Here is a 207,146-nt window from a genome sequence, read left to right as displayed (position 1 = left end):
GTAAACAATACAGCCATGGTTACATGTAGGATCTCCAGACAAACTCGGGAGAAAAAGTAGTAAAAATATCACTGAAGCCAAAAAAAAGTTTGGTGTCCATGACCAACAAATGAGCCAAACAAAGTAATGATCCACTCCAAATACAAAGATTATGAAAAAGAGACGAAAATATTGCAAGAAACGGACAAAGAAGAGACAGCTGCTGCAAACGGCAGCCATAGCCAACAGGGCGGCGCCAAGCCAAATCAGGGAGAAATATTTTATACTCCCTGATCAACTTTGTGGTGTTGTTTTCAACCCTTCCAGTGTTAGTTTCAGTCACAGTGTAAAAGGTTTAACATTTTCAAAACTGTAGGTTTAACTGTATTAAATTACAACTCCGTATTTTGTTTTGCATGTTTCAAACGTCAGCTATGTGTTACGGTTCTGCTTTGTTTTGTTGTACAGTTTTATGCATTATTTTGCTTCTCCTTCCCCTTTCTGTTTTTCTTTCTCCTGCAGGTCAGTGAGTGGCTGGGGTTGTGGCTGGCTTCTCCTCTGAGAAGCAGACAAGGCACACCCAGCTCCACTCAGTTAAGCATCTTGCCTATAAAAGCCAGTCTTCACTCCACTACTCTGCCAGATTATTCTGTCCTGTTCAGCAGTGGAGCTTTTCCTTGCTGTGAGTTTTTGTTTCCCTGCCTTCACTGCCTACTACTTTTTTAAAAGTGAACTGTTTGGTTTTTTTTGCTTCATATACCTGTGTCAGTCTCTGCTTTAGGGTTTGATTGAACTAAGACCTAAAACTAAGTGAAGCTGATATGTTATTTATTTCAACAACTACTTCACGTTTCTTTCACTGCTAATTATTCACTTCTGTACACCTCTTTCCAAATTGCACCAAATGGCAACGTATGAAACATTTTTAATAAAGACACTCAAATCGATCAAGTTGTAAAACACTTACTGAAGGGTGCCCATGTATCCACCATCTGAGGGATTCTGTGTGAAGCATCCAGTGAAGATGAAGCTGTTAAACTCTGTATGGATAAAAGTATGTGAAATCAAATTCCATATCTAAAAAGAGAAAGAAAACAACTAATAGTGAAAAAAAAAATCAAACGAGAAAAAAAAACAAAAAAACAAAACGGTAATGATGGCTTTATTTTTTGTTCTGTTTAATTTTTGATAGATGTCAGTATAGATGTTCAAGGCCAGCAAAGGAAATTTTTCAAATACTTATGAAACGTAAAAAATCCCTCAGGTTGGTACAGTCCACTTCAAAACAGATGTTTGTTTTTTATTTAAAGCGGACTTTCATGGAAAAAAGCTCAACATATCTTGTTAAACCTTTTCTCTTTCCTTGTCTACGTTCTTAATCCAGAAAAATGATTCTTCAGCAGCTAACCTTTTTAAATTGAGCTGTCAATCCCGTCTTTTCTTTTGAGGATCAAAATTTAATTTGATTTTCGTGTAGTAGTTTAACAAATCCTCCATCCGTTCAATGAATACAGAGGTCTTTAAGCCAAATACTGTAGAGATACACCAGAGCAGTGGCGTGGCGTGGAGATTTTTTTTGAGGAAGCCAAGTGAGACAAAGCCTATTATCTGTATTTTTTTTAGGGAGTGGGGTACATAAAAGGCTTTGTTGCAGTTTGTATCGCTATTTCATGTAACGGACCTGTTAGAGTGCCCAGAGAGCGCTCGTTTTACTTACTTCAAACACCGACACACGCCCTTTAGCTCTCCCACCCTCACTCACTCATTCACACACGTACATTGTCCTCTTGACTTAGCTTAAACATCGTATTAATTAATTCAACCGCCCACTTAGACACACAACCGGCCGCTTCATGAACACTGCTAATGTGCTAACCTCCCTGATTTCATTCAGTGGCTTGATTATGACGATACTGTGATTTGATTGGTTTGAGGCCAAAGACGGGGTGGCTTCCCTTGGCACAGTCTTGGTCAATCACAGATGAGCAGTGTCATGACCACGGCCTCATCTGATTGGTCAATCATTCTTGTTTTTTTTCACCAAGGGATGCCAACTCTGCTTGGCTTCCTTGCGGACAGCAACGTGCAGTATCGTATTTTCACCACGCATTCGCCACAGAACATTTACGAGGGCGCTGTTTTACACATTGTAAAATGCTCAATAACTAGAGGAGAGAAATAAGGAGGAGATGGCGGTGACAAAACACAGAAGAAGTATCGAAACTGTTAAAAAGGAATATTTTCATTAAATCACAGCTACAGTCTAAAAAAAGAGAGGAAGCATGGCTTCCCTTGGCCTCCGGGAGAAAACGCCACTGCACCAGAGGCTCTTTTAAAGTTTTGGTTTCACTTGGAGTAGCTGTTGTACTGTCCGTGTACTTGTGTAAAACCAAAATTCACATTAAAAAAATCTCATGCAAAATTTTCAAAATCTTATCCAATGAATGAAATTTTTATTTAAATCGTCATCTTTTTTGCTCTCTTTGTTTTACAGCCCCCAAATGCGAAGTGTTAGTTTGCTTCAGAGAACTTGAAAAGTTAACTTTTTGATAGTACAATGAGTTTATGGTTGGCATTTCTTCACACACTTTCTTATTGGCACCGCTATTTGCCAAATGGAAGGCAGTTAAGCCAGCTGTGATGAAAGTCCTCCTGAAAGAGAAGCTCTGCTAACAACAGAGATAAAGCAGATTCATGTTAACCATTTTAATGCATCTTTAATGGCCTATGGCACAATGATACAGTTATACTCATTTTTATTCCTGTGGTCATTAATGAAATTATGATACATTGTTCAAAACAATGCTATTAATCTCACACTGAACTCAAAGCTTTGTTAGTACCCCCCTTTGTAAGTCCATTTACATCCCAGGGAGCTGTAGACAAATTACAACACACTGAAGAGAGAAGAGACGAGCACATCATTTCTCACAGAAATACAGACTGATGCACCATTTACTGGTTTTATTAACTGTTGTATTTTGCATTTTAAAGAATGTACTAGAATATATTTACTGACACAGATATATGATGCACATCTGGGCTAAAACCTGGCAAGAACTCTCCATCCCCACATGCTCTTTAGACTTCATTAACGATGTAAAGTTCCTGTCTGAGACAGCTCGCAGCGGGGGACAGAAACTCTCTGACCAGTGGGAACTATTAGCATGATGCATTGGCTAAGCTAAAGCCTTATTTTTTCAGAGACAGCATCCAGCAGGTGTTCAAACTCAGTGCTCTAGCCTTGGCTCATCTCTGAAAACAACCTCAGGAAACCGTTGAACAGGGACAGAGAGGCAGAGTCTGGACCAGAGATGGTTGGAACAGAAGCAGCTGAGCCAGAAACCTGAGATGCAGAGTCCTGGATCTGTGAAAAAGGAAAGGATTTCTGCAACAAGCAAGGGTGTTTTACAGTGTGTCTTGAATGGATGAAGCCAAGAGGGTAGTGTATCAAGACTTCATTTGCAATTTGCCACACCAGGAGTTGTAAGAAAAAGAGGGATCATGGGTTAAGAGCAAAGAAACAGTTACAGGTAAAAGAGTTTGTGTTTGAAAAACAGTCAAATAGAAACCTGTTCTTCTCTATAGCTTCAAGTCACCTGCTACCCCTATAGACTGTAAAACACAAAGATCAAAGAGTTTACTGAGGCTGCTGAGAAACAACTTGCTTTGGTATAGGTATCAAAGCTTACAGAGCTAATTAGCTGGCTATAATCCCAACATGTGTTTGCTGCAGCAGAGAGAACTTACATTCAGAGACTAATCCAGAGTTTTAATTGTTCTTTGGGCTTTTAATGTCACATTTACATAATATAACCAGGCTGCAGTTTCTGAAATTGAATCTATATGTGGAGACAGGCTCATAAGTTGAATCATTATCACAGGCTCTGTAGTTTACATAAGGATCTATGAATATAGAAGCTGCACGCAAGCTGAATGAGTGACATTTAATTATAAAATATGGAGCTTCAGAGTTGGTTGTACTGAACAGTCATTATGAGTCTAATCCTCTGCCTCAGCGGTATATACAGGTGTTTACATTATGTGCAAGAAGACATGCAAATACAACTCATGAGAAGCTTTGACACAGAAATCAACTTGGACTCACCATGAGCAAGGACTCCTAATGCAGAGTATGAGGGAAAGAGCACAGTTCATCAGCGGTTCACACACACATACACACACACGTGCACGGTGCTTTATCTCACACTGCAGGTGTGTGGATTACTTTTTTTTAATTGGATCCGTGTATGAGCATGGCAAAGGCAAAGGACCATTGTTGTCACTGTTGAAAAGGAGGATGATGAAGCAAGGAGAGAGCAGGGGGCGAGTGGTGGAAGGTGAGTTTAAATCATTTTCGGTGTGCTTCTGGAAAGGCAAACCCAATTACCACAGAGATGAAGCTAGGGCTTGTGTTCCACCCTTGTGCACTCACTGTCATGCACATGCAAACAAACGCACACATGCATCTGTTCAGAGCTTCCCCTTTTGCAATCTGTGTACAGTGTGGATATAGAGGCAGGATGATGTCAGTCCCTGTGGTCCTGTATTATATCAGGTCTAAAAGCTGCTGTCATATCAGAGCCAGCAGTGTGAGGAGTCAAAAGAGAATAGTCTGACACATCTAAAACAATCATTTTACATCTCTCTTTGTGCCTGTCACAGTCAAGTACAGATCAGTGCTGTACTAACATCATAATCATGGCAGCAGAGTTCATCCAGGCCACTGGGGGCAGAAGGGAGCAGATGGAGCAGCAGATGAAGCAGATGTCAAAGATGCAAATATTCTCCTTCTCTAACTCCTTCACCTTCACCTCATCCTTGAGCTCCACTAAGCTGAGGAAAGTCCCTCAGGGCTTGTCAAGGACCATGAAAGGTGAGAAATATGCGCATTGATCATCTTCTCCCCATCTGCCATGGTTTCTTATGCGATTGTTTTAATTATGACATACACCAGGAAAGCCCTGCTGTTAGAGTTATCACCACTGTGAAGGTGAACAAGTATGATAATTTGGTGTATTTAAAAGACATCACTTCAAATGTCTCTGTGCAGATTGTTCTCTTTCCTTTTTTTGGATCTTACGATGTTCAAACCACGATGACCTTCTGATTCTTTAAATCAGGGTTCTCCAACTCCTACCCTGGGGGCCGAGAGGCGACAGGTTTTCTTTCCAACCAAAAACTCCACCAGCTGATTTCACTGATTACCTCACCTTCAAGCACAGAGCAGGGACTAATCAGTGAAATCAGCTGGTGAGCTGTTTGTTTACTTTTTACCTCATGGACATGCCAAGGGATAACATGCGGAAGTGCTAAAAGTTGCTGTTCATCGAGAATCTGCTTGAGTTTTACTGTTGGCACACACTGTACTGTGGGTGAATCTTCCCCTAACCCCTAAATTCCACTGCACACGCCACACCGTGGAGCGCCATTGTCTTGTTTCGGTTGGCAAACCGCAGGCGCTGCACTGCGCCACGCTGCACTGCGCCACGCTGCACTGCGCCACGCTGCACTGCGCCACGCTGCACTGCGCCACGCTGCACTGCGCCACGCTGCTCTGCGCCACGCTGCTCTTTCTTGAGGGGAAGGGCTGGTCCTTGGAGAGTCACAGGCTCTTGTGTGAAAAGCGATATCACACGATTCCCATTCACTCCCATAACTTTTGATATGTCAGTCCACACCTTGTCCTTTCTGCCTGTATCCTTATAAAAAGAATGTTTGGGATCATACAGAATGTTGAACCTCTCCACTTCCAAGATCAGCTTCTCTTCATCCATGGGGTCGTGTTGCGTCTTGGACCCTCTGACCGACTGTTTACCTGATGCACGCGCCTTCAGATGTGGCGTGTTTATAACATTTTGGGGAAATTCACGTTTGAGAATTTGTGCATTGTGTTTTATTTTGAATCTTCTGGGTACTTCACATGGTGACTTCCTGTCTAGTGCTTTCTTATCAACAGTGAATTTACGAGGTTTGGAAGTGGCCGTGCAGAAAATAGACCTGAAGTGTATTATGCGTGCGCCAGCACTTCAGCAGCGTGTGCAGTAGAATTTCCTGATAGATTACAATGGAAGCTAAGTGCTCTGCAGTACGTTTCAAGGGCACGATGCTGCACAACACATGCGGTGGAATTTAGGGGTAACTCTGCAGTTTGGAAGTTATTAAGTCATTTCATTGTCTGATCAGAGACGCAGCCCAGGTCACATGACTGATGGGCTCTCCAGCAAATATGGCTGCGTCCGCGAGTTGGCTTCATTTCACAGTATCAGGAACAGACGGGTGATCAGGCAGAGACAACGTCCATGTTTGGGACATGCATGACTAGAAAACAGAAGGAGAGGAAGACAGGAAGTACAAGGGTAACAGGCTTTGAACATGTTAGTTTTTGCAGTGAAGATTGCGTTTTCTTGAATCGGTGCATGTTTTATTCTGCTTCTGAAACAAGCTTTAAGAGGATGCTGGATGAAGTGCAGTTGTTAGCACTTCTGCATCAGCTTCATATTCTCAGGACTAGAAGTTGCTGTTTGGATACAACCTGCTAAGATAAAATCTAATTTTATACTTAGATGATAGAAATTATTCTCCCTCTGGGATATTGCTCTTGCACTTTGACACTGCACAAACTGAGATCTCTTCACAGTGTTAATATAGTTCATAGCAACAACAGAAAAATATTCATAATGCAGGCAAAGCTTTGCCCCTGCATCATTACCATGTCGGTGTCTTCTCTGCTCACCGAGCACTCTGAGGTTCATCTTAAGACCTCAGCTGTGTTAGAGTCTTTCCGCCAGGATCAGACTTTCCCCCTGATCCCTAAGGAAGCTTCTGTCCCAGATTCTGAGGTGAAGCTGAGCCTCAACACCGCCCAGGAGGGTCAGGCGATCTGCTGCTGCACCTTTAATTTTCAGAAAACACCTTTTGTATCCTTTTATATCGCCTCTCAAACTGTAACACAAACACAGTGAGCCCTCGAGACCACAGGGAACTGCATGCTAGCTAATTTTAAATCATCTCCCGAGTTTGCCTGGAAACTCCAGATGACTCAAGGGAGATAAAGTTTGCTGCTTTGTGTAAACTTCAGAAAGCTGTTCTCCTCTCTGGGTTAAGGTGCGATAAATCTACTCTGATCAAAGTCTTGACAAAGACCTCACAGAGCAAAGACTCTTAGATGGAGTTTGAGTGATGCTGTGTTGACCTCTGCAGAAGAAAAGCCTCGGCTGCATTTGCTGAATACTAGTGCCTGCTTTGCATAAAATATAGGTGTTTGAGCCTCTACCAGTGAATTATAGATTAAGAGGCTTGTACAAGATGGTATGTCCTGGTGAGGAGAACACTGCAGAGCAGGTACAACATGCATTAGTATTCATGGGTGGGCCTCAACCTCCTGTCCGTAGTTTAACTGTAAACTCAACAAGAGTGAGGATCCCATGTAAAATAAACACTCTCACTGCAGCTGCTCATTAAAGAAGACGCAGCATTTTTCTCAAGCTGTTTAACGATAAAAAAGGGTAGTAACTATAGTTGATCCCAATCTTGACATTGTAAATCAGATAACACGTATTAACTTAATCTCATAGATCTGACATTTAGAGGTGATAACACTTGGTTTCAAGTCAACACAAGAAACTCCACTTCAGATCTAAGTCCAGAAATTATTTTTTTAAGATACTTTAAGTCAACAATGAGACTTGGGTTACCTGAGAGAAGAACATTTGTAGTTTTTCTACTCCTTAGCTTCATCAGAGCAGTGGTTCTCAACCTTTTTGAGTCATGGCCCCCAATTTAACATAGCAATGGTGTCCGCCCCCTCCCAATTACGCACCTAACTTCATAAAGTCTGTTTTAAAGGTGTGTCCTCTCTGTCGCTGGAATGCCCCACAAATACAGCCTACTGTTTGTGTTTGATTTACAAATCAAGCACTTAAGGTCACACTTAAGCTATCAGTTTCTTATAGAGACATAAGTCTTGCCCAAAGGCACAATCACATTTTTTTGTTGTGGCATATTGAGTTTGGACTTATTGAAACACATAAAGCAGCATCACAATAATTTTTTTATTGTGATCAACAGACCGCCAACAGTTGAAGTTAACATGTAAACAAATAACACAAACTTTATTTTTCTTTTTAACTTAAAGACCTTAATTAAATACAATGGGTAGAAAAACAGCCCACATTTCATGGGATGTACGATATTGGAATTTTTGCCGATATGTGATGTGCCGATATTTAGCCGATTCTGATACCGATAATTCTTCTGTGCACATAACTGCAGAGATTGCCAACTCTCCTCTGTTTTGGAAGTAGCATATTGTATTATGGTGCATACTCTTATCACATTTGTCATGTAATATTAATTTCATGTGCAAAATAAGAAAAATATATACTTGAAACTGTATATTTATTTATGATGATTGCTTTCAAACGAAATGATTAAAAAAAAATAAGCCATACATGAAAGCTGGGTGATGCTGTTCCTGAGAAAATCATAACAATTTGGCCAATTTCAAAATTGACAGTCAGTAAATATAACCTCTGTTCACAGTGAACATATCAGAAGTGCAACTGTACAGCAGTTAAACCCAAATCTAATAAAACAGTTTGCTTCTGTAAATGGTAAATGTGCCTAAAAATATCTGCAGCTTCAGCCCATTATCTTATCGATTCTTTATATCGGCAGAATTTGGTGTGTTGGCTGATATCAGATATTTTACTTTTAGGCCAATATTGGCCGATACCAATAGCATGCCAATAATATTGTGCATCCCTGATTTTGAACATTTATGTTGCTGAACGTAAAACAGCTAAATGCAACACGTCATAACTTTTTGATCTGTCCATATGTTTAAGTGGTTTTTTGGGGTCTTTTGAAATCGTACACCCTTTTCCAGTTAAAGCAGAGGTGTTACCGATCATACAAACAATAAAATAAATTTTGGAAAAATAATGAAGCAAAAAAAAATGACCAAAAAACTCCTTGTCTGAAATTCTGTAATTTGATATGAGTTATATTTTTCCAAAATGATTTGACAGCCCCCAGAAATCATCATGGGAGCCCCATGGGGGTTTGGACCCCAAAGTTGAGGATGGCTGCATTAGAGGACTTATTTTCAATCCTGAAAATCGAAAAAAAAAAAAAAAAGACTTTTTTGGACTTATAGGGTTTTGGTAGGTTAAATTAATTCAACTGGGAATTTTTATTTTTATTTATTTTTTTATTTTTTTTTGTGAAAAAAAAAAAAAAAAAAAAAAAACAACGAAAAAAAAACCCACATTGATTTTGAGTTTTTGCAGTGTGGCAGGCTATGTTAAGCACAAGGCATCACATAAGAAAAGCCATGGGAGAAAAACTTCTCAGTATACTAATACATAATGATATTTTTCCTCATACATACAGGCCTTGCAGTATCTTAGAAGCACAGTCAGGCATGTACTGAAGTTAGTTTACCCTGTATGAACTAGACCACAAACATCCAAACTTTTTAAGTGTGAACTGCCCCTTTAAAACGTCCACATAACCTTCACAGTGTGATGCAGAGAGCATCAGTGGCAGCATACACTGCTTTCCTGACGTTAAGGGGGCATCTTAGCGCTGTCAGCTCAGGCACCACACCATGCATCATGAAGAAAAGTAGCAAGAAAGAAAAAAAAACTCTGATCCTTTTATCTATAACCACTCTGGAGTGGATTTAGCGCCTTCTCGGTACCAGCCTGAGAGCTTAAGTGAAGCTTAAATGGCTATTATAAAGCAATTAACTTGTGGGTGCTGACATATGCATCTTCCCTTGCCATCTGTTTCTCTGGTGAGGGATGACTGTTAAGTTGTGGCACTAAATGTGAACTGGGTTGTTCCCAGCATGCCACTGCCTCCCTCTGCTCTGAAGAAGAACTGCAGCAGGATTACAGTGACCAGAGAGTCTGAGGCCGGTCTGACGGGTTTAAACAGCATCTTGGTGAGAATTTATGTAAATTTTAGGTGGAAAAAATCTGCCTCACTGCATTTCAGAACTTACCTTTACTGAGCCACGATTGTCGTTTCAGCACGAGCAGTGATACATAAAACAGACATCTGAACATTTGACTTAATACCCTCTGGACATTTTTTCCTGTGGACTGTTTTTCTTTACCATCCTTCATCTCAGTTTGTTGATAGTTTGTTGTGTCTTTTTGCAAGAGAAGCTCAAGAGACAGGAGAAACAGAAAGTTCAGACTTTCCCAAAACCTGTCAAAGTGTGATGGAGCTGTCGCTGATCGACCCAGATACCCAGATCCTGGTTCAATCTGACTAGAGGAACTAAAAGAGTGTGTGTGGAGTACGGCATCGTCGGCTTCAGAGGCCTCCTAACTTTCATCCTGAGGTATGAAAGAGAAGAGGAGGGTGTAGGCGGGGCTGTCAAACAGAGAGTGTGTTCATGTGATCATAAAGAGAATAAAGGTTGAGGATGTGATTTGAAAATCTGCTGGAGAAGGAGCTTGAACGAAGTTAAATGTCATGCAGCAGAGCCATGGCAACGAAGGCATGTCCCATAGCAACAACTCAAGTCAATGAATGTGGAGACAGAGAAACACGGGGCAGTGCTTTCTCCTCTCTGGCTGAATTAAGTCTCTAAACAAGTTATAGATTTTGTTTTTCACATTATAGAATGTGATAAAAACCCTGGAGGGCATCACTACCATAACTGATGAGTTAAAGCGATCAGGCCCACAGTTTCAGGTGATTCCTATAGTTTGAGTTTGTTGTATTTTAAAGTTTGCATTGAGATATGCTTGTGAAGTTTACCCCTCGTCTGGGGATTGGTTTGTGATTCAGGGTGCAGACTGCTGCAGCACTCCCATGGGAATTATGAAGTGGAACAGATGGGAAACAAGCACATGCCGTGCATTTCTTGAGTGAGCCTCAGTGACATGAGCACCTACATGCTGCAGGTCGCAGACAAGCGGCTGTCAGCCAGGCTCAACATCATAAACGAGTGAAGGATGAGACTCGGGTCGTTGTCTCTGTTCATGACTCAGAGATACAAAACCATCATGGACTTTGTCCGTGTGCCATTTTCTACTTACACAACCTTATTCTTCCATGTCCTTGTCCTCATTCTCACCAGTCATTTTGTGTGAAGCACAGTGACTGAAAGATTCTGTTTGACCTGATCTAGCTTTTATATTCGAACCTTTCTCCAACATCTTTAGCATTTAGTTCTGAGTATCCTGATATCTAGAACTATCCGCAGAAAACTCTCTGTAACTTTTGGATGTTGTTATTCAGAATCCTGAAGTATTTGAACTGTAGGGTCTTTAAACTTTGGACCATCTCATCAAAGATGCCCTTCTGTTTTATTTGCTTAAAGATGAGAGAGAGGAAATTGTGATATCTTACGTGAATGTAAAGTAACTATTGCACACTTGGACAAATGAATGACATTCCAGGCGGGCATGGGTTTTAAGAATAAACTTTTACTTTCAACTTGATGAAAATACAGAGACACAAGCACAGAAACGTGGCCGCATCCTGCATTTCATCCTGGTCTACTACATGACACGCATGTACGACATGTGCGCTCTCACACACATAGTGTTTATCATCGGTTATTCAGTTATTCATACTCACACACAACATTCAGCACACTCACACAGTAAATATTTAAGTAAACTACAGGTGGTTAGGCTTAGCATCTTCTAGCAAGCAAACACGACAGGTGCGGCACTTCATACACCACTTATCAACCCGCAAAACTTTGACACAAAGTGACAGAAGTCTGGTTTCTCTCTTACACATTCCTCATTTGTGTTGCTACATCTACCCACTGTTTCACCACCTCTGCCCACCTGAAAACACAGAAACACAAGCACAGAAAGTCAACGTTGTTGCATCCTGCATTTTAACACGGTCCACTAAATGACACGCTTGCACCCGTGCATTCCAAAGACCTCAGAAGCCACCCCCACCACCGCTTATTTTAACCACCAATAAATTACTAAAATGTTACATAATTACCTGAATATTCATCTTTTAACAGCTGAACAAGATATAATACAAAATCATCATCATCATCACCACCATCTTCTTCCGCTTATCCGGGGTCAGGTCGCCCAGACTTCCCTCTCCCTAGCTACTTCATCCAGCTCTTCCAGGGGGATCCCGAGACATTCCCAGGCCAGCCGTGAGATGTAGTCTCCCCAGTGTGTCCTGGGTCTGCCCCTGGGTCTCCTCCCGGTGGGACGTGTCCTGAACACCTCACCAGGGAGGCGTCCAGGAGGCATCCTCATTAGATGCCCGAGCCACCTCATCTGGCTCCTCTCAATGCGGAGGAGCAGCGGCTCTACTCCGAGCTCCTCCTGGATAGCCGAGCTTCTCACCCTATCTCTAAGGGAGAGCCCGGCCACCCTATGGAGGAAGCTCACGTCTCTTGTACCCGCAATCTTGTTCTTTTGGTCACTTCCCAAAGCTCGTGGCCATAGGTGAGGGTGGGAACGAAGATCGACCGGTAAACAGAGAGCTTTGCCTTCCGGCTCAGCTCCCTCTTCGCCACGACAGACCTGTGCAGAGTCCGCATTACTGCAGATGCTGCACCGATCCGCCTGTCGATCTCTCACTCCATCCTTCCCTCACTTGCGAACAAGACCCCGAGATACTTAAACTCCTCCACTTGGGGCAGGATCTCCTCCTCAACCCGGAGAGGGCACTCCACCCTTTTCCGGCTGAGGACCATGGACTCGGATTTGGAGGTGCTGATTCTCATCCCAGCCGCTTCACACTCGGCTGCGAACCGCTCCAGGGAGAGTTGAAGGTCAAAGCTTGATGAAGCCAACAGGACCACATCATCTGCAAAAAGCAGTGATCCAATCTTGAGGTCACCAAACCGGACCGCCTCGACACCCTGGCTGCGCCATAAAAGTTATGAACAGAATCAGTGACAAAGGGCAGCCCTGGCAGAGTCCAACCCTCACTGGAAACGAGTCCGACTTACTGCCAGCAATGCGGACCAAGCTCTGGCACCGGTCGTACAGGGAACGGACGGCTCGTAACAAGCAGCCCGACACCCCATACTCCTGGAAAACCCCCCACAGGACTCCCCGAGGGACACAGACGAATGACTTTTCCAAGTCCACAAAACACATGTGGACAGGTTGGGCAAATTCCCATGCACCCTTGAGGACCCTGCTGAGGGTATAGAGCTGACATACAAAATAAAAATTAAACATGACTGCAGGGAGGTGTCCGTGTCCATATACATGTTTCACACGATAGTTATGGGTCCAACATAACAATGCCAGGAGTTGACACTAAATGGGACGATTTAAATTGCTTTACATATAAATCCATGAATCTGTCTCTAGGCTGCTTGAAATGGTCTGTTCTAAAAGTAGCACAAGCTCTTCATGAGGCTCCCTAAAACAATGAGGTCATTACGTAAGGATCTCCAAACTGGTGTATGACATTTTTAAAGAGTGGGTTTTACAGTATAAAACCAGTAAATAAACGCCAGACCTAAAAGCAAGTGGAGGCAAAGGAAACAGTTAGAGTGAGTTTATTGATCCAGGTGAGGTGCAGAAGGGTGGGCATGTAGGCGGTAAGAGTTCAGAGGGAAAACGTGGCAGAGTGAGGCAGAGAGGCAGGAGGCTCGCTGGACACTGGAGGAAAAACAAAGGATAATGTCAATTAGCAACAGAAATCCACTCATATAGTAACTAAAATATTAGAGATTGAGTTGGCTGATGTACCACTGGGGCAGCGGGGAAGTAATCAGGCACTGAGTCCGTCCTTCACAGAGCTTGAATGCAGCCTCCAGGTGTGCAGGAGCAGCCAGTGCAGAGGAGAGTCTGCAGGGGAGACCAGGGAACTCCACACAGGCACCACAGCGGGCCTTGAACATCAAAGTCTGTAGCTCCACCCCTAACAGGAGGTTGATGTGGACTGGCCAGTTGTCCAGAGTACAATCTGGATTGGGTGCCAGTCAAGCACAGGGCTGACGCACAAAGACAGGCCATGTCCACACGTAGCCTGGTATCTGGGAAACCTCATATTTTTATACATTTAGGCCTGTCATCTACAGGAAAACACAACTTTGTTTTCTGAAAACTCTGACCATAGTGAAGATTATGGCAAATTCTGGTTTCATGGTTTTAATGTGTATGCTGGAAAACAGTTTTTTGTTCTAAAACGTCACAGCTGAATGACGGGGGTTCATTCTGATGGGTTGGCGCAGGTTTTAAGTTACCTGGCTACCTGTGTACAAGGCCACAGACAACCTTTCATTTGCACATTGACACCTTCAGGTAATTTATAATCACCAGTTAACCTGATGAGTATGTGTTTGGACTGTGGGAAGAGGCCAGAGTACCTGAAGGGCACCCACATTCAAACTGGTGACTCTCAGGGTCACTAGTTTGGAGGGCTAAGGGCTTACCCATAGACTGTATAAAACATGGACGTAGTCTCGCCAACGTCACCCGTCTGTTTCTGAAATGGAAAATGAAGCATATCGGCTATCGCGGCCATATTGGTAGTGGCAAGGGCTTCGCCTACAGCCATAGGGTGCCTGTCGATCACGTGACCCTCAGTTGTGCCTCTCATTGGGGGAGCTTGCGATCTTAATATCCTCCAAATGGCTGAGTTAGAAAAAAATTCACCCCCTGTACAGTGGGTGCCGGTAGTGAAATTAGCGACTCAGACGGGAGACGTTTTTTTGAACCAGGCTGTAAAAAGGTTAATTCCCACTTTGAAAATGGCTTTTTTGGCTTGGTGTGTATGTGACTTCAGGTACTCCCAGAGCCAGCCTCAAGCGAACACTCGACGAGCAGCAGATTTTAGCACTTCAGCATTGTTTCATATTCTCAGACCGGAGGTTGCTGCTTGGGCTTACCATTACACCACTGTGCATCCCTCTGAAAAAAAAAAAAAAAAAAACAAGTGTGAGAAAAAAGAGGGGCTTTTTTATTTAGCTGTAAATGATGTAAAGATGCTTCAGGAGTGCCAAAGAAACAGTCTGAAGCTTCAAGCACACACAATGCCCCCTCTGCAGACTGAGGTCTGTCACATCAGCGTCTGCACAGTCCGTAGATTTCCATCAGGATGAAAACAAACTATAAACTCCTGTGCAAATCAAAATCAGAAAGAAAACAACAGACTTAAACAAAACAAAGTGAAAGTGCAGAAAAATATGTGATGCCTTTCAGCATTACTTGTCTTTTGAGGATACAACAGATGTTATGTTTATGTTTTTTTCACCTATAGGTGCTTTGGAACTTGCAATCTCTCTGAATCTGCAGCCTTTTCAATCAGCTCTAATACATGGGTATCAGGGAAAGATGAAGAAATCACTCTTCAGGAACAAGAGTTTCTGGCATCAAGAGAATGTAAATGTTAAAAGACAAGGTTTTACTTGTGTGGTCTCTGTAGATTTAAACCCCATAACTTGAATGGGACAGGAAGTTCATATGGTTTGACCAACACTTTAAAGTGAAAGGATGTGGAAATCATTGATACTGGAGACTGCACCATACACTGTAGAGCTCTGACTGCCACTCGGCCAGTTTTCATTGAACAAATGGACAAGTGTTTTATACCCTCACCTCATAAAAAACTTTTTTATATCGACTTTTGCTTTGTTTTTCTTTGTTACACTTTGTTTCCCCTAAAGGGCTATGTCTTCCTGTTTTAGTGGAGCTAGCATTTCTTTGGCAACAAACTTTCCCCTTTGGACCCTGCTGAGACGAGCAGCAGCTTCTTTTTTTTCCTCCCTTGAGATTTGAGGCTTTGGTTCCTTCATCGCTATGCTAAACAACATCATCTCCCCTCTATCGCACACATGGAGTCGTACGGGTAGCATAATAAATCCTTCCTCCTAGTGCTGAGTTGAAAGTAATCCCACCAAATCCCTCCTCACAACAAGCTCATTTATTACAGCTCTGTCTAACAAGATGCTTACTTGCCCAAGGTGCAGGCTGGGGCATGTAAATGTCTTCACAAGGACATGTGGCTGTCCTCTGGGGGACAGGAGCGGAAGCATGGTAATTAAGGTTGTGTTAATTACACTTATTCAACAGTAAGCTTCATCTGTACTCCTTTTTTGCTGTAATTCTGTCACTGAGGTCTACTGAATTTGTTTGAACTTAACATGAAGTCTTACAAGAGGTTTACAAAGTTCATGTGTGTCCCCAATGGCTCTGAGTTTTATGTGATTAAATATTTATCATGAGTCAAAAGAGCAGAAATAACTGAGACTATAAAGTCAACCCTTCTGTTTAAAGTCAAATAAACCCCAAAGTAGCTTTCATTTTTTCTTTTTATTGATCTATTTTACTTTTATCTGGGGATTTCCCTAAACTTCACTGGTGGCCTATTCACAGAAAGAAAGATGAGTGTGATGTTTTCCATCCATTTATCACATTAGAATTTTACTAACTGATAAACTTGTCTGTTTTTCCAAATAAACAGGCTGTCACATGCTTAACGTCCAGCAGGAACCTTTGCAGAGCTATATGTTTCACTCTGGATGTGAGACTGTGACCCGTCTTTTTCTCTTGCTGTGGTAAATGAGGTCTTCTAAGACCACTTGCTGTCTTAAACACATTCAGGCTCCCCCCGGACATTTAGACCTTAAGACTCTAGTAATCTCACAGCTTTCTTATGGCTCCACCAGCAGGGTGATGTTTTAACTGTCCTGTGAATGTGTAAGCTTCACAGAGTGCATTTACACATAGCTTTTATAGGCATCCATTGTTTCCAAGAGATATCTCAAATTGGGAAGACCTTTCCCTTATATAAACAAGACAGGGAATGAATCATAATAATATATATTCCACTGACTTCCAGCTTTGAGTTGATATTTACTGTCTTTCTAAAGTTATTTTTAAGCCTCTTTTTGCCTTTCCATGGGTAACATAGCTGAAGAGGGACAGAAATTGTTTGGTAACAGAGTTAAAGTAGGCATGCACCCTCTAACGGTATATAGAGCATGGGTTTACAACACCAGCCTAACAGTGCCCCCTGTGTTTAAAATGTAGTTGAAGGAGATTTAGGACTCATAAGTTTGAATGCAATATGAAACTTTAACCATAGCTCTTGATTTTGTGCTATTACTGGATATCAGTTAGTCGCTGGTCAAGTTTACTGCAGTTTAAACAAATACTTTTCAATAGCATGATTGCACCAAGAGCCTCCCTGAGGCTGGATAACTGATTCACCTTCTGCTGTATCAGAAATGCTAAACACAACCATCTCTACCATTTTCTTGCATTTGAAACACTTCAAATTCTTTTACCCAGATTTTAAAGAGGACCAAGTCATGTCTTCACACATGATCTGGTGCTTCTTGTATTACAGTGTTTTATTGTACAATATGTTTTCAGCTCCACTGCAATATCAGTTTTATTTCTGAGTTTATTTTGTACTGTCTTTTGTTGCTGTGGGGATATCTGAGGATGGATGTTGTAAAGTTGATGAAGTATTTTAAAGCAGCAGTTTACTTGTTTTGTTATTGTCTCTGTACAAGTACACCATGTATCAGCGTTGTCTTTTGCAAGCAGGCAAAGTCGAGGCTTTTATTATTATTATTATTATTATTAACCAGATTTCTTTTTATTACTTCCATCATGTTGAATGCTTTGTACAAGATGAACCTATTAAAATTTCCAGTCCTGGTATCTTTAATTATTATACATGTGGGACCCATAATAATGGTGTGAAACATGCAGACACCTCCCTACTGTCATGTTTATTCTTGCTATTTTGTACTGTATCTTGTTCAGCTGTTAAAAGATGAATACTCAAGCACTAATGTATTATTTTAGTAATGTATTAGTGGTTAAAATGAGCAAAGCTCACACAGGCATTTTGGGGCAGCTTTTGGGGTCTTTGGAATGCACAGGTGCAATCTTGTCATTTAGTAGACCAGGATGAGATGCAGGATGCAGCCACTTTGAACTTCTGTTCTTGTCTTTCTGTATTTTCAGAGAGTTGAAAGTAAAAGTTATTCTAAAAACCCATGCTTGCCTGGAACGTCATTCATTCATTCATTCATTCATTCATTCATTCATTCATTCATTCATTTTCCATACCCCTTATCCTGTTCAGGGTTGCAGGTGGCTGGAGCCTATCCCAGCTGTCACTGGGCGAGAAGCGGAGTACACCGAGGACTGGTTGCTAGTCGATCACAGGGCTTGATTTTCAGTATGAATATGGGCAGTGAAAGTGGGGCTTCACAATCCTTCTGACTTTGAGTTTTAAGGAGGAGATGTCAGGAAAGTTACCTTTCACGCACACACTCACACCTACGGACAATTAAGAGTGATCAATTAACCTGATGAGCATGTTTTTGGACTGTAGGAGGAAGCCGGGGTACCTGGAGAGAACCTTGGGAGAACATGCAAACTCCACACAGAAAGGAAGGCCAAATAGCCACTGTGCAGCCTAAAATATATATATATATATATGTATGTTTTATTTATTTATTTATTTATTTATTTATTTATTTATTTATTTTTTTTTTTTTTTTTTTGGGGGGGGGGGGGGGGGGGGGGTATTTATTTTATTTGTTTGGATTCTCATAACTGTCCTATTTGGGTCCTTGGTTTGGTAATACATTGAATGGCCACAGGAGGTCAGACTTGATCCCACTCCCTGAGTGTACTTTCTGCTTTGGAGGCAGAGTTGTTGAAGGGATTGTAACTCATTAGTCTGCTCACTCAGCCAGAGACCTCATCCCTGACCCTCAAAGCCCACAAGTGTTTTATATTCTTATATGAGAACATTTTAATTTTCCTGCTATGGTTTATTTATTCATTCATGTCTAAATTACATCTTTTCAGGTTGTCTTCCCTATGTGGAGAGGTGAAGCCTGAATCCCACTAATACCATAATAATGCAATGTTACAGTAAGCTTTGACCTATTTGGCTTACATTTTGAACCTCTTTGAATTCCCAGTTCCTGAGCTCAGGGCTGGTTTGAGGAAACCAGCAGTCTTGTGCCTTAATTCTGCAACTTGTCAAAATCTCACTTCCCTCTGAGCTGTCCTGGGAGCTTAGTTTGCAGAACTACCAGACATGAGAGCCCTGGGATTGAATCCTGTCTCCAACTTTTAATGAATTTGAACCTTTTCCTGCTCTCCTAATTTGTTCTTGTTTATTGGGAAAAAAAAATACAAATGCCTCCAAATAAACCTTCAGCAAGATTAAAAAATCATTTCATCTCAGTGTGCCACCGTGTTTGGTAATAAAACAGTGACTCATTTTTTATTTTCTCTGTCTTGCACATTATTTGATTTGTAATAAAACACTGAGGGTAAGGTGCTGACTCCAGCTTTGCAGATGTTATTATCCTCATTTTATTACCCATGAAGCTGCTGTAGTCCTTTTTATGATTTACTTTATGGTTGTGCCACTATTTTAGGCCACAGAAATGTGTGCATGATTATACAGGTGCACACACACAACTGGGTGATTATCAAAAGCTGCTCTGCAGATTTTACTTTTTTTTATTAGAAGACATTCATTCAAAAGACCTTATAAGGATCAAGGTTGTTCAACATGACGACACGGCTTTTGAAAACTTACCTTGGCTTTATGTTTGGGGTCAGTGACCTGATGGATGATTGATTTGGAGGCTATTTCTAAAAGTCTTAAAGTCAGACACTGCTGAAGCTCTCTTAAATCACATCCAGGGTACAGACTCCAAACAAAGTGTCTTTATACTTTCTGACAGCACTGTGCGATGGCTCCCCTCAGGTTAAAGAGGCTTGACGGCCCCTGTGAAGGCATTACCACTGGGAAAGAGAGTGCAGGCTTGTTGAGAGCTGCCAAATAACCCAGAGAAGTTATAACCCCTCTCCATCCTGACGTCACAGTGTTGGTTCACACAAACTTCATTTCTATGGTGCCACCAGGGCTCTGGCAGTGTGAGGTTGCCAGGTTGAAATCAATTAAGTACCAACAAGCACAGAAATGACGCCACTGGGAGCTTCCGCCTCCTTCTGCTTTGGTTAAGACACAATAAGGTGGAAGTAGTTTGTACCGAAGGCCTGAATTGTCAGACTAGGTGTTTGACAGGAACCAAAAGCTGCTGAATGAAAGCGTACTAAAGGCTTCCTCCCTGACCTGTTAGCAAACTGATTTTATAAATGGACCTTTGATAAGCAGACTTCAATGGTTTAACAAAAATGAGCTAAGACTGAGTTGTTTTGCATGGCTGGTTCACCACATTTGATTTCAATACAACTTCATCATAAGTTCATTCTCAAAATCAAAAAAAAAAACTGTGACGGATTCTGTTCATTTTCCTAGAAGACTGGACTTCTTTGATGCCGGATCCCTGGCAGCTAATGAATGAGTTTCATTTGGAGAGAACTGGCATGGTTCCTGCAGGAAAAATCTGTGATTTAATCCATGTGTTCTTGTGTTTATTAAAAACTAGTGATGCTAGGAAGCGCAGTTAACAAGCGGAGTAGCAGTGGCTGGTGTCTGGATGAGTTTCTGCAGGGTCAGAGCCCGTTCAAAGCCGGTTTTCCTCCAACAATAGAGTTCAGCAGTTACCAGAACAGAGCGCTCTGTTGTCCTCCAGCCCTTTCTGCCTTTAATGGCTCTTTGGCTGCTGAGGGGCCAACAGCTTCCGTAAAAACACCAAACAGTTAAAAAAAAAAATCAGCTGACATTTCCAACGTTCCCTCTTTGGTTTGAGGAAACCAGCGTAACAAATCAATGTGAGCACAGCATGTAATGTTGAAGTTGCATTGCAATTGCATTTATTTCTTCAATAGATATTCACATTCATAGCAATTCACTACAGCAAATAAAACTATTCCATCTCTACAGCTGTGAAAAGAAATAGATTACCAAGTGAAAATCAAGGACAACAAGGTAAAGTGTATCTTTGAGTAAAATAACAGAAGTGAAGATTGTTCATAAACGGTGCATCGTGGTGGGCTGTCACTGAAAATAAAGGAATCAGAATTCATCACTGGGTAAGCATTTGAAAGCAGAGTGACTTTTCTGCAAATAAAATGATAACACTTGGAAAAATGTATCCATACATAAAGGTTTGTAACACTTCAAGAGCACGTAATGCCTCTTGCAGAAAAATGCTGATACTCATGCAACGATGCACCACTTTCTCCCACGCAAGACACAAACATCAAAGAATAACCTCTCTTTACTCTTCTTAAGAAATGCACAGTAAAGGAAAAAAGGGCATATACTTGAAAGGAAACAGTACACCACAATCCTTTTAATCAAACACTTTGAATCTTCGCTGTAAGAGAGATTTACTGGCCTTACTCTGGATGTGGAAAAGTGCGTTTAGGTTAGTTTAACAAAGACAACACTGCGGAAAACTGAAATCTTTTCGAATGTTTTTGTCTTTTTTTCAGCAGAAAATGTCTTTTTAGACTTAATATGAGCCACATTCACCTGAACAGTGCAGAAAATGTCTTATTTCAAGTTATTCAAAGACAAAAATGAGGTCTGAATTGCTTGTAACAAGTTCAAAAAATCTGCCAATGGGACAAGAGAAAAGTTACTTGTATTAAGACATTATTCTAGTTTCAAGCAAATTTTCAGAAATTCAGACCTCATTTTTGTCTTTAAATAAACTGAAACAAGACTTTTTTGAACTGATTTGTTAAAAGTGGCTCATACCATGTATAATAAGACAATTTTTACATAAATTAAGACAAAAACGCTTGATAAGGTTTCAGTTTTTTGCAGTAAAGACGACAGTATCTCTACATACTTCTGGAGGATCCTACTGTCCAACTGTCGTTAAACACCAGGGTGAGTTGTGAAGTACTACTTGCCATGCGTGAGTACAATATACTACAGCTCTTTGTTTTGAATGTCAGCACACTATCAGCATTTCTTTGTTAAATCAAAGATCACATGACACAACAGCAAAAAGAGATGGAGAGAAGTATCCTAAATGAAAGCAAAGTGCCATCTTCTTCCTGTCTCCAGCTCATTACTCACAGCTCAGGCCAGACACTGACCTCCCTGAGCTCGCTCAGGTCCCCCTTTTGTCTGCACACACAAAGCTCAGAACAACAGGGCTGATGACAGGCCGAGGTAAAGCGATGCGCCTGCTGGCCTGCCATCTGTGCGGGGGGGGGACAGGATGACAGCTAGCAGGCCGGATGGAAAGGGACTCTTCCCTTGTGTGTCATATTTCACCTCCTCATCTCATTCCAGCTACAGTATCGCTCAACAATAAGCTCCTTTCTAAGTGGAAGGCCAACAAGGGGGGACCTCATGTGTCACGCAAAACAAACAAAAGGACGTTTGATACACGAGAGGACCTGTGACACTAACAGGTTCCTTTGAATCGAATGAGCTCTGTTGTGCTTCAGCTTTGGTTATCTGCTCCCAAACCATTCAAAAGAAAAAGAATATTTTCAGGATTAATAATTTAATCCTCTGGATAGACAAAATGATTTGAAAACTCCTGGCTCAACGTGGTGTTTGAGGTTATTTCTTGCTTCACATGTTACCAAAGTCATGGAGGTTTTCCAGAATGTGGGTTGGCCGACAGAAATATCCTCAAAAATGTTAGAAAGTAAATTCTGTGTTTGGCGTACAGCCATCAGAACTGTAGGAACAGAAGTCAGGAGGTTCTGTGAGGCAGGGCAGCGAGAAAGCAGTGCCTACATAGATGCCCACATAGTGAGGATGAGTAAGATGGATTGACACTCATTGTTTTATCCTGGTTTTACTTAAGACTGGATGTCAGAGTCAGTGGTGTAAACTAGCATGTCTGTTGTACTCCAGTGAGTTTGATTTAAGACGGCATGAGCGGAGCAGTGTGTAAAGAGAAGAGCGCTTTGGAGAAGGAGGAGTGATTGGTGGACTCCTAACAGTCACACAGACAGCCTGATGAAACACTTCAGACTGACAAAGCAGAAATGTGAAGCTGACAAGCCGAAAAAGACGATGAGGAACTTTCTGAAATAGATGACTGACTCGTTTGAGTGTCTTTTCAGGTCAAAAATGAGACTGTTTGTTGATGCTCATGTTTAAAGTTAGGAGAGCTTTGTGAATGTCAGCACCACGATCTGCCTGCAGATCTGTTATGGTGGCTGACATGGTGCATAAACACATTTTATGCTTATTTCTAGGTACATGTGGGAGTGTTATCCACTGCTTCAAGAGGTCAACGACCCAGATAAAGGAACCCACAACAAGGGTCCGTTTCTTTTCCATGCCTGTTTGTTTTATATACAGGACAAATGAGGTTAAGGTGCTTTTGAACTGGATGATTAAACATTAATACTTTCAATTGCTGGAGTACATTTGTCATGAAATTAAGTGGTATGAATCATGTCAGGGTGCAGCTATAAGGAACATTTTGTATAAATGGGAACTCATCCTTTTATGGGCAAGTTAAATCTCAAAACCAGACAAAAACACAATTTGAGTAAACTTTGCTCAATTAAATACTACCCAACAGTGATTCAAGACGGAGCACATGATCAGAGAGAAGCTTTAAAAGCCACAACAATCCCAAAAGGTGAGGGGCTATGAGGACAGCTTAAGAGCATTGTGAGAATACATTAAAGATATCCAGTAGAGTTTCTACTACTCATACTAAGATGGTTCACAGCATTTCTGGCCTTGAGTTGGTTCTGATTTGTCACAGGTACACACCCAGACACTCATACACTCTGTCACACAGGCACACACTTTTGAAACAAGCACAGAAAAACACAGACTTCTCCAGCACTCAGTAAGACACTTGAACTGAGAGGGTGAGACTAACCAAAGGTGAGAAACGTGTGATGATGGAAGACAAAACATCAGACAACCTGTTGGGGATTAGCTGTGGTGGATTGTTCAGGATTAGAGCTGATGAAGCGTCCTGTGACAGGGAATTATTGGGAATAATGGGATAACTGTTCCCTCACATGACAAGCCAGTTCCCTCATCTCTCTTTTTATCTTCCTCTTGTTTTTCAGTCAGACTGCCCCAGAGCAGTGTGTTCCTGCGTGTGTGTTTCCACGTGCATGTTTGTGTGTGTGTGTGGTTATGGATGAGTGAATGTCTTTTAACAGCCCAGTTTGACACACACACACACACACAAACTCACACACAAGCTGAAACACAACAACTCTAGCCAGTAACATGGCTCTTTCTTTTCAGTCTTCATTACATGGTCCCAGGCCAATGACAGCATGGGTCAGCTGATCCGGTCCAGCAATAAGAACCCCTGTGGACTTTTCCTAATAACTAAAGCAGCAGGGGTTGTAATTGTCTAGTGTGTGAAGGAGTCAACATGTGTACCTTTGTTTTTGGAAAACTTGTCAAACACCTCAGAGACTTAACACGAGGGAGGCGCAGGTGCACTGTGATGTTTCTTTTTAAGTACAGTAGTCTTCTGTGACTCCAGTGTTGATTGCAAGAAGAATCCAACTTCCACAAACACCCTCGCAACTCTTCAATCACTAACACTAAAATACATAATGGCAGTGGAAGTCACGCTCCTTTCCCTGCATCAAATTCCTCATGACACCCAAATTCATTCACCCAGAGACACTTGTAGTGGGTTTGTCAAGGATGTGGATCAAGTGGAGCGAACAAAGGCAATGTGGCCGTTGTGACTGAAATGTAACGGACTGCTGATAATACAAACAAACAGGGATTTCCTCTTAACTTCAGAGGAGCATCAGAAAAGTTAGGCCAAAACAAAACCCTCCCTTTTCAACAAGGTCTGAGGCATAAAAATCATACAGCGTAAAGAGCTGGATTGCATTATTATACTAAGTAGAAGTGTGATTGGACTGTGTGTGGAAAACGAGGTCAGGGTGGTTATCAAACATACATGTATGTACACAAATGCACAATCACAGTCGCTCACCCACACACTGAACGGGTCCCCAGTGACGTGCTCCTCTTAAATTAAAACATAATAGATAAAAGTAATAATCTCTCTATGTGTATAGCAGGTTAATGTTTCTACTTGTCTCCATGCTAGGATTGAAGGATGCATGGAGGACTGGTGATAATACTACCATTCTGTAGTGGTTAGAAGACAGGCGTGAGACTACCATACTAGAGGGGGATAGTGGACCAGGCGTCAAGGTTACGGTATGGGAGCACCACACTGAGATGAAGGTCAAGGGTCAGAGATCTGGCAGTGAAGTGTGTCCATGATCACTTGTTACAATGACTTCCACACCTCATATTCTCTTCCTCGCCACCTCCGCATCCTGGCACTCCACCGCCGACAGTGCGATCAACATCTGTGCCGCGTAGTAGGTTGCCATAATAATGGCGCGCGAGTGGGGTACGGGGAAGCAGAACTTGTTGACGGCGATGGTGAGGTCAGACACCATGAAGAGCACGGAGCCCAGGCAGGCCGACAGCTTGGTCCAGGTCCACAGGTCGTTGGCAAGCTGCAGGCCCGCCATGGCTCTCCAACCCATGAAGCCAATCAGAGCGATGTAAACGGCCACCAGGTATGTGAAGGGGCCTGACAGGTAGGGGTAAAGCAGCATGTAGCTCAGAGAGGAGACGACAGAGATCACCAGGCCAACTGACACGTTCAGGGGCTTCATCCCGAAGGCGGAGGAGTAGAGGATGTGGGTGATGGCGAACATTAGGAGACCTGTGGGACATTATACATTTAGATTACAACTTTAGTAGAGCCATGAAACATCCAACTGCAACAAATAAAGCCTTCAGTGTAAAAAAAAGTCTTAGCTGCAGTCCAAAACATGAACTTTAAGATTTTATACCATAATCAGCTCACCTACTATGTAATCATTAATTCTGTCTCATTTCAGTGTTCCCATGTGTTATGACAAACTGTAACTGTTCCCATGGTCCCTCTTGAAGAAAGGTACTTTGTGACTAGGCAGCAACAAGTCTCAACAGGTGTACATGGCTGAAAACATGAGCCGTCAGCCAATCAGCTCACTTAGATTTCCTTCCACTTTTTTTGGATGCAAAACAGAAGAGAAAATTTTTCCTTCGCTCACCGTGGACAAAGTAGCCCTGCTCCTGCCAGATGAGAAAGGCATCACCCAGAGCTGAAAAGATGAGACCGGCCAAAATCTTGCGGGCACTGGATCGAGCACCTAGGAAGCTGAAGCCGTGCGCCAGTAGAAACACCCAGAGGCAGAAGATGGGCAGACATTTGATGAGGGCGCTGAACCATGATGGGCTGGAGGTGGGCAGCCACAGGACAAAGTACACACAAGTCGCCTTGAAGAACGGCACCAGCTTTGGGCCTTCACTCTTAACCTGGAAACAGATCAAATATTTATCTTTTTAATTTGAGTCACAGCTGGCTGCACTGACAGGAAGTCATTCAAGTCGGTAAGCCAGAGCAATGTTCTCCTGTCATTACTCTGCACTAAAGTAGTCTTGTACAAAAGGCTTTTATCTGAAGACAGATGGGTTGAAATACATTGCAGGAAATGAAATGAACTCCAAACTGTTGTCTGATTGTGTGCTGATGGTATTATGTATCTATTTACACAAAGAGAAGTAAGCAGCAAACTGTTGGATGTGGTTGACGCTGGATCCATGCCCAGGCCTGTTTTGTGCGGTCATTAGTTTACGTCAGGGTGTCAGCAATGCACGTGATTTGTGGCTGAACTGAAACTCAGCAAGTCTGAGGGGAAATGCAACAAGCTCTGACTTCTTGTAACCTTTTCCTCTTCTTTCTTCTTCTTTTGTGTGAACCTCCCTTGCCTACTTCACCCTTTTCTCTTTATCCAGGGTTCTTGAGAACTGTAGCTTACTGGAGTCTGAACTTCAGCCCTCCAACTGTTACAAGTGGTCATATTTCTTTCTGTCCAAACAGATGAGGCCCAACAGGGTCACCAAAACACAAAAAAACAGGCTTTAAAAAAGGTTTCCCAACACCTCTGGAGTGACCACCCACCCAAGATTCAGAGAATCACTTTCTAGATCCAGGAATGATAGCAGGGGAGTGAAAGAGGGAGGAGAAAGGAGATGGGAGACGTAAGGGAGAGTCTGGTGGACTAGAGATCACAGCAGGAGAGATGATGAGAACACAAGTGAGACACTGAAAGAGGAGGGGGGTAAGAGGAATCAGGAAAGAGCTGATGCAGCTCGGCCGCTATTGTCCCAAGTTAATAATTTCCAACCAGCATTTTGCATCCCTCTTAAATTAACCTTCTCTAGTGGAGTCACTTGATGCAAACTGAAGCTGAAAGGAAGTTGCAGCTTTCACAAAAGAACAAGTAAGTAGGGCAGAGGAGAGGAAGGAGCATGCATGAAGAAGTGAGCTTTCAGGGGAGAGGGACAGAGTTACAAGCATTCACATGACAGCTGGATATGGGGGAGGAGAAGGGAGCAGGAGGGGGGAGAAGGAAAGGTGAGAAGGAGAGGAGGTGAGAGATTATGAGGGGTTACTCTCGTTCATATGGAGAAAGAGGGGAGGCCACCCTGGTTGCACAACTGCTCGATGGAATAGCGTGCCAAAATGACTGTTCAGGAGCAGGCGTGATGTTTGACTGACCCCGAGCAGCTCGCCATGCTGCAGCTGATATGTGTGATGTGCTATAAGACTTAACCACAGGGGAAAAATAATACACAGCAGGAAACAAAAGGGGCTTTACGCAAGATCAGTGATGGTCACATTTAAGCTACAAAATAGTGACAAGAGAAACACTTTTAATACTAAACTGTAATCCTGGGGCGGACATTACAAACGTCTGATGAGAGACCATGATGCATTCAAAGACTTATCACAAAGAGAATTTGAAAACAATTCACTACGGTTTGACTTCCTGTGTTATCTAGAGCTCACTGTAGACCAGGGGTCACCAACACGGTGCCCCTGGACACCTGGGCGAGGATGTTCCAAAAAACAGCACTGGTCACTGCGGAGCTCCTTCCTACCATCTTTGTTGTATAAATTTTCAGGACACCTAGCATAGACACAACAGCAGTCCCTTTACATAGTATCAGTACTACTACTATGATTAATGTTATTAAAGAGTGGTCTGTGCTAGACACTGCCAACACTCTCTATTGAAAGTAACTTTTTGAACTACTTATTGCATTAGATGCACATGAAAAAAGGGACAGTATCCCACTAATTTGTGTTGTTTTGTTTCTTTTCTGTTTGTGTACATGTATGAGTTGAAATAGGGATTTGATACCCTTGTAGTTTTCTCAAGAAGCACTTGTGTTAATGTTTTTTCCTTTTCAAAATGTTCTTTTCTAAATGAAAAACAATAAAACTCTAAGTTTTTAAAAAAAGTGGTCTGTGCACTTTTGTTTGGAAAGTTTTTTTCAGACAAGTAGCCCTTTGTGCCACTCATTTCCCATGAGGTCTCAAAAAGGTTGGTGACCCCTGCTGTAGACTATATTGGGATCTAGCATAAGAAGCCAAAAAAGGCAAACTGACTTACATTTATGTACTAAACAAGTACCAACCTATGGTGTTAAATAACAATGCCAACACAGGTGCAAATGACTGTATTTTCAACGTCACACAAAATCAGAAAGTAGTTCTCTGTGCCTTAATTTCTTTATTTGTGGCAACTGTGTAGTGCTGAAGGAGTAGTTTTAATGTAATGCCTCTGTTTGATTTTACTAAGAGCTTTGTACTTTGGTAGGTTAGACAGTCAGTAGGGGTTCACGGATCACAGTTTTCTGGCCGATCACAGATCTTTAAAAAGACTGACCTGCAGATACTGATTTGGGTCAATACTGTTTTTTATTTTATTTTATTTTTTTTATACCTGACAGCGCATACCTTCAATGTTCCAATCTTATTTTATTGAAAATCACAGAACAATACCTGTGAGTGTGAAACAATAAAATCTTTATGTTTTAACTCAACCAATCAATAAAGTGTCCTGAGTTTTAGGTCTTAGAGCAAAAAGCAACAATGGCTGGCTGTCAGACCTTCCCAGAGGTATAAAAGATCAATTTCATATATAAGGATGGGCCGATCACGGATCCTCAAAATTTAAGGAAATCGACACAGATCGATCAGTTGATGCATGTCTAACAGTCAGTCTTATTTATTTGTGTATTTTTGGTATCTGAGTACACTGTAATTTGGCACAGCAGTATTTGTTTGCATTTGCGTGAACTTTACTTTCAGTGCATTGTAAACACTGTGCTGTTTATCTGTTTCCTGCTGCCACCAGGATGTACAAGAAAGATGCAACTTAACCTTTGAGTTCCACATTACATTTTAAAACATCCCAGATGGCTCAGCTGACAATTCAAAATTAAAATACACTGATGAAGACTAAAAACCTATTTGGAAATTCAAAGTAATGGGTTTTTAAATATGATTTAATATGTAATCAAGCATGATTTACTGCTAAAAATGTACCTCAACTAGCAATCTGAACACTCACAGCGCCAATAACAAGGCAAAATTAAGGTGGTGGCTTATTCCAATGACAAGTTGCAGCTGTTTATTAGGGAGCTCAGCCAAAAGTCAGACAGGGACAAGATTCCCAATATAGTGATCAGAATCTTGAGCTACAAAATGCCTCTTCGGAAACCAGTTGGTGACGGCAGTGAGGCTCAGTCCTGTCCTTAAGAAATTTATGTTGCTGTCACGTTCACTCAGATCCTAATCTGCTGCTTTGGTACATGTTTGCACCACTAAATGTAATACCTTTTACTTTATCCTGTATCTGTACTTCATATTTTTCATCATCTTTTGGTACAATCCTGTTGTCTTTCATCTCACTGCTCTCAAAACGTTGAACGTATGTGTAAAACACTGTAATCTAGACAGCTTCTGGGAATTTTCTCCCTTTTCTTTTCCTCTTCAGTTGTCAGAAAAGAGGAAAAACAGGTTTGCCATGGTCACGAGAGATAGTCTGATCTAACAAGCCAGAGATGAGGATCGAATTAGCTTGTATGTCGACACTATACTACAGCAAACAACAAAGTCTTTGGCTTTCTGCTTACATATCCATTTCAGATAGCATCAGTTTCTCCTGGATCCAGATAGTATGACAAGAATTTTTCCACTGAGGCAACAGTAATGCTAGGTGTAAGGTGTATAAGGTGAGCTAGTTCACTTCTCCTCTCTGTGTCATATACTTTGCATGGCCTTTATGCACCAAATAGAGACATAAATAAAGATTTAAACTAGTCCAATGACAATGTGTGTGGGTGTGTGTGTGTGTGTGTGTGTGTGTGTGTGTGTGTGTGTGTGTGTGTGTGTGTGTGTGTGTGTGTGTGTGTGTGTGTGTGTGTGTGTGTGTGTGTGTGTAAGAGAGAGAGTGTGTAAGAGAGAGTGTGTGTTTGATGAGTCTATCTGTCCCATTAAGGTCAGCACTGGCAGCACTCCCAGTCTTGCCAATATCCTAACTGTGTCTATCAGAACACTGGGGGCCATGCAAGCACCGGGCACAAGGAAACACAGCGTACCTCTGTGGTGTAAAACCTTGAATTCAAGGATGGACACTGGTAAGCTGAATCATATTAGGCACAGTTGTCCACAATCATAAAACGGTTGATTAGACTGCAGGGCAGTAGACCTAAAATCAGAATTGCCCACTGGGATAAATAAAGTTGTTTCAACTAAACTAAACTTTACTTCACTAAATAATGAGTCTCCTCAGAGCTTCTTCAAGTAAATACAGTTTCCAAGAAAGGATGTGCACAGATTCCTATAACCTTTGGTCCTATTCATACTGGAGTACTGCCATGCTTTGGAGCTACCTTCTATTTTTGTCCATGTTAACCTATTGTGTCCACAAATTGAAAAATGGGTCTCCTGGGAGGATGACAAAACTAAACAAGCAACAAAAGAAGCAAAAAAAGGCTTGTGTTTTTTATTTTGCACAGTTAGCTGGAAAAAAATGTCAATTTATTATAAAATTTACAGATAAGCCTAAGACTGAGTTTATTTTAATACCAAACTGAACTTCCTTTAAATACCACCTTACTTAAAAAAGGAATCTTAAATGAAATTATAAACATGGTGTGATCATACCTTCAGACGGGAGGATCCCTGTGTGCTGACAATCAGCTGTCATCAACATAATCAAGCAGAACCTACTGTCATACTTAGGATGCATTCACACATATCTATCGAATGATAGCGGTGTCATGTCGTGATAAAACTGCTGTGGCATATACAGCTGGGACCTGCCTCTGCTCCCTAGTAAACAATGATAAAGTTAATGATTGACTGCATTTGCATGGTAACTAACAGGGAACACGGTGTTTTTTTTGGATGACCTGCTTAAGAGTAGCCTCCTTTTTTTTCAGTTTACTCTCTTAATCCAGACAAGTAGTTAAACCAAACAACTTTTTACTGTGATACTTAGATTACTGATGCAGAAACACTCAACTTTCTTGTACCACTCATGTAGAGAAAAAAAACACTTGCTTTTCATATTCTAACTATTTCTAACTATCAGCATCTAATTTGAACCCAAATTCATCCTGTTTGCAGTCCAGAGAGGAACAAGCAGCTGTGGGGCACCAATACTCCTGCACTATGAACCAACAAAAGCACTGTCATGAAGCATTGAATAACACCCAGCGTGAATGAGCATCTATCCAACCATTCTGCGTCATAAGCTAGCCCAGTGTCAGAAACATGATACTCATGAACATACAAAAGACCTGCAAACTCTTGTGTGATCAGCTCGGTAGACAGGAACTGTAACTTAGTCTGATCCAGGCAAGGGCAGCAGGCATATGAGTCACTTGACAATGTTGTTTCTCTCTAACATCACCCACATCTTTCCGTACAGCTGCCTTAGATCAAGGGAAACATGTACTCAACATGTACAGTAGGAAAAATAGAACAGATATGCACAGTGCAAACAATGCTCATCCACACAAGGATGTCTAGGGGAAGAGTGAACTAGATCTAAAGTGATACTTGTCCTTTGTAACACAACATGTGTATTGTATTGAAAATATGTTCTTTAATGTACTGCTAAGATTTGGGTCAAACAACACAACTAAAAACTGTGGCACTGTAAAAGCCAAAATGGCAAGCAAAAGTAAATATGTCTTTCTCATTTTGTCTCAAAGCAACAGATCCAAGTCCACAAAAGCCAGAGGCTGTGTGCACTAAGACTATGTGCTAGACACTGATTTAACAACCTGTCAAAGACAAAAGTTGTCAAAAGGAATGTTTTAGAGGAAGTGCGTATCAAGGATTAAAAAGAACAGCTACTGATAAAACTAGAGTATTAAACTGGAATCCAATGACAGTGTCCGATTGGCTATCTCTTTTCTGACTCTGATTAAACAGCAAATGACGAAACCGTGAATTAACAACCCTGCATATTCAATGCTTCTACCACTTTTGGGAGCAATTTTAACAAAATATATGCACAGGACATGATAATCTTTAGAACCAGTAGACTGAAGTTGGATTCTATGAGTGCATGTGTGTCTATCTATCGGCGTGTTTCCTTGCACCTGCCTCTAAACCCTTTTCACTAGGGTAGCTTGTTCGTTGTCAAGCATCCTTGGGGCCTGCTCTGCATCATTAGCACCAAGGCAACCAGTCTGTATGTCAAGCATTCCTCCACACGGCCTTCTCTCACAGCGCGCACACAGACTGTACATCATGGACTACCATGGGCCAAGTAACCCCACAACATCTCAGTCAAAGAAAGAGGATGCTAGGATGGTTCAAGTGATTTAAGCAGCTGGGGATTTTTATGTAACATGAAGCAAATGTCATGCTCTGGCACTTTTGTCAATAGTGTAAGTTATAGATCAGCTGGACAACAAAGCAATGTAAAGCACAGCGAAGGATGGAAAGGAAGGCAGCTACGGCAAAGAGCTATTCTGCGCATGCGTTACTGTAGGGCACACGAGAGAGAGAAAAAAAGACAAAAGAGGTCGTCACATGACAGCTTTTCTTTTTGTCAGGGGCTGCCTTTGGACATTTTAAAAACATGTTTTCTACGTGGATTTTCTGGATAGAACCACGTGGATAGTCACTGCTAGAAGGGACCAGTAATTTTAGGAAAGAGTTACTCTGAGCACAAAAGTTTCCACTTTGAGTCTCCAAAAGATGGTCTACGAATGAAAATCATGGTTTTATGGTCCATGGTCCCAAGACTTCGACTACGACGCCGGTGCCTGTTGTCACTGGCTGAATACTGAATGACATTTGCCGCGGATTTATTCTTATTAACTGATGATGAAATTGAAAACCAAACATCACGCGCTGGCCTTCGAAGACCAAGTTTGAAATGATGTACTACGGATAACAATACAGCTGAAACTGTAAACCCTGAATTATCAGGTTGTTTTTGAGCACACATACAAAGGATGGGTAGTTATTCCTTCGGAAGTGTTATCATGTAGCTAAACTAGCTATCTGTACCAATCCTATTGAATCACAAAAGATATCAAAGTTTATACCTACCACGGTCACCGGAGAAACCATTTCTCCCTCGGTGTTATCCGTGACTGTACAGGAATGAAAAATGTGTCAAATTTCGCTATAGATCCTCCTGTTTGTGCTGTACCGTGCAGAGGATGCCGATTGTTTTTGTCCTAGCTGCGGTAGGCGGTGCGTAGACCGGTAGGAGGTGAGATTCGACTCTTTTGTGGGCGGGGCTTTGAGTGCTGACCAATAAAAGCAGAGAAAGGCCCTGGGAGAGGCGGGATTATTTGTGAGAAGTGCCTCGATTGGAGGGATCCTTCTGCTGTTTACATATCAGAGCAGATGGCCTTTATTTACATTCTGCAGAGACGGATCTCATTGGAGTTCGGGTCGTTCTGATTTTTCACAAAAAATCTGGAGAATAATGGGTCAGATTGTAGGAGCCCGGGAAACGAGGAAAATATTAATAAGATATTCTGAAAAGCAATTATTGCACTAAATATGCCCCCCTTTAAGAAATGGAGAAAATACAGTTTATATATATATATATATATATATATATATATATATATATATATATATATATATATATATATATGTATATGTCTGTGTGTGTGTGTGTGTGTGTGTGTGTGTGTGTGTGTGTGTGTGTGTGTGTGTGTGTGTATATATATATAAACAATTATATTTGTTTATTTGTTTTGTTGTAACTCTATCTTATCCATAGATCAACCAAAAATCTGATAAATAAAAATAATGCACACAAAGTGGAAAAACAGCTTGGTAATACACCTGTACTTAAAAATAGTGCAAGTGGTATTGCTAATTTTCTTACTGTGAAAGATTTATGGCAAACATTAAAAAAACATTACCGTTTTCTTAGTACTTACTAAAAGTTCTATTGTAACAAAACTTTTTTTTGTACTGGGGGGAGTGTCAAGGGTTACGGGGAAAGCTTTGGCGACAATACAGCACATTTCGAGAATATTCTGAATGATTACGTTCTCAATGTTTGACAGAATACCTCGAAGATGGCGACACCGTGTGGTAAACATTGGAAGGAAGTCAGTTTATGACCGGGGTTACGTTCTGTAGGTACTGGTAATCTTTCCTAATTTCCAGGCATGAAATGCACGGTTAACCATTACCGACGTGTGTATTTTGCTTTCTCGATTTGGTTTACTTTAACATTGGCTTCGACCACTGCAGGACATTAGAGCTTAAAACAAAAGAAAAGAATGAAAGCAGTGTTTATCATCGCATTTTTCCCTAATTTTTTTATTGTTATTATTATTATTTATTCATTTGTTTTAAAAAATATCTAAAATTTTAATTTCAGGTACTGTAGTCAATAACTTCAGGTTTTTAACAAAAAATAGGTCTACGCGTATATGCATACTAAATCTGTCTCAGAAGCAAGTTAAGGTCGTTAACAAGAAAAAAAAAGGCAATAATTACCGTATCCAAATTTGGAGGAGAGATTTGTATGAGCACAATAAAATCAATGATGACCAGGGAGGGCATTGATTTGGTCCTTGTTTTTAGGCTGCATTCAAATGCTCGTCGGAGGGTAGGGAAATCGTGTTTCTCACCTGACTTGCAGTTATGATACGATTTGGTTTGATCAAGAGCTTCAATTCATGGGAATACGATTTGTGTATACAATCCATGACTGCCATGAGTATAGAAACTAAGTACCAAGGCGGCTTATACGCAATAATAATAAAAAAAAAAAACAACTTAAAATTGAATTTCTTAATCGACGTAATGTTTTAGGCTTTTTGCCAGTAATCCTCGATTGTCCCCATTTTCATTGTGGGCTGCCAGTTATCTACCTCGTTGTAGCAGCTTAAGATAGCCTTAAAATGAAACAACAAGTTGAAATTTTACATTCTCAAAAATTCTGACAAGACTTGAATGCAGATTTGGTGACGCTATTGTTTCGCCATGGCGGAAGTACGCACAAGTGAAACATCTCACTTCCACATCCCCATGGCCCCTTAAATATTCTGATCACTAGCAGAGTAAGCGTCAGTTCCTTCTACGCCCGGCGTTTGTTGTGACTTATTTTCTGTTGTTTGAGTTGGAAAAGGTTTTCATAACGACATTTTTGATGGATTATGCGTTAGTGTTTGGCGTTGTATCGGTGAAAAGGGGAAAGTTGGTCTGTCGATGCTCTTGGGTGGCTAGTTAATGTATGGTTAGCTAGCGTGAAATTCGCTAGCATGTGCTAACGTAAGCAAACGTAAGCAGTAAAGCGGCGTCACCTTTTTAATTTACTGTTTTAATGGACAGAGTTTGATTAGGTGGCGTCCTTGTGGTTATCTGGATGCTGTAAATTGTCTCGAAACTCGGGCGTATTTAGCTGAAAGCTAACGTTTGTAACCAACACTTTTGATTGAGTTTTTCTCGATTCACTTTAAACACCAGTTCACAACACACTGCTGTCACAATGATGGACTTCGATAATATATTGGACATCGCTTCTCAAAACCAGGGTGTCAGCTTTGTACCGGTAAGAATGATTCTTTTTTTTTAATATTTTGCTGAGCCTAGACAGGCGAATGAGAGTTTGTAGATAATGCTAACTGTGAAGACTCACAATGCTGGGTTATCAGGCATGAGGATCGGATAGTGCAGCTAGCTGCTCACTAACCCCTCTTAACTTTGTATGAGATAATTTGAGGACGTGCACAGTTTGTGAGGCTGACACGTTTTTGATGACTAGTCTTGAGATATTAGAGCGCCCTCTCGGCTCTCATCGACCCACCTTTCTGATATTCTAGCACTGGTAAAGAGAGATGCAGTTAATCTTTCAATTTGACAATTCCATGATTTAATGTGTCATCTTTCTCCCCCCCACACTCGAGCAGAAGAGGTATAGTTTACAAGCTGGACCACCCAAAAAGGATCCAAAGTCGAGGGGTGTTAATCCAGCTGCTGTGCAGGCACTACTGAAAAAGCAACAAGTTGATGCAAAAAAGAAAGGTAACAACATAAGAAAACATGCAGTGGCTTGTCTGCAATTTGATAGTCATTGTTTTTTTGCAGTAACTGTGATTCCGTCAATATTGTTTGTGCTTTTTCTTCATAGCAATTATAATGAGGAAAAAGAAGGATGAACTGCTGGCCAAGAGGGTGGAAATGAAGTCAGACCGAAAAGCACGAGCCATGGCTTCCAGAACTAAAGACAATTTCAGAGGCTATAATGGCATCCCGGTCGTAGAAACTCCTAAAAAGAGACGAACAAAACAAGAAATGGAGGAAGAAAAATCAATGAATCAGGACGGATTTAGGAATCCCATTGTTGATCCAGAGGATGATGAGGACAATTATGAGTATGATCAGACGGATTCAGAGCCAGAACAGGAGCCAGAGCTACCAAGACCAGGAAGAAACACTGGTGTAAATGGGAGTAAAAGTTTAAACACCTCCTCTAAGAAATCCAATGGGCACCCCAAAGCAAATCCACCTCCTATGAACTTTGCAGACTTATTGAAATTGGCAGAGAAGAAGCAGTTCGAGCCAGTCGAATTAAAACCCAGGGCAGAGAAAAAGGATGAGAGGCTCCGCACAGCTGACGAGATACGGGAACTAGAGATGGAGCGTAGGGCTAAGAGACCAGAGAAAGACAGAGACTCAAAGACAGAACGTGAAAGAGACCGCAAATCCCAGTCCAGCTCCAGTTCAATAAGACACAGCACTTTAGAGAAGGAGCAGAAGAACAACAAACCACAGAAGTACTCCATAGAAAAAACTAGTCAGCTCACTGGGTCAGTGAAGAAGTCACACCAAAACCACAGTAGCAATAAAGTCCAGACTTCTTCTAAGACCCCTGTAAGTGATAAAGAGAGAGAAAGACCCAAGCAGACTCACAGTGATAGAGACAGACTCAAGGGAAGCATGTCTCTTTCTTCTGGTGCTGCAAACAGTAAAGTTCCTCAGAAAATATCATCTCAGGTTTCAGCCAAACAAGGGGGTCCCAAGCCCTTGCCTAGTCATAAATCCAGCACCTCAAGTGACCTTAGCTTTAAAAAAGAAAGCTCATCTCTTCATGGAAGAGGTTCGGGTGTTCCTGGGAGCAGGCTTTCTGGCACACCTACATCAGGGCAGAAGTCTCAACATGGGGGCCCCTTACAGACCAAGCCAAGTCAGAGCAGCTCTTTGAAGCAGGAGCCTACAGCTGGAAGCCGTAAGCCTGGAAAGGGGGAACAAATGAGGCCCAGGATGACTCCAGCAGCCAAATCAAATGGTAATTCAGGGATGAGACCTTCAGCAGGCAGCCCCTCCAAGGCAGGGAGTCAACCTCAAGCAAGACCAGGTGGTGCACCACAAGGAAGACCCGCTGGAAGGGGTCTGCAGGGTCAGCTCGGGGGAAATGGATCTCGACCCCCAGGGATGGGACCTGGTCGGCCTGGTGTTGGGGGAGTGCCGCGACCAGGTGGAAGCATGGTTTCTGGCCCTGGAAGACCGAAGTGCACTGTGGTGTCAGAAACCATCTCATCTAAGAATGTTGGAGGGCCCAGACCAGGAGGCCCTCCTCGTCCTGGCATGCAGCAGAGGCCTGGGATGGCACCTAGACCAGGAATGCCTCCCAGACCAGGGATGCCTCCTAGACCTATGATGAACAGACCGCCAGGTAAGAGCCATCCTACACGACAGTCGGTTCGGCAAATTGCTGTGAGGCTTCAAACAGCACCTTTCTGCTGTCAGAATAATCTTTGCTGTCTGTTCTGAATGTTCTTTTTCTGTGGTCGCTCATCAGAAAAACAAAGATTTTTTAACATCCCTGTTTCTATGTGAATACGATGAATGAGTTTTGTAGAAATGCCACATTTTTCAAAATTACCCATGATTCACACTTTGTACTGTAATTTTCAGAGCTTCTGGTGTAGTTTGATTTGCTTAACAAAGCTGACGTTTAACATTTACCTATCTTTTACAATAAATTAAATAAATGAATAAGATTGAAAAAGATCATGTTTTATGCAACTTTTCCGTCAGCTGCCAACTTTCACAAATAACTTAAATAATACTCATATAAGGCAAAGGGGATTATACGAAGTCTGATAAGAGCTAACAAGATGAGACAAGACAAGATAAGACTACGTAATTCATCAAACAGCTGCTGACTTTTTGTAAATAGACAGATCAGTACATGGTGTACCAGGACAAAGGCTCTGTTGGCCAAACTGCATGAAAGGTGCCAAATACCCTCAGTAGCCTTTGCTGTTATTCCTCGGTCAGAGGAAGGTATTTCTATCAAAGATCAACAAAACCTACCTTTAAAGTCATGAACCTTTTTTCCTTGGAACTAGTAATCTCATATAATTTCCAGAATCACTGGCTATGTAGGTTAAAGCTCTGAAAAAAGACTCCATTTCTTTTTTTGTTCAGTTTGAATCTTCTGTAAAGGTTCTTAATGTATTGCTATATTTATTGTCCAGGTACAATGCTGCCCCCCATCACCTCTGCATACAAAAGGAGATATGAGGATGAGGACGATGAGTGGGACTCAGAAATGGATGATTTTATTGACGATGGAGGAGAGGAGCAGGAGCAGATTTCTAAACACATCAGGGAGATCTTTGGCTATGACCGAAACAAGTAAGCATTGCCCCATACCATCTGGTTAACAGTAATATGACCAAGTTAATCACAGCACTCTACATGAATAGCACCTTATCGTCTTTTTTTCTGCTCAGGTATAAGGATGAGAGCGACTATGCACTTAAGTTCATGGAGAGCAGCTGGAAAGACATGCAGAAAGAAGAGGCCAGGAGGTAAGAGAAATAAACTCATAGTCCTCAGCCTCATGTGTGTGCTGTTTATTCTGAGATCTGTTTTTATTTATTCCTGGTTTTCTCTGCGCTTTGCTACTTTAGTCTGAAAATGGCTGTGCAAGAAGATCTGGAGGAGGAGAAACGAGAGGAAGAGGAGTTCAGGAGGAAAAACGCAAAAAGGCCAAAAAAATCCTGAGGCCCCTCTACCACGGAGAACAAATGAAGAACACTCTGAGTGTGTGGAAGATGGGATCGCAGATCTGCCATTTTTACACAAGATGTCTGGAACTGTGTCCGCACTGGCCTCTGTAGGCATTGTCCCCACTTTTTGCCCTCGATCTGTCTTTCAGTACTAAAACTTTGTTGGAGTGACATTAGTCCAAGATGAAGTTGACAAGCTTTGTGCTGAGGAAATGCACACATCAGAGCAGCATTAGGTTGTAAGGTTTGACAAAAGGTTCTCACATGTCTCGTTTTATTCTAAATCTTCCCAGCTGAGTGCAGGGTTCACACTGTCAACAGACCCAGTTTCCAAAGGAGAACTGAGTGTGATTTTTTTAAACTAACAATGGCACACAGTGTCTGGTGTTCCATACGTACATTTACGAGTGCATTGCATATTTTTTCCAGTCTTTGATTATAAAAACTATAGAATATGCTGAAAATGACTTTGTCTTGTGTGTGGCTCCTTAAAAGGATTTGAGAACGTTCATTATTTCAAGGGTTTTATTTAATCATCCTGTTTACATCCTTTTTTTTTCTCAAAGTGTGACAGTTTGTATGAAAGATACAGAGCTTTGGTTCTAATGATTTTGGCTGACAAAGTCACTGAGACATTGTTTTCTTGTTGTATATTGTGTGAAACATAATTTAATATACTTTTAAAAAAATGAATATCATTCCTTGATGTCATTATTGTGGATACTATTTGTAACTCAGTTGTCAGGGCTGGCATTAGTTAGACGACTTACTTTTGAGGGTGTGCTTTTCTTTTCTGGTAACTTTTCTAACACCTCCTGCTTAAAACCCAAAAAGTCAGAAGGATCTTGAGGCCCTGGTTTCAAGTCCATGTTCATACTGTCACCATTTGCTACGGACACTGGATTCATTCCCCTTAAAAGTTCGGCTGAAATGTTCAACAAAGATAGCAAGAATGCTCAAGGAAAACTTTAATCATCTTCAGTTGGATTAACAGAGTTCAGATCATTTCTGGCTCTTTCACCTCTGAAATCATTTTTGGTGGGTTGAGTTTGATAGTCCATGAACAATAATACAGAAATTGTATGCAACAGTAAGTTCTTATCCCTCCTCTAGTTGGAAGAAGAACTCAAAGTGAAGTGTGCAACAATTTGCAAGCTATTGGTGGAGAACTTTATGTGATTGGACACAAACATTAATGATAATTTAAGATCAGAAGTCTCTCCAGGACCCAGGCCGGTGGGCTTTTCTGCGTGGAGTTTGCATGATTTCCCTGTGCATGTGTGGGTCCTCTCCGGGTACTCCGGCTTCCTCCCACAGTCCAAAAACATGCTCATCAGGTTAATTGGTCACTCTAAAATTTAGAGTCTAAATTGTCCGTCGGTGTGAGTGTGTGCGTGAATGGTCGTCTGTCTCTATGTGTCAGCCCTGCGATTGATTGGCGACCAGTCCAGGGTGTACCCTGCCTCTCGCCCAATGACAGCTGGGATAGGCTCCAGCCACCCACAACCCTGAACAGGATAAACGGTAAAGAAAATGAATGAATGAATGAAGTCTTTCCAGGAATTTGACAATCGACTGAAATCAGTCGAGCTTCACTTGTGTCACTTAGAGCTCCACTAAAGGCGATATCACAGGTCTTGAGTTTGACTGCCAGGGGTGGAGACATGTGGAGGTTTGTCACTCTGCACTGATGCATAATTAGGTTCCTCTTTGCTGAGCCATCATCCTGAAGACAGGTCATGTCAAAGGCTCAGTATTATCTTCCACGAGGAAGAACTCACTGATCCACCTGCTGTTCAGATGCACACCTTGACCTTTGACTAGCTAAAAAGGCAGCAGAAAAGTTAGCCATTAGGAACTAAGCATTTGTTAGCAAGGTTCAAGGCAACGATAGGTCTTTTTGTGCGAAGACTTTTTGTCACTGCAGACTCCTGGCTGGTCCCGGTACCACACACACACACACACACACATGACTAAATTTTGTGGATAATTTTACTTCACTGAGGACAGAGTGGATCTATTAACACAGCTAGCTGCCCTCTTTTGTTCCTGTAATAGTTTATGCTTATTCATGTAACAAGCCTTATTGAATTTCCACCTTCCCATCACTTCACAAAAAAGACATAAAGCTGTATAAAGTCAAACAACTTTGACCTTTTCTATTTTTGTTCACTAAAGACTTCAAAGTAATGATTACAACAAGATTGTATAAGATCTGATAAGATGAGATAAGATTATATAATACTACGTAACAAATCAAACAGCTACTGACGATTAGCAGGCAGACAGATCAATGCAGAGCAGTATGAGGACAAAGGGTTTGTTGGCCAAGCTGAATGATTTGTGCTAGATTCCCTCAGTAGCACTTGTCGTTTTTCCGGGGTCAGAGTGAGCGGATCTCTGTACCAAAGGTAAATAACACATACCTTTAGGGTTATCAGCCTTTTTTTCCATGAAACTAGAAATCTGCAGCCTGTAGCTCCATAAACAAGACAAACATCTTTTTGTTTTGCTCACTTGGTTTCTCTCAGTGTTGGATGGAGATGTGTCAGCAGCTGTCTGTGAAGCACAATGTTAACCAACCAAGGCTAATTCCATCCTTTCTGTGTGCTGTGGACCTCTCATTTTACATTTATCTTTTCACTTTTTGGAGAGAGAATTAAACCACAAACTTAAGTATATTTATTTCAGTATCGTCCCAAACTCTTTTCTAAACTTAATCTCTCTCTGTACCTTGGCTCTGACCTTATTCTCTGTTGTAGATGATCATCCTCTGTTTCATGTATTCTCTAAGACTCACTCAGCACAGCTTCAGAGTAGTCAATAGAAAACTTAGGAATTTAAAAAATAACCTTTTTTTTTTGTAAAGACCCAAGAACTAAATCAGATTTATTGATGTATCTTTCAATTTAAACATATACAGCATAAAGGGAATGTGAAAATGTAATGTACACACAAATGCATAAATACATACATCAGCTGGCCACATTTTGAAAACAAACAAATTAGAAAAAGGTAAAACTAGGATAATGTTTGTTGGCTAAACTGGATGACATGGGCCAGGTACCCTCAGTAGCATTTGCCATCAGACAGCAGGTCTTTCTATCAAAGATAAACAAAACATACCTTCAATGTCATGGTTAGTTTCTTTGAAACAGTCGTCTAAATAATTCCCAGAATCCTTGGAAATCATTTGGTGGTTTAAAAACAAGACCAGATTTCTGTTGTACCCAGTTTTTTCTAGATTGTAGATGTATTTGCTTTCCTTGTCCAATTACAATGCTGCCCCCCTCTTTGTACAAAAGGACATGCAAGGATGAGGAAGATGAAGGGACTCTGAAAAAGATGATTTTAGTGATTAATGAGGGGAGGAGCAGGAGCAAATTTTCAAACACATCAGATCTAAGTATTGCCTCATACCTTCTGGTTAGCAGTAAGCTAATCACCCCATCTTGATAACAGTTGGCCTACTCCACATGAATATTTCTTTCTTTCTTTCTTTCTTTCTTTCTTTCTTTCTTTCAACATTTTTACATGGAATTCCCTAAAATTGTCTGAAAAGGTCACTACTGCTTTTTTGTCTGAATTTCTAACAATATAAAATTATGGGGAATTACATGAGTGCAGAAGAGAATTGGGGAAATGTTTACAGTTAAACATGAGACAGTCAAAACGTTATGCTAAAATGATTTAAATGGTGAGGCTGAAATGTTGTGACTAATAGTTCTTCTATTTCTGCCTTTTGTCACACTTGTCTCTTATTTTAAATGCAGCGTTGGAGCTGTTGGCAGTTGAATTTTACAGCTCTACATAGTTTCAAGTGTTGATTACAAGCAATAACATCTTTTTCCAAAGCTTGACTGTAAAACTAATAAGACAAAACACAACCATTTATGTTTTGTGTTGCTTCATAGAAGAATGAAGAACATTAAATGAGAGAAATGAAGTGGGAAAGAAGCAGTGAAGGATGCAGAGACAGACAGACAAAGGACGCTATTCATCATCATTTGTCTGAAAGCAGCTTCAGTCGACTTCACGCCTCTACCTTTTCCTCCCCTCCTGGCTTGCCGTCGGTGACGTAATGAGTGGGCGGAGTCAGCCTTCACTTAGCTACTCCTGAAAGTTTGCGGAAGTTTGTTGAAGTTGAAGCAGTCAGCCGCCAAGAGGCTGAAAATAGAAAGCGACGTCACCTGAACCTGAATAAATGGACCTGAGTTCAGAGAAAATACAGCGGGTCCTTTCAAAGGTTAGTTATTATTGAGGTAACCGGCTCCGAAAACAATGTTGCATTATATTTACTCTGACTGACAGTGTTTAAATGCCGGTTAGCATAGCAGGCTCGTCTGACTTGAAACCTGCTGAACCTGCTCTGTCACCCAACATGTCCGAGAAATACACACAACACGGACATTCAGTTTTATTTTGGAATAATAACTCATTTAAGCTAATTAATCGATAGAAAATCACGTGGTTGTAGCCACTGTAAGTGGTAAATCCGAAGCATATGACCACTATGCTGGACAGCTTACTGTATGTGATGACAGGTTCCAAAAAAGCTGATTCATCCACATGGCTTTAGCAAAATACTTATTGATTGGTTGACAGCTTGATTTAATGATCTGATGATGTACTGTGATAATTTCAAATCGTCTAGCTTATTTACCCTCCTCATCAAAAGGTGAAACGAACAGTCCAGATGTATATGATCCTCTTATATCTGTGTAGCCAGCTCAGTAATCATGTCTCTGATTTTTCCTCTCCCTGATGTTAGTACAAATTTCATGATGTTGCTGTTGAGGAGCTACAGAAAATCCACCGGATCTACCCCGGGTTGAAACCATCCACAGGCACTTACAGTAAGTTTTTCTTACAGATCATAATCCTCTAACTTACCTTTTGAAGACATGTACATGAATGGATTGAAGGTGACATCTGTGTTTTTGATTTCAGCTTTCAGCGACAGCTCCCAAAAAGATTTGGTTAGACTGATCGGTACCATCCCTGTTAAGTATGAAGGTAAGACTGCCCTCTGATGCTGACACAAGGCTTTACCAATCATGTGAGACTATTTTATTTTTGTACTGATGGTAGTTTCTCTGTCTTAAGGTCAAACATACAACTTTCCAGTCCTGCTGTGGCTTCTGGACTCGTTCCCCTTCACTCCTCCCATTTGCCTCTTAAGACCCACAGCAAACATGGTCATCAGAGGGGGCAAACACGTGGATGCTCGAGGACGAATCTTCCTGCCAGGGCTTCATAACTGGGATCATGTAAGATCTTTCACTGTCTAACTTGAAATATAAACTTCATTTAAGTATGTCTGATGGGTTCTGATCACTTTTTTTTTACTCTGTGACAGCCAAAATCATCTGTAGTAGGCCTTCTGACGGAGATGATTGCCAAGTTTGAGGAGGATCCTCCGCTGTCCTCAAAGACCTCAGGGGATGATAAAGACCCACATGAGCTTCTGGCTTTTGTCTCCAATTTTAAAAATAATGAAGGTGTTCTACACATTTGCATCATTGGAGTTTATGATGAATTATTAAAAATAAGACAAAGTGTGTGCTACTTACAGCTTGTTCATCTCTCTTTCAGGTGGGAGCAGAACTCAAAGCAATAAAGTGTCTGTTATTGGAGGAGGAGATCTGGGCATGGCAACAGTGATGAGCATTTTATCAAAGGTGAAACATCTTTTATGTCCTCTAGGAATTTTGAACAATACTTTATAAAATACAAGCTCAGCTTAATAACCTCTAATGTCAAAATGTTCTTCTCTTCTCTTTGTAATCCAGTGTAAAGTGGATAAACTTGTTTTCATTGACGTTGCTGAGAGCTCCACTAAGGGTGGCAGCACAGACCTGGAGATTTTCAGTCTGCCTAATGTGGAGGTATCCAGAGGTATGTCCCAATTTGCACTACTGCTAAAGGTGTCAGTAAGCAATCATCCTTCATCATGGTAAAAGAATTCCCCCTAATTTTGACCCTTTTGAGAAATGACAAAATACATTTCAGCGCTGGAATAATAAAGCAGAAGCCATTAAGTTCAGAGACAAGAAACAACATTTTTTACTTCATGTTGTTCTCTGTCAGATTTTGCAGCCTCTGCAGGCTCCAGGGTCATTGTGGTGACTGCAAACGCATGGAGCAGTGAGCAGTCATATGTGACAGTGGTTCAGGCTAATGTGGACTTGTACAAAGGAATCATCCCAAACGTGGCTCGTCTCAGCCCCAGTGCTGTCCTGATCATCGCTTCACAACCAGGTTAGTGTCAAAAGATGACAACCAGCGCCTTAAAGAAAAGCTTAGCTAAGATCCTGGCTAGCTAAATCTGGGGCTTAAGTCTTGTGCTTTGAAATTTTGAGTATTTTATTAATGATTTGTTTTTGGCTCAGCTGTTAAATCATGAAATTTCACTGTGGACATGTGTCCCTATCTGTCCTCTTCTTCTTGTTCAACTCCAGTGGATATTATGACCCACGTTGCCTGGAGGCAGAGTGGCCTCCCTCCGACACATGTGGTTGGTGCTGGCTGCAACCTGGACTCAGAGCGACTCAGTCATGTCCTGGATATTAACCTGAACACTCACAAACCAGCCTGGGTTATAGGAGAGCTATCAGATAACAAAGGTGAGAACACCTCTTTTATTGTCTTATAGTCTGTCCACTGTCTGTACACTTGTTGCTGTTTGTTAATGATGAATAAGCTTGTCAGTATTTTTATTTTTCAGTTCCTGTGATGAGCAGCACCGGGCAGAGCTTCGGTGGGCAGGCGGAGATCACAGTAGGAACCAACTCTGCCAAGCCCCTCTTAGACAGGTATGGATTAGTGTGAGGCTCTTTCCTGCAGTCAAAGAAAGTTTTAAGTTATTTTTTCTGAATTAGATTGGTTGGAGAATGTAAGTATACAGCTGTATTAGTGGTTCAATGTTGAATGTGTTCTGTATTTATAAGATGATTTTATGTTTAATGTTTGACTGATGAACATTTGTCTGTGCCTGTAGAGCTTTTGAGATGATAAAGAACAGAGGCCAGCGCTCATGGTCTGTGGGTCTGTCCATTGCTGACATCACAAACAGTGTCCTCACGGATAAAAGGAAGGCACACTCTGTCTCGACATTAGCTCAGGTAGAAGCACAATGCATCTCACGTCAAACCATCAGTATTTGTCTTAACTATGGACCTTGTGCTGTGTGTTATTGCTTTTCACTCACTTCAAACCAGCAGTGCCTCTATTACATATTTTCCCTACTCATGTCATTCACTCGTCATTGTCTCTTTGTTTTGTGTCAGGGCTGGGGTGGAATAGGCTCAGAGGTTTTCCTCAGCCTGCCGTGCATCATGGGAGCAAGCGGCTCCACACGCTTGGCTGGAGTTTCCCTCGGTTCAGAGGAAGACTCCAAACTGAGAGACACTGTCTCTTCCCTTTCCAACCTCATGGGTCAGCTCAGTGTATGAAGGATTTAATGTTCTCACAGTTTCTCAGCTTTTCCAGGAAAACACCCCCAGAAGATGTGTTGGACCTGAGCTGAAACTGAATATACCGGTAGTTTCATTTATCTACTTACATCATTAGGTTTGGAATTGGAAACTGTGTTGCTTTCTTAAATGAGTGTTTAATTTAATCATAGGATTAGTTTATTTGTCCTTTTGTTTACGGTGTAACTACTTTATTGGTGGGTATAAAGCTTAACAAATTCATTATGCTTGTTACATTTTTGTCAAACTGAAAAGGTACAAGTCTAAACTCAAACTTAGCAGTTCTATTAAATTGTTAAATTAAATGTTCTATTATATTTATAAAGCTCAAAGAGTCTAAAAATGCATCTCTAAAAAGTCATGAAGCTTTACTTCTGTTGGCAGCAGCTCATATTGAATTCAGCCCCCACCAAAGATGTAGATTAGAATGTTATTTTTTATACTAACTCTTGCCTTACACAGTATCAGATAATCAGGGTGTCTGTATATAAGGTTTGGTTCCTGATCATGATATAAACAGTACAGGTGACTGTTGTTAAAGCACTCCATGATTGATGAAGTACAGCTTGTATGTTTTGCCTTATTGCTGTTTCTGTATGTAATGAAAAAATGAAGCTTTTTAACTATATTTGCATCTTAATCATTGTTTACTTTGGGTGAAATACTTTGCACTACTTCATCTGGACTTGTACTGTAGGACTGTAAGGTTGTGAAGATGTGTAATAAACTTCTGAAACCAGATGTGTCTGTAGCAAAGAGAAGACAGCACACAAGTAAAGTTTATCTCTTTATAAAACTCCAATAAGTAGTTGCATAAATGAACACAAACTTTGGCCTGAGCTCCAGCATCACTGATGTAACGCAGATCCATGGAAGATGCAGTGATGCATTATGGGTGGTAAAGTGACAGTACTAAATAGATACACCGGGTAGCCAAACAAAGTTTTCTGCGGGCCAAGATCCAAAGTAGGGGGTAAAATCCCAGACCAAAGTTCATTGACAAACTGTTAAACATCACTTTGTAAAATGAAACCTTTTTAGTAGTAACCTGGAGCTCCTTTAGAAAACGACTTAATACTTACAAAAAGTTGTAACGTCTTGGCAGTGACAAAGGTCAGTGCAAAACAACCCAAACTGCTGCTTAAAAATAGCATACAATATAATATAATCAAATGTAACAATACAAACCCTTTGTCTGTTAGGTCCTTGTACATACTATGTTATGGCTCAACTTCCATTTCTTTTGCCCTGACACTGTTGCTGCAGAGTTTGTCAAACATGGCTGTGCAGATGTTTCAACCAAGCTCTTCCTCTGCATCTTCCTCATCTGTGCTGGCATGAAACAGTGCGTTCTCTATTCTGACCTCAAGCTTACTGTGATCTCTGACATGTCTTAATTAGAATCGAGTTGTGCACATTCATAACTAAGACATTTTCAAAGCATCATCAAACTCAGTTTCTGAGCATTGAAAGCTAAGGCCAACGACTGCCAAGCTGTAAGACTTTTGACCACTAGGCGGCGCTGCACTTCACAAATACTGAAATATTTACAGACTGAATTTTGCTCCCCAGACGAGTCTTATTGCATGCACATATTTATATATGACACAAATTGGAAAGCACCCTCGTGAATCAACTTAAAACTTAAATCAGAGGAGCACAAAGTGTGCCTGCTGCTACCTGGGTAATGAAACAAAACCTGAGCAGGCTTCTTATGATTAAAACTAGCCTCAGTGTTAACACCAGTGACACTGCACCACATCTCCCTGTGGCAGCTGGTTACAGATGTGCATGTGAGCAGCTGTGGTGCCTGGTGAAGTGGTCCTCAGTAATAAAGTAAAGAAACTTACTTTTTATGAATTGTTACTGATCAGATGTGTGAGCCTGCTCACAGTTTGCTGTTGAATAAAGACTTTGGGTGCTGAAGTGAAGATATCGTCTGCAGCCTTGAAAGCCCTTGTATAGAGAGTTGCTACACTTACTGGACTGCAGTTGGGTTAAGACACTGTTTGAACAAACTGGAGGTAATGATGAAAAGTGCAGCCGGAATTAGGGTCAACTAATCACTGTGTAGATTCTCATTTCTGTCATTTGAACTTGAAGCCAAATCTTTTCATACTCAGTAACAGACAGCAGTTTTAAATACAAGTCTGAGAATAAAAAAGAACTGCTCTCTTTACAAAGTCTCACAACAATCTGTACAAAACAGTAAATGAAAAGTCCTCTCACACAACACGCACACACGCACATACACTTTTGATGCACTAAACAGATACTGGCCTTTACTTCTTAAATGGCTTTGAAACCGAGTCAAGCTTTAACAGAGTCTGAATCACGTTGGCACAGTCAGTAACACTTGAATACAACTTGGGAACTTTAAAAGGTCACTGATTTGGGCAGCTGCTGTCCTCCAGGGGGCATCCTGCAAAAGTCTGGGCTGGATCGCACCAAGGGCACCCCAACTGCTGGCTGTCCTGAAGGCCTGGAATGGCCTGGGGGAGACCCTGTGTATAACAGGGGTGCTGGAAAAGCAGAACGGTCCCTGGGGCCCCTGGAGAAAGGCTTCGAGTAGCCAGGCGAAATGGCTCTGTGTGTGTCTGAACAGCTGACAGCGTTACCCTGGAAGGGGCTGAGTCTGTCAGCAAAATTGGCCGGAGGAGGGGGCATGATGGTGTCATCCACCCAGTTGTTGTCTCCTATGTACTCCGGCTCCTGAGGCAAACTTGGGAGAGCGCAACGTGAGGGGGGAAGAGGAGAGGGTGAAGGAGGAATGAAGACAGGAGGTGGTGGCAGAGGGTAGAGAGCAGGGTCGTAGTCTCTGCCGATGGATTGAGGACTTTCCTCAGGCGTGGAGCCCAGCAGCCTCTCTAAGAAGCGGTCATCTTCTTCTGCTTCAGAGAGATTATCATACTGAGAAGTGTTTGATGGCCGTCGATCTCCTGCAGACACTGGGACATAAAGGGAAACCGGGAACTTGGTTGGCTTTGGGGGAGGAAGTCTTGGAGAGGAGGAAGAGGGGGGTGCAGTGAAGACACGGGGAGGGGAAGGCTTGGAGGTAGGGGTTTGTTTCTGTGTGAGGCCCAGAGATTTGGGGGGTTTTGGGGAAGGTTTTGGCGATAGCTTTATTTGGGTGACCAGTGGTGAGGCTGAGCGAGGGGATGGAGAGCCGCGGTGGGTCTCTGGGACACTGGGATCATTCTCTTCAGTGTAAAACAAGGGGGGAGGTGGCAGATCTGGAAGGTCCATGATGTCCTCCTCAGACTGCATGGCAAGAGCCTCCATAGGAGGAGGTACATACGGAGGAGGCCAATCCATGAGGTTTTCCTGAGAGTCTGATTTTTCAGGCTGGCTCTCCTGTTTCAACCCATCTTCAACCAGAAGCTCTGGAAAAGACTCTTTCAGGTCTTCATCCAACCCAGCTTCAACACGGGGTTTGTCCACCTTTGGAGGCAAAGGAGGAGCTCTACAAGGCCTGAGAGGTGACGGTGTTCTTTCTGTGTGGACAACAACTGGTTCAGGAGAAGGAGACAAAGGTGTTGGAGAGACCTGCAGCTCAGGAGGAGAGGAGGTCTGGTGTAGAGTGAGGCTGCCTGTTTCCTGGGTCTCTGTACTGAGCGGGATGGGAGGCTGCAGGTTGAGTTTCACCTCCTGAGGAGAGTCAGGCTGTACAGGCCGGAGGAGAATTGGTCTCTCTTGACCCAGGGGTTTCTTTGGTAGCTCATCTGACTTTGCTAAAGGCATCAGGACACAGACAGTAAGACCATTAAACAGAGAATTTAATGTGTTTTCTTTCTGTATCAAAAACGAATGGAGTTGCACTTGAAAAAAAAAAAAATGAAAACAGGAGAATGTGAGTGAGAAATGCACCTGAGGGAGGTTGGTCAAGCTTTTTACTGCGCAGCTCGGACATGGACGTCTGTAGATGTTCAACAACTACATCGTCAGGTAGGAAGAAAGACACAGCCAGCTGCTCTTGGAGGAACTCCCTCAGGTCCTCCAACTGAAGCCTTAGGAGACGCTCTGATTGGATGACAGCCCAGACACAAAACAGAGGCAGGTTAGCTTAGAGAATAGGTGAAGCAGACCTCACGTCATCGTGCAACTTAGAACAGGTTTAACTTTATGTCACTGATAAAGAGGAAACCCACTAAAGAAGAGCAGATCTACAGGAATGAACTGTTTTAGAACTGCTAGACAGAGCATCCAATGAAATTCCAGCTTTTGAATCTTCTCCACAGCAACCGGCCACTTGCATAATGTAAGCCATCCAGTTAGGAGGCAGCCAAGCGAGAAGCAGCGTGCGATGTAATCCAGATTGTAACACTCACTGGTAAAGCACCAGAAGCCATGTCTGTATCTGGGCAAACTCTTGGTTTGACTCATGTGATCACGAAAAGGCACAGAAGATAAAGTCCATCAATGTCACACTCACTTTTGTGTAACTTGAAGATTGTATAAGCCATTGCGTTTAGCAGCTTCTCTCCTTCCAATATGTAGATGTCCCATAAACGCAGAGTGAGGGTGAACGGGGTCTGTTACGTAAGATATAAAAGCATCAAAAATTAATCAACCAAAGTGTGGGGTGGTTCTATATCCAAAGTAAAAACAGTAGACAACACTCAGACATTCTGATTAATGACTGTGTTTACATCTGGGAGTAAACTAGGAAGATGTGGGATATTTTGTAAGGAAATCCAAACACTCACTCTGTCAATAAAGCACTGCAAAAACCATTTGGTGGTGTAAATCCCAGTCGTCATCTGCTCCTTGTCCTGTGGTGCAGGAATAAAAGTGAAGTGGTGAGGTGAGTCTCCTCTCTTCGAGTTCTCCACTGAATTATAAATCTTGCTTTCAAAATAGTTTAGCCTCTTGGATAAGAAAGACCTTTCCAAACATCATCTTCTCCCAGCATGAACCGATAAAATAATTATCCATGACTGCACCTCACGGTTTTCTTTGAAACTATTTCATTTAGAAATACGACGAATTATAACTTACGAGATGTTTCTTCAGCTTTGGCAGCATTTTGGTTAGAATGCGTTCATGGTGGGCCTGGAAACGGTGCAGTTTGGGAAATCCTGGGATGAAGAAACCTAGAAGGATGGAATCAAGAAAATAATTGACATTTGTCAAAGACAGACAGAGAAAAACAACATCTCAGTTTCACACCAATCATATGGTACTTTGGTGAATTTACTTCAATCTAAACGCAGGCTGTTACAGTGTGGATTGAAAACAATGTAGACCATTCTTATGGGACAATACTGAGGCAGTATTGCTGTAGTGCTAGTTTGTCTTCAGTGTGCCGTGTCTCACCGTGCATGGCATGCTTGCTGTTGGTGAGGAGCTGAGACAAAGCCCAAAAGGCATCCTCTTCATTCAGGTACATGAGCAAGATGGCAGCAATCTGACTCATCCCCTGACAGTAGCTCACCTCCTGAGGGACCATGGGAAAACAGACAGGTTCATTTAAACAGAATGGTCAAATGGGAGGAAGTATTTATTATTTAATAGACAAACACACAGATGAAGGGAAAAGTGCACCTGAATGTCTGATGTGGTCTAAAGCAGACTGTGTAACCCCCCACGTGAAATGAAACCCACACACATCTAGACCCTCTGTGCTTGCAGCTACTGTACAATAAACATTTAAACCAAAAGATGTTCAAATATTTACAGGAGCTCAACATTCATTCTCAGCCATGTCAAGTCTTCTGCTTGTAGAACCGACAATTTGCCTCAACTATGATCAAACTCATTGCTCTTGGCAAGCACAGATACACAAAACACAGCACACACTGGGTATTTGTCCTTATTAAGGCAGATTTATTGCGGAGCCAGAAATGGATACTCACCAGTATCCTTTAAAGGAAATACAGTAAACACTATTAGGGCAACACTGAGGTTAAACTGCACATTCTCCACATTCCCTACGGCCATCACATAGGCAAAAGGACAAACACTGTTTCCCCCCTCTGTCTCTCTCAGTCTCTCCTACTGACCCAGTTTCTTTTGAGCCGTGTGTGAGGAAAAGGGAGAAGGGAAAAGGGAACAGCACATGCCCATTTCCTCTGGCTTTAACACCTCTAACATGCAGGAACTGACTACAGAGCTCAATCAGAAAAACAGACTTGGCTGGAGTTTGCATGTGGGGAGATGTAGTGTGCTGTACACGAGCCTATCTTTGGATCCAAACATTTTTATCCCTACTGGTCAGCAGCCAACTCTGCCTTTACAAGAATTAATAAAAGTGGATTAATATACATGCTGAGATGCAGACGACTTGCACTTGCAGCTACTGTGTACTGATAAATGAGCTCTGAGCTGTAGTTTGTGCTGTAGAAGGTTAAGACAGACTGAAAATACACTTCCACTCTATGAAAAAAAAACTGTCATTTTAAAGGGATAGTTCAGTTGTTTTGAAGTGGAGTTGTATGAGCTCTATGTGACCACCAAGGACATTAGATACAGTAGAAAGTTGTCTCCTCTCCCTCTGTAAGACACAGACTGTAATCGATGGTGACGAGGAAATAGGCGCAAACAGGGAGAGACGGTACCAAATTCAAAGGCTATTTTCTCTGCCTACAAGAACTCAAATCAAAAAGTAATACCACAGTTTAAGAGTACGCTACATAAAATATTTTTTAAGTGCATTAAGTCTTCAGAAATATAAACATTTATTCGGACATAACTAACTGGTCATGTGTCCTTCCGCGCAGCGCTAGTGCGCTCTGTCCCCCCTCCTCCTTTCAGCTGTAGGGAATGTAAACAAGCTATGCTTCAGGCGCCGGTTGTAGCCTCTTGTAAGTTTGATCAAGTATCGTAATTCTTTTTTTTGTACTCTAAGGATTGTGAGGCAGCGTAGGAAATTAAAAATAAGTGACTATGACAGCGACGATGAAGTTCCATTCACTTTGGAACCAAAAGGATACCTGTATGAACCGGAGTACACAGAAGAAGAGCTGCTACAGATGGCGACTGAAAGGAATACAGAGGAAACATCCGTGGACACTGGACATCAAGATGCTGAGTATTGCTGCTGCCACGACTGTTGTTGTTGTTGTTGCTGTTACAGGACACTCCAGAATTTAGAAGAGCAGGGAAATCTGTGTGATGAGTTATACAGACGGCTTGAGAGCCAGCAGTGTCCTCAGACAAATCTTGAAGAGTGTGTGTAACCAAGTTCCACTCGTGACAGCAGTAACACTCAGCATCCGTGGGCATTGAGTCACAGCTCAGACATTTACACCACTGAGTATTTCTGACTCTATCTTGAAGTCCAGTGTCCGTGGATGTTTCCTCTGTATTCCTTTCAGTTGCCATCTGTAGCAGCTCTTCCTCTGTGTGCTCCGGTTCATACAGGTATCCTTTTGGTTTCAAAGTGAATGGAACCTCATCATTGCTGTCATAGTCACTCATTTTGAATTTCCTACGCTGCCTCACAATCCTTAGTACAAACAAAAGAATTACAATACTTGATCAAACTTACATGAGGCTACAACCAGCGCCCGAAGCATAGCTTGTTTACATTCCCTACAGCTGAAAGGAGGAGGGGAGACGGAGCGCACTAGCGCTGCGCGGAAGGATACATGACCAGTTAGTTAGGTCCGAATAAATGTTTATATTTCCGAAGACTTAATGCACTTAAAAAATATTTTATGTAGCGTACTCTCAAACTGTGGTATTACTTTTTGATTTTAGTTCTTGTAGGCAGAGAAAATAGCCTTGGAATTTGGTACGGTCTCTCCCTGTTAGCGCCTATTTCCTCGTCACCATCGATTACAGTTTGTGTCTTACTGGGGGAGAGGAGACAACTTTCTACTGTATCTAATGTCCTTAGTGGTCACATAGAGCTCATACAACCCCACTTCAAAAAAACTGAACTATCCCTTTAACTGTCAAAATTGCCATTGAAGTGCACAGTTTGATGGAAAAGGAATTTTTACAATAAGAGCTGAACTGTTACTGTTACGTTACATTCAGACCACAGTCACAAATAAAAATGTGTTACTAAACACAACCTCAGAAAAGTCTAAAGAGCATGGACTCCCCTTCGTTGTGTGAAAGCTAACACACTAAAATGAACATTCAGCATTCACAGTGCTAACATACTACTTTTTCCTGCAAAGAACCCCCCACATTATGTAACACACACTTTGGTAACCGACAAACTCACCGTGTTGTACACTGAGTAGGCTGCTAAGACGTGAAAAAGTGCTTGCTGCCTGGAGAAGGAACAGAGAAACCAGAAAGAAGTTTAGACAAGGATGTGGTTCCTTAGCAACAATCACAAAGGCTCAAAGTGTGACAGTGATCCAAGCAAAAACAGAAATGATTCCTCAATGATCTCATACGCACATTAGAGTCATCAATCTTCACAATGAACCCAAAACAGCTGCAAATTTTTTTTTTTTTAGAGAGACTTAAAGTTTCTTTTTGCTCCATATCATTCTAGTTGTAATAATCCTTATGTGTGTGGTTTCTCTCTCTTCCCACTGGTCCTCATCTTTGGCTTTCAAGTTTAAACAAAGAACATGTGTGAGAGAGAGAGAGGACTGCTCTGGTCTAAAATTGTTGAATGAAACAGTCTCCAGCTTTTATCAAGCGTCATGGGTTGTGCAATTCACGGCTTATTTCATCTGGAGTCTCAACAGTTTTATCAAGAGAACATAACACATCAGTTGTGTGTGTATGATGTGCAGATGCGATTTGTATGAGGATCAGGGGCATTTTCAAACACACTGTAGACAAAAGAGGATGCCCCCCCCCCCGGCCTCTATTGCACATGTGTCTTACTGACAGTGACAGAGGCAGGAAAGGAGCTTTTAATAGCTGTCAGTGTTGCTGTGAGTTGGACAGCTGCTGACTTGCAGGGAAGGAGTGGGCAGCCAAGCAGGATGGAGCAGTGTTTTGGTGTGTTTGGACTCAGTGGCTTTGAGTCGAAGGGGAAGTATGTTATGAAGAGTGAGAGGAGAGCACACAGAGTTCAAATGACAGGATTAAACCTGTGGCAGTGAGAAACTTAAAAGTGGTCTGAATCTAGTTTTTGGTATGTGTAGTACATCTTTTTTGGGTACATGTGTCCCATTAATGAGATGTCTCAGTCAAACTGTGTGGGCAAAGTTGCTTTGCACAGCTCTGTATGAATGCCATTTCCTGTGGGGCTTCGTGCACTGACAGGAAGGCTAATAAAACACAGAGGAGAGGAGGAAACCGCTGTTTCAGTCTCGTGTGCATGCATGTATGTGTGTGTATGTCTGCCTCAAGGTTTAAGCTAGAGGTCACACCCTGCAGATACTTTGTGAGGGCAAAGCTGAACATGTGAGGTGACGAAGGAAAACAAAAACATCAAAAGATATCCATGTGATACAAAAATGATCAACATCTGTTGAGTAATCTACCAAAACTGTGACATTTACTTTACAGGCTCAATGTGGGAGCAGTAGTCAGTAACATTAGCAAGGTTTTTATTTGGACTAACGCAATAGATCTAATGAAAATAGGTCATGTTTTAAAAGAGAAAGGAAATGGAAATTGCCACACATCACTTTTTATGTTTGTATGTGAGGTGAAGAACAATTTTTTTCACACTTGTTGAGAACTTACTTGACTCCAAAGCGCTCCATAAACATGATGTGGTTCCTGAAGGTTCTGTTGACATCCAGGTCAATCTGTTTGATCTCAGTTGAGAAGCTACGAGCCTGCTGCTTCATTTTCTGGAGGACCAAAATGCAAAGTATCAGTTTAAATTTGACCTTTTTACTAAATCAACATATTAGAGGAGTCATTACTTTTCAAGATTCATACCTCATATTTTCCCTCATTTTCTTTTTTTGTTTTCTCTATGTCCAACAGCAAAGCCCAGGCCTGGCCTCTCAGCTGCAGAGGGATGCCTTTATACACACGCTTCACCAACTGAAACACATGCAATCCAAACATGAAGAGACAATTTACACATAAAGAGAAGACCTCAATCAATCAGAAAAAAAGAAAGCAGAGGATCACATGAAAACTGCTCTAAAGTAGGAAGCTGAACGACAAGTACACATTAAATTGTTTCAACTGTCTAGATCTGTGAAGAGGGACATTAGCTGTGCTTAAAAGAGGAAGAGAAAGAGCTCAAACAGAAACAGAAGTCGTACACATTGTGGCTAGATAAAAAACAGTGGTGAGGGGAGGCAAAAGCTAAACTCAGACACAGCTCTAGTATTTCTGACCACCATCAGGACAGTTGTACATACCTTTTCACTGTTCTTGTACTTGTCCCAGTTCTTCACCATCTTTAGCCATTTTTCCACTCTCTCCACCTCCTGAAGCTTTTGCTAAGCAGAGTGAAAAACCCACAGAATAACATAAATAACAGATTTATATGCAAAAGGGAATAAATATGTATCTACAGGTTAAATTTGATACCTTCTCTTCCAGTGCACTGGGAGTTGGCAACTCCTTCTCACTGGTGCAGAAAGAAAAAGATTCACAGTTTCAGATATAAGAGCAAGGGTATTAATTAGGTTTAGCAATAAGGGAGGAAACCGTTATTATACAAGAAGGGAGAGACAACAGAGAGGAAGTGAGGATAAAATAGTCTGAGGTGATCTGAGTTTCAGTTGTTGACTTACTGCAGGAAGCCAAAACGGTCAGTGAACTTGAAGATACTGTAGTCAGCATCCTCCCATGGGTCAATTTTGACACCCTCCTGTCTTCCCTGAAATCAAACAAACCGAAACAAGATTTAAAACAGGTTTAAAAAAACAATTACAATAATATTATTTGTGGAGTTTCAACCCCTTCATCCAAGAGAGACTGTCAACTTCTAAGATTATTAGTGTCAGATTCTTGAGGCCTCTGTTATCGCTCAGGTTTATGGCTGAATATGAGACAGTGGCTAAAATCTGTCTCTGAACCGTAGTCTTTGGTGCAGCTGGATACCAAATTATAAACACATTTCCCTGAACTGAACAAGGACATTTTGCCATTTGTTTGAATACTGTACATGGGGTACGAGTTATTTGATTTTATTCCTGTGCTTCTGCTTACCTTGTCATATTTGGAGATGATTTCAGCACGTTCCTCTTCAATCAAAGTGTCAATGTCCTTCTTCATGTCAAAATCTAGCAGGAAACAGAGGGAAAAAGTTCATTAGTATTACAATCATCCAGATTATTTACAGCCATGAAGAGAAGATCAGAGAACGCAGGTAGGATCATCTCTGACAGAAAATTTTAGACTCAGAAATTAGGTTAAGCTGTTCATTGTTTTTATTATTAAAAGTCAAGTTGAGGGTGCAGATCAACCAATGTGTGCACAAGAGAGGGCACTGCACTTCTCTGGACTGAACATATGGTTAGGTATATATTTTTGCTTTGGGTGGGGAAAAAATAACCTGTTTGAAAAGTGTTTATTATCTAAACTATGTTAACAGGAGGAATCTGCAGACCTCACAGAGCTGTATAATATAAGGTGGTAAAACCACAGTAAATGTGAACCTTATGACCACACAGCCTGCTTAGCTCCTTTCAGGGCTATCATCATCAAAATAAGTTCACACAAGTAACTAAATTGCCAATTTACTTTGCATTCACTTGTAAACCGCATATACAGGTCAGGGTTTTCTAAGGATGTAAACTATATTTTGGGCTGAAAAGGTCTTCTTCATCACCTTTAATCTTTAAAATGTCATTTGTAAAAAGGGGTCTAGAAGGCGCCACAGAGCGAGAGAACTCGCCACAAAGCCATCAGCAGCTTCCTGCTGCCGTGTGCTAACATAAAGCTGGTGAGATGGTTGGCGCCATGAAACAACACGTACCTGGCTGTTAGGAGGATTGTGCAATTATGATCAGCACTATGCTGACCTTAGCTCGGTTATTTTTAAAAATAATGTAACAAATTTTAAAGTTCAACACTGTGCTTAACTAGTATCTGTGAATAAACACAACTATCTACTGTATTGTGTTGGGTCAACTTGAATTCCCCTTGGTTGTCAATGAGTATATGTGTGGATGTGTCACTCCTTTGACAGTAATATATCCCACCACTAGCTCATTGTTAGTTTGAACCCTCTCCAGCTCCTCAAGCCTCCCGATGGTTGGCAAAGACATTGAAACATACAAACTACATGGAGTTATTAATGAAAATGAATGGCTGAGATTGCTGATCAGGTTCTTAAAATATCAAATAATCTGTGATGTGAATGCAGAGCCTTGCTTTTAGAATTAAATTAAAACTTAAAGAGGTTTATCAAGTTTTGGTTAAACTAGTTTTTTGGCTTGGATAAGTAGATCTAGAGAGAAGGTGCATGTGATATGTGCAGAATTAATGGGCGTATGAACATCTGATCACAAGCAGACAGTCGGTAGGTTATTGGGTCAAGAAGGCAAGTATCAAGTATGAAAAAAAATGTGAGACTAAATATTTCTCCTTTGTGTGTGTGTGCTTGTGTGAGAGCACACTGATGCTAAAACGCAAGAAAGTGACAGACTGGCCAAGGCCCATGAAGACATAAAAGGCCGAGGCTGGAGAAGACAGACATCCCCACCCCTCCCTTCTACTCTAGGTAAGACCTCTACATGACCCCGTGTGCCACACTGAGCCCTCCCCAGGCCTTCCCTCTGAAGATTAACCCTTTTAATCCCACTGCCAACAATAGTTGACACTTTGTTTTTTGTTTTGATAACTTCTGGAATCTCTTAAAATGTTGGTTTGACTTTGGTTGGCTAATCTAAGCTTTAAAATAAAAAAATGTGAAAAAATATAGTAATAAAACATAAAATGTAACAATAGTAAAATAATACTTTTAACAACAACAACAAAGTAATAATAACAAATAAGAAAAAAAATCATACATATTTTGTACTGGGAAGATCTAAGGAATGAAATAAATGCTCTTCTTCTGCAGTTAATCATTTGGGATTAAAGGGGTTAACTCATTTGGTGTGACAGGCTTACATGACGTCTGCATGAAGAATATGTTGGTTATGTCAGGCATGTAGAGTGGATGACAAGACATTAAAGAAACAAACAACTGGCCACACCTTACTGTAGGCATTGACACATCATGTTTAAACACTTCTGCTTTTCAGCTTTGAGGTACAAAATCTGGACATGTACCTTTAAATCCTGACAGGCTGAAAAAAAGTTTTGAGTTTAAAGAAGGTGAAAATAAGAACATCAAGACTTTCTCCAATCTTTAGTTTTGTAAGTCAAAGTATATCAACCTCGGCTGTGTCCCCTGATGAAAATGCTCAAGCACTTTCCCTGAGGACTGACAGCATGTGTTACCAGTTGAGGTCTCATTGGCATGCTCTGTAGCAGGTGTGAAAACACCTGTCAGGACACATATGTAACAACCTTTCAACTTCCCTTCAGACTCTCTGCTTCAGCTCACTCAGAAGTTTAATCTAAGGGGATGTCCTGATACATTGAATATGCTTTGAGCTAAAGGTGAGACACAGGATGTGTGTATGTTTGGTTTGCTAAATATGGGACTATTAATGCGTACTTCAGCAGGGACAAGCAGCTCACCAGTCTTATCTCCAGACACCTGCATCCAGTCTCCTCCACCAAAACAACAGCTGAGTCTCTGCTCAAACAGGTGGCGAGTGAAACCAGAGCAGCAAACAGATGGTCTCTGCTGTTCAATGCTTTTCTTTTCTATGGTTTCTCTTTTTCTCAACCACCTCAGCTCAAGCTATTTCAAGGTTTTGGTGGCATCAGCATAGTTTTCTCAACAGCTGAGCCTAGTAGGCAGTCTGTGTTGTGGTTCCACTAACATCACTGTGACCTTACCTCTGTCTTATGGTTAGGCAGAAATTATTGCACAGACCTGTTATAAAGAGAGGAAATGTCTGCGGTGATAGAGCTCAAAGAGAAGATAGATGGAAGATAGAACTTGAACTTTTTTTTACATGGTCTGATTGGAAAAGTTGTATTAAAGTCTGTGTGTCCACTGTTAACACTGTTACACCTTTTTCAAATTGTAATTATGACATTCTTAACAATAGGCTAATTGTAATTATATAAACCATATATAAACCATATCTATTATCAGTAAAGTTGTTGGTAAACTAACTAAACAGTCTGAAAACAAACAGCTTATCTTAGTGAAAGGAAACAGTTAATTGCTGTGAATTTGATGCTGTGGGACTAGGCCTGTTACGATAACAAATTTTGCTAGACAATAATTTTCCAAAATATCATTGCCGATAAACGATATTATTGTCAATATTATTTTGATTTTTTTTCCCATTTTTTCATTGATGTAATTATGATAAATGGGATAATAAAGTGAGTACACCATATCAAAAGCAAGAAACTTTAATTTCTTAAGAGTATTTAACTGTAATAAAAAGGTCAGGATCTTTTAAATAAAATAAATTAAACAAAAAATATAATGAATTTAACAAACAAGAGAGAGAAAAAATATACAATGAAAATGAAATGGACTCTCTTTTAGAAAAAAATACATGTCAATGAAAATAATAAATACTAATCAAAAACAATAAAACATAGACCCTGTCTCTAAAGAAAAAACGAAACTCCAAAAAAACCCCAAAAACAACAATAATAAAACTATAGCCTAAATAAAAGATAGTTTATACAGTTCCTGAATTGTTTGTAACATGTTCGTTTTCCCAGTCAATCCGTACTGTCTGTCAAACATTTTTAACATTTCTGGCTTTCAACGACATTGAAGGGCTGCATTTCTTTGGCAATGTAGCTGTCTTTGAGCGCCCACCATTTGGCACTTTTATTTCTATTTACTTTGCAGACCAAAAGCCTCAGTAAAAGCGGATTGTCAAAGAACAAGGCTCTGCTTCACCTCCCCTTCTTCTTCTTCGTCGCCACTATTTTCAAACAAATGTGACATATCAGCTCGTTGGTGTTCATGAGCTCACACTTTGTTCATTCTGATAAGAAACAAAATATTCCCACACTGGGACTGTGGCAGGCGGCTTAAGAAGCGTATCTTTCGTGCCATCACTCATATTAGCGTGTGTTTCCTCCTTACCCCTCAGGACGCTTGCTTCAGCTCTCTCCGTGTACGCGCGAGCAGCCCCGTCTTCACCCCAAAGATCGCATTTTTGACAGATGCTCACTCTGCTATAAATCCGCTATATCCACTATAGAACCTATGCACCCTGATGTTAGGAAAGATAGACGTAGTGAGCCATCGTCTTATTAAGCCCCTTTGGTCGAAAGAGAGGAGGAAAACAAACATGGATGCACGTGTCAGTTTATCGAGGCTGGCAAACTTACCGAGGACTTTTTTATTTATTGTTCGGTTAATCGATTTATTGATTATCGTGACAGGCTTATGTGGGACTAAAACGTGATATGTCATTCCAGCTGCTTGAGGGGCACTGTGGGCTGTTTTCAACCACTGTCTCAATGGTAAACCAGCTTTAAAGGTCTGCTATGCTTCATCTGCAGGTCCAAGCTGCTTATTTCCTGTGTTGAGTCTCCAGTCTGCTGATAGTATTGTGTTGGGGTCAGGAAGAAAAGGAAACCAGTGACTGCCACTCCTTCAACAACAGGTTCAATGAAAGCTGAAAAAAACAAACTAGTTTGACAACAAAACGAGTCTTCCTTCATCTCCTTTAATGGAAAAAAATACCCCTTATTCTGACGTGGCTTTAAAAACGCAGATTTCACATTTGTAGCCTGCTTAAGAGACCTTAGTGAAACCACAAGGTGGTCAGTTTGCTAGAGTGGTACTTTGCTTTGTGAATCACCAGCTCCTAACATGCATTACGTACAGCAGTAAGTTGGAAAAATGTGGCGGCTGGTGGGGTGGCTGGGAGTGGTGGGATGAGGGTGTCAAACAGATTGCAGCTAAAGGAAAAAAGTGAGTCAGCAGCAGACAAACAGGTCAACATATCACATCTCTTTCAGTGTAGGTGAAGTGAGGCAGAGGAGGTGAGACAGCTGGAGGTGGGTTTATAAAGACAGTGATTAAACAGTAGGTTAGAAATACAGATATTATGTGGATGGGGCTGAAACATTTAAAGGTTTGGCGACATTTTGACAGACTGGTTTCACACAGGATACTAGATTTAAGCCTAGGTGACTTCATTTCCTATCATGACTCAGAGGTCTAAATCTGGCCTGTGAATATAGTATCTCCGAGCTCTTTCGCCACCACAAACATTTAGCTTCTTCACAGAGCAGTCTGAAACTGAGCCAGCTGTACAGCACTGAGTTTATCAGAGATACATCTGTCAGAGAGGAGAACAGAACATTACACAAACAGAATATTTTGTTGGTCTCATCAATGAGACCAACTGTATTAGTCTTCTTTTAATCTATTTTAAGTAGTACAGTGAAGCATAAATCCTAGTTTCCCTCAAACAGTCGCAAAAAGTCTTTAGGCTTACCATCAATCATAATCTGATTGCTACTTAAGATTAAAAGCAGGATTATGCAGGGGCATAGTTATGAGATAAGAAAGAGACTGGCAGAAGTCAACTAAGGGCATAGCAGATGCGTCACTTATAGTTTGGGCTAGACAGAAAGTGACTGTGTATGTGTCTGTGTTAAGGCTGTGACGATATACTGCTCTTGTGATTTGATCTATAACAGTTTTTGGGGTGTTGATTTGATTTAAATTGTGGTTCTTTGATATTTACAGTTTTGCGATTTATGACACTTGGTGCTAGGCCTGTCACGATAACAAATTTTGCTAGCCGATAATTTAACAAAATATTACTGCTGATAAACAATATTATTGTCAATATATTTTTTTTTTTTCATTTTTTCATTGATGTAATTATGATAAATGGGATAATAAAGTGAGTACATCATATCAAAAGCAAGAAACTTTAATTTCATAAGAGTATTTAACCGTAATTAAAAGGTCAGGATCTTTTAAATAAAATAAATTAAACTAAAAATAAAATAAATTTAACAAACAAGAAAGAGAAAAAAATACAATGAAAATGAAATGGACTCTCTTTTAGAAAAAAAAATACATGTCAATGAAAATAATTAATACTAATCAAAAACAATAAAACATAGACCCTGTCTCTAAAGAAAAAACAATACTCAAAAAAAAACAACAATGAAAACCGCATTGAAGGGCTGCATTTCTTTGGCAATGTAGCTGTCTTTGAGCGCCCACCATTTGGCACTTTTATTTCTATTTACTTTGCAGACCAAAAGCCTCAGTAAAAGCGGATTGTCAAAGAACAAGGCTCTGCTTCACTTCCCCTTCTTCTTCTTCGTCGCCACTATTTTCAAACAAATGCGACATATCAGCTCGTTGGTGTTCATGAGCTCACACTTTGTTCATTCTGATAAGAAACAAAATATTCCCACACTGGGACTGTGGCAGGCGGCTTAAGAACCGTATCTTTCGTGCCATCACTCACATTAGCATGTGTTTCCTCCTTACCCCTCTGGAAGCCCGCTTCAGCTCTCTCCGTGTGTATGCGCGACTAGCCCCGTCGCAAAAGATGCCAAAGATCGCATTTTTGACAGATGCTCGCTCTGCTCCGGAAAGATAGACGTAGTGAGCCATCGTCTTATTCAGCCTCTTTGGTCGAAAGAGAGGAGGAAAACAAACATGCATGCACGTGTCAGTTTATCGAGGCTGGCAAACTTACCGAGGACGTTTTTATTTATCGTTTGTTTGGTTGATTGATTTATTGATTATCGTGACAGACCTACTTGGTGCCATAATGTCCACAGACTATTTCAGGAGCCATATTTTTGGATTAAATGCACATCATGTGAGTCAGAGAAACATTACACCCTCTGCTGAAGGAAAGTGGGGTTTTTTTCCTACCCAATTTATAAACAATACTGAAACAAAAAATTTGAATTTGAAAAAAAAGGGTTTTTTTTGACACAGAATCACGATTTTGATATTGTCAAACAAAAAATCTCGATATAACCATTTTCAATTTATTTCTCCCACCCCTCCCCAGATGACACCCTGTCTTTTCACTTTAGAACTGTAACACTTAGAGAAGTGATGCAGTCTTAACCAGTGCCATTGTGTTACTGTTCTGTATACAGTTTTTATCTTGTTGTGTGGACAGTCAATGCACATTTTCTAGTTAAAACTATTATATTATTCTTTCTTTATATATGCTTACAGTAATTTTGTTTGCTCTATACACTTCCTGTTTCTTACTGTAATTCTGTAAATTTCCTCGTTGTGGCACGAATTAAGCAGTGTCTAATCTTCTCTTAAATTTAAGTTGCTTGGTTGATAAAGTTCGTCATTGCTCACCTCTGTGGCTGGCCCCCAAACCCTCGTCGCTGATGGCATGAGTGACAAAGAAGGACGACAGATGTGCAGTTCTTCTTACTACTAAATGATTAGTCAGTGCTGCGTGTTCAGCCGAGAGATGGTCTGGCTCTGAGATCAGACAAGCTGGGGGCTATAAACTCATTCAGGGTGGTTAACCACACAGAAGAGACATGCTTAAGTTTTTCTATCAGTATGAATAATGAAACACTCTCTTTCCCTCACAAATAAACTTAAACCTGGACTCTGATATTACCACCCTCACAATAAAAGAGAAATGAAAGAATCCATGCTCATCATGGTCCAGAAAAGAAGGTTCCTTAAAATTTACATCGGAGTTCAAATGCAGATATCAAAAAACAGTCAGGACATAAAAAGAAGCAATACCTACTTTAGGGCTGGGAATTAATGTCCCAGATATTTTCTATTTCCTAAATGTGTACAGAGTGAATGAGTATCACTGGGTCTCTTCATGGATGAACCTGTTAGATTACCAACTTTCAATCTGCACTTTTGTCTACCTGTTTGTTGAGTCAACCCACGATTTCTGAACAAGTCATAGATAATCCATGCATTCAACTGCAATGACCTGCAATGACTGTCCTGTAATGCACTCTGCCTGTGATTACATAGACGATAGGCTTGTGGTGATTACGGGTAACATGCAGATTATTCCAGTTTAGAAAAGGAAAGAGGCAAACAAGCCACCACATGGCTCTAATTTCCACATTAAGTCTCGAGTCACAGATGGCTTCAGAGCTCCAGTTTTTAATTGATGTCAGACACACAGTGAGTGTGTGCATGTAAGCAACCATGTGCCTAAAAAAAGCAGAAAATAGCACACACAGAGAAAAGAGGTAAAGCAGCGTTTGTTAGAGGAGGGGGTGTTAACAAGTCAAGCTGTTTTTGGGTTAAAGATTTGTCTATTTTTCAACAACATGAGTACAAAAATGCCTCTCATGATGCACAAAAAGAGTCACCACTGGTTCTGCTCTGAAATTTAAAAAATCCTTTTTTCTTTGAGGATCAGAAAGTGTAGCCAACACCTTACAGTGTCCAATGCTGACAACATGGATTTGATAGGGATGTCATGAGCCACCGTGTTACTCAGCAGCTGAGAGAAATCAAACCAGGGGATTTTTCTGGCTGTGGCAAATAAAAGTGCAGCCTTAGCAGTAGAGCTGAAATGATTCCTCGAATTCAAGGTACTCGATTATAAAAATTACTCTAGTAATTTTCTCAGCCTCGAGGAATCGTTTAATTTTTAAAAAGATCAAAGAGTGGTATTTCAAATAGAGCTGAGGCCATATTAAGCGAGTTTTCAGACCCCTCAAGCTACCTCATACAAAATAGCAAGATTTGTTGCAACTAGCAACAAATCTAGCTTCTTTTCTGGAGTTTGGAGACTAATGGGTCATTCTAGAATACAGGTGCCATTTGGGTCTGCAACATGTGATGAGATGTACAAGGCACAAAAAATGTGTTTACAGATTTTGGAGCTACCAAAGCAAATGCTCTTACTGACATGCTGTATCGGAAAATTCTATTTCTTAAAGAGAAAAATTTTCATTTGAAAAATAACTGCTCTTTAACGAAACAAAAATGTATTTTATCCGATTACTCGATTAATCGGTGGGATTTTCAGTAGAATACTCGAATACTAAAATATTCGATAGCTGCAGTCCTACTTAGCACATGATCACAGAAATGTGGAGATAGAAGATTAAAGTGAAGCTAAGGATTGTTAGACACTCTTTATGTTTTGAAGGATAGTATTAGTTTTGCCATACAGACAAAGTCAAAAGTATAAACCTATAAACTACACAAATCCTGTTTCATTGGAGCAGTGTCAGACTAGAAGCTACCATTGGCCAATTTACAAGTTACCAAATATGTTTTGTAATTCTATCCATTATCTTTACACTTTTTCCTTATAGGGTTGTGACGGGCTGAACCCAGTTGTCTTTGGGCACAAGACTGGCCACACCCCAGACAGGTCGCCTACCTACAGGTTTTGTTATTGAGAAGGTAAAATCCTTAAAATAAAGCTACAGGATGGTACAAGATGTCAGACAGTCATTTCTTTCTTTAAGCCCTGGTATGGAGTCCAGATGGTACTTCAACAATACAAGCATGCTGCTCTCACTTGAGGTCTGTAGCTCCAACTCTAGTGTAGACTGCAGAGTTTTATCTGCTTTTCCACCTTTTATCATGGTACACATCACGATCACTCACAACAATGACGTAAAGATGTAAATAAAGCCCAGACACTCCAATCCCATCACCCACCAGACAATAACAAGGATGTAAATGTCAGAGCTCCATGTGAGCAAACATGTGTTTTGCAGGTGTGATGTTGAGTGGACAATGGGCAATTGTCTGGTGCTACCCCAGTGGTTCCTCCTGAGACTTTTACGTAATGGCTACTGACTCTCAATAACGCATGGCAAACCATGTGCTGACTTTTGATATCCCTTTGACAAAGCAGAAGAAACTGCAGAGGCCAATTATATTGAGTAATCAGTTCAGGAATAAGGAGCAGATGATAGCAAAGGATGCAAATAAGAGAATGCTGCTGGGGTCTTGAAGACTATCCACAAAGACTCCTTCTCTTGTTACAACCCCATCTCCTTCCAAATATTTTGTCCGGCTGTAGTATCTGTGTGTTTGCACAAAAAATAGAAGGTACACAGTGAATATGTGACCTAAGGGTGAAAGTCTAGAGCAAAGGGACTTGGGGAAAGCACCAAACTCATAAGGGCTTGTCGTCCCAAGGGCTTTGTCTATCCTGCTCAACTCCATACTAAGACACTTGGTGCCATTTTTCAAAAGCCAAACAATTAGAACTCAGGATTCACCAACAACACTCACAATCAAATTCTACTTCACCTTTCCCCATCAAAAGACAGGAAATAACACACACTGGAGGATGAGGAAAGGGGCACTCGATTGCCTCACCCTGCATCTGTCCCAGCCTGAGAGTCCTCTCGCTCTGACTCCCCCATAACTGGGGGGGCTAAATATAACAATGACCACACAAAGTTTCAGAAGTTGAAGTTGCTGGCCGGCCAATGAGGCCTTGTTTCCCAGAGTGGCAGCCCTTTCTCAAAGCGGTGGTATGAGGAATACAGGAATGTCAAGGGAAAAGAATTCATAAACATAGACCCACAGATCCCCACTGAGAAAGCCACATTCTCATTGAGTGATGCTCGTCCTCGCAAGTATCGAGTCAAAACACCAGAAATGATGTCAGATCAACTAGACTCCAATTACAAGTATTTTAATGCATTTAATGTGACAGCACAGGAGAAATACACAGTGTTTAGGGAAGTTATGCAACCTCCTGCTGACTGCTCTGTTATTCTTAGCCTCATTTTTTCCAAACTTAAAAAATATCCTCACAATCTGCATAGCTGTGACTTCCTTCAGTACATCAAGACAAAAGCTCAGGTCATCAATAAGCTCATGACGACATGAGCCCAAGATCGAGAACAAAAACCTCAGCTCAGCACTTTGAGAACTGGGAATAATCAATAATAAATCATTCATGAAGATAAACAGAGGCTGTTACCAGCTCACCCAGGGCCAAAGCCTCCAGTCGAGTCGCTCAGTGATGCACACTCAAGCAATAATTTGGTTCTCATAGTTTTCGTATTTCAGCAGTGATTACACATAAAGTACAAAAACAGAGGATTATGGGACATTCAAGCGGAGCAGCACTACACTGCATCAGGGAAACTGTAATCTTGCCATGATCCTATAACTGAGGGAGGTTAAGTATGCAAAGTAAAAACAAACCAGAAGTGGCATCTAAAAAAGACACAAACAAAGATGATCACGGAGGGGAAATTCCAAGGTAGCCCACTCCAGGGTTTATGAGCCAGGAGTCACACAGCTTTCTGAGCTCATCCATCCTTCAGTGGTGGAGCTGGGTGACAATCTCACTCTCAACATTGGTTTGACTTCAGTTTTACTAATTACAGAGCACAGGGTATAAGCTTGGCTAATACATGGACAACTCTACAAATTTCTTTCTGGTTTCTGGCAGAAGCTCTCTTCGAGTCCACAGCACACATAAAAGAGCCAACATGCGAATGTGCTGCATGATCATCATGTGGTGTAGCAAGTACTGCTGCCACTAACAGTTTTCATCAACAGTTATGTAAGTTACCAAAGTTCACACAGTGTTACTGTATGAATAAGTCTGACAGTGGTGTGCTATGAAATAAGAACCCAAACTAGTGTTTTTAACTTGTCCAGTATTCCTCTAATCACTCCACACATGAATGGTAAGAAAGCTAATGACTTGAAACCATTCAATAGATCATTTCTTCTAAAAAAAAGTATTGCAAGTCTAATTTATTTCTGTGGTAGTGTGACTATCAGTGTGTCATCAACATCAGCCTTTCAGTGCAGAATCAAGCTCATTTAACTGAACACTCAAAATAGCACACATATGTGAATTTGAGTGACCACAGTCCTAACTACTCCCAGTATGTGCTGACAGGCTCTGTGACCTCATGACCCTCCCTGACCAAAACAGCTACCTGAAAAGACAACACTGAAACTCTGCAAACACAGTTTTATGGGTCACACGGCTCGGCCAAGGCTTCTCTGTCTACTCTATGGTATGTTAAAGGCTCCAGTATCTGGAGCACTTTGTGACACTGGTGCTTTGTAGGCTTTGACATCTATCAGACAGAGAGCATTCAGTGAGACAAAAAAGCTATTGATGTCTCTCCACTGAAATAACATGATCTCAACAGAAAACCAAAACGTCTGCTGCTTATTGAAGAAAGAGATGAAATGAACCAGTCCATTGATATAAAGTTATTTTTTATTTTGATCTTTTTTTAAAAAAAATTGAACAGCTGTTGCATTCAACAAAAGAAAGAAAGGTGTACATTGAGCGCATGAACAAAACAGTGGTGACGGACAGTAGAGAAATGAAAAAAAGACTTAGTCACCACCTCTGAGGGTAGAAAAGGGGGCTGATGCTGCTGACTGCGGCCTATTCCTGAGCATAAAACAAAATATGGCCTCACATGCTTGGCCTCACACAAGGCTCACATCCTGTTGGCATCAGCAAGGGCAGGCAGACATGAGAACAGAAACACATCATGCCTGAAAGCCCTGTGCACATGAAACTTCAGTTTACTTGTGTCCTTAAGCCAAACTGCACAGATAGATTTAACAGTTTCAAGGACTAAATTTAAGACTATTTATTTATTGTATTTTTAAAAATATATATTCTAGACAGGAAAGTTAGTTACATTTCCTCTTAGGCCTGTCACAATAATCAATAAATCGATTAACCGAACGATAAATAAAAACGTCCTTGGTAAGTTTGCCAGCCTTGATAAACTGACACGTGCATGCATGTTTGTTTTCCTCGTCTCTTTCGACCAAAGAGGCTGAATGAGAAGATGGCTCACTCAGTCTATCTTTCCTAACATCCAGGTGCTTAGGTTCTATAGCGGATTTAGCGGATTTATAGTGGAGTGAGCATCTGTCAAAAATGCGATCTTTGGGGTGAAGACGGGGCTGCTAGCGCATGCACATGGAGAGAGCTGAAGCGAGCGTCCTGAGGGGTACGGAGGAAACACGCTAATATGAGTGATGGCACGAAAGATACGGTTCTTAAGCCGCCTGCCACAGTCCCAGTGTGGGAATATTTTGTTTTTTTATCAGAATGAACAAAGTGTGAGCTCATGAACACCAACGAGCTGATATGTCGCATTTGTTTGAAAATAGTGGCGACGAAGAAGAAGAAGAAGGGGAGGTGCAGTGGAGTCTTGGTCTTTGACAATCCGCTCTTGCTGAGGCTTTTGGTCGGCAAAGTAAATAGAAATAAAAGCGCCAAATGGTGGGCGCTCAAAGACAGCTACATTGCCAAATAAATGCAGCCCTTCAATACGGTTGAAAGCCAGAAATGTTAAAAATGTTTGACAGACAGTACGGATTGACTGGGAAAAAGTACATGTTACAAACAATTCAGGTACTGTATAAACTCCCTTTTATTTAGGCTGTAGTTTTTTTTTTTACCGAGTTCTGTTTTTTTCTTTAGAGATAGGGTCTATGTTTTATTGTTTTTGATTAGTATCAATTATTTTAACTGACATGTATTTTTTTCTAAAAGAGTCCATTTCATTTTCATTGTATTTTTTTTCTCTTTCTTGTTTGTTAAATTTATTATATTTTTTGTTTAATTTATTTTATTTAAAAGATCCTGACCTTTTAATTACAGTTAAATACTCTTAAGAAATTAAAGTTTCTTGCTTTTGATATGGTGTACTCACTTTATTATCCCATTTATCATAATTACATCAATGAAAAAATGTAAAAAAAAATCAAAATAATATTGACAATAATATCGTTTATCGGCAATAATATTTTGGAAAATTATCGTCTAGCAAAATTTGTTATCGTTACAGGCCTATTTCCTCTCAACATTCCCTCTTCGTTGCTGATCCAGGAGGAGCCTGCATTTGTCAAAAGAGCTGTCGATCATGGTGTCACATCCCTGCTTTTTGGTTTGAGAAAAAAATATTGGATATCCAATTTGACCTTTGTTCAGTCTGTTTCTAACCTTGACTGCAGCTACTTAGCAGGGGGAGCTCTAAATCCTCTGGCTTCATGGTCAGCGATAACTTATTTGGATATAACCCTTATGCTAATGGACGTTATAGGACACTTGTAATGATTGACTCATTGGGTCTGTTGACAGTTTGAAGCTGTTTGAATACACCTTGTTTGCGCAGAAATTATGAATAGAGTAGAGACACACATAAATGGAAAGAAGAACAGATGGCTATTCTGGCTCCCACAAGCTTCTCATCAAACACATACACTACAACACCAGTGTTGTCACCTTTCCGTTGTGCTGCTTCCTCCTCCAACCACATGCAATGTGTTGCTAAATGACACACCAAGGGCTGAACATAGCATAGCAACAAAATAAAAAACAAAACACCCTATTTCTTGTCATATGGCTTGTATGTGTGCACAGCTAAGCACAAGGGAAGCCCTCAATAACTCACATATATAATTGTTTCTGGACTTTAACTGTGTGGCAGTTTAAAGTATTCTGCTTCAACAAGCACCCTTATCAAACTCATTCACAACAAACATATTGTCTTCTGTAACACTCTAATTGATGTAAATTTATGTGCTACAACTGTCACAGGCACTGCAGAACTATCGTTAGAAACATGCACGTTGGCTGCACAAAATTTAAAAAATACACAGTTGTGATCAGAGTAAGACAATGACCAGCAGACATCTGGCTAAGAGTGAGAGCTAAATCCTGCTGTAGATCTTCCAGTCAGACTCCGTCACCTCCCCCACTCCATGTACTGTATGGACGAGTGAGACGCCCAGCTAACCTTCCAGAGGGGACCATGCATGGCATAACATGACATACAGACCAGTGACTGGCCTACTTTTAGAGAGGCTGGGGCATCTGTGATGCCTGTATTATTCTATGTAGGGGAAAATCTTTCTCCAGTAACAAGGACTACGTCTCCTTTTAAGTACATCCTGGGAATAAACAACATATCAGCCAAGTATATGGATCTGCCTATATTGGCTCAGAACAGGCACTGACAAATAATTTGGCCTTCACCAACTTCAGGAACCTGCATCTTTTACCTCACACAAACGTAGTGAAGGCAACCAGTAAGGTCTCTGTATTAGCCTACTAAAATGATTCTATGTTAAAATCAAAACCACGTTTTTTATGAGCAATCACATGAGCTGAATGATGGCCAAATATGTTCTTGATTTTCCTTTTTTTTCCACTGCTTTTCTGATGACTGGTGTATCTGATCTTGTAACATAAAAGTATATTGATTTAAAAGCAGGTTTATTGGGTTGTATGATACTGAGTGTTGTTTCTTATGGAGTTTGTGATCATTTGTGATGAATAAAGCTTAAGAAGGCTGGAGCTGTCATTACTCAAAAATTAACATTTGTTTAATGTGAGAAGGATTAAAAATGATCGTTTCTTTCTAAATTTGTCTGATTGAATTTTTCCTAATCCAAAGGTAGTGTAATAAAGGCATAAATGTCTGTCTTTATAATAAGGATTCCTGGACGGGATGGAGGAAATTAATAGCATAAAAAAGATCATTTAAATGAAAAACTCACAAAAATTACAATTAACTTGAGACCAGAGTTGTTTCTTTTTTTTTATTTGTGTTAAATGTGAATCTGTATGAGCAATGATTTCAGTTTTTTGCGCCCTTGATAACAAAAAAAAAAATAGAAAGAGCAGCTGATAACATGACAGAATGTTTCCTGTGAAAGCTCACATCTGACATGTCTCCTCCAAGTCCAATGAGGAACTGTTATCAAGTGTGAAACCGTATGAGAACTGTGCCAGTATACCAAAACAACCCATCAGGAAGCTGATAGTGTTTGTTGGGTGGATGACCGGAAAACTGAGGACAGCAAGATCTCATCACTTCACCGGTACATTTCAAGCTAACCTGGCCAGGTTTTGCTTTTCATTTGAGAACTGGAAAGCCCGTGAAGAGTGGTGTAACCTAAGAAATTCCCCATAAGAAATGTAATAGCACTACACCTCGGGTTAGGTAAACTGGCGATATCCTCTTTACAGTAAGTGGTGGCTATTCACAGACGACAAAGAACCAGACTAATTTATATCGCTCACAAATACATGTTAGCACGCGCGTGATCACAGCAGCCGTTACAATTAGTGTGAATGGCTTCCGTTATCGTTCCGTGTGAATTAAACAAGTTGTAAAACACGAAAGGACAAGATACGAAGACTCCTACGAAAGTCTATTTTATGGTCAGTCACATACAAGGGTTTCCATTGTAAATCATTGTGAAGAGTAAACTGTGTATAAGATCCACGAACGCTCTGCTGTTGTAAGCCGTCGTCGCTGCTCTTACCTTTTGGGCTGATTTCCCGTCTGCTTCGTCTTCTGTTCTGCTTCTGTACCAACAAGTAGAAACAAAATCCTCTATTCTCATTATCTTCCTCGCTGTTCTGGGGAAAACGCTGTCACTGAGCTGAACGCTTATCCACAAGTATCGACAAGCTCCTCTGAAATCGATGCTGGTCAAACGAAGTCAAACCCCCCCGAGCCCAGGTCCACATGCCGCGAGCTGGCTTGATGCAGCTGTCTGGCACGCGGCACACCAGTGACAGTATGACGCACGCGCACGGGCATCAACGGGAGGCGCGGCTCCCAGTGACCAAAAGTTTGAGCATGGGTTCCGTGTTGTGCAGGAACTAGCTTGCAATACGGTAAGGAATGCTTTGTTTTTGTCGTTTCGTTATCGTACATTATGTCACTTAAATTTTAAGTACGTTTTAAAAAATGTAAGGGAGATCCACTACTTAATCTTCGTGTTATATTTAAGTCAGAATATCGGTCTGGCTAGCTGATAGCAGGGATTCTCCCATTGTTAATCTGTTTCTGTAAGCCACAATAAACTGTCCCAGCGCTAGCTCGCGAACACCGAATAAATGCATGGCATCTAATGATCGAGTGTACAACTACAGATGTTTTACTCTCAGATAGAATGCTGCCAACGAAGTAACCACAGAATGAATACTTACTTTAAAATTAATAATCTGTCAACGTGTGCCCCCTGGTGGAAACAAACAAGACATACTAGTTATTGTGTAGTGTGACTTTGTGGCGCGGTTTAATTTCATTTGACTTTTACTATAAAGATATACATTACCCCCCATTTTAAGTGTAGCCCCTGATTCGGAACAAAGAACAACATCCTTTTAATAATTTGTATTTAAGTGTTGAGTTAAGTCAGACTTCTCTTAACTGTGATAAAATAAGGACGGAGTCGGTTATTGTTTCATGTTATGTCTATGTTTTACTTGTGTTTTCTTTTGCATCCTGGGTGAATTTTCATATTAACTATTTACCAAGATTGGGTTTCATACTTTGAAGCTATTTCAGAATCTTCAGTGCCTGAATTATATGGTGTTAGGGTAAAATTGTGCAAGTTCATATTTTATAATAGGGGGAAATCATACAAAAAAAACACTGGGAGAAATGCTTAAAGTGGCATTCAAAGTTGTCCCTAGACAACAAATCTGTACTTTTGACCATATGATTTATTTAACATGCTCCATTATGCCACACAAATGCCATGTGTATTTTGGAAAAAAATCCCATAACAGAAATAGCCCTGTCTAAATAAGTGCACCAGAGTGGAAATACTTAACCCTGCAGGTCAGTGCAACATTGTTCAGTTTTCCATCAAAGATCTCTGCTCCTTTTCTCATAGAGGTCCTGTAGTTTCCTAGCATGTAACATGAAAGAGAATACACCATATTTAGTCTTATTATCTTTAGTAAACAATTATCACAGCTTGACTCAACACACACTATTTGAGCTAATAACTTCATTGACAGACAGGCAGCAAAACCTAGTACATCACTGAGATCATCAAGTGGGCTCCTCCTTTTGCTGATGCTTAATGAAGCATGATGTTAGAAAGAAGGCAGAGTAAGGACAAGGGGCCTGTCTAGGCTAGAACTCAACCCCAGTGGGCCAGGCTTTACAAATTAAAGTTTATTTTCTTAAATTTTACTCTTGTTTCCTCTGAACACCACACTTGTTGGCCCATTGTCCAACAACATGAAACAGTGCCCCAGCTTCTCTTTAGAGGGTCCTGAGTGAAACATGCCATGTCAGAACACATTACCAAGAAAGACTCAGCTTTGTAGAAAGTTTTTGGCTGAGTTTCTTGACAGCCTTTTTATCTTCAGACAGCTCAACTTTTTCTGACACATTCCCTGGTTTAACATTACAAAAGATGGCTCCATTCAGCATACTTATAGACTTTTTAAATGTTTACCTCCCTCCAAAAGAAAAAGTTTGCATTTTTTTTTCTTGCAGTAAAATTGTAAAATATGTCAATGTTGACATCACAATCACAGTCAAATCATCTTTCAATAACCACATTAATTACCTGTTCTGTCAAAATGTCATCTTTAGAAAGGACCATAGGTAAAAAAGTATTTGCATCCTGTTGACTGATGATGATGCCTTGCAGTACAGGTTTATTCAGTTCTTTATAGATCATTGCACCTGTTGAGAGAGGTTAAATCCAGGTATGTCAGTACTGGGAGTTTAGTGAGGTCATGTAACTCTTTATAGTAAGTAAGTATAGGTGACAGCTTTTGCATCCTAAAAGGTACACAAAAAACAGTACTTAAAAGAAGTCTGTGAAGCCGGTTTGGGCACATCTCGGCCTAATGCGCAGCCACATAGTTGTTCAGCTGACTGTGAGAAAGATAAGACCCCCCACCCCCTCAGTGAAAGGTTTGTCTTTGGCAGAAGGAAACAAAACATTTGGTAACATGGGAGAAAACACACACAGAACCACAAAGAATGAGGAGGTAATTGAAAATAATGAACGATACCAGTCAATCATTTTCCCAATCTGTTCGGGATAACACGAACAGCAATATTAAAACAGAATAGTTGCCATTCATTTCCAAAACCTTGGGCTTTTTGTTCTGTGAGGAGGCTGAATGTTCGTGGCATTGGCAATTTTCTGTATTTTGATAAGCCTGAGGGGTCATCAAAACAGACTGTTAAGTTCTTGGATGTAACCCCCCATGTTTGATTCGTCAATAAGGTTAACTAATATCCAAGGGTAGAATAGGAATATTCTGTGAATGATTATTACATACATAGCCATCAAAGTATCTCAAGACTTCTTAAGATGCCTTAATAACCCAAATCAAGACTTCTTAAGACATTTTTGTACATCAAGATGTTTTAAGACATTTCAGGCAGGGAAACTCAGTATCATATTTTAAATCTCTTCTTAAAACCCACTTTTATTATATTGCTTTTTATTGACCTTTTTACTTCTCTTACATTGTTTTATTGGTTTTTTTATGTGGTCTTAACTGTATTGTGTATTGTCAAGCACCTTGTAACTTCGTTTTGAAAGATGCTATAAAATAAACGTAGATTGGATTGGATCTTAAGACTAAAATTTGACGCCACCTGTGTCTTAAGACATGACACAGCAGAACATGGGATGCACCCAGACAGATTTTTGTGTCTTGAAGACATTGAGTGTCATAATACATCTTAAGACACATTTCCTTTGTCTGAAGACATTCACATCTTAAGATGGCTTCAGACACGGTATGTATGTCTCAAATACATGGTCAACTGAAGTAGTATGATGATGATATGAATAGAATTAAAAAATAGAAATCAGGGAAACAAAGACAAAATTTATTGTTAATTGATTAGCAAGACTTACCTCGCAATTAAACGCCAAACAACAATACATTCCAAACAACTGATAATAAATAGATTTTTTTTCTAACTTTGTAGTAAATGTGTTACAGTGTGTTTTCTCTAAGGCCATTGTTCAGGTGCTTTTATAATATCTTTGTGGTACAGACCTCAACATCTAGACTGATAATGTTGCTTTAATATTAGTCTGGTGCTTTGCGAGTATGACAGTGTATCTGTCTATAAGACACTGTGACTGAGTCAGCTGTCTTAGATTATGCTATGCATACTTCGGTTTTTAAAGTGAAATGCTATATGTCGGAAACACTGACCACAATTTCTAACTAGCTGCATTTAATTCAGTTGGAATTGGCAGCTTTGGCTACAATCACCAGGTTGAGTGTTTGATCCCAGCTCATGCAGTCATGTGTGAATGAGAAAATGTGAAAGAGAGTATATCGATAGTCCCTTATCATAGCAGGCTTTACCATTATTGTGTAACTGTGGTGTGAATAGGTAAATGTGACTAGCCTATGAAGGTGCTTTAAGTGGTCAGAAAGACTAGAAAAGCACCAAGCCCAATATCATCAAATATCAATATCATGTCTGACCTTGATTATTAGTATAATTTATTAACCAGAAAAACCTTTTCTCATCGTCTGTCTACACAATAATTACCTCTTTTGTTTTACTAATAGCACTATATTCAAAACAAAAAGACATACCATGATACCATTCTAAAAAAAAAAAATAACAATGATTTTCACCCGTTCCGATGACGTTATGGTGCCCATCCCCTGTATCCGAGCCGAGGTACATATAGTTCTGGGTACATGGTGTCTGTGTTCACCCTCTTGTCTCTGCGCTTCTCACCTGCTGTCCTTAGAAGACCCCGTCTTGATGACATTAAACCTGAAGGGGGCGCTGTCTCTGTTGGGACGCTATCTGAAGACCACTAAAAGGGGGCTGTCCTTGTATACAAGACTATGCTCCCATTCATGCTTAGTATATAGCAGTCCCCGCCGATTAAGCCGCCGTGTCTCATCCTCGTCAAAACAGAAACCTTTCCTCTCTCAGGCTGATAGAAAGGGTTGGTGAGTAATAATTATCTGTCCCAGACTGTGTGTCACTGTAGTTTCTCATTCTCTCTGTCTCTCGGTTGTTTTGGAAGTAGACAAGCAAAAATGGCTGCAGGGGTTTAGAAAAAAAAACCTCCAGAAGCCAAACAAACCCGTGAAACTGTCGACATGTCTGTGCACTTGAGGCTGTCAGTCGGTCGTATTTCCTTGTCTGCGCAGTCTGTGTTCGTGGGTGGTGTTCACGGGACATATGGTACATTTTCTCAGTTTCGCATTGTCGTTATTGGATTGTAGGCCCGTGGAAGTCAGGAATTAAGTTAACAGGCGAATGTTGACTTGTAAAACTCGGCACTGAACAAGGTTGGACGGTATGCTGCATTTACGGACATATCCTTTGTTTTAAAAGTAGGGAGTAGAAATGTAGCCCTCTTTTGAATATCATAATAAAAGTATTGAACAATCAGGTGAACTATTCTTTGCGACCTTGTGTTAAACTGTCCAGGTAAGGACCTGGTCAGCACTACTGCATTGTTAGTCACAACAGAAATGTAGGCAAAAGTCCAAGTAGAGGTCATTCATTGACAACCTCCTGACAGCTCCTTTATAATGCATATACAGCTCAATGGCCCTGTATAACACACTGTAGCTGCTTATGTGTGTAGCCCATACGTAATTATAAGCAGCACAAATATTAGGAAATGGTGAATACGTATGATCTACCAGTGAAGGTCAGTAAAACTGGGTTATTTTTTGTCCTGCAGTCCTCTACGACAGGGTCATAAAAGTAGGCATGGCCCTGTTCTCTAATAGCTTTACATTCTGCTTATACTTTGGATAATAAACAGAATATAGGCTGACTGTCAATGAGAGAAAGGTGCACCCTAGTGACCCCATTTCACACGGACCACGTGGGCAGGACATTTGATATAACACTGGGAAAAAAATATGTAACCTACATATACAGTGCGTTATGGTTGTGAATTCGTTTGTGTTGGATGTTAGGTGTTAGAAATAGCAGCTGCATACGGGTCTGTGTAAAGGGTAGATGATGTGGCGTTTGCGGTCTCTTTTATGAAGCAGATATGTCACGATAAGTGTTTACAGACTGGGGGTAGTCGGCATGATGTATTCACGGTAGACAGCCTTTCTCTTTTTTTCTGCTTTATATTCACATTTTGGCTAAAATTTGATTAGAAATTAAGCAGCACAAATGTGTTTTATGGTTTATGGCTAGCATTATGTGACAAATGTGCCAACATACGAGGTTTTGCGTGGATGGTGTCTGCAGTTTTTGCCGGTATCTAAGCGGCGCAGCGCTGCGACCTTTCCCCCAGTTTCTGCGGCACAGGGTGGATCATGTGATGTTGGAAAGTAGCATGGGGGAAGGGACGGGCTGCTGAAGCACCGCTCTTTGGATGCTGCTCCTTCCGATGGCTGAAAATGCAGGAACAACGTGTCCTGCGTCCTGAGTACCACTATGAATTGATACCTAAACATCTCTGCCTAAAAACAATGCTTTTTGGATATCAACTACGTATTTACACTGGGCATTTCGCAGTTATCTTAAATGTAAATAAAAATGGTAAAAGCACACACAGCAAACGTCACCACAAGAATCCAAGTAATGGTTTTACGCAGAGAGAAAATACACCTCTGTGATTCCAGTCTAAAGCAGTAATTTACGCATTATCTTCTCGTTAAAATACGTTATTCTATACGTATATCAAGCAGGTGTTCCGAATTCCTGCAGCATTTGAATGCAACTGGGAACAGCGGTTCCCTCACGACGCCAACAATTTCTTTTAGCCAGGTGGGTATTTATTATGTACGTACACGTACTGTTAGCTTCATACACCAGGGATGATCGAAAAAAGAATCAATGTCTGAAGTGATACTGTAACATCACAGAGCTGTATCCGCTATTATCTGAACCAGTCCAGTATATATAGTGGATTTATTGTGCCTGTCCTAACACCTGAAATATCTTGTCAATACTTAAACGTACTTTCAAACACATGCTGACTTTACCATAAAAATCAACCTGGATGTTTATGAGCTATCTGATTTTAATAGTATTTGATCTGCTGTCTTAAATATTGGGTGAAATAAACATTAACAAGACTCCTGCCAAAAACATGACTGTCACACCTGACTCCCCTGTGATCAGGGTTATTTTTCCAGAGCTCTTAACTGAAGAGATTTTGTATTAAGCTATTTGCTAGCAGGTAGGGTATGATGGTACTACAAAGAATGGACTTTAGCACCAGTGCAGGCTTAAAACCAGTTAAGCCTGACCTGTCCTTCATCTGAACCCCTTATTTATTACTACACCCAAAGAAAAAATCTGGAAAAAAAAACTTCATATTTTAAACATGTAGCTTACTTGGGATGATCATAAGAAGACATGGTATGTTGTGTTAGGTTTAGATGAGTTTGTTTGCTTATCATTGACTCTACATGCCAGTCCAACCAGTTTAGAAATTAGTAACAGAGTCGCCTTCCTGCGCATCTCCTTTCATGTCATCTTGCAGGAACTTCTTTGATACAGCAACACATGGCTCAAACATGCTCATCACACTGATACATGAAGGATGTTGTCTCCCAAAATGTCTCCAAAAAATATCACATATAGCTTTTGAGAAGTGCTTTTTTGTGCATGTGATGATATTTTATTTTGAATGCACTCAAGTTTCAGTCCTGGTTGAAATGACATTTCAGAGCAGACAAAGACAACAGATAGTTTCTGTTGTTAGGGTTATATTTTGCCACACATATGTGCTTCACTGATCTCTGGTAAACAAAGACTGTCCTGGTGTTGATGTTAGAATCATAACATATCAAAGGTGCAGCAAGACAGTAGGGATGCACGATATTATCGCACAATATCGGTATCGGCAGATATGAAATTTCTGCCAATAGGCACATCCAATAAGGTGCTATTCAGTTAGGATTATTATTATTTTCCATCTGAAAAATAAGCTCCTTAAATAAAATGTAGCACTTCATTTATTTGCACTGCAGAGCTCTGTGTCTGTCACCAGGTTGTTACAGTAGCTCTAAAATAATCAAATGCAGCTTGGTTATGTTTAAAAAGGCATTGTACATTCAAAGTTCATGTGATCTAAAGAAATCATTTTTCTGTATTTCAATACTGAATGTCTTGAGTTTGAAAAAATAATACATTTCTTATTTATGGTACAATCAAATGTTTTTTGTCTTGTTTTATGTGTGTTTCTTAAACAAATAAGACCATCACAATTAGAGTAACATATAAATTCCAGTACAGGATAGACTTAGCTTTCTTTACAGTGAAAAAAACAAACAAACTTGTGATTATCGGTATAGGTATTGGCCAAAAGGGGTTTCGATATATCGGCATATCGGATATCGGCAAAAATCCAATATCGTGCATCCCTACAAGATGGAGTTATTACAAGTATTTCAAATGAGACTTTTACCAGGGAAGGGCTTCAGTAAGTCACAGAGGTCACTGAAGATAGCGGTCATGAAGAAAAAGGGGAGTCATGAAAGACAATGTTCATGACAGGGACTCTTAAAAGTGCCTCATTTAGCCTATATGACGGCATGTTTAGGAGCTGTAACATATTTTTTCCGTGACCTTAGTTCAGTCCCTGTTCAGTCCCTCTGAGTTAGCACAATGTCATTTATCTACCACTTTGTTAAACGCTTCGCTAAAATCCAACCAGAGTCCTTTACCTCCTCAAAGCCACTTTACAATGACCTAAAACTGGTTGAAAGCAGATAAAGTGCTGAGAAGTCAAGAATAAAAGAGACTGATTTTAAGACCAGTATGAGGAGGTAGTCAATTTTTGAAGAAAGCTCCTCTGATATCCCATCCAGATGTGAGGATTGAGTGAGATACATTGATTTTTGTTGTGATCCAATCATTTCTGAATTCCTCTGCTTCACTTATTTTGATGTCCTGTGTTTTTTTTTCTAACCACAGTGACCCGCTACAGAAGAAGCCACTATGGCAGAAGCTCACCAGGCGGTGGCCTTTCAGTTCACCGTCACCCCCGATGGCATCGACCTCCAGCTGTGCCACGAGGCGCTGCGCCAGATCTACCTCTCTGGCCTCCACTCCTGGAAGAAAAGATTCATCCGCTTCAAGGTAAGAACTGTTGAATACATGTGAAAGAGTTCAGAGGCTTTAGGTTATTTGATAAAATTCTGCACTGTTAGCAAAACATGACAGATTTCTTTCATAAAGTACCGTTTTTTTCATTAATTAGTTTCAAAATGAGTCTTCACCAAGTGTCACAACTATTAAAACAACCAAGAAGTTTCAGGAATCCTCCTTCACATTGAACTTTACCATCATGTCTTTCTTTGGTTTAACGGTTTGATGTCCCGTGCTGAAGTTGCCACTCTGTATGTCTTGCATTTGATAGCAAGGAAATGTCTGATAACACTTTCGAGTGTGTATTGACATCGGTGTGTTTTTATGTGTCAGTGTGTAAGGTAATGGTTAAAGGGGGTTGACGATAATTTTATCTATTAAAGGGGAACCCAGCAGAAAAAGTTTGAGAACGTGTGGCTTAGAGTGAATTAACAGTCAACTCTGACAGCAACTCTTCTGTCTGTTTACAAAAAGCAGACAGGAGAGCCAGGACTCAGAGATGACTGTTTGTCTAGCCCAAAGGCTTACAGTGAGTCACTCATGACCTGCCTGTATTTGTATACATTCCTCTCTTGTCGCAGCTGTGTTATTATCAATATCTTACATGAGTCAAATAGATCAGAAACTTTTCTGAAAACAGCAGTTTTAAGAAGTTTATTCTGATAGAGGAGGAGGTTATTAATTGAAATTAAAGCTTAACTTTAGCAACAATTAAAAGTATGTCTCTTTGGTGGTTTTGTTTAAATCAAGGGCTTAAAAGACGCTGGATGTAAATTTAGTTTGAAAAAAACTAGGAATCATTCCTCCTAGTACCTAATGAAATTGTTTTTTTTTAAGTAGCAGACATGGTTTTGGGATAATTATATGTTTATTTTAAACATGTGCTATTCATCAAGTGCTTAATCAGTGATTGAAATGATGGCATACATTTTTCTTTGCATTTTTCCAGAAGTTTCCTCCTGTGATGGTTTCTTATGACCTCTGTAACAACCTCTCATTGTACTTTTCCACAGAATGGGGTAATGACTGGCGTGTACCCTGGCAGCCCTGCTGGCTTCATGGTGGTGGTGGTGTCCTACATGTCCTACAATAAATATCAAAAGCTGGATCCTTCGCTGGGGTTGATCGCCAAGTTGGGACAACACATACCAATCAGGTAACACCAGTAACATGTTTCAAGGTGCCATGAGGGAAATCTTCCATTACTGGCTTAAGGCACTGACATCAGGAAAGCTCCACTAGCCTGTTATTTAGTTCAAAGGTTGTTAAAGAGGTAAAAACAAGGTTTCCTAACAGATGTCATCAAGAGTAGTCATCTTCTAAAGAGGAGGTTTGTATTTAGAAACTTAATTAAAATGAACACAATTGAACTGAGAAATGCAACATGACTATCCCCAAAATTACAATTAATTAAGGGGCCGTTTACACGACAACGGTTTTAGGGTGAAATGCAAAAGTTTTGTTGTGTTGCGTTTCAGCCTCGCGTTTCAGCCGACCTGAAACCCAAACTTTTGAAAGTTGCCTCCAGAGTGGCATTTTCCTGAAACGCTCCCGACACTGTTGCCGTGTAAACAGTAAGCCGGCGTGTTCAGGGGAAACGCTGATGTCACACTCCGCCTCGCGTGCGCACATACAACAGGACAACAGTACCGTTGTTACTATCCTCGCGAACTACCGTGTTATGCTTGTGCTGCTCCATCTGCTGTATCTGCTGATTGTCTTTCAACAAAATGTGCATCTGTTGCTCCACTTTTTAACTTAGTATTCTCCAATACACCAGATGACCGGCCCAACTCTACTTCGGTGGAGATCTCCCAAAAGCGACAAGATAGTTATAGCACCACCTACAGGCCTGGCATGTATACTACAGTGTTTCAGTTCATCAGCGTCTCCGTGTAAACGTAGATTTTTTTCACTGCGTCTTAGCGTTTTCAGATGAAACATTGTCTTGTAAACGGGGCCTAAGAGGCTACCAATGTGTAAATTCAGCTGTGTACATTGACAAGGAAACACAAAACCCTGTGTTCCTGTACTCCTCAAATTACACCTTGACAAACCACGACAATCACAGTCATATTCAGTAATATGCAAACAGTGAGAAGTCTATGAATTTAATGTCTCTGTAAGCACGAGTGATGCCTTCTTTGTGTTGTTGAGGTAAAAACCATCATAAATGTCTTAACAATACACACAAGCACACGGTTTTTGTTTTACACAGTTTCAAACAGATAGAACTTGCAGACTTCTTTGGTTGTGTTTGTGCCACTCCTTCATTCCATTAACTTTAATATCAGTCACTCCAGCCTGATAGTAATAAAGGTTAAGTATTACTCTCTTGACAGTTAAAGAGTCACTGTTTTCAGCTATGGATTAATTAGACTCTGGACCCGGTCTGATCTGGAAGCTGCCTCATGAAACAAATTGTCTTTGTCTCCATCTCTCTGCCTCCATCCACAGTCGATACATGTCTACAGACAGCCAGAAGGTCGTTGGAGGAGTCCTGGTGGGCACAGGCCTATGGGTCACCATAATCATGATTATGAGGAATGTCCTAAAGAGCCTGTTGTCATGGCACGGCTGGATGCTGGAGCGGCACGGCTCTGTGTCTTGGTCCACTCGTGTGTGGATGGTGAGAGAATGAATGTGCCCCTCTGTTCAGCTCACTTTGCTCCACATTTTTTACATGAATGTCAGGCAGGAAAAAGTCAGTTGCAAAAAGAAGACATTTTTATATCAGTGAGAGCCAGATGTTTGTTAACTAGAGTAAGAGTTCACGTTTAGCTATACTGGCCTACAAGGGTTAACTCTTCTTCATAAACTTAGAGATTTTACTTTAGAGACAGTTAATTTTTGCTTGAATTTTCTGCATTGAACTTATTACATATTATTATAAATGGTTGTAGGAATTTGTAAATGTAAAACCTGAATATCCCTTATGGCCAGTACTCAAGACAAAAAGTGTAGAGTGTTACTTTTACAAGTTTTTAAACAGTAGTCTTTTGTGAGTTATTTACCTACTTCTGCTAAAACATGTGTTCTTTGAGTTTAAGTTTAGTATTTAACCTAAAGGAACATTTATCGTGCAAGAAACACAAGGTGTAACCTTAAATTTCCCTCTGGGCTCTCTCTCTATCTTATCTTTCTTCCTTTCCAGTTACTAGTAAAGATCTTTTCTGGCAGGAAGCCAATGCTCTACAGTTTCCAAAACTCCCTGCCACGGCTACCTGTTCCTGCCGTCAAGGACACCTGCAGAAGGGTAATTACCACCTTTTATGTCACCTAAATTATTCTTTTTTTAATCAGTTTTTTGAACATCTAATCAAGTGTTAAAACAAACACTTTCTCTCTTTTAGACATGAAAAGACAAAAAACCCTTAAAAATTAAGACAGTATTAAAAGTGAAAAAGGCTATAATCCCCTACTCCTAAATAATTTCTGATTGTTGAGAGCAACCCTAGCGATTAAACTGGAGCCAACCTCTATTTTTGAATGCCCTAAAGAGGGCTTTCACTTCAAAAATGGTCTTAAAAAACAGATGAAAGACGCCTAACTCTATGAAATGACACAATCTCCAAGTCCAAGGTTTTGTTTGTGAAGATAGCAAACATTTCTTTTTACTCCCTTGACACTGCCTCCTGTCACTTTTTTGGTTAATTTTAGTCTCACCCCACTGTTTGAACAAGCCCTGAAGGTTTGTGTTGAGCCAGTTCCCTGAGGTCATCTTCTTTGTCTCCTGACTGCATTACCAGAAGCAGAAACCCAAACCAAACTTCCTGACTGTCATTATCTGCTTGGCAAAAAGAATGGATGACTAGTTTTACTGGCTTATCTGTGCTCTTTGTTTAAACCCTGTGACTTTTTTTTACCCTCTGTGACAACACGTCTGTTTCATAGTACCTGGAGTCAGTGCGCCCATTGATGGAGGACGAACAGTATGAGCGGATGAAGGGGTTGGCTAAAGACTTTGAGAAGAACCTTGGACCCAGACTGCAGTGGTACCTGAAACTGAAGTCCTGGTGGGCCTCCAACTACGTGAGTTAGAAAGAATTTCTCTCTACTGCACTCCTCTGTTACAGATTTGGACCCATCTGAGAGCGTCACGGTGTGAAGAAATGCTAAATGCTCTCTTGCTCTTTGTGTTGCGCAGGTCAGTGACTGGTGGGAGGAGTACATTTACCTCAGAGGTCGTGGGCCCATTATGGTCAACAGCAATTACTATGCCATGGTAAGGTGTCACAACCTAAATATCTGTTTGTAAATAAGTGCAGAGTTTTTTTTTTCTTGAAGAGACTTTTATAACATTCCCCAGTGTGAGAGCAAAGGTCCAGTTGATTAGAGTACTTTTTCCTTTCAAGATTAGCGTAAAATCAGCTGGTTCTGCTTTGATAATATCTTGTGGGAGCTCAACACAGCTATAAGCTTGTAGTATTTGGATTTTGGGTTGGCAGAGCAACAATTACTGAATTACAGAGTCAGATTTGTGATCATGGACTCTGTAAACTCAAGGTGTAACTAATCCTCAGTAATAGGGACTCTGCCTGGCACAAAACTACAGCTCCCCCTGCAGGTTCACTGCCCCAGCAACTAAAACAGTCGGCTGGTCTAACAGTACAGCCTGGTAAAGAATGAGTCATAAATTTTACAACAGCACTGAGAGTCTGCTTTATCTGTACAGTTATCAAACAGATTATATAAAAAGATTACTGTGCTTTCATAATTGTGGCTGTTAGTTTTACAAATCAAACAAATATCACAGCTTACTTTAACTCTTTCTGTCCTCTTAATGTGAAATGATGAAAGAATTTAATATCATCCTTAATAAAAACATAGAGGTAAACTTGTTATGGCAGTGTTTCCTGCACATGGACAATACCAGATCAAGTTGTTTCTCTAGAGTTTGGCTGACTACGTTTACATTTTTTGTTTATGTTTCTCCAGTCAAATAATCTGATGCTCCTGGCTCGTGCTCTGCAGACGATCAGAGAGAGCTCTTTCTCTATGTTCCTCCTGTTAATGTGCTGGTTGAGGAGCAATATCTTGCTTTGAGTAGTGTAGCTGGTTGCAAATCACCTTTTATAATGAAATATCATCATCAAGCCAAGGATTTTAAAACCAGATTTGTTTACCTGAGCTTCTACAAAACTTTGCTACTGATGAAGATCTTTGAAAGATCAAAAAGAAAAGAGGGTCAGGGTGGGACATGAGAGCAGAGCGCTGAAGGTGTGGTGGGTAACTTAACTAAGAAAAAATGGGCTGAGCAGGTTACGAACTTTGGCAACACACCTTTATGAGTGGTAGAATAAACATTTCAGTGTTTAGACCAGGGGTCTGCAACCTTTCTATCATAGGAGCCATTGTGCCCCATCTCACCTGGATTAAAGTCACTCTGGAGCCATAAAATTTACTTTACTTTCACAATAAAGACAATATGGTGTATACAATTTTATAAATAACTAAAATACTTTGAATAGCTATCTAAACAAGATTTTTTTTTAATCTGTAGAACTACACAAAGAATTGTTCACCAATTTCTTGCCACATGCCAAGCATGTATAGTAAGCCAACATGTTGGCAGTTCAATAAATCCATCCACAAAGAATTAAAATTTCTATTTTCTTCCATATATGTCTTTTTGTTGATGTGGTTTTCTAAACAGGACCCTGAACCTTGAGGTTAGCCACAGCTGCTAGGAAAATTGATGTTGATGTTGTAGGAGGTGAAGTAGAGAGGTGGCAGGCTTTATTGTAAGATGTGATTCATATTTAGTTCAACAAACTATTAAATCATGATTTTATTTAGTGTCAGTGTTATTAATCAGCAATAGCCTCTTTCAATAACTTTATTCAAAGCTAAAGGGAGCAGCTTTAAAGTAGCAAAAGAGCCGCATGGGGCTCTAGAGCCGCAGGTTGCAGACCCCTGGTTTAGACCAGTACTTAAACAGGTACAGCATCTTTCTGTGAGAAACACTGAATGGAGCTGATGGAACAACACTCAACATACCGGATGTATCTGAGTGTGATAAAGCAACTGCACACGCAGTCCTCAAAATAACTACAAGGAGCATTTAGATACCCAGTGTAACTAAGTGTTCAGAGTGCTCTCTTTGTGCTCTGTCTTACTGTGTTTCCATTGACTGATGTGCAACATTGTTTCTGGATGTTCCTCTCAATTTTTCAGGACTTCCTGTACGTGTTCCCCACTCATCTCCAGGCTGCCAGGGCAGGTAATGCCATCCACGCAATTATGCTCTACAGAAGAAAACTGGACAGAGCCCAGATCAAACCAGTGAGTATGGAGCTCCTTTGTCTTCCTGTTAAAGCCAGCAATGATTCGATTGAACTTTAGATAATTTACAATCATTATGGATATAAATTTGTCAATCCTCTGTTAATGTTCAACTTTCTTATTAATGATTTATGGAATAACAGCTGTTATCTCAGAAAATTTCCCTTTAAGCAATGAAAACCACTTATGTCACAACTCTTTCCTGTGAAGTCTTGAAATAGACCTTTATTTACCGGCTCACCAGTGATTGTGCAAAAACTTGATAAAGTCCTCAGCTTACTCTGTCTAACTCTGACCCTGGAATGAGCCATGCGCTGCGCTTCCTGCTTATTTTGATTGAAGCCATGTGACTACTGGCAAAGGCAGATCACAAGCTCTGCTTGCAGGCTTAGTGAATAAGGTTAAAAAAATGCTGGTGATTTATCCGACACGCCGTAGTGTAATTTCTGCCCTGCAACTCCTCCAGTCCTCCTTCTTTACCAACCTGCATGTTGCTTGAGTGCAAATTCTTTTACATTTGCACAGTCCTGAAGAACAACCAAAGCACGCTTTGATCAGAAGACATTAACTCATTAGTAAACATCCAGTGCATGAGCTCCTCTGTTCCAGACTCACACTCAGTTGTCTCTGTTTTACTGTTTTGTCCCTTCGCTGTGTCGGACGCTGCGTTAGATTTACTTGCTGGCAAACAAGGTTCCTCTGTGCTCGGCTCAATGGGAGCGGATGTTTAACACCACCCGCGTCCCTGGTTCGGAGACAGGTAAGAGGAGGGCACACCTTTGCAGTGCCCTCGAACCCTACGTGTCGTGACCCTCGCTATTGCTCTGGCAACAGCCACTGGAAACCCTGACTACAGACTCTTTGTCACAGCACAGCCCTGAAACAAACCAACCTCTAATTGGCTGCTTCTATTATTTAAGCATATCAGATTGGGCAGTATGAAATTTAGATTTGATCCAGTTATTTGTTGTTTCTAAAAGCAAACATCAGGGCTTTGCCGATGTCTAAGAGATGGCAGACCACTGGTTTCTGGACCCTGCTCATACCCCTCTCTGGCAGCCTTCTGAGGTCCCCTCTGCTCCTTCAGACTGCTTATCAAACCGATCCTCATCGCTCCCTCTCCTCCTCATCCATGCTCACGTCCCTGTAGGAGTGTCTGCTGCTGCTCTCTCGGGATTTTAGTGAATTAGTTTGTCATCTCTTTGTGTTTGACTCTCCCCTTTTGCTTTTCAGCTCATGCTCCTACACACTATCCCCATGTGCTCAGCCCAATACGAGCGTATGTTCAACACCAGTCGTGTCCCAGGTGTAGACACAGGTAGAGTCTTTAGCAGTGCCGCCTCCAACACACTACTCCTACTGTGCTTCTCCTTTGGACATGTGTTTGACAGAGATTATCTGACTCTGATGTAGACGTGATGCATGAGTGCAGGTCTGTGCAAACCGAAGGACTAATTTGCATGTAATTCAAATTTGGTTTAGGTGTTTGAGAAGTCAGTGAAACAGGGATAGTGAAAATTAAGGGCTGTGAGTGTCAGTGAGGCTTAGGCTGGCATGGATGCTCTGAATCTGATACATCCAAATAAAAGGAAGTTATGGGTGTAATTTATAATTAAGTGAATTTCTATTGCATACTTTTGTACTAATTAAGATACATGATTATCATTAGTTAGCAGTCCAACCATATACTTCTTTGAGGTGTGGAAGTTAAGTTTTAACATGCATGATCTAACACTTAAAGCTTGAAACCCCAGGAGGTATGACACCACAATGTGAGGCTGTGGCAGATTTTTAAGCCCTTAGCATAGAGAAAAGAATTCAAATGAGACTTTTAATAGATTTACAGAAAATATTTTGGAGAAGAAGCAGGAAGTAATGCTTTTGCAGATGTGCAGAAAATTCCTGAGTTACAATTTGAGCATAGGTATGAGGAAAGAATAGCTGGCTATCAGTGATCAGTTCCCTTATTAATATTAACATCTTTGACAGTACCCTTAGTATGTAGTACTTTTTTAAGCAGCATACAAGTTTTACCTGGATGTGACCTTTAAGATCTTTTTGGGGTTGATGCTAGCGTAAGTATCTCCTCCTTTGTCTTGCCTGTAACAATAACAATGTTTGTTTGAACACTAAACATCCCTAAAACAATTTGCAGACTTTGCATTAAATAGTCTTAGCATGTTGGATTTTCTGTCTTTGTTATAGAGTGTTGTTCAAACAAACATTGCACCACAGTTCATTGTGTTCAAACCACTGTCCTGTTCCCAAATTGTTTCCCCTTTTCATCTCACCTCCCTGCACTTCCCATTTCAAGCTGCTTTAATTTTTGATCTGGATAGTCTTTCTCATCATAAAGTGTCACTATGAATTTAGTTGTTTTTTGCCTTTCAAACAAACATACACATTTAGAAGAGGAATAAGATCCAACGCTGATTGTTGTGGGTATCACATCATTTTCTCTGGGACCAATAACTGATCACTAACATTTCTGTTGTTCCCAGAAATGCTGTGACACTCACACCTCATTTTGAACGACAGAGATAAAACAAACTCTGGCTCCTCTCCAAACACTCCAATTCTCTCTCTTTGTTTTCTTCTTTCTGTCCCGTCTCCTTACGGTTGATCCCTCCCTCTCAGACACACTTCAGCACACTAACGAGACCAAACACATAGCTGTATACCACAAGGGGCGCTTCTTCAAGGTGTGGGTGTTCTATGACGGCCGGCTGCTGTTGCCCCGGGAGATAGAGCAACAGATGGAGCGGATTTTGGCTGATGACTCCAAGCCTTTGCCCGGAGAGGAGAAACTCGCTGCACTGACTGCAGGGGACAGGTGAGTGGCTTTACAGAGGCAGCTGCAGTATTGATCAGACCTCACAGCAAACAGTGGAGATGCCAGTTTAAAGAATCTTCTGTGATTGAACCCTAGAAAATGTACAGTTATCAATAACTTGTTAAAACAAAACACAGCAACAGCTTGACTGAAACGTACCAAATGTTTTCATTCCTAAATCACATTTTCCACAAAAGTAAAATGTTTATAACAACATTATTTTGCCAAATGGTTATGGAGCATTTGTTAGTATATTGAATAAAACAGTAGTATAAGGGTTAATAAGCAGCAGCACCAGGGTCCAGGCACTGTTAGGGCCCCTGTTCACCTATGAAGGAGGGAAAAAAGCTGTAGCATTAGCCCACACGATGACAATAGCAGTTCTCTTGAGCGGCTGTGCATGTGTGCGCGTGTGTGAGTGTGAGTGAACTTGTGTTGTGGGCAGAGGTGGGGGCAGGGGCACCAAAAAATATTTGCACTTATGTCTACCACCATGATGTTGCAGTTTTGTTAACAAAGGAAAGTTTCCATCAGTATTGCATACGCTGCACCAAAATATAGGTCAAAGTCCTTCTAGGGTTCTTAGAGAGGGAATTTATTTTCTACAGATAGATTTCTTCCAAAAACACAATGATTTTTTAAAATGGAACACTTAAACTTTCCAACTTGGTTTGTTGCAGTTATATTTAATTTTCTTGTTGGCATGAAAGACAGACAAGGTGATCCCAGCCGGCAGTAATGTTTACTGTCTGAAAGGTTTGCAGCTGCATATGTCACAGCTACAGCTGAGTTTGAGTGCCATCTGCTGGATGAAACACAGAAACATAATAACATACCACTCTATGCATTTTGGACTGGTTTATTGGTTGCAAAAAATATGGGATGAAGCCAACTTTTTTTTTGAAGTACTAAAAGTGAATGGTATACATTCCAAACTGTATGACAATACTCAAGATCTGCCCTGAAAAGGACATAGTTCGGCTGAAAATTATACAAAGTACCTCAAACATGTTTTCACTTATATTTCAAGTTGCAAAATAAATGAAGGAGATGTTTGAGACAAAGAAACTAAAACCTGCTATCTAAACATCCTTGATGATATATACAGGACAATGCCTAAAGCTGAGTCATAGGATGTGAGAGTTACGAAACAATGGTGTGTCTGTAAGAACAAGAATACCAAAACAGTCGTCTCCCCTCCTTTAATCCACATTCTTCAGGACACCATGGGCCAATGCTCGTGAGACCTACTTCAGAAGCGGCAAGAACAAACAGTCCTTGGACGCCATTGAGAAGGCAGCCTTCTTTGTAACCCTGGATGACACCGAGCAGCGATTTGAGGAGTCCAACCCAGTCAAGTCTCTCGACAGTTATGCCAAGTCTCTACTCCACGGAAAGTGCCATGACAGGTGGAGCAGTAAAAGCTTTCTTTATTATTTCCAGTTTATGCCAAATTTATTTTATATTAACTTATTTGTTTGTTATTTTTTTGTTTGCTGTCATTCAGGTGGTTTGATAAATCATTTAACCTCATAGTTTTCAAGAACGGCACCATGGGACTGAATGCAGAGCACTCATGGGCAGATGCTCCAATCATTGGCCATCTGTGGGAGGTACGGCATTGTACTTTTTATCAGATGATTTCTGATGTTCTCTTATAATGACCCCATTGATGCATGTACCTCCATTATTTATTTCTGAATACATTTTTTGTTCAACAATCTCAAGAGATGCCAGAAAGGTAGATTGTGATTAGCAGGATTGTCTTAAAAGCTTTCAAGACAGAAATGTGAAATCAGTTAGTGTTCTGATCCTCAGGTTAATCGAGTCAATCACAATAACTCTGGACTCCTCATTTCAGCATGTCCTGTCCATGGACCCTGTTAAACTGGGATACACAGAGGAGGGTCACTGCTGTGGGGAGCCCCACCCCAACCTGCCAGGTCCTCAGAGGCTGCAGTGGGAGATCCCTGCTGAAGTATGCCCTGGGCTGTGTTTCTGAAAGCTGCAAAGAAACTTTTGTTCTCAAGAAACTTTGATGTATTTCTACCACTGTTTAGTTAAACTAAGGTTTGATATTTTCAGTCGTTGGCTTCCCTCTGCTGGTAACTGGAAGTATCTGCACCAGTGTTAATGGAACCTAGTCTTTGATGTTTGATTTATGAAAACTATATCAAAAAATATGTACACTACACAAATTAATTTGATTATTCTGAGCCTTTATAATAAAATATTGTCATATTTAATGTTTTCTCGCCATGCTGCATCTTTTTTGACTAATGTGTCACTCTGTTCTCCCCCAGTGCCAGGAGGTCATCGAGAGCTCTCTCTCAGTTGCCAGGACCCTAGCCGATGATGTGGACTCTCACATTTTCCCCTTTAGTGAATTTGGTAAGGGTCTGATCAAGAAGTGCCGCACCAGTCCTGATGCCTTCATCCAGATTGCTCTTCAGTTGGCCCATTACAGGGTAACTACAAACATCTCACTGGTTTCTCAGAGGAGATGCATGACCTGCTGTGACCTAACAACACCCAGGCTTATTTATTAATTTGTTGTCAATGACCTTCAACTTGTATTCACTTTTTTTATGTCAAAGTGTCTCTGTCAGGCTCCTGTCCTATTTAATTCCAGCAGAGGGCGCTCACAGCTTGTCAGACAAAATGTTACTTTGCAGTCAGTCAATGAACGTTAGAATGATGTATTCAGCTTTTGTTTGAGGCTTTATTTTCACAATAATTATTGTTTTCTGTTTGCACTAAGTAAAACAGAGGCACAAAAAATAGCAGTAATGAAAATTTTCCTGTTTCCCAGTTTTTTTTTAAGATTATCAGTTCTTCAGAAGGAGTTTGCCATACAATCTCGGTTTTAACAGTATTACATTTTGAAACCACTTTTAATGACTGCCTCTCATCAGGACAAAGGGAAGTTCTGCCTGACATACGAGGCCTCCATGACCCGCTTGTTCCGAGAGGGCCGAACAGAAACTGTGCGCTCCTGCACCATGGAGACATGTGCCTTTGTTCGCTCCATGATCAGAGATGAGACAGTAAGCATAAACAGGCACCAAGACCAAACACATCTGATGACAGTGCTGTTCTTTGTTATAGTAGCTAATCCAGTGCACAACATACTGACCTTTTTAACCCATTTCCTGTCCATCCAGAGAGAGGAGCGTCTGAAGTTGCTCAAACAGGCAGCAGAGAAGCATCAAAACATGTACCGCCTGGCAATGACAGGAGAGGGCATCGATCGCCACCTCTTCTGTCTCTATGTTGTGTCCAAATACCTGGGAGAAGACTCAGCCTTCCTCAAGGAGGTATGAGCTCTCAATGCAAGTTGCTCGGAGACTTCTGCCCTGCGAGCTGCCAGATTTCCACAATGTGATATTTTCCATGACCAGCACAGGAAGTTCACATTATGGTACTTTAAGCAAACATATTGGCTTTGGTCCAAGTGCATCTGCTCACCTCCTCATGAAATGAACAGAAACTTTTTGTTTCTCTGTGCAATGATTTTCAGGATTGATGTGTTTTTCCAAGAGTGGTATTTCAGATCAAGAGTGAAGTGAATTCTCATCAAATATTCCAAGCCAATTTTTATCAATGCTTGAAATAAACAGATTTTCTTTAAGAGAACATACATGACATACAAACATAAATAGGACATGAAAATGTTGCCACATGAAGCACATATGTATTGCTGTGTATCAAGCTCATGATAGTGATATGTAACATATGTCATTTCTCTGCTTCCCTGTTTTATTTCAGATATCTTAGACAGGAAAATCATCTAAAGCTTAGAAAACTTTTACTCTTTTCTAACTGTTTATGGTTTTTTTTGTGTTAAGGTCCTTTCTGAGCCCTGGAGGCTGTCCACCAGTCAGACCCCACTGCAACAGCTTGAGCTCTTTGATCTGGTCAAACACCCTGAGTACGTGTCCTCTGGTGGTGGATTTGGTCCGGTAAGTTTTCATCCTTTTTGATAGAGACCTTTGAAATAACAAGGCTTAGGACAGTTGTCCTACTTGCCTGAAATGGAAATTATACACAAAAAAGATACAAATCCTGTACCTTTCCTTATTAAGGAAATGTGTTTTGAAAATGTTGAGATTTATGTTGAGATCAAACTTAACCCACCTCCACCTGCAGGTTGCTGATGATGGGTATGGTGTCTCTTACATCATTGTTGGCGAGAACCTCATCAACTTCCACATCTCCAGCAAACATTCAAGCCCAGAAACAGTAAGCGAACTACTTTCAGTTTCCTAAAATTTAGATTTTTAATTGTGATTTTCATCAGGCCTTATACAATGCCATCTTTGTTTTATCTCAGGACTCCCACCGTTTTGGCAGCAACATCAAACATGCCATGCTGGACATGCTGGACCTCTTCCAGCTCAACAAGAAAAACATCTAAGTGTCTGAAAACACTGAAGTTTGTTTTTAGCAAAACGTCAATTCTTCCTGAAGTTTGTACAGAATCAAATGTTGGATATAGGGGTTGTTTTCTAAGTTAATTGATGTTACAGATATAAGGACAGTTAAAAGGTATGTGGAACCATTTCTGTCTATTTGTGTGCAAGGCGTTTATGTGCACTGTATTTATAGGCAAGATGAGATTCAGGCGGTGTTGGGTACAGGTAGTGCACAGATCATAGTTTTTATTTCCAGGACTGTACGCACCAGTGCCTTAGTGACCCACAAATGTAAAAAGGGTAGAAAGGGAGGAGAAAAGCAGAGCTGCTGTAGTCTGAGATCAAGTACGTACGACCACAGTTAAGGACATTTCAGCTGGAGGGCTGTGAAGTAGCATCATCAAATATTTGGTTTGTGTTTTGAGTTGATAGTTGCAAAATTTTTACAATGTTATTTTTCCCCTAAAATGTTTAAAAATCGTTGAACACATTTGTTCAAGTTTTTTTTTTTTTTATAACTGCACCTGAGTCATGTGAAACTGGCCAAAGTAGCAAATGGGATGTTTGATATCATCAACAAATTGCTTTTTGCTTGGTGTCCACATATTTCATATGAGGTGGTTTGAATTGCAAAGCTAAACCAGTATCCAGTACTTCTTTGCTCACAGAGGCAGGCAGGAGTAAAACGGTAGATCTTTAAAGAAAGAAGTTCAAGATAATCAACCTTTGTCTGTCTGGATACCAGCACGGAGGACGTGGAGCTGTTGCTAATGTCTAATCATTAGATTTTTGCATCCTTTGACTAAAGATTGCAGCTAATTTCTTTTCTTTTCTTGTTTTCCCCCCAGTAAACATGTGAGGTAGCAACAGGGGCAGATTATGTATGTGTGTGTGTATGTGTGTTTTCATACTCAGGTTTTACCAACTTGGCCCAGTATTCTGGGTTTCAGGCTACAGCATTTGAAGGTTTCTCTTACAATGCAGTACAATATGAACACAATGAGCTGAGAGGTAGGATGACAGTAAGATTGCAGTGGAAGTGAAAGATTGGCAGGCTATTGTGCGTGTCGGGGTTGAATCTCACTTGCACGAGTTTGACTGGGGATGCAAGGCTGACTGCCTTTTTGCAGCTTTTAGTGTTAGAAAATAGGGTTTTATTGTACTCTTATCGTGTGGTGCACTCCATAACTGGCCTTTTGGTTCAAACTAACCAACGTCTAAAAATCTCAGCAGCCTCGTCGTTGAATTAAAATGGATGTTAAGTTAATGAGCTAACTGTAAAGCTGTCAGTATAATGGTGTTGCAGCTGGAAAGATGAAGAACTGAATCGCCCAATAGCTCGTAATGTCTCTCCAGTTCAGTAGGATATCATTGTTTCTCTGAGGGTTATACTTAGGAAGTGGGAATCTAGCGGGGCTACCATGTGTAGGAATGCATTTCTGTTATGTATGTTGTCAGTTCTTCATATTATTTATTTTTTCAAATGTTTTATCCAGATTAGTCACAAAACAAAAATGCAGAATGCTACATGCTAAGCGTGAAGCTTTTGCTTATTCAGTTAAAAAAAAAGCAAACAGGCAAAATGCTTTCTTTTATTTTTGAAATGACAATTCAGTCATCACAGACTTTGTCAGTATATTGTAGTTGTATGACTTTTTATCAGTAGACCTCATGTTTACGATGCTGCATGGTTTTTGAAGATAAAGCTGTATATGTTTGCCTTTAATTTAAAGATGTGTAAAAAGACAGACAGCTGATAAACCAAAACATGTTTTAACAATAAAGTGAATGTCCTGACAGCTGTACCATGCCTATGTGTGATTGCTTCGTACTAGTTGTGTTCATTTCTATTTTTAGATTTTAGAAGAGCACAATATTTGATGCCCTGGGTAATGGCAAGGAGGGACCAGTTATTGGAACAAAAAGACACTTTAAAGTCCATGTGCTGGCCACTGCCAACTTCATAGTTTTTTTTTTTTTTAGCAGAAATGACAAATTGTTTCGGGTTAAGTCTTTTGTATTCTAGTTTTACTGAACAGGATCTTAGACTGTAAAAAAAAAAAAAAAAAACGTCAGCCAGCTCAGCTCAATATCAGGGCGCTACAAAAACCGCTCCCCCTGGTGACTGGCTGCGGTATAGGTCAAAAACTCTGTCTCCACAGTCATTCCAGATAAGCTGTGGTCAAATTAAAAAAAAAAAATCTCCGCAAAGAAATGTTTCTCACATCCGTATCTGTGATATGAAGATGAAGAATTGGGCTGTGTTGTGTCCAAGTCTCCTTGTTTCTGAAAAGTTTTGTTTTCATTAGTTATAAGGCAGACTCTGTGTGACTCTGGTGTGTATGTGGTTTCAGACCTTTGGCAGCCAGCCTCAATCAAACACTCAACAAACTGTGGCTTTTAGCACATTCACATAGGCTCCATTTTTTTAAATACCGGATGTTGCCTGTTGGTAGTATGGGTGATATGGCTAATCAAATGTGCATGCGATACACATTTAATACATCAATGACAATGCTAACTAGCTGATATTAAGCAGAGACAGTTCATTAAAATTCAGGGGTCAGCCCCATGTTTCCGCATTTCTGAGACATTTTCAAAATTAGGTCTTGTGTTCCTACATTTTCCTTCAGTTATGGCCATTTCCTACCACAAGATTTTTTGGAAGCACTTTATAGTAAATAAATGAATGAGTGATTTTTTTTTCCGCTTGGCAGCAGCAGAAATCGTCAGAATCACCATCATTATAGGGAAAACATTAAAAAAGTTTGATTGAAAAGGCTGAAGCATAGCTAGCTGAAGCTGAACCCTTGATGAGATATGGAAACCTAGGCACTCTCCCATAATCATCCATCTATCTTTTGTCTGTTGTCTGTACTCCTATTCAAGTCATGTACAAGAGAGTTAAAGTTGTCGCCAAATGGGAACACTGTTAGGAAACTACAGCGTGGATTTTGTAATCTGGCCTGTCACCCTCAGTAAAGGATTCAAATCAGGAACTTTGTTTGGCTGCACTGTGCCATTCCAGTGTTTGAAACAGCTACCATCACAGGTTAGCCTGTTAGCATGCTGAGACAAGGCTAAATTTTGACACTTGTTGAGGTATTACCACAGTCATATCAACTCGACCTGTCGTGGACATGAATTGCTGTTTTTAGCAAAATTGCACATCGGCGCAAACATGGCGGTACAAAGGAGAAAGACAGTGGGCCACTAATGTCAATCCTAAAGGACCATGAATGTCTGAATTAAATTCAGCAGCTACCCCAAAATATTTGGCACAGTTTTCAGTACAGACAGACAAACTGCCACTCCTCCATTACATTGCTTGCAGAAGGCTAATTTTTGCACCCCTCTGCCTGGTTTTTAGCATTCAGCAGGTGTTTAGCTTGGTGTTATTATGACCCATCTTCTTGATCCGAAGGCTCAGTGAATCAAACCATCTCCTTCCTCGAGAACCAATGAGGCTTTAGTGTTTCCTGTCAAGCACAAAGGTCATGTACTTCACACCGTCATAATGGTTTAGCGCCTGCTTATTTTGGATGCTCAACCCTCAGCTGCATCAGAGGGTTGCCTTGCGGTCACAGCTACATTTACCAGTTTTTCTTAGGTATGACAATTTGTAAACCCCTTGAAACTAGTCTAGTGTGAAAATGAGATCTTTCCCCCCAGCGAAGTGTTTACTTAATAGAGGGGAAGTTGTAGCTTGCCATGTGATCAGGTGATTGGGCTCAACTGGCAGCACCCAGGAGCCAATTTCATTTCTGAGGGTGTTTGAAAGCCCCCCCCCCCCCCCCCCCCCCCCCCCCCCCCGCTGCTGCTGCTGCTGCTCAGGGGTATTCGACTAATAGCTTGAATTAAACAGGAAGAAGTTTAAAGGCATCATTTGAGGTGACAAATATCCAAGGATGGCCCTCTACTGCTCTTACATACACTCTTGCACACACACACACCCTCACAATGGTGCGCCCGCCCTGATGTCACCCTGCCTGTGGCTTCCGATAGCAGGCTAACATTTCAAGACTGCATTCTTGAGGTCTTCTTACTCCTCGTCCACTCTGGGAACCTGCAGTTTGGCTATTTGAGAAAAAAGGATCACTATCAAAGTCAGCCTTGTGTGTACACTCTTATTTTATGTCTTTATTAAAACTCTCAAAAGTATTCCTTGATTTTCTCTCGCTGAAAACTTTTTGAAAAGTATTAGCTACAATAGAAAACATAAAGAAATATACAGGCAAATGATAAACCCAGACAGTATGTTTTCTCTGTGTATGTGTTCTTTTTTTTTTGTCACTTCAAGTGGCTGGCTTCGGGACAGCGAGCCTTTAAATTGTACACCTAATTGGCAAGCTGGAAAACCCATTCACTGAAGAGCAGACACTGAAACCTAAAACCTTGACTTGCACTTTCTAAAAGTAGACTTTGGGATAGATCTGCAGCCTCTGCTTGTCACCAGTTTAATTCATGTGCCACTTGCTCCACAACACTCTCAAAAAAAAAAAAAAAAAAAAAAGCGATCAGAGCCACCGTTGCCTCTCCTGTTTTATAAGCTTATCCTTCACACAGGGGCCTGGATGTTTCCCATTTCGTCTGGTAGTAGCTGCTAACGGTGGAGCAAACATCACTGCAGCTACTGTGAAGGCCGTTTGTGTCCTTCTTGATTCTGGCTTTGGCAGGACAAATCGTTTTCCCTGCGCTGCTGGGCTTCTTACATAAGACCCCTTTTTGCCCCAAACTAATTAGATTGAATGTTGATGTAGTGATCAAGGCAAAATGATTGGACACCATGTCCTGCTACATGTCGATGTTTTCACTGCAGAATCTCATGAAGTAATGTTATGATCAAGCACAAAATGACATCATCAAATTTCTATTTCAGCTAATAATTGTTTTGATAATCAAAGTAACTAAATTTGCGTGCTCCCCAACCTCCTCTTTTCTCTTTTCAGACCTCTATCACTGTAATCCCATCACTACCACTAACACCACCCTGCCTTGTTAATGTTATATGGTCAAAAACTGCACCTCCTGATTTTTTAAAAGTGCCATATGAATCTGCTAGAGTAAGACAGGAGTGTAAACGGAGAGGGCAAGCTTGGAGCTTGGCGGGGAGGGACAGAGCATGTCTGCGGGCAGCTGCACCTGTCTTAACTGCACTAAAGAAGCGGGGTCCTGGGGCCCCAAGGTGGAGCTCAGCCAAGGGGCAGCTAGAGAGGAAGGTAGAGAGGAGAAGCTTGGCGGAGGTTGAGCTGAATGTGATTCCCCTGAGAATCTCTCCCACCGCATGCTCACAAGGCAGCTATAAATAGCTTTTATTAGGTTTAAGTAAAATCATTGGAGATGTTGGTGGTCAAGCATGCTCGAGGGTACAGAGACATGGAACGTCTGATATCAGGTGAAGGAAGAGTAAGGAGTGAAAATGTTAAAGAGTGGCACACACACACACACACACACACACACACACACACACACTCACTCACTCACACACGGTGGTCTGCACATGTGCAAGCAGATGCTGTAGGTATATACAAGTGGCAAACATGTTAAGAATAATATTTTCCATACTTGACTGTTACCCTTAGGATTATTCAGTGCTGCATATGGGTTGTGATGCACATGATCACAAACATGATCACCTAACCCGTATTCAGCCCATGCTTTATCACTCCACTTATCGACCATTGATTTTTACCCTGGATTTAAAAACAGTCAAACACAAGTGAGACTATTTCAAGATCACTTATGAAGTTCTCACAGAGCCTTTAACATGGCTGCTCACTAATTTGATGATAAACTGCCACCCCTTTACTAACCTAATGTGGGGAAAAAACTTCTGTGCAGATAAAAACTCATCCAAAAACTACAAAATTATTTAAATTTTGGCTGACAATTCACCAACTGAAACATACTCATGAGTATTTCTTATTTCATGATTCTGTTCCACTTAATACTGCAAAATACCACTTAGTGTACCATGAGATATATACATATACTAACTGGGGGCCAAGGTTATAATAATTAAGAGAGATGATTTTTTTTTGTTAAGTCAAAAAAAAAGAAAAACAAGGCTTTACCAAAAATCAATCACTAACTTAAACTGTATTGCTAGTTGGAGTGCAAATGGCCAAGTGGTAGGTCCAGTTCCATGGGGCACACTCACACACTCCGGGCTTGAATCCAGCCTGTGGCCTTTTTTCCTGCATATCAATCCCCACTCTCACCCTGTGTCCTACTCTATCCACAGACTTCACCTCTCTGATTAAAGGCATAAAAAAGCCAATTAAAAAAATATATAACTTAAAAAAACTGTTTTGCCAGTTTACCAAACCTACTTAAATAAATAAATAAATAAAGAGAGAAAGAAAGATAAATAAATAAATGAATAAATAATGGGGAGATTGCTTTTAGTTTCATTGTTGTCAATCCACCTCACACATGATCTCACTATTTAATTCTTTTATTGTTCATCCAGTGGTCATGCACAATAAAGCTGAGCGGCATGTAACTGTTGTTTATCTTCCCTTAGTGAGTACAATTTTTAAAATGGTATGATGTTTTCTTTTTTTTACACAATACCTTTTTTTTTGTCCTTTTTTTATTCTTGCCTCTGGTAACTTCCCTTCATAACAAAAATAAACCAACCAACCAAACAAACAAACAAACAGACAAAATAATAATAATAATAATAATAATAATAATAATAATAATAATAATAATAATAATAATAATAATTAAGCATTTCCAAAAATAATAACTAAATGTACCCAGAAAATCCACTTAAAAAGTAAATAATTATTAAAAACAAGAGGTTAAAAAACAAACAAAAAATAAACAAACAAAAACAACCCTGGAACTAATACTGAAACTATTAAAAACTAAAACTAAACTAAAATCCCCCCCCCCCCCCCCCCCCCCACAATAAAATAAAATAAAATAAAATAAAATAAAATGAAATAAAATAAAATAAAACAAATTTATATATACCTCAAAAAATCCTCATAAAAAGTAAATTATTACGAACAATTCATTAAACAAAACAAAACAAACAAACAAAAAAAAAAAACTAGAGAAAAATGCAAAGCTATCAAAAACCGTGGTGGGTGTCAAACCTTTGGAAAAGGAAAGGTATCCAATAGCACAAATTCCTTCCTTTAATCTCTATGGAATATTTGAGGATTCTTTATGCAAGTCTCAGTTGAGGTTGACCACACAATGAATCAACAGCAAGCATTTATGGGAAGACGGTTTTAAGTAGCCCTGGGTTGACGTTGTGTATCTTTTTCTCTTTCACCTGAGGTACTGGCAGGTAATTCGTCTGCTACCTTCCCCAGCTAGATTCTTAATCATCATCTTCTTCATCATAACTTCAAACTTCATACCAAAAACCTACAAGGGAGCAATGTCCGTTGATAATACAGTGTGTGTTGCCTTGAGCAGTAAACCACTTGGAGCAGACTTTCAGGTTTGGTGAATACAAAGCTCTACAGAGCACTCAAAGAAAACTACAAAACATAGGCAAGTGAAGTAAGAAAATGTAAACTTTATTTCAACTTTGTCATTCTAAGTTCTCTGATTTACAGAATAGAAAAACACTTGTAATGGCACAGTCATTGTAATATGTACATTGCTGATACTGCAATAATCCAGACATTTGGGTTGTCCAGATCCAAGAGTGGCATATTAAGGTACATGGTTTGCTCAGTCTGTAGAGGGAAGGAATCACACGTCAAAAGCTTTTCCTGCAACTGAAACAAGAGCATGCCACAGCATTCCACTAAAGGCATCGAAACAGGGATTTAAAAGTCCCTCACTTCAAGGGCTTGGTTGGGAAATCACAGTTTGTCCATTGTACATTCAGCTCTAAGAGAGATTAAGACGTCAACATTTAGCAACATATTATGTTGCGCTAAGACTTTGGTGATGTGCTAAGCTTCAGTAGACCTGAGTGTTTGAGTTGATACAGTAAACTTAACAGATCAAAGTTATACAATCGATTTAGTGGTAAAGCGATCACTTGGTGAAATGGATTCAGAGTCTGTATCATCACTGCTGGCCATTTAAGGTTTTGAAGAACAAATCAATAAAGAAAAGTTACTAACAAGAGCACCATTCGCTTACTAACTGCATAGAGAGAAATGTATTATGGGTAAAAGATACATACAGTTGCTTCAGCTAGTTTGTATATAGTCACAAATCAAAATCACTTTTCTCATTTACATCTTATTTGCTTTAAGTATTAAGTCAGTTTTACAAGAATCTGTGACATGAATAATTCTGCAACATTAAAGTATGTTAATAAAGGCGGACTGTCCACATAGTAAGCACACGAGAGCTGAGATTTGATTGCACACCTGGGTCACATAAAAGTAGCAACTGCATCTCTGTGACATAGCGGGGTAAGGGATTTGACACTTTGATGGAGAGTTTTTTGGGATCTTCTGTGTTTTTCTGCCTGGTTCCTTCTGTCGAATATAAGTGACATTGTGGGGAGAAAACTGTTGATTGCTTCATGTGAGACTGTAATAACACAAATATACCACTGTCATGATGTCCACGTAACTGGTCAAGCACTGTGGAGATGGTTAGCATATTAGCATTAAAATATCACCTGCTAAAGGTTTGCGCTTTTTAAGTTTTCAGAAGTATAAAAAGATATTGCTATTTTTGACTCTTGTTTGTTAAGATAAAACAAATCATGATTTTTTAAATTCTGTTTGGTTATTCTGACCGTGATGATGTGAAGTCATCAGAAAAATAATGGGTCTATTGGGTCACTTTAGCTGTGGCTTGTTATGCTAGCTCCCCCTCAGTGTTTACAGTCCTTTTTAGTATCTAATTGTGCGTCTATCTATTTATTTATTTTACAGCTAAAATATCAGTCCAGCTCTGAATTATGCACCCAGTGCTCAAAATCTTAGCTACAAGCCAAAACATAGTTATGCTAATCCAGGAAGCAGTGGTAGCTAATATTCAACCAAACAACTATGAGAGTGGCATCTGTCCATCGCTTAAAGAATGAGAGAGAATTTTTTTTCCAACATGTTAAACTAATTCATCCATTCTTGATTCATCTTCTACCACTTGTCCTGTTCAGGGTCACAGGTGGCTCGGGCTTATTCCAGCTCTCTCTGGGCAAGAAGCAGGGTACGCTCAGTCGCGAGTCAATCACAGGGATGATACACAGACACAGACATTAATCTATGTGCCCACTCACACCTACCAACAATTTAGAATCACCAATGAACCTGATGAGCACGTTTTTAAACTGTGGGAGGAAGCTTGAGTGAACCCATGCATGCAGGGGGAGGCAATGCAAACTCCACAAACGCACAAAAATGTGCACCTTGCCTGAACCAGGATTTGACCTGGTGACCTTCTTGCTGCATGGTAACAGCGCCAACCACTACACCACTGTGCAGCCCAAGTGAAACCATCAATCAATAATCTCCTTTCAACCTTTTAAGGTGTCGTCAACAAGGCTAATGTTTGAACCTAATTTAGCACAAAATGATGGGGCAGTACATAAACACAATGTTTAAAAAAGTGAGCAGCTTCTTTGAAAGCAAGTGTTACAGCAGGTTAGTAAAAAGGTAACAGCTAATCTTAATTTAAATATTGCCAGTTACAATTACAGTGGCTTGGCCTCAAGTTTTCCTGGCCTACAGTACTTAGGGACACTCAGAGGTGTCCAACAAAGTGGTATGTTGATAAATAAGTAAAGCTACACTAAAAATAAGTGCTAAGGGGTGATAGGTTGTTGACTGTAATATGTAAAGCAGTGAAAAACCATAACTTGAGGTACATTCATAAAACATCAGACGACAGGCCTGATTAGTTCAAGTAAAAGCCTTTCTGATGAGTTAGCAAGACATACAGTACCGTACGGTGAGTCAGCCTTGGTACAAAGCTCTCTGCAGGCATATTTCAACCCTACAAACATTTCCCCCTTTCCCGTTGTCCTTCTCTATCTTCATTTGGTCTTCTTGAGAGATTCAGATTCTTTTAAGCAAACAAAGGGGCTTGCTTTGTTCCTCCTTATCAAGAGAGCCAGCAGCAAATCAAAAGTTAAAGACTGTACAAATGCAGTATGTAAACACACGTTTCTCCAGAACTCAGATACAAACAATAGCAGAGAAGATTCAAAGAGTCCAGAAACAAATCAGCCAAGAGGTAACACTGATTAACACTTTTTTAAAAAAAATAATGAAAAAAAGTCACAAAGAAAAAAAAAATACAAATCATTTTTAACTGTAAAGTGCAAGTATAAAAAAAATCTTTCTACATTTTATCTCAAGGCAGGACCTTGAGACAGGGTCAATGGTCTTTAGTGGAAAAGTGCAAGTTAAAAACAGCACAAAAAAAAGAGAATTTGATTCAGAACAGTAACAGGATCAGTCATGTGACTCAACTCCTCCGTAAGAAAACAGCCACCTCCTCTAAGGCCACAGGGTAGTCCTGTAGGAACGTCCCCCCATCGAACACCTGGGCGTTCAGGCTGTCCTGCCACTGAAAACCACCGTCAGGTAAATATATATCCCTATGGAGCGCCCCTCTTTCAACCACTGGAGCCACCAGAACCTGGAAACACAAACAGCAGTTTGAAACAAATTCAGATGTAAGGGAGAAGTACACTTAATAAGCCAGACATCAGGTTACGGTCAGGGTTAGGGGTGTGGGTTCATGCACTATCAGATGCCAAGACACTCGATCTCTCCCCATCAGAACATCATTAAGTCACCTCGTCTCCTATGAGGAACTGGTCATCGATGGTGAAAGTCATAGGGTCACTAGGACTTAGCCACCACATCGGGCGGTAGATGGGGTTTCCTGTTGTTAGCCACTCCTCTGCATACTTCTCCAGCAGTGGTACCACGTCCCTCTGGTGCTTTGCTATGTAAGTCCGGGTAAGGTTCATGACCTGATAAAAGAAACATAACATGTTGAGCCGTACACCTTGATGTGACAAACTGGCTGATAAAAAGTCCAGTGTAAGTCAGTTTTGTACCCCTATTTTAACTCAAAACCATGTATGTGTATTTGTAACATTCATCCAAATATATTGTCAAGAGATCTCAAACAACCGAGAAACTGAAACCCACAAAAAACAACAGTTTCTTTAACTCAATCATCTGCCACAAGGATTCAAGGACGAAGACATTATTGACAGCAAGGCCTGCATAAGAGATCTGTGCCATCTCTATCCATAGACGTGCAGACGGAGCCTGAGCAGCCCATTGTTGACTCAGTGGTTTCACACTGTCCCAGTCTTCCTCCTGTCTCCCTCCTGGCCAAACTACTTCAGCATTCCTGGAGGGGTCACATCCTCTTCAGTGTCCAAAGACAAAAACAAAGCTTGACCGCATCTATAAAAAATGTATTTTTACGAGATGGGATGGAGACCATTTGCAGGAATGAGCTTGAAGTTGCTGCCCAGTTTTGAGTGGATTCGTCTCTAATTGTAAAGCCAGGCATGTGTGTGGCTTTGAGGTTTCAGTGCTATTCGATTCCAATTTGGTCACTGCTGTGACCCAACTGAAGTAGCACACATTCAGGAAATAAAGGTGTGCTGCATTTAACTACAGTGAAAGCCATAAAAAAGACTCATTAGTCATACATAGGAGTCTATTTCCCTCTAGAGTTTCTCCTCAGTCTCACTTCATCTGAGTTTATAAGCTGAAGGCCACACAAGAGACCAAAATGGAAAACATTGCTGCTGTCAAATGTCTCGCTGTCCAAAAGGCCTATTTTTATCTTTGTCACGCAACTCAAGTCACAACCAATATATTCTGCAGCCTCAGCCCTCTCAGTGTGGAAAAAAAGGAGCCAATCGCTCCAGCTCTGTCACACTTGTCAATTACTCATGGAAAGCTTAATTGCCACAATCAAGTATTTTTCCAAGACTTTTCCTCAAATTCATTATCATTCCTGCAGAAGTGGCTCTCAAGAGTGAGGGTGAGCTATAAATCTTGGGGAGGGACAGTAATGTGGAACAGATGGACTCTTAACCACAGGTGATGTCAGGAGGGGGCCAAGCCATCGCTCCCATTGAGAGGGAAAATAGCCTACACAATTTTGAGAAGCAGCAAGTGCTTTTCTGTTCATCAACACCAGTCTGGATCCCATGTTTTTGGAACATATCAATATCTGTTACCTAACTCTGAGAGGTGTCTCTCTTTGTTTTCCTGAAATACAAGCAAAACGCTTCCAGCAGCGTTCCAGGGCTGAGTTCTGCGTCTCCTGCAGGTTGGAGTTTTGAAAGACCAGATCTTGTGCTCCTCTCCAAACAAAGTAATGGTGGGCATTACTCAGAACTGATCCTCAAACCTGATGAAAGTCTGCAGGGTCAATAAACTCTCCTCTGTTGAGAGGAAGCTTATCCACTATGCGAGAAGAAAGGATAATCTCTCTCACTTTAAGACGGTTTATTGGCGGTATTCACACATAACCTCACTTCAACTCTCCAGGTGAAAATCTTGTTATTCACTCCGGCGAAGAATGTGGCCACACTAAGTAATCCAACTCGCTTTTGCAATGTGCTTTCTGGTTCAAGATTTGTTTATGTAAAGTGTTTGCTGTATACCCGGTCCTCCCCGACGACCCAGGGTGGTGTGTGGAAGCTTATAACAGGGAGAAAAGCTGCGATCTGTAGCCAACGGATGAACAACTCCTCATCTGTGACCAGATCTCCAGAAAGAGAGCCACCTGTAGGAAAAGAGAGAAAAAAGAAGACATATTCAAAGAACAATAAAGAACTTCAACTGTCTCTATTGAAGCTTTTGACAAATCTAAGGCCCAGCTAAAACTGGCACAGACTGGACAAATCATACAATGAGACTGTTTACACTAGATACACTGAATACACTAGAAAACACATCAATATAGATCTTGCTGATCACTTTTCTCATATTTTGTTGTGGACTCTTCTGTTATCGAACCATGCTGTTGAGATTTTTGAGAAATAAAGTTTGGTATCCTCCATCTAAAATATGAAAAGCCTACCCTAAAAAAAGCATTGTCCGGATGGCAGCATAAGTAGCTTTGAAGGCTATACATTGTCCAGCAATAATGGTGCCTTCTGAGACATGTTAACTCCCCACGCTGTGGCCACTTAAACATCAAGTCATCTGTGCACTGATAATGAGCTGAGTGGTCCCCAGAGGACAAGATGTCCAGGATTTCCAAAAAGAATGTAACGTTTTTATCTAAAAATCACAAGACAGCTTCTAGGCTGCATGCTCATCAGGTCAGTTCGCGACTCTCAACTGCTCACAGGTGTGAGTCTGTGCATAAATGGCTGTGACAAATTGGTGACATCTTAATTTAGGATGAACCTTGGGAAGTTTCTCCTGGGTTTCTGGATCCTGTTTAAGCGCGTGAGAGTAAGATTGACCCAGTTAACAGGCAAATTTCAGCTGTATACATTCCTTGGAAATGACTTTGGATTATTACCAAACATTTATCTGATGAGAACATTTCAAAATAAATAAAAAGGTTAGGATGCATTTCGAAAGACTCCACCTGCTTTTCAACCATAGACTGTATAAAGCATCACCCATCTGTTCCTGATACACTGGAATGAAGCCAATCTGCAGACACAGCTACATTGGATATGACGCCAGTCACATGAGCTAAGCTGTGTCTCTTATTGGACAATCAGACGATCACAGAGTTAGAAAAAAATTCATCCCCTGTGTGTGAGGGTAGTGAAATTAATGTTTCAGACCCAAGCCGTTTATTGAACCAGGCTTTAAATATGCTTTATAATGCTGTAAAAGTCTTTTTTTGATTTGGTGTGTGTATGACTTCCTATCTTTCTGCAACCAGTCTCAAGTGGATCCTCCATGAACAGCAACTTTTGCACTTCTGCATAGGCTTCTTTTTTCTAAACCTGATGTTGCCCCTTGGTTTCAACCTCTGTTTAGCATGCAACAACCAGTAACACATTCAGCTGAAGCTCACAAGTTTACACCATCACTCCTCAGACCATAACACCAGGGTTAAAATCAGAGTATTGATAATACAACATCAACTATTTACTTCAACTCTGAGAAATAAAATTATGTTTTTAAAAAACAGGAAAATTTGATATTAATCTATTTATCTCTGTGTCCAATTGTTGTGACCAAATAGTAGAAGATAGATATCTAACCTGCCTGTTGTAATGTAAAATACAAATAACTCCTGTTTTTTTCAGTCAGGTGATGAGTGACCCATAGGCTGTGGTATTACCTACTGCATCAGGAATGAGGAAGTTGTATCCCAGCAGAGTGTGGTGCAGCAAGGAGGGAATGATGCCTCTAAGGCCCATCAGGCTCCAGTCTGACTGCATGGGCGTCATCCTCACAAACAGGGGCTTGTGGCTTGACCTGAGTCACAAAGGTGATAATAACGTATGAGCTTGTTGGATAAATATTCCAGCTGGTAGTGAATAAAAACAAAACAAATTTCCGAGGGCCTTACCGTGTCCCAGCTGTCACGATGGTGGTGTCTCCCATCTTTGTGGCCATATCAGCCAGCAGACTGATGTAGTTGTCTCCACTGAGAGCTTGTGGCGATCGCAGTCCTTGCTCCTCAAACAGATTCCCTTCGCCCCCTTCTAATATGACATACTCCATCCCCAGATGGGCCTGAAGGGATCCCACTCTATCCAAGAACCAGCTCACTGCTCCTGGGTTTGTGATGTTCAGCTTCACACAGAACTTCCCTCGCCACTGACTCATCACTGGGACCTATTAGACACAAAACCAACAATCAACACCACAGTTAGTATTTCACTACCGCTGATTGATCTGCTGAAGATTTTCCTTGTTTACAATGATCTACAATCAAAGTACAGCTCATGAATGGAGGCAGGCTTCAGAGCAGATGGAAAATGTCCACTCTGGAAAACTTTGGTGTCTGGTTTCTTTTATAAGAAGTGGAGTGTTTTGAAAGGTTCAGGAAAGTTCAGTGTTAAGGACTTGGAATATGTTTCTATGAATGGATCAATCACACTACAGAGAGAAAAAGAGCTCCTTCATTTTAAGGGAAGAATTTTTACCACTACAACAACAAACAGAAATCTAAAGACGACTGAGCACAGCTGAGCGCCTCACAGGATCATCACAGGGTCTCACCAGCTGTCCCTGTGGGGCTGAGGGCAGACTGAGCCAGTAGGCCTCGGTGCCGTCCATTAGGGAGGTGTGGAACTGTGTGGTGTCCACGGCCAGGAAAGGGGACAGGGTGATGGAAATGTTAAGAAGCTTGACAAGTGGGAGGTCCCTGGTCAGTCTCTTGGACATCCCCCTTCTCCTGCTGTTGAGGTAGTCATGGTCCTTCAAACACAGAAACACACACTTTTAAACCATCTTGATAAGTTACACTTGGTCGCAATGACAAAATTATAATTGCCTGATGTGTGTGTTCAGGTTTTCTTAAAGGTAGAGTCTGGAGGATTTTCCTCAAAAATAAAATGTCAACTTTTAAAGAAATAATCCTCCTCAGTCATCTCTTTTGGGCCTCTACACATGTGTATCAGTGCCTGTGTCTGCCTTAAACCCTCTCCTCTGCCTGTATGTTGATGTTTTGGTTGTGTCAGGACATTTTTGGGTGGAGAATAAGCGTGAATACCTCAGCCCATCACAGAATGCAAGTGACTTTGCGTGGATGAAGCTAACCCGAGCGGCTATGATAGTGGATGTAGCAAGTAGCAGAAAAACAACCAAAGTGAAACATAACACCTAACAGATAAAACTTTTTCCTAAACGAGGGTGAAGCTTGGCTTGACTTTCACTTGCTGTCAGGCACTTCGAGGGCAGCTTGGGATGAAGAGCCTTACAAGTTGTCTTTCCGCTAACCAGGTACGTGTCAGATACGCGTAATTAGCTTGTGCTAACACGCCAAGTCAGGTGCATGGCTCTGAGTCTCTCTCTCATAGAAACGCAATTCTGCAGGTAGTTGTTGGGCTGGTGAACGTGTTCATGTGGTCACAGGAGGTGGCTGTTGGTGTGTGCTGCCTCTGGTGCTGATCCAAGTACAGTATGTCACAACTATTTAACATAATCCACTTGAGTTTATGGTAAAGTGCAGCTTTTTAGGTTATGTAATGTTGGAATAAAACCATGGAGGACTCAAAAGACAGGCCCCCAGGCGGGGAACTTGCTGTGGGAACAAGGAGAGATTAGCACATATTATGTAATCATAAGAACATTGTTTTTCAGCATAATGTTGAAGTTTTCTCCTGAATTTGTGGTTGAATTCTTCAGAATTGTTAAAATAGGCTAGGTTCTTGTCCTGAAAATATGCAAGAAAAAGCAGCTCTATGTCTCTAGTTTCAAACACGAGATTTAACTTATTACCAACCTACATATTTTGAAGGCAACATATTATCCTGAATGAATATGGAAAACGGTGAAGAAAGCTCACAGTGTGGCTGATAATTTACGAATACTTGTTAAAACTGGAGTGAAAGAGAAGCTGAGTTTTTACAGAGGATCATTGTTGCCAGTCACACTTCTCTAGAACCTTACACCTTAAAGTTCCTGAAGTTTCCATACAGCACTCAATGCTTGGCTAGTTCTTTGTGCCACTTACTGAGAGCTGCTGAGCCAAAAGTGGTGTTAAAAGTCTTGGATTTACCAGAAAAGTTAAGGGTTACGGGAAACTCATCCGACATGTTATTACTCACGTTTTCTTCCCTTCATTTTTTTTTATAACCTAACACCTCCTGAACTGGTAATAATGTAATTAAAATGTCTGTGATGGAAATAATTTGTGCAATGGAACGTCTCCCTTCTCTTTCATTTTCACACAGCAGCATCAAACTATTGTCACCCATTGAACCTCATCTTGGCTTAAATCCTGCCAGATCTCAACACATCCAGTTCTTCTCCGTCCCACAGCTCCTTCACTCATCAGAGCAACCTGAGACCTGTGAGGAGGGTTTCTGTTTGTCTTCTCTCAGCTATATTTGTTTTGTAATGGAACATGAACTGGTATTGACTGAGATCCACTTTAATTGGGGTCCTGCTGGTCTTGTTTCCAGGCAGTTCCCAGTAACACTCAAAGAAAGTAACTGGATAGAAGTGAAACAGTAATAAACATTGACTTTGGAAGAAGAAAAACACCTACCTCTCTGTTATGCTTTCTTAAAGAAAACACAAAATACAGACCAAATCACAGCAAAATAAGTTCAGGATACAAGGAAATTTGACACATTTGGGACATAATCTAAAAACTGTCCTGTTTAATGTGTCTTTTAGACTCTTTGCACAATTTTCCACCGTGAAGACAAAACTCAAAATCATCATTTTTTTCTTTTAAATTTTGACATTTCCATGAACCTGTCCTCCCTCGCCTCGCCTTTCCAGCTCTCTGGAGATCCAATTAAGAAACTCTTTCATCTCTGCCTCTGATCAGTTTTGAACTCCTGACAGATGAACAGAGGAATTTCACGGCCCTTTGTGCATAGCAGTGAGTTACTGTACCGTACACTGTACTTTGTTTCCACCATTTACAAGTTTGGTGAGTCGTTGCAAAAACCTTGACCCAGTGCAGATAGGAAGAATAAACACAGTACTTTGGTGTGACCATACCTGGAAGAGCATAAAAAATAAGTCAGTGGTAAAATAATCAACTGGAATCTACACAAAATCCAAATCTCCACTAAAGCTTGAGGAAGTATTTGGAATTAAGGCATTAGGAAGTATAAACTATAAGACTTCAAATAGACACAACTCAATTGATTGACTCCAGGGTATGTCAGAATGCCACAAAATGCAAAGGTCACTTCAGCACTTACAGACTGTAAAGCAAAACACATTTAAAAAACATTTTATGTAAAAATGATTTAAATTCTATTTGTCCCTTTTCATAAATACTATTCATACATATCTTTATGTGCTTTTACTTTGATAAAGTTTATTTATTTGATCTTTTTTTTATTATGGGGGATTTTATTTGCTTTTCCTGAACAGAAAAAATATAAGTTACAGCAACTTGCCTTTACTCTGGGCAAGTTTAACCCAAAGGCAATCACTTAAATATTAAAAAGTGCATAAAAAAAAAAAGAAACTTCACGAAAAATCTGTTTAAATTAGACTACCTTGCCACGTTCTGGCCTGGAGTCTCACAAACACTGTTGTAAAGATGTGACTTTTACCAGGCGTGTGTTTGGTTTGGAAGAATTTTTCTTTGTCCAAGACAACTTTTTACCAGATACAACATGACAAGGTAAGGCATTTATTAGTACAGTCACATAATGATGTTATGTGATGTTTGAAATGTGAAAGAGACAACAAGCAAACTGTCAGTTCGCACAGTAGTTTAGTAGCTGTCTGTATGTAGAGCTACTTACAGCCCAGTGCTGTGAGATGTGTTGGGAATGTGTAATGTTAGTAAATCCTGGTTATGTCCTGCCAGTCATCAACCAAGCAGAGCTAATGTAACTCTTAAGTTTAAACAGAGCACTGCAGTTTAACTCACAAACAGCTTAGCTTTAGCCCTTAGCTCGTGCTCTATCACTCTCCCGTTTCACTTTTTTCTGCTCTTCTGTCCTTTTTCTGTCTGACAGTCAGGCTCCTGTGTCCACCATCGCTACAAAATTGATCACATCAATCGTTTTCAGCAGAGAAAAACACAGATGCATCTTCTCACTTCAAAACTTTGTCAGTCGGCGTGGTGTTGTCATAGAGACCTAGACGTGCTGTAAATCAATCCAGTCCTGCTTGACCTGATCAGGAAGCTAAGAAGTAGCGGTTAGAAATAACCTATATTGGCGCTGAAAATCTCATTCTAAAGAGTGGGTTATGATCGGGCATTTGTCTAGAAGGGCGACTTTTTCAAGATCACTTGGAAACTCCTCACAGTTTTTCAATATCAGATTGAATCTGTCCACATTTTCTGTAAAAGCATTTAGGAAAATAAAAAAAATGATACATAGCTGTGTATTGTAGATGAAGTTTGTGTCCTCCATCAAACAACATAGCTTTGCAGGTATAAGCAATAATACCTCAACTCTCAGTAAGTAATGTTTTTTAAGAGTTCTATTTCAACAAGCAGAGCCAAGAGGGACTGTTCTCAAAATGCAAGATCAACTACAGTGCATAGTTGAAAAGCTATACATGAATAAATGCTCTTGTTCGCAGCAGCAGAGTGCTCGTACCATATCAGAGAGGAGGGTGGTGGAATGTTCATTGAGGCTGATGACTCCCTCCCCCAGCTGGTGTCTCCTGAGGCGGTTAGAGAAGGTCCTCAGCTCCCTCTCCACCTTCGGCCCTGAATCCACACTGGTCAGCAACTTCCAGAATGGCAGCCTGTGACACACAAGGAGGAGTCAAACTCGTTTAAAAGCTCTGTTTCCAACAACAAACCTAGGAGTCTTTCCAAAGCACTAAATGTCTCTGTGTCATTGGCATTTCCACCAAGACTTCTTTGTATGCAAGAAGGTAAAGTCCATTATGAACATTATGATTATGAGCAACATACTTCCACACCTCCTTTAAGATGGGATGGACGTCAAACTCGCCAAACTTGTTAAAGACGTAACCCACCATGGAGTGCTTGAACAAACCAGTCTTAGACCCCATATTCTCCTTCCCTGCCGTTATAACTATCTAATACAGAAGACATCACCTCTTGTCTGGCCTCCAGTCATCTGTTCTGTAGTAGTCCCCAGCCCCTTGCCTGGGCGAGGTAACATCATGCACAAGTTTCTAGTCTCCAATCATCCACTGTGTATTAATATGGAGCATACCTCTATCTCCTACCATTGTGAGATCTGTAGCCAAAATACCACCTTAATGGGTTTTCAGCCTGCCATTTTAGATCCCTCTTTACCACTACTTTCTGGCTGCTGATGCAGCATCAATCAACCTGTCAATCTCCTGATCCATTTTGCCCCCACTAGTGAACAAGACCCAAAGAGATTTGACCTACCTCCCTTGTGGCAAAGACTCACTCCCAACTTAGAAAGAGAAATCAATCATTTACCAGCAGAGAACCATCTTGTTGCTCTAGGATGTTCTGACTCACATCCCAGCCACTCTGCACTTGGTGGCAAAGTGTCCCAATGCCTGCAGGGCTAGTTGTGTTGTGTTGACATGGGATAATGATACAGTAAAAAGATGCCACACTACTTTTGCACACTTTGCAACATCATAAATACAGGTGTTAAACTGGCCTGCCTGCAGTCAACCATTAAAATTTTTTTATGCATCATGGCACAAAATGTAAAACAAAGGAGACCCTGAAAAGTGGAGCAGTTGAAATCCTATTTCAGGCAGGAATGTAAAATTCACTCCAGAAACTGGCCTCTTCATTTCTCTAACATTTACAGAGTTTTTATTTTTATTTTTTTTTATTCTTTATTTTTTTTAAAGAAGATCTGATGCAACACAATAGTGAACATGTCCCTCTCTCCACTGTTTTGAAATGTGCACTCTTAAAGTAAGAGTTCTTCAAGGGTTATTTGTCAGACTTAAGGTTCCCACAAGAACTGTATCAATTCAGAGAACCCTTTTTGGAAGAAGGGGTCCTTTAAGGGCTGTTGAGAACATAGGTATTGAAAGATCCTCACCTTTAAATATTCAAATGTTTAGCCATGTTTCAAATAGTATTTTTAATGTAGATGTATCTGGAATACCTGTATCAATTCATTGTACTTGTTCTGCCACAGTTGGGTGGTGGGCACAGGATGTCTGTGTTTCACTTGGCACGGACCATGCACCTAAAGGTTTTAACCCTGTGTTTTGTTAATACATGAGGTTTGTTGATGCTATGTTGGCCAATTTTAATCTAAGGTGGGAAAAATTTTAACTGAGGTATGTTATTTTATTTATTTTTTTGTTTTGTTTGTCTATGCCATGTGGAGCGCAGACAGCCTCATCCAAAACCTAAAGTACAACATGGACTCATTTCTATGGTGTTCCCTCCTCACTTGGGGTTACAAAGGTGGATGGTTCAGAAATAGTTCTGGGTATAACCCCTTGTGTCTGGTTCTGGGTATAACCCCTTGTAAAAGGTTCCAAGTGGAACCTCTATTAAGAGTTCTAACAGGAACCAAAAAGGATTCTCCTATAAGAACAAGCTGAACAACCTTATACTGTTCTATTCAGCAACTTCAGCAACAAAGAAAGAAAGAAAGAAAGAAAGAAAGAAAGAAAGAAAGAAAGAAAGAAAGAAAGAAAGAAAAAGAAGAAAGAAAGACAGAAAGAAAGAAAGAAAGAAAGAAAGAAAGAAAGAAAGAAAGAAAGAAAGAAAGAAAGAAAGAAAGAAAGGTGTCTGGTCCATGGGAGAGGTTCCTGCAGTTCAAACACCACTTATAACTGCCTAAATACCCTCTAAATTTAAAGCCCCAGTATTCCCAGTCTAAACCAAACTTACCACAGTGCTTTTGTGTTGGGCAGCTCCCTCCTGTGCTGGGAGAGCTGTTGCACTGCTTCCTGGTGTGCAGCTTTAACATCCCGGGCCACACACACAGTATACTGTAAGGGGAGACGCTCCATACTGGGCAGTGACTGCAGGCAGAACTGCTGTCTGCTGTCCACCCCCAGCTGCAGGGGGATATCTGGAGACACAAGCACTGCTACACCTGCATGGAAAGAGACATATAAAAATGTTGTGTCAAACTTGTCAGAAAGTCATAGCCAGTGTTTCAGAGAACGACATTAACAGATTATAAAATGGTTAACTTGAGTTAGACAGGCTGAGCCTTGATGCACAGCAATAAAAAAGTATCATACAGATGAGGTGCACTGCAGATTCCTCTTATATGACATAGTGCGCAAGTGTTACTGAGACCAGGATGAGAGTGACGGATGGAGTGTTGTAGGCTGTGTCAGCTGATATCGCTCTGCTCAGCTGTGAAGAAAAAAACACTCCTCAGAATGAGATATAGCAGTAAGCGGTTAGATGAGTTTACACCGCTGGCAGCTCCTTCAAGGGTAGGTTTCACTGCACACCAATGAGAGGAGGCAAGGCAGCCAGGATGTATACTGAAAGTGGTGTCAGAGATGAATGTCTGTTTTCCTCATTTAAACATCCTCATCAGTTTTCAGGTATCTGTGAGGTACTCTCTGTCACAGAAACAACAAGCCGGAAAAACAAAACAATCAAAACACCTAAAAATGTCCGGTAAATATAAGTTACTAACTCCAAATGTTCCAAACAGTTTTTCATTCTCTCACGTCTCACAGGCTCCTGCTGCCTGAGACCTGCTTGACTCCAACTCCAACTAGTACAGTTAACAGTCTTTGTCATTTTTATGGATTTAATATCTAACATAATTTAACTTTTCACTTAAGTTAATCTCTTACATGCTTCCTATGTTGTCGTTGGAAATTTTAGTTGTCTGTAAAGATGACAGTTTCCTAGGATACCACTTTTTCAGACCAATACCGGAGTACTTCCTCTTGAGTACTCACAGATACCGAGTGCCGATATAACTGAAAATTTGGATACCTAAAATTTCAGCTAACAGTGACAGATCATTTTGAACAAAGACAGCACCATCACTCTGTCTTTGAGTCCAAAATAAAACATAAGCATTTCTCTTTGAGTTTACCATTTGTTTTAAATAAATGAAAAGTACGAAATTAAACTGTCAGTTTTTGTAGTTTAAAATAATAATAATAATAATGATAATAATAATAATAATAATGATAATAATAATAATAATAATAATAATAATAATAATAATAATAATAATAATAATAATAATAATGATAAATTAAAAATAAACTGTCAGTCTAACTGTTAACTCTCTGGTTCATTCATGTTGTCCGAACAGTAGGGGTGGGCGATACTGGGAATTTTGGTATCGATCCGATTCCAAGTAAATACAGAGCTAGTATCGCCGATACTGATACCGATTCTGATACCGATACTGATACCGATACTGATACCGATACTGATACTTTTTACATGAAATTTAATAATCATTGAATAATTTTGTGATTTTGCCTTGAGTTGGTTAATTTTGATTACGATTATGGTAAAACACAGCACAAAGATTCTAGGCAATAAAAATGCTTTTTATTTACTAATACCAACAATAGAACAAAATTTTAACTTACTAAAAATAGTAAAATAATTATTCTACCACCACAATTGTTTTAGAAAAAAAATTACAAGTGCAAAATAAAGTAAAGTAAATAGCTGGACGACATAAGAGAAACTGCAGTATCAATCTCACCAAGCTAGTATTGATCTGATACCAATACTCATCTTGGTATCGATACTATCGATATTTAGATTGATACGACCATCTCTACTGGACAGGACCTGACACTCCTTTGCTGTGGTGTCAAACCACAGCAGTGTAGCACCAACCACCTCCTCAACATGATTTTTTTTTTTTTTACCTTGAGGATCATCTGCTGGTATAGGCAGCTTTATGAGTATTGATACCTGGAAATGAGACTGGTACCAGCCCGATACCCGATACCTGATACCCATACCAGTATCCATACTAGCCCATCCCTACTGTTTACAATGAATTAGGTTTCTGCACAAAGTCTTCTGCTTAAACAAAATTTCAACTGCTGCCAGGTGTTTGCTCACTGTTCATTGTTGAACGTCTTTATTAATGTAACAAAGACAATGGTCTTGACTTGCTCTGTATGTGAGGTGTCCTGAGATAACTTTTGTTATGACTTGACCCCATACAAATAAAGATTGATGGATTAATATGCACTTCAGTGAGTCCACTCCAGGGTTTTAAAAGTCTCTGGCCAAGGGAAATCCCTTGTTTTTCCTCCTTCTGTACGTAAACCCATCCTTCCCCAGGCCACGTGAAATGATGAGATTATGAGAAGCAGATAATCGTGCCCGCAAATGTAGCTGCCCTGCAAGGAATGCCGCCTCCCTCTCAGGTTACCTCTCCCCACCTCTCACCCGTCCTTCTCCAACCTGGCTCCAACTACCTTCCTCTCTTTTTTTGTGGTCTGTCCACTTCAAATCATCAGAACCAGGTGCATTCAACACTGATATCCCCAGTTTTTACATAAAGCAGCATTAACAGGATTTTGGAATGAAATGGTCAATGTGCTGGTTAGATTACAAAAATCTGTTATTGAAGCAGGCAGACAGACTTTGAACCCCAAGCTGGGAGCTTGGCTCATTTCAGCCCCCCTCTCTAGTTTCAAAGGGCTCACTGTTCTGCTGCAGGCAGGGACCAGGAGCAGACCGGATACTCATCTACCAGTTTATAATCAGATTAATAGTTGCAGAGATCAGTGGCAAACTGCATAAAGCCGGCCTGAGAGCCTTTCACCTCAGGGTGATTCTCACGTGTTTGCAATGGATAATGTCAAAGAGATACTGGTAACTCCTCAGCTGCCTCTCACAAGGTATTAGGTCACCTCCTTACTGCCTGTGACGGATTCATTATGGAGGACAGATGTAGATTTATGAAAGAAACTGCTCTTATACCTGAACTGCAAAGTATAACGGTATAAAAGAAGGAAAAGCAGAATAAAACTGTGCATTTTTGTGAGGGGGCGGAAAGTGAGGCGGGGAGAAAATGTTGTAGCTTTATGGGAGAAAAGAAGAGGAATGCAGGCAGTGGAAACAGAGGCGACCCGAGTCCACCAGACACCGTGCAGCCTCAGAGAATGATGTGTAGATATAGCAAACAGTGTGTTAGACTTGAGTGTGCGCACAGGGTGGAAAGTGGAGTTTAAGTTTGCAGGCACAACTTCTTGAGTCATATTTAATTTTTATGGGAAATGACACTGCAGGGCCTCCAGGAAGCGGGACAATCTGCTGAAACGCTGCCGTACCTTTAAATTCATGTGTGGCTAACATGCAGTTTGAATGTTAAAAACATGAATTCATGATTAAGTATTCAAACAGCTCCACTCACTCTCCCCATCTCTCTGTCATGAGAGTTTCCCGCTTCACTCATCTTTAACTCAAAGATACATGCAGCAGACAGCAGCAGGAATCAATAAGTGTTATTTAAAGAAAGTGAAGCAGGTTTGAGGCCTTGAGTTACAGCCAAAGTGGGGTTCCTAAAAGTTAAAGGGGGTGCGAGGAGGGACCCTATTTTTAGAATGATTCCTTAAACACTAAAAGCTTTCCCTGAAATATTTTCCACTAGCTTTCAAAAGTAAAATTACATGCCTGACCAAGCGTATCCCCTCACCTTTAAAGCAGAAGTTAGGGTGAATGAAGAGTAATGACCTGACACACACACATGTCTGAATCTTTGGATGAGCAAGCACACAAACCCAGCAACCACAGATCACCTCTCACACACATTCATACACTTTAACAGGAAACTGAAGATACTGAGCAAAACTTATGAGGCTGTAAAAATTCTGCACTTCCTTTCACACCGTCCAACGCTGGACGTTCGCCAGTGATAGCGTTTGTGAGCACGTGCACCAAGGTTTTCATGTGACATCTCTGCTCCCACACAGCCTCCTGACTTCCCGCTGCTGTGTTCCAGATGGGCTGCTCTCTTTTACCTGTCATACCCCTCCTTGTATTTATGACACCTGTGCACACTTACAGACCTGACAGGGGTTGTAAAAGGTGTATTCAACACCAGCTCTGTGTGTATGTGTCTGCAAATGTGTGTGTGCATGTCTGCTCAGGCATGCATTTCCTTAACAATGGAAACTTAGTTTCTGTGCCCAACCTCAAGAAATTGATGGCCACAAAACTGGGATTTTGCCATGGCAGTAAATTTCCAATTCCACTTATTGAAAAAATAATGAAACACACAAGGGACCCTCTCTGCACTTTTTGTTCCATCAATCAGTTTTATTGTTTCAGGATTGAGATGCCACATTACGTGCAAATATCACAAGTACACATTGTTTTTCAGCTGTTAATGGATTAGACAAGAATGTCCTACATGACAGTACTCTGACGCAAAAAACTCTTTTGTCTTTTAGTTTTTCCAGTCTCAGTTGGTAAGTGAGCGTGTTGCTTCAGGAAAATAATCACTGGACACATTCATCGCTATCTTCTCATGATTTAGAATACAAATGAACGTCCACAGTAACTTTTCTTCTTAATTTTACGATTCCTGTTTCTGAAGCACTTTTAACAGGTCAGATGCTATTGTATCAATCCTTTCAAAAAAGTCCCTCTCTGTCTAACTTTCCCGCTTGTTGTCCCTGATGGAAAGTATTAGGTAGGCGATGGAGTGTGGAAAATGCTTGTGGGATGATTTTCATGCATTAAGCCTCTCATACAGGAGATGACAGGTTGCTTTAGAAAAAGCTTTAGTTGGATAAGTGACTCATTGTTAAATTGTTTCACCTCTGACTCGTCCACAGAGTGGAGGCTTGGGAGCAGCTGTCAGGGGACCTTTGACTAACTCAAGCACGTGTGTTGGGACGGTGTGGCCAAGTCAAGCTTGTTATCTTTTTACAAAGTGTTTTGAGTGTTTACCTCTGCACAAGTATGACTTGGTGATCTTGTAATAAAAACAAAGACGTTAGTTCCTGTCACCTGAATGTAGTTAGCCCCGATATAAAAAACAAAAAAACAAAAAAACATTTGAAACCAAAAGTGTTTGAATCCTAAGCCTCTGCATTTTTCTGTGGGAGAAAAAAAACAAGAAGTGAGGATCTTTTTACCTTTAATAAGTATCTTGTGGTCAAGTTATGAGCTGATGATTTTAGGCGAATCTCAGTATCTTAATGGTCCTCTTTACTTGGAAAAAAAAGAGAAAAAAATGAAAGCTTTAATGATAATAATAATAATAATAATAATAATAATAATAATAATAATAATAATAATAATAACAAATTTAAATATATATTTACATGCTATTATGGTTTTTATCATCTTACGTCCAGAAAAAACAAGAAAAAAAAAATCAGATTAACTTGATGAAATGTGATTTAATGAAAAAATATCCAACTCAGGGACGACACCTTAAATGTCATCCCTTTTTGTCTGTTGTGCTTGGCCCTTTCCTTTTGAGACATCCCATGATCGATGGTGGATCCCACATGAAAAGATTGAATCATGAATAGAAACAGAAGATAGTGAGCTAAAGGAGATGAAATCTGTATTAAAATAATTAATGGGGTCCAGAAACACCCAGTGTGAGGTCCTTTCAGACATAACATCTGTGATGTTCACTTTATTAAAGGCTCGCATGGAAAAAGAAGATAGGAAGAGATAGAACATAAACTACTTTTATTGGAGGTGATGTCAGCACAGGAGCGCTCACACTCTCAGCTTGCTATGAATCCTTATATGTTATGATGCACTGAGGAGACCTGGTTGAGAGAAGTTATACCATATAAAATCATTTTAAGTGTATTCTAGGGTTAAAAGATTATAATTAGGGAGAGAGAGCCACAGAAACTAAAACAAGAGTTATGAACAGAGCTGTACTTGTGGATAAGATTTGTGGATCTCTATCCTGAAGCCAAACAACAATGTAATTATTATAATTATTATTTTTACTATTTCGGCCATTCTTTTAGTTGTTGTTTTTATTTTGTAAGGAATCCAAACATAACTGCTTTCAAATACTTCAAATGTTTTTTTTCTCTGCTGCAATTGTGACAAAAATGTGACCAAAGTGTTGGCATAGCTACCCCCGCTCTGAAATGTGGTTGACTATTGTTCAGCTGTTGACGTAATGTTAAACTGCCGTCACCTTTAGTAGCAGATAAATTTGTGACTCATTCAAAACACTGACGGCTGTGTCACAAAAATATTCTCCACCATTCTCAGCTAAATTTAACTTTCCAGAGCTGTCAGTGTATTTTTGAAGGCAACAGGGAATCTGGCTATGAAATACTTGCACCATAACTTGATACTGCATAATACCATTACATATAACACCCATTAGAAATGTCATGTTTACTTCATAGAAAGCAAATTATTTTAACCAATAAGATATATAAATTCTATCATCTTAAAACACTGAAATTAGTTCTGCTTGAGAACAATCTTTTTCGATTAATTCATTTAATAAATAATAAAAGAAAGATGAGCAATGAGTGCACAGACATTCTGAGAATGTTAATTAAAAAAACAGACAACAAAAAGTGTCAAAACCAAGCAGCTAATGGAAAGGTGTTAAAATCAAATGTTCCAACAGATAAAAAGTTTTTTTTGAGATAAAATGTCAAACAAAATGTAATTATATCCCACATGGTATGGTTTTGTTGAAATATCAAGTAAAAGCATCCTGTATTCAGCTCCTGTGAAATGGTTACACTAGAGTGCTGATATCTTGGTGTTAACATTAGAGATAGATCGATATGTTTTTTCCAGGGCCGATACTGATTATCAGTTGTCAAGGAAGCCGATAATCGATATTTGGGGCCAATATTCATTTGCAGTTGAAGTGAGAATATTGGCATCAAAATTTGGGATAACACAAAATCTAACACTTATCTTCGTCCAAATGCTTTTAAGCATAAGTTTATTAAATAGTTCCCAGGCTAAGCATCTGTCTTATAAAGTTAAGCCAAAACTTTTAAAGAATAAATAGCTCCCTATAGTTTTCTACAGCAAATTAAGTTTTACAAACAATGGCTCTGCGTGTCACCAATCATCTAGTACTGTGGGTGTGACAATGCTAGACCGAAAACTGACAGCAGTATCGGCCACTGGCTTAAAAAAAAAAAAAAAAAGGCAGATGCCTCAAAATGCTAGATATCGGCGCCGATAATCACCCAGCGGATAATCGGTCTATCCCCAGTTAACATATTTTCACACTTGATGTTTATATCATATTTTCCTCAAAACCTTCAATAGGTTAATGTCAGAGAAAGCTTTGAGACTGCTTCTCCCAGAGTGTCCCTTCATGTGTTTTCAACACCCGAGAAGGCTTGACTGATATGTAATCTGTTCCTAGTAGCCACGTTGTTTTTGTATGGATAAAGACAGGTGGGCCCATGACAAGTTCCTGCAGCCGGCTCTCACTCTGCTGCAGCACAGATGAATTTACCGTCTCTACTGAGGCTCTGCTTTACTTTTTTACCTTCTCTAAACTTTGTTACTTTTCTCATGTTCAACATGAACTATCACAGAAGGGTCCTTGTATTACTGTCGCTCTGTGTCTCAGTCCGTCTTCCTCATGCTTTAACCGGCCCCAGGAGTCCTCTCAGGCTATCAGTCACAGATCCATATTCCAAAACACATTTATAATGTGCTCCTGTGACTAACGAGAGTCAGTGCAGACAGGTCCCATAGCCCTCACATGTACAACAAAAATAAGTTGCAACAGTCAGTGGGTTCACACAGCTGTGAATCCTGATATCACTGCATTACGTAATGCTCTAAAACTGTTGTACATTTGTTTTCATGAAAAGTGCTTTAAAAGAGCTGCTACACAGAAACCCCAAAATTGTTGGTTTGTTCCTTTTTTTTATATAAATAAAAATGTTACCAAAACAGCCAAAGCATGTGGTGTCTCTTTAATATTTTTATTACTCCTGGAGTGCTGCCTTATAAGAATCGGTTTTGAGGAAAACAAACGTACTGAGCCTGTTTTTCAATGAGTTTTCTATTTAAAGGTGTAGTATATCAAAATAATGAGCGCAAAAGAAGCATCACAACACATTATTTGATTGTAAAATCACGTGAACAATTCAGCTCTTCTTATTGTGCTACAGGCTGCAGAGCTCAAAGCAGACTTTTTGCTGAAGAACTTAAGTCCAGCAAATTTATACAGCTAGTTGAATTCACTGCAAACCTTTATGCCGACCTCCACATACAAGAAAATGATAAAACATCAGGTTGTTGTGTTGATTGTTGTGATAGTTGTATGGCATTAAAAACTATGGTGATAAATACAAAGTATAATAAGTTCACACTCTGGCAACAATGCTTGGGTCTGCATTTAATTATGTTTGGCCAGATCACACACAAAAATCAAAACATCTCACTGCCAATACCAGGAAGAAATCAATTATCTGCTAAAGACTGAACTCTGATGTGTAATACTACAATTTTCTGATAATGATCCTGTTTGTATTCTCACACAGCTGACGATAGTTCCCTGAACAAAAGCTGCTATAATTGCTTCCTGTTCCTTTTGCTACTGACCACAACAAAAACACAGCTATTATGACCGGACCACATCATACATCAGTTTCCATCTGCAAATCTTAAGCTTTAGCTCAGTCCTGTACTGGTGAAGAGAAGAGACGACAGTGCGGGATGATAATCAAACTTTCTAATGCTGAGAGCGTTAATAGAGGCCGTAATGATGCCTCGGAGATTAGATGTTGATTAAGGAGCTTTACCAAGTGTTTCTCCAACCTCTAATTAATAGAATACTACAGAAAATATTCACCACATAAACTGTTGGTAATTTTGTATTATAAAGCCACAGAACCATTGGTCCCTGAGGAGGCCCTGGAAGCTGAATAATGCTGTTGGCCATATAAAAATGCTGGCCTAACCTAACTTTTAGTAAACCTTGAAACAGGCAATGGGGTGGAGCTACATTGGACTTGTGTCTTATACTTTTATAGAGTCAAGGATGGAAAGAAAACTTATTTTTTTTCATTCAAAGTACAGTAACACTTGTGAAATTCTCAACTTATTTGATCAGTTTATTAAGCATTTATTCAGAAAGGACAGGGCAGTGGATAGATATACAGCTGTTAGGGGCTGGCTGAACTGGAGAATGATGGACAAGCTGTCATCATCTATTTTCTTATGGACCTTTTTGCACTTTCTTTACACTTTCCTACTTTTGTTTTCTTGTTTGCTGCTGTGCCTTTAATTTTGTTGTACTTGTTACAATGAAAATAAAGTTATTATTGTTCTATTCCATTCCATTCTATTCTATTCTATTCTATTCTGGATGAGGAGACAGAGTGAGAGAAGGGAGTGACACTGGAGGTTGCAGGTTGAATTAGGGCCCAGGTTTCAAGCTTGAGGACTAGCTTCAAAACAACCAACACCAAGGCCAAACAGGCACCCCTATCAGATGCTGATGAAACTCTACTGAAGTGGAGGTAAAACTTAATCTGTGACACTTCCTCAGATAAAGGAAACATTCATTCAATTCACCTGTCTTAATGTACCAAGCATTTAGAACAGAAGACATCAGGAAAGTAGACATAAAAAAGTACATGTCCACACCAATAACTGAAGTTAAACCAACATAAGGGATTTTGATGTTTGGAGTTCAGCAGTTCAGGAAGAAGTGACTCAGTAAGTATTGGTACAACATTATTCTCTGTGTTGGACTTTTTGGACTGTCCCTCTGCCCTCCAGTCTGTACACAAAGCAGAGGAACAATCATCAAGTAGTACAGCTTGTACTGATGAGTAACCACTCTTTTGGAAAAAAAAGTGAGGTATGATGCCACCCAAAGAAAAAACTTCTCTCTTTACTTACTTTACTATTACCATTTATAATAACCATTTTAAAAAATCATTGTAAAAGAGCCAAGTGAATTTATTCACCCTTCTCATCCCTCCTTTTTTTTTCTTTTATACATTCCAGTGGTAATCTAAAAGGGTCAGTGCTTCTGGTTTTTAACTAATATGTAACATAAATCCTGTAGCAGAAGCGTAATAGTAGTATCTCATCAAATAGCCTCTCACATTTTGTTTTTTTACACAACCATCCTCCTTCCAGGACTTCTGTGAAATTACAAGTTTCAATGAGGAAGAATAAACCTGATGTATATCTGAGTATACAAAAAGCCTTTTTTTGTCTGTGGTGTGACTGACAGCAATATTGAATCATAAACAGCTGATATGAATAAAGCACAGACCAGTACTTAAGGTTGTGCTGTAAAAAAAACAAACAGACAAATATGTTTTAAGATTAGTTCACCACAAGAAAGAAGATTTCCCATATTTGGAAATCTTCAAACATGAAATAGGGTAACGCCGAAGCATGACACCATTGGGTCTTGATTTAAACATTTTTGGCTCCTGAGCAGTTTGAAATATTTCAGTGCACATCAGCCCTGTCCTGCTTAATCCAAATCATTCAAACATGATCAACTCTTCAGATTCCAAAGGAAGAGCAGCCAAACACATACTCAAAGACTTTTTAAGTGTGATAACTGTTATCTCTGTGACACGTGAACATGATGAACATGTAGGAGCGAGACATCCTTGAACTTAAAAGCAGGATATCATGTTATATGTATCTTTAAGGCTCCAAAAGGCATTGTTGTCATCGCTGAGCATCAGTTTGCTCTGTCAGGGGGCTATGTCAAATATGTGCCTCTGAGTGGTTACCAGGCAACACCTAAACTGTTGTGGTTTTTTTGCTTTGTGCAAAGCTGGATAGAGGAGCAAATGGTTACAGGGTCCCGAGCAGCGTTGTCGTCCTCTCAAAAGGTGGATGGGGGTGTAAGTCATGTGTTGCTGTTGTTAAGCCGTGGGCCACTGTGTTACATAATGCCTCCAAATGTGCTCTGGCGATGTGTGCATCCATGAAAGTGTGGGTATTTCTTTCAGTCTGAATGTGAATACATGTCTGAAACTACTAGGGGTGGGAGAAAAAAAATCGTTATATGATATTTCGCAATTTTTTGTTTGAAAATATCAAAATTGGGGTTGTTTTTCTTTTTTTTTTTTTTCAATTAAAATTCTTAATTTAAGTCTTTGTTTTTAACTGGATTGGAAAAAGATACCACTTTCCTCCAGCAGAGGATGAAATGTTTCTCTCTGACTCACATGATGTGCTTTTTGTGGGAAAATATGGCTCCTGATATAGTCATCATAATTCAACTTTTTCACATGGTCTGGTATTAAAAAGCAAACCGATAACCGCAAAAATCGTGAATATCAAAGAATCGCAATTTAAATTGAATCTGCACCCCGGAAATCGTAATAGAATTGAATAGCGAGACTAGCATATTGTCCCAGCCCTAGGAACTACAAACAATCATTATTTCATGTAGCAATGTGCTGCTAGAAAGTCCTCTTTAGTCTTTCTGTATCAGTCTGATTTTTTAGCAGCTCAGTGAGCCAACTCCACACACACACACACACACACCTAGCTCAAAAGCAATGTCCCCCAGGTTAATGCTACACTCACATCCACACAAACACCACGCGCTCCTCATCAGTCACATTAACTATTCACATCCGCCTGTGCTCCCTGCCTTCCCCCCTTTGGACCCCAGGATAAAATCTAACACCCCCCAAAATAACCTGGTGAGTTATAAGAGTCAGCAGGGCCTTCATCCAACCTGCTCTTTTAATAGAAACAAAAGGCAATTACCTCGGCATCTCTAAGAGTTAATTTAAGATGCTAAAGGTGGTTTGCTTCCCTTTGTAGTCTAATCTGGAAATTAATAAACCACCGTGCCACAGACGGTGTCGTGTTGCGCTCTATTTGCGGGGCAGCCCGGCAGTGTTGTGTGTGTTTTTAGGGATGCTGGTTCTGGAGGTAGTGGGACTATTTTTCCTCAGCTCAAACCCAAATAAACACATGCATGAGGGGCAGTGGAAAGAAAACAACAACATCCAGAGGGCTTCCCTCTCACCCTGGGATTCACACCCCACATTGTACACCTGCTGATACAGGGTCTGATTTCCACAGCCCCCCCTCCTGTTATAACCCTCTGCTGATAGCAAGTGTGGAAAAACAGATGACCAATGTGTCAGTGCAAAGATTTGAAAAGCTTTCAGACCTGAGAGGATGGTCTGAGACGGGGTCTAGTTACAGTTAGATCTTACCTGATGAGCCCAGGAAGTAACGTTCCAGAGCTGAGCCGAAGCCCGAGGGATTGTCCTTCAGGTTGCTCACAGTGAACGGCTGCATGGTGGCATTCTGGTCATTGATGGGCCAGGTCTGACCCCGTACACTGGCCCCTCCATACCAGGAAACATTGGACATGGAGAAGCAGTCCTGAGGGAATTCCCACAATGCAACAACAACAGAGTTAGAGTCAAACACGGAGGAGGGGGTTTATTCTTAAAATGTCAAATTAATTTAAAGGGCTATAACAATTTTAATGACCAAAATATTCAGAAACTTTCAAATTAAAAAAAAGTACAAGCTTAAAATCTTAATACCCCAGTTTTCAGTAATCAATTAGCAACAAATGTTCTACAAAGACTGAATTAAAATGTAAAGTGGAGACTTAAACTTTTTGTCAGAGAAGGGATAAATTCTGTTGTTACACACTGAGAAGTTGCTTTTACTTCGCAGAAATGAAGGCCACAGAAAAGTATGTGATGACTGGTGTGTGACTATCTCAGAAAGCATGGCACGCAGAGGGATTGAATGACGAAGCGTTTTCTAAGAGAAACCCTGTCCTCCATCAAAGCCTCTTTACGCGTGGAAGGCAATCATAAATGAGAAAATACGGATCATAACTGTTTAACATCAGCAAATCTGCAATCTGTGCAAGGGTAAAAAAAAACAGGTGCCAAATAGTCACCTGAGAGGTACTGAGGAGGGGGGGGTTTGAAAGGAGAAAAATCAAGGCTACTCAAGTCTAGGAAGAGCTCCAGTGAGCAGTCGCGCCACATGACAGGGAGTTATGGCGAGGAATGTTCCAGTGAGGACAGATTAACCTCCCTAAACATCCCAATAGTTAAATGCCTTTGATAATTAAGCTAGGGGGGAAAGTACAGTAAGTACTGTGCATGTCAGAAAAGAAGCAAAACAAGTGTGACGAAGCAGATTTGACACGTAATGTATCCGACTCTGCGCAGTTTAACCGAGGACCATGAAAGGTAAAGGATGAAGGTAAAACGCAAACCCTTACTTTGAATCAAAGCCTTCAGTGTGCATCATTGCTTTTGACAACAGCAAATCACAAAAGATGATTAAATAAAACCAGTGTAGCATTTTATGTAAATTACATAAAGTCAGTTTAGATAGTTGCAAAAGCTGCAGCAGAAATAGGTGATATTTTCCCAACTACTAATTCCTTTGGAAAAAAATGTCAGTGTTGTTTAAGATGCATTTTTTCTAAGAATTAACAGTTTTGATAATATCCAACTTTTGGTAGCACAGCAAAAATACTCATTTTGTAAGTAAATGGCTTCAATCTTGAAAGTGAAGTATGCTCTTATGCACAAGAAAAATCTCGAAACTGTGCACAAACACCAAAACTTGCACATCTCAGCTGAGTAAACAACAGTTTGAGTCGAAGAGAAATGTTAGTGCATCACATTTCGCATAAATTTAAAGTTCCTGCTCCTGTGTGCATGCACACTTCGAGAAACCTTACCTTCAGCTCCACATGACAGTGCACCGGCGCCCAGCTCATACTGTAGCACTCCGTCTCCATCTCCTCGTTCACCTCCAGAGAGATCTTCACCTCGGCCACTGAGTCCCATGTGTAGCAGAACTCCGTCTTATTGAGCCAGCACAGGTTCCTAACGAAGGGAACCTCGATGTCAGGGTTCCCCACGTTCCCGACGTCTATCTCCACGTATGTCTTGTCCTCCGTCAGTGTCTGTATGACTAGTGAGTGGGTCCGTCTCTCCCAGATCAGTCCGCTAAAAGTCCCCCTGAGGATCCAGTTCTTGTTGGGCTGGTCCACCACTTGCCAGTATATGATCCCGATGGTCATGACAAAGAAGACGGCCACCCCGAGACAGGCAATAGCTCCTTTCCAGGTCTCGTTCATCTCCTTCAATCCCGTGTCCCATGTTACCTCTGGGATGGGGCTAGGGTTCCTATTTCGTGCGTGGGGCATGTTGGTATTTTTTTTTTTTTTTTTTAGAGATCAGCAAAGAATCAAACTAGAAAAAATTCTGCAGAAATCTCTGTGCGTCAAGGATCTCTGTTGCTTCATCATGCCATGGTGTTTTCAGTGAGGCTACAGGGTAACCAGCCTACTCTTTAATTTCACACCGTTTACACTGTTGACTTTTTTTGCGCAATTGTGCCAGCAACAGAGACCTGTCATGTGAAGAAGGCTGTGAGAAAAATAAAAATCCCAGGGAAATAAACCACCATGAATGAATAATTGACTTACCACATACTGCTGCTGTTTTAAAAGAGTTGGATTTGTCAATTGCATTGGCTGCAGTGAGCTCGTGAGCAGCCCCAAGCCGGGTTTGGCAGTAATGCCTACGAATAGCTCCTTAGACGCTCTCTTGCTTGCCCTGCAGTTTCTGACGTAACGCCGGGTTGTTTCTTCAGGGGAAAGGTAGAGAGAGGGAAATGGGGGGATTGGGAGGGTTTGGCTCTGTCTTGGAGCTGCCCGCCGGGGCGAGGAGGCCACGGACAGCCTGGAAGGGAGGGACCCCCCACGCGTGCTTGCAAACTCTCTGTGCGCTCTCCGTGCGTAAAGACTTTGGAGACTTGTCATCCGGTGGTTTGGTGGACGGCCAGGGGCGTCAATTGGGCATGGCAGGGTTTGCCTAGCCTTTTCCAAATTTAAATCTTGTGGTGTTAAACATTTTGAAGGGAGCAATGAGTGATGTCTGAAATTGATTTTGAAACCACAAGCGCAAGAATCTGAGTAGTGGAATATTTAAGACCAGAGCTGTGTTTGTCCTTGCATTCAGTTTAACTGGGCACATAATAATTAGCTTTTAATCTGATTGCCTAAGCAAGACTTTCAGCCATTATTAAATTCCCCTTTGTCTTGGAAATTTGAGTAGAATTGGTTTGGATCCAAAAACTTTGTTGCACTTAGAGTTTAAAATAAGTTTAGCTTGTCTATATGATCAGCCTAGCTCCTATTTGAAAAAAAGAAATTAATCTCTTAACACATAGCAAGCATCTCTGTTGGATCAATGAAGTCAAATACTCATTTCCAATTTCTTAAATTTTGGAACTGATTAATTTCCATTTTTTTTCCTTTGTTTATACAAAAGCATCTCAAAATGTATTTCAGGTTGTTGGGAGAATCTGTTCGGAGTAAAAATAGATGTATAAAACAAATCAAAACAAACAAACAAACAAATAAAACATAAGACAAACAAAAGTGACTCTTTTGTTGATGTATTTAAAGTTGGGCAAATCCACAAGTCTTCTGACACTTATACTCCCTCAGCAGGGGCGTGTCCAGACTTCTCAGACTGGGGTGGCCAAACCAGGACACTGACTCATGTAGGAGTGGATGTTGGTGTGTGTACTTAGTAAAGAAGTATCATTTCTTGTGCAGTGGCGAAACACTTAAAAACAACAATTGCTCAAAAATGTATTTTTGGTGTACATTAAGTATGACTTTTATTAAAGGTACAGTATGCAAGATTTTCCTAAAAATTTAAATGTCGACTTTGACAGGGATAATCGTCACTTGTGAGCCTCTATACAAGTGTGTCAGTGTCTGTGTCTGCCCTGAACCTCCCCTCAGCCTGTATGTTGAGGTTATGGTTGTATAGGTGCGTTTCAGGGTGGAGAGTTAGCTTGGTTACCTCAGCCAATCACTGTACAACCAGTGTACAAAACACTTTGTATGTTGATTAGCAAGTGGAAGAAGCTATTCCGAGTGGAAACTATTGAGGAAATAACAAAAAACATGAGCTGAAAAACAGATAAAGTTTTTCCTAAATGAGGGTGAGGCTTGGCTCAACTTTTACTCACTTTTGGGACGCTTGGAGAGCAGCACAGGACGAAGAGCCACCCAAGTTGACTTTCAATACCTGTGATTAGCTTGTGCTAACATACAAAGTCAGATGCACAGCTCTTTAGTCTTTCCCACGTAGAAACACAATGCTACAGGTGGTTGCTGGGGTAGTGAATGTGTACATGTAGTCATAGTGAACATGGTGTGGGTGTGTGCTGCTGCTGGCATTGAACCAAGGAAGGGGAGCCCAGTTTGAATTTGTGTTTACCTACAAGAAACAGAAATTCCTGTAGACCCTACCTTAAAGTTTTAGAATTTATCGAAATATTGTAATTTTACATAACATTAAAAATCCGTAAACAAGTGAGATCTATGACAAGAACCTTTATGTGTAATTTCTGCTGAACTGAGTCCTCTCTTTGCATCTGACTTATTTTAAACTGCTAGGCCAACAGCGCCCCAGTGAACCTGTCTCAAGAGATATGGAAAATATTTTCTAAAATTTAAAGGGGTTGAGGTGAGTTTCTATGTGGTGATGAATGAAAAACTGACACAAAATTTAAGTTCCACACAGAGACAAAAATAAATGTGTTACATTCAAATATAAAGAAAACTTTTAGAAACAGTTACAACTCAACCAATCATACTTTTAAATTTAGAGGTGGCCATCCAGATTTATTTTTAAAAAAAAAGGGGGGTGGGGTGCCACCTCTGGCCACCCATTCAGCCACAACCCTGCCTGAAGCTTTAATTCTGAGTTCTGTAATTTGTTTTTGGCAATCACTGCAGACTCTGTTTTGAAACTCCTGACATCCCTGTTCATATCATTTTCTGCACCTTTGTTGGATCAGCTATATTTTGTTTTTGAAGTATAGAATCATTGCTCTCCAACTTATAAATTACTTTTTTAGTGTCCCAGCATCATCCTGCTAAAGATAGAATTGGTGCGCAACAAAAGGTTGCCCGAAGGGCTAACCCACACAGTAGCCAAACATTTATGACCAGAGGAGCTTGTAAAATGTGTACTAGGTTTATTATTAGCTTTACTGAGCATGTATTTCCTTGGAATCCAAAAAATCAGTACTGGGCAAAGATTCAGGGTGCATTGTGATATATCAAAACATTATTATAGGTGGTGCGAGGTTTAATGAGTTGTGTGACTCATGCCCTGCACAGAAGACATCTGAGGGCAGGAATGTTGTTTATGAGTGCCTCAAGGGTAGCGGGTGCTGCTGTGATTGGTCGAAGGTGGCATTTGTTGGCATTTGGACTGTCAGCAACCATTGTGTCTGGAGCTATAATGTCAACATTGTATAGCTAGACTACTGTTTGACTTGTGCAGTTTGACAATGAATGTGCATGTTGCATCAGAACACATGTCCAGTATTTCGAGGCGCAATGCTCGACCCTTAACTCCCACAGAAGCGGATCCTTTGTCATAACTTTCTGAAACCTGAACTGTGCACAGATCACATTGGCTCATTTTAAGTCAGTGTCCTCATCTGTTTATTTCAGCACACTTCCTACCGTACCATGCTCATAGTTTTATTGGTATCCAGCTCCATCTTTATTAAACCCCGAAATATGACAAGAGAAATTGTGGCATTAACAATATTGTTATGTTTCTAGGTTAAGGGCCTCCTTGGTGCTGTGCACAAGATATCCCAAGAGTGCCGGCTGACATACCTTGAAGATCAGATGCCCCTGCCCCCCCCCAATCCATCACATAACTCTGGCATGGGCAGAGACACTGGATAAGGCTGTGGGAACCTGTGTGAGAACTCAACCTAATAATGCAGCTCAACTATATAGTTGATATTCCCCTGAAGGTATGTTTTGGGTAAAACTTTGTGGTGATTTGGTGTCAAACATCCAGGAAAAGAGAGGTCGATGCATGAGTTGCTTTTATGTTAATTTGCAGGAAACACATCACACTTCCATCTGCTTGGAAACTACTTTCTGACAACAGAGCTTCACATCCAGTTAAAGTGTGACTTGTCAGCTGACAGTCTCAGGGTTCTTCTCACAGACAAACTGAACGTTATACTGAATGTTGTGTGACAGATTGATCGAATGATACTTTGCCTAAAACTGTTCATGCTGCATTGAAAGTATATTTCTTTGCAGCATGAACATTAGCTGTGCAGCATGAGTTTGCATTTAATTGGCTGCATTCAGATCCCTGATATTCAAGTTCAACATGGGCCTTGTGGCAGCCAAGCTCCTGGGTCAGAGGTCAGGCTTATGACATCAACGGAACATCCATGGGGGAGGATCTAAATTTACACGCCATCCAGATTGCCTCCTACTCCATCCCTAGCTGCTATTAATAGGCAGAGGACTGCTGCTGGCATGCCCTCGCTCCCTCCGAGAGTGTGAACATGGGACAAGAAAAAACAGAGGAATCTGACCTGAACTGGCCACTACCTCTGACCACTCACTTAGTACTGATGGCAAAGGGCCAAGGTTTAATTAGGTGTGGGGTGGAAGGGCCTAATGGTTTTATGCTTAAAGTAAAAAGAAGACTTGTTACTTCATTTAGGGTGTAAGGGGTTAAAACTTGTTGTGATTTCTCAAAAAATACTGAAAAATCATAACAGTGCATCATATGTCAAGAAAATTAGTCATGGATAAAAATTTTCAAGACCCAGAATATAAAAAGTTCTTAAGTCCCTTTTGAAGTTTTAGTTCATGTTTATTCAAATGCTGCATGATAAATGCTCTGCATTAAATAAACCATAACCTGGAATAAAAATCCACTGTTGCTAGGCGCCGCCCTGTTGGCTATGGCTGTCTTTTGCAGCAGCTCTCTCTTCTCTGTCTGTTTCTTGTAATTTTTTCGTCTCTTTTTCGTAATCTTTGTATTTGGAGTGGATAATAACTATGTATGGCTCATTTGTTGGTCATGGACACCGAACTTTTTGTGGCTTCAGTGATATTTTTACTACTTTTTCTCCTGTGTTTGTCTGGAGATCCTACATGTAACCACGGCTGCATTGTTTACATGTGAACTCAGCTGTTTGCAGCCTGTAGCATGTCAATGCTAACTGGTGTAAGGCCTGATGTCTGCCCACAAGGTGAGGAGAAGGAGGAGAGGATGACGTGCTGGTTCTCAGGTGTGAGCCAAGAAGTGTCGACATGTACTTGTCCTTCCATCCATCATAATTTTGAGTGTAAGATCTATCTCCAATAAGATGGACGAGCTAGCTGTGCTAACCCAGCAACAGAGGGAATACCAGAGGGCAGAGTAGCATCATGCTATTCACGGACATGGCTAACGAAGCTAACATCAGACAGCAGCACCACACTGGAAGAGCTTCACCTGCTGTGAGCAGACAGGATCCAGGAGACAGAGATGGAGCATGACTGAAGAAGCTCAGTCCTGGACCCTGTGGAGGTGGAGGCTGGCTGAACTGGACAATGATGAACAAGCTGTCATCATCTATTTTCTTGTGGACCTTTTTGCAGTTTCTATACACTTTCTTACTTTTGTTTTCTTGATTGCTGCTGTGACTTCAATTTTGTTGTACATGTAACAATGACAAAGTTCAATTCAATTCAGTTCAATTCAATTCAATTCAATTCAATTCAATTCAATTCAATTCAATTCAATTCAATTCAATTCAATTCTATTCTATTCTATTCTATTCTATTCTATTCTATTCTATTCTATACTATTCTATTCTACTTTACAGAAAAAATATGTAATATAACTGATGAAGTATGAGGGGAGCACTAAAGTTACAGGTTGAAAAAGGTAGAATTATTCGCCTTCATCCAGTAGTTTCTGAGATATCACAATGTGACATGAAAAAAGTGGGCCAACTCTTTTTTAGCCATCAACAGAGCCTTACACTGAGCATATTGTATTGTGTTGAAACTATAGATTGATTTACCTATTCAGTGAGCCAGTATCAGATATTTAACCAGAGCATTAACTTCAGAATTTAAGGAAGAAGAAAGTAGCACAGAGAGGAAACAGTAAAACAGTAAGTCTGTAACATGCTAAACTATTCACTTCAACTGACAAACTTTTCCATCTTCACGTCTGGATCTTCAATTTACAGTTTCCTTTTTTTTCTTCTCCAGGATATTCAATACCAGCAACTTCTCCTTCTGCTGCCTAAGAGTCGGAGGGGAAAGTTTCCATGTGGCCCCAGCACGGGCTCTTGGCGGGACAATCCCACTGTAGACAGAACTGTTTCCGTCTATCCACCTCTGCTGTAAGAGCTCTCCTCCTCCTCCTCCTCCCTTGACTTTCTCCCACTTCAGTATGGTGACACAAACAACCTCTTTCCACTGCCCCAGACCTGAACCTTCCATTACAATTCAGTCTCTCACACTAATTCTCATTCTGCCATGATCTCCTTGCTTTCACCATGGACATTAAAGTGGGCTGAGTTATGGATGATCCAGTTTTGTTGGTCATGCGGAGTATCTGAAGTTTGACTGTAAGGGTTCATGTGCATCTTCTTTCTCTTGAAGCAAGAAACTGGTGTGAAGTAACAAAAACAAGTGAAGGGGGAGCTTACACAGTTTGGTCTTGTGTGCCTGAGATCCATACACTTGCATGTGCATGCATAATAATAGCCACACTGGATGGGTAATCAAAAGCTGCACCATTATCCCAATCATGAATTCTCAATCTGAACACAGACAAACACTGATTTTCACTAAGAGCAGATTTCAACAGTAATGAGAGCAGCAGAGGTCTCACAGGCTCTTTGCCCAGTCCATGAAACCTCATTAATCATGCTTGTATTATTATGGCAACCAGTGATACTACCAAACGGAACTTTAATTTCCACCATAGAGCAGAATCGTGTGCATTAACTAATAGGCTTGAATGGCTTCTAAAAATGGCAGCGTCGGATGACAGTGTGAGACCAATCTTTTGGCTGATGGGTGCATCGTTTCATGTTGCTGCCCCCCTCCTCTTCCTCTTAGACCTGGCCTGGTCTGCCAGGATGGACCTGCTGCTGTGACTGAACCCTGAGAGGTAAAGACGGAGATGAAAGGGATAGATGAAACTTAGCCAAACAGTCATAATCGAGTGCTGTCTGCAAGATGATACATGAAAAATCCTTCACTGAAATAAAAAAAAATTGTAATGATGAAAATGCAGATTTCCTTTTTTTAGTAGAAGTATACTGATGCAATGAAGGCACTTTATCTTCAAGAGGTAAAGTTGACCCCTTGGCTGAAATTGCTTAAATTGCCCTTCCTGGCTTTAAAGTTAATACATGCTAATTCAGTGAGAAACGTTATCATTTGCATAACACCTATGAAAATAACTAACTTCCATAGTAGCCTCTAACACACAAAGCATGTGTGCAGACAGACATGTAATCTAACCTGCAAAATTCTATGAACTCATTTACAGTAGTTTATCAACTCCTGGTTGTATAAGAAAAAACAAAACAAAGTAACAATTTACTTAATTCTTGCTGCTTGGTACTTGAGAATTCAGCCAGAATTTAGCAAATTTATTCTCATGAGCATTTTAAATGCAATGCTTTACTATTTACTAATTCATCAATTTGTCTTTCTACAAGAGTCCATTGCCCTGGTTTCTTTGAATTCAAACTTACTTTGAGAACAAGGAACAACAAACTGTATTTGATGAGAATGATTGGCCACACACATGAATTTTTCTTTATTGTTGTGTTGCTCCAGCTGATAGAGAAGAATGCTTGCTCATACGCAGCTGGCACACTGAGGTCATATCTGGCTGATCCTGAGAATTGAACCGGCAAACAAATCTTAATCTGTCATAATTTTAAATTCCACACAACTCATATTAATTTACATTTTAATCTCAGTGTATGTTGTAATAATTTAGTATGTAATTTGCAGGAAGCAAGTGTGTGTTAGGCCTACAGTATGTGTTTTGGGAGCAACCTCCCACCACCTTTCTGAATCTCCAGTACACTCTTGTATCATCTATCAGATGAACCAGATCCAATGCAACAAACAAGTAAACAACCAATGAACTTCTGGCGGTAAACATTTCCCCCACAGGGAAATAGCATCACCTGGATGAAAGTAAGGATGGCAGCAGGATGTCCTGTTATAGTGTGACAAATACCTTTACCAAATGAAGAACATTACATTACTGCACAATAATCAAATGCTGAACTGCACTACAGCACCCTCCACACACACACACACACACACACACACACACACACACACACACACACACACACACACACACACACACACACACACACACACACACACACACACACACACACACACACACACACACCATGGCATCTTAACTGATGGAAACTTCCCCATGGGCTGTCAGTGTGGTCCGTTTCCTGCCAGGTCTGAACCAGCTGAGCCAGGGATTCAAGTTCCACTCAGGGGGCCTTCAATCATTCTTACCCCGGGCACGCACATCGCAATGTGTGAGGTCAGACACTAGGGCAAACACTGTGATAAGACGTGGGACAAAGTCTCCCTCTGCTGCCGACTCATCATATGTGCCCCTACAAATACTCAGTCATTAATTGGAATATTCAGTTCAGTATTCATTCTTCTGCTTCCCAAGGCTGAGATCAATAACACTGCTTCTACTCAATGTCTGATGCATAACTTAAGTTAAAAATGACACCGTTTCATCAGCCTAATCAAATTCTATCTGCCTTTTCATCATGTTTATTGTTTTTGAAAACAGCCTGTGTCTATGTATTCTGCATGTGCGCCCAATCCGTAACAAATTTACTAGACTGCCATCCAGTGCAAGGTGCTGTGACCGCTGCTCTTAACTGATATAAATTGACAGTATATAATTTAACAGTATAAAGCAGAAAAATGCAAAACACTATATTATTTTCTGATTTCCTGATAACAGTAATGTTGAGATTACTTCAGTTCATGATGCTGGATGGTTTTCTTGTTTATTTTGTGTTTTTATATTTATTCTTCAGTGATAGTTGGTCTAAAAAATGTCTAAATTCAATTTCGTTGTTGCAATGACAAATAAAGTCCAATTCTATTCTATTCTATTCTATTCTAAAGCAGATTATGGAGGGAAGTATGTATATGTGTGTACACATTTTTGATCCAAATGTATTGGAACAAGACAGTAAATTGTGCTTTGCTTAAAACTTATAAAACTTTATTATATTGTATTACTGAGCATACTGTTTAGGGGAGACCCGGTATGGTTGAAACATGGGGAGAGTTGTCACACCACCAATTCCACCAATCAGGGATAAGATAGGAGTCATATGATTATTTCAATATTTACCCACTTCCACCATGAGCACACATGGTGATTGTCAGGGCTGGAAAAAGGTGCATGCAGATTCTATCCAGAAAAAAACTGCTTTAGAGGTAAGAAAGTAAATTTTTTGACTAGGACTATATTTTGTTTATTACTTATACTATTCCAGATAAAATCATATGACTTATTTCAGAATAAATTTTAGTTTTTCAGGCAAAATGTGATGTATTTTTCCCATGCTAATTTCAGTCCACCATGCTAATACAGCTAGGGGTGGGTTGTGACACACCTTTAGAAAGTATTATAACCATCCCCTTATGTACAACTAAGAACATTTTCTTGATTTTAATAATGTTACATAACACCTAGGCAGTGGAAAAGAAAGACTGACAGAGGTGTGCCTGCAGATGTTTTTAAAAAGCATCTGATGAAGTCACAAAGAACAGTACGTCAGCCAAATCAGTCATTAAGGCACATGCGATCTGCCATGTCACTACAAATCACTGCAGAAGCTAAGGGTCCAGTGATATCTCAGTGTAGGTTACTGGACCCAGTGATATCCTAGTGGACGTCACTGGAGTAGCACCAAGGTTTTCTCTGAGGTGCAGGAGGAAAAGCTGCTCATCAAAAACAAAGAAGCTACCACTCCAGGGTTAGAAACAACCCCCCCCCCCCCCCCCCCCCCCCCCCACACACACACACACACACACCATTTGTAGAAAACAAATGTGGAAACTTTGCATTAAAGTTTGAGAACTCAAAACGCTCAGTGAGTTTGAAGTGCTGAAACAAAAGTGTTAAAACCATACCAGGCCTTCCCTACACCTTAAACTTCAAGCCTGTAAAACTTATACAACACCCTTTAGTTGGATTCTGGTATTGCATGTCTCTTATCTCCTAAACTAACCTATTTAATATTTATTTATCCGCCAAACACCAGTGTCTGTCTGATAACGCTCTGAGTGCTCTCTGACAAGTTTCTTCAAGGGTACTGCCAAAGAGCGCACGCGCCGTGAGTTCCCCCGGAAGTATATCCCTGCACGTGCAGTGTGTTTTTGACAACCTTGAAAAGACTACAAAACAACTCGCAGCGTATGTGTCCTTATAAACGGCCCAAGAGATGCCAGTAACACGACTTTTGTAAGTAACAAACCTTTACTTTGCCGCCAGTATCACCTTAACGAGGGGTTGAGTTAGTTTGTGGCCACTGGTCTATCTGGATGCTACACTTATAACCGAGCTAACGTTAGCATGTCTTATTACTGTCGTTTCTGTCTGTCTGTCTTTCTGAAATTTTACATTATTTTACACGATTACAGCACGCCTAGATTCGTCATTTATGCACCCTTGTTGACGTTCGATAGCTACACACATTAAACGCATTAGCCAAGCCTTTGCCAGCAAAACTAACAGCAGGATGTCATTAGCAAGCAGCCTAGCACAATAACCAACAGTTACCATGACACTCATAGGGTAGGGTTTGGGTTGTTGTATTGGCAGTTAACTCACCTGTGTCATGAACTGCTCCAGGGAAACGGCGTGATTGTTGTTGAGAGATGACCAGCTCCCTTCAACAATAAAACTATGACATTTATATTTTTTTACGGTCTGTGAAGGAAATGCAGGAGGACTTACGTGGTGTTTGATGCAGCAAGACAGTTGGGTTCAATAGATTATTCCAGGTTGTTAAAACCATCTGAGGAGCTTTGGTGTTATTGTTTTTATCATTTATTGTAACACCGTCTACACCAATCAAACAGGTTTCAAAGACACTTTCATCAGTCAGTTAATTGGATGCAGAACTGTAATCAGGCACAAATATCCCTTTGGTGGTTTCTTATTTCAAAAACGAAAATTATGTCAAGTCAGCTTTATCTGATTCTTACCAGGTCAACATTGTTGTTTCAGTTTTCTCATCAGTATTTTATTATTTTTGACATATGTATAAAAAGTACAGTAGAATATGCTCTGTCTTAAAATTATATCAAGTGCTGATAATAACAGAGCAGGTGGGTCATTAGTTGACAAAATACATCAATATCTCATTGTTGTTATTGTTGATGTTAATGTTGTCTATACTTAGTTATTTTTTTCATGGAATTCAAAAATACATCAGGTTATGCTATGGATTTTAGAACAAAACTAATATTGAAGTCATAAGCAATTAGATGGCATCATTCTATACTTCACAGCTCAGTTTGTATTAAACCATAGCTAGTTACTGTTTTTATGCTATTCATTATTTAAGATGGCTATGACATGTTATCATGTAAGGGCTGTGCTGCTGACCTCTTGGCCAGGTCTTGGCCTGCAAAAGAGATCTAGATCTGGATTTTTTTTCTGTCTGGTTAAACAAAGTTTAAATAAAAGAACAGATCATTAACATTTCTTACAGCTTCTGACAGGCAAGCCTCCTGCATCTGTAGATATTTCAGGTCTTTCATACAATAATCTGTGAGAAACAGGAAGGTGTTTGAAATCCCTTAAAGATATATCAGGAAGTAAGAGCACAATAATAAGTAGGCTTGGGACATGAAACTTGTGAAAGAAAGAAAGAAAAAAAAACAGATAAAAATGTCTTTCTTTCTCTATTGTTTCTTGTCACACATCGCAAAAGTAAAATCAAACAGAATCTCCAGAAAAATCTCATGAAAGAAACAATGAGTGATGAAGTTTGACTTTTACAAGAACATGATAGGCAACCAAACTTCTCAGATGTGCAAATATATCCCTCATTTCATTGTGAAGCTGACAGCCTGATGTAAATGCAACATTTTCCAGCCTGTATGAATAAAGAAAATACATTATTCTGCAGGAAGTATACCGTTTGTGATAAGACACTCTTTTCCTCTCAGGTACCCTCTCTACCAGCTGGGAAACCCTCAGCTTAGAATCTTCAGACCAAACTGGTTCCTGACTCTGGTGAGGCCAGGGAAGGAGCAGCCTCCTGATACTGCACAGTTTCGCATCCCAATGGAGTAAGTCTTTGCTTTGATACTATTCAGTAAAGCACATGTTAAGCTGTCAGTCTCGCTGTCATAGTCCAAAGAATTACAAACAGGCATTTTTTAAGGCCCCTACTGTTGAAACTGTGAGGAGCTTCTAAGTGATCTTGAAAAAGTCTCCCTTCTAGATAAATGCCTGACCGTAATCCACACTTAAAAATGAGATTATCAGCACCAATATTACTGGTTACAGGTTATTTTAAAATGCTACTTCTTAGTTTCCCGATCAGGTCGAGCCAGACCGGATTGATTTACCGCACATCTAAGTCTCTATGACAACACCACGCCAGCTAATGAAGTTGAAAATGATTTCTGTGATTTATTTTGTAGTGATGGTGGACACAGGAGCCTAACTGTCAGACAGAAAAAGGACAGAAGAGCAGATGAAAGTTAAACTGGAGGGTGATACAGCCTGAGCCAAAGGCTAATTAGCCTTGAGCTCGGGCTGTATCACTCTACAGCAGGGGTGCGCAATCAATTTTTACCAGGGGCCACATGAGAAACCTGAATTGTGTCATAGGGACACCAACTTTCTTCCATTGTATAATGCTCTAAATTAAATATTTTGAATAGCTGGTACTTACAATCATAAGAATAAAGCACTCTAAATATTTATATTATGTTATATGAAATTGTGGTGTGTAGGTCAAATAAGAAAACAAAAACAATTATTGAATCCTAAAATGATAGAGAAAAAGTCTTTAGTTTTCGTCTTTGTCAATCTGTGTCATAAAAAAAACTCACTTTTACCAGTTGAGAGTACCGGCAGGCTGCCAACACTCCTGAATATAGAGGGAGTCCCCCTTTTTTTAACCCTTTCTCCCGCTGGTCTCCTGGCTTGTGATTTCTCCTGATTGTCCCCCAACTTGAAGTATGCCTCTGTGAGCTCTAATATTTTTCAAAGTCAATCAAATCCCGTACTTGGGCGACATATCGAAAACTCAAAAATCATCCACCCCTCTCTCTCTTAGTTGGCTTGATCCAAAGATGCTGCAGGAGACCCCCTCAGAGACAGAGACAGAGACAGATAACTGTGCTGCACTTGTTGATGAAGAGATTATCAGAGCCTAAACTGTTTTCTTTCTTTCTTTTTTGGTATTGACATGACATGTCGTGAGTTAAACTGACATAGCTCTGCTCTAACGTAGCATCCTCTCCAACAAGGAGAGTTTAGAGCAGCGTGAATATTTGTGATAAGGTGGACTCTAAAACAGTGAAACGCTTGTCGTTGTGAATATCTGTCTGTCTTCGGTGTGTGCTGTGCATACGCTGTACACAACGGCACTCTTTCTCAAGAACAGGAGAGAGTTCAGGTGGAGGAGACTGACTGAGCCAGTAAAAGAGGGAGAATTCAAACTACAATGTCTTGTACAGTGCCTGTGATAGATGAAGTATTAAGACATATGCACTCGCATGAGTTTTGTGTTTATGATTGGCCTCATGTGGGCCGGAAATAAATTTTGGTTGCCAGATTAAGTTTCTAATAATTTTAAAACGAATTCCATCCTGAATATGTGTGGATTATGCTTTTTTCAGAAATCGTCTTTTTCAAATGTTTGTGGTCCAAACATTTTTTGACATCACTTCACATACAGTACACCTGTCATTGGTGATGGCTCGTGCTTACATTCGGAGCTCCTCATCGCTAAAACCTTTTGAATTGTTTTGGGGGCGACTTGCTTCAACCCAAACGCTGCACTTGTTTGGCTTCTTGGCAATGATTTTCACACCAGCTGCTGTGCCTCAGAACAGTATTTTACAGCTGCTCTGACTTCAGCATGCTATATTCTCAGCAGTTTGCTTGATAACTGTTACAGGGGCTTTAATGCACATTTTGGGAATCCAACTTTGCCTGCTCTCCAAACATGACATTTAGAAAGCTGATGGTGTATCTCTTATAAATTCGCGAGTATGTAATCTGTTGTTGTGGTTTTGATTCAAGTTTGTTTCAACTTTGTTGCTCTTGTCTAGATTTACAAAAAAAGGTTTGGGGTTACCGTATTTATGCACATTTTGTAACAAACATTTGCTACAGGATTAAGACTGCAGTTATGTTTCATTTGTTTTTGCAAGCATTTGAACATGTAGTTTTTGTTGCGTTTAACAGCCACCAGATGGCGCTCTGGTGTAAAAAAAATAAAGCAGAGTTGTAAGGAGACTGTTCTTTCCACTGTACTGCTGTTTCTGATGAGCCCAGTTGCAGTGATGACTTGCAAAAGGCAGACATGGACAGTGGGCTGGGGTTAGGGTCAGAAGTGTTTTTGTTTGGCACTGTAGCAAGTAATGTTGTACACAGCCAGACACCAAACATTGTAGTCATTTAGAGCAGCCAATAGTAATATCTCCACAGTAAATAAAAGCAAAATGTTCTTGATTGTTCCCTGAAACTCGTGTTTAACTGAGTGTGCTGTATAAAACACTTTACTTCCTCTTAGCGTTGCACATGAACGCTCCATATATTCTGTCATTAAATGCAACAGGAGGTCTCGAGCAGTCAGCACCGAGCAGTGATGAAGTGATTTCAACTACTCCTTGCGAGCCAAGGTCAGTGAGGTTAGCAGAGCTCCTCAGGCGAGCAGAGGGCCAGGGCCCACACTGGGGAGAAAAATTGAAGTTTGAGCAGATCATCTATGTGTCTCTGGTGGGGTTTAGACCATAATCTGTTCATCCAGGTGCCTGGCCTCCCACTCTGATTCTTGCCTCTTCTCTGCCAAACTCCTAGGGTGCTTATGTAATTGTGTGTGTGTGTCTGTGTGCACGCTTGTCAGTGTGGGTGAGTAAGTTTTCTGAGAACGGTGTGTCTTTGTGTAAATTTGCACAAAAGTGGGTAAGTGCAGGGTGCATGTGTGTTTATAAGGGTGTGTAAGGTTTTTTTTTCTTGCAGTCTTTGATGCATGGGAGAGGTGCACGGCTGATTGAAATGCTTTTGGGGCCTCTGTGTACCAAAACTCTATTATTTTTTACCCTTCATACACGCAGTGTAGTAAATGGACACATGTGGTGGTGAGACAGTGACACAAACCAAATATCACTCCCACTCTGAGCTTATTGATGAGTCTGAGCCATTAGGGCAGTGAAAGCTTTTGTAGTTATGACTCATGAGGATAGGTTAGTAGTGGGTGAGTTGTTGTGCCGAGCAGTTGTGATGAGAAGTAGCATTGTTGCTGTTCTATAACACAAGGTATCCTTTATCTAAAAGACACCTGGGTGCTGGGTGTCTGCGGTTGTTTGTCTTGTTTTCTTGCTTGTTTGCTGTACAACTCATGATCTGCACATGTCTTCCTCCGTCCCAGCCGGCGTTCTCTGTTCTTTGTTGTGCTTTTCTTCAACAATTTGCAATGTGTTCGAAAGCAATCCTTCTTTGGCACAGGTTGTATGAGGCACCTGGGCTGTGTTGTCTCATAATTCTCTCTCTCCCCACTCGAGGGAAGTATTTGTTTGTTCCCAAATCTTTTGTGCTATGTTAGTATTTCCTCTCAGCTCTTGAAGGAACATCATCAAATTTCTAGGTTTACACCCACACAACATTTTCTTGTGCCTCACCTGGCATGGCTTTTGGCCAACATTGACACACAAACACTGACAAACACACACAAACGCACGCACACACACTCTCTAAAGAAGAGAACACAGCGTTCAGACCTGTGTTCAGTTATTTCCCCAGTCCCATTTCATGCTACTATTGTGTTTATAAAGTATGAAAGCAGGCCAGGCTGTGGTTTGTCAGTGTAATCAGACATGAGCAAACTGACCCTGCTACACAGCAGCTCACATTGTCTTTCCACTCTGTCAACTATTTAGTACCTGTTGGATCAAACAGTGTTATGATCACCATGGCAATATCCATGTCTCTGTTTGCCTGTTCCACTTCGTAAACACATGGCTGAAGTTGGAAACTGGGTTATTTTTCACACTAATTAACCCGGTTGGTGTCATAGGAAGTCGTTTAGCAAAGCAGCAGATGAGGGTAACTTACCACAGGGTCTCAACTGACCTGTCTCCCTGTAAGGAGTTTGATGACTCCTGATGACCTGTCCTTTGATCTGTTTCTGTCCTATTGTCAGACCAAAACCTGAACAGTATATCTAATCCTTCACACGCTGCTCTTATGCTCTCAGCTTCCCAACTGTCTCTTCTCTCCCTGAGTCTCAGGTTCCTCAGTGGCTCTCCTCTTAAACAAAGTCTGCTATTATGATCTTGATACTTGGTGTTGAGCAACTTCTGTGCTTGTATTGTCTGTGTAGATGGGAGGGTTAAAGTAGTGAGTGTGTGTATCTCGAGCTTCAACCTGACAATGGGCTCGGCTGACAATGTGGAGCGGCTTTCTTTGGCCTTTTATCTTGGCAGAAAACAACTCTCCTGTTTCATTCTCACCACTCAGCTGCTCTGACACCATGTACTTTGATGTTTGTGTATGTGTGTATGGCTAGTGTGGTGTTTCTTTGGTGTCAAATTTAATGAATTAATGAAACAAATGCATCAATGAAACTTAGATAATTAAGTCAAGGACACCTAAAAAGTAGAATATGTTAAAGGGAAGGAGGGACAGTTCACCTCTTTGCTACCAAGAAACTTTAGGCTTTTCTTCAGGAGTTGAGGAGTTTTTCAGTAAGTGATGATTTACCTACAGTATGCACACAGTTGAACTATCACTGAATCTACCTTTATTAGCTGATGTGAAGGAAATTCAAATGACAGGGATGGGTATGAGTAACTGAGTACTCGAATACTTTCCATTATTAAAAAAAAATAAATTGATTCCCGCACTTGTGCAAGCGCTGCCTTTGGCGGCATTACTTGAACACGTACAGTGCCTAAAGCACGAGGAGAAAAAAGCAGAGACAGAAGACAGACAGTTTTGCATCACATCAATTGCTAGCCCTGTTAGCACATATCTTAACGAAACCAGTGTGGAGAAGATTAGCCTGCTAATAGGGATGTCCCGATATTACATTTTCACTACCGATACGATACCGATACTGCAGCATTGAGTATTGGCTGATACCGATATTAATCCGATACGATATCAGCATTAAACATGCATACTTTTATTACTTATTTTGTATTATGTCTGTCATGTTAGAAAAGGCTTGATTAAGTGATATTATTCAAACAAAGAACAGTAGTCAGCAACAGTATGAGGAAAAACTGACTCATTTATTATTAACCAATGGGTAAGAGAAATTTTAACATAAAACATAAGAGTATACTAGTAACTGAATAAAATAAAGAATAAATTAGAAGACTCAGAAAATAACCTAAATAAATCAAATAAAAACAGCACGAGCGGTGTCTGGAATGGACTGCTTATATCGAAGTGCTTATAGATGTGTTCCGATACGATACCGATATTTGTTTTTTGCTGACATCAGACCGATATCTGATATCAATATCGGACTGGGACACCTCTGCCTGCTAATAAACAAAATAGTAACTGGAGCGATGCTCCAAGAAAGTTTTGTAGAAGGCGAAGGCTTAAGAGAGCTCTGATGGTGTTTGTGGAGTTGGAGTACAGGCCACCGCCACGTAGAACAACATCTACAAGAGTGGAAAAGATTTATGTTAAGACTTTAATTACAGTCTGCAAGGTCTGTGTCCAGTGGACCCTATTTTTGTTTAAGGTAAATATAAAAAATAGAAATAATCAGTGAGTATTCGTTCATTAGATGTTAAGAGTATCTGAATACAGGAATTACTGTAAATTCCCATCCCTACACTCAAGCACCATTTGTATGTATAGTGTTTCAGGGACAAACAAGTCAACAGTTGCAGGAGAAAGAGCACTATAGCCAATGATATGTTCAGATGTTTGCTTTCCTCCAAACGTAAATAAGCATTTACTGCCTGTAACTCTGCATCACCTTTATGTTTGGTTGCAGCCTCTCCTTTTCCATTCCCTTCTCGTAATACTTTGAGTTTATCTGCCGACCAAAATGGCACCATAAAAGCTCAAAAAAATATGCAGCCCAGTTTGTATCAAACAAGGAGCCACATTAAGACTTTCCAGTGGTTTGCCAAGTGGAGTTGCTAAAACAAGCAACCTTTCCAAAAAGGATTCATGGTAGCCACAAAAAGCACGATGGTCACTGAATCATCCCTTTACAAAGTAATGTTTGTCTTGAAACAGAAAGGACAACACCCCCCTTCTTTGGATCAGATGCTGGTGTAGCAATTACTAATTTACAAGGACTGTGGCGTGGCATCCTGTCTATACAGAAGAGCACACACCATTTTTGAAACATGACTCACTGTGTTGATTTCTAAACCTGAGCAAAGATGAGTGTAATTAACCAGAAAAACATGTTCTTTCACTTGCCTTTCATGAAACCAATTGGCTTTTGTTAACATGAAGAAGAGGTCTCCCCATCCTGTAAAAATAAGCCAGCAGAGTTTAAGCCGACAGGTGGCAGCAATACACTGATAACTGTAAAAACATTAATGTAGTCTTACACTCATACACAAATTTTCATGTTATCAAATAAAAAAAGGCCCTTGGTATAAATGTCTCAGATTTTATTTTTTGTTGGTAAATAAAACAAACAAAAAAAGGCAGATCTTCATCTGTTTTTGACTTTTAAAAGCTTTTTAGATCGTGGAAATGTTTCATCTGTCATCCTTATTTTTTAACATCAACTTTAGTAATAACATTGAAAGGCATTTTCAAACCTTAGATGGCTGAAAATTGATCCATTTACTCTCTGCTCTGACTCTTTACCTCATTCAAAGCCCATCAAGAGGTAGGTCAATATGCTGATGTAGTTAATATTGCAATCACCATTCATTGGCTTCACAGATCTGGATCTGAAGCCAATGTGAACCAGACTATCTTGATTGACTTTGGCCTGACCAGTCTGATACAGCCTGGGTATCAGGTACCTGGATTGGTACCCTGCTATGTTTTATATATTCTATGGTTAACACTGACAGGCACTTCATATAGAAGCCCCTGCCATTAGTGCATTATAAATGGTATGAATGTGAGGTGTACTATAAAAGCCATGTGAGTGGTTGACAACTGGATAAAGGTATATTTAGATTTGCAGCCCAATTAACATTTACAATTTTATCAATAACACTCTACTACCCTTGATGTAAACAAGCACAGATGACAGATGACATCTCTTATTTTGATCTAGAAAATAGGGATGGGCAATGATTTCCAATATTCGAATAGTCATTAACATTAAAAAAAATTTAATAGTTCATGTGACAATCGCTTTGTCCTGTCTGCGGCAGATTGCAGTTTTATGCAGGATGCCGTAGCTGTTATACCTCAGTTTTATAAAAAGCAGGCCGAGCGGGACAGGAAGTTGTGCACAGAAACCATCTAAAGTGCTCAATGACTTTCAAAATAAAACAAACCATGTCCAAACCAGATCTTATTTAACTTGACCACGGCAACCAACAGAGATGATGAATGGAGCCAGACCAGATGTGAACAGGCTGGAGGATTTACCGCCAAAACATGAACAAGAAGTACAAATATGGATTGGGAAGTGTGGGAACTCCTTTGGCATTGCAGATCAACAGTGATTAGTAGGCTCCATCACCCCAAGAAGTAAGTTTGATGATCGACGTGCAGAGCATAACAGCCCTCTCCATCTTTGTCAAAGTGTGATGTTGGCAGGTACGTGTATGTGGGTGGGTGGCGGCTTGCAGGGGGGAAGTAGTTACGAGCAAATATGGAATAGCTCTTTTTCATGAAATGCCCATTGCTTTTAGAAAATGGTGAAGGGATCATATGTTTATTTGAATGGTATAGAACAACCCACCGGAGTACCACATACCAACATCTGCTCATAGATGAGAACCTGAAAAGAGGACTGAAGAGGACTAAAGACTGGTGGTTTCGGCTATACTTGTGTTTGCATTAGTTATGTATTGTTTTATTTCCGTGAGCCCATGTTGAGCCCTGATAAATTGTTTGTGCTCAAATTTGACTGCTTTCTAATTTTTTTTCTTAAACAGCTCTAAAGTTGTCAAAAGTAGAGGTGCTGTTGGTCATTGGCAATAACAATAATGTTACAGAGCACCTGAAGCAAAGTGATACATATGGTAAACAGTAGGGGTGTAACGGTACATGTATCCGTGCCGAACCGCTCCATAAGGCCGTTTGGTTCGGTACAGTGCTGTATTCGAACAAGTACAGTAAGTTTACGTTAGCCGTTGCACATGGCTCTTTAATATTCACGTGAGTATTTGTCTATGATTGGCTGAGCAGGGAAGATGTTGTAATATTCATGAGGAAAGTGGTCTGTGATTCGTGCTTTGCGATCATGTGCATATCATGGGGATGTGACGTCTCACGGTGAGCCGATCAGAAGATGAATATCAAAGAGCTTCTGTAGCCACAGTAGCTTGTGTCTGAATTGTGCATCATGGCTGCTGCTAACGACCAACCGGAGCTTGAAGAGCCTCCCCCCTCGCTGTATAATGGCAAGTTTTTGGTTTAATAAACATGCTAAACAAGCAAATGGTTTTGTGTTGTTCCAAACTGTACCGAAAATGTACCGAACCGTGACCCTAAAACCAAGTTACATACCAAACCGTGATTTTTGTGTACCGTTACACCCCTAGTAAACAGTCAGTGATATTACTACACTGATCGAATTTTACTTGTCCAACAAAATAAGTGAGTCAGAACCTGTTGAATTCTTTTGTCTAAGAATATTAATAAAGAGGGTTTTCCGTCTCTTCAAGCACAATTCATCCAAGAATCCACATTTCTTAACCCAAGTGTTTTGGAAAATATTTATCCTGTAGTATTAGTGGCTGAAGGTCACTGTCATGGAGTTGTTGTAAAGGACATCCTTTATTTACAGCAGGGACACCACCCATTCACCTGGCAGATGTTTTATTCGACTTGACAGACAAGTGGGATGCAGTAGTCTCTGAGCCTTCAGAATACAGTCATTATTCTTATTGTCTGAGATTGTCAAAGCTGCCTCTGTCCTGCCTTGTGCTTTTTCATCGGTGCCCTTTCACCTACTTCTCTCATGTGCTTTCGGGGCACAGGTGCTAATAGACCGCCTTATTCAATTGGAAGTGATCCTCATAATCTATTTGGCTCAGCGTGAGTCATCCCACGTTTAAGAATAGGAAATATCTAGGAGCATGTAGATTCGTGGCAGAGGAGGGATTACTTTTCAGGAGCAGCTGACAGAAGTGAGTTGCTTACACTTCAGTTGGGGAAGCTGCTGTAATGTCATGAACAAACAATATCAACATGACTGTGTTTCTCTCCATGTCCGTTTCTTTTTAAATCACTCAATGTCAAAGTGGGATTTTATATCTCCCCTCACCTTGAAAGATGTAAAACAACATAACTTTCAAACTGTTTTCCAACAATGAATGTTCTGTGCCTGTTTGAAACCTGCTCAGCAATAACAGACTATAATTGAGCCTAATCCATCATCTGCGTCATCTGATCGCCCTCCTTGGTTCGGTGTTTGGTGTGCTTTCATTGTCTTGAAGACGAAATCTTTGTAGCATGCATGTTTGCGTATAAATATATACCAGTTGCTGAGGAGCGATGCCTTTAACCTTGGCAGTTGCTGACAACAGGTTTTCCTTCTTCCTGTGAGGCAGAAGTGTGAAAGGTTAGCTTGTGGAGTCAGATGGGTGTTTATACTGGGATGATGATCAGATGCTGCCTGCATCACTATTGGAGACACCACGCCCTTTGTCTAAGTTTAGCCTTGTTTATGTACAAGCTTAACTTGACATTTTCTCCTCAGCTCTCAGCCCAAGGCTTTATTTCCTCCTGGATTCCAGTCTGTAGCTAAAATTGAAGTTGTGTATTGACTCAGGTCAGAAACAAAACAGGGATCTAATTTTATCCCAGTAAATCTTGTGTTAACCATTCAAGTGTGCAAATGTATTCAGAACATCTATAAATAAATGATGATGCATGTTTACATTAATCTGTAAGGAAATCCTTGAATGTGTTTCTATACCTTATCAAAGTTATGTTTAAATGTCTTTGTTTTTTACATTGTGTCTTTTTTCTTCAGCCATCACTAATCCTCTTTTCTCGAGCATATTTGTGTGCATGGGTAACTTCTATAGGGAAACAGACTCGACTGTGGTGGCTCATGCTTCCTAAATGCTTTCTTCATGTTCCTGCTGGCTGGATAATTGGAGTTGTAAAAGTAGTAGGATTCAGATGTAGAACTGTTCTCATTAATCAGGATCAGTGTTCCCGCTGTTAATGATCCAGGGGAGACTTTGCAATTCCCAAGCCACTTTCCCCCCTCCCAGTTCCCCGCCCCTGCTTTCTAGGAAAACTCATCTCTCAGTATAATCACTCCCTCTTTATTCCTCTCTTGATCTCAAGTACCCCGGTCACTGCGCTCTGCTTTGCTGCCCTCTGGCACACACTCTGTGAAGACAGGGGTTTGTGGAGAGATTGGTGCAAATGGAGCAGAAAGGTACATCTGCATGCTTATCTGAAGAAACTCATTTTCCCTCTCACGTCTGGATAAATGGAGACAAAGAGGCCTAAACAAGATTGTTTGTGCCTCTCTGCACTCTCTTGTAAAGAAGCTCCTGCGTCCTCGCTCCCTGAGTGGTCCTGGATCAGTATCAGGGCTGAGAAAGAGAGCCTGTGACTTACACTTAAATCTCTGGTCTCTCAAAGCTGCCTAAAGCTGGTGTTTTGAAGAAAAGACCTATCATACTTCACTACATCAAGCCAACTAGCGTTTTGTAACCATGGCATCAAATGTGGAAATAGTTACCAAAATTGCTGGCTAACCTCTCTCAATCAGCAGAACTCAGCAAGTCAAATGGAGGTGTTATGTGTCTAGATCAGAGTCAGTTTTGCCAAGGTTGGGTATGTTATTGAGAAAAGGGCAATTATTTGTACAACATGGAAACATATGTTACATCATTCTCAGGTACAAAGAGTCTTTCTCCTCACAGTTTGCTTTTTCTCATGTAAATGTTTGCCTCACCTAATATTGTTGCTAAAGCACAAGGTGTTGTGCTGTTTCCTCAGTAAAACAGAGAATATCACATTATCTTCTTCTATCAAAGAAACACATGAGATGATAGACTCCATATCCGAGGCACTCATGTCAGACCACAGCGTCGCTATTAAGCACTTTGTCAGACGCATTTGCAAAGTGCTCTCTACCAGGCTAATCCAATTGGCTAGAGATTGATTAGCAGTTAAAAGCCCTTCTTCCTCTGGTCAGAGCGATCCCTTCCAAATGCTGCCCAATGGGGTAGCTTTAGCTGGGCTGGCCCACCGGATCAGTTGGTGCCAGGCCCACTTCCTGTGTAGGGTTTCACAGGGCGCGATCAATACACACAGACAGCTAATTGGATGAACACTGACACTCTCATTTCTCTACTCTCCACTTTATGGTCTAGAGAATAAAGCTGAATATGGGTTTATAGTGGCGCTTCCTGTCTATTACAGTCGGGAATGTACTGAGTTAATGGGAATAGAGTGTGGAAATTGGCTGTATGATTTCAATATCTGTGTCAGTTTGGCGTATGGGGTGTTACTTAATGCAGAGGTCCAAAATATAACCTGTCACTGCTGATCTGGATCCTCAGATATCCTCCCTCACTTTCTTTATGTCCATAAACACTTTAAAAACTACTCACCACACATAAACACTGATACTGGTTGCCTTGTGTAACCCCTGTTTTATTTTTCCCCGTCTTCTATTTGTGTACTCCTCTCTTATCTGTCTGTTCTTGGTATGTCTTGACAGAATGACCAAGTGTGACGTGAAGAACTACCTCGAGAAGATTTATAATGTGCCAGTCGCAACAGTTCGCACCAGGATACAGTTTGGTAAGTCTGCACTTCTATGCACAAGCAGAACTTGAAGTAAGTGACGCTGCACCCGATTTATGTAGTTTTTAAATAAACTTAGTGATAGTGGCTAGGCACAGTACCAAAGAGAGCCATAAGCATTGCCAGTGTGAAAATGAAAGACACACAAGGCTCAACAGCAGTAGTCATCCAGCTCATTTCTAAAACACCGATACTGAAGCTGTTTTTTCCTGCCATCAGTCATACTCTGACTAACAACATGTTGGTACATAGAAAGACATAGTAAAGAGATTTAATTTCAGGTCCTTGAGGAATCATTGTTTTAGTCATCTTTATATTGAGGAAACCTTGTGGTGTGTGGGATCATTACAACCATTATGACTGTACACCTATGTAAAGACATGGCGTACATCCAGACTAAGAGAGGATGTTAAATCAGCGGTGAAAACACAGGGGTTGTGGTCAGCAGTACCCAGCCACAAACATTTCATCCAAATTAAAGCTCTACTGCAGCTGTTGAGAGTAACTTGAAGCAGTGGTGTACAGTAAGCTCCAAACTGACACGTGTGTTACACTGTGTCTATGCAAATCTTCAGTAGTAGAAGGTAATTTTAATTTCCATTAAGTGTAATCACTGTTTCCCCTACCATTACAATGGGGGGGGAACAACAGAGCCCCCCCTAGAGGTCAAGTTAATTTTATTTTCCATATCGAGTCAGATCACAGCAGAAGTAATTTAGAGTTACCTTTCATAAATCAGGTCTATACCTTGTTTATTTAACTTGACAGACTAATTTACATGACATTATTGTCATTTGTATATTGGACGGTTCACATTTCTCCTTGTGCTCTTTCACGCATGGCGAAGTTCTGCCCCTTCGCGTTCACAGACACACAAACACGTGCGTGCATTTATACACACAGGCAAGCACATTCAGTATAGCGGACAGAGAGCTGGGAAAACCACCACAGAAACATCTTCCAATGCCTTCTCCTTGAAGATGCAACATTCACTCTCCTGAGATTTCATATATGGTTTTGGAGAAGCATGAAAGCCTAAGACACATGATAAACAGCCCTGTTTGCTCCACCATTTTACCCAATCTCACCTCTGTTACTGTCTCCAAAGCTGGTTGGACATGGATATGTAAGACAAGGAAGGAGTTAAAATACACCACCTTGAAAAGCTTCTATTTGTAATGACACTGTATCTTTGATCCCCATTCACAGATGTACGAAGTTAGGATACATAACATCAGCCAGCAGTGTTTTTAATGTGATTTTGTTCATGTTAAACTCAAGGTAAAAAAAGGTGAAAAAATCTAAATTGTGTTTATTTGAGGTTTATGAGTCAAAAAAATGTGTTTTTTATTGTAACGGGCTTTAAGTTGAATGGATACTGTCATTCAGACTTCAAGCAGTGGTTAGTAGCGATTAGCTCTTTCAGCTCACAGTGTAGACCGTCTTACCATTGACATGCAGCAGCGGGAGTGTTTTCCAGCGGCTAGTTGCGGTAGTGGTTAGCGTGCCTGGCTCTCCTTTCTCCTAACACACACAGCTGCTTATCTGACAATCTGCTGCTGCAGCATTCCAGCCTCCAGCTGTCCCAAGACACCCCACTCTCCCTTCACACAAACACATATTATTCACTTACAAACTTGCATCTTTGGGGCCCTTCGTGCCCCAGCCCTCTTGCCCCCTCATGGAGGATAATGTAGAGCCAACAGTGTTATATCACCAACTTAATCCATTTGACTTTTTACTGGGGGAGAGAACAGCTTAGTTTTGCAAGTCTAGGAATTTGCAAGTTCATGAAAGACCAGAAGTAGAGGACATGTGGGTGACTTGATGTTGAAGAGGTTTTGAGGAGCAGCTGAGATGGATATGCATGAGCCCCTTCTGTGCAAGACCTGAAGGGCCAAGAGGAGCCCCCTCTACCTCTGGAGGAGAGTCTGGGAGGGAGGAGGAGAGAGACGCCTAGCTTAGCCCAGCGTAGAGTGTGGAGTACCCATTAACACTGTTTATTAGGGTTGTGTCATTAAAAGCTAGGCGAAAAGGAAAACCCCTCGGGAGGGTGGGTAGAAGGAAAGCAGTGAGCCATGAGGGTACAGAGGGGATAAAGTAAGAGGGCCCAGGGCCCCTCAGTGATCCCGAGGTGCGTCAGAGAAGGTTTCCCTGTCTGCGTCAGGAGTTCCACTCAATTGGCAGCGTAAAGACGAGAACCAGCAGAGGAGAGCGAGGGGCGCAAACGACCCTTTCTTCCCTCCATGGGCGGCAGGGGTATTTTGGAAGGAGTTACCATGGTTACTCCTTTGGCCTGGGATTTGTAACATGATAGCTGGCTGCCAAACCGCAATCTCAAAGTGGGAGAAATTGTGCTTGCGTTTGCGAGTGTTGCATGAAAGACATGTCTGTGTGTCTACGAAGAAAAATCTCTGAATTTAGAGGAACACGCTCTGTACCTCCTCAGGATGGACTCTTGTGTAAGTGTGTCTCACTTTTTTTTTTTTAAACAGCTTTTTGGGTGCGGGGTCATTGTCTGACTATACTCTTTCAAGGTTGAACCATTTCCCTGTGGATTTCCCCAACAATTAAACACACACACATATACGTACGCACACATACGCACACACACTTACTCAAGCACCCATACGCACGCGTGTATGCACGTTCACACACACTTGGTTACCTCTGTCTCCCATCCACACAGGGGCCTCCAGTTAGCCAGGGGAGCATGGGGGGGTGTTTTACAACCCTGCTCAGGGCTTTCCCTTAGCAGTGGGCTGCCTGGCTAGTGATTATAGCAGCACATACCACACACACACACACACACACACACACACACACACACACACACACACACGACTCATTATTGCGGAATGTTTCCCTTGTTTTTCATGTCATAAACTGTTCCCATAGCAATGTAAGTTCCTCAAAGGGCTTGTTGACTTGACCGCTGGTGTCCCATTGAGATTAGAGTTCAGACAGAGATGACTGTTTGATGCCCTGCTCATAGGCTGTCATTCATAAAAAGACTCTTTGTCGCAAAGTCAAGATTTAAAGAGGTTATAGGTACAATAAAAGTCCATTTTCATGTATTGAAAGCGAGACCCATGATCCCATACATGCACACACAGACATACACACACACACACACAGACATACAAATGAAAAAGGATTCAGCATCTCTTCCCTGACTTTGAGAGGTCAGACAGGAGTGACGGTGATGTCATCATCTCCAGCTGGAGGAAAGGTTAACCTGCCCTCTGTAGTCAACAAGATTGGGCTTTGCCTTACCACAGGGATTTCTCTGTCATACAGGGACGTGATCAAAGATGAACAGTAAAACAAAATGCTTTGATCATGTAGTTGTCTGCCATCAGAGAGAAAATGAACTGTCATCAAACTTCGAAGTTTAGAGGCAAATTTTCTGGTGTTAACTTCAGCATCTACATTGACTCCAACCAACCAGCCATTTAATCAAGTCTTTGAACAAATCAAATGTTTAAATACTGAAAAGTTTCATGTCTGAACTGTCATTATTTTGATATTTAGGCATACAAATTGAGATTGTTTAATTCAAGGAAATATTGTGTACTTGTTTTCTCTTCTTCAGACTAATTAGATATCTGGTTAGTTTATAGTAAAGTGTACTAAAGTAAAGTATTGGCATACAAATGATTGGAACTGTTTTGTCATAACCACTAATTCACATGGATAAGACTCAGTCTTGGAGTGAATTCTAACTACTAACTAAATTACAGAAATGAAATAATGCTAAGGAAAGTTGTGAACCAAGAGAAAGCAGTGCTTCTCACTTTTTTAAAAACTATAAAACAACCATGGACACTTAAATTAGCCTTCATCATCTAAATGTTCAACTTCATGTTTCTTATCTCGCTATTCATAAATTCAGTCATAATCAATCTGTCACAGTTTGCCTTTTGTTTTGTATGACTTGTGTCCTACAGATGCATTACCTGCTCTTTTTTCATCCATTTCTCAGGCTCCAACAAGAAGAGGAATCACCTGAACCAGAAGGTGAAGAAGCCTGACTTCAAAGTAGCCTACATACAGCTGGTGAGCACCTACACACTATAGCTATAGCTTTGCTCATCATTCCATAGAGCTGTTTTGAAGGGGGGCATGTTGGGTGTGATGGGTCAGTTTGTGTTCTCTGACAGAGCCCTGAGGCAAAGGTGGACTGTGATAGTGAGCTCTTAAGTGACCGTATAAAGCCAAACATAAAACAAGTTTTTTTTTCCATTTTAAAAAAAGAGTGTGTGTGGGGGGGGTCTAGTTGTCTAGAGTCGCTACACAACCACAACAGCGGAAAGCATCAGCTGTTTGTAAAGCCAGAGACCTTGCTGTGGCTGTGGTGATCTGTCAATCACAGCAGAGACGCAGTGGCAGGAGCTAAAGACAGAAGATGAGAAATGGAGAGGCACAGTGATTGTCCAGATCAAAGTGGACCAAAAGTTTGGCGAGTTAACAGACAACTCGGGCTGAGTTAAGATGCTGATTTTAAAATAATGATGGTCAATGCAGCAGAGCCGTTAAAGAACTGTTAGGCAGACAAAAAACATGGAGTCATGGAGTGTAATGTCTGAAGATCGCATGTCCAAAAAAGACTGTCTGAAAAATGTGAACTGTAATAGAGAAGTTTATTGTAGTCCTCAGAGTGAACGTTTCCAAGAGACTGACAGGAGGGTGTGCGAGTTTATGAAGAAACATAGCAAGCATGCCCTTTACTAGAGCTGTCGTTGGAATTGCATTAGAAACACTGATCTAAGTGATTGTATTTCAAGCCAAAAATAAAGTAGTCTCTAATTATTATTTTAATCATTTTCTCACAATTTCAATTGAAAAATAGTTTCTTTTAAAAAAGTAAATAATTTATTCCTTTTCACATAATAAAACCTTTACACACATATTTTCTCACAAATCATACATTTCCTTATGAACACATCTCTCCCCCCTGTATTGTTAGCACTCTCTAGCTGCTCTCTTCAAAGTGCAGTCGTCATGGTTGAAGTTAAGACATCGTCTTTGCTCACATGGCAGACAGACATATTGAGATATGGTTATCATCTGGCTAAGCTCTATTTTCTTTCTGTGTTGTGCTGTAAATGGAATGTGTAAAGTCATGAGCACCCAGTGTGTGTGTGTGTGTGTGCGTGTGTGTGTGTGTGTGTGTGTGTGTGTGTGTGTGTGTGTGTGTGTGTGTGTACTCGTAGGGACACTCCCTGTGGTGGCGTGGCAGCCCAGACTCTGTCATTGCGTAATGGCCGTTGCTTTCACACCTGTGTTTGAGGTGAGATTTGGGTCAGGAAGGCCCATTCCCTGCACATCTTGCCAGTGTTTGAAGTCTGTTGCCCTTTGAAATCAAACAAAACCCCCTCCTAAAAAAGTAAAAAAAAAAAAGTCATTGTTTTAATGCTCCTTTGATGCAGATGTCAAAAGCAATGGGCCTTTGTTTTGTGCCTGCCGTTTTGATCTTTACCAGATAAATCAACAGCGGTACAGACGCTTGTTTACGCCCCGCCGCCCACCCGACTGGGAGCCATCAATCTTGAAACGGATGAATAATGAAAATTGTCTAAACACAACAATTTGAAAGAGGCTACATGCTTGAAGCAGACATGAATCTTTAAAAGGGAGACTTCCTTCCTTGTGACACCAAGGAAGTGGCCTGTGACTTTGTGTGTCTGGAATTCCTCATCGAGTCAGCAGTGATGCTTCTGTCTTGCTACAGTCAAACGACAAAAGTGTGAGGATGCAGAATAACACACACACACACACACACACAAACACACACACCTGTGACTTTAGTGCATCATTCAAGCATGCTTAGCCCCAAAGGGCTTCTGCTTTTCCTGATGTCATTCAGTCTATAGATGCAATCATGTTGCGGTTTCCTAGAGTCATGCCCATTTGATGACAAACAGCGAGTATGGAGGCTGAGATGCAGGCTCTTTGTGCTTTAAACAGCTTGATATAAAACCAAATATCCGGCCTATTTCCCTGTCAGGTTTTTGAAAAACAGGCTCTCTCAACTCCTTTTCCTACGTAACTCTCTTTATTGTGTGCGCATGCACACACACACACACACACACACATACACACACAGCCCCAGAAAACCCTCCTTTCTTTTGCAGCGGTGGGTAGAAAACAAGATTGTTCCTAATTGACTCCACATGTGGGAGAGTGTTCTGTGGGTCGATGCTCACACCGCGGTCCCCCTGTTCTACCCTCATCCTTTCCTCTCCCCCTCCTTCTCACCCCCTGCTCCCTCCATCAGCTTATACAGCAGCAGTAATACGTTTGCACTCTTCCTCTCTCTTGTTTCTTACTCCTGGTCTGTGGTTGAGGGGAGGCCTCCTGTTAGTGGGGTTCCGTGACGGCCATTTTCCTCATTGCTAGTGGAGGACCCCAGTAACAGGGGAAGAGATAGTGTCTGCATGGGTGAAACGTGCACTCAGCGTACGTGTGTGTGTGACTTTGTGTGTGTGTTTGAGGGGCTCATAAAGGGGAGGTAGCGAAGGGGTTGATAGAGTCAAGCCAGAGCAGGGAGGTCCAGAGACGGGGCAAAGTGATCAGGGGGAGGGGGGAGAGGTGGTGTGAGTGTGTGTGTGGATGTCTGTGGATGTCTGTGTGTGTTTGTGGTGTAGGGATGACCTAACCAGCATAAACAGTTGAGAAATCTTGATTCCGTCACATTCGTTTTTGTTGGTTGCACATTAATTTCTATCTAAAGACTGGCTCTGTATTAAAATGTTCAATCCATTTATGGGGTTAATATTTTCAGCTGTAGAAGTGTGCTGGATTCTACTGGTTGTGCGTTTGTTCTGAAGTAGCATCAACCAATCAAGTTTTGGCGTATGCAGGAACAGTAGTACTTTTTGAGACCATAAGCAGGTGGATCACTCACTCCTGCAATGATAACTCAGCCCCTACCAACCATAAACAGACTATTATTCATTTATTTCAAGAGATAATCATCTTCATGCAGCTAAGACATTTTTCCACTCCAAAAACATCAGTTTTAAGGATGTTCGATACCATTTCTTTTCAGACCGATACCCTTTGAGTACTCTCTCTTGTAGGGATGGGTACCGAATTGGGTACTTTTATAGGTACAGACCGAATTCTGTCATAAGTACCAGGTACCGATTCATGGAAAATCAAAAGGTACCATGTTTAGGTACCTAAATGCATCCTTGTGACTTTGAGGGACTGGAAGAGTAGGTAATTTTCCATGCTGGCCATGAAAACAGCATTGCAAGGTTATATTGAAGAATAAATATGTGAAGTTAAAGAAATTTGAGATTTTATTACTACTAACTTTAATTAAATTGACATTTTTTATCACATGAACACAAAAAAGTACTGGAAATTGGTACCGTTGAGCACCGATACCGATTGCAAGGTACCGGGCATTGGTACCGTATAGGTTCAATTGTGAAAGGTACCCATCCCTACTCTCTTGAGTACTCACCAATACCGAGTGCCAATACCACTAGTTCTTTTGATACATAAACAATGACTGATCATTTTTAACAAGGACAGCACAGTCACTCTACCATTAAGTCCAAAATAAAGCACAAACAACTCTGGGTTTGCCATTTTTGGAGAAGATTTTTTTTTGCCTTGAGTATTGGCTGCTGGTATAGGCAGCATTCACGAGTACCAATACTAGAGGTGTCCCAGTCCGATATTGATATTGGATATCCGTCCGATATCAGCAAAAAAACAAGTATCTGTATCGTATCGGAACGCATCTAAAATCTCCAATATAAGCAGTTTCTGTTACCCATTGGTTAATAATAAATGGGTCAGTTTGTCCTCATACCTACTGTTGTTGACTACTGTTCTTTGTTTGAATAATATCACTTAATCAAGCCTTTTCTAACATGACAGACATACTACAAAATAAGTAATAAAAGTATGCATGCTAATGCTGAAATCGTATCAGATTAATATCGGTATCGGCCAATACTCAATGCTGCAGTATCGGTATCGTATCAGAAGTGAAAATGTAATATCGGGACATCCCTAACCAATACCTTGACATAAGGCTGATATCGGCCCATTACCTGATACCCAATACTGGTACTTGCCCATCCCTAGTTTTAAGTCTCAATTCCCTTTACTGTCTCGGTCTCATGAAAATTTTAAGACTAGTTGAAAAATTGCAGGAATTTTGTATTTTGCACTGGTTTTAAGAAGGTTTTAAGTAGATCTTAAATTCACAAAAATAAGGAACGGGAGTGAGACAAAGGAATGAGTAAGCAATTAATTGAAAACAACATAAAACTGAAAAAGGCTGTTCATCAGCAGATTGTGTGTTAACGTTTTTAAATCAGTTGAATCACTTTCAGTCGTGACAATAACGCTAGTCCAGCCAGCGGTTTAGATCTCTCAGCCCATCTGAACTTTGATGTCCACATTTCCTATATTTTCAGGTAAACCTTGCTTCTTTGAGAAACCCAAATCTGGTGTTTTCTATAAAGGGAAGGCTCACCACTTCTGAAGCTCTGGTTGGTTTTGAATGTTCCCAGTCATTTTGCAGCAACATTATCGTCAGTCAAACATCTATGATAAAGTGTTCTTTGCCTGGCATGTAAATGAAAAGGCTGTGGTGAGTTTTGGTCAGAGGAGGGGTTATTTTCTCTCTTTGGAGTGGCAGCTAGTTTGCAAGATAGCTTTAGCTGGCTGGTGCCAGCTGCAGCACTTCAGTGGGCTAAGTGCTCAGAGTGCATGTTGAAAGCTCCCGGAGGGGGCATCGTGAATATATGAATGGGATGCCGGACCAGTCTTAGCATTTTTGAATGGTACAGGTTAAAGCCACATTGTGCTGAAAATGTCAAACAGATCCTGTTGAAAGAACACTGTCTAATCAGACTACAGCTGGTGAAATTGTCCGTCTGACATCAGGCTCTTATTTATCCATCTTGTGGTTCAGCTCTTGCTGAAATGAGGGAACAGTTTATAAGGTACCCCGGAATTACAATTGAGACATAATCATAACTTTATTTTATAACTGAGCAGGAAAGTTTTGCTAGCCGGTCTGTAAATGCTCTTTATCATTTTCTTGGAAGTCTGTGATGATATCAGGTTAAAGAAAGGAATCCCAGACATTTTCATAGAGTTGTTTTCAGAAGAGGTCAGAAGGGAGGAACAGCGGTTTGTGTTCTTTGCGTGTTGGGCACAGCATGGCACGTCCAGGCACCTGTGGGATGTTTGCAATAATATAGCACAGAAATCCATACTAGTCAAGAGATGTTTGACAGTGTGTGTAGACACCTAATAACATCACACAGAGATTAGAAGTTCACGTGTGCACCAACACAAATCTACGCTCACTTAAAACCTGGAAGCATCATCTGAGGCCAGTCTGTTTGTGGGGTGTGGTTGTAAAAATCCCACACAAGCTCTGTTCAACAGAGGCTATCTGTGGACAAAAGCTTGTTTTATACAGTCAGAGGAGAGTGTGTGTAAAGGCCACAGAAGTGAAATGATGAGTAAAACTTGGTGGCAGAAGGAAGAGCAGACACACAGATGGTCCAAGGTGTTATGACGATGCTGACCTTTAGTTGTCATGAAGGGAGTTGTTTTCACACTCAGAGCAGTGATGTCACTGTTTTGATAGTAGTCACGATCTAGCTGTCCTCATTGGAAGGCAGCCTATTCGTATTTACACTCGTCTTTGATCTTAACTGTTGGCTTAATAAAAGGGGATTTCAACAATATTTAATCACAGCACAAGTCAAGAGTGATTTGAACTCATTCATTTTTTTCTGAGGGTTTTCAAAAAAGTTGGCAGAATTTTTCAACTCCAAAGTTAAGAAGACATTTATAAGCTGGCCTCTTAACTGTAGTATGTGTCATTGAGACCCGTGTCCCCCTTTCAAGACATCTCAAACTGCTCATGCAGCCACTAGTTTGTGTCTATCATTGCCCATTTGCTCGGTGGTCAGGTCTACATGTACATTGTAAATTGGTTGTAAATGTTTCTCTCCAGGTCTATCGTCACGGACAACAGTGGTTTCAACCAGTTGCACCAGCAAGACTGCCTGGTGCCCTGAGCAATATACCGACTGAAAGACCGCAGAACAAAACAAGATATAGGGCTGAACCAACAGCTGTAGAATAAGTGGCAGCTTCATTCAAATTGCTCATTTCCCTTGTTTCTTTCTGGAGCTTTCTCCGCCCCTGCTCGGTCCATGGGGAGGGCATCACTTGAAGTAAAAGAGAGAGGCAAACAAACGGATAGAGAAGCTGAGTAGCAAACATGGAGGAGTGGTGACACAGCTGAAAATGAGAGAGAGAAAGGGGGGAACAGCTGTATTGAGGATGATTATGACCAGGTCCTCTGTTTGACTGACACTAGATGGCAACGTTTTGCTGCTACAGCTTCTCTCACTAGCCTGCCCTCATCTCCTATCTGTTATTGACTCCTTGTTGCCTAACAATAGACCCTCCAGGGTTCAGTGACTGTGTGTATCTGGCTTGGCTGAGGGGTACAGAATGGGGGGGCTGCAGGATGGAGGACTAAAAACCCCTGTGCCCCCTCTGCTTCGTTCCTGTTCTAAGCAAAGCCCCCACTCTTTGGAGCTGGAGGTGCTGATTCAGGCAGAGGGGGAAATCTTGCTTATCTGTATGGAATTTTATTATTTTCAACCATTTGGATCACGATGGCTCCTGCTCTCCTTCCCTCCCTCTACCTCCTTTCCACCTTGTCACGCAAACACAGCCTTTCCTCACACAGCCTTGTCTGTCTGTCTGCTACTCTGCTTCCTTCCCTTCCTTGTGCTGCCTCACCCTGCTTATCATGCCAATTAACATTTTTAACTTCTGCCACTTTTCCTCCAGTGCTGTCCTTTCCTCTTTGTCTGCCTCATTTGTTGTTTGTCACACTGAAATGAACTGTTCATGGTATGTAAATACGATTAATTTCAGTGCATACCACTTATATTTCAAGCATGACGACGTCTTACCTGCGAGGTTGCTTTCTGGTTGGTTTGAACCACAACCTCTCTATACTCCCTAGAATTTAAATTTAAGTTTTGTTCCAGGAAAGTTTGTAACTCGGAACAAACAGAATAATAAAGGCAACTGTCTTATGTATATTTAATATTCAGCAGATAACATCAGTTCATTTAAAAAAAATATTTTTAAAACAATTAAATTGTTAAGATATACAAATATGGGATTTTTTTTAAATGTGATTTTCTCATGTATTTTTTTTTGTGTTTTTTTAATATAGTTTTATATTTTTTAAATCTCCTTTCTACACTAGAATTTTTACAGTTCAATAAGGTTAAAATCTAAGAGACCATGACAGCGCAGTCAGATTATCCTTGACCTTACACTTAATTATATCTCGTGACCTTCTAAAACAAGCTTTCAGAAAAAGCTTCCAGAAAGTGTCATTTTAACCAGTGTTGACAGAGATAATTGTGAGTAAACTGCACAAGCAAAGTGCTATTTTTTAAATTAATCTGGAAAGAGTAAAAATTAAAAGGCAAAATTATAAAGCATGTATTTTATGAGTCATCAATTCTTTATTATGCTGCTCCAGTGAATACTCAGGTTGTGTTTTTCTTATTTTTTTAGATTAAAAAATGATGACGATCAAAACATTATACAGGGCTTCCGAAATATTGCCAAAGATATGAAGTGATAAGGCAAACAGGGGCAATATTTCTCCAAAACATCCTCTGCTATCAAATCATCAAACACATCCCGTTTGGATTTCACTCATTAGTCACAATAACATGATTTAAAAAAAAAGCTTTTTTCAAATTGTTTTCACTGTAGAGTTGGCAGAAGCATTCATAGCAGCTTAAAATGTGAATTTTAGAATCTTTCTGTAATGAGTCATGCCGCCCGACTCTGTCTCTCATGTATTTGTCAGCATTCTAGGCATATAAATCTTTGCCAGGAAGGAATGGGCTGATGCTCTCATTAGTGCGAGTACATTTACATGTACATGTGTGTCTGCATGAGCACGTAAGCTGTTGGTAAGCTAATAAAAGGAGAAGCTTTTCCTGGCATTCATGCTTTGCTGAAAGGCCCACCTTCACCGTATGTGCCTCCTGATTTGGAAAAATTCACTGTGAAGTAAAATCCTGTGTGTGTGTGTGTGTGTGTGTGTGTGTTGTGCTGTGTGCTTGTATGTGTGCACATGTAGGTTTCATAAGAGCTCAGGAGAGAAAGAACATGAATTATAGAGAACAGAGCAAGGTCTTAACCATCCGGTTCGGATTCTCACACGCAAAGCTTTTTTTGAATGGCTTCAGCTGAGGCTCTCTGATGTTTTTCCTCACAGTTTTGATGCTTTGATACCAAGTCAGTTCAAGCTGTAGTGACATGGCATTACATGGGTTGAGGGTGTACTGCCTCAGGAAATCATATTTGGCGATCCATTTAGAACGACATCCAAAAAGTAAAGCAGTAGAGAAATGTATCTATCAACTGAACAGCTCAGTTTATTGTATCAAAATATAGGTAGACAGGTACATCTTTATCCTCTCTTTATTCCTCTTTGACTCATCTTTCTTTCTCTGTTCATGCTGCTTTTCATTGATCCTGACTTTATCTCTTTCCACAGCATCCTCTCTCATCGCCCTCATTTCCTCCCACATTTCCTCCAGGTTCCCTTTATTTAGATAGCCCTGGACACACACACACACACACACACACACACACACACACACACACACACACACACACACACACACACACACTTAAACCATTACACACACTCTCATATGCACAAGAAGGGCATGCGCGTAACCTTTCTTGATTACCCCTGACCTGTAATGACACAGCTGCCACTTTGATCAGCCAATCAGCTTACGGCGCCACCCAGGTTCTCAGCGGGGCTGCCACTGGCCTGATAAAGCCCTCTGATAGGCCTCTGCTGGTGCATTTCCTGTTTTGGTATGCATCTTCGTTTTTTATTTTCTCCACCAGCTGCTCCCTGCATTCCTAGGAATCAGGGAGGGGGCAGGGGCATTGACTGGATGTTTATGTTGCATGTTCATGTAGGGGTGAGCATGTGTTTTTGACCAAGTGTTTGTGTGTAATGTGTGGAGGGTGTGTTTGGTAGCCTAGATAGTAAGGTCTAAGGCTGAGGGGGCGGGGGAAGGTGAAGGGGATGCTTGAAATTGGGGGGAGGGTATGTGAGGGTTGTTTACATGTGTTGGCGAGAGAAATGGGGTACATCGTGGGGGCTGGGGGGATGAATGACATAGATGGAGGGGGATAATGATAGTGAACAGCTGTTTATGTGTGTAATAGGGTGCAGAGTTGATATAGGTAGGCTTAGGTGGCACTCAGTTTGAAGCCATAGAGGTTCGGTGTTAAACAGACACCGAAGGTGACGTTGCTGTATTTTTATTTATTTATTCATTTTTAAATATGAACAGGTTTGTCATTCTTTGCTTGTGTTGATGTTGTTGTTATCCTCCAAGGGTCCAACTGAAGCCAAGAAAGATGTGAATGTGTCTGTGGGGTAGCTGGGTGTGTTTTTAGATGCTGATGATCTGTTTCTGAGAGCTCTGTTACCAGGGTCCAGTGTCTCCAGTAGCAGGCAGGGAGCAGACATGTCCAGACATGAAAACTGTCACATGCACATGCTCACACACACAAACACTCTACCTCTCACACCCTCTATTTGTCTCTGGGTAGAAGTACTACCACTGCACCCCTGTGCCAGAGGGTTACTCTGACAGACATAGAGATATTTGCAGTCAACGTCAGTTGTAAAGCTGAAACGATTCCCCGAATGATTCGAGGTACTCGATTACAAAAATTACTCGAGTAATTTTCTCAGCCTCGAGGAATCGTTTAATTTTTAAAAAGATCAAAGAGTGGTATTTCAAATAGAGCTGAGGCCATATTAAGAGTTTTCAGACCCCTCAAGCTACCTCTTATACAAAATAGCATCTAGCAACAAATGTAGCTTCTTTTCTGGAGTTTGGAGACTAATGGGTCATTCTACAAAACGAGTGCCATTTGGGTCCGCAACATTTGATGAGATGTACAAGGCACAAAAAATGTGTCAAAGTGTGTTTACAAATTTTGGAGCTACCAAAGCAAGTGCTCTTACTGACATGCTGTATCAGAAAATTCTATTTCTTAAAGAGAAAAATTTTATTTGAAAAATAACTGCTCTTTAAGTAAACAAAAATATATTTTATCCGATTACTCGAATAATCGGTGGGATTTTCAGTAGAATACTCGAATACTAAAATATTCTATAGCTGCAGCCCTAGTCAGATGGTGTGCAACATCTGCCTCATTCTCACACTATTTTCTTCATTATTGCTCAAATAAGCTTCTTTTTGGACTGGGGATACAATTAAGTACACACTCCCCACCACTCCCCAATAGAATAGACTCATGCCTTTTAACCATGTGTTCAAAGATTAGTGCTTTCTTTTGACCTTTGAATTTTCCCAGAAACACTGATGTCATGGCTGTACACAGTAAAAACTGCAGCAGCAGCAGAGGATGAGAAAGTCCTGTGTGCTCTGATGAAGAAATTGAATGCATTGATGCTAAGTTAATAAATTCTGTCATTTTCACTCTCTACTGGATGTTGTCTCCTCTCCATCATATGAACCATAGTACATGAATGCAAAGGCCATTAATATAAATGACATGCAGACACACTGAAACATGCTCTGCTGTAAGCCAAGGCTGACCAAGTTATTCGGCTGTTGCCAGGATGTGGAGGAGATTTCATTGTAATTGGAGGGAGGGTCGGGGTCATGACCTTGAACAAACCCAGAGCAGGATGCTATTGGTTAGTGGTCTACTCTTATCGCCACTTATCTGATTTTCTCAGAGGAGGATGATTTCATTCTGCCTTTCCTCTCAGCTGTTTTTTTACTGAAGGCTACTGTGGTTCTGTCATTTCAGCAGTTTGACCTCTTCACCTATACCTCGTTTTAATTTATCATAAATGACCAGTGAATCAACAGTCCAACTGACGATAATCCAGTTTTATTTGTCTTTTGGTTTTGATTTTCCTCACCCCTTTCACCCTCCCTTCTCCTCACCCCCTCTCTGTCTCTCCTCCTCTCTTCCTGGAATGGTTTATACCAGGAGGATTGAACAGAGGCATAGGGCAGTGTGTGCGTGTGTGTGTGTGTGTGTGTGTGTGTGTGTGTGTGTGTGTGTGTGTGTGTGTGTGTGTGTGTGTGTGTGTGTGTGTGTGTGTGTGTGTGTGTGTGTGTGAGCGCCTTGAGATAAAGTGAGAGTGAATGTGTGGCCCACCCAGGGGCCTGGCCATCGAGGCTGTTTACAATCATAAGGCTACATTTCTTTCCCTCTTCTGCCCTCTTCCACTGCTTTTTCTGCTCCTCCTGTTTTTTTTCCTCTCTCTAGATCTAGAAAAATCAAGATTAGCCTCAAACTTTTCAGTTCAACAATACCAGCACAGGGTTCTTAGAAGGTTTTAGTTTTAAACTTGGGATCAGTAGTTAAGAGCGTTTCTCCAAAGAATGTCTAGACTCATAACCTTGAACCTCCTAAGCTCATAAGGATGCTTGTACCTCTGGCCTAGTTTATGCCTGTTAACCTGTCTATCCGTATATGTCTGTATATTGGTGCTTTTTGACCTGAAGTTCCAGGAACCACTTTTCTTGTGGCCCAATTTTTTCTGCTTTCTACCAAGGTCAAGCAAGTCAGGTCGGTGATGTTTGGAGAAGTACGGATGAAGGTCATTCAGGAGTGATGACACCATAGAAAGCTAGACAGGCCGTCATCCCTATGTGAACACCGTGGTTAGCCTGGAGGATATTTGGCATGTGCTGGTTTTGATCCTGCTCTGTTTCACTGCAGATATAGTTGTTGATTTGTCACTTTAAGGGAAACAACTGCTGGTGGTAAAGCAGTTTAAAAAACCCAGGTTCCCAACTTCCAGCATGAAGACAGCAAAGATCTGACGGTGTTCCAGCTAAATGAGTGTTCCTCATAATTGACGGCTTTCAGCAGGATGCATCCCTCTCAAAAAACTTTAAATTAAAAGGACACACATTAGGATAAATAAATGTATTCCCTAGTATAATAAGCTTGTAAGAAGATGAATAACATGAGGCTATTTAGTCTTTTAAATATGGGAACAAGGTTTAGACCTGATCTATGAGAGAGGAAACCTCAAATTACTTACGTACTTGTGATCTAGTGCTAGATAGAAAATAGAATTAACTTGATTTCCAAGGGGGCAGGTGCGGCTGTTGAGTGGGGGGAGGGGAATGTAATGATAGAGGAAACACTGAGCATTTAAGGAAAAAATACAGATAATTGAAAAAATGTTTGCTGAACATGCATATTTGATTGAAATGATGCTGTTAGTTAAGAATGATCTACACAATACAAACTATTTAAAGCAAAAACTTTTGAGAACTGCTCAACACAGAACCAATGAAACAACAATAAAATTTCCTAAACAATACTTTTATTGAAGGTTAGATGTATTGCAAAATTAATCCACTCTCATCTTCAACAACCAAAACATACAAGTTTGTTTATTTTGAAGCTAGATGGGGGCTTCATGGCCTTGAAAGAGCTCTTTGGAAGTAAGGGACACAAGTCTTGCATGCTTATGTAGGTTTGTGCAGTGGGAGATATTTGATTCAGTAAAAACTCCTGGTTGTTCATCTGCCCAGTCCAAACTGAGGCTCATTTTATTAAAACAGGATATGCAATCTGATTTCACTACAAGAAACAATCTGAAAAACATCCTCCCAAACATGTTGTCTTTTGTTTGGTCATTTTTCACATTATTTTATGGGTACAAGGAGACTGATGTTGACATAGGACAGCCAGCAGTTACTCATGCTTGGAAAGCCTTGCATAACAAATTAACCAAGAGCAAACCACAGCCTGCACTGCAGTCAGCTATTTCTTGTTATCTGGTATGAAGACCAGAGATGCTAAATCATGGCAAGTGGCGCTGACACACCCACTGTGCTTAGTTACCTAAGGAAATGATATCGAATCTGTTCCAGTTCTTTGGCTGTCAGCATTTGTAATCTTGTATGACAGGTTGCTGCAGCTCTGTCCAAAAAATTAAGATACTCATGAGTCCATGAGTACTCATTTGACTTTGATTTACAAGCCTTAAACTTAAGTGAACCAACAGCAAACATGCAGGAAAACTTAGTAAGACCAAAGAAAACAGGCTATGAAAAGGTGTGATCACACCTAAAATATTTTTTCTCTTTCAAGAAAATGGGTTACCTTTAAGTAAAGCCTGTTACCTCCTCCAGGAAGACAAGTGGAACAAAAGTTTCAGTTTTATGTGTAACTTATGCTTGTCTGGTTAAACTTTTTTTGTAGATTGGAGAGGTTAAATCTGCCTAAAATGTGGGTGTCGTGACCATAGACTGTAAAAAAAATGGATGTCATCTTGCTCGGCTTGAAGTGAGGTCGACACAAAAACTGCTCCCCCTGGTGGCTGGCTGCAGTACAGGTCAAAAAACCTGGCTTTCCAGTCATACCAGATGTGCTGTGGTCAAACTAAAAAAAATTAATCCACCTCGTAGAAATGTTTCTCACATGTGATTATTGTGGTGGTTTGAAAATATCATTTGACTTGTATTCAAGTCCTCTATTTTCTGAAAAGTTTCGTTTTCATTAGTGCTGGGCAAGTTAACGCATTATTTTCGCGTTAACCCGTCAATCTATTAACGCCGTTGAATATTTTATTGCACATTAGTGCATGTTGCTCACATGTTTTTATTTTGTAAATGTCTGTTGCTGACCGCGGTGGAACCGGAAGTGAAATTGGCAGAAAAACACAATGAGTAACCAAAACAAGCATGGAGAAGAGGGGCAACGCCACGGAACTTAAGGGCACTCGCCACTTAGTGTATCAGTCCGCGTGCATGGCGTGCCAGATATAAACAAATGCAGGTAGTCTGCCAGGACAAAGAGACATGATGAGAACTAGAGCCTTATTTAGTGGTGTTTTTGTGAAAGTAACGCGCTGAAAATTCTCTAAATAAAGCGTGAATGCAGACTAGGGCTGCACGATTATCGCAATCGCAATCGCAATCGCAATGTCAATGTCAGCACATGCAACTAAGATTTTTCTCCATGATAACCAAGCAAGTCTGTAGACTCATCATGACACAACTGTTTTTATTAAATCGCAAGCACAATCGCAATCGCAATATTGTCCACCTATGGCTGCGCCTGTGACGGGGGTATTGTGGCTTCAAAACTGTGCAGAGCCACGCTGTCCACTCTATGTACAGTCTATGGTCGTGACTGATGACCAGCTAACCTTTAAAGTTCATGGGTCCTTGGTTGCTCATTCATGCTGATTCGCCCTCCTAAAACTTGTCAGAGCATGCACAACTCTTTGTAAATACCTTTGTAATATCATCCACTGGCTACTGCAACACCTAAGAGGCAGGCCTCCATGCATACACAATGCTGCAGCGTGTCTGATCTTCAGGCAGCCCAAACCTGCACATCCCTCCACTGTGCATTTCTCACCTCAGTCCCTGGATGCTGCTTGCATTAGACTCAAATTCTGCTGCTTGCTCTGCCAATGAGAGGCGTCTGGTTCTCCCATATAAACAACAGCCCAGAGTCACAAGCCACATTCTTCTGTTCTGTTGTCCCCTTGTGGTGGAATGGATTACCAAGCTTTATTTTACCCGTAGAGTACATTTCAAAGGAATTTAAGGGAAAGTGTAAGGCCCAGCTCTTTCATGAACTCTATTCAAGCCAGACCCTTCTCTGTGCTCCCTGTGGTGGAATGAGTCACCTCGCCATATTTGATCCAAAGAGTCTTTTTCTGCATTTGAGAAAGTGACAGACCCAGCTCTTAAGTGAACACCTCCACACTCAATGATATTGATCCTAGTGATGATGATGACTGTGGCATATTGTGTGAAAAATTCAATGTTAGTTGACAGTGTCTTCAGCGCTGCATCGTAGCGCCTGTCTGATTGAACTTTAAGCAGCTAGTGGCATTTGTCAGTGACGCTCCCCAGAGTCTGAATCATTGCTTGTGTTGAAGTTGGATGTGTCAAATGTATAATCTAACAAATGCTAAATAAAATTGTAGCAAAACTCACCTGCATGATAAACCAGGCCAGGACAATAACCAGAATGGCCCAGCTCCCTCTGACTGAACTGTACAGGTGCTAAGTGGTGAGGGAAGCCACCATCATCAGAACCCCTCTGGAGACCATTCATCCCCTCCGCAATAACTGTTCCAAACAACACAAAACAGGCTGCATTTGTTTCTATCTGTTGTGGGTGAAAGTGTTTGTAAGTGTGTTTTAATTTTTATTCAGAGCTGTGTCAAAGACAAATTTCTGTTTTTACCGTAGAACAGACAATAAAGCTATATCTAGGAAGGGTTTACTCACACATACACACACAGAAAGACCCCACACAGCAGGGGGTTGCCCTCAGATCTAATCCTGGTAACCTCATCACTGTGGTCTGTCCCTCTGTAGTCTGCCAGGCTCTGCCAACGTGTGGTCAAAAAAGACTCAACCGCAATGTGAACACCTCTCTGTCTCTTTCTCATTACCTCCTCCCTGCACACACACAGACATACTTCCACTCCACCAGTGCTCTGAATGTCTCTGTGCAGAGTACCCCACCACACTGCCACCACAGCCGCACGAGCCGCAGCCTCATAAGACTTCTCACCGCGTCGTCAACACCTCCTTTTCAGCATGGTGCCCAGATTTGTCCATACTCTAATAACAGCTGCCAACATCTGCTTTGATTTTATTGACTGTTTTGTTGAACGGCGATGTGTCTTGATGGCTTTTGGATCAATCCAAAAAGGGTTATGTAGTTTGTCCAGCAGTGAATGACTCAGGTTCTTATTTTCAAACCACTTAAAGCCTTTTCAGTCCCTGTGACCCCATTGAAAGCTCCTCTGGTCTTTAATTTGGTCAAGTGTGGTCATCCAAAAAGTCAGTGTACTTGGCCTCCAACCCTCAGTCACATCTTATTTAGCTGCACAATAACTCAAGGTGCTTGAGGTGTTGAGCAAGCACAAGAGAGAGTCTGATCTCAGGTCATAAAAGAGCAGTCTGAGTGCATTTTCTGATGGATCCAGTTCTTAGTATGTCTAGATTATCCGAATGGAAGAAGCTGTTTGACCTCAAGTAGTTTTACAGCTGTTTAACAGGCCTCATAGTAATAAAACTTTTCTCCAAACTTCTTTATTCCAGAGGACATAAAACCTGATTCTGTTCATTGAGGATATTAAAAATTGAAGTCAGAAAAACTACAATTGGGTTGAGTAATCAGCTTTGAAGAGTCCTTTTTTATTTTCAGATTGGTAGCATAGTTCTTACTGTGCTTACATAGTTATTTCAACTCTGATCTGTATCTCAGCTGTCACTTAGGAATATGTGGGACATCTGAGGCAGGTCCCAGTCCAGTCTGGTCCGGTCTCATCCCCCGTATGCTTTAACTCTCCAAGCAGCAGGTTGAATCAGCCTTTTGTGTCCTCGGCTGCTGACTGAGCCATAATGTTCTATTCAGCTCCAGGTCGGAAAAGCGCTGTGCACCAGCACCTTCCTGTTTTCATCAAAGACATTTTAACACATCAAGCCAGAACAACTATGGCTTTCATATTTCATACTTGAATCTAAGCTTATGAATAATAAAAGAGTCACCCCTTCACATTTTCCCAGTATTGATTTCACATGCATTCCAAGGCTGCTGGACACACATTTGCCCATTCTTTTAACACTTTTCTTTTTTTCCCCTCCTCTTAACGGGAAATTATTACACACACAAACACACCAGGGCTTTTCCCCCCTTGGCTGTTTTTGGAGTGCTCAGTTTGTCACAGATCAGAAGCAAAGGTCAATCAGATAGAATACAGTTGTCCTTTGTGTGCCTCTTTCCATCCTTCGCGTGGTCTTCTCTCTTTTCACTCTCTTCTTTCCCTCCTTCCCTCTGGGGCTCCAAACAGGATTATTACAGGATCACGCGCACATTCACAAAGTCAGGTTGGACTGAGGGACTTTACTTTACCAAAGCACATTTTTACCCCAGAAGCTGGAACTGGTTGTAAACAAGCAGCAAATGACAATAAAGAGGGTTTATTTACAGGACGCTGATTGTTGTCTCTAATTTGACAGCTGTCCACAATCAAGCAGTGAAAGTCTAGCAGTGGTACGAAAATGTGACACAAGCCATGCTGACACCCTAAATACACACTTCCTGAAAGAGAACAAGACATTAACTCTAAGCTTAATAAGGAAACACACATACACACTGAGGGGGAAAGTGAGACGAGCTGGTAGAGAGTCAATGACAACATTAGCCTTCCCCTCTCACCCCTCACCCCCCTTGTTTCTCTTATTTTCTCCATTGAGAGGGAAAGTCTGGATGTAATGGGTTGTTCATGTGCGTAAGAGGAGTATGTTTACATCAGTGGCAGTGTGGGGCCTCGTCTCTATATTCCTGGATGGCATCTTGATCCAATTGGGACCTTGATGAAGATGATGGCAGAGTGAAGGAAAATATCCTCGCCTAGGAAGCAGAAGAGGTAATAGAAAGGAAACCAAAGGAGGCAAATAATGCCTGACTGTCTTTCTCCACGTTTGTTCTTTTTGGCCAGACCTTACTCTCCTTCATAAATCACTCAGTATGCACTCTTACACACATCAGACAGACGTGAAGGAAAGATCCTCTTGGCTTGGAGCGCATGAAGACCAAAGGGACACAGGCTCAGCCTGCACTGTGGTGTGATGTATATATTTCAAACGAAAATATGAATGCTCTCTGCCAGCACTTTCTCTCACTGCGGAAATGTGTCCAGCAGACGCTTGACACACGCTCGAGCACTCACACAAGTGCACACACAAATACACACACAGGGCGTGGCCTCCTGCCAACAATAAGACTTGTTTAACGAGTCTCGGTGCTTTGTTGATTTCAATCTCAGGGCTTTGTTGTTTTTGTGAATCGCGCTCTTTGAGGCCGGTATTAATCTTCGCCATGTGTATACACAAGGTGTCCAGCATTGTGCAGTGTAACTGGGAATTGTCATGCGACAGCATTTGGTTCAAGTCGGGTGAAGTCTAGCTTGGCTTGCTGCTTCGTTGTTCCTCCGGTTGCCAGACCTGGTGTTTATAGCGCTGTGGTCGACCCCGTCTTCAGTCATCACCCCTTTCTCGGTTACTTCCTCACATCATTTGACCCCATCGTTCTCCTTGCTGCTTTCGCAGTCCTGCAGCAAACTTCCCTTGGCTTGGTCCAGTGTTTGTATTTTGGAGTCTGTGTTCCTCGATGGCTGTTTGTGTGTGTGTGTGTGTGTGTGTGTGTGTGTGTGTGTGTGTGTGTGGAGAGACACTGAAGGTCTTGGCAGGACCGTTGGTTTCCAGGTGCTTCTCTGCTGTTTGGCAGCTCTCTGCCTGTGCCTGACTAAGCTCTCTCCTCCTCAGGGGGTCTGCTCTCTGGTTCCTCTCCTCCTGTATCACTACACACTCTAGAAAACCTCCTGTTGTGTGGTACAGATGTTGCCTTAAGACAAGAACACAAGAACAGGGTTGCTGTCCTCTTGATTGAAGGTTGTGTGGTTTGTTCCAGCTGATTCTCAAAGCTGGTATCACAGAGTTTAGATCCAGAACTTGTGAAAAATATCATTCCTTTACATGCCTATTTGGTCAGTGTTCACAAACTACTTTGAAATGTAGCTCACACTGGATGCACTGACCTATCAATCTTTTTAAGCAAAGGAAAGATTAGTCTTGCAGACAAAGCGTCTTGTTTTCATTTCAAAAACAAAAATTCCTCCCTTCTGGGAATACTCCATTTGGAGGAGGCAAAGGATGGGGTCCTAGAGTGCGCAGGATTACTTTTCTTTAATATTTATTATTAATCATGGATTTGATTTTTCAAGATTTATCAGGGATTCTGCTCTTGATGACCTTAAAACTTTACCCACTGGACTTTAGACATCAATAAGAGTTTTAACTGGTGTTTTGCTTGAACTCCACACTTTGGTTCTAAAAAGACAGCAGATAGGCAACTTGGCTGAGCTGTGAACCTGCTTCAAAGTGATGCAGTGTTGGTTAACCAACACACAGACTAGCTGAAGTTGTGTTGACATTTTAAAGGGAGCAGTGTTTTGTTAATATTGTGGTTACAAAGGCAGCGGCTAGCTAGGGAGGTGTACCTTTCACATTTGAAACGATATGGAACCAATGCCTGGTACCTGGCAATTGCTATTAGTACTCAACAGTACCAATTTTGGGTACTTTTGTGTGTTTTTAGGTGGTTAAATATTAATTTGTTTGATAATAAAATGTCAAAGTTTTTCGCTTGTACATATTTATTTCTTAATATATAAACCTGCAATGCTGTGTTCCTGTTCAGTATGGAAAATCACCTGTTCTCCCGCTCACTCACAGTCACAAGGATGGGTTTGGGGAACTGAAACATGGTACCGTTAGGTTTTAGCTCCTACTTTGCTAAGGTCAGTATTTGAGTTCTTTTTGAGTAAGTTGGACCAAATTTTACTGCTTTTGCGTTGACATCATTATAACTTATCATTATAAGAATCATCCACATTAAAATATGATAAGCAGTACATGGTTTGGAAGGTATTGAGCAGTTACTAGTTGGCTAGGAATGCCCTGGACAGTTACCATTTCCCTTCACCATTCATTAGCTTCATCTGTCCAGGAGCTCTCGTATCTCTCTTTATTTTATTTGTTCTTTTCAGAAGTCTTAGGAGTTTGTGTAATGTCGTTCCCAAATAATTTTAAAAGGCAGTGTTCTTAAAAACTATTCCTCCATGGAGCGTTCAGACAAGTTCAGGGGAGCAGGCCTCGAGTGAAAGATGCTTTTAATAACAATTGAAATGTTAGTGCAAGATGAAGTGTGTGATTCCTGCCAAAGGCATCACCAGCTTCTTTGGGCTCACATTCTTTAACTTTGTTAGAAAACCTGATGTTTGAAATTGACTGGTGATAGTCTTTATCTACAGAAGAATTTAGACAAATGACACAAAATAAACTTTCATTGAGTGAGTGACAAATATTACTTAAGTAAAATCCAAATTAGGGCTGGGGGATATATCGAGTATACTCGATGTATCGCGAGCTTTTGCTTGTGAGATATATGAAATGACTGTACAGCAATCGTCGAGTATAAACAGATAACTAAATGTTTTCAGTTGTCAGAACGTAAATCTCTTCGGTGATTCGCTCGTTTCACTCTATGCTGCTCAGACGTTGCTCCTCTCACAGCAAGCACCACGCTCCCCCGCACACCCAGAAAAAATTCTCCTGCGCATGCGTGTTATGATAGGAGAGGACAGAAGAAAAGTCGCTGGCACGTCTTATCAGTCTCGGGTTGCAGGTTCCCGGGGCTTGTTTGCTGGAGTGTAGTTGCTTATTTGGGTTTGCTTTGCTGCCTGTATGAGCCCTGATTCTCTTCCAGCTCCCCACATCGAGAAAGAAACACGGCATGTTTTTAACTTTCACTTTCGCTTTTCAGCGCACTCTGCCCCCCCCTCTCTGAGTGCCGTTCGGTCAAAGCAATCAGCTGATCACTGCTCGAAACATGACGGCAGATAAGCTTGATGCTATTTTGCAGCTGAATTCCAAAATACTGCGAGCTGGGGTATTATCAGAAGACAAACCCAAATCCAACTCATTTCAACCAGACCCCAGGCTCAAAAACTAAAGTCCTTTCAGCCCGACCAACATTATCCAGGTCGCTGCTTTATGGAAATGAAAGTAATATTATCTCCAACTCTAGTTCATATTTTGAAAGTATAATATAATATAATATAATATAATATAATATAATATAATATAATATAATATAATATAATATAATACAATATAATATAATGTAATATAATATAATACAATATAATACAATATAATATAACATAATATAATATAATAAATTATAGTTTAATCAGCCAGTTGAATAAATCTGAATGAATTATTTACTGGAACTGAAAATATGTGGCTACATAAAGTTTGGTTTGAAATAAGAGGTTTGCTAAACTTTACCTGATTGCGATATTCCCTTTTTGCATTTAAATTGAAAAAACTAAAAGCTCTGCATGAATATATATCGTGTATCGAGATATAGCCTACAAATATTGAGATATTGGATTTTGGCCATATTGTGCAGCCCTAATCCAAACTTCGATGCACTACCCATGAAAAAATACAAATGCAGCATTTAAAGTAATTTATCATAATTCAGGTCTGCTCAATATATATGTGGGCATCATTATTTGATGAGTGGTGCTAACAATCTGCATGTTTGGAAAGATAAAGTATAAACCAGGATACAGCTCAGACTGAATCTTGAAATGGTCACAAAACCTGTAATAGTTACATGTAAAATACTACGATAGTTGAATACCTTTAAGAGGTTTATAAGATCAGATCACCTTTTATATATCTTGAATAGTAATAATAATAATAATAATAAGGTAAGAATCATCAAGTTATGTTGTTGTTTTTTTCAGTAATACTGAAACTTGGCAAATGCTAATGTGGGGCTCATTCTCAGTGCTGGTAACACATGATTACATTTCTCTGGAGAGAAAAGTTGACTTTCAGTTTGAAACCTCAAGTTTTCCTGTAAGACTTTGTTCCGTCACTGTTTTGATGCCCTAAAATCCACCACATCCAGTTTTGTCTTACATTAATGGTTGTGCACCAACATGCACAGAAAATCCCACATTTGCACCAAAGAATAATATGCCCAAAACTCAACATTCAGTCACTACACAAACTTAGACTAATACTTGAGGTTTTCTCAGCTACTCCACCCTCAATTCTCAATCTCTGACAAAATAATTTTTCGTGTTGTCTCCTCCTTTGGGAATCAAACCGTGCTATGTTGTAATTATATGCATGTTTCTCTCCGTATTTTGGTGGTTGGAGACAAAGTAACTTCATATCAGAGCCAGACTATTCCTCTACGCCTACATGCTGACCCCAAACAAAATATTTTACATACCTCAATAAAGTCTTTGGCTGACAATTGTGTTTATGGAAACAATTCATTTCAAAGTGGATCTGAAATAATTAAGATATTGACTTCTATTCATTTTGAAGTTAAAGCAACTGTTTCGGGTTAACTTGGGGTTCCCTACATAGTAGAAATAAACATCTGTTGGAAAATCATTTTGTATTTATATTGTGTGCTCTTTATGATTCCCATTGTATTGAAAACACACATTAATACGTGTTGTCCACTGTTGATGAACTTGCATTAGCACAGTTGAAGTTGAGCTTGTAATGGCGTTGGCGATATGTTCCTTGAGATGATATATGTCTCATATCTTCACTTGATACACAACAGCCTCAATGAATACCTTTTTCCGGCTTCCTCCCTCAGTCCAAAAACATGCTCATCAGGTTAATTGACCACTCTAAATTGTCTGTAGGTGTGAGTGTGTGCATGAATGGTTGTCTATCTGTCTGTGTAAGCTCTGTGAATGACTAGCGACCAGTCCAGTGTGTACCCAGCCTCTCGCCCAATGACAGCTGGGATAGGCTCCAGCAACCCGTGACCCTGAACAGGATAAGCGGTTCAGAAAATGAATGAATGAAGATTGCACTTTTTGAAACAGGGTCACAAATTTACAGATGAGAAAAAGAAATGATAAAAGAGGAAGACAAAGAAGAAAAAGACGTAAAATTAAGAACATCAAAAGATCCACAATGTAAAAATAAAATAATATTAAAAAAGGCTAAAAATCACCTGCAGGTAAAAGGAAAGAAAACATTATTGAAAGAATAAAAACAAAAGATAAAGGGTTAAAACAATCTGAGAGATGAGGAATATTAAACTCTGTCTGTGATCTGCCTGACAACAAATAAAAGCAACGCCAGGATCAAAAACACGCTCAGGTAACATCTCCTGTAAAAGCACATCAGCTAGAATAATGTTTTTAAAGCTGATTAACCATTTGTAGAAAAACTGCACTGATGTAAAGGACACCTGTGCGTAGCTTGATCATCACATAATACGATCCATTTATCTGAAGCTGAGTCATTTAAGGACAGCGCTGATTTGGCTCCAGGTTGATAACACTGAATTCTTGTTGCCAGGTGTCCTTGGGAGAGGCTGAGAGGGATAGGCTATGGATATGTGTGCATGCCTGCACCCACTGACCTGTTGTGTTTTTTGTGTGGGCGTGCAAGTGTGTGAGTGTGTGTGCACGCGTACTGTACTGTACTGTACAGTACTTCACGGTGGCCTGACACAGACTACAGTTAGACCAGTGATGCATTAGCCATGTCCAGAGATGGGTTGTATGGAATAAATAATGGATACCATCCGTCCTCTCTGAATAAATCAAGACCAGAGAAATGTAGAGAGGAGCGAGATTAGATGTGGGAGAGAGAGTGGGAGATAGTGAAAGCTTGAGAGAAAAGGAGCGTTTGTGTAACTGGGAGAGCACTATAGAGGGAGATGTCCTGATTTTTAAGTTTTCTTACTTCTTTTTACTGTGAAGAACAAGAAATGGTTCACGGAAAATGCAGTTTGACATATTTTCTCTGTTAACAAAATGCGATTTGGAAAATAATAATAAAAAAAAAAAGATTCCTTCTTCATTTGCTCTTTTTTCCTTTTGCATCCCAGGCTCAGGGCCAGACCTTCACCTTTCCTGACATCTTCCCAGAAAAAGAGCAAAAGCCGACGGAGGGCTCCATGGAAGAGCTACAGGAGAAGTTCATGGAGGACGAGAAGCAGAGGCAGAAACTGGACCCCAGGAGAGGAGGGGTCACAGAGTGGTTCGGACTCTGAGACAGCCCACTGACCGAGAACTCTGCACTTGTGTGTAAGCAGCGGGCGTTTCATTGGGAGAAACGTGTATTGATTTACAGCGCGACCGTTGTGATGTCAGCTCTATTTCTGTGAGAAAGGCTCACACATCGTGAAGTAAAGAAGAATGAGCATGTGTGTGGGAGACTGGAGACATGTGTTTGGTGAGTGTGTGTTGAGTTTGCGAGGATTCAATCCAAAAATCCGAGCCAGAACAGAATCACAGGAGGAGGAGAGTGGATCAGTTCCATTTTTTATGAAACCAGCCCAGCGTACAGAATCTCCATCACCTCGGATGACCTTCTCTCCTTCCTCCTCCCACTCGTCTTCTTCCATCTCCTCCTTCTTTTACTCCTCTTCTTTGTCTTTCCTTGGTCCTCTGGAGTTTCCTTTTTCCCATTCTTTTTCCTCTCCCTCTTTTCTACACTTCTCTTCCTCTGCCATGCTGAGGAGTGGTATACTGTGGTATCTCTAGTTGCCCCGGCTCTGCCAGCTGGATCCCTCTACCTGGATAACCCACATCCTTTCTTTTTTATGAGCTTGCCTCGGATTAATTGACCACTTTAGGTAAACAACAATTGAGATGTTGTGTCAGCAAAGCAATGATATGGAATTTGCAGGCGTGTTTTATTATTTCGTGGTAACACTCCTTGCCATGACTCTGAGAGGTGTGTGTGTGTGTGTTTGCCTTTCATGCAGGACTTGCCAGTGGATCCGTCTTAATTGTAAATGCTGTTGGAGTAAAACTGAATAAACGCTCACTTGTCCAAAAACTTCTCTCCTTACTTTTCTTGTGTTCTTCTTGCCTCATCTCTCCCAAGGCTGCTGTGCTCAACAACTGGCACCTCGAGACGCTGTCCGCCACACAAGCTGGCCTGAGCGTGTGCCAGTGTGGTCTGGTAGCTGTTTTGACAAAGTAATGATCTGTGTTTGAATCAGCCCACTGCAGGTCTGAGCTCTCTTACCGTAATCGGGCCCATAAAAGGGTGGGACCTCTCCTGGACTCGCTCAGACCCTCCATTATGCTGAGAGGCCCAAGGTTACAGTAAGTGTCCCCCAGCCGTGACCACTATTGCTGGCTGGCTAATACAAAGGTCCAGTCCCTGACCTCACCCAGCCAACTCAGCTATTGCCAGGGAGAATGTCAATATTGATCCCGTTGGCCCATTGTCTGCTGCCTGGAACCACTCACCCCCTGCGTTGCTATAAAGAAATCTGATTTGGAACAAAAAAAGCACTTCTATTTCTTTTCTGTCAACCTCACTCTCACTTTTATTTTCCCCTTCTGTTTTTTTATCCCCTTGTCTCTGCTGCCCTGTCCAGAGAAACAGCTGCCTAACCAACAGAGAGGGAGAGCAAATTCCAGTTCTTGCTCTGGTCTTGGCCTGAGTGGACCCCACATGAAAGTTGAGAAATCAAATTGTGTTGTTTGCCAAGAAAGAAAAAAAACATCCATCCCTGCTCTCCTGCTGCTCTTTGTCACGGGGATACCCTGTGCCTTCTCAAGCCTTACACACACACATGTCATCGGTACAAGCTGTACCCAACCCCTAAATCATCTGGCATTAGGGTGCTGACATATGACTCTGTTTAGTGCCTGCTGACAGTACAGTTATGTAGTGTTTTTGAAATTTTGAACGCTGCTAATCAAAGTCAGAAACATGACAAAGTTTTATAGAACATCAAAAAAACGGAAACACTTTGTCAGTGAGCTCATCTCCGTCTCACACAGATGAGTGTCTGTTAGTCACTTCAGCTCTTCATAAGAAATAAACAGAAAACACTCATTAGCTGATAACTAGAAAACAAGAAATCATTCTTAGAGCTGAAGGAGTCAAACAATAAATGATGTCATAGCATCGAGGCATACAATGTAACAAGAAAATGTGTCGACAGACTGCTTTCTCAATGATTCACACGTTCTAAGTTGTTTTCTCAAATCATTTCTATACAAGGAAAGAAAATCAGGATGATAGATTCAATTTAGCTTATTATGATAACTTGTGATGACAAGATAATTGGCGGTATTATTTTAATCCATAAATTTTAATTGAGCTCATGAAGGATAGACCTTTTTGAGTGAAAACATCTGTGAGGAGACTTGCCAAAATTGCGTAATTTTTGGGCATGAATAAAACAGATGATTGTTTTTCTTTTCAGAAAAGAACATGGCTTAAGCTCTTGCGCCAGAATAAACACCATTTGTGTAGTTTTGAAATGCGTTCTTTCAGAGTTGGCCGAGCTGAGAGTAAATATGTTAATAAACGAAAAAAAAAAAGTTGATAAGGAACAGTTTGTAGTGATTCTTTAAAAATCACCAGAAGTCTTGTATTTCAGATGATCACAGGAAGCTGGCACAGCGACTAGGTTTACATGCACACCATATTCCTATTAAGATCCATATTCTGAAAAATGCTTCTCAGAGTGCGAAGCACAGCCAAGCAGCAACCTCCGGTCTAAGAATATGAGACAATGCCAGTGCTAAAGTCTGCTGTTTCTAGAGTGTCTGCTCGAGGATGGCTCTGGACGTACCAGAAGTCACATACACACCAAGCCCAAAAAGCTGTTTTCAAAGCAGAAATTAACCTATTTAAAGCCTGGTGCAAAAAAAAGTCTCCTGTCTGAGTCGCTAATTCCACTATTGGCACACACTGTACAGGGGGTAATTTTTTTCTGACTTGACAGCTCAGAGGATATTAAGATCCTGAGCTCACCCAATCAAAGGCACAGCTCAGGTTACGTGACTGACAGGTGACCTATAGCTGTACTCAAAGTCCTTGCCACTTCCAATATGGCCGCGATCGCTGATTAGCTTCAAAAATCTGTTTCAGAAGCAGACGGGTGACTGCTAGGAGACTACGTCCATTAATTTATACAGTCTATGTGAGCAACTGAAGTATTCCTGTTGACATGTTAATGAGCACATTCTGAATCAACTGTATCAGTAGTAGTAGCGTCTAGGGATTAGTTACTTTTATAGGTACCTACTTCTATAGGTACCGACCAAATTCTGTAAACAGTACTGGGTACCGATTCACGTAGATCAAAAGGTACCATGTTTAGGTCCCTAAATGCATCCTTGTGACTGTGAGGGAGTGGAAGAGAAGGTGATTTTCCATGCAGGACATGAGCAGTCTGTTCTTTAGCAAGCTCAGAGGATTGTTACTGACCAATCACAAATCCTACACTCGGAGTATGAGCTTTTGCCCTCTGGCAGATGATAGAGTCCCCGAATGTAAACTAAACAGATTTAAAAACTTGTTTGTTCCTACTTCCATTAAGCTTTTAAATATAGCTTTTTTTAGGCTGCAGGGATTGTGCAATATTTACGTGTTTTTTTTTCCTTTTATTGCTGGGTATATGCAATATGTGTATAATGTGCAATTCTATAATGTGCAATATGTGTCTGTATGTGCAATGCTAGTGATGTGCAAGTTTGTGTTGTTTGTTTTATCAGATTCTGGAGACCTGTAAGCAGCAGGTGAGTCCAAAACAAATTTCCCTAGGGGGGGACAATAAAGTGTATCGTATCGTATCGTATCGTATCGTATCGTTTCCTACCGTATCGTTTCCTATCGTATCGTATCGTATCGTATCGTATCGTATCGTATCGTATCGTATCTCATCGTATCACATCGTATCGCATCGCATCACATTGTATTGTATCGTATGGCATTGTATCGTATATATATTGAAGAATAAGTATATTAAATGTAAAAAAAAAAGTTTAATTTTTTAACAAATTGATATTTTTACCACATAAACACACAAAAGTACCGAAAATTTGTACTGGTGAGTACCTGTACCGATTGCCAGGTATCAGGCATCGGTGCCATATCGTTTCAAATGTGAAAAGTATCCATCCCTAGTAGAGTCATGATGAGACGTTACCTAGGGATGTGCTTTTGCATGCAATGTTTTGACATTTCCACCAAAAACTTGACTTACTTGTTTTTGTGCTATAATGTGTAATAATCCAGCGGTGACCAACCAGTCAGAGACCAAGAGCCACAAAAATTACTGTGGTACTACAAAGAGCCACATCACACACGTGGTCTTACAAAAACACTTCCTCTCACATAAATGAAATGACATAAAATGAAAATCAATACGTTTCCAATTTTCAAAGCAAGATTTAATGTGTTAGTGTGTTTAAATGTCTACCAGAGAAGAGAAATTGAAACTTCAGTATCAGTGTGTACACTCAAGTATTGATCAACACTGATCCCAACGTTGACATCAGTATATCAGTATTTTAGATTGATCGGCAAACCGCTTCTAATAACTTATATATACATTTTTATGAAAGGATCGAAGAGCCGCACGCAGAAAGGCAAAGAGCCACATGTGACTCATGAGCCACAGGTTGGCCACCCCTGAAATAATCCTTTAAGTAGCTCACTTGGGAGCATATGCCAACTAACATGTTTCCCTACCAACAGTTTTTAGTTCCTAGAACATTCTGATTACGATGAGCTCTAAGTTGCAGTTGTATTCCCTGAAAGTTACTTTTGGTTGGGTTGTAGGTTGCCTGTAAGTTGCATTGGAAAGTTTTTGTTACCCTCTTTAAACGCTCTGTGTTTGTTAAATGTTTGTTTCTCTTAACATTCCTATAACCTTTGAGGAACATTAGTTTTTGGTTATCGTTTGGTTATATTTACATACATATATTTTCATGTAACATGACCCAGTGTTTGGGTTGACACAGGCATACACCAAGGGCCTTATTTGGGATTTTAATGATCAGAGAATGAGTTTAATCGGGTTATGACAATTGGAATAAGATGTGTTTAAGGGACTCCTATGCAATCAGAATATTATCTTTCTGATTAATACATGAACTCAGAGGGCATGTAAATGTAGTCAATGACGACGCTGTCTTCAGTGATGAAAAGAAGACTGAAGGAGGTACTGACACGATGAAGGAAGCAGGCCCTGGCTTCATTTAATTAAAAATACTCTGCAAGCCAGAGTCCAGAAACTCCAGCTCGCTGCACACATCAGCAGGAAGCTTCTTAATTACGAGGTGTGCGATAGCCTGGTGCTGTTTCAAGTGCTGTGCCATGAAGCGAGGTCTGGAAATAAACTTTACTCGGATCAAGACATGAAGGTTTAATAATAATCATTTCATCAAATTATAAAAATGGAAAATAAAAAATGACTTTAAACCATGAAAGACTCTGAAAATGCCATGCTGAAAAATTCTGATGATGGTGATTGGTAATAGGAGAAAAGCACAGATCTCAGGGGAAAGGGTCGTTTTAGTAAAATGTTCTCTTTTGTGCAGCCGGGTCCAAGCTGACATTCTTCGACCAGGACACACTCAAGAGAATCCCTGAAAATGACCTTAACGAGTGTAATCATTTAAAAATACGCTATTGTTAACAGTTATCTGGAGGCCCCTGTGAGAACAGACCAGGCCAGTCTCTCCTGGCACAGCCCAGAGGGTCAGATCACTGTCCTCCTGTGGAGAACTCACACCTAAAGTGTGTTTAAACTTTTCCCTTGTTAAGCCTTTTTTCTCTCTTACTTTTCTTTACTTGGGCAAAACTTGTCTGCACTGTAAATATTCAGCACCAACTCCTACGCTGTAAAAAATAATGACTGCTAAATACCTTCAAAGACTTTTTTATGTGCCTTAGCAACATACTGTACACTCCTCTTCTCCTCCTCCACGTTCTCCCCCTTCCTCTCCCTTCTCTCCAGTAAAAAGCCGCATGCACAGCTTTTCTCCCCCTTGTCCAGCCCTGTCCATGCAGCTGGCAGCCATTTTCCTGTTTGTTAACACTGTGTTCTCCTGGTCTGTCAGAAGATGCTGTGTGTCTGGAGTGTGAGGGAACCGGGAGGACAGAGTGACGAAGAGTAGGTATGCGGTGGAATGAGCGAATCCAGCTCATCGTATTTCACTTGAACTTGGGATGACTGCAGGCAGCTACAGATTTATAGGGATCTATGTGTCCTGAACAAGATGCATTGCATATTGTAATGCACAACACGCCATGTAAGTGCAGGGAGGGAACTCGAGCATGTGCGTGCAAGACCCAGAGATAGCCCAGGAAGGATGGAGTGAGAGTGTGGATGGAGGTGAGGGGGAAAACTGAAGATGGAGAAGTGAGAGTGGAAAAGAGATGACATCACTGAGAAAATGCTGAGCTGGATTCAGGGGCTACTGGATGAAATTGGTCCACTCCTTCAGTGCACCAAGCTCTCCCTCTTTCTCCCTCATGAGATGTACAGTGCAGGTCGTGTTCCCATCCCTACACGACTGGTTAATGGAAGGGAGGTTGAATATTTTAAACAGCCCTTCGCTTTCCACCTTCTTCTATCCTTACTTCTTCCTCCCTCCCTTCTTTTTTTCTTGTCCGGTTGTGCATTAGTCAAGTGCACACATGACCCTGTTTCTGCTACTGCAGTCAAGCCGTGGAATCTGCATGACATCATGCTGTATTTTTGGGATTACTGGGATAAGTGGCAGAACAGTGAGTGTCCTCCCTGGGAGACACATCTCCTCTCTGGCCGTAGTAACCACCTAGTTTCATGGGAACAAACAGATGCTCCACTGCATTGTACAAATGTTTGAGAATTCATTTCTAGCATCCTTCAAGTTATGTAGTCAGTTTTTCAACATCGTGCTATTTGATGAAACGTGCTGGTCCTGTGTGGACGTATTGATCCTGAGTGTTTGAGGGACAGAAGAAAAAGCTTCCTGCTGTCAGACTCTGCTTCATGTACAGTAGATCACTGCTGTTTGTAAAATTCTGCACATTAATATAGTTACACAACTCCCACCAGCTTCTTGTGCAAATGCAGTCACTCTCACACACTCACACTTGTGTTCACTAAGACAACCGGGTTGCCTGCTGAGGATTCTGACGGCCTCTCTTGGATGAGCGCCATACACATTCCTGCTTCCCCAGGTTGCCACTGGTTCATCTGAACTCAGCCAGTGCACTCTGTCACCCCATAAGGGTGTGTATATATGTGTGTGTGTGTGTGTGTGTGTGTGTGCTGGTTTCAGTGTTAGTTCATGTACTGTACAGACCCCTGAAAAAAATAAAGGGAAAACACATCTTCCGTTTTTCCAAGAATTTACTTAATACTCACACGGACACACATGACTCTTGCATTCATGCCTCATTGTGAACCACTCACACATACATAAAGCGTACCCTGATGTGGCCCCTCAGTGTATATACACGGCCTTACTGTACTCACATCTATATACTTGTTGGCTCAGCGCCAGGAGCAACAACTGAAGCAGGACACTGTAGAAACATGTGGACTGCATGTTTATTGTTGCTTAGATTACAGAGAATCAGTGTGCTCCACAGAATGCTCAGATTTCTTTCATGTGAAAAAAGCATGTCACATGATTTTCTCTTGTCCTCACTGATTTCTCTGAACTTTTCAAATAGTTTTAAGCATCAGAATCAAATTTTCTCTCAACAACCTATAGAAGTACAATTCAGACATCCACGATGAATGACCCAAAAACAAGAGCATCCAGGCTCAACTGGTTGCACAAAGACCAAGCCAGGATAAGCAGACACAGATTCATCAAGCCAGGTGAAACCAACCCTGGATCAGCGCCCCCATGCGAGGAGGGTCGAGGTAAAAAGGAGGCAACAGCGCCACAGTTATAAAACAGCAATAGAAAGTGTGGCAAAGCACCGCAGACTACCTCACAGCACAGAAATACAGACTTACTCCTCCACCGAAAACATCACAATTACAATCCAAAAAGTGAAAGTCTGAAATAAAAGACACATTTAGTACAGATTACAGGCCTGTACTATGAAGCTGGATTTGCTCTTAGCAAGGTAGCTTCAGGCTTAACACTGGATTCTGTCCTATGACGCTGGTTCACTTTTTACTGAGATAAATCACCACAGTAACTTGTGCTGAATGACTAACCTGCTCCTGATCAGGTTGAGTTCTTGATTAGAGATCAATAAATAAAGGATGACCTGCCTTTTCTTAGAAGATCTTATCTTGTTGGTGCATTGATTATGAGAGGAGAGAAATCTTGAGGGAAAGATGTAATCCTTTTGATGTCCCAGATGACATCCCGTCTGAAAGATTCAGATTTTCATCAGATGGAATAGCTAGATTTAAAAAACTGATGGAACCATGTGTTGTTACACATCACAGTCAGGCCCATCTGGAATAATAAGTTTAATAATATTGGTCAAATATGGCAGAAATGTAAAAACACAAATTTATGGAACACACTCACACAGGGGGTCTGAACCTCAAAGACTTAGTGGAAAATATAAACCAAAGGAAGAGCATTAAGGAAGAGCTCCGCGTCAAACGTCTGTGCTGTAATAAAGTAAAAATGAGTGATCACAGCGCTGTTCGTTTATATTGTCTGATAAGTTAATATAATCTCACAAATTTACACACAAACAGAGCCGGTAATCTTCTAATAGCTTTCCTTCCTGGATTTTGCTGCAGCAGCAGTGCTGCTTTGTGTCCTGGATGATGTGTTTGAGTTCTCCGTATTTCTGAAGAATAACTGCCTGCTCCTCCATGGTTAGGTATGCTGCTCTGCAGGGTTTCTCCCATTTCTCCATGTTTGTGGTTGGTCAGACCCCCCACTTTTATGCCAGCATGCACTGATAAAAAATGAAAAACTCAGGGTTCATTTACCAAGTTGATATCCAGCTTTGTAGCTCTGCTTGTCAGGACTGGAAATGTCTCATTAAATCAACTCAGGTAACACAGGGAGCCCAACATACAATAAACAAAACTAACTAAGAACAGCAACAAAACCAATCAAATTAAAAACAAGCAAAAGAAAAAAAACAGCATACAAATAATAAATAAATGAATAAATATTATGAGATTTAAGTTTTGCTCATTCTTGAACTTCACTGACAAGCTTCTAGAATAAGAATAAAGGGTCCATGTATGTTTTGGTATTTGAAATTTCCGTCCAGAAAACAATACCAAAAGACAAAAACCATGTGGTTCTTTGATTTTTATTTTAAAACTCAAAAATAAAAATTGAAAAACTGTTTGTTTATTTTATTTCTGTTTCTAGAAACAGAAAATAAAATACCAGAAGACAGAAACAAATAAATGCTTGTTGTTAATTTGTGCAACAAAAAGTTCCTTTTCAAAACAAGAGCGCCAGTCAGGACAGCGCTGTGTAGGACAGAATAATAATTCAATAGACTTTGTATCAGCCTTACCATGAAGCAAAACGTCAGGTTTATACTGTCTCAGCTTTAGTATCTTACACCATCAAACTTGTAGAGATTATATATAGATGAGCTTATAAAAGATTACAAACCAAAAGTTAATATTAAATGCTTTTTGTACAATAGGAAAAAAACAGGAGTTTTTTTTTGTTTGTTTGTTTGTTTGTTTCTGTCTTCTGAAATTTTATTTTCTGTTTTTGGAAATAAAAAATGAAAATCAACTGTTTTTTAAATTTTCATTTCTAAATTTGAAAATAAAAATTTTTAAAAAAAACTTCTTTTTTTTTCTGGTTTCTTTAAGTTTAATTTCACAGTTTGAAAACAAAAATCAAATAATCACTTGTCCTTTGTTTGTGTTTTTTCTATCATTTTCCGAACCTAAAATCCAATTACCAAAACATACACAGACCATGAAGGAAAGCATCAAATTTACGTATCTGTGATCATTACTTACCAGTCACGATTCAGCACTGCCTGTTTTAATCAATAACTGTCACTTCATAGAGGGAGATGTTTTTTTTAGGCCATGAGATTTATTCTGCAGCCTGTTTTTTGTCACCGTAACAACAAATCATAAGAAATAACATTCATTGATATGAGGTTACTGCACAGGATATGCTGTATCTGTAACAAGCCACACCTCAGCTTAATGAGTTACAACACTGAAACCCTTGTTACACAAAATGATTCATGAATGTTGAAAGTCTGGATGAGGTCACTCCGTATAATGCATAGCTACTAACTAATACTTTCTATTGTGGTTTGTCTACTTAAGTGAAAGATCTGAATGGTTTCTCCATCAGTGTTTGTTTGTATAATTTGTCAACATCTTGTTCTCATCTGGTTTGCGTGAAGCCTCTTATTGCTTCCATGCTCATCCGCTAAGTCTCAGCACAAAACAAAGGATCAATCAGCAAAGCCAGCCGTGTTGTTCTCTGGCTTCTTCAGCTGTTCTGCAGCCTAATATAAGCTGAATGCTGTTTTCTAACATTATGCTCCTCCACAGATTCTTCCCCTCTTCCCCTGTCACAACATCAATTAGGCTCAATTAGAAGTCCTGACAATAAGGGATGGTCGTTGCCAGTGTTCATCAATAAACAGGCTGTGGAGACGTCTTTGATCTGTGTTTGCTCTGGGAGATTTGTTTTTGGTGACTCAAAGGGGGCGGAGCAATCTGCGTTGTTGTTTTTTTTCATTTGGTGTCACTGCGTTTGTGAGTCTTACGTAGACGCCTGTGGAGGAGGGAAGGAATTTCTCCTCACACTCCTGTTTGCCTTATCTGCAGTCAACACAATGTATCTATTCCAGCTGGGTGGTCCCTGTCCCTGTCAGCACCTACATTTGCATTTTAAAAAAATATATATAAATAAAAGGTAAAATAAAAGAGATATGTCTGAAAGAAGAAGAGATACAAGAGGGGAGTTGGTGTGATGCCTGCAGTATGCGTGCGTCAGAGAGAAAAGGGAAGAATTGAATGGTTCAAATGGGTTCAATTGTCATAACAAAATAACAGAAATCAACTGGGGCCTGGCCACCCATCTGGACTACAGAGCACTGAGCCCTGGTATACACACACACACACACACACTCCTACATTTGCGCACTTGTGCAGTCAGTGAACCCCTCGCTGGTGGAATCATACTGGCTGCAGCCTGTGCCAAGTCAATAACACTGACTGATCCCTGATGCTGAACTTCCTGGAAGTCCCGGCTGGTCTCACCGCTTCATGTACCTGCTCAGCGCTGCAGCTGCCGCCTGGCTGCAAGGTAGGCTGGATGGGGATCAGTGAGTCTAACAGTGCTCTGTGCCTGCCCGTAGGTCACTCCAACATGAAACAGGGTTCAGAGGAGAAAAAGAGAGCATGGGAGGAATGGGCCTCAGAGACTGGGTGAATTCATTTCCTCCAAGCGATGAGATCTTATGTACTTTAACACAAGCCTCTTCTCATCACGCACAATCAAACCAGGGTCACTAATGTCCTTACATCACCCAGGGAGCAGAACCTAGAGATTAATTGACAGCATCCCAGTGGAAACACAGTGTAACATGATAGGTGTGGTGGTGGATGTGTGTGTGTGTGTGTGTGTGCATGTGTGTAAGTTACTCCAAAAAGAGGGTGGTCATTTCCTGAAAGTGCTGTGGTTGTCAATATGTTATTGATCTGAGATACCATATGCTGCCTGTGTTTTAGTGTGTTTAAGAGGGATAACGTCAGGCTTGGCACTCATAGGCTGGTTCTGGAGGATACAGAGGATAGGGAGGGTAGTGATGAATGGCTTAAGACACATTGCCTAACTTACCTCTGATCTAAACCGGCATTTGCCACTGTTTCCTATGCAGAGTCTCCTCTCCTGTCTGACATCTCGATTCACCACCAGCTGCAGAGTGCTTACGTCAGAGACTCCCACTGTTCGCCAACACCTAGCCAACATAATGACAGAACAGCTCACCCAGCCAAAGATAGATCAGCCTTTTCTGGCCCCATTTCAAACTGCGCGGCTGGACTTTTGTGGCCTGGATTTACTTGACAGAGCTCTACTTCCCTGGCTGAGGGTTGACCATCAGGGCTTGATTAGAGTGGCCTGGGTTGAGCAGACACTAAGCTTGAGGAGTATGTCCTCCCTGGCTTTGTTTCAACAAAGGGTACTCAACTAGTGCGACCCGGATTTGACTGTCTGGCTGCCGCAAATGTGGCCTGGGTTCAGCAGACAGAGCTTGACTTGTATGGCCTGAGTTCATCAGAGGGAGTCCAACTTCTCTACCCTGAGCTTGTCAGACAGGGCTCAACTAGTGTGGCCTTGGCGGATACGGGGCCAGGGTGATTAAGGATGTGTTTGTTTCCCAGGCAGCAAGCAGGCAAGGTGGCGGCATTGCTCCTGCACAGCCAAGGACTTGGTGTGGGGGTGAGGGAGCCAAAACAAACTACTGAGATTGCCCCCCATATGCCCTTCTGACCTCTGCGTTTCAATTGTCAGGCGAAAAGGAGGAAAAAGGGGTGAGGGGAATGGGGAAGAGGTGGTTAGGAAAGTGGGTAGGATGGGGGTATGGGAGGTTTTTGTTGAAGTTTGAGATGAGGGAGGGCGGTTGTGGCAGGAGAGGTCATTTCAGTACTTAAGTGGTGTGAGCTGTCATATGAACTCTATCTATCTATCTATCTATCTATCTATCTATCTATCTATCTATCTATCTATCTATCTATCTATCTATCTATCTATCTATCTATCTATCTGTAATTGTTGTCAAACAGGGAGAAAAACAGAAAACAACAAAGAGAAAAGTGGAAAGGACGGAATAACAAGGGAGAAGGACAGAGAAGGAGAGAAAGGGAGTCTTGTCGTCTGAGAGGTGGTGTGGTTCGGGTTAGGTTGTGGTTGAAGACTTGAGAGAGCGGGAGGGGGAGGCTCAGGGGCTGAGCAAGGCAGCGCATACCCGCAGCATTCAAATGGAGCTCCCATTGGGAGGTTTTACGCTTCAAAATGGTTTCCTGTGACGTGGATTGTGTGTTTGATTTGAGCTTTGAGGGGTTTGTGTTATTCTCGGGAGGGGAGAATCTAGCACGCTCTCATTTCCGCACTACCAACAGCCAGCAGAAAGTTGGCAAGCCGAAACAGGGGGATTGTAAAGACAGATTTTTCTCTCCCTCCTCGTAAGAACCACATTTTTTCTGCTTTCACTTTTTTTTTTGCCATGTTTTTCTGCTGAGCCTGCTCCAGGACTTGTGCTGCATATTGATGGATTGTACTCAATAATTGGACCAGCTAAGACCTGTGTCCTTCCATGTTTTTCCCAGGCTGCCTGAGTTTCTGCTGATCATAAAATTAACAAAAATGTGTTTATGCATCAATGAGTTCTCATTATTTTTTTGTGCTGGTACAAGAGCGCATGCCTGCAACTATGTACAACCGAATCAGCACATCTACAAGTGTGCATGCTGTCAAATTGCAAGCAGTGGATCCTTGCTGAAAGGATGTGTAGTGGGCAACACAAACAGGCCCAAGTTGCAGACCTGCATCCCAGAAAAGGACTCAGACCGGGTAGAGGCCCAGGGAACAAAGAAAACATGAAGAGGGAGAGGCAAAGAGGGGCCAGGGTCACCACAGAGCAATGGGATGGGCATACGCTGAGGCAGCGGGAAGCCACCTCCAAGACCATGACAGCCAGTCATACAAACCATCAGAGAGCTCACTGTTCTGCCAACTACTGTACTTCACAGAGCCAAGAAAATGACAAAAATCAACAGTGAATGTGTTTTTGTTGGGGAATTTCCGTGGAACCCCTCTCTCTTTCCTGGTCAGCAGTTTTTGCTTTTTCTCCCTCTTTCACTTTCCCTTTCTCTCCCTTTTTCCTCTCTCCCTCCTGTCTTTATTTTCTAACTGTAAAAACTGTACTGGATATGCCCTCTGCTCGTGTAAGAGGACAATTATCGTAACAGCACCTCTACTGTGCGGTGCAGATGGAAAACCTTACTGCTACAGGCCAATTTTCTCTGTGGAGTTATGTAAATAGTTTTGATGGAATGAGTGGGCTTTCCCCAATATGAGGAGGCAGAGCTGGATCTGAGGGGTTCCACCACTGCCTCCATCCCTACAACCAGCATCAGTAACTCCTTTGTTAACTTTGTAGGCAGAAAGCTTGCACTTATTGTAGTTTTCCGAACAGTTGCGTACCAAGAAAATTACACGTTTCAGTACAAAGCCATCAATTAGATGCTTGTGGGACTCTAACTGCCTCCAGAAGTCTATTGATACCTGTGGCTCTGTAAGAGATAGGTGCACATCTACCGAAGCATCTTTCTGTAAGGCGTTCTGTTTACCATGAAGCCATTAATGTCACACACAGCCAAGCAGCAACCTCGGGTGTAAAAACACGAGAGTGTATGGAAGTGTGAAAACTTGAAGTCCCCCGTCACTTCCAATATGGCCGCGATAGCCAATTTGCTTCAAAAGTCAGTTTCAGAAACAGGTGGGTGGCATCAGACAGACTCCGTCGATTAATTATACGTGATTTGATTGAAGTCTATGAGAAGGCAGTCACTATGTTTACATGCGGTCATTACCCCTTTCATATTCAGAATACTAGCAATAACCCAGTTGGGCAAGGACCATGTAAACACCAATACCTCCTAAAAAACCAGAATATGTTCATAATTCAGTTTATAAAAACTCCTTTTCTAAGCTGAACATTTGGTCATATATACGCCTATTGGGATATCCCCATCAAAAGGAACTTTAATTTGTGTTCTGCACATATTCTGCTTGCAAGGAATCTTGGTCTTTGAGTATAGGAAGTCCACCATGCTGCTGCTGCTGTTGTGGTTGCTATGGATACAGTAAGATGAAGTGGAGATGACGCGCATTGCGTCATGATGTTTTCCGTGTGTTGAGATGTTGATGATTGTCCCTGTTTTGATGAAGATACTATGTAGACAGGAAGAACTCTGTTTGCTTGCACATGTAAAAAGGTTATTCCGAATGTTCCAGAAACTGGAATATTAACCTGAACCCGAATATTTACAGCAGATAAATGTAGCCCTTCATTCTGAAACACTCTGTAGGTTTACAAGAATTTAAGAAATCACACTATGAGCTTAGTCAGCACAAGATCAGACTATCAAAATGCATGTAAACAGCTTAGTCAGACTGAGACTGGAGTAAACATAGTTCAACTGACGCATATAGATAATGCAGTTGCCACCAGACTGCGGTTGGATTCAGCAGGAGTTGATACATATCAGCGTTCAGCGCAAGCAAATTTTACCTGTTGCTCTTTTGTCGTCAGGAGGTTTAGTCTGAATCTTCTGATTCCTCCTCCATTCTCTCTTCTTCATTTCTATCCCTCTCTTCTGCTTGCTTCTTCTCCTGCTTGCTCCTGCTTTTTTTTAACCAACATAACTTGAAAATATTTCTAATCTTAATCTTTTCCTTTTCATTTTGGCCCATAAGTGACAAGTTATGAAAATCTCTGGGTTAAACTTCTTACATACCCATTCACAGTAGAACCACAAGTAGCCTGACATATGACACCAGAAAAGATAAAAATAAAAAAAAATAACATGCCCCGAAGCACTTGTGTTATGGCCTATTTTCACTGTACTTGGTGACCCAGTTTGACAGTCATGATGCATTCTAATATAAATGTGCAGCTTAATAAGATAAGTAATAAGTAAGTAATTTACAACAGTGTGCAGAGACTCTGGGCCAGAAGGTGGCGAGGCAGTCCAATTAGAACAGATCCTCCTCATAGCATTATTAAAAAAGGCATTCATCTGCCTGATTACTGACACTGATCTCCAGGATGTCAGGCCATGATCTGCTCACTGTACTGAACTGATGTTTGCCTCCCAATCAATTCCTTATCACTGTAAGCTCCTTAAACTGTGACCTTCAGGATTCATACATGCCAACTTTAGATAGATAAAAGACACAACATATTATCAATAGATGTACGGCATATATTAATGCTCTTGTGTTTACTAATCAGCTTACCTAAAGGCTACCGACAATTCAGGCGTAAAAGAGAGAGTTTTGGCTGGCAATTAATGGACATACTTAACGATCATCTTTACCACTATGATCCACATGGATCATAAATTTGACTTGCCTTTAACTTTAAAACAGGTGAATGTATCACCTGTAGAAACTTATTTCACTGACTGATGTCAGCCAGCTCAGTCTCTCCACTCTGCTGCCTGCTTTCTTGCATTTAAATACACACAGCAGCGCCAAACAAGAGGCTCATCACACACACTAGCTGCATACACAGGGGCGGAGCTAAGTATTTAAGGGGCCAAAGATGATCTTTTTAGTTTAAAAAAATAAAATGTATCCCTTATTCAAATTATTTAAATTCTTTGATGTACTTTTAAGCCTTACAGGGGTTTGTTTATAGTATGTTTTAGAGAACATTAAAATCTGACCTTTGCTCCTAACTACTCCTTCACATTTTTACAAAACTGTTTCAGCAAATTAATTTTGGGGCATTTTGTAACCCTGAGTGAGGAGGGAACGCAGTGGATATGAGACCCTGCTGTACACTGAGATAGAGTGTTGGGGGCACAGGCTAACTATGCTTCACATGACACAGACTGGATGTTTGTGTACGACCCTTTTGGATGGAGCCTATCTAAGCTGTACCCCAGTCTCACACTCACACCCACAGGCAATTCAGAGTCACCAGTAAAGCTGGTGAGCATGTTTTTGGACTGTGGGAAGAAGCTGATGATAACCCCTTCATGCATGTATGGGCAGAATGTGCAAACTCCACTGGGAAGAAGAAACTCTGCAGCTTCAACCAGGAATCTTTCTGTGAGGCAACACCACTGACCACCCTGTGTTTTTCATGGCTTGATTAAACATGACACTCTTCCTGCTCTCTGAAATTTTGAATGAGGACGACTCATCCAGGGGCTCTAGTTTAGCTCAGCTGATAGGAACCTCATATGCTAAGCTATGGTCCTCATTGCACTTGTTATGTGATTGATTTGGTGCATGCCACCCTCCACTCTCTCCCTTGTGATGTTAGAAAGGATGTTGAGATGCTCCACATAGACCTGTAGTTCAAACTTCTGCAGAAATGACTCCCAAAGTTACAGAAAAAAACTGTGTTGGTCCTTGTAATTCGTAGTCTGTGCTGATCTCCATGGGATGTTTTTTGCTTTCCAATCTCATTCAGAGTTTTCCCTGACTGAAAAGAGGTTTTAAGGACTATTGGTAGAGTTTTTTGTGAAGCACATTGAAATGTCCCTTTTTTCTGTCTTGAGTTTGACACAGTTTCAAAGTTCAGCGCTATTACACGTCAAACTGCACTTTGTAATTAATCCTACATCTACACTGAGGACTGCTTGATGTTATGTTTGTGTTTATGGGGCTCCTAATTCATGCGTGTCTTTTGTACGTCATGCCTGTTTAGACTTTGCATGTCATGTCCCTGCATGACGGTTTTTGTGTTGAGAACTTGGAAAGTTCACAATGTTCCTGCATGCTGTACGTGTTAGATAGCCTGTAATATCCCCACATGGCCTCTTCTGGTGGTCAAAACGCCCAATAGTAAGTGAGATAGCTGTCTAGCAGTGACACAGACTAGAGGGAAGAAAAAGAAAAAGGACATCTCTGGCGGATCTCCCATCCTAACCTTAAGCAAATTGGTTGTTGATTGTCCACAGACATTGTAGTTGGTGCTCCTGGCTTCCAATAAAGCCTTGTGTAGAGTAGAGCAGAGGCCCTCCAGGTCTTGTTATTGTAACAGGAGTCCGTTTTGGCTGGGACTCTTGTTCTCAGCACGAAAAACAACAATAACAACATCAGCCTACAGCCCTGGGAGCTGGACCCAAGTCAGAGGCAGTGCAAGGGTGGGGGTTGTATGCCCTGTTAATGTTGCACGCCGTGGTTCCAGTCTAACACTTCATCTGTGGTTCTAAAGTGACTGCAACTGCAGTTGGCGCCTAACTCAGCGCTTAAGTTTACAGTTAGAGCAACATCCTGGCAATTCTGGCCACTGGAAAGGGCAGTTTAGGATGCATGTGTACTTGAAGCCTCAACATCATCCCACCCCCTTCTCCCTGCACCCCCTTCGCTCTCTCTTTCCTGTATACAAAGTGGCGCTGGCCCTCATCTCACAGAGAGATTCCTGGGTCTCCTGAAGACAAACAAAAGAGAAAGAATCCACGCAAGTCTGAAAACAAATTATTGAGGGAGTTTACACAGAGACCACACAACAACATCACAGCGTTCTGATCTATTTGTAATTAAAAAAGTTTGCCCTGCCATGTCCTCATGCAGACAACAACAGATCCATCTTGCCTTGGCCTTGTTATGATCATGGCCTGCATTTTTCCCTTTCCCCTTCTGTTCTCAGTTGTTGTTCCTGTAATATAATATCTGTGTGTGTGTGTGTGTGTGTGTGTGTGTGTGTGTGTGTGTGTGTGTGTGTGTGTGTGTGTGTGTGTGTGTGTGTGTGTCTCTCTGTTGTGTTGATGGCATCTTGAGAAGGCAGCCCATGACCCACTAAATAAGTCATAAAAGAGGGACTCCATTGTTTTTCGTTGACCTCTCTCTTGTCAGTCTGAAAGTCTTTAAACTGCCTTCTGCCTTACATAACAGGTTAATATCCAAGGGAAATTACAGTAGACCCTGGATTATATTTCATTCTGTATAGCCACTATATACATATATCTGGCCCATTATCAGCAGTGCAGTGTGAGAAAGCAGATTCTCCTGTGGGTTACGTTATGGATCCATTACATTTAGTACATCTGCAATAAAAATGTCTTTTTCCCTTTCTTGGCTCAACTCTCTGTACTCTGTGGTTACCTCCAAAGGCAGCAAGAGAGGATGGAGAGAAAAAGACTGAGAGATAGATGGAGAGAGTTAGAGGGTAGAGGCGGGCTCAGGTGACTCAGCTTTCCCCCTGGAAGCAGATCGAGGGGAGCTGTGGGTTTGAGCCCCCCAAAGTTTTACTAGAACACAGACTTTTTAACAGGAGGGAAAAACAATGTTATAGCTGCTTCCTGCACCACCAAGTGTTCCCCACCAGTAAATATAACAGGGATTGGGTCATAATGATATGGTCTGGCATCAGGTGAATACAGTGTTTTTTTCTCCCCACCACCTCTCCTTGTCTTGTGGTCTTTTCCATGTGGAGGAATAGGCCCCAGTGTTAAAGAAATATCAGTCATCAGCGTTATTATTGCGCACTCACTTGCTCCATCTGCGCTGCTGGCGTTCAAACACACTCTTTGTGTGAGAGGACACGATGGCTGCTCCCTCTCTCCTTCTCTGTTTCCTATTGTGCCTGTTAAAAGCTACTTATTATTTCCCAGCAAGGCGAACCGGAGGAAACTCTGATGGAAAGCATCTTGCGTCTTACTGTCAGGAGTGAGAAGTCAGGTTTAAGAGGATCCCGATGTAATCTACTGTAGATGTACAAAAAAAACACACGTTTCCATAAGTTTAGTGTGTGCGTATGGGAAGTATGGTACTATACAGTATGTGCCATTTATGTGACACAAAGGAGCTCTGTCAGGTTCAGTACTATGAATCAGGTACGAGGGCAGCTAAATGTTTGACAGTAGCAGTAAAAACAAACAGAAGTTCTCCACTCTGGAACAAATTTAATGCTATGAAAATGGCAAATATGGCAATAATGGGAACCGATCCATGCTGAGTTTCCAAACTTTGTTGCGTTTGGCCCGGGAACAAAATGGCAAAGAGGTAAAATAACATGAACATATCTGTAACGGGATCCCTGAGCACATAGGGTCCATAAAGTACGTGGGTGATGGAGGAACAAGTACTTGTGTGTGTAGTTTTTCATTAAATTACAGCTATTCATTCCATTTCTTTCCACCATAAGTACTATATGTGTGTATTTCTGTGTGTTTGTGGAAAATTTATGGAATTTCTGTGATCCCAGCTGTTGTCCTCTGTGAGCATGCACAGTGCATTTTTTTGAGAAGAGGAGCAGTGCCGGTCATCTCTCAGTGTCAGGATGTATGACTCTAGCCTCTGTACCTCAGACTGCTGGAGGCGAGCTGACAGAGAAGGAGGATAAGATTTCAGATGGTATAGAAAGAAAGAATTCAAGGATGAAAAGGTGGGATGTAAAAATGTCAAGACTAAATTATATTTCTTTACACTTACATAAGCTTTATGCAAGAAAGTTTCTTGTTCACTAAAGTGTTGACACACAGTTGACCCAGTTGGGTCGATTTGAAGTTGTTCTGTTGAACTCTAACAGCTGCAGACACTGACCCAACATTTAACCCAGCAGCTGGTTTACACTTAAACGACCAAACTCTTTTGAAATACCCCAGAAAATGAGCAACAGGCTCAACCTGGGGTAAGGCGTCTTGAAATAACCCATAATCCATATCTAGTGTATAAAAATTCTAACAAAACTTAAACAATAATATACTGACTTTTTTCAGGCAACATGTAAAATTATGTTATTTGAAGAATACTAAATAATGAGGACTAGCTTTCTATGAAACCCCAAAAGATTCAATAAATAAATAAATAAATGAAAAACAACATTTTGAAATAAATTTAATTTTGATAAATAACAGACAATAATAATATGGCCATTAAACTGTAAAATAAGGCAATTTTATCATGATTTTTCAAAATTATTCTTTAATATCAAATTATAATAATTGAATTTTTAGTAACGATTGTTTTAACAATTTCATACTTAAAAATGACTTTTTATTCATTTTCCAAGCTCTTAAAAAAAAAAGTTTTTAACAAAGTAGGTTTGAGAATGACTTGGATTGTCAATCAAAGCTAGAGGGTGGGACCTATGCTTGATCCATAAAGATCGATTACTTTAAGGGGTCTAGCCACAGACCTCCATTCTCAGCTGCTTGAGGAGCTTGGACTGACAGACCAAGTCATAACGCAGAAAAACAACATTATGAAATAAAAAAGCCATTGTGGAAAAGGACATAATGAAATGAAAATTGACTTTGGAAAATAATATTAAAAAAATAAAAAATAAAAAAAAATAAAAGCTCAGAAAATAAATAAAAATTCATTGTTTTAAATTGTTAAAATAGTCATTATGAAATATTTAACTATAATAATTCAGTATCAAAAAATAACAAAACATATATAACAATGATATTGCCATATTTAAATTTTAATAGCCATGTTATATATTTGCCTGTTATTCATCAAAATGGTGTTTATTTGAAAATGTTGTTTTTATGTATTTAATTATGAATCTTTTGGGGTTCCATAGCTTCTCAGGTCTAATAGAATTGAAAACTCTACAGAAAATACAGATACTGTAATTTAAATAAGGTACTTAACCACACTATTTCACTCAAAGGGGAAATATTTAGATAAAAAAGACCATTACTTATTTTTCTTCCGCTGTTTCCAATTCTCTGGATTTCTGTGCTATCTCCATTTAAAAAGGCAGTGATAAATAACACATAATTTCTGAATTATGTTCATGTGATTTCATGCGTCATCTTATGAAATTAGTTGATGCAGAAATAATCTTGAAAATGTGACTGTTCCTCAGAGTGTAGTTCTCCCATCAAAACATCATTAACTGCTTCTGTAGTCAGAGCACGTGGTTTCTTCTTGATGCCTCATAATGACACCAAAGTTACTGCCTGTTTAATGTCAGATAGACTCACACGGCAAACCCAGAGGGAATGGTTACAACAATCCAGAGATGGTTAATTTGGTTACCAGCATCATTCACACCCCGGTCCCCTAGGGGGAAGCCCTGTGTTGTTTCTTCACCACATCTGTTTCCACTGACTGCCACCAAGGAGCCACTCTCTGTGTCTTTTTTTATTGTCACAAAGAGCAGTTTCATGACATTTAGTGGAAAGATCTGTGTGTTCCTGGCACATGCTCGGTGATGCCTCGTGTGTGTTTAGGAGATGCAAGGTCATGGCAAACACAGGTTTGTCATCTCTTGGTAAGGAAAACAGGCTTTATTGGAAGTCCTCTAATCAAAAACCATAGCAGGAACTTTATTTGATGTATTTTTTTAACATATGATTGAGGCTGGTTCTCGTAAAACACTAAACACATTGTCCAAGTTTACTGTTCCCTTAATGAAATCCTCTCTTGTTTGCATGTCTCATTTTTGAAACCTACCATCAATGCCTATAAGCACTCTGGAGAAGACATTAACATTGCACAAAACTCTGCTGGACCATAGATATATGGCTTGTTTTGTGAACGGGTGACAGGATTTAGAGCCTTGATTAATCATTGATAAACAGCTGCGTGAATGAACGAATGGTTTGCGTAAATTTCCTGTAAACCATTCGTTCATTCACCGACTGCCTTGTGATTGTTAGATATCCTAAACATGATGTGGAGCTGGCTAGGTGTTGTTATTGTTGCTCTGTTTAAGTTGTATGTGTGTGTGTGTGAGGGGGTGTACACATGTGTGTAATCCGTAGAGCAGGCAACAGGACTCAGCCCAGGGGGTCGTTTTCTTCCAGACAGACAGACAGTCAGCATTGGATCCACGTTATCTCACGTCTGGAGCTCCCAGATGAGAGCCGAGCAGGCTGCAAACACATTCTGCGGGCCTGAGTCATACCGTGTGTGCGCGTGCGTGTGTGTGTCTGTGTGTGTATCAGAGAGAGGTGGACAGAGTGAATGTGAAAGCTTGAGTGTGAGTTGACACTGTGCGTGGGTGCCCAAGAAAGTGCATGAAAACATTTCTGTCACTCTTTGTCTGTTTGTGTGTATCTCAGTTACTTAACATCCTAGCGTACCACACACTGACCTCATCCATGGAGGGATCTAATAAATTTGCAGCAGGTGATAAAGTGAAGAACTAGGCTTGAAAACAACTTTGCCAATTGGTTTCATTGCATAGGTATGCTGTTTAGACTGCTGGATTAACGGCTCAGATATCAAAGGTGATCTCCCACTGAGAACCTGTATTGTTATAAGTGCCTGCCAAATTTAAAACCATCAGAGAAACTTTCATACTTCATGTTACACTTACTTACTGCAGTAAAGATTTAATCCAGTCCATTCTACACAAGCAAAAACGCGTCTTATAACTGATTGTCTGACTTCCATGGAAAGGTTTTATGCTGGGAAGGAAGTGTGAACATGGAGACATTCTCAGAAACAGCAGGTTCCTTTCTTGATAGTCTAATTCCAAAGTACACAACCTTCCCACAGTGTCTTCTGAAAGTGATCTCATCTCTGTTTTTGTCTTTAATTGCGAGCAGATTGTCTTATCAGTTTGGACATAGTCAGCTTTCACTACATATTAAGGGAGGTAGTACACGAGTTGAAGAGATAGAGCTGTGTTACGGGATCCCATTACTGTTAGTCACACAGAGTCTGTCCAAATACTTGTCCTGTTTTGTTTCAATACTGGACTCCCTAGAGTTTGTGTGGCTGTGTAGTAGTAGGCAGAATGAGCTGACTACTATGAGCAATACTGGTCAATTCATTCATCCCATGTTTTCCCTGAGGATGTTTATTTTTGGACAGTGGATCAGGAGATGGAACTCAGAAGACAACACAAGTAAGATGGTGAACTCATTTGTCCAGTGCTCACCAGGCAGACAAGATCCCAGTTTATAACATCCAGAGGGTAGGACAAAAAAAAAATCAACAAAAAAACAACAACAACAAACAAACAAAAAAAGATGACAAGGGATCTATACTGTTAAAGAATAAAAAATATATATATATCAATGGGTCTAGATCTCATGCTCGACAGTGCTTAGGAAGTTTTGCTAGCTCCTCTCCAGCTATTAGCTCAAATCCCAGTCTTAGTCAAGGCAGGACTTGAACCAGCAACCCTCCGGTTACAAAGCCAAGTCCCTATGGACCTAAGCTTCTGCTGCCTCTAGCAGTAGCTTATTGATATATTACCTAGAGCAAGGAAAGGTGAGCTGTAAACACAGTATACCAAAGCCAATAAAGTTTCAGTACAGTGTCAGACTTTGCTTGATTGGTTTTGTTGCCTTCAAATTAACCTCTTGAAGCTGCGTTTTGTGAAGTCGTGTATGAGCCAATTACTTAGTTTACATCCATACATTTATATTGAGTTATATTCTTTTTTAAACAAGCTGTATGTGGTGTATGCACTAAATGACTGTGATCCCTGCAGGCAGCGAGCTTATGAGGAATGTGCTGCAGCCTAGTGGTGTGGCTGACTGAGGCACACAGTCT

The 207,146-nt window shown here is 40.8% G+C and overlaps 7 protein-coding genes across 11 annotated transcripts; 4 read left to right on the top strand and 3 right to left on the bottom strand.

Moving 5' to 3' along the window:
- Positions 1-20,691: 20,691 nt before the first annotated feature.
- On the bottom strand, positions 20,692-33,447 carry tmem86a (transmembrane protein 86A). The gene is made up of 3 exons (XM_074678158.1): positions 33,314-33,447; positions 25,935-26,199; positions 20,692-25,561 (listed from the first exon to the last, which is right to left on the bottom strand). Exons 1-3 carry the CDS (start codon positions 33,332-33,334, stop codon positions 25,134-25,136), a joined length of 714 nt encoding a protein of 237 aa, XP_074534259.1. The 5' UTR covers positions 33,335-33,447; the 3' UTR covers positions 20,692-25,133.
- A 1,798-nt stretch (positions 33,448-35,245) lies between these two features.
- On the top strand, positions 35,246-39,889 carry spty2d1 (SPT2 chromatin protein domain containing 1). Its single transcript, XM_074678479.1, has 6 exons — positions 35,246-35,789; positions 36,148-36,262; positions 36,369-37,913; positions 38,722-38,881; positions 38,980-39,057; positions 39,160-39,889. Exons 1-6 carry the CDS (start codon positions 35,727-35,729, stop codon positions 39,251-39,253), a joined length of 2,055 nt encoding a protein of 684 aa, XP_074534580.1. The 5' UTR covers positions 35,246-35,726; the 3' UTR covers positions 39,254-39,889.
- Positions 39,890-43,333: 3,444 nt separating this feature from the next.
- uevld (UEV and lactate/malate dehyrogenase domains) lies at positions 43,334-47,462 on the top strand. The gene is made up of 12 exons (XM_074677717.1): positions 43,334-43,504; positions 44,030-44,114; positions 44,209-44,274; positions 44,365-44,528; positions 44,618-44,759; positions 44,854-44,939; positions 45,051-45,156; positions 45,349-45,519; positions 45,720-45,884; positions 45,986-46,073; positions 46,259-46,382; positions 46,548-47,462. Exons 1-12 carry the CDS (start codon positions 43,463-43,465, stop codon positions 46,710-46,712), a joined length of 1,404 nt encoding a protein of 467 aa, XP_074533818.1. The 5' UTR covers positions 43,334-43,462; the 3' UTR covers positions 46,713-47,462.
- Positions 47,463-47,567: 105 nt separating this feature from the next.
- Positions 47,568-74,152, bottom strand: LOC141797023 (uncharacterized). Its single transcript, XM_074678399.1, has 14 exons — positions 73,903-74,152; positions 57,771-57,844; positions 57,353-57,438; positions 57,147-57,186; positions 56,975-57,055; positions 56,541-56,648; positions 56,340-56,449; positions 54,910-54,958; positions 52,050-52,170; positions 51,732-51,826; positions 51,440-51,505; positions 51,166-51,265; positions 50,601-50,753; positions 47,568-50,464 (listed from the first exon to the last, which is right to left on the bottom strand). Exons 2-14 carry the CDS (start codon positions 57,834-57,836, stop codon positions 49,110-49,112), a joined length of 2,430 nt encoding a protein of 809 aa, XP_074534500.1. The 5' UTR covers positions 57,837-57,844; positions 73,903-74,152; the 3' UTR covers positions 47,568-49,109.
- A 26-nt stretch (positions 74,153-74,178) lies between these two features.
- cpt1ab (carnitine palmitoyltransferase 1Ab (liver)) lies at positions 74,179-97,793 on the top strand. Of its 4 annotated transcripts, none has more exons than XM_074678401.1 (19): positions 74,179-74,260; positions 82,290-82,454; positions 83,477-83,619; positions 84,921-85,092; positions 85,618-85,719; positions 86,358-86,495; positions 86,611-86,688; positions 88,641-88,748; positions 89,421-89,508; positions 91,386-91,581; positions 92,802-92,990; positions 93,089-93,194; positions 93,443-93,559; positions 93,885-94,049; positions 94,497-94,628; positions 94,746-94,898; positions 95,430-95,543; positions 95,731-95,823; positions 95,915-97,793. In XM_074678401.1, the coding sequence occupies exons 2-19, from the start codon at positions 82,314-82,316 to the stop codon at positions 95,996-95,998; spliced, it is 2,319 nt and encodes a 772-aa protein (XP_074534502.1). In that variant the 5' UTR covers positions 74,179-74,260; positions 82,290-82,313; the 3' UTR covers positions 95,999-97,793. The 4 variants fall into 4 exon arrangements, with proteins under 4 accessions (XP_074534502.1, XP_074534504.1, XP_074534501.1 ...); XM_074678403.1 differs by lacking the exons at positions 74,179-74,260; positions 89,421-89,508 and adding exons at positions 78,178-78,337; positions 89,982-90,066; XM_074678400.1 differs by lacking the exon at positions 74,179-74,260 and adding an exon at positions 78,178-78,337.
- A 5,778-nt stretch (positions 97,794-103,571) lies between these two features.
- Positions 103,572-132,064, bottom strand: LOC141795955 (SITS-binding protein). Of its 2 annotated transcripts, XM_074676763.1 has the most exons (11): positions 131,875-132,017; positions 131,122-131,798; positions 129,617-129,788; positions 117,357-117,564; positions 115,138-115,288; positions 111,113-111,310; positions 110,457-110,725; positions 110,226-110,362; positions 108,577-108,698; positions 106,735-106,914; positions 103,572-106,574 (listed from the first exon to the last, which is right to left on the bottom strand). In XM_074676763.1, exons 2-11 carry the CDS (start codon positions 131,590-131,592, stop codon positions 106,401-106,403), a joined length of 2,082 nt encoding a protein of 693 aa, XP_074532864.1. In that variant the 5' UTR covers positions 131,593-131,798; positions 131,875-132,017; the 3' UTR covers positions 103,572-106,400. The 2 variants fall into 2 exon arrangements, with proteins under 2 accessions (XP_074532864.1, XP_074532865.1); XM_074676764.1 differs by lacking the exon at positions 103,572-106,574 and having other exon boundaries at positions 106,778-106,914; positions 110,230-110,362; positions 131,122-132,064.
- Positions 132,065-141,640: 9,576 nt separating this feature from the next.
- Positions 141,641-183,522, top strand: mrpl23 (mitochondrial ribosomal protein L23). Its single transcript, XM_074677853.1, has 5 exons — positions 141,641-141,793; positions 143,509-143,631; positions 155,385-155,467; positions 159,456-159,529; positions 183,089-183,522. The coding sequence occupies exons 1-5, from the start codon at positions 141,774-141,776 to the stop codon at positions 183,251-183,253; spliced, it is 465 nt and encodes a 154-aa protein (XP_074533954.1). The 5' UTR covers positions 141,641-141,773; the 3' UTR covers positions 183,254-183,522.
- Positions 183,523-207,146: the final 23,624 nt, after the last annotated feature.

Source organism: Halichoeres trimaculatus, unplaced genomic scaffold, assembly GCF_033239565.1.
Source record: "Halichoeres trimaculatus isolate MK-OKI-2021-1 unplaced genomic scaffold, fHalTri1.1 fHalTri1_scaffold_10, whole genome shotgun sequence".
NCBI classification, from domain to species: Eukaryota; Metazoa; Chordata; class Actinopteri; order Labriformes; family Labridae; genus Halichoeres; species Halichoeres trimaculatus.
Note: the sequence above shows the minus strand (reverse complement) of the source record. Positions and strands in the feature narration are given on the sequence as shown.

Coding starts and splice junctions, on each gene's coding strand:
- LOC141797023 (XM_074678399.1), bottom strand. CDS start 57,836: ATGAAGAAGGACATTGACACTTTGATTGAAGAGGAACGTGCTGAAATC. Junction 51,266..51,439: donor TGCAGTGCTTTATTGACAGA/GTGAGTGTTTGG, acceptor CTTACGTAACAG/ACCCCGTTCACCCTCACTCT. Junction 50,465..50,600: donor GCTTGACCAACCTCCCTCAG/GTGCATTTCTCA, acceptor TGATGCCTTTAG/CAAAGTCAGATGAGCTACCA.
- uevld (XM_074677717.1), top strand. CDS start 43,463: ATGGACCTGAGTTCAGAGAAAATACAGCGGGTCCTTTCAAAG. Junction 45,885..45,985: donor AGAGCTATCAGATAACAAAG/GTGAGAACACCT, acceptor TTTATTTTTCAG/TTCCTGTGATGAGCAGCACC. Junction 46,074..46,258: donor GCCAAGCCCCTCTTAGACAG/GTATGGATTAGT, acceptor CTGTGCCTGTAG/AGCTTTTGAGATGATAAAGA.
- cpt1ab (XM_074678401.1), top strand. CDS start 82,314: ATGGCAGAAGCTCACCAGGCGGTGGCCTTTCAGTTCACCGTCACCCCC. Junction 85,720..86,357: donor TCAAGGACACCTGCAGAAGG/GTAATTACCACC, acceptor TCTGTTTCATAG/TACCTGGAGTCAGTGCGCCC. Junction 95,544..95,730: donor CTGGTGGTGGATTTGGTCCG/GTAAGTTTTCAT, acceptor CTCCACCTGCAG/GTTGCTGATGATGGGTATGG.
- spty2d1 (XM_074678479.1), top strand. CDS start 35,727: ATGATGGACTTCGATAATATATTGGACATCGCTTCTCAAAACCAGGGT. Junction 38,882..38,979: donor TTTGGCTATGACCGAAACAA/GTAAGCATTGCC, acceptor TTTTCTGCTCAG/GTATAAGGATGAGAGCGACT. Junction 39,058..39,159: donor CAGAAAGAAGAGGCCAGGAG/GTAAGAGAAATA, acceptor TTGCTACTTTAG/TCTGAAAATGGCTGTGCAAG.
- mrpl23 (XM_074677853.1), top strand. CDS start 141,774: ATGCCAGTAACACGACTTTT. Junction 155,468..159,455: donor TCGCACCAGGATACAGTTTG/GTAAGTCTGCAC, acceptor TCCATTTCTCAG/GCTCCAACAAGAAGAGGAAT. Junction 159,530..183,088: donor AAGTAGCCTACATACAGCTG/GTGAGCACCTAC, acceptor TTTGCATCCCAG/GCTCAGGGCCAGACCTTCAC.
- LOC141795955 (XM_074676763.1), bottom strand. CDS start 131,592: ATGCCCCACGCACGAAATAGGAACCCTAGCCCCATCCCAGAGGTAACA. Junction 111,311..115,137: donor CCACCCTCCTCTCTGATATG/GTACGAGCACTC, acceptor CTGTGTTTGAAG/GACCATGACTACCTCAACAG. Junction 110,726..111,112: donor CAGCCCCACAGGGACAGCTG/GTGAGACCCTGT, acceptor TGTGTCTAATAG/GTCCCAGTGATGAGTCAGTG.
- tmem86a (XM_074678158.1), bottom strand. CDS start 33,334: ATGGTTTCTCCGGTGACCGTG. Junction 26,200..33,313: donor TGGTTTCTCCGGTGACCGTG/GTAGGTATAAAC, acceptor ATCTGTTTCCAG/GTTAAGAGTGAAGGCCCAAA. Junction 25,562..25,934: donor GCAGGGCTACTTTGTCCACG/GTGAGCGAAGGA, acceptor AATGTCCCACAG/GTCTCCTAATGTTCGCCATC.